This window comes from Chanodichthys erythropterus, chromosome 21, assembly GCF_024489055.1.
Source record: "Chanodichthys erythropterus isolate Z2021 chromosome 21, ASM2448905v1, whole genome shotgun sequence".
NCBI lineage: Eukaryota > Metazoa > Chordata > Actinopteri > Cypriniformes > Xenocyprididae > Chanodichthys > Chanodichthys erythropterus.
Window position 1 is genome coordinate 25428338 of NC_090241.1, and position 232303 is coordinate 25660640.

The 232303-nt window shown below is 36.4% G+C and overlaps 16 protein-coding genes and 1 pseudogene across 27 annotated transcripts; 8 read left to right on the plus strand and 9 right to left on the minus strand.

Moving 5' to 3' along the window:
• Positions 1 to 4743: 4743 nt before the first annotated feature.
• eif4bb (eukaryotic translation initiation factor 4Bb) lies at positions 4744 to 15799 on the minus strand. 3 transcript variants are annotated; one of them, XM_067373576.1, is made up of 15 exons: positions 15697 to 15799; positions 13702 to 13842; positions 10573 to 10778; positions 10310 to 10426; positions 10170 to 10224; positions 9930 to 10082; positions 9231 to 9365; positions 8658 to 8783; positions 8291 to 8546; positions 8036 to 8109; positions 6759 to 7002; positions 6633 to 6661; positions 6395 to 6542; positions 5346 to 5418; positions 4744 to 5143 (listed from the first exon to the last, which is right to left on the minus strand). In XM_067373576.1, the coding sequence occupies exons 1-15, from the start codon at positions 15707 to 15709 to the stop codon at positions 5066 to 5068; spliced, it is 1848 nt and encodes a 615-aa protein (XP_067229677.1). In that variant the 5' UTR covers positions 15710 to 15799; the 3' UTR covers positions 4744 to 5065. The 3 variants fall into 3 exon arrangements, with proteins under 3 accessions (XP_067229677.1, XP_067229679.1, XP_067229678.1); XM_067373578.1 differs by lacking the exon at positions 6395 to 6542; XM_067373577.1 differs by lacking the exon at positions 6395 to 6542 and having other exon boundaries at positions 4747 to 5143; positions 6599 to 6661.
• Positions 15800 to 17047: 1248 nt separating this feature from the next.
• LOC137010548 (tryptase-like) lies at positions 17048 to 20409 on the minus strand (annotated as a pseudogene).
• Positions 20410 to 23275: 2866 nt separating this feature from the next.
• On the plus strand, positions 23276 to 25800 carry LOC137010549 (tryptase-like). The gene is made up of 9 exons (XM_067372618.1): positions 23276 to 23324; positions 23481 to 23501; positions 23604 to 23772; positions 23855 to 24123; positions 24207 to 24352; positions 24446 to 24786; positions 25174 to 25208; positions 25304 to 25414; positions 25796 to 25800. Exons 1-9 carry the CDS (start codon positions 23276 to 23278, stop codon positions 25798 to 25800), a joined length of 1146 nt encoding a protein of 381 aa, XP_067228719.1.
• Positions 25801 to 33946: 8146 nt separating this feature from the next.
• LOC137010647 (chymotrypsin-like protease CTRL-1) lies at positions 33947 to 39696 on the plus strand. The gene is made up of 9 exons (XM_067372811.1): positions 33947 to 34059; positions 36437 to 36457; positions 36544 to 36712; positions 36815 to 37083; positions 37170 to 37315; positions 37582 to 37795; positions 37880 to 37993; positions 38887 to 38910; positions 39042 to 39696. The coding sequence occupies exons 1-8, from the start codon at positions 34011 to 34013 to the stop codon at positions 38889 to 38891; spliced, it is 987 nt and encodes a 328-aa protein (XP_067228912.1). The 5' UTR covers positions 33947 to 34010; the 3' UTR covers positions 38892 to 38910; positions 39042 to 39696.
• Positions 39697 to 44725: 5029 nt separating this feature from the next.
• gpr84 (G protein-coupled receptor 84) lies at positions 44726 to 50568 on the plus strand. Its single transcript, XM_067374295.1, has 2 exons — positions 44726 to 44858; positions 47286 to 50568. The coding sequence occupies exons 1-2, from the start codon at positions 44836 to 44838 to the stop codon at positions 48508 to 48510; spliced, it is 1248 nt and encodes a 415-aa protein (XP_067230396.1). The 5' UTR covers positions 44726 to 44835; the 3' UTR covers positions 48511 to 50568.
• A 1999-nt stretch (positions 50569 to 52567) lies between these two features.
• stat2 (signal transducer and activator of transcription 2) lies at positions 52568 to 70944 on the minus strand. Its single transcript, XM_067374798.1, has 24 exons — positions 70790 to 70944; positions 69749 to 69880; positions 69427 to 69574; positions 67464 to 67559; positions 67267 to 67359; positions 67118 to 67196; positions 66950 to 67026; positions 65174 to 65325; positions 64932 to 65090; positions 64761 to 64850; positions 62845 to 62904; positions 62647 to 62667; positions 62467 to 62560; positions 61681 to 61728; positions 60924 to 61007; positions 60730 to 60828; positions 60484 to 60619; positions 60303 to 60355; positions 60114 to 60208; positions 59754 to 59893; positions 59454 to 59642; positions 58379 to 58433; positions 55946 to 56004; positions 52568 to 54742 (listed from the first exon to the last, which is right to left on the minus strand). Exons 2-24 carry the CDS (start codon positions 69877 to 69879, stop codon positions 54369 to 54371), a joined length of 2532 nt encoding a protein of 843 aa, XP_067230899.1. The 5' UTR covers position 69880; positions 70790 to 70944; the 3' UTR covers positions 52568 to 54368.
• A 355-nt stretch (positions 70945 to 71299) lies between these two features.
• apof (apolipoprotein F) lies at positions 71300 to 77246 on the minus strand. 2 transcript variants are annotated; one of them, XM_067374131.1, is made up of 2 exons: positions 77184 to 77246; positions 71300 to 73701 (listed from the first exon to the last, which is right to left on the minus strand). In XM_067374131.1, exon 2 carries the CDS (start codon positions 73675 to 73677, stop codon positions 72430 to 72432), a length of 1248 nt encoding a protein of 415 aa, XP_067230232.1. In that variant the 5' UTR covers positions 73678 to 73701; positions 77184 to 77246; the 3' UTR covers positions 71300 to 72429. The 2 variants fall into 2 exon arrangements, with proteins under 2 accessions (XP_067230232.1, XP_067230231.1); XM_067374130.1 differs by lacking the exon at positions 77184 to 77246 and adding an exon at positions 76109 to 76425.
• Positions 77247 to 86758: 9512 nt separating this feature from the next.
• On the plus strand, positions 86759 to 90615 carry tac3b (tachykinin precursor 3b). 2 transcript variants are annotated; one of them, XM_067372925.1, is made up of 7 exons: positions 86759 to 86871; positions 86960 to 87084; positions 89357 to 89450; positions 89627 to 89659; positions 89766 to 89819; positions 90079 to 90139; positions 90275 to 90615. In XM_067372925.1, exons 2-7 carry the CDS (start codon positions 86986 to 86988, stop codon positions 90291 to 90293), a joined length of 360 nt encoding a protein of 119 aa, XP_067229026.1. In that variant the 5' UTR covers positions 86759 to 86871; positions 86960 to 86985; the 3' UTR covers positions 90294 to 90615. The 2 variants fall into 2 exon arrangements, with proteins under 2 accessions (XP_067229026.1, XP_067229027.1); XM_067372926.1 differs by having other exon boundaries at positions 86789 to 86871; positions 86950 to 87084.
• Positions 90616 to 90817: 202 nt separating this feature from the next.
• c1galt1lb (core 1 synthase, glycoprotein-N-acetylgalactosamine 3-beta-galactosyltransferase 1, like b) lies at positions 90818 to 100251 on the minus strand. 2 transcript variants are annotated; one of them, XM_067372923.1, is made up of 4 exons: positions 99758 to 100251; positions 98806 to 99063; positions 95420 to 96084; positions 90822 to 93612 (listed from the first exon to the last, which is right to left on the minus strand). In XM_067372923.1, exons 2-4 carry the CDS (start codon positions 99023 to 99025, stop codon positions 93355 to 93357), a joined length of 1143 nt encoding a protein of 380 aa, XP_067229024.1. In that variant the 5' UTR covers positions 99026 to 99063; positions 99758 to 100251; the 3' UTR covers positions 90822 to 93354. The 2 variants fall into 2 exon arrangements, with proteins under 2 accessions (XP_067229025.1, XP_067229024.1); XM_067372924.1 differs by lacking the exons at positions 98806 to 99063; positions 99758 to 100251 and adding an exon at positions 96643 to 98791 and having other exon boundaries at positions 90818 to 93612.
• On the plus strand, positions 93623 to 149964 carry b4galnt1b (beta-1,4-N-acetyl-galactosaminyl transferase 1b). Of its 3 annotated transcripts, none has more exons than XM_067372921.1 (12): positions 93623 to 94808; positions 131006 to 131134; positions 131370 to 131592; positions 131871 to 132047; positions 133051 to 133157; positions 134282 to 134319; positions 134409 to 134589; positions 134707 to 134805; positions 140928 to 141115; positions 142822 to 142962; positions 144432 to 144699; positions 146696 to 149964. In XM_067372921.1, the coding sequence occupies exons 3-12, from the start codon at positions 131378 to 131380 to the stop codon at positions 146908 to 146910; spliced, it is 1629 nt and encodes a 542-aa protein (XP_067229022.1). In that variant the 5' UTR covers positions 93623 to 94808; positions 131006 to 131134; positions 131370 to 131377; the 3' UTR covers positions 146911 to 149964. The 3 variants fall into 3 exon arrangements, with proteins under 3 accessions (XP_067229022.1, XP_067229021.1, XP_067229023.1); XM_067372920.1 differs by having other exon boundaries at positions 131009 to 131134; XM_067372922.1 differs by having other exon boundaries at positions 131009 to 131134; positions 144432 to 144669.
• Positions 101809 to 121108, minus strand: os9 (OS9 endoplasmic reticulum lectin). Its single transcript, XM_067373195.1, has 15 exons — positions 120926 to 121108; positions 120030 to 120206; positions 119743 to 119806; positions 119188 to 119264; positions 118779 to 118877; positions 118007 to 118208; positions 116848 to 117009; positions 108676 to 108785; positions 108493 to 108535; positions 108280 to 108371; positions 107823 to 108080; positions 107497 to 107731; positions 106261 to 106476; positions 105338 to 105447; positions 101809 to 103202 (listed from the first exon to the last, which is right to left on the minus strand). The coding sequence occupies exons 1-15, from the start codon at positions 121073 to 121075 to the stop codon at positions 103065 to 103067; spliced, it is 2133 nt and encodes a 710-aa protein (XP_067229296.1). The 5' UTR covers positions 121076 to 121108; the 3' UTR covers positions 101809 to 103064.
• A 129-nt stretch (positions 149965 to 150093) lies between the features above and the next one.
• On the minus strand, positions 150094 to 171127 carry arhgef25b (Rho guanine nucleotide exchange factor (GEF) 25b). 3 transcript variants are annotated; one of them, XM_067373543.1, is made up of 17 exons: positions 170988 to 171127; positions 164655 to 164914; positions 162885 to 163011; positions 155673 to 156016; positions 155388 to 155462; positions 155170 to 155300; positions 155001 to 155067; positions 154819 to 154922; positions 154659 to 154728; positions 154448 to 154537; positions 154238 to 154330; positions 151903 to 151953; positions 151723 to 151800; positions 151352 to 151543; positions 151091 to 151271; positions 150802 to 150986; positions 150094 to 150630 (listed from the first exon to the last, which is right to left on the minus strand). In XM_067373543.1, exons 2-16 carry the CDS (start codon positions 164823 to 164825, stop codon positions 150805 to 150807), a joined length of 1956 nt encoding a protein of 651 aa, XP_067229644.1. In that variant the 5' UTR covers positions 164826 to 164914; positions 170988 to 171127; the 3' UTR covers positions 150094 to 150630; positions 150802 to 150804. The 3 variants fall into 3 exon arrangements, with proteins under 3 accessions (XP_067229644.1, XP_067229643.1, XP_067229645.1); XM_067373542.1 differs by having other exon boundaries at positions 150094 to 150986; XM_067373544.1 differs by lacking the exons at positions 162885 to 163011; positions 164655 to 164914; positions 170988 to 171127 and adding an exon at positions 157671 to 157797 and having other exon boundaries at positions 150094 to 150986.
• On the plus strand, positions 167672 to 172564 carry ankrd33ab (ankyrin repeat domain 33Ab). Its single transcript, XM_067373545.1, has 5 exons — positions 167672 to 167941; positions 168914 to 169043; positions 169650 to 169790; positions 170959 to 171798; positions 172555 to 172564. The coding sequence occupies exons 1-4, from the start codon at positions 167672 to 167674 to the stop codon at positions 171795 to 171797; spliced, it is 1380 nt and encodes a 459-aa protein (XP_067229646.1). The 3' UTR covers position 171798; positions 172555 to 172564.
• A 656-nt stretch (positions 172565 to 173220) lies between these two features.
• Positions 173221 to 181222, plus strand: si:dkey-195m11.11 (uncharacterized). 2 transcript variants are annotated; one of them, XM_067374878.1, is made up of 8 exons: positions 173221 to 173318; positions 173973 to 174023; positions 178070 to 178402; positions 178507 to 178818; positions 179236 to 179565; positions 179977 to 180110; positions 180240 to 180417; positions 180837 to 181222. In XM_067374878.1, exons 1-8 carry the CDS (start codon positions 173297 to 173299, stop codon positions 181034 to 181036), a joined length of 1560 nt encoding a protein of 519 aa, XP_067230979.1. In that variant the 5' UTR covers positions 173221 to 173296; the 3' UTR covers positions 181037 to 181222. The 2 variants fall into 2 exon arrangements, with proteins under 2 accessions (XP_067230979.1, XP_067230980.1); XM_067374879.1 differs by having other exon boundaries at positions 173288 to 173318; positions 173973 to 174081.
• A 149-nt stretch (positions 181223 to 181371) lies between these two features.
• Positions 181372 to 188693, minus strand: krt4 (keratin 4). The gene is made up of 9 exons (XM_067374880.1): positions 188158 to 188693; positions 186307 to 186515; positions 186154 to 186214; positions 185933 to 186028; positions 185664 to 185828; positions 185451 to 185576; positions 185143 to 185363; positions 184964 to 185031; positions 181372 to 184861 (listed from the first exon to the last, which is right to left on the minus strand). Exons 1-9 carry the CDS (start codon positions 188569 to 188571, stop codon positions 184704 to 184706), a joined length of 1518 nt encoding a protein of 505 aa, XP_067230981.1. The 5' UTR covers positions 188572 to 188693; the 3' UTR covers positions 181372 to 184703.
• Positions 188694 to 202615: 13922 nt separating this feature from the next.
• Positions 202616 to 209170, minus strand: zgc:158846 (uncharacterized protein LOC100009654 homolog). Its single transcript, XM_067374927.1, has 9 exons — positions 208792 to 209170; positions 207826 to 208034; positions 207687 to 207747; positions 207492 to 207587; positions 207129 to 207293; positions 205111 to 205236; positions 204665 to 204885; positions 204521 to 204564; positions 202616 to 204396 (listed from the first exon to the last, which is right to left on the minus strand). The coding sequence occupies exons 1-9, from the start codon at positions 209068 to 209070 to the stop codon at positions 204140 to 204142; spliced, it is 1458 nt and encodes a 485-aa protein (XP_067231028.1). The 5' UTR covers positions 209071 to 209170; the 3' UTR covers positions 202616 to 204139.
• A 10678-nt stretch (positions 209171 to 219848) lies between these two features.
• On the plus strand, positions 219849 to 225506 carry krt18b (keratin 18b). 2 transcript variants are annotated; one of them, XM_067374929.1, is made up of 7 exons: positions 219849 to 220371; positions 221713 to 221795; positions 222021 to 222177; positions 223641 to 223805; positions 223889 to 224014; positions 224145 to 224378; positions 224457 to 225506. In XM_067374929.1, exons 1-6 carry the CDS (start codon positions 219931 to 219933, stop codon positions 224367 to 224369), a joined length of 1197 nt encoding a protein of 398 aa, XP_067231030.1. In that variant the 5' UTR covers positions 219849 to 219930; the 3' UTR covers positions 224370 to 224378; positions 224457 to 225506. The 2 variants fall into 2 exon arrangements, with proteins under 2 accessions (XP_067231030.1, XP_067231029.1); XM_067374928.1 differs by having other exon boundaries at positions 224145 to 224365; positions 224457 to 225504.
• Positions 225507 to 232303: the final 6797 nt, after the last annotated feature.

A 232303-nucleotide genomic window follows, 5' to 3' on the forward strand; every position in this document is an offset into this window, starting at 1 on the left:
TCTGCATGTGTGGGTGTAATACAGAATAAGTTACTGTGGAGCATATGAAACCACAAAATTGTTCCATGAATAAAATCCCATTCATAATAATGTTTCTGTAAAACAGGGTGAGTTATAACTCCAATTGAATAAATATCAGGGACCACCTGAGGTGAAGTTTGAAAGAAAGTCAAAGTACAAAAGTTGTAAGACTCTGAGTACAAATAGATTTGTGGGACAGATTTTTATTTATTTATTTATTTTTTTTTTGAGTGGAATAATCAGCATTCAAATTTTTGGTTATGGTTTTTAATAGTGAATGAAGATTACATGATAGATCTGGCATCTTCTGAATCAGCATAATGTAACAATGTATCAAAAATATCATGGCTGACTTTTCAGTGTACATTCACACAATTGACCATTGATAAGCTACTTTTACTTTTCTCAAAATATAGAAAGACATTGAATATCGACGTTTGTGTGTCAAAAACAAAGTATAAATTATTACAATTTTAAATAATTTACATGAATTTTTATGTTGAGGGGCCAGTTGTTCAAAAAGTTTAATCTGGATCAGAATGATCTGGATTTGGAAATCCCATGTTTTGCTATCCAGGATCAGGTAATCCATCTTACTTTTGTGCTGGTTTTTCAAAGAAAAATTGGATACACACTTTTCCAGATTACCAAATCTGGATTACCGGTGCTCTACGGAGCCCCTAAAGGGACATGATGATAGAAAGAATATGGGTTTTGAATTAAATATAATATTTTTGTTGGATATTTACAGCTGTTTGGGGATTGTTTTATGGCACCAAAATCTTTTTTACTTTACAGTAGGTTACAGAAAGGCTAAATATGTAGGTTAATGTCTAATTCTAATTTATTTAACAGTTAAACTAATCAAGAGCAAAATAAAAAAACAAATGTGTATGTATATTACATGATATAAATGTTGTATTTTTTGACCAGTTTTAAAGTTTTACTACATTTTCCTCCTGGAATACACCTTGAAATCCTACCCCCTGTTGGGATCAGGATAATCCTGTTTTTTTTTTGGATCAAAGTTATCCAAATCCTACTGACAAGTTTTGAACAACACAAACTGAAGGTTTGATCCAGATTAAAACTAGGATTGGATTTTGGGATCTAATCTGATTTCAGAATCCCTTTTTCCTTTTGAACAACCCATTTTCAAGATTTGATCCAATCCGAAAGCCGGAATCCGATCAGATTACTTTTGAACAACTGGCCCAAGAGTATTCATGTTGTCATTACAGTACAGTATGTGGCTAGACATGTGTCCTGCAGTGTTAAATTTTGTCCTAATTTTGTTTAAATTAATTGTGTAAAATAAAATCAATCAATTCCTGATGAACTCAATTGTTTAAATTATCACTTAAGTCATTTAGCCATGGATTGTTGTCTTTAAAATGCTTTTTTCTTTCAAACACATTTTTATTAGAATTTTTATTATTTTAAATATTTTAATTCAATTGTAGATTATGATTAATAAGCTTTTCTTTAAAGGTGCAATGTGTAAATTGCAATGAGGTTTTTTCTTACTTCTAACAAAGAACGGTCTCTGCTTCTAATAAACCAGGCGATGACTAGGCTACTTCTACTACGTGTGTATTCAACATGAGGATGCAAGCTGCATCTAAAAACACGAACGATTTAGAACAACAAAAACATAGTGAATAAACGCACTCTGTAGCGCATTATGGCGACTTGACATGGAGGGGGGACCCCTTACACATTGCACTTTTAAACTCACAAACCCCCTGCAGTTCCTTCACAAACCCCCGTTTGGAAAACCCTGACATAATGTAATGTTTAATGCACTTTATGTTGTTGATAAAGAATGAAATATGTTTCTCTTTGTATTTTTATATCAATATGGTACAATATTATCCTGTTCAATTCAATGTGAAATGAGTTTAAAAGTAATCAGAAAGTAGTCTGATTATTTTACCTTAAATGTGTAATGTAATGGATTACGTTACACGTGACATTACTATCATTTTTGTCATGTAATTTGGAAAAAGTAACAGACTACAATTTGTAAGTAATCTACCCAGCACTGCACATACACAGGTGCATCTCAAATTAGAATGTTATGTAAAAGTTCATTTCAGTAATTCAACTCAAATTGTGGAACTTGTGTATTAAATAAATTCAGGGCACACGGACTGAAGTACTTTAAGTCTTTGGTTCTTTTAATTGTGATGATTTTGTCTCACATTTAACAAAAACAGAAGACATCTGTGTGTGGTGGCTCTTGATGCACTGACTCCAGCTTCAGTCCACTCCTTTTGAAGCTCTCCTAAGATCTTAAATCTGCTTCATCTGACAATCTTCAAGCCTGCGGTCATTCCTTTCACTTGTACACCTTTTCCTACCACATTTATTCCTTCCAGTGAACTTTCCATGAATATGCTTTGGCGCAGCACTCTGCGAACAGCCAGCTCTTTCAGCAATGACCCTCTGTGGCTTACCCTCATTGTAGAGGGTTTTGATGATCGTCTTCTGGACAACTGTCAAGTCAGCAGACTTCCCCATGACTGCTGTTGGGATTACTGACCTAAACCCAGTATTTATACCCTGAGAATGGTAATTTAATAGAACTTGAAATTAAATATTCTAATAAATTGAAATACTGATTTTTTGATTTTGATGAACAGCAAGCTATAATCAAAATGAAAACAAAAAAGTATGGAAATATTTTACCTTGTCTAATAATTCTAGAATATATTTAAGTTCTACTTTTTGAATTAAATTACAGAAAAAAAACTTTCATGATATTCTAATTTATTGAGATGCACCTGTATTATATAATTAAAAACATCACAATATGAAGTCATAGTTTTTTTCAACAAAAAAAGTTCAACAAAAAAAAAAAAAAAAACAACCACCTTGACCATTTACCAAAAACTTATTTGTGAACTACCAATACAAAGGTCGCTTCAGTAGGTTCTGTGTCCAGAGACCACCAGTTAGCACCATCTGCCATTTGACAGACAACAGAAACAACACATACATGCACCTGACACAGCAGAAAACAACACTAAACACACAAAGTGCAGCACCTGTCACTAAAGGCTGAAAACACACATATTGCAGTCTCCTATACCTTGATTCTGCTTTTTGTCTTGTACAGCCAAGTTTTTCTTGAAGCAATCGCTTGGAAATTGTATCCAAATATAAAATTACCAATCAACATCACAGAGGATTATTTGTTTTAAAAGATTTTGAATTATTAAAACATTGACAGCCAATCAGAATCCACTTGAGTTTAAAGAGCGCGCTCATTTAAAGCGGCAGTTATCGTACATCGGTGTGGGCACTGAAATAGCAATCAATTTTTGGTGTGAATGAGTCCTAATAAATTATTAGCTGAATAATTAGCATAACTGCATGGTTTATATCACTAAAAACAGTAAATTAAGGCCCGTTCACACCAAAAACTATAGCTGTAACCGTACAGTTTTAATAATCGCTCGAAATCTATAAAAATAGGTGGGTCCACATCACAACTATAGGATAATGAAAAAGAAGATGTCGTTGGAATGCAAATATAGTTATAGTTGTGAATGAGTTATAATTAATCTTTATCTGATAATTTCCATAAATGTACTGGAAACAGTAGGATAAATTATATTTCATTAAAAAAAAAAAAACAGAAAAAAAAGCTTGAAACTAAGTGAATATTATGTTCAACTCTAAAAAACAAAAACAAAAAACAATGGCAGAAAACATCACAATGACAAACACATTGCACTTATTAACTAATTTATAACAGGACCAGAGAGTTGAGCTATTTCCATGTGTGGACACATTGACAACGCACTCATAGAAGAGATTGCAACAGAGTCCATCTGAAGGATATTATGAAAAAAATGCCAGACCAGACAACTCTTTTTCTCTGCCAATAAAAAGAAAATCGCAGTAGCTGCGTGAAGCTAAAACAGCCCTTAAATCAGGTTACAGGCAAGAGAGGTTCAGTTAGGGCAGCTGGGAAAACATGGACAACAGCACAATATGACCACACAAAGAATGCAACAAGCATTGCAACAAAGACCCCACCCTAGAATGGGCCATAAAACCCATCCAATAAAGCAGGTGAAAGACACCTTGAGAAACACTCATAGCTAAAAATCTTTTGAATCTTAAGAGTAAGTGGCTCAAAAACGTAACCAAACTAGTTTTCTTATGCCACACATGCAAGCACTGCAGTCCAACTGTGGATTTTCATGCAGTCAGACCTTTATGATCAGTTAAAAAATAATATAGTGGCTCAGGAAGGAAAAGCATTAAGTCTTGGACAGCTTATTTCAATACTCAATCACCAAGAGACTGGGAGGATCTGCACAGCCTCATTACATTGGTTTGAGAGCACTTTGAGAGAGTTCATTAACCTTGCCTTTTGAGAAAATAATGCTATGCAGGTTTGAGATGAACTAATGAACAAAAGATAGCAGAAACCTTGAGTTTCAGTCTGAGGCATTAAAAGGATTTGAGTGGAAAGCCTATCCTGCTGCCTACGCCTCAGTTCTGAGGGTGTTTTTGCTAACCATGAACTCTTCAGTGGAAGATTAGATGCATATGTCCTTTTCAAAAACAAAAAACAAAAAAAACAATTGTTTATGGCATTACAACACAAATACAGAACAATGTGTGAACAATTAAATCAGATTTATGAAAAATATGCAAATGCTGACTGAATTAAATCAAAGAAAGTATTCAGAGGCAATTTATAGTATTTTACATACTTTTTTTTTATTTATAACAATGACTTTCAAGTTAACAATGATTTTTAAATGTCTACATGAATGCATTTATCTACTTACTGCACTGATTTGTTTTATTTTATTTTTTAATTAAAATGGACCAGTTTTGGGAATACTTGTATACATTTCCATAAACGTGACACAGAACAGCATTGTGGGTACCTTAGCCATCATCCCCTTAAGCTACGCCACTCCCTCATCATGAAGGAATTCTAATTCATCCCTTATTTGATCATTCCGTTGCTCTTTCTTCCATTCTGTGTTTCTGTAGTTAGTCGATCCTTCCTAACTGTTCATTCCTCTCCACCTTCATCTTCTCCCTGGTCTCCATCCATTAGTAGGGCAGCATACTTACTCGCTGAGCTAAATTGCTGTAGGGACAAAAAGAAATTTTATATGTGATAAACAAGTTATTCCCAAAGCTCTACACGAGATTGGACTGAACACCACCACTGATTTGTAGTTTCTATAATCATATATCTTTGGGGTCTAATTGTTCTTGCAATGTAGCCTACATTGATAATGCTTCAAGAAAAAACTCATTGAGGGGTCAGGACCAGGTGAGGTACTCACAGGAGGTGCACTCTCTTCATATTTCTTTGGTTCTGAGGCTATTCTGGGGTCTTTGTCCCGTCTGACCTCCTTCCTGTCAATTAAAATACATGAAAGAGTTTAAGAATAGTTCACTCAAAAGCTAAAATTTAGTCATCTTAAACTTGTTACAAATCCATTTTTTCCTTCATGCAACACACACAAAAAGACACTAAGCTGCTCTTTACTATACAAAGAATGAATAAGGACTGGGGCTGTTGACCTCAAAAAAAATTTTTCAAAAGGCATGATTAATCTATTAATTATTATTATATTTCCCCCTAACAGAAAGCCTAAATAAAATCTGTTCATTATAAAATGGGATGACATCTCCTAACAATGAAAATTAAAATTAAAAAAATTACATTAATATAGATTTGTTGCTGTTTGTGATGAACAAATAGAAAGATGCATCAACACACACCAGTTTTTCAGCAAATAACCTTTTTTCTTACAGTCTCAAATCGAATACTCGTCAAGCCCAGCATTTTGACATTTTTGCATGTATCTGACCATTTAAGTGTGCAGACGAAGCTCAAAGATCACTTTGCTTGTCCATGTTCCGCTCTGCCTTGGAGTTCGTGCACAGAAAGCTGCTTGAGGAACAGGGCCGAATTCTCTTTTGCACTTTTAATAACTCATTTTAATATCAAGCACATCCCATTTTGCGAAACTCACGTGATTTTACTGATTTACACATTACGTTTTGGGCTTTTAAGGAGCGAAAGAGCATCGCTGATTCATTAGAAGCCAATATTTGAAACTCAATTTCGATTAATCGTAGAGCCCTTCTATGCAGTCATTTGAATTTATACAGTGCGTGACAAACTCACATTAAAGGAATAGTTACCCCAAAAATGAAAATTATCCCATGATTTACTCACCCATAAGCCATCCTAGGTGTATATGACTTTCTTCTTTTAGCTGAATAAAATCAGAGTTATTTTAAATAATATCCTGGCTCTTCCCAGGAGATAATGGGATAATTTTCATTTTTGGGTGAACTATTCCTTTAATGAAGACTGCCTCACCTGTCTGCAGGTTCTCTCCGTTTGTCTTTGTTTGGGCAGTCAACCCCTCGTCCCCGCCCCCCTCCTCCTCTCCCAATTCCTCCTCCTCCTCCTCCTCTTCCCTGAGGCATAACTTTATCCCTTCGAACCCCATCAACCCGGTTTTCATCTAGCAAACAGAACAACAGACAAGTGAGAAAACTGTATATATTCAAAGGTTCTTGCCCATCTGCTGAAATGTTATCGTGGAGACTTTTACCCTTGTCCAACACAGTCTCCTCTGGTGACCTAGAGAAACAATGACATAGAGAGAGACAAAAAGCACATGACTGTTACTTGATCTTCATCATTATGCATTTTATATTTCCATAACTATAAATCACACCTGTTAGGCTTGGGAGCACTTCTGATGCTAGGAGCAGCTGAGGGTGGTCCTTCCTTCTCGCTGGCACTTCCCCCTGTGCTGCGTTTGGCCCAGGCATTTTCTTTAGGGGGAGGGGCTGGCATTACTTTCAGTGGGAGCCCTCCCTGATTGGAAGAGGGTGATTGACATGCAGGAGAGATCGGCTCATCCTCCTGGCCACTGAAGACTTCATTCTCTGAATGTTCACCATCTTGAGACCTAGATCCTGAACATCACAGATACAGAAATCTCTTAACTACTGGATTTTTCCTGAAATTTCCTGTTATTATTGACATCTTCAAACCAGTGTTATTTTAGTATTACTTGAGTTTTGGGATGCCTGCCTTTACGTGCACATGAACTTTAATGACATCCCATTCTTAATCTGTAGGGTTTAATATTGAGTTGGCCCACCCTTTGCAACTATTATAGCTTCAACTTTTCTGGGAAGGCTTTCCACAAGGTTTAGGAGTGTGTTTAGGGGAATTTTTGACCATTCTTCTAGAAGCGCACCACCAAACCCAGACTCGTCCATCGGATTGCCAGACAGAGAAGTGTGATTCTTCACTCCAGAGAACATGTCTCCACTGCTCTAGAGTCCAGTGCCGGCATGCTCTACACCACTGCATCCGACGCTTTGCATTGCACTTGGTGATGTAAGGCTTGGATGCAGCTGCTCGGCCATGGAAACCCATTCCATGAAGCTCTCTATGCACTGTTCTTGAGCTAATCTGAAGGCCACACGAAGTTTGGAGGTCTGTAGCTATTGACTCTGCAGAAAGTTGGCGACTTCTGCGCACTGTGTGCCTCAGCATGCGCTGACCCTGCTCTGTGATTTTACGTGGCCTACCACTTCATGGCAAAGTTGCTGTTGTTCCCAATTGCTTCAACTTTGTTATGATACCACAAACAGTTGACCGTGGAATATTTAGTAGTGAGGAAATTTCACAAATGGACTTATTGCACAGATGGCAACCTATCACGGTACCATGCTTGAATTCACTGGGCTCCTGAGAGTGACCCATTCTTTCACAAATGTTTGCAGAACCAGTCTGCATGCCTAGGTGCTTGATTTTATACACCTGTGGCCATGGAAGTGAGTCGAAAACCTGAATTCAATGATTTGGAAGGGTGTCCCAATACTTCTGGCTATATTATAATATATATATATATTAGCAGTTTTAGCAATTATAGTACTTCAAGAAAAAATTTCCAATTATGCTTTGATAAGGTCTCTGCTAAGAACACAAATGTATTACCTTTAGGTTGTGAGGATCCACTTCCTGTGCGTTGCCTCTCTTTGTATGGTTCTTCACTTCTCCAACTTGGGTCTCTGAAGAAAAAGAGAAATTCAACATCTAAAATTTTCTAATAACTCATTCATCACTATTTAAATGTTACTTTTTTAGAGACTTCAGATGTATTCCATTTCATCCCCTCAAGATTTGCACACCACTAACCACCTTTCCAAGTAGACAAGAGTGTGGTTTTTCCCCCTATTTCCCCCTTCTCACCGGTCTCGTGGCCGTCTCTCAGAGGCCCTGTTCTTGTCCTCCTCCATCTGTTTCTGGAGTCGTTCTTGTTCTTTCTTCAGCCTCTCCTCCACCTCTCTTTCCTTGGCAGCCGTGTCCACAGGTTTGGCTGCCCCAAATATAGAGGAAGTCCTGCTGGAATTTGTCGTGCTGCTCTGGGGGGACAAGCTTCCACTCTGTTCCTCCTCTTTTGGGATGCTCCGTGGCTTCAGGTTTAACTTGGGCCTCTGTGGAGGGGCTAGAATGGAAAATCTCATACGATTAGAATAGGACAATGTTTCTGATATAAAATTTGTATCTTTAAAGCCGACATGTGTAATTTCTCCATTAGCATGGTCTCATTATGTACCCCTCTCTTCTCTTCCATCATCCCTCCTGTCTGAACGCTCTTCTCGATCTCCGTAGCGATCTCCTTCATAGTCTCGTCTGAAGCCACTGCTGAATCCTCGTCGACCTCCACCACGCGAGTCATAACCTAAGACAATCATATGACCATATCATTACTTACAAAGAAACTGCAATAAATGTACACACCAAACATTCAAGAACTCAAAGAGAAATTAAAGGGATAGTTCACTCAAAAATTTAAATTCTATCATCATTTACTCACTATTAAATTGTTCCAAACCTGTATGAACTTATTTCTTCTGCGGAACACAAAAGAATATATTTTGATGAATATAGGTAACCAAACAGTTGATGGACCCCATTGACTTCCATAATAGGGGCCAATGGGACCCCATCAACTGTTTGGTTACTGACATTCTTCAAAATATCTTCTTTTGTGTTCAGCAGAAGAAAGAAATTCATACAGGTTTGGAACTACTTGAAGGTGAGTAAATTTTCATTTTTTACCATTCCTTTAACTTGCACTACCATTTTTGAGTATCATATAAGAAAGTCCACTGAAAGAAACTCCAACCTCCACGATCGTAGTCTCTGCTACCTCGGTCATCGTAGCGATCTCTACCACTAAAGCGATCTCGACCGCTGTCAAAACGATCATCACGCCTGGGAGCATCTCTGAAACGGTCCGACTCATAGCGATCACGTGACCCTGCAAAAAGAAAACAAGGCATTACAAAAAGTAGTACAAACAACTGTATGTTAACAGTCAAACCTGGTTTAAACTGATCTATATTTAACCTTGAATATACCAAAAATTAACAAAATAAGAAATATTACTATTGTAATATTTCCCTGTAAAAAATATTTAAGAAAAATAAATAAATAAAATATTTTTTACAGTACAAATAGAATACCAATATTTATGTTGTCTTAATTTCTTTATTTTCTAAATTTAAACCATTGAGCTTTTATTTTGGTAGAAACCACAGGGAGCCTTCAAAGCTTCATTTTTGTAGACAATAGACTTTTTTTTTTAAATTACATACACATTACATATTTGACATGTTTTTACATACATGTACATAATTAAATATCTGTGATTTGATAGTCGCATTAAGCTATATCCAAAAGCATTTTATTTTGAGTAATCATGCAGCTCTACTTTTAATGTTATAAATACTTTAATTTCAGTTAATAGTAGACATTCTGAAATATAATATATGCAAAGTATTCTGTTTAAGCACGATATACAATTAGCATTTGTTTAACTGACTGTCTCCATATCCGTCGTCTTTGCGTGGTCCATCATCTTGCTCTCCACTTGGCCGTGCCCTCCAATCAGAATCAGTCTTATCAGGGCCACCATCCATCCCACGACCACGATCTCTATCCCGGTCTCGCCCTGACATGGATCCACCATCCCTCTCTGGAGGAAATATGTTACATTTAATCAAGAAAAACACTTTCACAGAGATAAAGATAATGTGAAGGAGTTTGTAAATCATCAGTTCACCTTTGTCATTGGACTGATCTGCAATATCCACACGGATCCTCCTGTTTCCAAGATTCTACACAGATTTAATGCAACATTAATTCAAAACAGTACTAAGGTCTAAGTACTGCACTAAGGTCAGTATCTTATTGTTGACCTACCTCCTCATTTAGACTGAGAGCACGCAAGATTGATTCAACATCATCAAATTCAGCATAACCAAAACCTTTCAGTCTTTCTGGGTTATTAGGCTCCCGTGGCAAACGCACCGCACTGATCTGAAAATATACACAAAAGATACAGTTACACACAACCTGCACTTGTCAAGCAGCTGAGAGTGATATTTCCTGCAAGCAAGACTCAAAATATAAGCGTTTTATCTAGACATCCCATTTTTAAACATGCATGCAATGTTCCCACTGACCGCAAGTCCCCTGAAGAATTCTTTGATGGATTCCTCACTGACATCGTAGGGAAGGTTACCGAGGAAGGCAGTGTAGGGCGGGCCGCGTGGCAGCCGAGAGCGGTCAATGTTTGGCTCCCGTGCTGCACGAGGCGCAGTAGGCAGGATGGAGCGATCAATTGGAGGAGCTCGATATGAATCCTCCACAGTATGCCAGGAAGTTGAGACTAAAGAGAAGGAGAATGGGATTTGATCCCACAGAAAGATTTTAATTGAGTTCCCAAAAGGCTTTGGTGATTTGCTGAGATTTGATTATATATATATATATATATATATATATATGCTGCGTGTTTGCAGCGTCTCAGAGTGGCTTGGTTCACAGTAAATGCTCCTTCACACAAATTTCCCTCCGATTCCTCAGCTCAAGACAATTCAATTGAACCCTATGACGTCATTTCCATCATGGAAATTATTCCGCCATTTTGAATTTTTCAAAAAAACCTACTTTCAAACTCTGTTGCTCCAATTTTCACAATCTTACATAACAAGCGAACAAATTCAATGAAGAGCATGGCAAAAATGGACATGAGGCTATATCTCCGCAATGCTTTAGCGTATTCAGACCAAACTTGGTGTGTGTTAGGACACCAAACATGCACAGTTTTGGCGCAGTGTCACCTAGTGGTCAGGAGGTATGAAAAATTTACATTTTTGATTATAACTTCTAAACGGTTCAAGGCCCCAATATACTTTAAATGTAATCAAAGAATGAACTGATGTGATGTCATTTAGAACAAAATCAGGCAGAAACGAGATACGTTTGGAGTTCGTTTTGGAAGTTTGAAACCGCTTGCCAAAGCGAACTTTCCAGAAAAGATTCAAGGCGGCGCCACCTTGTGGTCAAGAATTATAATGAAATGTCAAAAAGTGCTAATAGCTAATGATTAATTTTGCCTATTCTAATGAAACTGGTCTTCTTAAATTTCTTTGGGAAATGGCCACCATTTGGACTTTCTTAAAAAAAAAACAAAAAAAAACAAAGTTTGTAGTTCAAGTAGTTTAATTCAAGGGCCAGATTATGAAATCAAAAAGTTGAGGAGGGCCGGAAGTGGGGGAGTCTCAGGTGGGAGGTAAAAATTATTTTAATTATTAGGCTTAAATGAAAATATCATCAGAGTGAGACTTGGTAACCACAGGTAAAACCATACATGGCTACTCACTACCACTGTCAAATGATATAATATAATATAATATAATATAATATATAGGCTAGGTCTATAAAAAAAAACAAAAAAAACACATGTATAAACTATACACACCTTCACAAAGAAATGAATTATACATTCCCCTACCCACCTAATAAATATATTGCAATATAAATGGCTATAACAGTTTTCAAAATAAATATTCCACATTTCCACAAACCATGGTAATTTACTACAGCTTATTCATGGTAAAAGTTTGTGTTAGTGTGGTGATTTTGGGATTTAAAAGTCTTATCTCCATTCATGGCACATTTCTCCCATTTTCCTCAGTCTTGTTGGGAATGTTGAGGCTGTTTCATCCAATTTAAAACTAGTCTAATCATCGAGTGATTTGTAGTTTGTAAGCGAGAAGTGTGTATCGAATGGAAACACTTCTCACTAGATGTCGCAACGCTGTTTGATAATAGTGACCGGGAATAAACGTAGCTCCTTTAAGCTTTCGTTCAGTTATCCACTGGGCCATGCTGCAAAGTTCAAAGTAAACTAGTGAAAAGCCTGAAAACAGAGCTATTTGTTCTGTATTTGTCGTTACTGACCGAGAAATCAGCTCAGATGATTCAGTGACAGAGCGGTCCGAATGAATCCAAATCTTTTCAGATCGTTATGCAAGCGTGCTTGGCCAATTAACAGAAAAGAATTGAGACAAAAGAATGATTAATTCACGAATGACTGATATCGCTGGTCCAGTCGACAGAAATACGGGACACACGTGAAAACGTTTCTCAGGCCAGTCGGAGGAGCGTGCATGGTACAAACAGTGTGTATATAGCTGTACAGCTGCATGCACCACTGCGGACACAATATCCAACCAAATGTAGCCACACCGCCAAGAAAAGAGGAGGGGGGAGATTGGGGTGCCGCAGGCCAGATTAATATGATTGACGAGCCGGATTTGGCCCGCGGGCCACCAGTTGATGAGCCCTATCCTTGACCTTTGCTCAGATTTTCACCAAAATCGAATTGTATCATTTTCAGACCATGCCGGCAAAAAGTTATGGATTTCGTGTTAATAGACGAAGCAAAGTTAATGGCATGATACCAAAATGACTGTGAGGCTCTATCTCTGCAATACTTTGGCATTTTGACACCAAACTTTGCATGTGTCATTGTCATCTTACTCTGGCCACAGCACCAACTATTGGCCGAAAGAGATAAACTATTAAATCAATCAGTCATTTTGCCAAAAATCATCTTAACGGTAGGGACACACCAAGCCGACGGTCGGCTGTCGGGCAGTTTTTGTTCATCGGCCGACTAAGTTTTCTCAGCGTGTTCCGCACCGTCGGCTGAAGTTGGTCCTCTTCGGCTTTTTTTCGGCCAATTCGACATGTTGAATCGGCGTCAGAGCTCGTCGGTCCGTTGGGCCATCTGATCATTCTGATTGGCTGTTCAGCTACTGCCACCTGCTGGTACGGAAAGGACGTGCTACTTGGCCGTCGAGCGTTGGTTTGGCGTGTCAGGGCAACTTTGGACCCAGACGCTGCCAACTTGAGCCAACTCCCACAGTCCGCCACTAGTTTGTTGGCGTCGACTTGGTGTATTCCTGCCTTAATATGTCTTTAATTGCTCATTGTTGCACTTGGTCTGATGCTCCCAGCCATGCTGGCATGACTTCTTTGTACTTGGCCCCTTAATTGTTGCTTGCAGCTATATTTGAAATTATTTTTATTATCATATAATTATATTGATAATCAATTTTGGCCAAATTGTGCAGCCCTACAAACAAGTACAGCAAACCTGGAATGTTTTCTCAGTCTGAGGATATCAAACATGTTTGATATTTTGAGCCAATTTTAAACACATTGTTTTCATTTGTCATGCGTCTCCTAGCAATGAGTCAGTTCAGATTTTAAAAGTCCTGTAATGCATTCCAGGCTTTACTCACCATCTCCATCCAAGTCATCAGTCTCATCTGCCCAGCTGGTGGTCTTTGTGCTGGGGTAACTGGGGGGTGCACTGCCACTGCTATCATTCGCAAGGAAATCAGTCAGGGTCAGGGTCTTCCCCTTCTTCTTATTCTTCTTAGCTAAAGAAAGAATAACAGATGCAAAGAGAATGCCAAACTGAGCCATTTCATTATTTGACACATTTATGCATGTTAAAGTCACAATGAAATTAAAGTAGCGACAGATCTTTTCTTCCAAATTATGCCGTTCATCTGAGGGAAAGATTATTGAAAAGGGGGAAAAAAGCAGGGCATGGACTTGGTTCAATTCAACGACGGCTGATTGGATGAAGGCTTAGATGAAGCTTGACGTCGATTGTAAGAAAGGGGCAGTGATTAAGCAGACTAAATAATTGGAGAAGTATGGCATATGTCACCAGAGAGAAATCTGTCATTCTTTTCAGAAAATTAATCAAATTTTCATAATTTTGATCTAAGAATTACAAGGTCAAAAAAGGAGACATGCATGGATGAACTGTTCACAATAAGGCCAATAACATGCATTTAGAAAACACAAGAAGTCACAAAAATATTTTGATGTTCCCATCATAGCTTGGCCACATGGTGACAGAGATAACAGACAAAGTATGATTATGCAAAAAATGGATAGGCTTACTGAAAAGACATTTTGTTTTTTCACTTTCTCTGCTTGCCTTAAAAGTGAAATGTTACCACACTGGCAGGGCAGTTCCTCTACAACACCCTTCATTAAACTGCATTAAACCTAGAACAGATGCTAATAGGCTTCACTCCACTCGTTGGGCAATATCACACTTGTGCAAAAGACACGTTGACTATGCAACGTACAACTGAAAAGGTGAGATAAGACACACTCAGTGAGCCTCACTAGGGATGTTGTATGAGAGGTGATGGTTCATTCATATTAAAATGAATGGTAATGTCAAACATGCTGCAATATGATAGCTCTAGTCCCGCCTTACAGTTAAAAGAGCCAATGATCTTGTTCACATAAGCATCATCTGTTTATTTCTCTATGAAGTGCGTGTGTTAACTGAACCAGCCAGGAAAAAACAGCACAATTTATGATACCATTGGTTTCAGATGCTACTACTGATTTGAAATATGTCGTTCATTCAGATGCAACATAACAAGACTTGGAAATAGCATTCAAGAATCATATTTTGTGAACAAATTCACGTTCCAAGCATGTTTTGTTAACTTACAGTCTAAAATGGCTTAGACAAAATCTTGACATCAATTAATATAAGGTAAGAAGAGATGTTTTGGTCGTGAATTCTTCGATGATTTTAATTTATTTAAAGAATTAGCAAATTATTAAATGACTCGACAGAAATAAGACACTCGCCAACTACAAGAGAAACGATGTAACTGCACTGAATGAATCCGTGACAGTGAACACAAAAAACGAATCGCTGAGATGAAATCCCCACCACTAACGTTACAATGGTTCTTCTAATAAAAAGTGCGGAGAACGTCCACGGCTCCGTGCACGTGGTGACCCCTCAGGTCCCTCCTCTGGAACATACTGCGCATGCGCAGCAAACACGGGTTATTAGCACCATCCAGAACTTTATGCACTATCATTTACCATAATATTTTCACTTTCCACGCACTAACCTTATAAACTACCACGTACATTAAATTACCCGAACATCCGTTTGCGAAATTTTGTCCCGTCCTAAAACTCATAACGACAACGACACAGACGAGGCACATGATTTGGCCGCTAGCACACTGGCTAATTCATTTGAGCATAAGGCTTTCCCAATACAACTAATCCATGTTTTCAGTGTATTTTACCAACAGATTTAGCTGAGCCGGGTTTGAAAATCACACACAGTGAATGGCATAACCATTACGCTTGAACCCAAGAGTATCATTTAAACTTGTTTACAGCTGTTTCGTAAAGAAGCCTACAAATGTAGGCAGAGCACGAGTGCGCATTATTCTTACCTGACGCCGCCATGTTGGAGAGTGTTCTGGTGAAAGAGCCCCGGATGAAGGCGTCAGGGATTTGTCACGGGGGCAGGCAGGCAGGCATCACCATAGACATTATAATAAACACGTCTATGGGCATCACACCCTCACTCACAACCACACGAGAACATGTTTTAGAAGTTGCACTTTATGAGGATGTGAAAGCTGGTAATAATCATATCTGGACAGCATAATTAAACTGAACAGAAATCCTAGAGATATAAAATGGCATAAATATATAAAATTTGATATAGGCTTATTTAACTTATTTAATTCATTATGTTTTTTTTTTTTTTTTTTTTTAAAAGCATTTTACTTTAAAGTTTATGTGCTTGTTCTGTAATATGAACTATATAAGAGAAGGGGAGTAGGTAGGCCATTTACACACCCTGATATTCAGTGGTCACGAGATTTTCTGGGCCCCTTGTATTGTTTGTTGGAAATGGGCTTTTGTTGGCTCCTCTGAGGTTGCTACTAGAAGGCTGTTCTACTGAAAAGTATACCATTCATGCATTCCCTCAGAATCAAACCTATGACTTTGGCATTGCTAGCACAGTTCTCTGCTGTTGGAGTTAGAGGAACAGGACTGTTCTGCTAAGAATCTATTTGCATGCCTCTGCATCTCTACCCCAGATCTTTTACAGTGTAAAGTGGATTTATCTTTGAGAGGCCTGGATGACTCCTTAACATTTGTGGAGAGAAAATATGGGTTAGCATTTCTCTGTGTGGGAACTCAATGTGGCTCTCTCAGATGGTACTGTAACTTGCAACTTTGAACAAAATTAATAGAAATATAACAGTCTGATTATATTATTTTTAATGTTTTATCACCTTTTTAGATGAGTATTGAGCAATGATTTTATCACTTTATTACTGCACTTCCTTGTTCTAGCGATACACAAGCATGTGGTTTGTACCATGATATATAAACACCTTTCTTTCACCTCCTGTTGGTGTGATATATAACAGCAAAAGTCATTACAAAAGCCAGATGATGCAAAGCATTTATTTAGTCATTTATATAATACAGATTCCAAGCTAGGCTGTAATTAGAATATGAAGTTATGCTGATATTATATAATCCGTTTATAAATTATTAATTTGTATACTTTGTATGTTCCATAAAATGAATTATGAAACTTGTAAATGAACTATTTAGGTATGTTTCTGACACACACACACACACACAATTTTTGAAGAAATGAATTTAAATCTGATTTATTATGTTCTGGTTTAAAGGAAAATTTTTGAGTATTATTTACTTGATGCATGAAATATATAGTGAAGGTGAACCGTTTAGAAGATTGTGCCAACCAAGAGTTATCCACTATTCCCCTGCAGAGACACAAAACAAAAAGACTTTTAAGAATTTGAATCATGTTTGAATTGTGTTCCAGAACTATTGTTTATGTATTTGTCTGTGCATTTGTACTTACTGCATCGCTTTCTATAATCCCAGCAGCAGTTTCTGCTACAGAGATGATTGCAGTTGCAGCGGTTTCGGATGTCAAATCTCTCACCACATCTCCCTTGACAAGAGTTTGAGACTTACACCAAAAAGACATTTAAACAAACATTATGCTGGGAAGTGGTGTTAAAGTGGTCATGACATGAGAAATCATTGTACCATTAAAACATCCTGCTTTCATAGCTTAAAACGTATTCTTCATTATAAACAAAACATTTCATCAAGCTCCAAAAATGTCTTGTTTAGATATTGCAGGATCTGTGATGTAACAAGGGTATTTGCATATGACATCAATAAATAGTTATACATCATCTCAACATAGGCCCCACCCACTGGCATTCACTCGCTTAATGGCAGACACATACACTGGAAGAGAGCGTCACATCAAATGCAAATACAGTAGAACCCATTATAATTACCAACACTGTCTATACTGGATACAGTATAAATATGTGTCTTTCTGACATACTCCATGCTCTGTCGACAACAGGACAAATGGAAGAGAGAAAGAACGTCCAGTGTAAACAGCTTGTTTGCATCTCTGTACAGACTTTAGAAGGATCCCAGCGTTAGAACCAACTGGATGGTTTATTTTAATACTGTTCCGGATCGTGTCAGAGGATTATATGTTTATTTGGAGAATTTTGTTTAGTAAATGAGGCACAGTGTACTGGAGAGTTTGCAAATAAACTTTTGTTTAAAAGATACAGCAGCCAGCTGTATTGGATCTGACAGAAGCTGCATCACAAATCAAAAGTAAATTATTTCATAATGCTTTGTCTGGAAATTACGGTTTTATATGGGTAATGTTTTAAAAACACTTACTCACGTGCAATAGCGAGTGGGCGTTGACTGTTCCTTATGCAATGATGATGTTAAACAGTCATAACAGTGGCTGTTTACTGACAAGCCTTAAGGGGCCACACCTTAAAAACTAATCATTTCAGACAGAGAATGAAGGTTGGTAAACAACTTTCAAAAACTTTTTTAATATTATAAACGAACCTAAATGAACATATTAAAATAGAAAAAAATCCATGTCATGACCTCTTTAAAAGTGTAGTCCACCCAAAAATGAAAATTCATGAAAATCATTTACTCACATTTATCTTCATAAAAGAAGATATTTTGAAGAATGTTGGTAACCAAACAATTTTAAGTTGTCACTGACGTCCATTGTATCAGGAAAAAAAATACAGCGGAAGTCACTGTGAACTGGAACTGGTTGGTTACTAATGTTCTTCAAAATATCCTCTCTTTCAGAATAAATAAATGCATTCAGGTTTGGAGTGACATGAAGGTTAGTAAATGCTGACAGAATTTTCATTTGTGGGTGGACTAACCCTTATATAGGTGTGTAGAGTGTGTGTGAGAAAGTTACACTGATTGGGTGGTCGGGTAGTAGTGGTTGTTTAGGTTGAAGTAGTTGGTGATGTAGTTGAAGTAGTAGAAGCAGTTGAGGTAGTAGATGCAGGCAAGGTCATAGAAACTGGTTGGCATGTGCTTGTAGGGTTGAAGATGACGAATCCTGGGAGATTCTGGACAATAACAGTGGTGATCCAACTCTGATACTGTGAAACTCGCGTGTAAACACCAGGTGCGTTGGGATCGGCACAGCCATAACCCCAGCTGGTGATGCCAGACTGAACCCACACTAAACATTGCTTGCTGACCATCGGACCTCCAGAGTCACCCTAGGAAGACAGAGAGCTTTTGTTTATGGGACAAACTTCTCATCCAACATGGCCTGAAAGTAAAAGAGGAATCATATGCATATATAAAAATAAAGCACAGATAGACATGTACCTCCCTCCAATAAACCAGCACAGATCATGTTGTTAGTAACAGATCCAGAACCCAGCAGAGTATCACACTGAGTATTACCCACCACTGGAACCATAGTCTCCTGCAGAGTCCCAGGAGCAGCTAGGTTCACTGAACATACACAAACATATGTAATTAATTATTAATTAGTGGTGTTAGAAGTAGATGCATATGTGAATTGACGAGTTTGTATGTGTTTGTACCTCCAGACTGAACATCTCCCCAGCCTGTGATCCAGCTGCTAGTGCCAGAAGGGAAGCTACTGTTCAGGGCTGCCAGACACACGGGTCTAATATAGTCATTAAAGTAAATGCAGAGGATAGACGCAGCAGAGCGATGTCATTGTCATGTGTGTTGCTGTGTAGGAGGGGTGAACAGTAATTTTGATGACATTTCATTGGCATTGACTCCTTGTTGTGTCCTCCTTCCCAAGTACACACGGAGGCTGGATGCACGGACACTGAATACAATCAGAGAATACAGTGAGAAAAGAAAATATATTCTACAAATCAAAACAAGTGCATGTGTGTTTAGGTGAATCTTACCCAGGTAAACAGTGAGCTGCCGTCAGCACCCATTCCCTGTTGATGAGGGAGCCTCCGCAAAAATGACCTCCATAGTATAGAGCTGTGCAGACTGACCTGCCACGGCCATGACCCATTAGGGGCATCCACGCCACCCACAATACGGGTGTTTAGAGGGGCTTGTCCACAAACTATGAGAGTAAAATAGAGATTGTTCACATGTATATGTCTGTGATTAATATTATCTGAAGAATGGATGAGCTCTTACCATTCAACTGAGAAAGTGAACCTGCGGTGGAAGAGACAGTAGTACACATTAATGAGAAATTATTTTATGGACATCCAGCTGCATGTGAGATACTCCAACTAAATAATTTTTTCCCACAAGAAACCGGACTATGGCAGAAATGTTTAGTGCTGATACATTTTCTACCTTAAAGGTGCTCTAAGTGATGTCACGCGCCAAAACATTTTTTGTCACATACAGCAAACATCTCCTCACTATCCGCTAGCTGCCTGTCCCCTGAACACACTGTAAAAAAACGCGGTCTCTGTAGTCGCCACAAGCTCCGGAAACGGCAATAAAAACAAACTGGTCCAGCCTGGACCACAAAACATAATAAACATGCTCCAGCCAATAACCGACAAGAATGATTTTAAATGTGCGTTCATGACTGTTTCAGGAAGCACGGAGGGGAGGAGGAGGAGGAGGAGGGAGGGTCTAGCTAGCCTCTGTTTTGTTTGACAACATTTCAAATGTCAACAGGAAGTTACTCCACCCAGGATCACTTAGAGCACCTTTAAAAATCAAGTGTAAGTGTTACCTTGAACAGATAAGAGCAGGGCCAAACTGATACACATTAACCTCCACATCTTCACAAACTGTCTCTTCTCTTGAAGAATGGATGGAGATAGTGGATTTGGTTCTTTTTGCCCCTCACAAACCTTTTTTTTATACCCATTTTTTCAGTATCTGTTTGTCACTTGTTTAATCACTCTAATGTCACACTAATCCATTTTTATTATTATTTTCTGCTCCCCGCCCTGTTTTCACAATGCAGACCTGTTAAACATGTACTGAACTAAACACTAAACATTTTAAATTCACTAAACATCTTAAATGGTAAATACATTTTATTTAAGAGATTAAGAGTTTTGTTAATCTCTGTCTTATTGGGCAGGGTGTCCATGTTATATAATCATTTATTGCCATTTGATCCAACTGAGAATAATTAGTCATCCTAATATATTTAGACAATTATAATAATGTTAAAGAATATATCAATATATAAAGCTAAATTATAATATATAATATTAAAAGGCCTCTGAAATGATCAGGCTTTAATTTTAAGCTTTCGTTTAGTGATGAGGGATTTTTTTGCTACACAAAGAGCAGGAGAAATACCAAGCGAGTGTCTCAGAGCCAGCAAAAGCTATGAAAAGAGTGACTGTTTATCTCACAGAGTAAGATGCAGCCTGCAGAAATGACATGCGTGGTTGTTGTTCTCACTGGAACTACCTACTGTAGCCAAAGCACAATAAAGTCAGTTAGCCATTTCCAGAGCCCATATTCACAAAATATAGATTCTGAGAATCAATACTCTGGTCTCATGACACCAAATCAATCATTTTGGATCTAACAGCATCCAAAACGTTATGGTGTTGCTAGAGGAGGAGTACAGTGAGAAGTGCCTGGTTCCCACAGTAAAATTCAGTGGAAGTAAAGCTCTTATATAGGAATGTATGAGTGCTGAAGGTGTGAAGGAGTTGTGCTTTATCAATGCTATCATGAGTTCACACACACAAACTTGAAACAAAAGATGTTACCCTTTCCTCATTCCCTGCATTGTTGGGCATTTTTTCAACATGACGATGAGGATATGCATTCTCCCAAGGTGACAAACCTTCTGGACATGTATTTCACCAAGTCTTAACACTCTTGAGCGCCTGTGGGGGATTCTGTAGAGACGAGTTGAGCAACACTCCCCATTAATGATCAGGGCATTTAAGGAGCTCATCATCCAGGAGTTAAACAGGACAGATGTGACAATTTGTCATGAACTTGTACACTCCGTGCCAAGAAGGATCAGAGCAGTATATTCAAAATTATGGAGGGCATACTAGAGTACTAGAATATTATACATTTGTTGAATTAAATAGGGTGTACTCATTTCTGCAATCCTTAATTTACTTATTTTATGGCTATAATTGACATATATTTCTCAGTTTTTATTATGTATATGTTTAATATATTTTAGTTTTGCCATATTTCCACAAATTGTATTAGTGATCATAAAGAAAAAATCTTTTGTATTTGTTCAGAGGGGGTGTACTCATTTATGATATGCACTGTATATCCAGACAATTATAATAATGTTAAAGAATATATCAATATATAAAGCTATATATATATTTTTCCAATATATATTAGTAAGTCCTTAGCAACACATATTACTTACAAAAATATATTTTTTATATATTTACGGTAAGAAATTTACAAAATATCTTGGAACATGATCTTTACTTAATATCCTAATGATTTTTGGCATAAAAGAAAAATTGATAATTTTGACCCATATATGATTGTTGGCTATTGCTACAAATATACCCGTGCGACTTATGAGTTTTTTTGGTCCAGGGTCACATTTAATGAAATTCATATGTTGTCATGGTGTTGGTCATCTTGTTTTTCTTGCTTCCTTTCTGAGATTATCACCCAAAAAAAATTTTGTCATTGATCATTGATTTTAAAAAATTAAATCATTATGAATATTGTTCACGTTATTTATGGGTTTCTGTATGAAGATGAAACTTTCTAAAATGGATTGCTTGAATTGCTAAAGCGCTAGTTGCAGTACTCAATGAGTCACCTGCCCTCTGATACACTTTTACAATGACTTTGTAAAATTTACAACCGCCACATGCTGTTATTTATAGGTCATAATTCGTATCTTAGACTCTAACAAATACTGTAATTTTTGTACTTGCGTGTTTCACCAACACCTTTCTTTTGTAAACTGAGCTTAGCTTAATTGCTGTGTGATGATAGATGTCTTATCTAAAAAATCAACTCACATTCTCTCCCATGTTCCTCTGTAATTTATTATCTGAAAATGAATCAAAATGCTTATGTAAATGTATATTTTGGATCATTTTATTATGCAAGCATTACATAAAATCAAGAGAAACTAAATATTTGATCACTTACTCTAACATTTAAAAACCATGCATGTGAATTTCTATGTAGTTTCTATTACTTTTGTAGATCTGAGGACTATCGTGATGAATCTTTAAATAAAAATCATATTATTGTGTCTTTTTTCCATGCAGTGAATGGTGAAATATACAGAATGGTTACTGAGATTAACTGTTGAAATTCAAACCGGTTTGGGGAAAAAATTAGGATGGGCAATTTTTTGGGTGAACTATCCCTGTAAGATTTAACATGAACACCCTAGACAGAGATGAGCAAAACTCTTAATCTCTGAAAACAAAACTTGCATTTAATATATATTTGTATAGCGAATTTAGTTCTAGAAAACGTTTAACAGGTCTTCATTGTGAAAACAGGGCAAGGAGCAAATAATAATAATAGTAATGGATTAGTGTGACATAAGCGTGATTAGAAGAGTGACGAGCAGAGACTGAAGAAGTGGATATAAAAAGGATTTGTGAGAGGCAAAGAGAACCAAATCCACCATCTCTATCCATTCTGCAAGAGAAGAGACGGTTTGTGAAGATGTGGAGGTTAACGTGTGTCATTTTGGTCCTCCTCATATCTGTTCAAGGTAAGGACTTCTTCATCAGCACTAAACATTTCTGAATGGTCCTCTTTCTTGTGAGGTAATTTCATTCAATTAATTTAGTTGGAGGATGTTACATGCAGCTAAAATAACAATTTTTTTCTCTCTATCTCTATTATGACTCTATTCCTTCCATTACAGGTTCACTTTCTCAACTGAATGGTAAGAGCTTGTCTCATTGTTCATATGTTATATATAGACACAGTCAAATAGCACAGAAATGTGCATGTGAATAATGAATCTCTCTCACTTTCTCTCTCAAAGTTTGTGGACAAGCCCCTTTAAACAACCGTATTGTGGGTGGTGTGGATGCCTTTGAGGGGTCATGGCCGTGGCAGGTCAGTCTGCACAGCTCTACCTATGGTGGTCATTTTTGTGGAGGCTCCCTCATCAACAGTGAATGGGTGCTGACGGCAGCTCACTGTTTACCTGGGTAAGATTCACCTAAACACACAACTATTCATCCAAACAGGCTCTGAGTGATCGTTTTTACACTATTGATTCATTATTTTCAGTGTCAGTGCATCCAGCCTGCTTGTGTTCTTGGGAAAGAGAACACAGCAGGGAGTCAATACCTATGAAATCAGTAGAAAGGTCGCCACGATCATCGTTCACCCCTCCTACGACAGTCAAACTAGTGACAATGACATTGCTCTGCTGCGCCTGTCCTCCGCAGTTACCTTTAATGACTATATTAGACCCGTGTGTCTGGCAGCCCAGAAAAGTGTCTTCCCTTCTGGCACCAGCAGCTGGATCACAGGCTGGGGAGATATTCAGTCTGGAGGTACAAACGCATACAAACTCATTCATTCACACATACATCTACCCATAACAACATTAACAGATGATTGTGTGTTACCTGTTCAGTGAGCCTACCTGCTCCTGGGACTCTGCAGGAGACTATGGTTCCAGTGGTGGGTAATACTCAGTGTGATACTCTGCTGGGTTCTGGATCTGTTACCAACAACATGATCTGTGCTGGTTTATTGGAGGGAGGCAAAGACACCTGCCAGGTACATGTGCATATGCATATGATTCCTCTTTTACTTTCAGGCCATGTTGGATGAGAAGTTTGTCCCATAAACAAAAGCTCTCTGTCTTCCTAGGGTGACTCTGGAGGTCCGATGGTCAGCAAGCAATGTTTAGTGTGGGTTCAGTCTGGCATCACCAGCTGGGGTTATGGCTGTGCCGATCCCAACGCACCTGGTGTTTACACGCGAGTTTCACAGTATCAGAGTTGGATCACCACTGTTATTGTCCAGAATCTCCCAGGATTCGTCGTCTTCAACCCTACAAGCATATGCCAACCTGTTTCTACGACCTTGCCTGCTCCTACTACATCTCCTGTTCCTACTACATCACCTACTTCTACTACATCACCTGCTCCTACTACATCACCTACTTCTACTACATCACCTGCTCCTACTACATCACCTACTTCTACTACATCACCTGCTCCTACTACATCACCTGCTCCTACTACATCACCTACTTCTACTACATCACCTGCTCCTACTACATCACCTACTTCTACTACATCTCCTGTCCCTACTACATCACCTACTTCTACTACATCTCCTGTCCCTACTACATCACCTGCTCCTACTACATCACCTACTTCTACTACATCTCCTGTCCCTACTACATCACCTACTTCTACTACATCTCCTGTCCCTACTACATCACCTGCTCCTACTACATCACCTACTTCTACTACATCTCCTGCCCCTACTACATCACCTGCTCCTACTACATCACCTACTTCTACTACTTCAACTGTTTCTACTACTTCACCTACTCCAGCTACCTCACAATCTTCTACTACTTCAGCAACAACAACTACTACCCTAAGACCTCCACCCAATCAGAGTAACTCTCTTACACACATTCTACACCCCGTATAAATTTATTCCTCTTTAACATCACTCACTTCTAATGCTTGTTGAAATGTCGTTTTTGTGTAGCCTCAATTTCTTGTCGAAAGAGGTGTGGTGAGAGATTCGACATCCGTAACCGCTGCAACTGCAACTATGGCTGCCGCATAAACTGCTGTAGGGATTATAAAAAGCGATGCTGTAAGTCCATTTACACAAACAAATACACATGCAGCTGTTTATGGTGTTTATAGTTCTGAAATAAAACTGAAATCACTGAACCAGTAAGTAACTCCAGCAATATCACACAATCTGTATGTTTTTGTGTTTCTGCAGAGGATCACAGGGGATAATTCTTGGTTGGAACAAGCTTCTACGTGGCACAACTTCTCTCTCTCTCTCTCTCTCTCTCTCTCTCTCTCTCTCTCTCTCTCTATATATATATATATATATATATATATATATGTTTTCAGTTTCTTCATACATTATAAGGTGTCCAAGTACAGCTTATAGAATAAATATATAAATATTTCTTTAAATCAGAACAAAATGGCTCAGATTTAAATTATTTTCTCTATTCAGACTAAAGATTTATTTTAAATAAAATGTCAAAAAAATAAATTTATAATTTTTGTACCATACAAAGCATACAAAATAATATGATATATTTGTATTATAATTATAATATCAGCATTCGGTGATTATATAATTTGAGTCTGTAATCTGAAATGTATAAATGACCAAATAAATACTTTGCATCACATGGCTTGTAAAGTTTTTTGCTGTAATAAATTTCACCAACAGGGGACGTTGTTTTACAACTGAAAAGTATCACTGGGACAGTCACATAGAAAATAGCAAAGTGTACTAACTCATCAGTTATTGATAACTTTTGGTCAATGGAGGCTGTTTAGATGTTGAGGGACTGCTTTGATGAATCTAATCTGCTATGATGTTCAAACACTTAATGAGTATAGACGTCATCTTACATTAACTTTTGTAAAACTTTGTTTCTAACAAAACAGATTGTCTTAAATTACTGTAGATGTTATTTTTCAAAGTCTGAAAAATTCAGCAAAACCTATAATGAACAGCAATGCAATTGCTAAATACACCCAAAGGTCATTGTGAACTTATGGAACATAGGAACACATGTGAAACACATTCATTTTTTTTTTTTTTTTAGACCTCTCTATTTATCTTAAAATAGATGTAAATATACATCTGTGCTTATTTATTCCATCCTTTGTCAAGTCAAGTTACCTTTATTTATATAGCACTTTTTACAATGAAGATTGTTTCAAAGCAGTGATAACAGTAAAATAATGAAATAAAGTTTGTTTTGGCTGTACAGCAGCTCTAGAAGAAAATAGTGTCATTGTCCAGCTTAAAGGGATAGTTCATACAAAATGAAAAATAATTTACTCACCCTCAAGTTGTTCCAAACCTGTATGAATTTCTTTGTTCTGCTGAACACAATGGAAGATAATTGTAAGAATGTTTATAACCAGGCAGATCTTGCTCCCCATTGACTGCATAGTATTTTTTTTTTTCCTACAATGGTCGTCAATGGGGGGCGAGATCTCCTTTGGTCAACAAATCTAGTTGACAATCTCTGCTAGTGTAGATGCCATTTGTGCTACATTATTTTAAATTAATTGTACAGTCTGGACTCATTCTAAAAAAAAAAAAATCCCATTTTACTAGATCTGTAAGGATATGTAAGTACAAACTATGTAGAGATTTTACACTCAACATCTTATAAAAATGTTCAAAATTAATGCAATAATGATGTTCATAACATTTTGCTGATGATGTTTTGTTGTAGTAAAAATGTCATCAAACATGAGTAAAAGCTTACTCACTCAATAACAAAACCTGTGGCTATCCATTAATAAATACTGCCCTTGTATAAAATTATAAGGAACAAGGATATAATAAATCACCACTAAAATTCATGCACAAAACATCTCACCAACAATAAACCCACAGGCTTGACACAAAGGATTATTGTCACCAGGATTTTTCCACTATACAATAGCTACAATTCAATGAAGTTTAGAAAAAAGGCGAGTTACTGACTTAATTCAGGATGAGGTCATGTTCTATAAGGAAGTAGCAACCAATTTTTTTTTTTTCCAGAAAAATGACGCTGTCAGTCCTACATTCGTTAGAGGAGATTGTCTCACTACCAGGATTTGTATAGTTACTCAACATAAGTTGATACGTTACATAATCCAATCTAACATAAAACCTTAAAGTGCTATTTTTCCACCCTGTGTTTTTTGTGAAGCAAAACAATAGGTGTGTGTGTGTGTGTGTGTGTGTGTGTGTGTGTGTGTGTGTGTGTGTGTGTGTGTGTGTGTGTGTGTGTGTGTGTGTGTGTGTGTGTGTGTGTGTGTGTGTGTGTGTGTGTGTGTGTGTTACCTTACGCAGGTACATTAGTTTAAGACTGGATTTAGGTTTTTAAAAATGTACTGCAAGGGAATACTAATGTTTTTATGTGAGTTTATTATGTAATATATTTCTCATAATGTAAAAATTGTTATTACTAAAGTTTCCTGCCTAAAGAAAGTTCAGTGTCTAACATCAGATAGTGACATTTTCATGGTACAATTAACTCTTTTATCACAAAAGATCAAGATTTTTCATGAAGTCACCCCTAACAGGGTGACATCAATCTTGTGATTTCAATCTTGACCCCAACTCAACATATTATGCCAAAGCACATACACATAAACATTACTCAACAAATCTCTAACACTTGGCTATATTTAGTTCGTATGTGATTACATTGTGTGATGTTACATATGCACAGTCTTAATATATTTGCACTGTCTTATTAGCTTTATCTCTACATCCTTGTACAGCCTATTCTCTTGCTGTTCCTGCTATACTTCTTTCAGCAGCTTTTTCCACACGATGACTTGCAAATTTTGAAATTCCTTTGAAATTTCCCCATCATTATCACTGCTTTTAACTTGCGTCATCTCAAACGTACCACATCGACATGCGTTTGTACAGTACAAGTTAAGAAGAAAAATGTTTCTCAACTGCATTTCAGGTCTTTGTGTAGTTGTCAGCATCTATTAATATTTTGGAGTCACGCTATACTAAAAGACAAACATGGCTTACGTACATAACAAAATTTCTGATTTATTTGTGTAAAGACCTGAAAATAACTAAATGAACAGAATTATAATTACCAATATTTTGTAGGCATTGTTGCTAATACCGTTCTGTTCTTTATATATGGACAAGCCCTACTGTAGTTACTAAATAAGTAGTCATTTTGCAGACGCTTTTATTCAAAGCAAATATAGATAAACCTGGAGGAAGCTGAGCTTACGAGAATTGCTCAAGGCCATGAAGAGTGATTGTCATTCCTGTAGTCTTCTGATTACCAGCTCTGAGCTTTAGCCATTGTCACATCTGCCCTATATTTTGTAAATTAATTTTGATGTCTGTATAACTTGTAAAAACAAAACTTGCTTGGGTAATGGGTGAAAATGTTTGCTATGATGTTAGAATAAGTTTTTGAGATATGTAAAGTTTTGATGGTTTCAACACATTTTAAAGTGAGATGAACTGGTTTGTTGAACTGCATTCTGGGGGAAAAACATTTTAAAATTACAGGTTTAAATGAATACTGTATTACTGGTACTTCAGCATACTATTGTTTCTTTGTGGTTCAAAGACACGATGCTCAATTTTTTTTTTTTTTTTTTTTTTTTTAAATACATAATGCAGTTCACACAATGACTTGAATACATTTCTTATATGATTTAATTTAACTTTTATATTTTCTAGTGGGGCATGAAGTTAAAAATGCCAGTGTAATTCTACTGTCTTGATATCATAACCAGGAAAAAAAAGACTTATTGAAAAAAAAGAAATTCTGGAAACAAAAGAGATTTTGATGTGTATGTGCTTTAGCATAATATGTTGAGTTGGGGTCAAGATTGAAATTGTATATTTCTGGAGCTGGTTTAGTTCACTGTTAGGGTGACATCATGAGAAATCTTGATCTAATATTATTTCTTACAAAATTGTTTTAACAAAATGGCTTCACTGCTTATTAATATTTGAAGAACTTTAGTTTTACAGCTTAACTTTCATATTTGTCTGACTTCAAAATCATACTTTTGAAATTAAATAACTTAATAATTAACAACATTTTTATTTGAATCTTATTTCTTATAAAATGTATAAAGTTTTATATACATAACAGTGAACTAAACCAGTTTCAGGAATATACAATCCTCAAATAAATTTTCGATCTTGACCAAACACCAAACACTGATCAGACTGTGCTTATGGAACATCACACAATATAATCACTTACAAGCTAAATATAGCCAAGTTCAGAATTTTACATACATTATATATCAAAATATTTTACCAACTAACCCTTGTACGGTCTTCGGGGTCTTTTTGACCCACAAATGATGTTTGCTCAAATTAAAAAAAAAATTATCTTTGTCCAAATGGCATGAGACTTTGTACGGTGGTTAACACATTTAAGATCTACAAATAAATGGGCAACAAAATGTAATTTTGTAACAATATAATATATTTTTTAAAAACAAATCTAATTTTACTCTGTTTATTAATGTTTTTTCTCTACATTTGTGCAGTTTTTGGAGGATTCATGATATCTTTTAAATTTATATAAATAAATTAAAAAATATTTTTTGAAATAGGTTTTTAATGCATGAACAGCTTTTAATGTAAAATTCACTTTATAAAAGGCCCAGATTTCTAACTTTCATTCATGTGGATAACATGGATAATTTGACATGGTTTAGTGTAAGATTTTTGCCCATCTTTTGAAAAATGTAGTTTTAAAAGTAAAAAAACTATCACTTTTACCAGTAGATGGCTGCAGAGCTCCACTATTTGCTATGTGCTATTTGAATGACTGAAAGATGTCTTTTCATGTCTTCAGTTTTTTTCAGTTGGATTCATATCTAAATGTTATGAAATCACAATTATAACAATAAAATTACTTTGTCAAAGTCAAATTCAGCCATGAAAGTTAGATTCTGGTAGCCTGACTTCGTCATACTCATATTCTAGGCAGAATGTGAGTCTGATACTGCTCCATTGCGCTTGAATTATGGGGCGTGTCTTAACCGAACCAGCAAAAAAAAAAAAAAACTCTGCACTCAATTGAATAGACCTACAACCAATCAGAGCAACGCAGTAAGTGACGTATGTTGAACTTGTACTTAAACTTTTGCAGAATCCCGTTGGAAGGACGGCAAACACATCTTTCCCATCGACAAATGCCTGGATTGCGGTTCTTTGTTCGTCTTTTAAAATTATTGCGCTGTCGATTTCTTTCGGAATCTAAACATCTTACTTCTCCAGCTGCAGTCATCATTGGTGAAAACCAATTCAACCCAAGCGCTCTTTGATGACGTGGGTGGTTACGTAACCGCAGATAGCCTGTCCATCATCGATTAAAGCCCGCCCTGGCAATTTGATTGGTTCGGCCTTCTGGGAGCCGAGCATAATTACTCCACAATGGATCGAGTCCAGACCGAACTTCCCGTCCAAAAAATGTTGTGGGCGGGGTTCGGGCTGGCACCCAGGCTAAGATTCCGGGCTTTTTATAAAGTGAATTTTACATAAAAATCTGCTTTTGCATAAAAACCTATTTAAAATAATATTTTTAAATTTATTTATATAAATTTAAAAGATATCACAAATCCTCCAAAAACTACACAAATGTTGAGTAAAAACATTAATATACAGAATAAAATTACATTGGTTTTTAAAATATATATTATATTGTTACAAAATTGCATTTTGTTGCCGGGGTCTCCAGAGACCCCGAAGACCAACAGTGTAGTCCCTTAAATGAAGACCGCACACGGGCTAAAGACATACAGCACTTTTAGAGTTTCATCCCTCTGCCTAATGTGAGCATAAGTATTGGGATGGTTTAACTCAAAGTAAATGTAAGCAAATATTTAATTGTAAAGCAAGCAATCACCGGAGCGAGTCTGTCACCCGTAGATGCACCAGACTCTTGGTTTCACACTCTGAAATGCTTTTCCAGGCCTTTCATGCAGCCATTTTTACTGGTTGCTTGTTTTTGGGGAGTTTCTGCCTTTAGTCTCCTCTTCAGCTGGTGAAATGCTTGTTCAATGGGATTTAAATCTGGAAATTGACTTGGAATGTCCAGTTTGGAATGTCCTGAAAAAGATAGATACCACTGGCAGATTCAGCAACCGACAGCGGCCAGGTCAGCTGAGAAAATCAACAGCAGTTGATGATAGACAACTGACAAGGGCTATGAAAAAACTCTAAAATAACTGTCAGTTAAATCACCAGCAACCTCCAGAAAGCTGGGGTGATGGTCTCACTGTTCACAGGAAACTTCACCGACAGAATTACAGAGGCTACACAGTAAGATCAAACATCTGATCAGTGCCAAAAATAGCAAAGCTAATCTGAATTTACAAAAACTCACAGAGATGAGCCAGAAGAGTTTTATGGACAGATGAGACAAAGATGAACCTTTATCAAAGTGGGAAAGCAAAAGTGTGGAGAAAAGAAGAAACTGCAAATGATACAACTTAATCTGGAAAGCATGGTGGAGGTGTTATGTTATGTTATGGGCATGTATGTCTGCCTCTAGAACAGGCTCACTCAACTTTATTGATGACTTTTTCAATGATAGGAGCAGAAGAATGAATTCAGAAGTGTACAAAAAATTATTGCCTACAGATACCAGACTCACTCAGAAGTGCTACATATGGTAACAGGACAATAAACCAAAACACTAGTACTACAAACTTAATCAAGGAGATTATCATGGTAAAGAAATTTTGGGTCTTAGATTGGCCAAATCTACAGATTCAAATCCTATTGAACAAGCTGAAGAGGAGACTAAAGGCAGAAACTCCTCAAAACAAGCAACTGTTGAAAATGGCTGTATTAAAAAAGCATTTCAAAGTTTAAAACCAAGAGTCTGGTGTGTCTACGGGTCACGGATTTAAAATTAAATATTAGCTTACATTTGGTTTAAGTTAAACTGTCTTAATACTTACTCTCACATTAGGCAGAGGGATGAAACTCTAAAAATGCTGTAGCTACTTCTTAGTTAGTAAAACATTTTGTATTGAAACAGTCAATAATAAAATGTGACATTCTGTGCCTCATTTTAATCTTTTAATCATATTTATAGAGGTCTTGACACCACGGCTAACTAACATTAAGCAATTTTGTCTTTACTTTCTAAATACGTATTTAAATTTTTAAAAAATGAAAAAGAAAAAAAAACATTTTGGCAAAATCTATTATTAGATATACATATTCAATATGAATACAAAACAAAGAAACACACCTACCTCCCCCCAAAACAGACGACAATTCATCAAGCTTAAAATCCTATTTTGTCATCCTTGTGCCCTTGAAAAAAGTACTTCAGTAAAGGTTAAACTGATTCATAAATCAAAAAGTAAGTCCATGTTTGACGTATAGTGTTCTACAGCCTTTTGATCTCTGATTAATGAGCAAATTTAAAGACAATTCGAGGTTATGCTGATAGAAGGCTTATTCTAAGGCCAACTTTCAGGATTCTGTATTCTTTATTTTGCCGGATCTTGAGATCTATGATGTTGTGATGTCACAATTATGTTAGAGGTGAGAGAAGTGAAGCGGAACCTGAGAGCCAGACTGATCGCGTCTGCACCACCACTAGACAATCACAAAAACATCAGAGAGATCCTAGACACTGTAAAGCCTAAATATAAATACAATACAATTCTTACACAAATATTCTTAAGCGCATGTGTCTCTAAGCTAAAAGAAACATTTCAAGTTTTACAGCTCAAGTTTCATCTTTGACTGACTTCAAAATCATAGTTTTGAAATTAAATAACTCATTTTAATTTGAATCTTATATATTGTTTAAATGAAATATGCGGTATATTCTATAGAAACCAACTGTTGTTTGACATTTCATTTCCTGTGTTTTCAGGTGAAACTGTTAAAAAATGTAAAATGTAAAAACAACACAACAACAAAGAAAAAACTATTTTTACACAATGACTCACCTTTCCTCTGTATGTCTTTTATGATGAGTAATCCTGGCTGCCATCTGACAATAAGTTGTCCTACATAATCATTCTCAGTACAGCCCATTGTCTGTGTTTTGTGAAAATAAAGGGTATTATTATCACTGTCTTGGCTTTATGTTTTTTCTTTATTCATGTGTTACCAGAAATTAAGCGAGCAGGAAAGAAATAAAGACAGACTAAAAAAAAAAAAAAAAAATTTGCTTAACATGCAAAAAACCTGGAAATGTGAAAACGTTTGGCATTTTTTAATTTATTTTTCTTCTGAAATGTACTTTTTCAGTTTTCAGTTTGAAATTCTTTGGGAAAAAAATTCCAAATTATGTCAAATGAGAAGAAAACTTTCAATTTCCTATACTACAAAAAATGCCTGTGACTGTGAGATGTTTGCCTTTATTATGTCTGCACAAATATACCTTAACAATGTATATAGGGGCCTATAACAACAAGTGCAAATTGTGATAAATGTTCTCAGTGAAGCTGTTGGTTATGTACTTGTCATGCTAAAAAGAATGTTTAGAATGAAAGAGCATGACAAAAAAATGGAGGAGGAGCATTAGAACAAAAGGTGAGGCAGAGGTGGGCAGGTGAGTGACAAGAAGAGCAATTTGTAAAGCACAACTGTATAAAAGGGTTTGTAAGAGTCACTTTGTACCAAATTACCACCGGCATCCATTCTGCTAACAAACAAGAGGGACTGTGTGAAGATGTGGGGATCAACTTGTATTACTTTGACCATGCTATTGTGTGTCAAAGGTAAGGTTTCATGATTTATCCATTACAGTGATAATTGTTAACAAAGGAATGATACAAGATAAAAAAGTGACAGATAAAAAGTGAATATATTTTTGATTTCTTTGTGGCACAGCACATAAGAGCTGTCTAAAGGCTATGAAAATAATGAAGCTTGCAGTTCAGTAAGTGAATCATTGATTCATATGGCTGATTCATTTGACCGGTATCTCATGGACTTTATTAAAAGAGTCGACTCATAAGAACCCTTTGTTCATCAATTGGACTTGACAGAAACACTACAGCACGCTTGTGATGCATCATGTCAGAAATGTGTCAGAGAAATATAAATTATGCACTCCAACAAACTTCTTTTTGTTCATATTTCCGATTTATGACATGAACGCACCACCATTCTCACACTTTGTGTGGTGCAGATTAAAAACCGCTGCTAAAAGGACAAACTGAAAAAAAAATAAAAAAGCACAGTGTACATCCAGGTTCACAGTGACTAATCTTACATAAGATAAGCAAAGTTTGGGATTTCTGAACTGCAGTGATCATGTGAGATAATCCATTTAAATTCTCTTTCTGGTCCACATTCTGTTAATAATCCAAGAACAGAATGTGGCCTATTAATAAATGTTTTACTTTGTAAGCCACACCCACTGTGGAATGGGATGTGAAATGTACATCAAAGTGATATGGCAAAAGTCACTTGTTGAATGGTTGGAGGAAGTAAGGCTGCTAATTGTTCAAAATTAAACCGGTTTGCCCAGAGATGTTTTCCGCATGCAGTGGTGTAATGTAACGAAGTAATAATACTTCGTTACAGTACTTAAGTATTTTTTGGGAGAATCTGTACTTTACTTGAGTTTTTATATTTCTGTCAACTTTTACTTTTACTCCACTACATTTCCTAAATAAATTATATACTTTTAGTCCGATACATTTTCCCAAAGCATTTTCGTTACTTACTACAAAATAAAGTCGGAAGATCACAGACTGCAAGCAAGCATGCGCAAACAAGTGCTCGCACAACCGCGGTTGATTTAATTTTCCGGGTTGCGTCCATTGCTGGAGAGGCTGAGAAGAGTGCGCTGTCATTATGAGACATTACGAGAGCGGCCTCTAGAGGCGAAATAAAAACTATCACTGATGCCTCGTATGGTTTCTTTTGACAACCTGCGCGCTGCACAGAGCGGGTCACTTCAAAACGATTTAAAACGGACAACAAAACGGTATGTTATAGAATGTACACTACAGTACATGTTTTCATATCACTATAAAGTAATTAGTTTGTTGACTAGATGCTGCATTAGTGGAGAACAGTATGTTTGTCGTCGAGGCTGACATTAGTAGTAACCTCAAGAATGTGACAAAAAAAAAAGAATGTGACAAAAAGAATGTGACAAAAGAATGTGACAAAAAAACAACAAAAAAAAAACACCAACTGTTTAATGTCAAGATTGTTACCATTCATTTGCATTAGTTTATAACTATTTGTTCGCTGTTATGCATTCATTATCCGGCGAAGTTGCATATTTAAACTGTATTCTCATACAGCGACAGAAGCTTAACAAATCAGAAATGTAGCCTATTCAATTTCAGTTTTTATCGGCACTGTAACACATATTTTGATTAGATAATCATCAATTTTTCTAAAATAGAGCCAAATAATGTGTGAAAGTACACATATAATAGACCCATGCTATGCCTTTGTGTGTAAAGATGCTAATTTTTAAGCATGACTGTTTGGATTTATATGAAATAGTAACATTTTACAATAAGAGTACATTTTTAACATTAAATAAGGTTAATAAAAGTATTGTTCATTTTTAATTTCATCATTTACATTTTAACATTTTAAAGTTGTCTCTTGCATTAGTTATAATGCACTATAAATTAACATGAACAAATCATCAATGTATAATTAATATATTCGTATTTTTTATGTATAAAAATTACAATAAACCTTTAGCCAATTTAAAGAAAAAAAATGTAAGAGAGTTAAAACTGAACACAATCTTGCTGCTCAAACTGTGTATAGAACAATTTTTAATATTTTTGAGCTCCTTTTGTATTTTACACACTTGTACTTTTACTTTCAATACTTAAGTACATTTAATATAAAAAAAAAAATACGTTTCATACTTAAGTACAAAAAATATCACATACTTTAAAACTTTTACTCAAGTAACATTCTAAACAGCAACTTTAACTTCTACCAAAGTCATTTTCTGGTAAGATATCTATACTTTTACTCAAGTATGGTTTTCGAGTTCTTTATACACCACTGCTGCTAATTGTTCAAAATTAAACCGGTTTGCCCAGAGATGTTTTCCGCATGTTTAGTCACACAAGTTAAATCTCTGAAATTTCTTTTTTTCTGCCCTTGCAGGTTCACTTTCTCAGCTGAATGGTAAGAGCTTTTAAATAAGTTAAATAGTAAGTTAAATAGTTTATGCAGAAAAGCTTATGTATACAATCATTCTCCCTCTCTCATAGTGTGCGGACAAGCCCCTCTAAACACCCGTATTGTGGGTGGTGTGAACGCGCCCGATGGGTCATGGCCGTGGCAGGTCAGTCTGCACAGCTCTACCTATGGAGGTCATTTTTGCGGAGGCTCCCTCATCAACAGGGAATGGGTGCTGACGGCAGCTCACTGTTTACCTGGGTAAGATTCACCTAAACACACATACTTTGTTTTAACTGGTTAAATGAACTCTGTATGTTGTTTTGTTCTTTTCTCGCTTTCACGTTCTCTGACTGTATTCAGTGTCAGCACATCCAGTCTGCGTGTGTACTTGGGAAGGAGGACACAGCAGGGAAGCAATGCCAATGAAGTCATGAGAACTGTGAGAACGAAAATCGTTCACCCCTCCTACAACAGCAACACACATGACAATGACATCGCTCTGCTGCGTCTATCCTCTGCAGTCACCTTCAATAACTACATTAGACCCGTGTGTCTGGCAGCCCAGAACAGCGTCTTCAGTGCTGGCACCAGCAGCTGGATCACAGGCTGGGGAGATGTTCAGGCTGGAGGTACAAACGCATACAAACTCATCAATATGCATCTACTTCTAACACCACTAATTAATAATTAATTACATGTGTTTGTGTATGTTCAGTGAACCTACCTGCTCCTGGGACCCTGCAGGAGACTATGGTTCCAGTGGTGGGTAATACTCAGTGTGATACTCTGCTGGGTTCTGGATCTGTTACCAACAACATGATCTGTGCTGGTTTAACACAGGGAGGCAAAGACACCTGCCAGGTACAACAACTAACCAGATTATTACTACACATCTTAGTGTGCACAGCTACTGTATAGCATAAAATGCACTTTAAGATCTACTATATATTTTTGGAATTCACATTACCCATTTAGTGTAAATGCTTGATGTTGAATAGCTCCAGTAGTGTAAATATACATGAAACATCAGGTTGGAGTACGGACTGAAATGTTCCTGCACGTAACTGTCTCATCTAGATAAAAAGGCCCCCAAATTTAAAAAAAACTTTTTTTGTCCCTCTCTGTAGGGTGACTCTGGTGGTCCAATGGTGAGTCAGCAGTGTACATTGTGGGTTCAGGCTGGGATCACCAGCTGGGGGTATGGCTGTGCCGATCCCAACTCTCCTGGGGTATACACCCGTGTGTCTCGATATCAGACATGGATCACGAGCAACATCGGACAGAACCTGCCGGGATTTGTCACCTTCAACCCCCCAAACTCCTGCTCCTCTGCCAGCCTAAGTAAAACTCTCTCTCAGATACCTACAGACATATACCCTGCATATATGTCATATTTGTTTGATTAACGCTTCTTTATATGCACAGCCTCAACCTCCTGTAGAGGGAGATGCAATGAGAAGTTCAACATTAAAAATCGCTGCAACTGCAATACTAACTGCATGACAAAATGCTGCATTGATTACAAAACCCGTTGTGCCAGTAAGTCCAAACGCATTCATTTCCATAATACAAAAAGACACACAAACATAATTCACTTTTTAAAAAAGGTTGTTGCAATAGAAACAAAATATCAAACCTTGTGGCATCTGCAAACAAATGATGCTAGTTACTTTCCCAGCTTACTTAAAATAAATTAAATTAAATAAATATAAAACCTAACAAAATTTATTTTTGTAAAATGTTTCTTTATTTAAAATAAATGTATATATTAGGGCTGTCAAACGATTAATCGTGATTAATCGCATACAAAATAAAAGTTTGAGTTTGCCTAATGTATGTGGGTGTACTGTGTGTAATTATTATGTATATATAAATACAAACACATTCATGTATATATTTGAGAAATATTTACAAGTATATGTATTTATTTATATTTTTATATAATTTATATTATGTATAAATAAAAATATTTTGTACATAAATAACATATTTGTCTTAAATATATTCATTAATTTGTGTGTATTTATATATACATAATAATTACACACAGTATGCCCACATATATTATGCAAACTCAAACTTTTATTTTGTAGACAATTAATCGCGATTAATCGTTTGACAGCCCTAGTATATATATATCCTGTTGATTAAAATTAATCAACTCTGCTCAGAGAACATATGGTCCCTCTCTACACAGAGTTAGTTCTCTTCAGTGATTCTGCTTGTTAACAGCAGGTGTTCATCACTAATGCTCTATCACTTAACAAAACTTAATTAATCACTTAATTATCTCATTAACTCTGCTTCAGTGTTACTAGAGAGGGACCATATGTAATCTGAGCAGAGTTGATTTAACTCTCAACCATCTCAAACCAGCGGCCATTCTTCAAAACATACCTAACCAGCATATACTGTTTTTTTTTTTTCAACAGAGTAATGCAGATATACAGATCCAAGTATGTTTTATTACTATACATCCACTGCACACTATAACATACATTAAACATTCACTTTGCATGTCCTAAATGTAAACACCAAAAGTAACTCTCTCTTGCTCCATCTCACTTTTGTTTTTGTGTCTCCTTAGTGTGAAGTATGTCTTAACTCCATGGATTATTCAGGCTTATGAGCACCTCACTTGCACACAAGTCAGGTGATAAAAGATCTTTCTCTGCCTGTTCTGCCTGGAGATTTTACTTCATTGCTGCTTTTGGAAACGTTGCACAGTCAGGATGCAATCAGTCTGTCAAAGATCTGCTGCACTGACTTCACTCAGGGGTATAAATGTATATGGTTTATATTCTACAACAGCACTTACCTCACACCATTAGTAGCTTTTCCTCTGTCTCTCTTGTTTTTCTTTCTTTCTAATTCTAGCCTGTAACCAGCAAGATTAATTATAGGCACTTCTTCATTTAGCATATGCACATTTCTTATATAAAAATGTGTAATAACAATGACTTGAAATTTAAAATGGATGTCTTTTTAATCACTACATTTCTGCTGTTAAATAAGTGGGCATTTCTTTGTGTTTAAATTCATATTTATGTTGAATATGTAGTTTATTAAGCAATGTAAGTATAATGATATATCAGGGGTTTCATCAAAATCATTAAATATTTCAAAACACTGTATCCAATGCCTTTTGCAGTAATAAATCTCTCCAACAGGGAGCAATGTGGAGCACAGAATGAATCCCATCTGCTTACAAAGCACAAACCACACACTTTGGTGACACTAATACTTTAGTATTATGCAGCAGTACTTTTGACTATGAGCATAAAGTCTGAATCATCAACTTAGACAGGAAGGGTTCTTGATTCAATTTAAAAGAACCTTTATGCCAGAAAGGTTCTATGTAATGACGAATGTCTTCAGTGACACAGTACTTTCATGTTTAATGTTCATTTTAAATTTTCTACTGATAATGTATGTTTAAAAGCTGTTTGATGAATTAAATGAATTAAAACAAAATAAATTAATTAAAACTAAATCCATAAAATGGGACATGGGACCCTAAGAAGTTTGAAGCACCAACCCTTTAATGTTCTATAACTTTTCTTCTAAGAGTGTAGTACATCCAAATAGTGGTGTTGCAGTCTCCATGAATGACGTTCATAAAAAAATAGCTTAAAATATTGCAGATTTAAATCTCTGTCCAACATGCACTAAATATAGTAGTTGGTCCTTGTAAAACATCACTTTGTTTCCCTGTGAATTTCTAAAACTGGCAATGTCAGTCTTTTCAAACATAAAAAATATCCCATTTTTTAGCTGTTGTTGTTGCACAACTGCTTCTGGCACAACTCAAAAAACATCACTCACAAATGTGTCCATGTCATGCCAGAATTACCGTAATTACAAGCTGGAACAATTTCTAGCTGTACAATATCCTTGATCCTTGATTTCTTGACTTGGTTGTGTCCCAAATTACACTATACATTTTGCACAACATTGTATTCTCCTGTCCAAGTTTATCTTTTCATCCAGCATCAGTGTCTGAGCTCTTCTTCTTCTGCTATAACTAAAGATGTGACCAGTGTCCAACATTTTTTGTTAAATAAGTTATTTAAAGTGCACTTTTTCTTGTTGGAATTTTAGTGTGAATGCTCTAATAACAATATTTATACAACAAAATGTGCATAGAATTGTGCTCAAGTATGCAAACTTGACTACACTTTTTAATTACATTTTTTTTTACTACAATGGGAATCACTGACTTTGCAAAGTATTTTTACATGCAAAGTAATCAAGATTAGATACACCACCATTCTTAAAGGTGCCCTAGAACCAGTTTTTACAAGATGTAATATAAGTCTAAGGTGTCCCCTGAATGTGTCTGTGAAGTTTCAGCTCAAAATACCCCATAGATTTTTTTAATTCATTTTATTAACTGCCTATTTTGGGGCATCATTAAATATGCGCCGATTCAGGCTGCGGCACCTTTAAACAGTCGGTGTTATGTTGAGATTCACCTGTTTTTCAGAGGTCTTTTAAACAAATGAGATTTACATAAGGAGGAGGAAGCAATGGAGTTTGAAACTCAATGTATGTCTTTTCCATGTACTGAACACTTGTTATTCAACTATGCTGAGGTAAATTCAATTTTTGATTCTAGGGCACCTTTAAATATGTGCACATGCCGGCTGTGAGGTCAGGAATCAGAGGTCAAATATCAGCGGATGAAACTACTGTGTAAATACCTATAATCATGTCTGTCTGTTTTGTCCGAGTGGAAAGATGGATGAAGATAGTGTAGTTTTAAACTACTAGATTAAATGAATTTCTATAACTTAAATCATTACAGTTTAAAATAGCATATTATTTCTAGTAACTTATTCAGATTGAGTTCTGCTTAATATAATTTGTTTTTGAGTTCACATAACAAATATTTTTATAAGGTCCACCCACTGGTCCAAGGACAGTAGCCAATGGCACGGTAGAAGGGTTCCTGCAGGTCACTGTCTTTCTTTATGCATTGCAACACAATTAAATACATTTCTTTATATGTATTACCTCTGTATTTTCATCTGACTCCAATTATGAAAAAATATTTGATTATTTATAAATTTGAATAAGTGTTTAATCATTCTATTTAACCCTTAGTTTGAATTATACCCGTTCATTCGGATTCCTATAACCTTTTGAGTCTCGCACCAATCAGGAATACGATCTCTTAATCACAAACTTGTCAGTCTTGGTCATTAGACAGAGGCAATTGACGTAATTAGATGCTGCACCATGCTTGCTTATTTCTAAAAGTATGCTATTCAGTACCCATAGATCTGTACACACTTAATTAAAGTAAGACTATATCTATCCACAGGTCATGAGCAATATGATAGAAGCAAGCTGATAAATTAACTTCCTCTAATGGTACAATCATGTCGTGGTTTCCCACATACACTTAGTATATTATTACAATAATCAGAGGTTGAGGCTCACCCTATTCAGATTGATCTAACAACACCTTTTTTGTTGTTGTTCTGTTCAGCCTCTACAGTCTAAGCACATGACTAATGCCAATGTGTTAGTCGGAGCTCTAAAATTTCAGTCGACATGCCCCGAAGCTACACAAACAAAAAAAAAGTTTTAGTCCGTTACTAACCTGAGTAGATTTGTGGTGTTATGGACTTAACGCAGTCTAATAGAGTTAATCATTTCAGAGTCAATCAGAATAAATTCAAACATAACAATTTATTGACCAGGCAATAGAACAATAATTCAAATCCAATTCAAAGAATAAAACATATATCCATCATATACAGCAATTCAGAAATTAAAGAAGCATTTACCTGGCAATGAAAAAGACTAGACAAAGCAATCATGTGGGAGATCTTCCTTGAACTCTTTGCCATCTTTCCTTAAATACCCAGATAATTCAATGGGCTTACCAAATGGTGATGTCTGCAATTATAATTAGGTTTTGGGCAATCAATAAATGGGCAATCAGAATTTGTGATTGAATGGGTTATTGATACCTGTAGAAGAGGGCACTTATTTACAGGAGGTAGTTTGCATGAAGGACCTGGGGGAGGGCACACCTTAAGTGGCACACAATATATCTTGTTCTAGAACTTCTTGGAAGTTTGTACTATGTCTGGGAGAATGAGACCATTTTACCAGGCACACTGAGACATTTCAAATGATACCAAACATATATATTCACTTGTTGTACACACTTAACATTGTATAGATTTAGAGTGAGTTTTAGGTGAGGGAGAAAGGATGGGGAACAGAGTGTGAGGGGAGGGTGTGACGGTGAGGTGTGAACTGCTCGGCATTGTGCATCTCGGATGGTGCTGTTACTTATGCAGGAGGGTGTTCAAGAGAGTATTCAAATGTTATGTTATCAGGAAAGTCCTTTGTTCTCCTTGGGGAAAGTTGTCCCTCAGTCCAGATGGTCCAACTCCAGCCTTACATTTTTTTAAAGGTGCCCTCGAATGAAAAATTTAATTTAACTTGGCATAGTTAAATAACAAGAGTTCAGTACATGGAAATGACATACAGTGAGTCTCAAACTCCATTGTTTCTTCCTTATATAAATCTCATTTGTTTAAAAGACCTCCGAAGAACAGGCAAATCTCAACATAACACCGAGTATTACGTATCAGTCGGGGTGTACGCCCCCAGTATTTGCATATGCCAGCCCATGTTCCTAACATTATGAAAGGCATTACACAAGGGCAGCCAGTATTAACGTCTGGAGCAGCACAGCCGAATCATCAGACTAGGTAAGCAAGCAAGGACAATAGCGAAAAATGGCATATGGAGCATAATAACTGTCATGATCCATGATATTATGATATTTTTAGTGACATTTGTAAACTGTCTTTCTAAATGTTTCATTAGCATGTTGCTAATGTACTGTTAAATGTGGTTAAAGTTACTATCATTTCTTACTGTATTCACAGAGACAAGAGCCGTCGCTATTTTCATTTTTAAACACTTGCAGTCTGTATAATTCATAAACACAACTTCATTCATTATAAATCTCTCCAACAGTGTAGCATTAGCCTTTAGCCACGGAACACAGCCTCAAATTCATTCAGAATCAAATGTAAACAATATAACAGTTTACAATACTCACATAAGCCGACGCATGCATGCTGTATGCATGACGAACACTTTGTAAAGATCCATTTGAGGGTTATTTTAGCTGTGTAAACTTTGTTTATGCACTGTTAAAGGCAAGCGCGAGCTCAGTGGGCGGGGAGTCAGCATTTAAAGGGGCCGCACAGCATAAATCGGCTCATATTTAATGATGCCCCAAAATAGGCAGTTAAAAAAATTAATTGAAAAAAATCTATGGGGTTTTTTGAGCTGAAACTTCACAGACACATTCAGGGGACACCTTAGACTTATATTACATCTTGTAAAAAAAATGGCACCTTTAAGTTGAATTAACTTTTTTAAAATTTTAAGTAAAATGAACTTAGGTTTTACAATGTGTCTGTCTGTCTTATATTCTAACCTTCTGAACCTGGCCTTACATATTACAAATATTGTTGGCTCTATGACAAATTGCTTTTGTTTCTCTGTTTTAAGACACTTTGGATAATAGCATCTGCTAAATGCATAAATGTAAATGTGTATCTATTTATTTTAGATCAGTTAGGGAGGTTTAGTAGTAAAGCATGCTTATCTTGAGCAAATACAGATGTGCCATCATGATTTGGAGAATTAATTTCTGCAAAGCTGAAATTGAAATTTATTTTAAGTCCAGTATAGTCTCTCCTGCCGCTGTTCTGCTTCATTTATGGACATATAAGAAACTTTACAAGCAAATAAACTGGCAGTATTGCTGCAATTCAGTATGCACAAATTATCAGCCAAACTGCTTGTATAAGTATATTTTGGTGTGTATTGTGTAAACACTTTCTGCCTCATATTGTGCTGGTATCATAAACCTTCATTTAAAAACCAAACTGACAATTATGTTTCAGCGAAGTTGGTTGTTAGAATTGTTTGAACAGTTTCAACCTTTATGACTTATTACGTAAAAGATGAACATATAGAACAAACTGAATTTGATTAGCCAAGCTGTGGGTGAGTGGTATCAAGAATCATCATAGCAGAAAAAACAGCAAGGCTAAACTTTCCTTTTCATGTTGCTTCATATCTATTGGCAAAATACCAGTACTGTGTAAATTTCTTCCAGGATTGTGAAACAGAGTTAGCTTACAGTGACCTCACATCTGAATGTGTTAAAACATCAGTACCAGTTATGTTGCGATGGAGGCGTGGCTGGAGGGTCTTTTTGATAAAACATAGAAAAGAGACACGCAGAGACGAACTGTGCTAAATGAAAAAGGGAACAAAGTAGGGATAGTTATAAAATCAGGAAGGAGGTAAAAAGAACCAGACAATATAGTAGTAGGATGGACGCCACAGCTGTTGCAAGGTAAGCCAGTGACAGACAAAAATATCCTCTTTTTTTGCCGTTTTTTTAAACAAATTGATGTCTGACAAACTTTCTACATTTAATTTATATATGCTTAACTTATATGCTTTACTTTATATAAAGTAAACAAGCTTAAAAGTTAAGCATATATAAATTAAATGTAGAAAGTTTGTGTGTGTATATATATATATATATATATATATATATATATATATGTATATATGTATATATGTATGTATGTTTATCTACATTACCATTTCAGTCGTATCCAACGCTTGCCGATTCTATGGACATCTCTTCTATGTCCATGAGTTTTCTTGGTAAAAGACAAAGATAATTCACCTTTAAAAGCAAAACCTGTCATTTACTCCTTCAAGTTGTTCTTAACCTCTGGAACATAAAAGAACATAGCTGTAGAAAATGTGTAGGTGTTCTGTTTGGTTCATCAAAATATCTTAATTTTAATTTTTTAGTGAACTATAATTTCTTATGAATTAAGCACGCTAAAATAATTTACACACTTTACTCTGATCTAATAATGTAGCACCCTTTATCAATTTACCGCTTGACCCAGGGTAAAACATGGATGAGCCTGAGTTTGTAATACTAATGGGTCCTTTTCTCCTGACTAACTTGTACTACTAACAAAATGATAATGGGATTATTATTCACACCAATTATACCTATACAAATTAGTCTCGCACTGTAAAAAAAATGAATGTGATTTTAACGGTAAAATATTGTAAAAACGCTATTGTAAATAGGTTAACAGTAAGTTCCCGTACTATATATAGGGAAAAACTGTAAAAGCTTTTACCAGACATTTTATGTAATTTTCACAGTAAAATGGTGTAAATTTTACAATTTTTAGAAGTAAAAACGAACAAATCAATGTATAATTGTATAAATGTAAACTGATATTCCCAAAATTCCTTGTGTGACACTCCACATTTGAAAGTATTTCATTTAAATGATCATGTTTCTTAATAGTTTTTTTTTTTTTTTTTGTATTTAGTAATTATTGCATTTAAATTTTGTGGGATACCATGATGGTGTTTTGCATTTGTGTGAATGACTCTGTGCACCTTCTTTATATTAATATGTACTTCAGCTCATGGAAAAGCTATTTGTGCTGAACTCTGATTCTTCATGTGGCTTTCTCTTTTACCACCTGCATTATTATGGTGGTTTTCAGTATATGTTAAAGGTACAAAACAGATTTTAGTAGTAGTGTGCATTGTTCAATTTACTGGTTTACATTCAAATTTTCTTGCTTGTAAATTACAGTTTTATACTGTAAAATTTACAGTTCGTTCTGTAAATGTGTTTACAGTTTTTCTGTATTTTTACGAAATTATTCTGGCAACCACAGCTGCCAAAATTATTTTGTAAAAACTATGTTTGTTTGTTTTTTTACAGTGCAATAGTAGTGCACACAATATACTACACTCTTCCAGAAATATGTTGAATTGATTTAAAGTATGCAAAAATAAAATAATATGAACACTCTTAAATGTGGGATTTAACAATAAACAGAGATAGCAAAAGGGAAAAATATGTACAACAAAATAAGCAATAAATCTAGCACCATCTACAAACCTTTCACCTCTCTTCATAATCTTCTTTCCTCGTTACACTCAAAGTTACAAAATTATCTCGCAAGGCAGGATAATATTAATAGCAATCTCAAACAAAAAACACACACTTGCATATTCAAATTTATTACATGCAAACTGCGCAGTGGTGGGGCTCCAGTCTTGACTCATAAAGATTTGTCACTTGTGGTCACCTACTGGTGTATGGATCTAACTGACAGAAAGACTATTTAATTTTTTTTTTTTTAAATGTTTAATTCCCACCAGTAATGCAAGGCTTGACAGTCAATTAAATTTGACGACTGTAACTAACGTTTTATTATTATTATTATTATTAATCTTACAAAATGTATTATTAATTAAAATAAAAAAAGAATTATTTCATCAATTATCCTATAAATACTAATTGTAGTAGGCTGTTTATTCAATTTTAAACTTTTTTTTTTTAATAATGTGAAGAACAAAAGGCATTCTTTTAAAATCTACACATTTGCTGTCCATATTAGGCTAACTAAATGAAATCAATTAAAATGTTGAATTGTGGCAGTTTTGAAGTGAGCAGTAAAGATTTCAGATTTCAGAGGTGCTTTAGGCAACAGGATGTGGTATATAGTGACCTTAAATTGCGGAATCCAGTCACATGGTTCACAAAGAATAATGAAACCTGATGGTATCAACCCTGAAAGTGAAAAGTAGTCAATAAAACACAGGATAAACAATAAAACAGGATGTTTGTGCCTAAAAGGGTGCTAAAGAAATGCATCACCTATTTGTTTAGACCACAAGGATGTTATATTGATTTTTGATGAGCTTCAATTTTTTCTCATTTTAGGATGTGGAACGAGACGGATCCTCTGAGAAATGATTCCTTTTCTTGTGCGTCCCCTTCTGTGGAGGGCTACCGTTATTTTGGCGTCCTCTTGGGATCGGCTGTGACCATAGTAGGAACCATAGGGAATATTCTGACGGTGCTCGCCTTTGCAACTGATGTCAACCTGAGGACGCGTTTCAACGTTCTGATAGTAAATCTTGCCTTCGCTGACCTCCTATACTGCACCATTCTCCAACCTGTCAGTGTTGACTCGTATCTGCACCTGCACTGGAGAGGCGGAGCCACATGGTGCCGGATGTTTGGATTCCTACTGTTCCTGTCCAACAGCGTGTCCATTATAACATTATGCCTCATCGCTATGAGCCGTTACCTGGTTGTTGCGCATCGCACTTCTCGCTGTGCCCGTCTTCTCCTATCCCACCGTGGAGTGGCGATGCTCCTCATCTCCTCCTGGGTACTAGGTGTGGCCAGTTTCAGCCCACTTTGGCCTGTCTACGTGTTCGCCCCGCAAGTGTGCACCTGCAGTTTTCACCGCACTAAGGGCCGGCCTTACACCACCGTGCTTCTTTTCATGTACTTCTTCCTGGGCCTGGGTTGCGTGGGTCTTTTTTACTTTCTGATCTACCGTAAGGTGAGCGTAGCCGCCAAGGCTTTCCTGAAGTACAGGCCCAGTCGTCGCTCATCAAAACGCAAGCAGGCTGAAGCCGAAGGGACGACGAATGACAGCGGGATCAGTGCCACAGCCTCAACAACTCAAAGCTGTGAGATCAGCAGTGATGGGGCGGGAGCAGAGCAGCATAAGAACAGAGCGCAAGAAGCCCACACCACCACACAAGAGCCAAAGAACTCCATTCAAAGTGCCTCCAATGAGGTAAAAACATCTTCTAAACCAGCTCCGGCAGTAATCCAGACCACTCCAGCTGCCAACTCAGTAGAGGACAATGAATTTAAACGCGTGACTCGGATGTGTTTCACAGTCTTTTTGTGTTTTGTTGGCTGCTTTGCACCATTTCTGCTGCTGAATGTTGCCGATAAGGCAAATCGCGCACCACAGGTCGTTCATATGATTTGTGCAAACCTCACTTGGTTAAATAGTTGTATTAACCCTTTGTTGTATGCCGCCATGAACCGGCAGTTTAACCAGGCCTACAAAGACCTACTAAGCAAAGCTGTACATCCACTAACCTGGATATGGAGAACCCACCGGTTCACAATAAAGCGATAATGAAGAACTTATTTTAATCTGAATATGACCTAAAGCTACTGCTTTTTAAAGGGTTAGTTCATCCAAAAATAAAAGTTATGTCATTAATTACTCACCCTCATGTCGTTCCACACCCGTAAGACCTTCGTTCATCTTCAGAACATAAATTATTTTTGATGAAATTCAAGTTGTTTTTTTTATCCCCCATAGAAAGCAATGTAATTCCGTCATTCAAGCTCCAGAAAAGACATTGTTAAAATAGTCAACGTGACAACAGTGGTTTCAACCTTAATAGTATGAAGCGACGAGAATACTTTTTGTGTGCAAAAACAAAACAAAAATAACAACTCACATGGACAGCCTCGGCCAATACCGAGCTGGCGTTTGGACGTAAATATGGAAGTGCTGAACTGCGTTCACTGCGTACGAGTCTGAAGAAATTAAATGAATAAAGTCGTTATTTTTGTTTTGTTTTTGTGCACAAATAGTATTCTCGTCACTTCATAACATTGAGGTTGAACCACTGCAGTCATGTTGACTATTTATCAATGTCTTTACTACTTCTCTGGACCTTGAATGTGGTAATTTCGTTGCTTTCAATGGGAGATAATTGATTTCATCAAAAAAATGTATTCCGAAGACAAATGAAGGCCTTACGGGTGTGGGACGACATAAGGGTGAGTACTTAAAGCTGCTGTCCATGATTTTTGGCCCTCTAGCGGTTAATAAACAGAACTGCACGCGTCTTGCGGAGGAACATTCTAGCCGGAGCTACTTTTCTCCATGTATGTCTATGGCGAGTCACGCAGTTACTGTGATACTCTGCGGCGAGTCCTACCAGTCCAGTCTGAAATAGTCCGAATATAAACACTTATTATAAGTGTACAATAATGATTCAGGATAAGACAAAAACACGGTTTGGAAAATGGATTCATGTTGCATATTCTCATTATATTATTTTTTGTAAATTTTTAACACAAAAAAAGTTGCGGACTGCAGCTTTAATGACAGAAATTTCATTTTTGGGTGAACTAGCCCTTTAGGTGATTTTACTCTGTTCATGTTCAGTGACTTTACATGTTATGTATAATGAAATATGGCACTCATTGCACATTTATTATGTGGAGAACATCACAGTTCTCAGGTTTATCTTTGTTCAATTTCAACAGCTGTGATTTTCATGTATTTTTATATTCCATTTTTTGTTTTTCCCATTCACTTTATACATTGTCAGTTAGATTGTACATTTAAATATACCTAGTTTTTGACTATAGGTCATGGTCTGTAAGCATTTCTTTTTTAAGCAGTGGGATTTTCCAGCTCTATCAAAGTTCGGAAAGAAAATGTGTTATGTGGCTTTTCACTGCAAGCGCACAACATTTCTGTTTCATTTCCCCATTTTTTTCTGATTGCACATAGGCAGAGTAACTATGTGTACCACCACAGGAATGATTCATAATCATATAAAAAACATTTGTAACCACACACAAATGAATACTGAAATTTAAAGCGGGGTGACGGAGAAAACAAGAATAGACAGGCCTCACTGCTTCATATATTACCTCATACATGAAACCACAAGAGTTTCTTAAGTCCTGTTTTGTTTCCTGTGGTATTTCCATTTTGATATATACTGTTTAAGCTGGACCTGTAGCACATGAAATAAGAAGTTGAATTTATGAATTTATTATTTTAAAGGATTATTTGTGCAGTTCCACAAAATGCTGGTGGATCTGTAATGTGTGTTGCACATCATATCAGTTTTCTACAATTAAAACAAAAAAGATAACTCATGTATTTTGATTTTTCTGAATTGCTTCTTTTGAGTAACATTTCTTTTCTCCTCACTTTCCTGTGTGGTACTGTGAGACTAAAAAGACCAAAAGTAAAGCAAGTAATGCTTTTCTTCTGGTTTTACATAGATTATTTTATTTTTAGTATGTGTTTTATATTATCTCATTTCATCTTCTTTTTTTTTAGAGATGAACTTACACACATATACAAAACCATCAATTTCACAAGTCCAGACAAGTGTTCCTGACTGCCTAATCTGTAAAAATTCCTAACATTGCAATAAATGAACAGCCATAACGTCAAAGCTGAGGTCAAACTGAATTTTGAAATTTGAGGTCAAAATACTGGGTATCATGCTCATGAATCATCTCAAAATGGCCCACAAGAGTTGGTTATTATATTATTTGTTATATTATTATCAGTGTTATCACTGTTTAAAAAAAGTCATAATACACCAATTCCAAATATAGTTTGTAAGTCAATGAAATGTACGTGACAGATCTAATTTTGGCCCTGTGTAAGAAAACACATACTATCTGGTTCACCAACTTGTTAACACAATACCTCACCACTCTGTTATGGGACTGTAAACAGTCTGCCTGATCAGATACAGCTGGTCAGAATTATTGGCACTCTTGGTAAATATGATCAAAGAGGACTGTGAAAATAAATCTGCATTGTTTATCCTTTTAATCTTTAATTCATAAAATTAGCAAAATTCTAATCTTTCATTGAAGGAAAAGAATTGAAAGTGTCCAGCCATTCCTGTTCCACAGGAGTATAAACATGTGGAAACACAAAGGCCAAATTCATCACAATGAGTAAAACCAAAGAATATAGTTCTGATGTGCAGCAAGAGATTGTTGAGCTTCACAAAATAGAAAGTGGCTGTAAGAAAATAGCTAAAGCATTGAAAATCCCCATTTCCACCATCAGGGTAATAATTAAGAAGTTCCAATCAACTAAAGATGTTACATACTATCTGAAGAGGACGTGTGTCTAAATCGTCCTAAAGGCAGGAACACCGGCCGTCGGGCAGTTTTTCTTCGTCGGCCGACTAAGTTTTCTCAGTGTGTTCCGCACCGTCGGCTGAAGTTGGTCCTCGTCTGCTTTTTTCCGGCCGATTCGAAATGTTGAATCGGCGTTGGAGCTCGTCGGTCAGTCGGGCCATCTGATCATTCTGATTGGCTGTTCAGCTACTGCCGTCTGCTGGTTCGGAAAGGCATTTCATCTCACGCAGGCGCAGAACTTACGTGCTACTTGGCCGTCGGCTGTTTAGCGTCGGTTTGGTGTGTCAGGGCAACTTTGGACACAGACGCTGCCGACGTGAGCCAACCCCACAGTCTGCTTTCGTCGCCACTTGTTCGTCGGCGTCGGCTTGGTGTGTCCTGGCCTTAATGCATGGTGAGGAGGAAAGTTTGAGTGGCCAAAGACTCTCCAAGGATCACAGCTGGATAATTGCAGAGATTAGTTGAGTCTTGAGTTTCAGAAAGCCTAAAAAAATATATCAAACAACACCTACATCCCCACAAGTTGTTCGGGAGGGTTGTTCGAGAGGAAAAATTCTCATCGCTCATCCAGAAATAACCTCCAGCATATTCAGTTGTCAGACAAGACTGGAACTTCAAACGAGATCGGCTTCTATGGTCAGATGAAACTAAAAAAAAGAGCTTTTTGGCAGCAAACCCACCAGATGGGTTTGGTGCACACATGGATAAAAAGTACCCCATGCACACAGTTAAATATACTGCTGGATCTTTTATGTTGTGGGCCTGTTTTTCTGCTGGGGGTCCTGGACATCTTTTTCAGATGTATGGCATCATGGATTCTAGCAAATACCAACAGATAAAAATTAAAAACCTGACTGCTTCTGCTAGAAATCCAATGATGGGCCGTGGTTGGATCTTCCATCAGGACAATGATCCAAAACCAACACAAAAATGTGTGACTGAGCACAAAATGAAGCTTCTGCCATGGCCGTCCCAGTCCTCCGACTTGAAATCTATAGAAAATGAGTGTGGTAAACTGAAGAGAAGCACCACCAACATGGAGCTGGGAATCTGAAGGAGAGTAGAGATTCTGCATGAATCCACACACACACACACACACACACTTTAAATTCTTTTCCTTTAGTGAAAGGTTAGCAACAATCTAATTTTATGAATTAAAGATCAACATTTTAACAGTCATCTTTGATCATATTTACCAAGGGTGCCAATAATTCTGACCACAACTGTAAGTGTCATGGTTTACAAACAAACAAAAATGAATGACAACCCTCTCATTAGATGTTTTATTGAAGAACATTGCACCACTGTTAACATATTTCAATCATAAAAAGTCTTGATACAAAACAAACTACAGTATGGTTTATATTCTGGGACAATGACAGTGGATATACAACACAAAACATTACATGCATTCGAAACAAAGTCTACAAATTCAGAACAGAAGTGCTCATGGGGTAACTAAATGATTCTGCATGATAAAGCGATTTAATTACTATGACTTGGTCATTTTAGTGAAAAAAGAAAGTGAAATATTAATTTGGACCATTTTTCTCCAAAAGAGTTCAACTGTCCAATCTTCTTCGATACCTAACAGATTCAGTTGGAGGAACACATACAGCACCTTCTTATCTGCAAGCGTTGGTACAAAAAAAGAAATCAGAAGCAATCTGTTCCTACAAATTTCCACTCAATTGCATTTTTCTGTCATCAAAAACAAACAAACAAAAAAACAATGCTACTCTCCGTGTAATCATACAATCATTCTGATGAATTTTTTTGTTTTGTTTTTCTCAGCGAGATAAAGGCATCTGAATTCAACTGGGCAAACAGAACATTTTAACTTAATTCAACTTTCAAAGTAATAGAAAATGTAAGTGTCTATATTACTGTTTCCATTTTTTACAGAAGTTAATGGCAGTATCTGACTAATCAAAACTTTGTAATTGAGGACTCTATCCAGTACTGGAAACAAGAAAATTAAGTATTTCAATTGTCTTGAAGTTTGGTAATTTAATAAAAGCTATCAAATCTCTTTTTAAATGATTAGAGCTATAAGAAAAAGACATTCAATTGACTCAAAAGCAAAGAATTAAGGTACTTTTCTAGTCTCAATAGTGGTTATACAAAATGGAAAATTATCATAAAAGACAAAAAAAGTGTCTCAAATCCTAGAGCAATCCTTTTCATCAAAACAATGATTAGACATTCATTATTTTACATGAAATGATCAATTTTAAGGTGGAATTTAGTGCAATGCCAGCTATTCGTTGGCAAATATTCCCTACAGATGCAACAAGAATAACCTCGTTTTACCATTAAAAGACTACAATCATAGTATTGTCGTTGACGCCTTTTAAATGTAATTGATAACATTTAATCCAAGCACTGTATCTCTTTTTAAGGTGCTCTTTTAAAATGCAAAGACATTTTTCATGTGTTTTGCACTTTTTAAATCTTTCACTGTTTACTTGGAGAGTTTATACTAATATACACAGAGAACTCAGACCACAGTTTCTGTTCACGAGATGATTTTCAAAACATTAGCTCAAAGCTACTGCCTGATTCACATTACTAAAGTCATTTGACACATTAATAAAGTTGATCACTTTCACTATCAAGTTACTTCTCTCCAGTAAGTCCCAGTTAATTAAAAGAATACAAACTGTCCTTTCAACCTGCATAAAAGTTTACTTGGATCATAAATCCATTTACTTGGATGATAAAAGCATGATCAATTCAATACTCATATAGTAGAAATATGTATATATCTGAATTATTATCAATAAACAATTTTTAATAAGGGCAAATATTTAGTAGCAGCTTACAAAAGGTAGGGTCAGATCACATGAACTCATTCCAAAAAATTTTTTGGGAGTTGGATGGACATCTAAGCCTAAAGGCTTTACTACAGATTTACACACTAAATGGGTGATGAAGTAAGAAAATGAAGTAATGAGTTGTAATAAGCATTTGGCATCTCTACTTAATACTTACAACATAAATCAGAACTACAGAAAACATTATACGGCTTGACAGACCTACGTTTTAGCTAACCGCAGGGGTCATGGATCAAATTCAGGGGGTCAGCGGCATGTTAGGATAGCCCAAACCATACCCATTGAAGATGTCCTCTGATGTAGAAGAGTCTAAGCTATTTAGGTTTTGAGAGTTTAGAAATTCTTGCAATGTGAATTCAGTCTGCAATGTGTCTGCAGAGTTTTCTTCTTTAAAGATAGCCACATCATTCTCTAGGCATAATGGAGAAATGTGGAGATCAGGTTGAGGAAATGAATCTGGAGCAGTGTTCTCGCCATCATTTTCCAAAACGCTGTTAAGCCAAAATAGATCAATGGTAGGGCAGCTGAGCATTGGAGATGCCTCAGACCTTTGAAGCAAGACGTCATCATCATCATCATCATCATCACCCGCCTCAGAAAAAGAAGGAGGATCTTTCAAAGAAGAGAGGTATGTTATAAACCCAATAATTGCATTACAATTATAACAACTTTTTTAACTTCACTCTTTAAAATAAAGGTTCCAAAAAGAAGAACATTGAAGAACATTTTGGGATCCCCAAAGTACCTTTCAGTGAACAGTTATTAAAAGAGTTGTTTTTTTGTTTGTTTGTTTGTTTTTTTAGTGTGAAGAACATTTTAATAATCTGATTTTAATAATCCTTTTCCACTATAAAGAACCTTTTGTGTAATGGAAAGGTTCCATGGATGTTAAAGGTTCTTTATGGAACTATACATGCTGATTAAAAAACCTTTACTTTTAAGAGTGTTGGGTCCATTTTTTCAACAGCATTAGGGATTCACAATATGTCAGTACCATATCAGTTTCAGATGATATTAGAGATTTGTTAATTCATCAATGGGTGGATATTTTATTGCTCATTTCCCCCATTTGTACATTTAGATAAAAAAATAAAAAATAAACAAATAAAAATAAACTTGGTTCATCCCTACATGTGACATGCAACATGCAAAAAAACCCTTTAAAAATTATAATAATTTAATAACACTGTTAAAATGTAATCATTAGCGAATGTCAAATTGAATATCATTTCTATCTCATACTATTTATTAATATTTAAAAATAACTAAATTTTTTGTGTTTTATTATTTATTTAGACCAGTGGTTCTCAAACTCAAACACTTTGAGAACCACTGATTTAGACAAAAAAGTTAAGAATTTAAATATTGGATATTTATCAGTTATCAGCAATAACATGAAAAAAACATCTTATCGGTATCAGTGCATCCCTACATTTTGCATGGGGCATGCAACCTCAAGCTTCCATTTTTAATCAGTGAATCAGTCAATCAGAAATCATTCATTAGTGTTACTGTAATGGTTAGATTTGTGTTATTGAAACAGAAACACCACAGTCACAGCCCACCACACACACACAGAAGGTCCCTCTGTGCACCGTGAATCAAATGCATTTGGGTAGGGAAGAGTAGGAAAGAAAGAATCTAAACAAGTTTAGATTTGATTAGGCCTCTGAATGAAAGAGAAGCATCTGTAAAGGCTTTTCATTTTCATTCACTATTTTAAGCCTTTTTCCATCAAGACACATCTGATAGTTCAGTGAATGAGAGGCAGGTTGAGCGGATTAGATTCGGAGGGGCCGTGGAGGCAGGACTCACCTCTGTCCTGTGTGCACAGGTCAGACAATGGCCCCTCTTCGACACTTGTACATCCGTTCCTACAGCAACCAAGCACAGAGCACTCCAGTAAACCAGCAGAACAGCCATTTCAGTGTCTACTCATACCTGAGTCTTACAGCATACCCCTTCACTTTGAAACTTCATAACATCAAATGTATGGTAGACTTTTCCCCAAATCACATTGTTGTAACTTTATGAATTCTGTTATTCCACAATGCGAGCCTCACGTCATCACATAATGACATCTAGTGATAACCTTTATTATCTGTACACAGGCAGCAATAAAAAGTATGGCAAAGTACAGTGCTCAGTAAATGAGTACACCCCCTTTGAAAAGTAACATTTTAAATAATATCTCAATGAAAAAACACAAAAACAATTTCCAAAATGTTGACAAGGCTAAGTTTAATATAACATCTATTTAGCTTATAACATGAAAGTAAGGTTAATAATATAACTTAGATTACACATTTTTCAGTTTTACTCAAATTAGGGTGATGCAAAAATAAGTACACCCCACAACAAAAACTACTACATCTAGTACTTTGTATGGCCTCCGAGATTTTTAATGACAACACCAAGTCTTCTAGGCATCGAATGAACAAGTTGGCGACATTTTGTAACATCTATCTTTGTCCGTTCTTCAAGAATGACCTCTTTTAGAGACTGGATGCTGGATGGAGAGTGATGCTCAACTTGTCTCTTCAGAATTCTCCATAGGTGTTCGATTTGGTTCAGATCAGGAGCCACTGGATCACTTTCACCCTGTTCTTCTTCAGAAATCCAGCAGTGGCCTTAGATGTGTGTTTAGGATCATTGTCATGTTGGAAAAGTGCACAACGACCAAGGGCACAGAGTGATGGTAGCATCTTCTCTTTCAGTATAGAGTAGTACATCTGTGAATTCATGATGCCTTCAATGAAATGCAACTCCTCAACACCAGCAGCACTCATGCAGCCCCACATAAGGACACTGACACCACCATGTCTCACTGTAGGCACCATGCATTTTTCTTTATATTCCTCACCTTTATGACCCCATACAGTTTTGAAGCTATCAGTTACAAAACATTTATCTTGGTCTCATCACTCCAGAGTAAAGAGTCCCAGTAGTCTTCATCTTTGTCAGCATGGGCCCTGGCAAACTCTAGGCGTGATTTGTTGTGCCTGGGCTTTAGGAGAGGCTTCTTTCATGGACAGCATCCATGCATGCCATTCCTCTGCAGTGTACGCTGTATTGTGTCACGGAAAATAGTCAGCCCAGTTTGGCTTTCTACTTCTTTAGATAACTGCAGTGAACTTGCATGCCAATTTTCTTCAACCCTTCTCATCAGAAGAGGCTCCTGTTGAGGTGTTAACTTCTGTGGATGACCTGGACATCTCTGTGAGATGGTTGCAGTTCCATCTTTTTAAAATTTTTGTACCACTTTTGCTATAATATTCTGACTTATAAGTAAAGCTTTGCCGATCTTCTTGTAGCCATCACCTTTCTGGTCTTGTGACATTTCTCTTCCATGTGGTGCCATTGCTGACAGCATGAAATGGGAAGGGGTTTTAACACTCTTTAATAGTCAGCTGTCTGCTGGACACCTGTGTAATGAATAATTAGACTCACCTGTGGTTGAATTCTTGTTAAATTACACATTTGTAGTGTAAAAGTTAGCTTTGCTCCAGAGACTTTCAGTGGGGTGTACTCATTTTTGCATCAGCCTAATTTGAGTAAAACTGAAAATTTTGTTCTCCAAGTTATATTATTAACCTTACTTTCATGTTATAAGTTAAACAGATGTTATATTAAACTTAGTCTCATCAACATTTTGGAAATTGTTTTTGTGTTCATTGAGATATTGTTTAAAATGTTACTTTTCAAATGGGGTGTACTCATTTACTGAGCACTGTACATCTTGTTCTTAAGGCCCAGATATACTTCATTTTCCATGTTCCTCTCCTTCTCATGGATGGTGCTGATGACACAAATTATGTTACACACACTGTCTGCAAGCCGGAGTGGAATGCGGGACCAATTCGATTTGGTTGATGTTGTTTTACTGTATTTAACTTGTTTTACACATTGAAATCTACTTAGCTACAATGGCCAATGGTTGAAATGATAATATCTTTTTAGTAATCCTTTCAGTTGAAATGATGAGGGGAAAAAAATGATCAGTACATATTACTACATAAAAAAAAAACTGATTCACCCCCCACATTACATCACCCAACTCACAATATGAACTTACACCTCATCACTACATCATAAAATATGACTAATGCACTAAACACCACCACTACAGACAGCAAATGTACACTGTCACAAATGTTAGCTATAGCACACAACCCCACACACTTTTGAAATAATTTGCATGCACACAACACAAACTTAAACCAGTAAACAAACAGAACACACACTTACTCTTTAGAGACAAACACCAGTTTGGTTTTGATGTACTTCATGTAAGGATTCTCCTCTGAAACAAAACATTACAAGATCAAGAAAATTATTTTGTGTTGAAATACAGCATAAGCAAAAGTTTTAGTACATTCTACATTAGCTCAAGTGTGAATGGGAAAAAGATAATATATATTCCTTTTGGAAAAAGAAATCTAACATCATTTTTTGCATGGTTGTATGGATGTATACAGCTGTTTTTAGCAGTAAAATAATGAGCATAAGCTTTTCCCAGTTCAAATCTACATCAACATGCGTTGCGGTGAGCATTTTTTGTGACCCTTATACTGAAAGTTGTAAATGGACAACTGAAGCATTCATATGTCAACATCTTTAAGGACTGCACACTTAGGCCCAGTTTCCACCTGGTATTAAGCTGCGTTTTCGGGTCGATCGGATCTAAAGCAGATAATATGAAATATAGGTGTAAACAGTGTGTAAGACGTTTTGAGCTTGTCAACTTTCCACCACTTCCAGAGGTAGTCGAAAACGCATTCGACCGGATTGCTTTCATAGTGCAAACTGTCATGTGGTGGAATAGCCACTGAAGACAACCTACTCTCCAACTACTGACTTAACGCGTAAACATTAAGGGAAGCGCGCTAGCAAGACAGGATTTAAACTTTGTTGGCGGAAGACGAAAAATATACCAAGCACAATGTTCTCTCACCATTCCTGATTTCTAACACACACTCACCGCATTCGGCGTGATCTCACGGCTATCAGAGCAGAAACGAAAACTCTCCGTATGTTTTTCTGTCATCTCTGGGTACATTCATATTTAAACTGCACGAGATTATTTTGTCCATACATTTACCCACCCATATACCCTCCCCTCGAAGAAATCAGAACTGAAGTGGTTAAAAGGTGTAAACGGGTATTTGTCTCCCTCATCCACATGTGATCTGATCGACCAAAACGCATCTTAATACCAGGTGTAAACAGGGCCTAAATGCCCATAAAAATACAATGTATGCCTCCCTTAATTAGACTTGGGTAATTACAATAAAATACACCACATTCTCAATAAACAATTCACCTCCAGTCTTTTCACTGTAGTATTTGCCAAAGGCCTGGTCTTTAGGAATGTTTGGGTAAAGATAACACAGTGGGTTAACTGGAACGTTTTCTGCTACCATGATCCGAAAGTTGCAGATGATCTCAGGTAAAGCAATCTGCTTCAGGTCAGTACTGGTAAATGGCTTCACTGTTTGCACACTCGGATTGCCTAACAAAAAAGAAGGTGTATTCAGTCTGATATTCATTGGACTCTGTGTTTTCAGAGATTGAACACAGTCTTAAAGAAGTATATCTTTTTATGACCAGTTTTCAGTTTTACCATCGTTAGAGTACTGCACCCAGCTGAATGTGATTCCACCATCCTTAATACTTTCGCTAAAACGCAGCAGGAAAGTGCCGTTCTGCTTCTTCTTCAATAACAATCTCTCCTTCCCCTTGCTGACAAAACCCATTATAGAGCTAAAAGACAAACATACTTGTGTTAAAAAAAAAACACACTTCAGCTATGCTTTTCTCTATCTATCTATCTATCTATCTATCTATCTATCTATCTATCTATCTATCTATCTATCTATCTATCTATCTATCTATCTATCTATCTATCTATCTATCTATCTATCTATCTATCTATCTATCTATCTATCTATCTATCTATCTATCTATCTATCAGCATTCATACCCATCACTCCACAGGTCTGACAGGTAGCTTTTAACCAGGGTTAGAATTCCATCCAGCCACACCCACAGGGTGAAGTTTGTATCAGGGAGGTTCTCCTAAAGCACACACAGACAATCACAAGTAAACAAAACACTCATACATCAATATCAGGCATTTCACAAAGAGCGATATAACTGTATCTGTTCTTACCTTACTGAACTTGGCCCAGGGTATCTTACACTGGTCATAGCTCTGTTGTTTACCTAATAGGAAATCATTAACACATCATGTCCTAACAGCATCATTACCAAACACCAGATTACTTTATGACCTCTATATTACTTTATTTAATATTATCTATTAATGAACAAAAGATGTAACGTGTGCATACCAAAGAGCTTGATGGCGAGAGTTTCCAACTGGTCACTGTCTAGACCACGTTTCCCAGAGGAGAGAAACTGCCAACTTAGCATTTCCCCAAACTGTGTCCAGGAGGCCGGAAGAGGGCTTTCAAAAAACTTCACATTCTAGATGCACACAAAAAGTGACTTGTAGTGATGCAAAAAAAAAACAAAAAACAGATTCTATTATGATGATTCAGGCTAATTATTAGCTAAGAGTAACTCCTGCTCCCGACCTTGGGATCTGAAGAGAGCATGTTGAACCATAGAACAGACGCCCAGGCACTCTGCTGCTGACTGGAGTTCGAAATCACCACAACAGGAAGGGAAGAGGTCTAAAAGGAAAAAGGAAGTATGGTTATAAAAATTACAATGCCAAATCTCTGGAATGTTCACTGAGAATGCTTTGAATGAGGAAAAAACATCTCACCTCTAAAAAGACAGACAGGCCTTGATATTCAAACTGCGTATGAAAGTTTATTTTGTGTAGTTCTTCAGTAACACTCAGCGAGAGCTGCACGAAACACACAAAAAGATTTATACACATACATATAAACAGAACTTTACTTATTGGTTTGTCTATCAGTTTTAATTGTTTTAATTAACTACTAGTAAATAATAATAAGAAAATCTGGAATTGAAGAGTTCAGATGCAAAAGCAGCTAAACGCCAACTCTGTCAAAAATTAGATAATGAAATTGTGCGAATGCTGCACGAAATACTTTCTCCCTTAGTTCAGTTCATTAGGCATATATGAAAATATTTTGCTTGCCTTGAGAAAATAATCTGACTCAATGGACCAACGAACCGAGCTAGATCAGTTAGAGTGGGAATCAAGGCATACATTGGTTTATTTGTGTTTAATTTAGTGGAAATCCCAGAAAATAAACAGGTGCACTCTGATCAACGACAGAACAGTTTTTTGCATATTTCACATAAACACATTTTGAGTATGCTTTGAAATGCACCTTGTGAAATCAAACCAAACCTAGGAGAAATGCCACATCATAACAATTAAGGTCCCTGTTTTCGAACAAAGCAAAATATTTACTTAATCTATATTGATTCTGTATTGACTCTTGTGTTCTCAAGTCTTGATTCTGTTACTATCTTCTAGTTTTATGCTTGCTATGTGCAGCAATGTAGTTACAAGCAAATATTATTAACGAGATCCTTAGAAAACTCACATCATTGATTCCTTTTCCTCCACCACCAACTTTTTGGTCCTTCAACGTCTGTGAAAAAAATCACATACACAATGATTTAACTTTTTATTACCTTTCCACCATGCCGTCACTTAATATTGACAAAGTATTTTATAGACAACAATTGTAGAATTAGTTTGCTTGCTATAAAAGCTAGAAGTGTTTTCAGGCCTCTTGGCCTACGTGACTGTGATTACAAGGGTCAGATGTATCTGAGAAGTTAGCTTGGCCACTAAGCATATTTTGCGGGTAATTTTCCACCAGACAACAGGAGGATGTGAAATGAATAAGATCATTATTAAGGGTATCACTTCTTGCCTCTGGGGAGTGTTGATTGTTTTTGATACAATGTTTCATTTTGTCTATGAGAAAGGGTTGACCTTCAATTAGCAAAATTCCACCACAAGAGATGTAGACTAGTTGGCAGTTGGCCATTCTTACAAAGAGAATTATCTCTTGCATAAGCAACACCTGCTTTTTAATTGGAGATGTGACTGTAGTGAAAATGTTGGGGAGTACGTGGGAGACTCCAGGAAGAGAAAGGGATAAGAGCACCTGTAAATGAGATCTGTAGGGGTGGATCACTGTTTTAGCAAAAGTGTATAAAAACTTTGCCCTGGCTAGAGAGATTCAGATGTGGAGCTGGCATCTCACTTTGTTGCTTGTCAATAAACTTAAAATCCTGGGACCTGGAACTTTCGTTTTTCTTTGAGACCAGAACTGAAGGGACACAGAGACATTGAATTTGCCACAACATAATCAACTCACCAAATGTCTGAAATCAGCGACCATGCCCCCGTTTGTACTCTCAGCCATGTTAAGGGCTTTACTCGAAGTACCTAGCACATTAAACCTCCGAAACCTATGATAAACACATAGGCATGAGTTAGTGGTGGGTGGGGTGATGAGGGAAGTGTGTGTTCAGAATGTGTGTATTGAAAAACTCACCCTTTCACTTGTGAAGCAGCGCTGAAACAAAAGATGGAGGAAGAGAAGAGAGTAAGAATTCTAGAAGAGTCCTAACCACTAACAGACTAATTTAAAACCATATAAATCCACACAAACCTAACAAGCAAACTCATTCTCATATATGACTCACAAAATCTCACAAATCATACCTAATGAAGAAAGTAAGAGAGATCTTACTTGTCAACAGAAACAGACACCTTCAGAACATGGTTGAGTTCAGGAACTTTATACAGGAACCTGTAGAGAGGAGAGTGATTGTCCTTTCAGGAGGGCAAACATTTTTTCAGCATTTCTAACTCGACAACCTGAACTAAGCATTTTTAATAAAAATATATGATAAATGGGTGAACAGTTTCGAATGGTAATTATTAATTCCCTCAATCGATTAATTTTGTTTTTGCTTTGTTTGTTTTTTCAAAATTAAAATGTATTCAGGGCAAGTTCTGCTTGTGGTTCTGTGTGATAATTTGAAAAATAAAATTCTTAACTGAAAGATTTTCTTTGTGTTTGAGTCATTACATTCACCCCAGGCACATGTACGCAAATGGAACGAATATTTGGTTACATAAAGAGGTCTGTGCATGCATAATAAAGATATAACTATTCAAAAGCAGTACTGACATTTGCATAAAAGTAGGTCAAGTACTTAGTTCCCCACAAAGTACATATTCTCAATTCCATAATGTTTAAAAGGATTTACCCGTGTCACAAGCAATATATGAAAACAAATCATCTATATTGATTATTTCAGTTTTGAATGGATGAGGTCGAGCGATTGTTCAGTTCTGCGATTAATCGGCACCGATACCAGATTTCTGTAATAAAATGCATACCGATAGTTTTTCTGGGTTGGAGTAGCTGAGAAGGGTCCGCTGTCATTATACAGTATATAGACGTGAAATAAAAATGATCACTGATGCCACGTGGAGTTTGTTTTGACACGACTTGAGGCTGCACTTCAGACGCAGATTTAAAAACATAGATAACAAAACGGTATGTATACAGTACACTACACTACATGCTTTCATATCATTATTAAGTAATTCATTTGTTGACTAGATGCTGCATTAGTAGAGAAAGAACAGCAGTATGTTTACTGTCAAGGCTGAGAGAATGCTAACATTAGTAGTACTTACAATGGTTAAAACAGTGTGACAAAAAGTCCAACCCAAATGTTTAATGTCACAATTGTTACCATCTGTTTGCATTATTTTATATCCAGCTGGTCATTTTTATGCATTAGTTTGCAAGAAAAGTTGTATATTTAAAGCTAGCGATGTGAGAAAGCAAATGAATATGTTTCATTCAGCCGAAAGAAATGGAACAGGCCACCCTCACTTTAGATTATGGTCCAATTCCCACTATTAATTATTTACTATGACTTTTGCCTCAATAAACTCTTAATTACTGCTTGTTAATTGTTAGTAAAGGTAGTTGTTAAGTTTAGTTATTGGGTAGGATGTAGAATATGGTCATGCAGAATAAGGCATTAATATGTGCTTTAGTACGAAGTACAAATAAACAGCCAATAATATGCATGCTAATAAGCAACTAGTTAATAGTGAGAAACTAAAGTGTTACCACAAAACAGAAATGCCCCCGATTTCAGTTTAACATTACTGTAATATATATTTTGTTATTTTGATTAGATAATCATCGAGTGTTGGGAGTATACATCCAAAATACATATGTATCTATTTTCAACGCTATGGCCTTTGTGTAGATGTTTTTGGATTTATATGAAATAGTAACATTATTCACAATAAGAGTTAATTTGTAACATTAACTAAGGTTAATAAATACTGTAGAAGTATTGATCATTGTTAGATCATTAATTTCAACATTTACCAATACATTTTTAAATTCTGAAGTTGTATCTGTTAACATTAGTTAATGCACAATGAACTAACATAAATGGTCAAGGTATAATTAATATATTAATATTTTATATTAATATTAATATATTTATTTCATTTAATAAGTTTCAACAATCCAATTTAATAATCCACAATCGGTCAACCTCTAGAAGCTATACTGGCTCTCACTTTTTCATAGGTGGTGTGTAATGTGGCATATAAATGTCAGAGCCTGACCTGACTTTGACTGAGAACTGGACGTTTGTGCGCAGCACCAAGGGACCTCGTCCTTGGGGCATGGATGGCTGAGTCTCTACAACAAATGAGCTAGAAACACACCAACAATTAATGAAGCATAAATGCATGAAGACAAATTAATGAATATGCTGCATATGTGTTTGAGTGTACCTCTTTATCAGGTTGGTCAGCAGAGTGTCCACTCTTTTATTTAAATGGGGCTTTCGTTCTGGGATGGGGTCATTTTCGTAGGACATCTTCCCTACCAGCTCATCAAGCTTCTGTAAGAACTTCTGCAGCTGGAACATGCACTCTATAATCTGAGTGAACCTGTCAAAGGCCACAAACAGCTTAAAAACAGATCCAAATGGTGTTCGTAAAGACCAACGTGCAAGAAATTCTTGTGTGATTACCATTTCTCTAATTGTTCCAGACTTGTATCATCAGGAGCACCAATGCAGGACTTCTGTTGTCTCCGCTTCCAGTCCACCAGTTCCTCATCTATGAGCACTGAGCTCAGACATTCAGTAGCATCTAACATAGCCGAGATATCGGACAGGAAGTCCTGAGACAATGAAAAAAAAAAAGCGGGGTCAAGAAACATAATTTTGTTATTTTTTTAAAAAAATATTACTATTTGGGTCTCATTTTATTTCAGTTTCAGTTTTTATTTGATTCCAATAAGTAATTTTAGTGCTTTAACTTAACCTTATTTCAGTTTGTTTCCATTCATTTTCGCTTAGTTGAAGTTATTCATCTAATATTTACATTTTATTTTAGATTTAATTCAATTATGATTTAATATGGCTGCCGTCGCATCATCCAGGTGGATGCTGCACATTGGTGGTGGTTGAGGAGATTCCCCCCTTCAATATGTAAAGCGCTTTGAGTGCCCAGAAAAGCGCTATATAAAAGTAAGGATTATTATTATTATTATTAATTAAAGGGGACCTATTATGCAAAGTTCATTTTTGCATGCTGTTAGGACATAAATGTGTGTTGTCAGTGTGTGTACACAACCACCCTATAATAATAAAAATCCAACCACTCCTTTTTTTTTATCCCCATAAATCATAAGCAGTGTCTCAGAACAAGCCGTTTCCAGATCCCTGGCAGTTTGACGTCACATAAGCCACACGCCCTGCCCACGAGTGTTGACAGACACTGCCGTTTTAACATAGAATCGCCCTAAGCGAGTTCACAGCGAGCTGTACAGTCCGCCATTGCTGCCGCCATTAAGGTGGATTAATTTTGTTTTCCAAGAAAATGCTCCCTCAATTCTACCGAAATTTGTTTATGTCTGGCAGATCATTTCACAACGGACTGCTTTGTGAACGAATGTCAATACAAAGGGACAATGCAAAACAGAGGTTGTGCTAAAAATGTGCTACTCAAGGATACATAAGTACAAACTGTTTGTGATCCAGCTTAAACTCTAATTATAGTCTCCAGAGTGATACTGGATACAGCAGTAATGAAGGTGAGAGTATTTTATTACAGTTCATTGGAGTTGATTTACGGAAATAAAGTGTACCAGTTTATTAAGCAACACCCAAAAAGGCATAAGGTCTTTCTATATCTGTTTACTGTTAGTTGTAACGAGTGTTTCTGTGTACTTCACTGTGTATGCTGATGATAATGCAAGGGAAAGACAGAGTTTATAGATACTATTTTAATGCACACTTGCACTGTGTTTTATTAAGCTCTTACAGAGATTTTCTAGAGTGAAAACGGACGCTTCATCTTTTGCATGATGTACAATCATAAAATTATACATCATAAAAATCATCTGTAAAGTTTTGGTCATCATTTGGACGGTACAACAGGCTTGTACTAATATAGTGGATAAAAACATGCAGCATATATTCGCAGTTTCTGACATTATTGTGCGTCCTGACCATAGACGGTCCTGATTGAATCCTGAGTGCAGCAGCTCATTTGCATTTAAAGGGCCCACACTGAAAAGGCGTGTTTTTGGTCAACCACAAATTAGCATGCTATAAGAAAATTTCTGTTGGGTATTTTGAGCTAAAACTTCACATACACACTCTGGGGACAACAGGGACTTATTTTACATCTTGTAAAATGGGGCATAATAGGTCCCCTTTAAGTTTTAGTTAGTTTTAAGTTTAGTTAACAATAATAACAAAGAACAGAATAGAACAGTTGTGCACAGAACAATTGCCTACCTTTCTGCACTTATCGAGTGCATTGAGCATTTTCTGAAGCCCTTGTCTTTGCTTGTTCTTTTCTTCTTCTGTGCAAGCTAAACACACATTTACGTATACAAACACACATTAACCACCACAAATAATGAAATCAAGGACAATATGTTTAAATAAGATGTGGAGACTCACAGTCCATTTTGTGTGTCTGAAATTTAAAATCAAACTCATCCTGCTGCTCCTCCAAACATCTTATTTTGTGCTCCATCACCTGCCAAAAGAAAAAATGAATCATGCTCTTGAACAAACACACACATACAAGTGAATACACAAACACACACCTCTACTTTTATCTTGAGATCTTTTAATCTCTTTTCCATTTGTCTCTGGCTCTCCAACTCCACTGCAGCCGACTGAACCTGCAACGTCTGCACCTGAAACGATGAGAGAGAGAGAGAGAGAGAGAGAATATTAGAATATGCTGATGGTGATGTTGAAAATAAGAGTGATGATGATGATAACACATTAAGGTACTGACTTGCTGTGCAAGCTCTGCATCATTCAATATCTCTTTCTCCTTCACCAGGAACCAGTTGATAATAGCAGCAAGAGTATAGGGTTCCTCCTGGTACTTCTGCAAACAAGAAAATGTGACCAATAATCCCATAGCTGTCACTGATTCACCCAGCAGTTTTCTAAATAAGCTCATAACTACAAAAATAATTATAATAATCATAAAGTTATACAAGTAAAAATTAGCAATTTAATTTTCCAGTTGATGAACAATAAAAACATGTACATTTAAAGGCAAAGTATGTAAATTTTGCCGCTAGAGCTCACTTATTCAAAACAATAACAAAGCAGTAGCTTGATGACACCATGAATCAGCGTGGAATCATGGGAGTTGTCATCTTCCCCTCCTCAGCTGATGGAAAGCAACTCAAGTTTTATTAACGTTACTGTGGTATGGAGCAGTGTGGGGCCGAGAGCCTAGGACAATTTATGTTGCCATTTTTATTATGCTTATATGCACAGTTGGCCACTGGTTTCATTTTGTTGTTTATGTTTATTTTACGATTAAAGTTACCTTTAACGTGTGCCTCCTTCTTCCTTGAACTTTGTTACAGTTACATTTGATCACTTAAATTCACATTATTTTATTTCATTCTAATGAAATAGCCACAAGTGCTGAATAACTACTCATACTCATACTCTATTTGACAAATTAAAATTGTGGGGAAAGGCAGCACTGTTCTACTTGGTCAGTACAATCATACTAAAAATACATTTGAGTGTGTTGAAAGCTATGTTATAACGTTACTCTGTGCATTTGCTCTGTGGCTGATATGAGACACTCATTGCACATTGCAGTAAGCTAGATCAATATTAGAATATCATCTTAATAATAATAAAAGCTGGATGATTTGTGTTGTTAAATAGCATACAATTAATATATACTGAATGGTGAAGAAAAAAAATGCTGTAATACTGTTACTACAAATAAAGATCTTTCGGATTATGCTACCCTAGTGAAGAATAAATATACAAAATGTATTTGAAATACTTTTTTTTCCCATTACATTTACATATTCCCCCGGTTTCAGGGCTTAAGCTAGTACTAGACTAAAATGCATGTTTCAGCTGTTTTAACTGATAGCAACTTATATGGACATATCTTAAAATATGTCAGTGCCATTGTTTTGTCACAAGATGCACACCAGTTATGTTATTTTCTAGTGTATGTTTATAAAAGTTACTTAAATATCCTAATTGAACTAAGGGCTAATCCTGTCTTAGGCTAAGCCCTGTCTGTGAAACCGGGCCCTAATGTACTTAATAAAAATACCTTGTAATTGTACTTTTGATATATTAAACTGGTATACTTAAAGTTTGCTAAATTGGAACAACAAATTCTGTACTTTAATTGTGTGCCCCTTTGTCCGACAAAGCAGTCAGGAGTTGACCACGGTGGACTTGAACTTGAAAAATGGTATGTACTGACATCTTGACGAATTTGAAACAACATTCTTTCTCATGTTCATTCATGTTTATTTGATGCTATAAATTAACTATTAAGAAGAGATGATCGGTTCATCAGCCGCTTAAGCTGAGGCAATACAGCAATCTGTCACGACACATTAAAGAGCTACAAAACAGTTTTTATTGTTCGAATTTCGTAAAAAATACACAGTTTGAAAGCTGGGACTTTGTTTAATATCATAAGTAACCTGCTCTGTCTTGTCTGTCGACGTGTTGACAGTATCCTCTTTGCTCCACAATGTATTTTTCACTCTGTGTGGCGTGACAGCGCCATGACTTGTTGGACAAAGCAACAGTCGGTAACTAAGGGGGGCGGGTCTTTGCAAAGGGTTTTGCGTCATATTATCATCAATTAAACAGGACTTTGTTTTTTTCAGTTTTCGTTTAGTTTGTTTAGCATTTTCAAAGGCCTCAGAGATCCAAGGAGGGAATAATACTGTTGGCAGCAGAAGTACACTTACCTGAAAGTTTTGTTTGTAGCGTCTGAAATTTCGCTGCAGTAGGAAACTATCTTTCTCTTGCGCAAAACGACTGAACTGGTTGTCCAGATTCTCCAAAAGAACCTGGAACAGGAACGCAGCTTGGGAAGAGTCCCGAGAAGCACGCTCCCTGCAACACACACAGACAAACACATTACTTGTAATACCAGGTTGACACTCCTTTGTGCACTTATTTGCATTTCTTCATGATTCATCCATGGTTACTAATACATTCTGGAATGGAGAGCTATAAAAAAAACAATCTGCAGATTTTACTTGTTGCTCACACAGGTACAGCACTCACCAGTCCTGGCCCTCAATCCAGTGCGCCAAGTAATGTCTGACTTCCATTGGGAATTCATCTCCATTGTACAGATCAGAAGCCCTCTGTGAATACACAGTATCCAGCTGCTGCAATCGCTCCCACTGGGTCATTCTACAAAATAAAACACATTTCATGTCTGCAAGTCAGATGCTTGAGCTTAAGCACCATTACAGTGGTTATTTATTTTCAAACATAGGAAAGGTGAGAAAATTCCAAATTCCGGGTTTGGAAGTTGGAACACAGAATAATAGTGTATGGTATCAATGTAAAATATTGTACAACTTATCAAAATGCATTTTTTCAAATGTTTTTTTCTGATTTGCTGTGATTTTTTTTTTTTCTTTTTTTTTTCATAAGCACTTCAGGTCCACTGTAATACTAACCATTTTTATGGTGTTTTTTTTTTTTTGGCCAGAATTGTTCAGGTATGAAAAACTGTATAGTTTTTTGTTTTGATGGAAATATAACATAAGTTTAAGTAAACAATTAGCCTAATAATTACAGAACTTTTTCAACATTGATAATAATAAGAAATGTCTCTTGGGCACAGAATCACCATGTTAAAATGATTTCTGAAGCATTATGTGGCACTCGAAGACTGAAATAATGATGCTAAAAATTTAGCTTTGCCATCACAAGAATACATTTGGGCTATTTAACATTAAACTAACTAGTGAGAATGTAAAAAGTGTTTAAATATCGTTTTAATTTTCACAGGGCCAAAAGTGGCCAAAACTAACAAACATCCTTACATGCACTCTGCACTGATAAAGTTTTCCACACCCGCACACCCCTTCTCAATGAACAGCGGAAAATTTGAGTCAAGACTGCGTTTCTAATCATGTGAGGACAAAACGTGACACCTCGATCATAATAACGATAATGACTACTATATAATACAGTAATAGTAAACTAGGCCTAGACATTTGACAGCATAACGATATTCATGTTGCGAAGTAATTAGCAGCACACGGTAAATAACAATCATGTTAGCATGTAAGTGAATTATCAATAACTTACCTGAAGCAATCGTCTACACTTTAATTATCCTCAAATATTAGGAATATTAGCGCCTTTTGCAGGCATACAGTAAAGACAAGAACACAGCACTAAACTGCACATCAGCTGGCGAGTAAATAAACACACTTCTCAGGAAACAGACGGCTCTTCCATAAACCTCCCTCTGCTCGCTCTATTTCTGCTTCCAACGCGATACACTTTTGCCCACTCACTGAATAATAAAGTCCCACCCATTTAGTTGCGTAGGGAAACCCTCATTGGCGCTGACAGGCACATTGACCGCTACCATTGGTTGAAGCACCTGTCAATCAACTTCTTCACAGCGGAGGGGTGTTGATAGAACAGCAGTAGAAACGAAACTCACGAACTCTCTTCTCTCATTCCAAGAAATGACGAAATGAAAGTTATGTTTTGGACGACGTACCTACTACCGCGGAAATTTAAAAAGCCATACACTCTCTTTACGAAAGCATTTTGAGATTAACATGGGAGAGAGATGTAATACGTTTATTCTATATTTATTCATTTTACACTATGCATAGCCTATATAAAACACGATTATACATTTATATAAAAAACAAGGAATTTATCAACTGAAATAGGCTACAGGTAGACACATTTCTAACTGATTATACTTGTAACTGCTGACCTATACATCAATTAGGCAACATGACAGTTACAAATTACTATGACTTCATGCTATTCTTATCTTGTATTCTATTGCCTATAGTGTTCTGCTCTTCCCACTGAGGTTATTGATTTAAATAACTGGCTTATAATAGCAGTTAAATATTACCCATGCTGTTTTCTCAGCTGACGCTGGAGAAATGATATAGGCTAAATGTAGTCTCAACATTTCTGTTATGCAGAACCTTTTGAGGCTTAACTAAATTTAAAAGTCTCAGCTGACGCTGGAGAAATTATATAAATGTAGTCTCAACATTTCTGTTATGCAGAACCTTTTGAAGCCTAACTAAATTAAATAAGTATTTTTATGAATAGGCATACCGGACTTCAAGAAATATGCTCTGGTCAAGCTCAGGCACTATTGACAAGAAAATGAACATGATGCATCAAAGGGATGTCTTTTTAAAAAAAATTAATAATATCCCTTTCAGAAAAAGCACATAAATTTCACATGTGCAAAAATACATGTGGTGAACATCATATCATATTATAAATTATATAAAATATTGAAATATCATACAGATTTCAACTTTGTCTAACAGAATGGAATCTTTTAAATTGAGAAAAATCAAAGTTCATTTAAGTCCTATTGTTTTTTTTTGTTTTTTTTTGTTTGTTTTTGTTTTTTATCCACCAAAAATGATGTTACTTCCATGCTGATATCATTACATACCTTTTGATTATTAATAATATTACAATCAAAATGGGAATGACATTTAGGACATATGAAAACCCAATTAAAATGTCTACCAATTAAACCAGCATTTAAATACTGTTTCAGTAGAAATTAAGAGAATTAACTTTTAATATTATCTGTTTATGGGACTGATATTGTGAACTGTAACAAATTATATGACTGAACACATAGCTTCTTAAACATCATTTACTGCTGGTGGAAAAATCCTTGAGTCCACAGAGCAATGCTTTCTGTTCTTGATTCTCCTCATTGGTTTTTATTGGAAAGTGATAATTCCATCCTCCAAGCTGTTCTGGTTCATTAGCAGGTCGGAATCCTCTTTCATGTTGTTCAGCAGATATTTGATCCCTGCCTTTACGCCCGTTTTTAAACCAGCCCCCAATGCATAACCAGCTACCCCTGCGGTTCCACCCGTTACAGCCATGAGGGCATCTGTGCCCAGATCCACAGTGCTGAAGATGGCTCTCTCTTTTGCAGTATCATAGCAGTTAAGCGAAGCATAGTAAACGGCTGTTCCCAGATTATACAGTGTGGAAACTGCAGGAATCCACTCCACAACCGTATACACTTGCTCCTCTTTTTCATTGACACAGTGAAGCTGAGGGTCCCCATTTCTGCGCCAACGTACAGACCCCACCTTGCAATTCTGAATCCAGCTCTCAGATTTAGATGAAGGCACTACTCTGCTTCCACGCCTCAAGATAACACAATAATATCCAGAATCGCCATCTTGGGTCACACCTGCACATTGGATTCCCAAGCTTTGACAAGCCTGCTGTGCTTCCCCAATACGCAATGGCCTGCTCTGTTCTTTGGCCTGTCCCAGTAACCGAGTGCCTTTCACCCTCACCCATCCTTTGCATTGCCCCTTAGGTCCAACTTTACCCTTATAACCATCAGCACTCTCACCCACCTCAGCTAGCTGATGAATGTTAAATATAAGAGCCTGCAGGTGGCGCTGTGACTCAGAGTTGAGCAAAAGAGGAGATGAAGGGGATTGGAAACCACCGGTAAAGGTGTGATGATTAAAGTGTGCTGATTCCCTCTCTTTGCCTCTTTTTATCAGCACTAGTATGTCCTGCAAAAATTCACATGTATCATTTTGGCCCAACACTGCGTAGAGTTGCATTACCAAAGCCTGGGCTTCAGACAAACATCCTGCTGACACCAACACAGGCACCATTGCCAACCCCAATAGCTCCTGAGAGAAATCATTTCCTCTCCAGCCTCCATTAGCGAGCTCTACACAGCTTGCATTGCTTTGGAGATCCAGCTGACCTTGTAATGAGGCTGAGAGGTTTAAGACCAACTGATGGGCGGCAGGAAGACCATCTTCAACCACTTGTGATTCTACTTGCTCTGTTTGAGACTTTTTTGAAGTGACTGAGGGCCTCAGGTTGTTTTGAGGGAGTGGAGCTCTGCCAAATACTACTTCAGACAGTAAGAGGTGAATGAGAAGTAACAGTTTGAATTTTGAACTAGCCATGTTGAACTGTGGAGTCATGCAACAGCAAGCAAATCGCGGGTTCTGGGGGAAAAAGAAGAAGAAGAAAAAAGAGAAGCTGAACTGTGTGTACAGTGTACAGAACAGTGTACGCATTAAGTTATGTATGTGTAATAAAGTGCATGTCCTAACATTTGCTGAGTTAGATGCGTTCCTGGGTCAACATACATTCTAGTCTGAAAATTTAGTCTTAACATTATTCCTACCCCTAAACCAAACCCTACCCATAAGTTATCCCAAAATTCAGAAGTAAATGATAGATGAATAAGACTGATGTAGAAGCACCAGTTCATGATTTTAAGCCTAAACTTGACATAATCTGTAAACTTGTCCCTCAAATCTGATCTTGATTTGAATGTTGTTCCAGGAACATGTTGAACTCAGGAATATCAGGTTATGCGCAATGCAGTATAATATAAAAGTGTGGAATAATTAAGATTTTTAATGTTTTTGAAAGGAGTGTTTTATAATCTTATCATCACCAAGTCAGCATTTATTTGTTCAACAGTAAAAACTGTAGTATTGTGAAATATTATTACAATTTTTAATATCTGTTTTCTATTTTAAAGGTGCCCTAGAACCAGTTTTTACAAGATGTAATATAAGTCTAAGGTGTCCCCTGAATGTGTCTGTGAAGTTTCAGCTCAAAATAACCCATAGATTTTTTTAATTAATTTTTTTAACTGCCTATTTTGGGGCATCATTAACTATGCACCGTTTCAGCGCGTGGCCCCTTTAAATCGCGTGCTCCCTGCCCCCTGAGCTCTCGACTATAATACAGTGCATTTACAAAGTTCACACAGCTAATATAACCCTCAAATGGATCTTTCAAGATGCTGCATGCATGCGTCGGATCATGTGAGTATAGTATTTATTTGGATGTTTATATTTGATTCTGAATGAGTTTGATAGTGCTCTGTGGCTAAAGCTAAAATTACACACTGTTGGAGAGATTTATAAAGAATGAAGTTGTGTTTATGCATTATACAGACTGCAAGTGCTTAAAAATGAAAATAGCGACGGCTCTCTTGTCTCTGTGAATACAGTAAGAAACGATGGTAACTTTAACCACATTTAACAGTACATTAGCAACATGCTAACAACACATTTATAAAGACAATTTACAAATATCACTAAAAATATCATGATATCATGGATCATGTCAGTTATTATTGCTCCATCTGACATTTTTCGCTATTGTCCTTGCTTGCTTACCTAGTCTGATGATGCAGCTGTGCTGCTCCAGACGTTACTGCCTGCCCTTGTCTAATGCCTTGAACATGGGCTGGCATATCAGGGGCGTGCATATTAATGATCCCGACTGTTACGTAATAGTCTGTGTTATGTTGAGATTCGCCTGTTTTTCAGAGGTTTTTTAAACAAATGAGATTTATATAAGAAGGAGGAAACAATGATGTTTGAGACTCACTGTATGTCATTTCCATGTACTGAACTCTTGTCATATAACTATGGCAAGGTAAATTAAATTTTTGATTCTAGGGCATCTTTAAAGGTGCAATGTGTACATATTTTAGCGGCATCTAGTGGTGAGTTTGCGAACTGCAGCTAACGGCGCACACCCAACCCTTTCGGAGAAGCTATGGTGGTCGTCTTCTTGTTACTTCTAACAAAGAATTGTCTCTGCTTCTAATAAATCAGACCAGGGGCGTAGCACCAAATTTTGGGCCCTGGGTACAAACCATCTTGCTGGGCCCCTGTACCAAATACCATAGTGATACCAATGGGTGGGGTATTGCATTTTTATCATAAAAACACTTAAAATGTAAACAAAGTAAGCCACACTCTGATTAATATATTTTTGTTTCATTGTCAAAAGTACTACTAACTTGCTAAAATATCCTTTATTGTCACAATACCCTTTTTAAAGTGTAGGCTAAGTACAAGTTAATTGCTGATTATTTGTCTGTTTAAAATAAATGCAGACTATAGAATCACAGGGTACACTAACCGCCAAACTAGACATTCAGTCTTTGAATAACGTTTTAAAATAAGTCATTTTCAATCATTAAGATGTGCATTAAACTGAGAACAATCCTGTACTTAATGTAAGAGCGTGCGCGAGCTAATTTGCATAAAAATGCGGTAAAATAGGCGCTAACGATCTGTGTTTTTGCGGGTGTTAGATTTTGATAATGGAGGGAAATATACAGTGTTTTCATGTAACTAAAGTTCTGACTCTGGGGAGAACTGCAGCACAAGAGGAGACAAGCTGCGCAGGCTCCGCCTCCGTCTGCTTCTCACTCCGTTATTGTTACCCAGAAATATTGTTTGCTCGCTATGTAGGGTGTGATACTATAAAGTATTGGTATATTATTCAAATAGAGTACGAACATAAATGTATGCTATTCTACCTGGAGTAGATATTTATGTTAAAACAATGTCAATGCTCGATGATGCATTTGTAGCTCACCTTTCTTTTCAAAAACCTGAGTGAGCAACTGCTTGCCCTCATTTGCCTTTCTCTCTTTAATCTTCTTTTCTTTTCGTTTTTGAGCCCCTGATTTTCCTTTCTTAAGGAAAGACATGACTCTTCCCCTGTCTTCCTAGTTCATATCACGGCTAACTCCAGCTCCTGTCTCATTAACTGATTCACGAATCACCGCAGGTCCGCAGAAGCACCTGACCTGCGGGTCGTACCATTTACATTGATTCGAGAGGGGTGGTGGGGCCCTGCACAGCATGAAAATGACTTTTTTTTATACCAAACCAGTGCCTAACTACAAGTTTAGTTTTGCACAGCAACTTTTTTATTTGTAAATAAATGCTATACAAATGTTAGTGCATGTATATGTATGTATAGAAAACTGACTTCTAAGGCCCCCCCCCTGCCTCGGGCCCTGGGTACTCGGTACCCTTTACCCCCCCAGTCCGACGCCCCTGACCACAAACATAGTTGTGTATATTATATTGCATTTCTGTCAATAGATCCTCCCAAATTTTACACATTGCACCTTTAATATAATTTAAAATGTAATGCTGCAATGGCAAAGCTGAAGTTTTAGCAACCATTTTTAAGATTTCAAAATCTTTATTATTCCAAACTTTGACCTGTGTATGTACACAAATATCTGCAGCTGTAACTACATCATGGGGTGAGAACATGAGATATGTGTGTATTTGTGTTTTTGTCTTTTTCATAGTGCAGCTGGGGGAAAAAAAGGAAAGAATGAAAGGGATGACCACATTGTTTTTTGTAAGACTCCTCCCACCATGCTGTTTTTACATTTCTTCTATACATCTTATATATTTAAAATACATTCAAATTATTTAAATACAAATTTTTAATGTATTTGCAATTCCAATTTACTGTGTGAATGTTATTGCATATTTTAAAATTGAATATTAATTAAATATAAATTGTTCCATCATAAACTTTCATCATATAATTTTAAATACACATCTCAAACATACAGTCTGTCAGAAGATCATTAGAATGTTTGAAATTATTTATCTTCATATTAATATGAGATTAATAAGACTCTTACCTTCTAACAATCCCGACCTCTGTGATAGAATCCAGCCTTCACAAAAAAACATATACATGTCCCTCTCTCTCGTTTTACCCACTCTCTCTCTCACTGGCCCCATTATTCATGAATGTGACATCACGTGGAGAGGATCAATGTGCTCTGTGGACATTTTGTTTATTTACCCTCATGTCCCCTCTCATTCTCGCTCCGCTTTTTCTCCAAAGACCATGTGGGGGTGCGGGGGCTTTGTGTTTGACCCAGATAAATTGCACCACACTTGTTTCATGCCTGTGTGGGAGAGCAGGATTGTGCACCCATGTGTAAATTTTTAGCAAAGTGATTATAAAAAAAATGCATATTTTGCTTTCAGGCCATTACCCAAATTTCCACTTGGTTCAGTCATTTTAAACATTATTCTACTGCTCAGGCCATATATTTGAATCATCATGATACAACATCTTTTCACAGCTAATTTAATATTTCTAAAAAAATAAATTAGGCTATATATATATATATATATATATATATATATATATATATATATATATATATATATATCTATATATATAATGATTTTACTACTCTTTCACAAGTGGGGCCCAGAAGAGTGAAATTCATTTATTTATGTATGTATTTACTGTATAATTTTGTGTTTATTTCCAGTTTTAATTGGTAAAAAACGAAAAAGATATATGCAGTTGGACATTTGGACTCTGCATATTGTGTTCAGTGTGCAAAACTTGCCATGAGGGGGCGTTGCAACATTTCACACAAACATTTCTCCATCATTTCATTTCAGGTTCAGGACTAGCATAGAAATAAAAGTAAAACGTAAAAGAAATTTTAAAAATTAAACATGAAGAAAATATTTTACATTTGATGACCCCAGTGTTGGGGGTAACCTACATTACATAATGAGATTGCTTTTTCAGGTAATTACTCAAGTAATGCATTACTTTTAAATTTACAACAAAATATCTGTTACTTTTTCAAAAAAGTAACGCAAGTTACTTTGTTTTCCCATGTAGGCTACTGACTGACAGCTCTCCTGTCGCCATGTTGAGAGAAATCGTGAGTTTAGTCATGAGGCGTTTTGTGCGCTGTGTAAACATGACGGTTATTGTAGTCTAGACAAAATGTGAGCAGGCATTTACAAAAACAGTAGTTTTTGAGAAGTCATTCCTCAACGTGAATAAAAACAGCAAAATGCAATCTCAGAATACTGCACAAACCTGCAATAATTAAACATATTAAATTAAACACATTTTTTGTATTTAATCTTACTTTATTAACCGATATCTTTGCTCCTGACCTGCTTCGATGACCAACTCAAGCAAAAATGACTTTAGATAAACATTACATTTGCGCCCTCTAATGTACAGACGTGAATTTGCATTTCCTTCAGCCTGAGGCATATTCATTTCACTTTTGGTGTGAAAGGGCCTTTACATTTGCCAAAAATAGAACTTTTTCGTTAAATTAAAACAAAACAAGCAAACCTAGCCCAGGTGACAGAAAGTAATGCAAAAGTAATGAAACGCATTACTTTCCATAAAAAAAGTAACTAAGTAATGCAATTAATTACTTTTTTAGGGAGTAAGGCAATATTGCAATGCATTACTTTTAAAAGTAACTTTCTCCAACACTGGATGACTTATTGTTTACATTTTTTTGTTTTTTAAAGTCTGACTCAATAATCAATAATCACAATAATCAGACTCACCACGAGTAACCAGAATTAAAATCTGATTTAGATTATGCAAATGTCTCAGCATGTGTAGCAAAAGGCTTAGCCAGATACACATTTTCTCTAAATGACGTTGGCGTACTGATGTCAACATGAAAACAACAAATCATTTGGGTGGAGAGCACAGTTTATGGTGGAGAGTTAGGAATGAGCCACCAAGTATCTAACTCACTGGACTTTTATTGTTGTTGCATCCAAACAATTATTTATAACAATTGCTAACCAGTTGTAATTGTACATACAAATACATGTTAAAGTGTTCCTTTAAGACAATATTTAACTCCTATGTAAGTCGGAGCATTTTTACTGCAACCGCATAGACTAACTAACACATTATGCAGAGTTGTCTGGTTACGTAGGGCTTATTAAAATTCGCTAATGGATCCAGCGTCAATGCCATCATTTCTCATGAAGTGAGAAACACAGAAACGGGTGGGAGGAGTGAGGTACAAGAAGAAATATGTAGAAGTGTGATTCTCATTTTCACATGCCAACTTATTGGCCCAAAACACAAAGGAAGTCACATGTGACACACAATGCCATGATCACACACACATGTGCCATATCAAGTGTTAATAAATCCTTAGGGGGAACTGAACAAATTAATGGGTGATTTTGTGTGTGTCCATGTGTGAGAAAATATGTCAGATATGTCCCTGATATATTTGTCATTATGGACCCCAGAGAGTAAAATGTGTTAGATAAGACTGAAGGCAATCTTGTTTAGTTATAATTGAATATAATTGGATAGTTATAATTGGATTGCACAAAATTACCTGGAGTAGCATCAGGATGGGGGATCAACAGGGCAATGTATTATTACTGAATCAACCAAATGATGAGCAACACTCCCTCCTTTACACTCTTGTGAAGTAAATCTTGTGTAAATTTCATCTTGAAGAGTCCCCTTAATCACATCAACCTTCTAGGATAAAGTATCCAGCAGCAATCCGGCCATGGTAAATTCCTTGGACTTAATGAAATTAATTTATGCTGAAAGCGCTGAAATTCAGGTTTTCTCTCACTGCTGCTTATTGTTATGCCATCTATGTGTGTGATTCAGGGAAAGTGATGCATCATCTTTGCAAAGTTTTCAGAAAACAAGGTCACCTTGGGTTAAATTTTCTGTGAGGACATATAAAGTCTGATGAATGCTCTTTCAATGACCGCTGACCATGAGACAGGCAATCGAAGTTTCTTTTCAAAATAAGGGTTGTTTGAATGGACAGATGAAGCATTCAAACACTATTTTCTCCTTGATCTAAAGACTCAAAGATGTGTTTGTGTAGGTGGACGAGGGTTGGACGCAAGCTGTTAACATAGCTGAATGACATTGAAACAGAGTGCAAACAAATAAAATATATCAAAAATAAGTGTACCATTAAATGCCACATTTGGTTATAGTAAATAATGTAAGAAAAATATGATCAGGATGATGATAATGAAGGTTATTTTCAGCTGGCAGAACAAAATGTGCACGTGAACTGATGTTCTTTACATTTAATCTTTCATTCAGATAACGTTATTCATGTAAAAATAAGTTATGTGAATCAATGTTTAGTGACTGAATGAGACTTAAAAATACAATTAAAAACTCAAGGGAATTAAGCTAAGAAAGGAAATGAGAGAGAGGCTCTGTGTGTGTGTTTGTGAGAGTTTATTTGCGTAAGCGAAAGATGGTAGGTGTCATTCACCATTGAGAAGCACTGACTGGACTGTAGTGAGTGTGGGTGTACTTCCGAACTGTTCTAATGCTTCACGTCCGCTTCAGCAAACACATGCACACTTTCTCACAAATGCAGGAACAAATCAGTCTTAGTAGAACAAATGATTCTTACTTCCACTGACAAGTCTATCGGAAAGTATAATCACTTGTTTTGATGGTAATAGAAATGTTCAGAACTGAGGGAATCATTTGTTCTCATTGCAAACAACCAGACTTAAGCACTTCAAAGTCCTGTTTTCCACCTCCATGTCCCTTGTATACAGTAAATCCGTGCTTTCCTGCTTGCTGTGGAATCAAAAGAGAGAAATAAGAATAATTTGAAAAATTAATTAAGCTATAAAATGTCTAGGGCTTTGTTCGTTATGTAAATGAATTTAGTTGAATTTCATACTCTAAAAAACGTATGTGAGTGAGTAAAGAGATAGGGACAGGTTGTGAGAATAAGAAAGAAAGAAAGTGTGTAAAAAATGTATATATCTTCCTCAATATGTGACAAATTGGGTAAACTATAAACTGATAAACTGGGCTAGTTGTCTCATTTTTTTCTGCAGGAAGAATAGATGTCATGGTGCCACTGTTGTCATGGTGACTAAATTAATTTTCTCTCATTTATTTAATTTAGTTTTCCTCCTTTTTTCATTAACACAACACCTAGTTCACTACATGCACAAGCACAAAATTTGGTTCTGTAGCGGTTCTTTGGGGTGGTTGAGGTGCTATAGCACCACTGCCATACAAAGAACCCGTTAAGCACCTGTATAGTTCTTTATAGGTTCTCTAAGGGTGCGTTCACACATGTAGTTCGGTTCGTTTGGTTCATTTGGTCCAGACCAAAGAAGAAAAAAAAACATTTAGTTCTGGTCCGATTAGCGTTCAGATCACCGAACCAAAAGATACCGAACCTTAAGGCATAGGGATACATTCACAACGTGATTGGTCGGATTTTATGACGTATTGCCAATTTTGAGACGGAACTTACCGAACATCCAAAACAATGCTGTTTACTGAAGTAAATGTGCTTGTTGTGTGTGCGTAGCCTGCATGTGATGGTATTTTGGCCTGCTGGGAACTCGCGAAGATACGGTGGCCGAGAGAGCTCAACGCGCTGCAAATGAGAAAACATCTTCATCAGTTTGACAACACATGCGCTGCAAACTCCACAACACTTACAAATAGTGAAACGCGCTGCAAATAAAGAAAACATCTTCATCAGTTTGACAACACATATGCGCTGCAAACTCCACAACACTTACAAATGGTGAAACGCGCTGCAAATAAAGAAAACATCTTCATCAGTTTGACAACACACGCGCTGCAAACTCCACATGTTTTCTTTATTTGCAGCGCGTTTCACTATTTGTAAGTGTTGTGGAGTTTGCAGCGCATGTGTTGTCAAACTGATGAAGATGTTTTCTTTATTTGCAGCGCGTTTTTCTTTTTGTAAGTGTTGTGGAGTTTGCAGCGCGTGTGTTGTCAAACTGATGAAGATGTTTTCTTTATTTGCAGCGCGTTTCACTATTTGTAAGTGTTGTGGAGTTTGCAGCGCGTGTGTTGTCAAACTGATGAAGATGTTTTCTTTATTTGCAGCGCGTTTCACTATTTGTAAGTGTTGTGGAGTTTGCAGCGCATGTGTTGTCAAACTGATGAAGATGTTTTCTTTATTTGCAGCGCGTTTTTCTTTTTGTAAGTGTTGTGGAGTTTGCAGCGCGTGTGTTGTCAAACTGATGAAGATGTTTTCTTTATTTGCAGCGCGTTTCACTATTTGTAAGTGTTGTGGAGTTTGCAGCGCGTGTGTTGTCAAACTGATGAAGATGTTTTCTTTATTTGCAGCGCGTTGAGCTCTCTCGGCCACCGTACGAAGAGCTTATAAAATGTGTAAAGTAGTCAAAACTGCGCCGGGAATCCCTCCGTCACACACACACTGCGTGGAGATGCGTCTGATGTCTGAGATGGGCAAACTCGCGACTATGACAAGAAAAACCGACATGCGTGAGGATTCTGTCCTTTTTAGGGTCTCTACTTCCTGTCTTTGGTCCGTGTTGCGTTCATATATCATACGAACCGCACCAGAGTTCGTTTGGAAGCGTTCACACATGTTCAAATGAACCGCACTAAGGGTGCTTTCACATTAGCACTTTTTTGTGCGCACCCGGGTTCGATTGACGTCAGAGTTCGGTACGTTTGGATGATGTGAACACGGTCTTCTGAACTCGGGTGCGCACCCGCGAACCGTACCCGAGTCCGCTTAAAAAGGGTGGTCTGGGGTGCGGTTCAAGTGAACTCCGGTAAGGTTCGCTTCTGATATGAATGCAAACGTACCAAATTGAGGAAGTGAACCGCTAGTAATGCCGTATTATTTGATAAAAATGTGTATTTGTGTGTGTGTTTCACTCACTTTCCCAACGAGCGTGACTGACGTGCTGCAAGCAGAGAGCTGTAGTGTAGCCTTTCTTATTTCTGCTCACCTTCCGTACTACGGAACAAAACCAACGGTTCAAAAACAAAAATATGAAAGTGAGGAGAGCAACGTTATGCATTTTGCCGCCTTCTCCTGCGCCGTCGTTACTAAGCAACGGAGTAAACAGCTGCTGGTTTGATGAAGCAAACGAACCGCGGGTCGGACCCAAATAATATAATGTGAACACAGTCCAGTGGGGGCAGGGGGAGGGGGGAGCAATCGAACTCGGGTTCGGTCCAGGCAATCGAACCAAGTGTGAATGCACCCTAACAGAGCAATCGCACTAGGGTTCGTTTTATTCGAACCAAACATGACAAGTGTGAACGCACCCTAATTCTCTCTCAGTCCCTTAGTTTAGTTAAGGAAACGATTAAAAAAAACAACAACAACATTAAAATACAGTGTATTTCCTGAAGATGACGTGGTTCTCAAACACAAGGCCCCTCTAGCCTATATTCCAGGAATGCAGGGTTGACCTCACAGAAAAGCATAAAAGTCATTCAAAACAGCTTTTGCCATTGTAGTTCATTTCCATTCATAACAAACATATGAGAGTGGAATAACATATCTAAAATCTAAGGAGGAGAATGGGGCGGATACTGAGAGCTGTCAGTTTCAGTTTAAATTATGTGGCAGGAGGAATGCAACTGAGGATGAGAGAAAGCTAAGGCATAGTGTTTGGCCGTAGTCTTTTAATGAATGTAAACGGATAGGAAGCTTGACAGGAGGTGTTTGTGAAGTCAGTTATACACTGAAATTATGTCACAAACGTCAATAAAAAGGCTTTATTAATTTATTAGGCTATATCTTGATGTTTTGTGATTGAAGCATTCTATAAGTAAAGTTTTCAATCAACTCTTATGGTTCTGCATATTTGAAAAAGGTGCTGTATATATAGCATCTTTAAAGAGGCACTTAAAGTAGTTCCACTATGATTACAAGCCAATGAATCACTTTTAGTGCAATTTAGCACTATAGGGTGGCAAAGGGCCAGAAAGTTTCCGGAAACTTTCCACAGGAACTTAACCTTGGAATTTTGGAAATATTCCAATTTGGAAACTTAACAGGAATTTATGGGAATTAATTGGAAATTTGGGGAAATTTATATAAATGTATAATATTTACATAAAAAGTATCATATAAAAACAAATATAAACATTTTGTTTGGTCATACCATAAAATAACAGTTATTTATTTTTCGCATTCAATTAAATCTAATTTAGTAAATATGTAAAATAAATATATTTTTATTGCAACAATTGTTATGTTATTTATTTCAGTGTCACATGATCCTTCAGAAATCATTCTAATATGCTGATTTGATACTCAGTTATTATCATTGTTGGAAACAGTTGTGCTGCTGAATATTTTTTGGAACTTGTAATACTATTTTCAGGATTCATTTATTAATAAAAAGTTAAAAAGAATAGAATTTATTCAAAATAGAAATCTTTTCTAACAATATCACTTTAATATCACTTTTATTTAACAATTTCACACATCTTAAAAGTAAAAAAAAATAAAATAAAAATTACCGACCTCAAATTGTGAACGGTAGTCTATATTATTACAAAAGATTCCTATTTTAAATAAATGCTTTTCTTTAAATTTTTATGCACAACTGTTTCCAACATGGATAACAGAATATCAAATTAGCATATTAGAATGATTTCTGAAGGATCATGTGACACTGAAGACTGGAGAAATGATGCTGAAAATTCAGCCTTGCATAACAGAAATAAATTATATTTGTATGTATATCAAAATAGAAAGCCATTATTTTAAAAATTGTAGTCATGTCAATATTACTGCTTTTTTCTGTATTTTTGATCAAATGTGCATGTTATGCACTGTAAAAAAAAATCAGAGTAAAATTTACAGTAAAAAAACGGCAGCTGTGGTTTCCAGAACTTTACCGTAAAAAATACAGTAGCAAAGTAAAAAAAAATCTGTTAAATTTACGGTAAAATAACGTATTTCATTAACTGATACAATGTTAATTTACCAACCTAATGAAGTACTAATATCTGTTTTGTACCTTTATAATACACTGACAGTCACCAAACACAGTGGTGATAAAAGTCACATGATGAATCAAAGTTCATCACAAGCAGCTTTTCCACAAGCTGAGAAGGACAACACTTACATATAGAAGGTGCACACAGTGTCATTCACACACTAAACACCATCATGGTAACATGCATGAAATTTTAAAAATGCAATAAACATCAATTTAACAACATTAGATGTAACATAAAACCCTAATGTATATAACTGATTACAAAAAAATGAGAAAAACTAAAAGGAAACAGAGTTATTTAAACGAAAATATATCAAATGTGAAGTGTCACGCAGGGAATTGTGGAAATGTCAATTTACATTTTTTCACTGTAAATTTTACAATGAATTGTTATTTTTCACTTCCAAAAACTGTGAATTTAACGTTATTTTACTGTAAAATTACATTAAATGTACCGTTAGATCTATTACAGTTATTCACCGTATATAGTACGGAAACTTTCTGTAAATCAATTGACAGTTTTTCACCGCAGCATTTTTACAGTCTTTTACTGTTAAAATCACGGTCATTTTTTACAGTGTGGACTGGGAGAATGCACAGTGCATGCAGGGGGTGTGGCCTCAATAGCCCTGCAGTAAGTAGTGTGCTGTGTGAATGTCAGGGTAAAAATTCAACTAAAATTGCATTAAATATGGTTGTTTTAACCAAAATTATGCTGCAAGATGTTCTTTTCAACTACATTTAAGTAAGCTAACCTGTTATTTTGCAAATTCCCTGTTTATTCAAATTCGCATATATTCCCGTTAATTCCCACATATTCCCGTTAATTCCCATGGAAAGTTTACAGCTTTGAAAATTCCCGGAATTTTGCAACCCTATTTAGCACCAATTTTGTTTAGAGTGTACTGAGCTGTTTGGAATGGAGGCATGATTGCAAATGTCAATCATGATTTCATCTCAATCTTGCATATGCAACAGAAAAATTAAATATAAATCACAAACAGACAGATCAGATCTCTCAGGTCAAATCACTGCAAATCATTTTTTGATATGTATACATTTTTTTTTAAAGAAAATTTCACCCATTTTCAGAGAAATGTTAATTAATCTAAACCTTGCTTTAAAGCCATCTGCATTCATCAATCAGGCTCCTACAGATCTTAATCAAGACATCACCTTTTCTATAGCTTACCGACAGCTTTGTCCAGATGAAGGACATATCTGAGATGGATTAAATGGAATGACCAGTATAGGTGACTCATAATCCCACTGGATAATAAGCACTGAACCCCCAATCACACACATGTCCTTCTGAGTCAAAAACATGCTAAACCTTCTTTAAATGAGTTACCAGAATACAAAGCAAAAAAACCTTGTCCATTTGCCATCGTGTGATTCTAATATTGGACTGTACAGCCTACTCTTCATATAAACAAGTCAATTCGCACAGGTTTAGATTTAGACTGAATATTGATGTGAAGCTCGAGATACTAAAATGAGGTGTGAGTTTAGTTGTAATGTAATTGACCGCACAAATACGTCAAGGCTCTGGTGTTAATGACTTTGCGTCACTAGGATATGTTAGCATCATTATTTGGTTCGTATTGGAGAACCAGCTTGCCCAAGCTTGTGTGAGCGGAGCGCGCCAACACTACAAATAAAGGAAAGCGCGCACCTGCGATCCTTTACAGCTCTGAGAAGAACCTGAACATCATCCTCCTGAATACCAGCTCGTCTCCGTGTATTTTAAAGGTATTTTTACTTCTTATTTCATACAGTTTTTTTTTAGATTTATAACAAAGTTACTGGTTTGGATTTTTATAAATAAAGTTTGATGCAGGTGAGTGGAGAGCAGTGGATCTGAGGATGTCCTGCAGTTGGTTGCTCGTGCTGTTCTCTCATGTGGTGCTGTTGCTCGCGTGTCCTGGACTCTCGCGCTGTGCGCTCGACTATCCATCATTCACAGTAAGTACCATGCTTAGTCAGCGACTCTTTTCAAAGGATATCCTTCGTTTATTAGACGGACTGAGATGAAAAAGTGAGTTTAGTAAAAAAAATTTTTTCAGGATTCTTTGATGAATATAAAGTTCAAACGAACAGCATTTATCTGAAATAGAAATCTTTTGTAACATTATAAATTTCTTCATGTCACTTTTGATCAATTTAATGCATCCTTGCTGAATTAGTCTTACTGAGCCCAAACTTTTGAATGTTAGTGTATAATGTTACAAAAGATTGACAATTATCTATTTCAGATAAATGCTGTTCTTTTGAACTTTCTATATATCAAAAAATCCTGAAAAAATTGGATTTATGAGGATCTAAGTTAGTTATTGTTTTCTTAAAACAAAATAAATAAAAAAAATATATATACATATATACTAATATATACAATTATTGTTTTCTTATTAAAAAAAAAAATATATATATATATATATATATATATATACACATATATACAATATTATACATATATACTAATATATACAATTATATATTTATTATTATAATATTTATTTGTATTATTGTTAATAAAAATACAAAATGTATAAATAAATAAAAATAATAAAAGTTTATAAATAAAAGTTGAAATAGTCATTTGAATATATATACACTATTATATATATTATAAATATTGTAATATTTTTTATTATTAATAAAAATACAAAATTTGTATAAAATAAAAAATAAATATAATGATAACGCCTTTAAAAATATTAAATGTATAAAATATTATTTAGAATAAATATTTTATACTATTATAAAAATATGATTTTTATAAAATGCTTAACAGCATAGTTATTATAATTTACTAAAACTAAAAAAACATTTTCTTTACTTGAAAGAAATGTTAACTGAAATAAAAATATAAAAAAATCTTTTTATTCAGTTGCCAACATTCCAAACTAATGTCCTAAAATTGAAATGTAAGCTACACACAATATATACCTCCATACATTCTCTATATATATATATATATATATATATATATATATATATATATATATATATATATATAAACAATTAATAAAAATGGCAAAAAACAAACAAAAATAAATTACTAAAGCTTTAACTACAATTAAAATGAAAACAGAAAATATAAAAATAAAAAAATTCAATTTATATATATGAAAATATATATAAGTGTAGTCATTACATATAACAATAATTTATCATTTTCGCAACTATTTTCAACATTGATAATAATAATAAATGTTTCTTGAGCAGCAAGTCAGCATATTAGAATGATTAATGATGCTAAAAAAAAAAATCAGTTTTGTCATCACGGGAATAAATTGGATTTTAAAATATGTTCAAATAGAAAACCACGATTATAAAACTGTAAAAATATTTCACAATATTACTGTTTTTACTGTATTTTGGATCAAATACATGAAAAGGCTTCCTTAATCGTTCCGATATAAAACTTCACATATAATATTTTAAATGATCTGCTTGATTAACTTGTTGGTGTAGGCCTATGTTGTTTCCAATTAACATCCTACCATTTATAGAACTATATACGTATATACCTATGTCAACCAATACAGGGAGAATGTATGGAGGTAGCTAGAATAAATCATGATTCCATTAAAACCTTAATGGTTTCTTTAATATGATATCTAACTGTTAAATATGCGCTCGAACGGAGGTTCAGTCATGTGTACACACTAAAAAACTACACATGCAGGTTCTCTCTCCCTCTCTCACATACACACACATGCTGGGTTTTCATGTTTTATGGGGACTTATGGGGACATAATGATTTTTATACTGTACAAACTGTATATTCTATCCCCTATCCCTAAACTTACCATCACAGAAAACTTTCTGCATTTTTACATTTCACTTATATGAATTATAAGCTGTTTGCGGGCCAAAAAATGTCCCCACAAGGACAAGAATTTTGGATATTGCCATCTCTATGGGGACATTTTGTGCCCATAAAGTCCCCCATTTACTAGGACCACACACACAGAGAGAGAGGCTACGCAACAATGAATTGGATTACATATAGACATTATGGCCTATACCACTCACTGATTTATTTTATTATTTTTAGTGTTTTGTGAGATCAGTTTTCAAAGCAGTACCCTGGTCATTTTCTTTTAGTTGTTTTTATCATTTTAATGATCATCACAGTCTGGAGTCTTTATGTTACTGAGTCATTCACATTAGTGAGTCAGACATTCATTTTCTGAGTTCTTGAACCATCCTGTTTGTGTGTTTTGTACAGGACAACAGCGACCCCCAGTCTGAGCACTATGACAAACGAAACAACGATATCGATTATGACAGTTTCATCGGCCTGATGGGCAGGAGGAGTGCAGGTGAGACACAAAGAGACTAAATGATATGAATTATGAAATTTGCTTTGAATAGTATTAAACATTCACAAGACTGAATAGTTCATGCAATCATTATTTACTGATCTTCATGAAGAACTATTCCATAGAGGTCAAGGGGATTTTAATGTTGGTTTTATTATTCATTTTTATTTATACAGGAACAAATCGTGACATGAGTTCACAATTTAGACGTAAGTTTCCATGTTTATCATTATCTTGCTTCAGTGTTATCCTAATATTAATTAAAGCCACATGTCAGAGACTGATAAGACCTTTGTTTCTTTGGTCCTTTCGTAGCTAACATGAATGACATTTTTGTTGGACTGTTGGGACGGAGAAACATTGTGTCTGGTAAGAGATTAATGAATAGTGGTCAATATGATTAGCTGAAAGAGTGAATGGGGAATAAGGGATTGCATTAATTAATTATTGTCTATATTAATGTCACCATATACAAACGAATCTATATACCATGTGTGTAACAGCTGAAATTTGCACAATGCTGAATAAGTGACTACAGGACAAACAGTGCAGAGAATACACTGACCTCTAGTGGCTACTATGGAGATTTATAGAAAATTATAATTATTATTTATTTATTTTGGATCAGCTATTCCTGCTTGGAGAAGAGAGCGGAGAGGCAGCATTTTCTCAAAAGAAAAAAGGCTAAGGTGAGAATTTGCAAGTTTCGTTACAGAGTAATCATTGGGGTGAGTTGATGAATTGCAGGTCAATCCGCAGTAAAAGTTAATTTTTCAGAGGTTTCTGTGTAATTGTATTGCTTGTTTTTTTTTTTTTTTATGAAGGTTTTGCTGTGGTGTATGAAGCCTGATCTCATCTGTCCAGAACTCACTATGGAATTATACCATTCTGAAGAAAAAAACTTTCTTTGTAAGATAACTGGGCTGTATGCTTTTTTGTTTATTGTCAAAGTGCATTCATTCTAGTATTTATTCTTTTTAAGTAGGATAAGAATTCTTACATCGAACCCCCTTACTGTTTCCGAGTAATCTCAAACCAGAAAAAAAGGATATTTTGTTTCAAGGAATGACAACAATTTTGTGTTGATTGGACAGATACAGGAAGATTGAAGAATATATGAGCCACACACTGTAAATGTTCTTGCTTATACCTTATTCATTTTAACATATGCTTACTTAAAGTGCTGTAAAATATACCCACCCACAAATATTTTATTTCTTTATTTATTCATAGAGAAATCTACACAAAAAACAGTGTAATGCAAAATAAGTCTTTATTTAATATGCTGGTTAATGTTCCTCATTGAATTATTCCTGTCACACATTTGCCTCACACACTCTTTTATAAATAAAAGATTGTTGTGAAAGAACTGTACAGGATTCCCTTTGTACATAAAAGACCCCACTGAAAAGAAAAAAAAAAAAAACCCAGAAGAAAAAACAACAACATACTTTTGGATTAAAGACAAGGGCATGAAACGCATCAATTCAGAAATGCAAATTCGCATTAACAAGATTGGAAAGGCCATTTGCATCTTCCTGCTGGTTTTGATGTTAGCACTATGAAAGGTTCTGATGCATTTGTGACAAGTTGAGTTCCCTCTTCGTTATATAATCCACTACACATATCCCAAATTGCAGAAGCAAATATGGACCTTCTTTGTCAACACACTTTCGCAAAACACTTTGCTCAATGTAATGTCTACAAAGAAAACTCTTCTCCTTTTAAGATTTGCATTTCATTGTTGTGTTGAGGATCTGAAAAAGGAAAATGGAATGTTTACAAAGGATTTTTAGCAAATGAGCTTTTCTGAGGAAGATCATCAACACACTAGGGAAGTAGGAGGAGTACATCCAAACATTTCTTAGCTGACTGCTTGTTAAAATAATGGAAATAAAAAATAAAAAAAACAATTAGATCATACTTGAAGTGAGTGGTGCAAATTCGAGTGCTTTTCCTTTAAATCAACAGAACACCACAGAACATAATTCAAACCATACTGAAGACTCACTAATAAGTAAAGCTTGTTCATGTTTAGTCAAAACCCATAATCATTCCCTTAACAACTTCAAGATGTACCCAGAATTTCATTAAACAGTAAAATAAGGATAATTATACGAAGAATGTATATATGCTCGTTTGATCAATTCACTTAAAAACCATTAAATTCTACAAATGCAAAAGTGATGTTGTGCTGGAAGTGGTCAAAAAGCAACAGTGATTTGTATTAAAATAAAACTCATTTCCACTTCAAATAAGTTTATTCATTCAAATAAACTTTATTTGAAATCCATCATAATTGTGGCAGTTTAAGTTACTAAGCAGTGCACAGTCAAAATGTTTGCCAGTGCAGATTCTTCATTACTTTCTTCTGCAGCCTCTGCTTTAACTCTCAGCTTTATCTCAAATCCTATCATTCTTGAATATAAAGTCAATGTGAATAACATACACTTTTAGTGTGCATTATTTTAAAATGAACATTTACCAACACCAGCACATTTAAAAGGCATAGTTCAAAAAATAATAATAAAAAACTGTCATTTACTCAGCCTGATGTCTTTTCAAACATGTATGACTTGTGGAACAAAAAATAAGATATTTTGAAGAATATTTTTGGACTAAAAAAAAAAAAAAAATTACATTATCTTCTTTTGTTTAACAGAAGAAAGGAAGTCACACAGGTTTGGAGCAACATGAGAGTGAACAAATGACAGAATTTTTCTCTTTAAGTATAGCATACATCACAATAATTTTCACTACTCTGGCTGCATCAGTTGTAAAATCAGCATATTTAATCTCGCACACAGACTGCTGTAGTAGTCACTAGCGGTGTGAAACGACACAAAACCAAACAATCCTAGATAAACAAAAACCTTCACAGTCATACTCCAGTCAATTAAATAAAGCATTATATGGTCTGAAAAATCCAGTAATTCATAACCTGCATGCTTCACAGTGTGTTACAATACGCCATTCATTTATCAAGACCAAAATTCCCACTAGCATGGAGAAAGTGTACTTAAGCAGTCATATCTTCCTTTGTTTCTTCCCTATAGGAACTATTGGGCCAGCCAACAGGATCTTAATGTTGTACTAATCTGTATTCTGAACTTCAAGAGAAGGGTGTCAACTGAAGGAATACAACCTGGTTAATCTTTATACTGATGTAATCTTAGGTGAAGAAGTGTGTACATATTCAAATTTGGCAAGCTATTGTAGGTTGTGTGGAGAAAACAAGGCTGGAGCTTGAATGTTTGCAAGCCATAAAAACTACAATATAACCTGCTCTGTGTTCAAATATCGCCTAAACTCAACACAAACGCAGTCCAGGGACATATGGAAATGCATAATTTCTCTGGATCAGAGCAGAGGCACTAATTCAAGGGAATGAGCAAATGAAAGGAAAATCAAGGCCCCTTTTTTATGGAATTGCTGTTAAATCATACATGGTGGTGTGCTTATGATTGCACAGTGCAGAGCAAACACACAATCCATATTTTTATATACATGTATATAAAAAAAAACCAAATGAATGCTAAATATAAATACAGCCTTTCTTACCTCATGTAATTATACTGTTAAGGCAGGCTCATACACTAAATGAATCACATCCCAAGAACCGTAAACATGTCTTAACCTTAATTTCATACAATTCTGCACCGTCATATATATTTAAACATTCGCATCCAAATGCATTATTAAAAGGAACACCCTTTCAAACTGTACCAGTTCATTAAATCAGACAAACATGTCATGCACACATTTCTGTGGCATAATATAGGATACATTTAAAGACATTATCCAAACAAAAAGGTAAAGCCATCCCAAAACGAGTTTTATTGGAAGAAGATTTTAAATGTTTTGTTGTTGTTGTTTTGTTTTTTAAATCTTATGCAAAAAGCTGCTATGAGTTTTCATTAAGTTCAGGGGATTGTTTTTCTCCTTCATGTGCTTCTACCTCCAGCTTTTGCTCCGAGTCTCCGGTTTCCACTTTGTTTGGGACTGGGGCACTGAAGTCTTGTATGACTTTGGGTTCAGGGGCCTGATAGCGGTATTTGTAGCCAAAGGCACGCAAGTGGTAAGTGTAGTATTCCAGCAGGTACATGTGTGACGCATCCACATAGTGGAAAGAAACAGCCAGGTCTGAGCAACACTGTGGACCCTGAGAGAGACAGAGAGAAAGAATTATGCAAATGAATATATAAATATTCATTTACTTATTTGTTGTGAAACACAAATGATAATGTACTTATCACTCTTTTTCAGAAAATCTAATGAATGGGGGCTGTAGCTTTCAATATGATTGAAACGCACCATAAAAATTATAAAAGAAAATAAATCAGATTGATTCAGTTTTGAAAAAAAAAAAAAAAAAAAAGTTTAAATTTGCAATTATGCAAATCGACTTACAATAGTAGTTGCAGCATTTACCAGCCAACTGCACTGATAGATTTTTAGTGAATAAAGACTTCAGTCGGTTCTCAGAAGACTTGGAATATAGATCACAATTCAAATGGACTACTTTTATGGTGCTTTTGCATCCTTTTTTAAGATAGTGCTTAAAGTAAAATGCTGCCAGCGCAGATGTACTCGATAGACTTTGAACTGTGCCAAAACAAACTCACGCTCACTTAGGCAACTGACACAGGGATTTGAAGAGCACATAGTCAATGTTCTTCTGAGTCATTCATCTGAACAGGATGTATATAAAGGGTCATAATCACACCCTCAGGGTGCGTTAAATGCAAATGTTGACAGACTGAAGACTGATTTTTTTCACCTTTGCTTCCCTGTCTACATAGACAGCATCTTAATGGAAATTTCATAAAAGACTGATCTGAAACACAAAGGTGTTCTTTCGAACACAAAGATCTTTTTTCGTATTGTGCCGTACATCTAAGATAAACAGATTATCGGAGAAAAAAAAAAAAAGTAGTAATCTTGGTTATATCCATCGGTTGTAGACTTGATGGAGGCAGATCTGAATGCAAATTTGCTGTCGATTGTAAAAAAGGGGCAGGGTTTATAAGTGGAATTGGAATGGAATGGAATCAGTAGAATTTCAAAAACACTGTTTGGAAGTTAGTCGGGCTGACACCAACAACAAATGTCTAACCAATCAGCATTAGGGCGTATGACGGTCGAGGGGAAAGAACGAGCAAGAGGAAGATTTGAATATAAGAAAAAAAACTGCAGAACAAGAGAGGATGAGACAATACAAAAGCTCAAAAGAGGATCACTGGAATGAAGGTTTATGACTGGGCAATTTCTTTAGGACCCGTGTTAATAATAGAAAAGCTTTTTTTTTGCTAAGCGGGAAGACCTGAAAACAGATGCTGCTTTGATTCCACTTCTCATGTGAGTAACACTGGGTTTTGATTGTCTGGAGCTGCTGTGCTGTTGGCAACTAACAAACACTTTGTATTTACTCTCGTGTACTGTACGTTCATTTTTTTGTGCTTCCTTGTCGTTCATTCATCAACTGCGCTTTATTTTTTGTGAAACATTTTGTTGCATGTCAGCTGTGATAAACAGACATCCACTTGCATTACATGTGTAACAGAGGCCAAATAGTGAGAGTTTTACAGTTAAAGCACTGCACACTGATGACTGTTAGATAATGCGATGTTTGGCATCGTTAGTCCACTCGCCTCGCCTGTCAGCAGCGGACAGGCTGGGGTTCGAGACCGACTCAGAGTGTAAGTTTTGGAGGCGGAGCAATGAACAGAGGGGTGGGTTTGTTTGGGTTGATTTCAAATATCAACTATGTCCAACAGTCTTCAAAATCTACTGATCCCACCTTTAGGTGGACTAAATGATTTGAGAAGTCTGGCATCACCAGAGAGATGTCTGTCATTTCCATGATACTCCAAGCAAAAAAAAAAAAAGATGATGATGGCACTAATTGGAGCATGTGATGCTGTATAATTAGGCAGTTAGCAAGATTTTGAAGAAGAATTCAGACTCACCTGCACAATGGGGTAATAACAGTAGTTCCAATACCAGAAAGTCTTGGGAAATGTGCCAGTGAGATGGGAGTCGGGTACAAAAGGATGGAATGTCTCTCTTTGTAAGCTGTCTCGGGAGTCTCCTGCCACAACGCCTACCTTCTCTAAACACTGACCCATAGCTAAGTCCTCCACTGAGGTAGTGTGAGTACACACTTTGGTGCGAAAGCCCTCCACAAACCTCTTCAGAGCCTCTTTGCTGAGCACGTAGCCAGCACCGCCACTCATGTAACCCTGTTTTACGTACGGCTTAAACCGCCGGCCAAAATAAATGGGGTCCTCTGGAGAGTAGCTGCCCAGAATCCAGCGCAAGTTATCGACGATCACATAGGTATCATCGTCCGCTTTGAGGAACCAGTCCGCTTCGTCCCCGTGCTTCTCCAAGACATAGTGGAAAGCACGTATCGTTTTCCAGTACAGCTGATCCCGACCTTCCTTGGTGTTTAGGCCAACCGTGGGAAAATCGGGGTCATCCACAGAGCTTACGAAGACCACAATGTTGCAGTGGCGACTCCATGTGGCTTTTACGTGTCGAGCTTTTTTCTCGAGGTTATTAGGGCCAGTCATAACCCAACACAGAATGCGTACACGTTTATAGAGAGCATCTGCCAGTTTGCCATCCTCACCTACAAGAGAGTCAAATATTACTCAGAAAAATACATGTAACTGATGAAAATTAAATGCTATAATGACAAGAATTTTTTGAATGAGCATGTATAGCAAATTAATGACAAATGAATTTGTTAAACTGCAGCTCAACTGTACATGCTGAATAAAATGTGAGTAAAATATTTAGTCTTAAATGTGAATAAATTATATCCGTTCACCATATAAAGTGATTGTGTCTCTTCAGAAGGCTTGGATTAATATGATAAATTCATATGGATTATGTTATTTACACGTTAGTGTCAACATTTTTAATTGAGTTGACCTTCAATGGAGGAACAGAAATCTTGCAGGTTTCATTAAAAATACTAATTGTATTTTTCGAGGATGAACAAAAGTCATCAGCAACAAGGGTGAGGCAATTATAACAAAATGTTTTTTTAAGGTGAACTAACCCTTTTAAAATTAACTAGTCAAAGCAAAAGTTTTTTTTTTTTTTAAATGTTGATAAACATTGAAGAAATTGTTTTGTATAAAGCATAAAATATCATCTTATACTTAGATTGTCAACTACTTACGCATAAAATTCAGCATATGGCCATAAACAGATTATTGGGATAGTTTAGTAATAACCAGCAGGCGATAAGACATTTCTGTAAACTTTAACAAGGACAAAACATTAGATGCAAGCCCAAAATCAGAGCAAAGTCCATCTCTCTAGGGAGAAAACACAGATACGCCAAAAAGACTTTCTCACATAGAGGGCTTGGTATACAAACAACTGACTTAACGCTCAAATGGAACAGCTTAACTGGTTGCTCAATGTCAGGGTGTGAGGTTATATCCACAAATCATATCAATAAAAGGGCCGAATTGCTGCATACATCACCTGGCTCAACCTGTCTAACACACCTCTTCTGGGAATGCTTTCACTGTTATTACAGTGACTGACTAAAATAAAATAAATTCCTAAATTAAAGCCCCCCCTGTGGTGAAAATCAAATTTTTAATGTTGTTTATATGTCTATGTGGTGTTTTTAATATGCTTTAAGACAAAGCATTTGCAAATTCATAAGTCAACACCTTTACTGAGTATTTGATGTTTGAAACTGCATTAAACCAAAAACCTGTGGTTTGAAATCGTGTTTGTGGCATCACAGACTACCTTGTAACTAATCACAACAACGTGCTCGCAGGCTTTGGCATATCATTAACTATGACTGCTCTGAAGCAGTAAAGTCTTGAGAGAACCCAGATTATCCCGGTAAATTTTCTGTTGATATGAAAGATTGTATAGATTTATCAATATAGTGAGTCTATTACGATGTTATGATGAACTATAAGCCTTTTTCCACTGACGTTCTGAGTTGTTCAAAGCGTTTCTAAGGATACTAATTGTTAGAAGGCAGCTGTCTGACTCTGAGATGAAGAACGGGAACGTGTGTGTAACATTAGCAACACATTATAAGCCGTTTGATAACGTAGTCAAGCAAAAGGCTAAACATATTAATTCATATTAATGACAGAACCGTCGCAAGGGCTGTGCCAAGTGTGCGAGCGCATAGGGCCTCGTGCCAAAGTAAAGTGACAGCTGACTTGAAGTAAAGCCAATAAAGTTCTTGTTTTTGTCCTTCGAAATACTTTAATACTATAAAACATAGCTGAAACAATATTGCTCTGAGCGTGTGCGTGTGACCGTGATTCGTGTGCATATTCAGTCAGTGTGTCCACGCACGCAAGTTCTAAGAGAGCTATTCAGTCCATTATAAATTCTGATTTTGGCCACCTCTGGAATGGATCAAACCATAGATATTAGCCTACCTGATAACTTCAAGTAAATACGCTGGGAATCCGTGCTCGTTCAAGGATGTGCATTTATTTCATGTAGCCACCACAACACAAACAACAAATTGCCTTGTCGTCATTGCAGCAACAGTAGAATCTCCGAGCTTGCGCGATTGAGTGGAGGCGGGGCTAATTTGCATATTTATTGATCTGTGTAGGCCCTATATTAAATTAGGCAAGAGTGTAGAGTTACATTCAAGCTATTTTAAGGCATGAAGATTTTTTTTCACTTGAATTATTTTTAAAATGTCATTTTGGTGATCAAAGATGAGTTTTAAGAGATAAAATATTTGACTACAGGGGGACTTTAAATATTTACTAAAACTTTGTGGATAAAATCTGACAACTTTTTTCTTTTCTTCTTTTTTTTTTTTTTTTTTTTTTTAAATTAGAATGACTGTCAGTAACAAGCTGATGATCCATTTCCATATTCTGGTTTGCAATGAAACAATGCAAAACAAGTTAAACCGCTTGTACAGGTGAAATGAGAGGGCACAAGGAACTGAATTCGTTCAGTTCCATTTAAACTATTCCAATCAGATAAACACAATTGCCTTACAATAAATATGCTTAGAGGAGAAAAAAAAAGTGAAGATGTAAATAAGACATTCAAATTCATTTGTGTTATTAACCTTACAGTTTACCTGGAAACTCACTTCAGGATGTTCCAAACCTGTTCTAAATCCGCCTTGACTTGTTCACATTTATTTTTTGCATACAATTTGTAACAAACCATGAGTAAGGCTGATATTCTGCCGGTCATCTTCTTTTAAGTTTCACATACAAAAATCATACATGTCTGGATTGTTTCTGAGCGAATGGTCTATATGATTTGCTCATCATAAGAGCCTTGTTTTTATTTGCAACATCTCCATTAGTTTCTACAGTGTATTTACCTGTATGGTGCGGATGATTGAGGTTGAAGAGAGCAGACCTCTCCTTTTTCCAGTTCTTGTTTTCTTCTTCTATCATCTGCAGTAAGCTTTTCTCGTGGGTCTCGCGCTCATGAGACGCAAAGTTCCGCGTGAACCCCACTTGACTCAGGAGCAGGTACAGGCTGCACGTGCCCACCAGAAAGCCCACGTAGAACGCGGAGCGCGCACCGAGAGCTTTCATGACGAGCTCTATATGTAGAGACTCTCACCTTAGTGTGACTATTGAGAACACAAACAGAGACATAATGAAGACTAACTAGAGAAAGCAGAGGGGCGGCGCATGGTTATTTTTAAAAATCATATTTCATCAAATAAAACGGAAGATAGGCGCGTTAAGTCCGCGTGACAGCAGCTCTCTGACTGATATGACCAACAACGTAGCTTTAGAGCGACATACGTCGTCATACCAGGATACTCATGACAGCTGAGTGATGACCCATTCTACTGAACTCATTTCATTAAGAAAATTACTACAAGTGTAAACTGTCAGGCGTTAAATAATTACTCTCTAGCAAACAATCAATTTGTCTTGTGTACTCCTGGCAAATTGATTTAGTCACTGAAATTAACATAGGGCTTGTTTAGTAGCATAGTAGTCGTCAACAAAGGGCCACAAGACAACACATTAAGTTATATTAAAGTAAACTTAATAGCTGTTAAAAATAAAGTCACAATACAACATGTGAACTGACATACTCAATTGTTGCTTTTGTTATTATTGAAGAACTTACAACTTCTGTATTCATGAAATTAATTCAAGTGTCAATCTATTGACACTTTTTTATTTCTGATCATAAAAAAAGTTTCAAAACATGTAACGTTGGCTTTGTCATGATTACAGCAGGAGTACCACAGGAAATATCTTAGCCTACATGCGGAATAATACGGTTAGGAAACACTGTCACAATCTTACCAGACAGCTGATTTCCTCCACACCAGAAGTAAAAAAAACTGGAAGATTCGGCTCAGAGGCCATTTCGGTCCAAGTCACAGAGCTAGCATGACAGTAAAGCTATGGATTTCAACTTAAATCCAAGAAATCTGACAGCCTAACCAGGTACATCGGATCCAAAATCATATCCTAGCTATTTTCTGACCCATGCAAATGTGGGTTGATAGATAATATTGCGCTTTACTTGAAGCTAACTAGCAACGTGCTTCCTATCTTCCTATGTTAACTGAATGTTCACCAAGTAACGTTAAAGCCGAGAGGTGTGGGGGCGGTTCAATTCCGTATTAGCCAGCCTCTTTAAGAGCGACTCCCTGTCAGTCTTTGTTTTGTGGATAGTGACACACACTTATCCCACTAAATTGTGTTGCTTTTATTTAAAAAAAAAAAAAAAACTAACTCAATATTTTCGACTACACCATTCTGGAAAAGTAAACACTTGATCAACTGCGAACTGTGAACTGTTCTCGTCACAACTAATGCAGGACATACGAAAGCGCATTTGATTGGATGGATCCCCTGTCGATCTTCTGCTAAACGATTATGTCATTTGAACGGAGGGTTATGATTGGGCCACATGTACCCAATTGCGGAACACGTTTCAGCAACGAAAGCACACAGAATAAAAATAGTCACGCCAAAAAGAAAAGTATTAAAAAGATTAATTCTTGTTACCTGCAACTACGCCTAGCATAGCCGGTGTAGTAATCGAGGGAAGGGTCGAAGGGTGTCAAATTACAGAAGTATTTTTTATAACCTAAAACCAATTAAATCAAGAAGTATATAAACAAATTCCAACTTATAATGTGAAAGGTGTCAGTAATGTGGGTCTTTATTTTTAAGTTATTTTAGTTAATTTAATTGCCACTTTATACTTCATTTTATAATATTATAAAACGATTAAGCCTACGTCGTGTTATTTATTTTATATTTATATCCGTATACTATCAGGCATTTTCCTGATAAAACTGACAATAAAATTGTGAACAGAATGAAACAGGCTTTTTGTCTCCATGCACAGAAGACACTGATTTGTTAGATGTGACAAATAAACTAGTAAATTGAGAACTTCAACGCTATTAAACAATTTTAAACATGAATTAATTGAATATATATTTATAGTAGACCACATCATGTTGTACATAGTAATGCAATGAATGTATTTTCAACAGGTTGATGAGATTAAACGTTTCCTCAGTAGTACAAAATGTACAGTTGTGCATTTCATGAAGTTTGAAAACCTAAAGCTGATGTAAGCTATTTTTCTGACCCACTAAAAATGTCTTAAATGGTTAGTTCACCCAAAAATGAAAATTCTGCCATTTATTACTCACCCTCATGTCGTTCATAAGACCTTCGTTCATCTTCGGAACACAAATTAAGATATTTCGATTAAATCCGATGACACAGTGAGGCCTCTATAGACAGCAATGACATTTCCTCTCTCAAGATTCAAGGTAGGCAACTAAAAAGATCTTTAAAACAGTTCATACCTTAATATTATAAAGTGACAAGAATACTTTTTGTGCACCAAAAAAACAAAACGACTTTTCAACAATATAGCGATGGGCTGATTTCAAAACACTGCTTCAGAGCTTTACGAATCAAATCAGTCATTCGGATCTCCTATCAAACGGCTAAACTGCTGAAATCACGTGACTTTGGCGCTCTGAATCACTGATTTGCTTTGATTCGAAGCAGTGTTTTGAAATTGGCCCATCACTAGATATTGTTGAAAAGTCGTTATTTAGTTTTTTTGGTGCACAAAAAGTATTCTGGTCACTTTATAATATTAAGATAGATCCACTGAACTCAAATGAACTGTTTTAAATATCTTTATAGTACCTTTATGGATCTTGAGAGTTTCAATGGCATTGCTCTCAATAGAGGCCTCACTGGGCCATCGGATTTAATCAAAACATCTTAATTTGTGTTCCGAAGATGAATGAAGGTCTTACGGGTGTAGAACGACATGAGGGTGAGTAATAAATGACATTATTTTCATTGTTGGCTGAACCCTTTAAATTTACTTGCAAGGCCCCATTGTTTAAACAAACAAGTAGCCGCGCTGCAAATGTACGCAATGACAGAGATCGGCCACTAAGTTCTCTGATTGTTTAGCACTCGCGAGCCGTGTTTTTTTTTTAATTCATCCAGCTCACTGCCCTCCATTGGGACTACCACAGAGAGACTGTGTGATGTCTCAGGACGTAAATATTTCAGGTACTGGTATCTGTCAGATACTAAAAGAAACGATGAATTTCTTATAGCAGCTTTAACCACTGCCATTCCCTCACAAAAAGTGTGCTTACGTTAGAAATTAGAAACTGTCTTCGTATCAACAAACAAATCAAATGGTGTAGCAACATTATTAACAATCGACCAAACTATGATGATCATTCGAAGCATTTACAACAAAAAGAGCCCTTATCTGCAGGGGACATGGAAGCAGTGGCTAAATGCAGAAGATTCCCAATGTTTGGCAATAGTTTTTGTTCAATTTCCAAACTAAGTCTGGACCTTATAAATGCAAGACTTAAATCTTTTGAAGGCTGGTTGTAGAAAAACAGACTTGTCAAAAACATGAATTAAGACTAAAATGAATCTGTACACTGAATAGTTTGCTTAGTGCATGGCTAGAGTTTGTTAAAGAAACTAGCTGTAGGTGTTTTCCAAAAAGTCAATGGGAAAAAATGGGAAAGGACTTTGAAAATAACCGTTTCAATTTGCATTACAGTGATTCTGCTCGGTGAAGCTCCATATTGCACATATCAATCATCAACAGCATTTCTTGTATCCAGATTTTCTTGACATTCAAAAGCAGCCAAGTCAAACAAAGTCCCTGTTTGACCAGTGATGACAGCATGTTGGTCCAGACTGTCTTTTCAAAATAAACTTTGACATGAACGCTCACTGATGTTTTGTCTGCATGTGTGAGAGGAGCAAGGTCTGTTTTACAGACTGTCACACACAGACATAAAGTGCAACACAACTGAAATGTGAAGTATATTTGTATATTTAAAAAAAAAAAGAAAATCCAAAACTGAAAACAGGCATGATACAGTATAAACAACTTACAGATGCTCATACAGGGTATTTAGAATTCACGGGTGTGGACTGAACCCTTTACAGGGCTCACATGACTTAAACAGTCTGAGAGAACAGTTTGGTTGCCATGCACACTCTAAAGTGACAACCAGGTAGCTTAAAGTTCGGAGTTCAGAGAACGCTCGCTGCCCTTCTTCACGTTAACTGTGCTTAAGGAAATAGCTCAAAAGTCTGTTTCATCAGAATCACTGTTTCCTGTGGACTGGCTCTCATCCTGTTTTTCTCCCCAGACAAATTTGTAGTTATTCTCCAACTCTTGCTGTCTCTTCTGCTCTTTATACACCTCCTCTGTACCTCCCGTCTGCACACAAAGAGAGTGAACATCAATTATTTACCTGTTGAATCAGTGTCAGAAACAAGGGATGAAAAAGGCAAACATGCGCTAAATGTGTAAGGGGAATTTATATTAAAGGGTTCACGTCATCATTTTCTTAATTATTTACACTCATAATGATAATGATTTTTGTATCTAAAAGAGTCATAAATGTACTTGCCACCCTCTGTCTGCACCTTATATTTTTTTGCTGATTTGCCACTAATGGCCTTCCAGTATTTACTGTACTTGTGAACTAAGGGTTTGCTGTTGAGTCCAACATTTTAACTTATTACACTGTTCACAAAACAATCCTTGCTGAAATGTACTAGTCAGACCGAAATGATCAGTTTCTGTATTTTTTAAAGGTGCTAAAGAGGATGTTTTGTTTTATACATTTTTGCAATATTACTTGAAACTGTCTTTACTAACTGATAAAAGACTATTTATTAGGTGCACTGAAAGTAATAATATTAATATACATCATCTGTGCACGAGGTAGGGCCTTAAAAACATCAGCCAATCGTTTACACGTTCATTGCGTAAACGATTGGCCCTCTGGCTTGTCGATCACTGCCGTGACGTTCCTTGTGAGAGACGAGAGCGGCTGCGCGCTCCAGTAACTTTCCACACTCCACAGGCGCCGCATGCGATGTTTTTGTCCGGAGACAGGAGTAACAACTGCAGATTATGAGTTAACTGCGGTGAGTCCGACATAATGAATCCAAAAAACACGATACAGCGAATGCCGGTGGTAAACACTCATGTTCCAATACTCGTGCACGAGTTTTGGGAGGCGTTCCCTCGAAATGAGCTGTGAAGGAGGGGGGCTATTCTTACGCATGCGCTCATTTCAAAAACTCAGTAACAGTCTTTGGATTCTCAGTCGACGAAAAAATCCTCTCTATCACCATTAAAGGGGTCACAAACTGCATTTTTTAAAAAACATTTTATACATTGCCTCAAATGCACTTATAATGTTATAATTTGCACATCAATAATTGTCACAACTTAGAAATAAAAGGCCATTTTCTTACTGATTTTAGCCTTCTGATTTGAACGCTCTGTTGGATGTGGCGTGTCTTCTGTGAGACTTCAGTGTAAATGCCCACTGCTATGAATGGCTAACATCTTTGAATATGAAGTATTACATGTGGAACTCTCTTGAATTTTTTTTACTACTTTTTTAACTAATACAGCTGTCGAGATTAACGAATAGTAAAAATTGTTGATTATAGCATTAAATTTAGATCTACTCCCGTCGCAAGAAGGGTTGCAGCAATGAGCATTGACAGACATGTCTGTTGAGTGCATGAATGCAGTCATCTTGTCATTGCAACTTGATTTCTGCATCCTCATTAATAATTTCATCATAACTAACAGAGCAAACAGGAACTTAGAAGTCCAGAAGTCTGTTACTGATAAACTCATGCTGTGTGATTGACAGCTCTAGCTATTATAAAGGGAGGGTTCTTTGATCGCTTTCTGTATATAATTTAATCACAAATTAAATAACAGATTATTTTCTTACTAAGAGAAACAATGTAAAGTTGACCATTTAGTCACTGGCTTGATTTAGTGACACAAACAGCATTAAACGTTTTTGAGACAAAGAACACCTGACATGAATCATTAAATATCAGAAATCACTGATCACAGATTAGGCATTAGAATTAACAGTTACTTACATGTGGCATTGCTGTCAGCTCTATATCTTACAGTAAAAGTCTTAAGGTGATGAAACAATGGGCAACTTTTTGAGCAATGTTGCCGAACGATGTTGCTTGGGCACTTTCCCATTGAGAATGGGCAACAAATTTCTATCTGGATATTTTAGATTGAAATCTGTTGCCTATTCTTAATGTGAAAGTGCCCAAGCAACATTAAAAAGTTGCCTGCATCTCATCACCTTTACAGAGAGCCTGCGCCGAAATTGCAACTGATTTACCAATAAATCCACAGTGAAATGTACTAAACAAACAAACATGGTTTGAAAGTGACTTCTGTGCGAGCTGTGCTTCATGCACCGCTACACTATTGACCTTATGTCCTCTTTAACTTGTGACTAGATAGAGAACTTGAAGGTGTTGCTTTTTACATGCTTCTTGTGTACAGATTCATACCAGAAGATTGATGAGAAGCTCTCTAAATGATTTTGTATCCTCCTCGGTGAGCCACTGGTCTCCTGCTTCCTCTGCTGTTTTACGGGTTAAAATCTTCACCTCAATCTTTCCTGAAAAACAGGCCCAAAATCCTTAGTCATTATCGACATAGGTTAATCTAAACAATTATACTGTTTTACACAAACAGAAACAAAATTACTATTTTTCATGCGCACACAGTCAATAGAAGAAATAAGTAATGATAGAAATGATGCATGCAGAAATGGTAATGAAGGCTGTGGGATGTGGGAAAGACAAATGAAGTGCTGTCATATTCCTAAATCTACACATTCAGGCTGAACATCTTCTCCAAAACCAGAAAACTGGAGCAATGGCCACCACCCTGTACTGACAAAATTGAGTGCACACTAAACTTATAATGTTGTTTTCTTTCAAAGCCTTTTGTAAGGCAAAAAAAGACCTCCTTGAATTTCTCTACAGCCACGCAAAAGCCAGCATCAAGGGAAAAACAAAATCACTGGCATCTATGAAGATCATGAAGTCTAGAAGTTCCTTAATCTTGAATAGTGAAATGGAATCAAAGAGAAGACAATCAGATAAAAGTTGATTATTTGAGGGAATAAACAAGTTACTGAAAAAAAACTTCTTTCCTGTTCCAGTTTGTACTATTCTTATCAATGTCTGAAACTTTGTATTACTAGCACTCCTCATGTTAATTGCCTCTAAGATGAATTGTTTCTTGTATTCCTCATTTGTAAGTCACTTTGCTAAATGAATAAATGTAAATGTACTCAGAGCAAAGACCAGGCAGAAGAATAGTTCAAGATTTCAGAATGAAAGATAAAGTCTTCGCTCCACTCACACAGACACACACAAGGGAATAAGAATACTTTAGATGTGTGTGTTAGTGTGATCCGGCCTACCTTCGGCCTTGATGCCGGCTCTCTCTAGCTGCTCTTTGACCACTTCCTGAATCTGCTGCCACTGGGGGTCGCCCTCGCCCAGTTCCTTCACCTTCACACCCCCCTCATCATCATCATCATCGTTGCCCCCGGTAACCGCTCCTGCAGCCACACCTCCGCCCACCTTATACTTAGTCACCCTGACTTTTACCTGCTCGCCACTGCTGCCCGCTTGGGCTTGGGTGATGAGAGACAAAGGGAAGGGGAGGTTACCGCGGACACAGCGGAAAATTCCCCCTCCCCACTTAATTTCTTACTATAGTCTCTCTCTAACAACATCAATGGCCAAGTTAGAGTTGCACAACAGTATGACACGGGGTAGTATTAGTGTTAGTGGTGACAATGATTTCATCATGAATATAAAATATACAGTGGCCCCAAAAAATATTTGGACCATGGTTGGTTGAAAATAAGTTAACAGATATATGCTACTGTTCAAAAGTTTGGGTTATTAATATTACAAAAGATTTCTATTTCAAATAAATGCGGTTCTATTGAATTTCTATTAATCAAATAATCCTGAAATTTTTTTTTTTTTTTTTACAAAAATATTATTATATATTATTATTATTATTAATATATGTTTACACACTGATAATAATAAATGTTTCATAAGCACCAAATCAACATATTATAATGATATCTGAAGGATCATGTGACAAGACTGGAGTAATGATGCTGAAAATGTAACTTTGCATCACAGGAATAAATTACATTTTAAAACAGATTAAAACAGAAATTAGTTACTTTAAATTGAAATAATATTTCACGATATTTTTACTGTATTTTAGATCAAATAAATGCAGTCTTGAGAAGATACTTCTTTCAAAAACAAAGAACATCTTACTGAGTCTAAACTTTTGAACAGTGGTGGATCATTAAAAATAAAAATATTTTGCATCTAATAACTTAAGCAGTAAAAAGCAGATAAATTAAAAGTGAAGTGAGAAGATCTAGTGTCATTCATTTGCTGATGACTATTTTTGGAGCCAGTGTATAATGCATATATATGCATCAGGCACACATTTATAGACATTATACTATACATAAATAGTATAATATGCTCATAAGCAGATTATATGAATGCCTGGGATGCAAAGGCGAAAGTTACAAGCAATTTATGAGTTGATGAGCCATCCATTCTACCATCTGTTCATTCATGCACCTGTTCACTCAACATCCATTCCCTATATTTACCTGGTGTTTTGGGAACCGGGTTTGGGCTGTCAGGAGAAGGGCCTCCTTCTGTCTTGTGCGGCGAGTTTGTGCTTTTATGCATATCTGTATTTTTATCTGAGTCTGGTTCACTCTCATGTTCAGTCTTGTCTTCAAGACGGTCCAGAAGTTTCCCCAGTGTGTTCTCTAGAGTTTGCGTAGCCTGAGAGCGATCAAACTCACCCTTAAGACCTTCATTCTCTAACTCCTGCTGGGCCTAGGAGATAAGAAAGATGAAAAAGCGTATTTTCACTGCCAAATCTTTTGGCTGATCTGTACATACAGGCTGTAACAGTAATAACTCTTACTTCCTCTATGATGTTGTCAAACTCCTTCTGCATTTCTTCTTTTATCTCATCTATCTTGGAGGAGGGAACGGACAGATCTGCCATCTCATCCTCAAACTCCTTCAGCAATCTTTCATCCTCATCCCCTTCCTCTACCTCCACCTCCAGCTCCGGTCCTGCTGTCCTCTCCTTTCTTTTCTCTTCATCCTCCTCCTCCTCCTCCTCTTCTCTCTTATGCGATGATTGTTGGCTCTCTTTTTCCAACTCAGCTTTCCTGTTCTGAAAATAGAGCACAGAAGTTAGAGAAGGCTTTTAACTTGACACAGTGACTTAGAAACATTTTATGGCAGAAAATTGAAAAACATTTAATGCCATAGGCAGGATTTTTCACATTACCAAACAAGGAGTTATTGGGCAATACTCTTCAAATTGCTAGATTGTTGGCTGAAAGTCTGTGTCCAGATTCAAAAATATTCACCTTCTGGTTGCTCTCTCTGAGGTGTTGTACAAACTTCATGAGGTCTGCAGGGTCTGTGATGATTTTAAAATTAAACTTTTCCTCCCCAAATACTGAACAGAAAGAGAAAGATGACCACAGAGTAAGTGAGGGAGGTGCATAGATGGTATAACTTTTTTGTTCAACACAAATTACTTTAACAAGGTCCATTTAAACTTTGAATAATTGTCTTACTGTCATTTTCGTGCAATTGGCTGTCCTGAGGCTCCTGATGGGTCTGTAAAACAGTTGTAAAACATGGTAAAGATCAGTACCCCTCAAAAGGTTCATTAAACAGGTGTAAAAGCAACAGAAAGTATATATGGTTCACAACAGGATTGAGAATATAGTAAAGAGGTGCTTTAAATGAGGCTGTACCTCTGAGTCAGGAGTGCTTGACTCTGTGCTTGCTGGTTTGGTCACTCCGTCCCAGAAGTCCTTGTCCTCTGGCTCTTCACTCACCGAGTCCCCTTCAGCTACTTCAGCCTCTGTTAACACACAACATGCACACACAGATATTATACTGTTTGAATGCTGAGCAGAAGCTGCTAATTATGGAAGCCCGTTTCCGCCACTAAAAAAAAAAAAAAACGCCACTTAAAAAAAAAAAAAAAAAGCCACCAAAAAAAAAAAAAAAAAGATTAATTGCGACTTTTTATCTCAGAATTGCGAGTTATAAAGTCAGAATTCTGAGATATAAAGTCGCAATTGCGTGATATAAAGTCAGAATTCTGAGATATAAAGTCGCAATTGCGAGTTATAAAGTCAGAATTCTGAGATATAAAGTCGCAATTGCGAGTTATAAAGTCAGAATTCTGGGATATAAAGTCGCAATTGCGTGATATAAAGTCAGAATTCTGAGATATAAAGTCGCAATTGCGTGTTATAAAGTCAGAATTCTGAGATATAAAGTCGCAATTGCGAGATATAAAGTCAGAATTCTGAGATATAAAGTCGCAATTGCGAGTTATAAAGTCAGAATTCTGGGATATAAAGTCGCAATTGCGTGATATAAAGTCAGAATTCTGAGATATAAAGTCGCAATTGCGTGTTATAAAGTCAGAATTCTGAGATATAAAGTCGCAATTGCGAGATATAAAGTCAGAATTCTGAGATATAAAGTCGCAATTGCGTGATATAAAGTCAGAATTCTGAGATATAAAGTCGCAATTGCGAGTTATAAAGTCAGAATTCTGAGATATAAAGTCGCAATTGCGAGTTATAAAGTCAGAATTCTGGGATATAAAGTCGCAATTGCGTGATATAAAGTCAGAATTCTGAGATATAAAGTCGCAATTGCGAGTTATAAAGTCAGAATTCTGGGATATAAAGTCGCAATTGCGTGATATAAAGTCAGAATTCTGAGATATAAAGTCGCAATTGCGAGTTATAAAGTCAGAATTCTGGGATATAAAGTCGCAATTGCGTGATATAAAGTCAGAATTCTGGGATATAAAGTCGCAATTGCGAGTTATAAAGTCAGAATTCTGGGATATAAAGTCGCAATTGCGAGTTATAAAGTCAGAATTCTGGGATATAAAGTCGCAATTGCGTGATATAAAGTCAGAATTCTGACTTTATTTCTCGCAATTGCGACTTTATATCTCAGAATTCTGACTTTTTCTCACTACTGTGAAACGTTATTTCTCACAGTTCTTACTTTGCTTGCGTTTCCTTTCATTGCGATTGACCATCAGGATTACTATGGAAGCCCGTTTCCGCCACTAAAAAAAATAAAAAAAAAATAATGGAAGCCCGTTTCCGCCACTAAAAAAAAAAAAAAAAAAAACCCCACTTAACAAAAAAAAAAAAAAAACCCACTAAAAAAAAAAAAAAAGATTAATTGCGACTTTTTATCTCAGAATTGCGAGTTATAAAGTCAGAATTCTGAGATATAAAGTCGCAATTGCGTGATATAAAGTCAGAATTCTGAGATATAAAGTCGCAATTGCGAGTTATAAAGTCAGAATTCTGAGATATAAAGTCGCAATTGCGAGTTATAAAGTCAGAATTCTGAGATATAAAGTCGCAATTGCGAGTTATAAAGTCAGAATTCTGAGATATAAAGTCGCAATTGCGAGTTATAAAGTCAGAATTCTGAGATAAAAAGTCGCAATTGCGAGTTATAAAGTCAGAATTCTGAGATATAAAGTCGCAATTGCGTGATATAAAGTCAGAATTCTGACTTTATTTCTCGCAATTGCGACTTTATATCTCAGAATTCTGACTTTTTCTCACTACTGTGAAACGTTATTTCTCACAGTTCTTACTTTGCTTGCTTTTCCTTTCATTGCGACTGACCATCAGGATTACTGCTTTGTTATTATTATACATTAAATAGAGGACATCATAAAGGATTATTTCTAGCGCCGATTTACCAATAAAGAAATATTGAATTTACTGGAGGAGACACATATAGATTAGTCTCCGGACATATGCATTACGCAGGAATATGCATATAGAATGTTTCCACGGTAACCTTGTACACAGCGTTTCAAGGAGTAAAAACAGCTTTTACTGCCATCTAGTGGGCTTAATACTAAAACAACCAATACCTATCATGTTTCATTAACTTTGCAACTCAAGGGTAGAAATAGAATCATGCAATTCTGCAAATTACAGTCGAGGTATTTGGACAATAAAAGTTGCTTTTAACAGAATGGATACACTAATGAATTTTACACGATAATAACAATATCATAATAATCATAAGAAGAAGAAGAATCAGCTGTGGCGGAGGCGCAATAAATCAGACAAAGCTGAAGTGGCACATTTTAATACATCCAACAGCTTCAGACTTCACGGCAGCACGTCTATCGTTGGATGCACTGTTACAGACAGAGATACTGACCATCAGTTAATTGCGAGAAAAAAAGTCAGAATTCTGACTTTTTATCACGCAATTGCGACTTTATATCTCAGAATTCTGACTTTTATCACGCAATTGCGACTTTATATCTCAGAATTCTGACTTTTTATCACGCAATTGCGACTTTATATCTCAGAATTCTGACTTTATAACTCGCAATTGCGACTTTATATCTCAGAATTCTGACTTTATAACTCGCAATTGCGACTTTATATCTCAGAATTCTGACTTTATAACTCGCAATTGCGACTTTATATCTCAGAATTCTGACTTTATAACTCGCAATTGCGACTTTATATCTCAGAATTCTGACTTTATAACTCGCAATTGCGACTTTATATCTCAGAATTCTGACTTTATAACTCGCAATTGCGACTTTATATCTCAGAATTCTGACTTTTTATCACGCAATTGCGACTTTATATCTCAGAATTCTGACTTTTTATCACGCAATTGCGACTTTATATCTCAGAATTCTGACTTTTTATCACGCAATTGCGACTTTATATCTCAGAATTCTGACTTTATAACTCGCAATTGCGACTTTATATCTCAGAATTCTGACTTTTTATCACGCAATTGCGACTTTATATCTCAAAATTCTGACTTTATAACTCGCAATTGCGACTTTATATCTCAGAATTCTGACTTTATAACTCGCAATTGCGACTTTATATCTCAGAATTCTGACTTTATAACTCGCAATTGCGACTTTATATCTCAGAATTCTGACTTTATAACTCGCAATTGCGACTTTATATCTCAGATTTCTGACTTTTTATCACGCAATTGCGACTTTATATCTCAGAATTCTGACTTTATAACTCGCAATTCTGAGATAAAAAGTCGCAATTAATCTTTTTTTTTTTTTTTTAGTTTTTTTTTTTTTTTTTTTTTTTTAAGTGGCGTTTTTTTTTTTTTTTTAGTGGCGGAAACGGGCTTCCATAGGATTACTGCTTTGTTATTATTATACATTAAATAGAGGACATCATAAAGGATTATTTTTAGCGCCGATTTACCAATAAAGAAATATTGAATTTACTGGATGAGACACATATAGATTAGTCTCCGGACATATGCATTACGCAGGAATATGCATATAGAATGTTTCCACGGTAACCTTGTACACAGCGTTTCAAGGAGAAAAAACAGCTTTTACTGCCATCTAGTGGGCTTAATACTAAAACAACCAATACCTATCATGTTTCATTAACTTTGCAACTCAAGGGTAGAATCATGCAATTCTGCAAATTACAGTCGAGGTATTTGGACAATAAAAGTTGTTTTTAACAGAATGGATACACTAATGAATTTTACACGATAATAACAATATCATAATAATCATAAGAAGAAGAAGAATCAGCTGTGGCGGAGGCGCAATAAATCAGACAAAGCTGAAGTGGAACATTTTAATACATCCAACAGCTTCAGACTTCACGGCAGCACGGCTATCGTTGGATGCACTGTTACAGACAGAGATACTGACCATCAGTTAATTGCGAGAAAAAAAAAGTCAGAATTCTGACTTTTTATCACGCAATTGCGACTTTATATCTCAGAATTCTGACTTTTTATCACGCAATTGCGACTTTATATCTCAGAATTCTGACTTTTTATCACGCAATTGCGACTTTATATCTCAGAATTCTGACTTTATAACTCGCAATTGCGACTTTATATCTCAGAATTCTGACTTTATAACTCGCAATTGCGACTTTATATCTCAGAATTCTGACTTTATAACTCGCAATTGCGACTTTATATCTCAGAATTCTGACTTTTTATCACGCAATTGCGACTTTATATCTCAGAATTCTGACTTTTTATCACGCAATTGCGACTTTATATCTCAGAATTCTGACTTTTTATCACGCAATTGCGACTTTATATCTCAGAATTCTGACTTTTTATCAAGCAATTGCGACTTTATATCTCAGAATTCTGACTTTTTATCACGCAATTGCGACTTTATATCTCAGAATTCTGACTTTTTATCACGCAATTGCGACTTTATATCTCAGAATTCTGACTTTTTATCACGCAATTGCGACTTTATATCTCAGAATTCTGACTTTATAACTCGCAATTCTGAGATAAAAAGTCGCAATTCATCTTTTTTTTTTTAGTGGCTTTTTTTTTTTTTTTTTTTTAAGTGGCGTTTTTTTTTTTTTTAGTGGCGGAAACGTATGGAAGCCCGTTTCCGCCACTAAAAAAAAAAAAAAACCCCACTTAAAAAAAAAAAAAAAAAAAGCCACTAAAAAAAAAAAAAAAAAGATTAATTGCGACTTTTTATCTCAGAATTGCGAGTTATAAAGTCAGAATTCTGAGATATAAAGTCGCAATTGCGTGATATAAAGTCAGAATTCTGAGATATAAAGTCGCAATTGCGTGATAAAAAGTCAGAATTCTGAGATATAAAGTCGCAATTGCGAGTTATAAAGTCAGAATTCTGAGATATAAAGTCGCAATTGCGAGTTATAAAGTCAGAATTCTGAGATATAAAGTCGCAATTGCGAGTTATAAAGTCAGAATTCTGAGATATAAAGTCGCAATTGCGAGTTATAAAGTCAGAATTCTGAGATAAAAAGTCGCAATTGCGAGTTATAAAGTCAGAATTCTGAGATATAAAGTCGCAATTGCGTGATATAAAGTCAGAATTCTGACTTTATTTCTCGCAATTGCGACTTTATATCTCAGAATTCTGACTTTTTCTCACTACTGTGAAACGTTATTTCTCACAGTTCTTTCTTTGCTTGCGTTTCCTTTCATTGCGACTGACCATCAGGATTACTGCTTTGTTATTATTATACATTAAATAGAGGACATCATAAAGGATTATTTCTAGCGCCGATTTACCAATAAAGAAATATTGAATTTACTGGAGGAGACACATATAGATTAGTCTCCGGACATATGCATTACGCAGGAATATGCATATAGAATGTTTCCACGGTAACCTTGTACACAGCGTTTCAAGGAGAAAAAACAGCTTTTACTGCCATCTAGTGGGCTTAATACTAAAACAACCAATACCTATCATGTTTCATTAACTTTGCAACTCAAGGGTAGAAATAGAATCATGCAATTCTGCAAATTACAGTCGAGGTATTTGGACAATAAAAGTTGTTTTTAACAGAATGGATACACTAATGAATTTTACACGATAATAACAATATCATAATAATCATAAGAAGAAGAAGAATCAGCTGTGGCGGAGGCGCAATAAATCAGACAAAGCTGAAGTGGCACATTTTAATACATCCAACAGCTTCAGACTTCACTGCAGCTCGTCTATCGTTGGATGCGCTGTTACAGACAGAGATACTGACCATCAGTTAATTGCGAGAAAAAAAGTCAGAATTCTGACTTTTTATCACGCAATTGCGACTTTATATCTCAGAATTCTGACTTTTTATCACGCAATTGCGACTTTATATCTCAGAATTCTGACTTTTTATCACGCAATTGCGACTTTATATCTCAGAATTCTGACTTTTTATCACGCAATTGCGACTTTATATCTCAGAATTCTGACTTTTTATCACGCAATTGCGACTTTATATCTCAGAATTCTGACTTTTTATCACGCAATTGCGACTTTATATCTCAGAATTCTGACTTTATAACTCGCAATTGCGACTTTATATCTCAGAATTCTGACTTTATAACTCGCAATTGCGACTTTATATCTCAGAATTCTGACTTTATAACTCGCAATTGCGACTTTATATCTCAGAATTCTGACTTTATAACTCGCAATTGCGACTTTATATCTCAGAATTCTGACTTTTTATCACGCAATTGCGACTTTATATCTCAGAATTCTGACTTTATAACTCGCAATTCTGAGATAAAAAGTCGCAATTAATCTTTTTTTTTTTTTTTTTAGTGGCTTTTTTTTTTTTTTTTTTTTAAGTGGCGTTTTTTTTTTTTTTTTAGTGGCGGAAACGGGCTTCCATAGAAACGGGCTTCCATAGCTAATGAAGCAAAATGAGAGAGCTAAAAAAAAAAAAAATAATAAAAAAAAGTGAGAATGGAAGCAAAACCAAGACTGAAGAAGACATATCTGGAGGAAAGATACAAACTAAATATACACTAAATGCATAAACAAGCATACATCAGCCGTTTTACTAAAAGATGAGGATTTGAAAATGAACATTATAATATGCCACGTACACTGTAAAGTTTCAGAAGTGACAAACGCATTTAAATGCAGGAGTGAAACCACTAAATTATCGTTCTGTGTGAGTATGGAACATGACTCACTCCCAAAATTGCGATGATTGAAAACAAGGTAGAAGTTCTGGCATCATGTTTGAAATGTGCTATTTTTGACAAAAGTAATATTACAGTGACCAAAGACTTATGTTCTGCAATTTTAACTAAACAAGTTTTAGTTAAAAAAGGAGTTTAACGAGTTTACCGAGGTGTCATGTTTTGTTTGTTTGTAAGGCTGCTTCGCAGAGCATGCTCTTGAAGTGTTGCCATGTCGACTTATTAAGTGTTTTTGAGCTTGTTGTTTGGTTTTGGTTTATAAAGCAATCATGTTTATGGGGATATTAAAGTGGGCAGGTGTGGGTAACAATATTTTGGTCTTATTTGGCATTTAGATTTATCACGGTTTATTATGGGCTTGCTCTTGTTTGCCGTTTTGCTAGCAAGATCTGGCAACACGAATGAGTCAAAGCAAGTTGTAACTCTTTCCCCGTGGTTTTCTTGCACCGCACACAGAAGAGAGTCATGTCTCTGATGCATGTATAATTAAGTCATTAACAACTAGTTGTTCAGTTAGGCTCTGTACACACACTGCACAGAAGTTTTGTAAATGCGGTTGTCAGTCACTACCTGCATTTTAATTCCTGTAAATCACTGAACTGTGCGTGTACAGAACAGGATTAAGCACTAAAAGGTGAACTGAAAACCAAATTTAACTGCAGTGTGTATGTGGCCTATCAGAAGAGATTAGGGATGAGCATTTTGAGTAATTTTGTAGTTAGTATGTCAAATACTATAACATGGTAATTCTTAAATAGTTTTGCTTCAGGAACCCAAAGGGGTCAGACTACAGGGTTGCATCCATGTGTGTTATTATATTTTTATTGTTTCACATGTTCTTATTCTGTAGTGCTATGTTCAGGCTGCCGGCAGATCGGATTTTTCCAGAAAAAAACAGATATTTTAAGGTAGACTGTCCACACTATTAATTGCAAGTGATCAAATAAGATTTGTGTCCATACATAACCACTGTATCTGCATGGGTTGCTTTGGTAATGACGTAGGCATACCCACGTTTTCAAAACGGATGCAGGAAAAATGGAGGTGCATTATATCTCGCTCTCCACGTTAAGAGTGATGCAAAAGACAATTTGAGCAGCCAGAGTGTCCAGACTGAGACACATCTATAAAAATTTAATTTGAATCACATTTCAAAACAACTCCAAATGTGGTTTCATGTGTTTTTTTGCAGTCCAGGCTTTCAAAAACCCATCTGGATAAAATCTGGATATGCAAAAAATCTGATTTTTGCTGGCAGTCTGAACATGGCCTAAGATACTGAAAGCACATGGCATCACGTCTGACTGCCTAAAAGTGCACCGAGTTGCAACTGCATGATTTATGGTTAAAAGGGTGTTGTGGATGATCTAAGTAAAATTAGCCCGAGTCAGTGCCTTGATGCTAACCTTTGGTTTCTGACTCTGAAACTGGATGCTCATCTGAATGGACTGCAGGGTCCTCATCTGTTTTTTCATCCTGCAATCCTTTGTTCTTGTCATCTTTGGACAGAATTTCATCCAGGTTCTTGAGCTCCTCCGAGATCTGCTCCACTTTACGTTTAGTGTCAGCTAAGTACAGACAATGAAGGAGAGAGAATGATACAAAGAGAGATGTCAGTGTGCTAAAAATAATGCATCAGTTAGAGAACCGAGTATTATTAATTCTAGGCTGATTGCATCTCTGTAGATCTCATCTAACAGGACATCACTTGTGCACTAGGGACATCTTCCATGAGTAGTGTAATGAGTGATAAGAAAAATTCAAGTCGTCAAAATCAGACTACTTCTAATGTCTGATTATGCTTCTGAAGAATTCCTTATACCTGACTGCTTTCTTTGTAAGCAAGACAAAGCCACTTGGCACAATGTTCTTCTAGTCTACAGCAATATGAAATGTTGAAACTGGCAACTGTTATAATGAACTGAGTTACAGTAGGCTGGGCTTTACCTGCTCTCATAGCAATCCAAATCCTATTATTGTAATCATGTAGGCCCCCAAATTGTAATTAACAAATGATTATAGGTCATCTCTCTTAGATATAAAACCGCTGTGCTGGATCAAGGGTTGAGGGATATATCTTAAAAAATATCTATCTCAGTATGACTTATACTTCTCCCGATTCACATTTCAAAGTTTATTTTGATATTTAAAAGGTGTTTTTGTTCTAACCATTACTAAACAGTAAAAGAATTCAAATAGATTAAAAATGCACAGTACAGTCAAAATCTTTTCGAAAATAAAACGAATGAATGAATCAATGAATGTTTTTCCTGAAAAAACATATATAAAAATTATATGGAATAATTGATTAATTACATTTTTTTTAAATCATTTTCATTTATATGCAATAATTTAACAATAAACACTCTGATTGTGTTATGAAAACATCTTAATGTCTCATAATCGTGCAGGACAACTAGGAAGGATTGTGAAACCAGCCTAATGACACACTCTTGTCGGCCAAATAAAAAGCAAATCAATATTATTGCAACATTCACATTCACATGTCTATGACTATGACAAGGCCCTGATAGAGGTTAAAAAAACAGAACCTCTCGTACTTACAGACTTGAGCCTTGACATAGTCCATATACTGCTGGGCACTGAGAGCAGGTTGGCACACAATGCCTTGTGGCTTGGCAGTGGAAGGTGGCCGCAGGAGGGGGTGCTGGCAGGTACGAGAGGTGTGTACTGTCAAGACGTAGCGGCAGGACTGAGGTTCATCTACCCGTGCAATATAATCACTAGAGCCCTCCTCACACACAAACTTTAAAAAAATTACAGGAAAAAAAATGAGTTGTGAATTGTGAAATATTGTTATACTTTAAAATAATTCAATTTTAAAACTTTTTAAAATATAACTAAACAAATCAGAATTTTCAGCAGCCATTACTCCAGTCTTCAGTGTCACATGATACAGTACATGATCCTTCAGAAATCATTCTAATATGCTGATTTGGTACTCAAGTGACATTTCTTATTATTGTCAATGTTAAAGAGAGTTGTGCTGTTTAATCTTTTTGTGGAAACCTTGATACATTAAATATAATTTTTTATTAAACAATATAAAAGTCTTTACTGTCTTCTTTGATCAATTTAATGCACCATTTTACAAACAATGTATACTGTAGTATTAAGATTAGTCTTAACTGAATAACAAGACAAAACAGTTCATTATTGTCCACATGTATTGTGTTTTCAGACTGACTACAATAGTGAACTCTTAATACATTTTTCTCTAAGGCCTGGAAATAGAAGGTGGTGTGTGTGTGTGTGTGTGTGTGTGTGTGTGTGTGTGTGTGTGTGTGTGTGTGTGTGTGTGTGTGTGTAGTCTTACTCTGACTTCCGTCTCTCTGGGATTGCCATTCAAGTCACATTTAGAGCCATTGACATATGACTGACTATGATACCTCTTCAGTTTATGCTGCTTAGATGCCTAAAAAGAGAAAACACATCAGCAAATATAAATAAATAAAAAATATATTATTTTTTTTATCCATATATATCTCAATTACAGAAATATATATAGACAATTACTACAACTGCATTTTCAGAGATGTGAGTTAGTTCGTAATATTGCTCCCAGTATTGCTAATATTAATTATCAGCTATAAATAGAAAATAATTACTGGTAGTATCGGAATTCCTAATTCCTCGTTTTCTGACACTTTCAAAAGATTGAGACATGAGACAAGTAAAAAAAAAAAAAAAGTTAACAAATTAAGCACATTAACCTTTGGCCTTACCTTGGCAGTTTCATTGGTCCAGTCGAACTCTGAATCATAATATCCCAAAAAGAGCACATCTCCCTTGATCTCTGAATCTATAATCACAAACATAGTTACGTATATTATATACATCTATTGAAAATGAAGTTTAAATACACAATATAGACTACACATTATCCTGCAAACCTTAAAGGGATAGTTCTGTCATCATTTACTCACCCTAAACAGTTGATGGACCCCACTGACTTCTATAGTTTTTTTTTGTTTTGTTTTTTTGTACATACTGTTTGGTTTCCCATATTCTTTAAAATATCTTTTGTGTTCAGCAGAAGAATTTTATACAGGTTTGGAACAGAGTAAATGATGACAGAATTTATGTTGGGGTGAACTAACCCTTTAAATCCTAAGGGAAAAAAAAAAAAAAAAAAATCACCCAGGCTTTCTTTTTTTCCCCCATTAAAAATAACAAGGTGATATCAGGCAGTACATCCATTTTATTAAAGTCAATTAGACGTTGCAAAACATAATTTAGATATAATTTTTAATAAAGATACCTGACATGACTTAACATACCTTCCAAGTGATATTGCCTGATGTGCTGGCCATAGCAGAACTCATAAGTCCACCAGTCTTTGGTCTATAAACAGAACAAAACAAATAAGTTTCAAGTCATGTATTGTAGTTTTTATCATTTGCTATTTATGTAAAATAGAAAATGGCAGTCATTTATTCATCATTTACAAAAACATGGACACTACAAAGGTGCTTTTTTCTAAATCTCTATTAGTGATAGATCAGTGTCAGTTGGTGCATTTATTCAGTGTGTAAATCACTGTAACAGAATTTGAGGCCTTGTCAACCTTAATCAGGCATGGTGCAGTCTGCATGGGCTTGAGGAGGTCAGGGACTCCTAGGCCACTGTAGCCCTGCATGTCAGGCTCTGATACCGGGTCCTGATGGAATCGCACTGCCTGAGCTGGCAAACGACACTCATACAGCTGCTTGTATTTGTTAGAGACCAACATCACATCTTCCATCTAAAAACAGGAACAGAAAGATGACAGAAACAGAGAAAAGGAATTAGAAAAGAAGAACCAGGGAGAGGTGTGAACACAGTTTACACTACATTTCCACCATATTGATTTCCACCATAGTTATAATTATGCTAATTCTATAGCAGGGGTTTTCAATCTTTTAAATGCCACAGACCCACATATATTATTATCCTCATTCGAAGGATCCCCATCTTAAAGTCTGAAAGGCATCTATATAGTTTACTGCATAAAGACCCAATTTATTTTATTACATAAGTTACATTATTACTTTTTTCTGCTCATAGTACTGTATTGATTACTCATTTAATATTCACTCATTTATTTACTTAGGTATTTGATCTTTTTTTTTTTTTTTTTTTTGATTATGTAATTATTTTCACCTTATTTTTATTACTATTCTGTAAAGATTCACACAGTCCCCCTCTATCACTCCCTTACGGCCACCACGGGGTCCCGGACTATAGTACCTGGAAACCCCTGATCCACATCATACCTGTGGAGGCACAGTCTAACAACCTCCTGTCACACAGCTAATTCCCCACTCGTTACTTAACCAGCTTTTCTGTATTGGACTAGTAGATACTTAGTAGAAACCCCTATTACATATGCTTTAATGTCTTATACGTCAAGCTATGCATAAAAATAACAGCTGTCTGTAGCAAATAAGCTGCTAGCTGCATCCCTGACCAAAACAAGCTTACCTGTCCCATAATAACAGGGTCGGGCAGAATCTGTATTCCATATTTCATTTCATTTAATTCTTCTAAATTCAAAAAAGCAAAAACGGACAGGAGACATGTTAAGAAAAAAAGATATAATCCTCTTAACCACTTAATCAAGGAGGAAGCCATAGTTCTCTCATATCGCAAACTAGCGTTGTCAAACGATTTGTTATTTGGTGCATGTCAATATGCGCCAAGGAACGTGGATTGGACAACGTTGTTGAAAACTGACACATGATTGGTTATTAACAACGTCAGTCATGTTTAGAACGTGTGTTCATTGGATCACGTTCGCTAATAGACACCCACCAGCCACGAAATTGACTTCCATTGGACCCGCCGAGTAAATGCAAATTGATGTAATGTTAAGCTTCGAACTCATGAGGTCGCTGTGGAGCATGTGAGAACAGAACCCACAGTCAGTCGCACAACGTTGTTTTAGTTCTCTCACTCAATCAAAGCATTCTCTGTCATTATCATCAATATATTTTTGATAAATAGTATCTTTTTGCGATAATACAGATCTGTTCAGACAGCTCTGTTTATTTGTTGATAACTACAAGACCATCTAATCTATATTGAGGCTTCTTCATTTCTTCAAAAGAAAACAGTTGCATCCTGTCTTGTTTGCTGGACCACCTGACATACATGAATTCTCTAGTTCTGTTTTACTGGCTTTTTCATTTCTGTTGTTACTGAATATGTTTATTTTAAATGTTGCTACAGTGTTTGAATAAATCACACATTTTAGTGAGATTTATTAGGAATGTCTTGATTATCAAATCTATGCTATCATTTAGAAGATCTCTTGAAATGCATGCGAACAGTTAAAACTGAATGAACAGAGGCACATTCTCCACAGTGTAGGCAGGCAGGCATTATAGTTACAGCATAACAGTAGTGCAAAAATACAAATAAAGTCCACAAATAAAAAAATTTTATTCACCATAATATCAAAAAGCAATCTGTCGGGAATAAGCTATACATGGCTAAAGCCCACATTTGATCCAGAAGTTAGGGCAGTGGGTGTTCTTGTTTGACTGCCTTGGTTTCAAGCCCATTTAAAGTCACTGCTTGAGAACACTTCAAACTGTGAACCTCATCTGAAATAAACAAATATAGCATCAGTTCTGGCACGTCAGTCAAGCTCACATCAGCTGACTCCCTAGTGACTCATGTCTACCTATAGGAATACAACACTATCACAGCATATAAGCTCTTCAGTATTATCAGCATCACATTTCTCAGGAGCTAATTAATTACCCTCCTCCATCCCCAGCTCCTCTCGTCAGTCAGGATTTGGCCTTCTGATTCCCCTTGAATCTGACTAATTTTTAAAATGTGCATGTTAAAATATTGGCATTAATGCACATTTATGTTGGTTCTGGTTCTGCTCTCCCTGCTCTTATCCATGCTAGGCTGCATGGATGTGCAGGGAGTTCTTGTCCAGACAGAACCAATCCAAACCAAACTCTATGCAGTTATCAATCACATTTGACAATAGTGTAATCCTGACAGAAACAGCTTTTCTCATTGAATTTGAAGTTGAAGAGGTGGGAGGAAAAAAAAAAAAGATGGGAAAGGGGACTTTTGTAAGTAGCCCATAGAGAGGAGGTCAAAAGAAAGCATATTTTATTATTTCTGAGATTTATTTAATTGAGCAATATGATTATTTTAAGCTAATTTAGTAAACAGATAATGTGTGAATAATAAGTGAAAGCACAGACTGTCTTGATTTGACGCCAGCATCACTTCAACCCTAAATAGGATAAATGGAAAATGGATTTTTGCAAGTGTCACATGACCAGATTTTTTTTTAATTATTATTATTATTTCCATTTGCCTCTATGAGAGAGATGATGTCTGTCCATTAAGGATGCATTGTCTATTTTTAATGTTCATGATCATATCAATTATGATCATAATCCATGTAAACACGTCAGTGGTCAAATTCATCAGTGCACTCAGAACCCTATTATGCATAAGTAACTGACTGTATCACATTGTAAAAACATTTAAAAGTAGACTTTTATGTTGCTGTTAACGCCTTTTGACTAATGGAGCATTTTTACCGTCAGTGACAACTGACCATGAATAAAACAACTTTTTTCTAATTCCTTTTAGTTTATTTCATTGAGCAGCTATAGAAATGAGTGGATAATGTGCTCATTTACTTGTGAAAATATATTAACCAGTAATCTAGTTATACAGTAACCAATAATTTTTCCCTGCATAATTGATATCCATTCCGATCAATAAGCATTTAGGAGCTAAATCCGCTTCTTGTGGTGAGAGGCAGGCGTGATCGCACGTTGTGCAGCTACATCATCCTCCCCTCCTCATTTGAGCGCATTTCGCCGCGCTGCAGCCCTCCATCGCTTTTAGCAGAGGGGGTAGCCCGACGACTCTCCTCTCTCCTCCATTCTGTCTCAGAGGTGGATGCCATGTCACCGGATTTTCTTCATTTAACAGCTGTTTGCGTTCACATGACAAGCGCGCCGGGGGTATTTTAAGGGTAGGAGATCCCTCTGGTCGCGCGACATTACAGGTAAGATTTATTTGAACGTGTTTGCTCGCTCCTCCGCCCTGATGTGATTAGCACTGATATCATTTTCAGTCTTTTACGACACATTTGTATGTTTCTGCCTCACTATTGAGTTAATACAATTGAATAAGCATCGTTTAATTAATTGTTCGCACTCACTTCCTGGTGTTAGAATGGAAAAAGATTGGATTCGGATTCCATGATACATTTCTAATAGAATTATGGCTCTGCATTGCCTGATGGAATCTTCTGTGGATGCTGTTGTGACATATGGCGACAACAGGCCAAGGGGCTTTCGGTACCTCTGTATTTCTGTAAACACGGCAGAATGGGCAGTGGAAATGATGAGTACGCCAGTTATCATGCCCCTTAATGGCTATTGACTATTTGCCAAGGCTTTGAACTGATCTGAAGCCACTGGTGCACGCTGTCAGCTGTTCGGCCTATGTGAGATGTAGTATACAGTAGGCTGGGAATCACCGCACATTGGCCTGCTGTAAAGACTATACCACATCAATATCATTATGAGGGAAGTCGCATCCATTGGGCTTATAGGCTATACTACGGGGCTGCGCATGCTTTTATCTCCATAGCCGTGGATGGAGTGCTGTTTAGATGCAAGTGAATGGTTATTTACTGCGTTAGTTGCGCAATGCAATGTTTTCTTTCATTTTTCCCCCTCTCTTTTTTTTTGTTTTGAGTTGTCTCCTCAGAATATTTCCAAATTTTTTTTTTTTTTCACTCTTTGCTAAAATATTTCTAAACACACTCAAAACTAGACACTATTATCTCCGAACAAATAATTGTTGACTTAATGTTTATCTTCTTCCCAAGCCTTAGAAGAAATGACATGGGCATTTTATAGAAATAAGGCAATGCTCACCACTGTGACCATTAGGCATTATTCTTCATAATTTTTGTCAGCATTTCAGCTTCATGCAGCAAATGTATCTGCCAAAGCTTGTCATCACTGGCTTAATTTATGCAGTATCATAAGGGTCCTTGATTATGGTCCTTTTTTTAACTTTAGTTAGCATGTAATGTTGCTGTTTGAGCATAAACAGCATCTGCAAAGTTGCAATGCTCAAGTTCAATGCAAAGGGAGATATTTTCTTTGACAGAAATTGCTTTTTAAGGACTATAACAAACTGCTGGTAGGGACTACAATGAGCTTCTTCCCATGTTGGTGACATCACAAACCCCAAAGTTTCCATAAACCCTGCCCCTGAGAACACACAACAAAGGGGGCAAGGTCATGTTGGGCTGCTTTAGAGAAGAGGAAGAGTGGATGTAGTAGAGTGTTGTTGCGCTGGACTGCTTCACAAACAAAGGTCAATTCAGTGCTGGATTTGCACAAAAGATTAACATGACGGCACATGCTAGTCGATGAGTTGAATCAACTCCACAGCAACTACATAAATTTATCCACTAACCATTAACCCTTTCAAGCATGAGTTTAAAATATTCTAACTGACCCCCCAGAGTGAGTTTTTTTAAGGCGACCATTATTTTAGAACTTACTGTTTCCATGGCGATGCATCATGCGTGTCACGTAACACACCTCAGCCACAATAACACTGAATGACAGATGGATCTCTATTATTTTGTATTTCCTTTTTTATTTAAAATAATTACAAACATGCTTACCATATCACCAACTATCTGATATTCCGATTCACAAATATGTGTAAGTGAGTGTGTTTTGTCATATAAAAACCTTTATAAATGATCTTTATCTTGATCTATAATGCGAGATGTTTAGATCTTAGTTTGCCCTGCAGTTCACAGAGTCGGATTTACAGCAGGTGAATTCATCAGTTTCTCCCAAAATATATGCAAGTAAGTGGCTGGTGAACTGGAAAAATAATAGAGTAAACTTTATAGTTACTTAGGCCCATTATGTGTGTTCGATATGAATAAATGTTGGCAAATTATATATATATATATTTTTAGTAATTTTATTTATAACAGTTTTTATATAAACATAAAACAGATGAAATTCTCAATTTATATAAAAATATACTATATATAAAAATAGATGAAAAAATAAACACCTTAAACAAAAACATACATAATCAAGCAAACAAAACATGGAGTGAAGAAATACATCAGTGAAGCTATCCATTTACATGAAAGGGGCCCCAGATTTCATCAAATTTTTTAGAAGCATCGATCCTGGAAAAGCAAATCTTTTCGAGCCTGAGGGCGGCAACCATCTCTGCCAACCATTTATGAAAAGTGGGCGGTAAAGTGGACTTCCACTCCATCAAAATCACCCTTTTAGCTACCACCATACTGAACATAAGAGACAATTGCTGAGAATGTTAATGCTAGTGTAGGGTCAGAACACACAGAAGCAAAGCTACTTCAACGTCTGGACTGATATTTTCTCCAAAAACATTTGAATACCACCAAAAAATATTCTTCCAAAACTCAGAAATCTCAAGGCAAAACCAAAAAGTATGAACATGCGTGCCATCTATCACATAATGGGGAAACTGAAGGGTTTGCCACTTTGGATGTGCATCCGTCAAATTATCAGCAGCTTGATCACTAATCCGCTAGAACATTAGCTCTTGCATTAGCAGCCCAATAATAATGACGGAAAACAGGGAGCGCAAGACCACATAACCCTTTCAGCTTCTGCAAATGGGCCTTAGAAATTCTATGTGCTTTAAAGCCCCAGTTGAATGGCAAAATGACAGAAGTTAACAGAGCTTCTCCCAGTTAACAGAATAAACGGAAAAAGAGCTAAAAACCTCTAGTGATTCCATTAAAAGTGGCAAAGCAGAAGAAGGATCACTCAAACATAAAAGCAGATCATCTGCATATAAGGACAGCTTAACCTCAGTATGACTGTATGATATACACCTGATCTCAGAATGATTATGAAGATGGATGGCCAGGGGTTCTAAAGCTAAATCAAATAACAGTGGGCTTAAACAACAGCCCTGTCGTGTACCACGCTGAAGAGGAAAAAAAGAAGACCTTTCCGAATTAGTAAGTATTGCAGATTTGGGGGAAGAATAAAGCATTTTTATCAATAGTTTAAAATTCTCATCAAAGCCAAACCGAACCAGGACAGAAAACATATAACTACATTCAACAGGGTCGAAGGCCTTTTCAGCGTCTAAAGAAAGAACAGCTGCCTTGGAACTCTTACTCTGATTACTATACAAAATATTTAGCAGGCGACGTGAATTAAAAAAAGAAAATATTCCTGGGACAAAGCCAGTTTGATCTGTGTGAATTAACGAGGCCACATGTTTATTTAAACGCGTGGCCAAAATCTTGGCATTCATTTTTTAATCACAATTGAGACTTATTGGCCTGTAACTAGAGGGCTCTGTAACATCTCTTTTTTTCTTTAAAAGGCATGCGCCTCATAAAAAGAATCTAGAAATATTTTCTTTTCAATTGAATGATTTACCATTCTAAGCAACAAAGGACCAATTGCATTTGCGTTAGCCTTATGGAATTCCACACCAAACCCATCAGGGCCTGAGGCTTTCCCGTTAGAGGAGTTAATTGCCTCCAAAATTTCACAGAAAGTAAACGGTTCCTCTAATTCCTCTTTGGCACATTCATTAAGTTTTGGAAAGTCCACCAACTCAAGAAACTGATGCCCTGTATATTTTCAGCTCAGAGCAGCTGGAAGAATATATTAATATTTCAGCTTAAGAATAGCATTAAGGTCACTCTGAGCTTTAGATGAACGAAAGGTTTGTTCTAAGGATGGAAGTATGGATTCTATCTCAGACAGACGCCTACACTTCTCTCTCCTCAACGAAGATTCATATGCAATAATATGACCTCTTAACACAACTTTACAGGTTTCCCACAAAAAAGAGTCTGAAACATCCCCCTTGTCATTGGTCTCCAAAAATTGGGTTAAACACTCATATAAGACAGAAACTGTTTATTCATTAATAAGTGAGGATTGAAACTCCAACAATACTGTGCTTTTGGTAGCGAAATTTTCAGACCCATAGAAATATGGCTACACTCTAAAAAATGCTGGGTTAAAAACAACCCAAGTTGGGTTGAAAATGGACAAACCCAGCGATTGGGTTGTTTTAACCCAACTGTTGGGTTAAATGTTTGCCCAACCTGCTGGGTAGTTTTATTTAACTCAACTATTGTTTGAAAATGACTATATGTCTGACTTAAAATTAATCTAAAATGAAATTAAAGTATATAATAAAGTACATATTAATAAATGTTAATTTTCAAGATATTTTGGGTTCATTTAGCAAATAAGCAATACTGTAATTTTTAAACAATAGTTGAGTTAAGTAAAACTACCCAGCAGGTTGGGCAAACATTTAACCCAACTGCTGGGTTAAAACAACCCAATCGCTGGGTTTGTCCATTTTCAACCCAACTTGGGTTGTTTTTAACCCAGCATTTTTTAAAGTGTATGATCAGAAATGTAATATTTGGACTGAGTCACCCCTTGAATGAGTTTCGAATCAGTAATAAAGTAATCAATACGTGTATAGGATTTATGAACGCGAGAAAAAAAGTAATCACAAGCAATAGGGTTAAGTAATCTTCATACATCAACAAGATTCATGGATTTTATCAAATTATTTAACCTACAGACTGAATAGAAGGAGGAGCTTGTGAGGAGTGATGATCGAGATGGGGATCCAAATAGCAATTAAAGTCTCCAGCAATTATCAATTTTTTGTTTAACGCCAGCCTGTTCTGACTGCAGGTTGACCAGCATAGCATCCAACGTATCCAAGCGAGCACTTAATGCTGTCATCTTGTCCTCTATCAGCTTTTTTAAATCATCCCCTTGGGCACCGATTGCGGCAAGTATCGCATTCACATTTCCCTGTGAAATAGGATCACCTGGGATTTCTTAGATGCCATTTTTCTGACAGAACGAGTCAGCGAAGTAATGAAAATCGCCCTTAACACACTTAAATTTCACTAAATATTCAAAACAACTTACTAAAGTTGACTCTCAGTAAGTCATTATTGACTGTGAAGTGGATATTCAAAATGTAATGTCAATGGAGAAGAGCTCAGAAAAAGGCGACTACTCCATGATATGCGCACGTGCACCCATCCCCCACAAATGATATTTGAATGGATTGTTATTGCTGCTTCCACTGATGTCTGACATTAGTGTGTATTTTATAAACTCTAAATGTTTTTTTTATACTGGTGCTTATGCGTATTAAAATGTCTAAAACCTTAAAAAAATATTATGTGGCTGAAAATGCTGCATAGTTGTGATATATGACAAGCTGAACACATCCGTCTCACAGCCAAAGCATGAAAGCACAGTTTAAATCTGGCAGTTATGAGACGTCGCTAAATGTTCTGAATCCCATATGTGGGACCATACTCTCAGGGACACAGAAATAAAAATCCCATGTGTGGGACTGTAGCTCTCAAAAGGTTAAAAAAAATATTCAGATGCTTTCTAAAATTTGACTCTGGTTTGAACAATGTAAGGCTAAACACCGTTACTGACAACTGTCATTTTGGCTGCGTGAGATTCTCCAGCTTTGTTGTTGTTGAGCAACTGAAGTGTGAGCTGTTAAAGCACCGCCCTCTTCTGGAAAGGGGACCGGGAGCTGCAGTTCATTTGCATTTAAAGGGACATTGTTTTTGCTCACAGGGGCAAATTTGACAAGCTATCATAAATGATCTGTGCGGTATTTTGAGCTAAAATTCTGGGGACACCAGAGATTTATGTTACATCTTGTAAAAGGGGCATTATAGGTCCCTTTTAAAATACATTATTGAAAAGGCCTTTTCAGTTACAGAAAGATGTCTTTCTTGTAATAATAAAAGAAATTGAAATAATCTTTCATGTTTTGGTAGAATGTTCTTGTTATAAATAAAACATCTAAAACTACACAAATAATCTCATTGAGCTCAGCTCACAGCGTTGCCATTATGTGTTACAGGAACTGGTAGATTAGATTACCACTGTCAATTTTATAATAGGAGATACTGATTAGAATTAAGCTTTAGAAAACAGAAATGAGAACCCCAGAGAGATTTTGTCACATTGTCTTACTAGGCCTGCAAGCTTTGATCCACTATCTACTACTGATTGTGTACCAGTATCATTCAGAGTAACTGTCAAATTAACTAGATAATTGAAAAAGTAAATTAATGTACCTGAATTTTTTGTAATTAGATTATAACACATTTTAAAATGCTCATAACTTTAGATTACATGATTACATATCATTCACACAATGAAGTAAACAATTTATTAGGGATGCTCTGGATTTTTGCAGCCATTACCAGTTACCAATACCAGTTACCGATTTCTTGTCATCATGATTGGCTGATAACGATCTGCTCTGTGTGTGTGTATCAGCCAAATACGCTGTCTGCTCTGTGTGTCTGTGTGTGTGTGTGTGTGTGGAGGACATGCCTGAGCCCCGCCTTAGACAACGACAGCAGATGACATAGGCAGCGAATCAGGTTCCTTGTATTAAATCCTTTAGCCAATGTTCCTCCACATGATATTTCTCTAGAACATGACAGGTGGCTGCGGCACTAAAGTTTGACGTCATCATATGTTTTACATCAACAAATTGAGATCAATTCATGAGATCAGCCAAATTTAGTGATTCTCCCTAATTCTTTTTTTTTCTGTTTTAAATTTTCACAAATCCTTCTGCTTGTATACATTCAGAAAGTCCTTCAGTTCAGTGATGTTGGTAATGACAAGGAGGTAAACAAATAAATATATATATATTTTTATATATATATATATATATATATATATATATATATATATATATATATATATATATATATATTTAGTGTACAAGTGTTTCATTTTTATTTTAAATTTATTTAGTTATTTTAATTTGACATTATGTCAGACATATTTTGAACATTCTTTTTTGTTATTTATATTTTAATGAATTATTAGCTTTTCCCCTGCAGTTCTTTTATGAACCTCAGTTTGGGAAACCCCTGCATAATGTAATGTTTAATGCATTTCATGATATAGATAACAAAAAATGGAATATATATTCTTTCTCTTTGTTTTTTATATCAATATTGTACACAGTAATCAGTTACGTCAAAAAAGTAATCTAAAAGTAATCAAAAAGTAGTCAAAGTACATTACCTAAAATGTGTAATATAATAGATTACATTACTAAAAACAGTTTTCATCATGTAATTTGTAATCAGTAGCAGATTGCAGTTTGTCTTAGCTGTAGCATGGTGACTACAAAGTTCCCCAAAAATATTGCTTCAATGTAAACAAATATTATGTTTATGTTTGTTTTATATTTGCTGAATGTTGTGTAAAATTATCTTTAATAATGTGTACTATTGTGTCTGTTATTTTCCCTGTGGTAAAGCCTGACTTTTGGCTCTGTGCATCATACAAAGTATATTCATTGCCTTTAGAAGACTTTGAATATAGCGAATGAGTAGTTGTAAGTTTTTATGTGCAGTAATAAATACATGTGTAAATGAATGCACTTCAACTGACATGACTAAGGTTTTTTCTACCTCAGCAGATGGAGAGTGCCCTCCATCAGCCTCATCAGCTACTGTCAATCACATCAAAACTGAGCCAATCGGTACTATGGACCTTTAGGAGCAGTAATGGCAACTTGCAGTACCTCTCGTTCTGATTGGATAGAGTGAGTATATTATGAAGTGTTACAAGGAATTACTGAAGTGCTTTCCCCCCATTGTTATTAAGTGAAGGGAAATCAAATGGAAGCTAATTAGAAAATTGAATTGAAGTGAATGCTTCATTATTTGAATAAAGAGAATGCTGAAGTTTCACATAAAGAACCCCTACCATTTCTGTATAATTTAATTTAATGACACTGAATGAAGTTTTAACACTATGTGTTTCTGTTTGTGTTGTAGCTTGTAGCATGCGTTCCCTACGTAAGACTGTGCTGTTAGCTCTGGTAGCATCAGTGGTGCTGGTTTTGGCTGTGCTACATTCCTGGCCCACGCGGGTCTACAGCACTGTGGATGTCCGGTACAGGCTGGGTCCTGGAGCTGAACGGTTACTGGAGGAGAGACTTCCTGAACCGGATCCCAGTGCTAGTACCATCCCTTACCGTGTGAGGGAGAGTGTGGCTAGGTTAGTTCATCTTTACAAACATCAGTTCAAGGAAGGGAGATTAAGAATGGTCAGAAAACCTTTATATATATATAAATATATATAAAGGTTTTCTGACCATTCTTAATCTATATATATATATATATATATATATATATATATATATATATATATATACACATTTGTAGCTAGAGGCCATCATTATCTACCGTCACCTCAAGAGGATGAAAACATCTTTCTTCAGGTTAAAAACTCAGTGACAGAATGATCTTGTGATAAATCTTCTCCTCTTCTGCAAGGCTTTTGGCTCGCAACGGGTGTGTTTGTGAAGGAGAGAGGCGAGGGGTCAGCCTGCCCTTTGCTCAGCTACTGTTCCCTAGAGTGTCTGCCCATCCCCTGCACACTGCCTTCCAGGCCTCCCAGCTCCATGAGATGAAGAAACGGCGAGCCAAAGAGTATCAGAGCTTCCAAATGAGGTACATTTATTCATTTTATGACAGTGCCAATGTTTGGTTTATATATCCATATTTTATCATATAGAATGACAGCATGTCTTGGGACATTTTTAAGACAATAGTTATTAAAGTTTTAATAAATAAAGTTATACTTTTCTGTATACACATATGTATCATTTTAGCATAATTGATATACTGTTATAGTTTTAATATTTTGAATTAGATTTTATTTTTATATTTTTTTTAATTTAGTAATTTTATTGATTTACTAATTTTTAATTGTCATTATTAGTAGTTTTTATTTGACTAAAAAAAAAAAATACTGTTACATGAGGTGCTTCAGAAAAGATGATGAATAGGATCCAAGAGCAATAGAGAACTATATTAACAAAATACCAAAAGTACTGAAAACAACACACACAATACAACCACAATGGACAACACCAGACACTGAACAAAGGAAACACTGGGATAAAAACAAGAGTATCAAGAGGCAAACAAGAAAAAGGTGTGGGTAATCAATCACTATGGCAACAAACAAGGGTAACAACAATCTGTATTGTATAAAGTGCTATAAAAATTAAGGTGACTTGACTTGACTATAGAAACAAAGTAAAACTACACTACACACAGGACGTGAACATTGGGAACAGAATATACACTTCAAAATAAAAGTCCAAATAACAAAAACAAGTAACACAAAACAAGGGAACATGTAATACATACAGCTATGGAAAAAATTAAGAGACCACTCCAAGTTCAGAAATCAATGTTAAGTGGTCTCTTAATTTTTTCCATAGCTGTATGTCTACATAGTATTTATTAAGTATTAGTTTTATTTTAGTACTTTAGCTTAAACTAAATGAAAATGAGAAATGTTGCCTTGGCAACTAGCTGAAATAAAAGTTTTTTGAAAAAGCTTTTTTATATATTATTTAATTTCTGTTAGTGTTTATTTCAAGTAATAAAATGTTTCGTCACTGGTTTTAATTTTAGTTAATTATAATAAATCTGGTGTTTTTAGGTCGCAGACCCCTGCTGATCTGCTGATTGTAGCTGAAGCTAACAACCCCCTGCAGTACCCAACACAGGGTGTGGAAGTTCGGCCACTTAAAACTATCCTTATACCAGGTATTACTCTTTTTGTGTCTAGTTAAATGAATATTGCCACATGACTAAAGAGATGTGATGAGAATATTGCAAAGCATTTTATTAATAAATCTTTAGGGTTGCACGATACTGAAGTAAAAGGCAAAATGCGATATTTGATATGCAATACAATAATGCTTTAAGTGTGTTAAATAAATTTAAATTATATTTAAATATATTTAAAAACGGAAATTGATGTAATCAAAATACATGTTTCACATTCTTTTTGTAAGAGCATCCCTACAACTTCTGAAAGTGAACAGCAGTGTTTTACTGTAGCATTACATAAAAAGTAAGTAAATAAGTGTGTGTATACTTTAGTTTTACTCAACAACAGAAATTGAATAATTAAATGTAAAAATAAAATACTGCTTAGTCTTCACTGTATGAATTAAATATATACTGATTCTCATTAAAGCTACAAAAGTTGTTCATTCAAGAGCAGTGAGTGATTTTCTCTTTGTCTTTTGTTGTTTGATTAACATTAAGCACACAGACAGGTTTATTAGGCTGCTGTCACTTTAAGAGCTGTGCAGATCCAATATACACACACTTTTTTCTGAACTGTTTAGTCCACATAAGACATAACTTACTGTGTTTACATGAATACTCACCATGATGGACATTTTGACATAATTTTGTGTGTATTTGACCATATAAGCTGCGGAAGATAACTGAATTCGGGATCACATGCTGTCCGAGAGGCAGCTCTCTGTGCGTGTGAGTTTTTTCCTTAATGTATTTAATAACATTAAGCATGACACACGTATGTAACAGTCATGTGTCCAGTCTGCGTCAACCTAAAACATGGTCTTTTTGAGTATTCATGTCGTTATCGCAAGCCGCTGTGATATGCATATCGATATTTCGATAATTACGACATATCGTGCAGCCCTAAGTGTAATGACTGTTAACACCAACATTAAAGGGATAATTCACACCAAAATGAATTAGAAAATGTCTTGGTCTTTTCCAGACTGAAGTGAAGTGAAAAGAAAAGAGCACATTACTAGATTACTGAATGCACTGTGTCTGTAATAGAGGGTAGTTTAGTGGATTTTTATAGAGGCTTGACAGTAACAATGCATGGCTGTAATGTGTTTCAGGTTTGTCCTTAAAAGAGGTGCCCAGAGATTTCTATACTGTAAGTGATATGAACAATTTATGTCTGTTCCCTGTGCCCATGTGTTGTGGATGCTCGCTGAACACTCTGTTTTTTGTCCTTCTCTGTAGCTGAACTTTTCAGCATCTCTGGGCACGTTTAATGTGGCAGCAGAAGTGGAGGGGGTAAAGGTCAGGGGTGATGGCGAGATGCACATGACACTGAACAGTGGCCTTTTGTCCAGTCTGAATCGACAGCTCCAGTTTATCACATATACTAACACGTTGTTCCACCCAAGCACAGCTGACACAGGTATGCAGCTTCTGGGTAGTTTCTGTAAAAAAAAAAAAAGCATCCCAAAATGTACATGTAAACTCAGGACTGGATCATATTTATTTCATATGTAGTTTTCCTGTGCTTATGATTCAGTGCAGTTAGACACAGAAGGACATCAGGCTCTTTTCACCATCAAGATTCGTCATGGAGTAACACCCAAACTCTACAACACAGGCTCTGATGCAGATAAAGGTGAATACATCAAACTAAAACTATTTAGTTTTACTATTACTAAAATAGTTTCTGTTTAATTTAAATAAAGCTGAAATACAATAAAATATAAGATGAGAAACTTAAACTCAAAAAACGGAAATTAGAAATGTTGCATTGGCAACTAACTGAAATTAAAGGGATACTCCACCGTTTTTTCATATTAAACTATGTTATTCCCTTAACTAAGACGAGTTGATACATACCTCTCTCGTCTCAGTGCGTGCACTAAATCGCTCTGTCTTGCGGCGAAACTTTGTTAGCACTTAGCTTAGCCCAGTTCATTCAATAGGGGCCAAGCAGAGAAGCTACCAAACACCTCCACGTTTTCCCTATTTAAATACAGTTACTCGAGTAGTGTAACTCGACCTAGGACGGTGACACAAAACAAAACGTTGTGCTTTTCTAAGCGTGTAAAATGGATAACTATATTGTATGGCGGAATACCATAGCAAGTGCTCGGGAGCACTTTGACTTGGCGCAGTAATATCTTCACTCGTGAAAAGTCCTCTCACCTGCCCCCGCTCCCTCTCCTGTAAAAGTCACGTTGGTTCTATTGACGGAAATGAGAGGGAGGAGGAGAGGGAGCGGGGGCTGGTGAGAGGACTTTTCACGCCATACAATATAGTTATCCATTTTACACGCTTAGAAAAGCGCAACGTTTTGTTTTGTGTCACCGTCCTAGGTCGAGTTACACTACTCGAGTAACTGTATTTAAATAGGGAAAACGTGGAGGTGTTTGGTAGCTTCTCTGCTTGGCCCCTATTGAATGAACTGGGCTAAGCTAAGTGCTAACAAAGTTTCGCCGCAAGACAGAGCGATTTAGTGCACGCACTGAGACGAGAGAGGTATGTATCAACTCGTCTTAGTTAAGGGAATAACATAGTTTAATATGAAAAAACGGTGGAGTATCCCTTTAAGTATAAGCTGAAGTACTAAAATAACTAAAACTAAGACTGAAAAATAAATTAAAGCTAAATGGAAATGTTTAAGAAACTACAACTGATAAAAATGAACATACATCCACGTAACAAATATAAAAATATAAGCTAAAATAAATACAATAGTATGTAAATGTAAGAAATACTGAAATAACTTGATGATGACTTATATCATGAATATTAAAGGATTAGTTCACTTTTAAATAAACTTTTCCTGATAATTTACTCACCCCCATGTCATCCAAGATGTCCATGTCTTTCTTTCTTCAGTCGAAAAGAAATTAAAGTTTTTGATGCAAACATTCCAGGATTTTTCTCCTTATAGTAGACTTTAATGGGCACCAAACAGTTGAAGGTCAAAATTAGTTTCACTGCAGCTTCAAATTGTTCAACACGATCCCAGGTTAGAAATAAGGGTCTTATCTAGTGAAACCATCGCTCATTTTCTGAAAAAAAAAATTGAAAATTATATAAGTTTTAACCTTAAATGCTCATCTTGAACTAGCTCTCTTCTTCTTCTTCTCTATTAGAATTCCAGCAGTGTAGACACTGCTAAGTCAAGTCAAAGTCAAAGTTTATTTATAAAGCACTTTTTTAAAACAACAGGTGTTTATCAAAGTGCTGTACATACAAAAAGAAAACATATTCAATAATACAAACAGTCAGCACCATAAAGAAAAAACACTTAAGACACAATAAAACAGTAAAGAAAGCAGCTCTCACATGGCATTGAAAGCCAGACTATAAAAATAAGTTTTAAGGCCAGATTTGAAGACCTCAAGTGTTTGAGCCTGTCTGATATAGAGAGGCAAGCTGTTCCAGAGCTTCGGGGCCGCCCCTGCAAAGGCCCTGTCCCCCCTGCTCTTCAGTTTTGCCCTAGGAACAGCTAAAAGCAAATGGTCAGCAGACCTTAGTGCTCGTGACGGAGAATACAGATTAATCAAATCTGATAAATAACTTGGCACCGAACCATTAAGAGATTTAAAAACAAGCACCAAAATTTTAAAATTAATCCTATAATGGACAGGTAGCCAGTGAAGAGACGCAAGAACGGGAGTGATATGTTCCCGCTTTCGTGTGCCCGTCAATAGGCGAGCTGCCGCATTCTGGACCACTTGCAGTCTGGAGAGAGAGGCCTGACTAATGCCTAAATAAAGGCTGTTACAATAATCAAGGCGGCTTGAAATGAAAATATGCACAACTCTTTGAAAGTCTTTAGATGACAAGAAAGGTTTCACCTTGGTGAGTTGTCTCAATTGGAAAAAACATGATTTAACTACTAAATTAATCTGTTTATCCAATTTAAAATCACAATCCATAACAACACCTAAATTTTTTACATGGGGCTTCACATATGGATTCAGCTCTCCGAGGTTTAGGTCTACTGTCTCACAGGTTCCCCCTGGCGTAAACAACACCACTTCGGTTTTCTTTTCATTAAAATTAAGGAAATTTAGTGCCATCCAGGTCTTAATTTCTTCAAAACACTGCAAAAGAGGTGCTAAAGAACAGGTATCTTTACGTTTCAAGGGCAGATAAATTTGCAGATCATCTGCATAGCAATGAAAAGAAATACCAAATTTCCTAAAAATATGACCCAATGGGAGTATGTACAGGGAGAACAGAATAGGCCCCAAAATGGAGCCCTGGGGGACCCCACATGTGAGTGCAGCAGTTGAGGAGGTATAGTCTCCAAGATGAACCGAAAAAGATCTTTCAGCCAAATAGGATTTAAACCATTCCAATGCAGTACCCTTAATACCAACACATTGTTCTAGCCTCGAAATCAGGATATTATGGTCAACTGTATCAAATGCAGCTGAAAGGTCCATTAAAATTAAGATAGCGCAGTCACCAGTGTCAGTGATAAGTAGTAAGTCATTAAAAACCTTCAACAGTGCAGTTTCCGTGCTGTGTAGTGCTTTAAAACCAGACTGAAACACTTCATGAATACCATGTAGATCTAAAAATGAATTCATTTGTCCAAATACAACCTTCTCCAATAGTTTGGATAGAAATGGGAGTTTTGAGATAGGTCTATAATGAGTAAAAACTGATGGATCCAAAGTAGATTTCTTGATTACTGGTTCCACAGCTGCATGTTTAAAAGACTTAGGTACAACTCCCGAAGCTAGGCTGCTATTGATAATTGCAAGAATTTTAGGACCAATGATTTCAAATGAATCTTTAAGAAGACGGAGAGGAACAACATCCATACCACATGAGGAAGGTTTCATTTTATAAAAGGTCTCTTTCAGCGAGTCAAGAGACACCAACTCAAACTGATTGAAAACAGAAGAGCACTCAGTGGAAAAGGATGAAAAAGTTGAAGGGAGCAAAATATTTGCTCTAACAGCCTCAATCTTGTCAATGAAAAAGTCTAAAAATTTCTCACACATATCGGCTGAAGGCTCTAGACAGGTTGCTTGGGGAGTGTTTAAAACCGAGTTAATAGTACTAAATAGCACCGCTGGCTTGTGGGAGTTATTACAGATGACACTAGAAAGATATTTTGATTTCTCAGATTTAACAGTTTTTTGATATTTAAGCAGATTCTCCTTCAAAATATCAAAAGAAATCTGCAATTTATCCTTCTTCCAGCGGCGTTCCGCTCTTCTACACTCAAGTCTTACAGTTCGAGTAGTAGCGTTCAGCCAAGGTTGAGTTCTTGGTTTTACCCGAACCATCTTAAAAGGAGCCACAGTATCCAAGATATTAAGACAAGTTGAAGAAAACAATGAAGCCAGATCATCAGTGTTAAGGCCGTATGAAGACCTTGAATAGTCATCGTCAATAGCATTAAAAGCCTCAGAGAATGACTGAACGGTTGAAGAATTAATTGTTCTACGGCGACGGGTTGAAGCAGTCACTTTAGGATCACAGGTAATACATATCTCAAAGAAAACAGGTAAATGATCAGAGAAAATAGCATCACTGACTTCAATATTACCAATTGGCAAGCCATATGATAAAACCAGGTCCAAGATATGACCACAAACATGTGTGGGACTAGCCACAAGCTGGGTTAAGTTAAAAGACTCCACCAGATTAAGAAAGGCCTTAGCCAAGGGTTTGACAGGACAACATACATGGATGTTAAAATCCCCAACAATTAAGACCTGATCATATTTTGGCATAATTTCAGCCAAGAAAACTGAAAACTCCTCAATAAAGTCTTTGTTATATTTGGGTGGGCGGTAGACAACAGCGCACAGCACCGGATTACTCAAGTTTAGTTCAAAAATACTGAGTTCGAAGCTGGAATAGGAGTAAGCTGACAGACGACGACAGTTTAAGTGTTCTTTAAAGATAGCTGCTACTCCACCTCCTCGACCCGTAAGCCGTGGAGAATTAAAATAAGTACAGTTCAGAGGTACGACTTCTGAAAACACGCTTGACTCACCAACACCGATCCACGTCTCCGTCACACACAACATGTCCAGGTCTTTGGATGTGAAAAAGTCATTCAAAATAAAAGACTTGTTGGCTAGAGATCTAGCATTCACCAAGGAAAACCTCACTGGGGTTGAGTCTTTCAGCAACGGAGGTGCGCGATCAAAGGATCGGAGGAGAGAGACGTCCACACCACCTCTTCTAAAACGCGGCGGCCGATAAATGTTGGTCGACGGCTTCCCATCCATGCCAGCAACTGTTACCGGCACCAGCCACCCATACGCGGGATCCCAGGAGCGTCGGAGCACATACCGGCAACAATCCAAGCCAAGCTCGGACAAAATCCAGCGGGGATCAGCCCCTGGAAACAAGGCCATCAAGGTCCTAGCTCTCACCAGTAGACCCCCGCGTTTACCGCGGCGTCTAAAACGCTTCTTCCTCCCGGGAGAGCATAGGGTCCGACAAAGATAGTCAGGTAATCCACACAAGAGCGGAGGAGGGGGTGAGTTGTTTTTTCCACCCTGATGAACATTATAGATCGCTGTATTTTCAACAGCCGATCTAATGTTAAGTAGTGTTTGGCGATCATACACCAATAGAGAGTCTGCAGTATTTAAAACAGTCAATAAAAACACGATAAACATCCATACAACCAGGAGCAGTAGACGGCCGGCCACGTACACTGGCGCCATCTTGAGTGACCTCATTGGTTATTCAGCGTATTAAAGTGTATTACTGCCCTCCACAGGTCAAAGTTTGAACTAATTGTTTTATACTATTGAATTAGCATATTGCATATAAAAATTAGTTCAAACTTTGACCTGTGGAGGGCAGTAATACACTTAGCAGTGTCTACACTGCTGGAATTCTAATAGAGAAGAAGAAGAAGAGAGCTAGTTCAAGATGAGCATTTAAGGTTAAAAATTATATAATTTTAAATTTTTTTTCAGAAAATGAGCGATGGTTTCACTAGATAAGACCCTTATTTCTCATCTGGGATCGTGTTGAACAATTTGAAGCTGCAGTGAAACTAATTTTGACCTTCAACTGTTTGGTGCCCATTGAAGTCTACTATAAGGAGAAAAATCCTGGAATGTTTTCATCAAAAACTTTAATTTCTTTTCGACTGAAGAAAGAAAGACATGGACATCTTGGATGACATGGGGGTGAGTAAATTATCAGGAAAAGTTTATTTAAAAGTGAACTAATCCTTTAATTAGGTCATCCTGATGTTGCTAGGTAATCTTCCTGAATTTCCCAAACAAAGAAAATGCATTACTGTAATATTCATGAGCAAAATCAAGCCATAGTCAAGCTGGTAACTCACAGCCTGTGCAGATATGCTTTGAGATGCAAAATATTATATTATATTTTACATGACCATTTACAGTTTGTATGTTAGTTACACATCCCCAAGATGTATTAATCTGAAGATTCATTCTATAATGGAGTATTTGTCAGAGACATTTGTTAGAGACATTAAAACTGACTATAAATGACATTAAATTAAACTTCAAATTATTAGTCATAAAAAGTTCAAACTTGGTTTATTACACTACCATACAAAACAGTCAGTAAATTAATTATACAGCAAGGATGCATTAAATTAATCAAAAGTGAAAGTAAAGTCTTTTACATTGTTACAAAAAAAAAAATCTATTTTAAATTAAATGTTGGTCTTCTTTACTTTCTATTCAACAAAGATAGAAAAATTCACTTGTTTCATTCTGTGATTTTAGTGTACTCACATTTACCTTTCTCTGTTCAAAGAGTACAACATCAGCGCTCTTGTGACCATAGCAACCAAAACCTTTCTGCGCTATGACAAGCTCCAGGATTTAATTGACAGCATACGACAGTACTATCCAACTGTTACAATAGTGATAGCAGACGACAGCGAACACCCGAAAACTGTGTCAGGCCCATATATTGAACATTACATCATGCCCTTTGGAAAGGTAGGTAACTTCCTTGAGTTTATACAGGGTATCCGCGGGGTCTTGAAAAGTATTAAAAGGTGATAAATCAATTTTGGGAAAATTAAGACCCTTAAAAAGTATTAAAAAGTCTTATCACGGCTTTATAAAGTCTTAATTTTTTTAATTTAGTCATTTTTATTAAAAAAAACGAACAGGTACATAAACTAGGCTATTGTGGGTGCGTTCGTAAAATGACTGCGAAAATGTTTTATGTATGTTTTATGTTTTCTAATACGTCACCGACGGAATGGTCCAGCGCTGCGCGGCGCCATCTGTAGGACAAAGCTCAGCAAAGATGTAGGAATATCTGATCAGAGTTGTACACGGATACACATTTTTAAATAAATCTGCCGTGGCAAAGCTACTGAAAGTGATTTTCGGTGCTGGTAATCCATATATCATTTGCTGAAACAAACTCGTCATGGAGAGCGCGTCTCATGGTTGCGTAGTAACGACAGACGCCACCGCAGCGCCCGAGCGCTTTGGAAAGAAGAAAGCGGCGCCGACGCGTTTTCCATGCGTTTTTAGACGCGACATATGAACGGTCCCTAAAAGAGTTCAAATGGCTCAACGCACCAAATGCGAGTAGAATCAGCGCTGAAACGTGTTCGGTAACTTTTTTTTTTTTTTATGAATGTGTTGGGAATTAAATATATAATTTGCAACGGCTGTGATTTAATTATATAGCATGCTTGCTGTAGCAGGTGTGTGTTTTCATTTTCGATTAATTGTAAATGCTACTTTGCTTGTGATGTTTAAATGTGCATTTAGAATGATTTTTAATTCTGTTGTTTACAAAGAGAAGTTTCAGTGTCACATGATTCTTCAGAAAGGCTGATTTGCTGCTCAAGAAACATTCATTATTTATATTATTAAGGTTAAAATGCAGTTTTTGCTGCTTAAAATTGTGGAAATCCAATTTAAACATTTCTGGTAAGATTTAAAAAATACAAAAATTAATACTTTAATCTGTCATACTTTAAAGTGATAAAGTGAGTGAAGAGTGAAGACATTTAAAATGTTACAGAATATATTTTAATAAATAATATATTTGATAAATACATGTAATATAATTTCAAATAAATGCTGTTATTGAACTTCCTGTTTTTCAAAGAAAACGAACAAATATCACCGTTTCCACAAAAATATGAAGCAGCACAACTGTTTTCAGCATTGATAATAATCATAAATGTTTCTTGAGTATCAAATCAAATTGTAATTGTTCTGAAGGATCATGTGACACTGCAGACTGGAGTAATGATGCTGAAAATGATCACAGGAATAAATGACATTTTACAGTACATTTCGCAGGTACTTTAATAATAACAATTATATACACACACATATAAAATAATGTGTGTGTTTCCATCGTAGGTTAGGTCTTAAATTTCATGTAAGGTGGTATTAAAAAGGTCTTAAAAAGTCTTAAATTTAACTTGTTCATATCTGCAGATACCCTGTTATATATTGCTTGAAAAAAATGCTGGGTTATTTTTTAAACCCAAACACTGGGTTGAAACTGTTGTGTGAGAAAGATGGGTTGATTTGATCCAATTTGGGTTTGTTCCTTTTTGACCCAGGGCTGGGGTTGCTAAAATGACCCAAACTGGCTTGTTTTTAACAATTTTAAAAAAGAGTGTTTACATGCAGTATGATCGGATCTGATATGTATGTCTATGTCTCAGGGCTGGTTTGCTGGTCGTAATCTGGCCGTGTCACAGGTCACAACCAAGTATGTGCTGTGGGTGGATGATGACTTTATCTTCACTGCCAACACAAAGCTAGAGAAGCTGGTGGATGTGCTGGAGAAAACCACACTTGACCTGGTGAGAAAACATTCAAATATATACTGTGTTGCATATATATATATATGAAGAGTTTCGTTGCAAAACGAGATAACTCCGTTTTTAACATTTTTGTCAAAACATGTTTATTATTATGTTATCATGTTATTATTTTGTTTTATGGTGCTACTTAGCTGTATTTTTTAAGTTATGAAGGTTTAAATCAAAACAAACCAACTGCAGTTGAATTGATATGAATTGGAATGCACAACCAAAAAACAAGATTTTTGAAAAATTAAAAAAACGGAGTTCTCTCGTTTTGCAACGAAACTCTTCATATATATATATATATATATATATATATATATATATATATATATATAGAGAGAGAGAGAGAGAGAGAGAGAGAGAGAGAGAGAAGAAGAAGAGAGCTAGTTCAAGACGAGCGTCTATGGTTAAAACGTTTATAATCTTTAATTTTTTTTAGAAAATGACCGATCGTTTCGCTAGATAAAACCCTTATTCCTCGTCTGGTATCGTTTAAAGCCCTTTTTAAGCTGCACTGAAACTGTAATTTTGACCTGGGCCAATTGAAGTCCTATAAGGAGAATAATCCTGGAATGTTTTCATCAAAAACCTTAATTTCTTTTCGACTGAAGAAAGAAGGACATGAACATCTTGGATGACATAGGGATTAGTAAATTATCAGGAAATTTTTACTTTAAAGTGGACTAATCCTTTAAATGTTATTTGTCAAATAAAGAAAAACACTAAATAAATATACTTACAATCCCGTTTTATCTAGTGAAGAGCCATTGCAGAGACATTGTATGTGTTTGGTGCCTCAGGTGCACATCAATGGCTTAAAAACCCCTTGAGGACTTTTTCCATTGCACAGGGAGCAAAGTATTCCTTCTTCTGCTCCCTCTTGTGGTGAGGAACTTACACCTTTGGAACTGGCAGAGTCCCCAGTTAAACCTTTAATCAAGATGGTACCATCCCACTTCACAATATCCACAGCAACAGCCTCAGTCTCTGCTAATTGAAAATCTCAAGTGGTCTAGGAGTAGACACACTTCTCATAACCTCACTATTGTTTTTTCATCTCACAGAGTTGTTAGGTGCAAATGTTTTGCTTACTGGAATTTCCCTCTGAGAATGGATTTTTGAAAAAAAAAAAAAAAAAATGTGTTCTTCCCATTTTTTATACAGTTCATTCAACTGAGTATGTCATCTGACATAAATACAGTTTGCATTATGCTTTAGGCAGGAGCAGATCTAGGGCGGATTATTGCTCTGGAATGGGTCATCTATGTGACCTTTCCATTGAATGAGTCTTCTGTGTGCACAACCACCCAGATGGAGACATGCCCTGGAGAAGCAGAGAAGCTCATCCACTTTTATAAAGAGAAGAGATACTCGGAAAGAGATACTCTGTACTAAAGAGTGTCCTCCACTTCGATTTATCATCCCTGCATTGTTTTTAGTGTTTGGTTGCTGTGTGTGTTTAGGTTGGAGGCGCAGTTCGTGAAGCTACAGGCTACACTGCCACCTACAGGCAGACCATCTCAATTGAGGCTGGAGAGGAAGACGGGGACTGTCTGCACATGCGGAGAGGCTTCCATCATATCATCCAGGGGTTTCCTCATTGCGTGGTCACTGATGGAGTCATCAATTTCTTTCTTGCCAGGACAGATAAAGTGCAGCAGGTTGGCTTTGACCCCCGGCTAGCCCGTGTTGCTCATCTGGGTGAGTTTTCAATGGAGTGCAAACACACAAGTAGGTGGTTCTAGGATTGTGGTGTATATTTTACAGCAAAATGTATAAATATAAATTAGGGATGAACTGATATTAAGTTCTGGCAGATACCGACGAGCTAATAATTGTTTTCATGTTATGAAAACATACAGTATGAAAATGTAATTCATTTTGAGATCCACAGAAGATTACTTTTTACATTATCAAATTATTAGTGCATTTATTTATATTACTTTTATTTTATTTGAAAGAAATTAATACTTTTATTCAAGAATGCATTAAATTGATCAAAAGTGACAGTAATGACACTTATAATGTTACAACAGATAAATACTGTTGAACTTTCTATTCATCAGAGAATCCTGAAAAAATGCATGATGGTTTCTACAAAAATATTATGTATTAGCACAATTGTTTTCAACATTTATAATGATAAGAAATGTTTCTTTAGCATCAAATCAGCATATAAGAATGATTTCTGAAGGATCATGTGACACTGAACTGTACCGAATGACCTGATGCTTCGGGACATGTGTATGAGGAAGTAAAAAAATGTGAATTTTTCAAATAGTTAAAAGAGGGAGTTAGTAACTTAATTTGCTTCATGACCATGTGGTCCTTGGCAGTTGACTGAATGATGTCACATCCTGTCACATGATATTGACTGCATGGCTTGATCCAAAATGGTCCCTTTGTATTGGTTACTCTGAATTACATCAATTAAATTAATTTCATTCCCATCATGCCAGAATAAAAAATATAAACATTTATTACATTTTAAGATATTTTAATCACAAATGAAATGGCTGTATTTGGCCTTTGGACGGTTAAACTGAATGAACTTTTGACATGTTCCAAAAAATATATGTAGCAAAATATAATTAAAACCTTTCGGATTCATTAAAAGAGGTTTAGTTGTAGTACCTTACATACTTTAAGGCCTTTGGACAAAAAAATGACAAGTCACGTGATTGCCCCTTAGATATATATATATATATATATATATATATATATATATATATATATATATATATATATAATGCATTATATTCAGGTGTGCAGAATTATTAGGCAGGTTTGCTTTTACAGGCAAAATGAGCCAAAAAAGAGATTTAACTTAGACTGAAAAGTCAAAATTTATTAAATACTCATGAGAAGGACGCAATACTAATGCAATACTTGAAATTGCAAAGTTAAAGCATGACCAATGGACAGCAAAATGCTCATTGGGTCAGCGGGGTCATACAAAAACAGGTGGAAAAGAAATGACACATGCTAACTGCAAAATAATTAAGAATTAAGGTGAAGAATTAAGTGTGAAACCATCAGGAACCCTTTACTCTCCAGCGCCACCATTTTCCAGAACTGCAACCTACCTGGAGTCTCCAGAAGTGCAAGGTGTCAGGATCTCAGAGACTAGGTTAGCTAAAGAATCCTAAAAAATGACCCGCTCTTAATAAGAATCACAAGCTGAAGTGTTATAAAATACACGAAGACTGGGTTTTTATAGGCCTTATAGATAGACAGCTTGAGAGTGACTCCTGAAGGACCAGCACCACATCCTCTTGTACCACTGTTTGAAGAATTTATCTTCCAGAATCTGGCAGTAAGTTTTGGAAGATAATTTTTAGTCTCTGCAAGACAGACATTTCAGGATAAAAGATGGACTAAAGGTGAACTCCCACACTATAATCAGAAAATCAACTTGCCTAATAATTCTGCACACAGTGTTTATTATATATATATATATATATATATATATATATATATAGTACAATATAACTGTTTTTACTGTATTTTTTGGTCAGCAGAAGAGACAAAAAATCTTACTGGCCCCAAACTTTTGAATGGTAGTAAATTTACTATAAATCCTGCATGTTTCAAACATTAAACAGCAATTTAAACAGCAATTTTCAACATAATTGTAGACTAAAGAAATCAGTCACACAGACACAAAAGAACACCATGGTTCACAGAGACAAAATTAATTTTCTCTTTTCCATAATTTGTTTTGCAGAGTTTTTTATTGATGGGCTCGGCTCCCTGCACGTTGGGTCGTGTGATGATGTCATCGTGAACCACGCCACTAAGATCAAGCTCCCGTGGGGCCAGTCGGAAAGCGACAAAACGTACGCGAAGTTCCGTTACCCTCCCGCTTCATCTGATGCGACACACACCAAAAATGGCCTCTTGTACTTCAAAAACCGCTTCCAGTGTCTAACACACAACTGAACCCACTCTGACAATGCCTCCTTCCCTTTCTCTCATCCTCCCTCAAACGAACACTCTCTCCCTGAGTAGCTAAAGGGGCCCGTGAAGACACTAGAGGTGTGCTGTGTATACTGTATACGGTCCCATGTGAGTAAAAGGGAGTTGTTTTGGAAAAGGTCCTAATGTGATCAAACATGACTGACGGATGAGACGTGCAGTGATGGCTGATTTACATTTTTTTGATACCTGAAGATGTCGTATTTTTGTGTCTCTTTTCTTTAGCTTTATTTTTGTTCAGAAGAATTCTTTAGATACAGATCAAACTATTCCGTAAATTATGCACAGCCGTCTTTTTTTCTCCTCAGCCAATCATGTTTCATTATCACATTTAAAGTTATAGTTAGCCCAAAAATGAAAATTCTGTCATAGTTTACTGACGCGGATGTTGGTTCAAACCATAAAAGAGACTTCCAAGCCCCAAAATGACACGGAGTAAGTAAATTATGACAGAATATTTTAGTTTTGAACTAGTCCTTTAACCGACGAGAGTACAGAAAATTTCTTTTGAAACTGAAGAACGAAGAGAAAACTGTGGCGGTAAACATTTGAACTGTGACTTTTAGAATTTTTAAATCCAGTTCAAGGGAGACACTTTCTTTGGGACATTCGCAGGGAATGTCACATCAGCTCCCTTTCTGGCATTAATCGTGTGTGTACCTGTGTGTGTCTGTTTTATTGAGGGTCGTCTCTCTGTACGTTTGCACTAAAACAAATGGACTTCAATTGGAGAGACCAGACCCTCAGCATCATGGAAAGAAGGAACAGACTGAACATCATTAGCAAGCTAAAACCACAGACAATCCAACATATCACTCTCATTATCTCTTTCCCTCTCCCATACACACTCTGTCAGATTTCTCAGCGAGAGATGGAGGAGTGATTCATTGTGTATCAGTAAAACCTTCTGAATTTGATATTTTTCTGTTCTAAAGAGTGACTGTGCCAAAGGCTGAATCACTGTCCCGGTATGGTTTATTTATTTTTTGTACGTTTTTATTTCCTTGATTCTGGGGTCTTTTTTAGATTTTGTCCCATTGTACTGAAGCATGCAGCCTGGTTTAAATATCAGCCAGATGTGAAGCAGTAATGTGAAGTCCAATGCCACCTTTTATAAATTTAGTTATCAATCACCCATCATGAGCATATAGTCCAAAGGCACTTACTATGATTGCATTTTTATTGTGTTTGAGCTGGATTTCAACCAAAGCCAGTTTTGGGTGGGGGGAAAGGTCCAGTCGGTTGCTTTTGCTATGCAGAATGGCTGAGACAACTAAACTTAATAAAACCAAAAAAAGCAATATTAATAGAGTAAATAGCACAGATGTACAAATAATAAAGTAGTTACTATAAAATAAAATGGTTATTCAATTTTAACTACAGTAGCAGTCAAAAATTTGGATAAAACTCATTCTTTATTAGTATTATTTTCTACATTTTGTTATAATTTTTGTGATAAAAAAATTGAGCCCCAAAAAAATGTATAATTTTTTTTACATTTTAGCCTCAAGTATCAAAAAATCTGCCCAATAATTTAAGTAAAAAATTACATTAGGCTTTGTATATATTTCTCATCCAAAATAAAGCTTTGAGGTCACAAGAAACAGTTTGTCCAAACCTTTGACTAGTACTGTATATTTGATAAGGAAATTAAAAACATAATAATTTACCTTGACCGTATGCAGCCACATTCTGTAGAGTAAAAGCATGTGAGAATCTGGTGTAATTGATGTCTAATCCAATGTATAGCATAATTGAAGTTGTTTATTTGTATATTGTTTGTTTTTCTGCGTGTGTGAGAGAGAGATAAGCGTTTCGAGTGGGATTTACATTGTTGCTCATGAACAGCATGAGGCCCTAATGACTGTTTGCCACATTATCCACCGAACCACAAATTCTTCAAATAACATTTAACATTATGATTATACGTTTCTGTGCGAGTGTGTGTGATAGTTCCTTTTCTGTTACATCCTGTCTAAAAATGGTGCCATACAGGAGTAAATACGTGCATGGCAGTCCAAAAAGCCTTAAAAGAGGTGAAGAAAATGATAGCGCTCAGAGGTTAAATACGTAATGGAGTTTAATAAATACATAGGTTGAATACAACATGCAATGGTGTAAAATGAAATTGAAAACTCTTGTGCACTTGTTTTATATCTTGAATGCCATGTGACACCCCCTCAAAACAGAGAAAAATGTCTAAAGTTCGGTAACACTTTATTTTAGTGTCCTTGTTACACATTACGTGTAGTTACTATAGTTGTAACTATAATGCATAATTACATGCAGTTAACCTTAAACCCAATCCTAATCTTAACCCTAACCCTATAGTAAGTACATGTAGTTAATTAATGCTACTCTACTTAAATGTATAATTACACTGTAACAAGGACACCTAAAAATAAAGTGACCTAAAATGGTTTTAAATTGTACTTTATCACTCTCTACCAGTCATTGAGCTTAGTTCAGTCCTAAAAAAGGCAAGTGGAGGATGCAGTCCTGCAATACTAAGTATAGAGCTGCTATGATGCCGTGTGGAGAATGCTTCCATTAATATGCCCTGCATATCCAGGTGTAAGCATGAGCGTAAGGTCAAAAATGGAGCATGCAGAAGCATTGATTTAAGGCTACTTGATTCTTACGGTTAGTTTCTGATAAGCTTAAGGGGATGGGAGCAGAACAGAAGTAAGAATATCTGATACTCTGGCTGTGTATGAAATGATGAGATTGACGTTTTGATTACTATTTTTAATTCCCTGCTTCCTTCTCACATCACTGCAATGATTTTCTCACTGTGTCTGCATGACTCCTAATTTCTGTTGGTGTTTTGTATCTCTAATACAAATCTAATTCTCTGTCCCCCCAAAAAGTGTTGCTGCCTATTGATCATTTTTTTAAAAGAACAATGTAGTATGCAAAAGTCCCTGAAATATAAAAAAGGGGTTAAGAACAATGTTTTTTCTTTTATTTTTTTTTTTGTAAATGTCAGAAAACGCATTTGTTGTTGAATGGAATGAGATAAAGGCTTTGGTGATAACATTTGTCATGTCTTCTGTCTTCCTGAAGAACTGTGTAAACCTTGTATGGTGAGTAAAGTTAGAATATACTGTAGTAGACATACAGAAGTCTGGGATAACTTGAGAATCTTTTAATTGACAGCTTTCAAAACGAAAATCTAGAGTAATATACAATGCTTATGAAACAGCTATGAATTCAATATGAAAAAGTAATACATTGGATAGCTTGATATTCTCTGTCTTTTTACAAGAGAATCAAGTATACATTACAGAACCGGACATGTTGAATGCCTAAAATCTTCTTCTGGGTCACATTATATACCATTAGGAACAAGGAATAAGTTAACTTTCCCATGCACAATTTTAGCAATACAGAATTATCAGTTTGATATAATATCACTAATGCAAAGTTTAGCACATACTTTTTGTTATGGTAACAGAAAAAGTAGTCTTGTAGGTTCAAAATACTTGGCCCTGAAGGTTGTGTTGGATTTATGGTTTGTGTGAATTATCATATTGAAATGGCAGGCGGAAGAATAATTCAATTACAATGAATAATTAAATAAATTCAGTCTTTGTTTATTGGACATAACTAACTCGGAAAGGGACCAAGTCTTTATCTCCTTATAATGTTCTCCTGAGGGTAACAGATGATCCATTGCTTGGGCTGGGGGCAGAAGAAGATGAGAAAGTGCCTTTGCAGGACTATCAGAAGGCTGAAAATCAGAAATCCAATACACTACAAAATATAATGCTATGAGACCAGATGGATCTATAGACATTTTTGGGGCGTTTAATGAAAACATTATGATAACTTCACAATCCAGCAAGCGCTGACCTTTCACTGAGGCATGGAAGGTTGTGAAGAATTCCAGGAGCGCAGGCAGGGCAGACCCTGGCGGTCTATTGAGGCAGAGCTATAGGGTCGCAGGTCAGAGTTCAGCGAGGGTGATGTTGTCATGTTCCTTCCCAGGCTGAGGGATTTAATTTCTTTTCTCTGGAATTCAATAGGAGACTGCAGAGCTATGATGGGTTTGATGGAGGAGACAAAAGAGAACAGTGTCCATTAGGAATTCTGATCTATGGCGAGGTCACAGAACGGTCGATGAAAAGTATGATTATGTTACCGTTTAAGAAGTTGCGCTGTGTCTCCAGCATCTGTATGATGTCATTTGCCCAGGATATTCTGATTTCTGGAGTTGATGCACGAAGAATGAATCGGTGCATGCTTCCATCTACATTACGAGACGTCAACACCAACCGACATGGGTCATCTGGGCAATGATCCTCAATGCCCAAACAACTAATCTATGAAAGATACAAATAAACATTTACCCTCATATTTATTTTACCTACAATCTCACACTTTTTTCTCCTCTGCTTCTCACCTTGATGCTGTTTTTATAGATGTATCCTGGCAGGGAAAAGCCTTTCTTGCGGTCAATTGGCTCGCTGAGGATGACAAGCTGCTCAAAGAGGAACACCCGTCTCTCCTTGGGACGGGAGAGGATGCTGTTCTCATTTTCAATGAACGTGAAGGTGTCCTGTTGCAAGAGTTTCCCTTGTGCTCTCAGCTGACCCTATGAACCCATATAGCTTCACATAAGAGGTAAGAGAGCTAATACAAATATAAAAGAACTATAAATGGCATAAATAGATAATTATTGTATAAATAATGGCCTCATGCTTTGCTCATTTTGGATACTGAAGGTTACCAAGGTGAAGTAAACCATTTCTCTAGTATATTTGTGCATTTTACCTCAAAACCCTGTAGTCTTCCAACATTCATCATGTCGTTACATCGCTTTGGAACGAAACACATCACCTGCACTGCCCTCTGTGATAAGGACACAAAAAGAAGACAGAATAATAATTCAATATGTCCAAAGAGTTTATTCTCTTTTCCTTTCTTTTATAAGCCAGTACAGACTGAACCTACCTCAAGATCTTCTGTTTGTCTGCCTGCTTTAGTGTAGTACTTCAAGAAATCCTGTAAATAAATAGCATATAAGTAGAATACTAACATATGGTAGAGGATTAGGGCCAAGCAATAATAAAAAAATAAAACCATCTCGAGATTAAAGTAGTTAAATTTCAAGAAAAAAGTCGTTAAATTACGAGAACAAATTAGTTAAATTATGAGAAAAATGTCGTTAAATTTCGAGAAAAAAGTTTAGATAAAATGTTGAGAATAAACTCATTAAATTACAAGAAAAAAGTCGTTAAATTACGAGAACAAATTAGTTAAATTATGAGAAAAATGTCGTTAAATTTCGAGAAAAAAGTTTAGATAAAATGTTGAGAATAAACTCATTAAATTACAAGAAAAAAGTCGTTAAATTACAAGAACAAATTTGTTAAATTATGAGAAAAATGTCGTTAAATTTTGAGAAAAAAGTTGAGATAAAATGTTGAGAAAAAACTCATTAAATTATGAGAATAAAGTCATTAAATTAGGAGAAAAAAGTCTTTAAATTATGAGAACAAATTCGTAATTTAACGAATTTGTTCTTGTAATTTAACAACTTTTTTCTCATAATTTAATTACTTTATTCTCAACATTTTATCTCAACTTTTTTCTTGAAATTTAACGGCATTTATCTCATAATTTTACGAATTTGTTCTCGTAATTTAACGACTTTTTTCTCGTAGTTAAATGACTTTATTCTCAACATTTTATATAGACTTTTTTCTCGAAATTTAACGACGTTTTTCTCGAAATTTAACAACTTTAATCTCGAGATGGTTTTATTTTTTTATTATTGCTTGGCCCTAATCCTCTTCCGTACTAACAGGCATACTCAGCTCCTTAATTTGTAAAGAAGGACAAGAGTAAATATGCAAAATGATGTGATTAACATTTTTATCTATATATCAGGGTTAAACAAGGCATGTTTGATTTTATTTTCTTACAAATAACGTTAATAAGTAGCAATAAGTAGCAACAAAAGCTATCATAATACTTTTCTAAATACCATGAACTTCATGTCAGCCCATACATTGACAAGATTTATAATTATATATATTGGCTATACAGTACGAATTTGAAGTAATTCTATCTTTAATGGGAATCCCTGAATAATTTACTACCATTCAAATGTTTGAGGTCAGTATGATTTTTTTTTTTTTAAATTAAAGGCACAATATGTCAGTTTTCACCACTAGAGGTTGCTTATTCAAAACAAAGGCATAGCTTAATGACACCTTGATTTCATGCAATCATGGGAGGTGTTGTCTTCATGTCTATAGCCGGAGGAAAAGAATCGGGATAGGACTCGGGCAGAAATTATGTTCGTTACTGCAGTATGAAGCAGAGCTGGAGCGATAGCTAATGAGAGACGAGCGTGACACATTCGTGAGCAGTGGAACATTTATTATGCTGCAGTTGCCGCTTCTGCTTCTTCTGCTCAGTGGCTACTGAGACACTTAATGCACATTGCAGTAAACTAGATCGATATTAGGCAGGGTAAAACATGGTACTCACTATAAATCTAGAAAACGGGATTTAAACAGTAAGACTTACTGTGTTGAGCTATATAACATGATTAGTTTTCTTTCGATTAATGTATCCATCCAAACAGTTGCTCACCTGTCTAATAAAACACATAATATATTAAAGCGTCTTTGGTGTTTCCATGGAAATCGAGGGTAACGGGGGTATGATGTCATTGATGCACGTACACGGTCTGTTTCCTGGTTAAAATTGCTTATTTCTATGAATTTAAACATTCTTGGAAACATTTGGGATAATGTAAGCACACAAGTCAACAAAAAAACTGTATATAACTTTGTTCTAGTGGTTTTTGGATACTTTAATCCAAATCCAATCTTACATATCTTACATATTGTGCCTTTAATACTTTAATATATGCTGTTAAGAATCCTAAGAAAAAGTATCATGGTTTCCACAAAAATATTAAGCAGCACAACCGTTTTCAGCATTGATGATGATGATAATAATAAGAAATGTTACTTGAGCACCAAATCAACATATTAGAATGATTTCTGTCACATCTGATCATGTGACACAGAAGACTAAAGTAATGGCTGCTGAAAATTCAGCTTTGCCATCACAGGAATAGATTACATTTTAAAATATATTATAATAGAAAACAATTATTTAAAATTATAATAATATTCGAGCAATGGCCATAAACCATGTTTGGTGTACAGAGGAAAACAGAGAAAGACTGAAAGTACAGGTGAAAAAAAAAAAAAGGTCCACCATTAGTAGCAGCTATTTTGAGCTTTTGTACAAGCTCACAATAACACACCTTAAGCAGCAGCTGATATTTCATGATTCTCTGAACAGGTTTGATGAGCAGGTCATTTAACTGCAGTCTGTGACCCAGCTGTTGTCTCAGTTCCTACAAAATAAAAAAATAAGAGTACAGGACAGTGAAAGACCTTGTCCCTCATACACCAAATTGTAAACATCAGCACATAACTACACTCAGATTTTACCTAATTTCAGCATAAATTACCTCAAAATAGGTTTCAATGTACTCGGAGACAATATGCTCTGACTTTGGCTTGTTCTGACAATAGACCACATACATGTTGAGCCGTCTCTCCTGGGAAATACACACAGAGACAAATGTTTTCCTCAGCAAATTTATGTAATACAAATGCATTATATACTGACAATATCATCAGCAGTTTAACTCACAAGAAGGAAATAAAACAAAGACTTACATGTTTAATAAAAAGTTGTGCCAGCAGGTCAGGTTCAGACACACATTTCTCCAACTCTCCAAGAAAATAGCTGTTCAAATCAAAAAAAAAAAAAGATAAATAAAGGTAGGAGCTGTAAGAAGGTCTCAACTGGCACAGATCATATCAATAGGTGACTTACTCTTTGTGCCAGTCATAGATCTGATGAATGTTCCCAAACACTATTTTATCCTTTCCTGCCAAATACTCAGGCACCCCAACACTTTTCATTGTAGCCATATAACCCTGGAGAAGGGAGAAAATGAGAGTTAAAAAGAGAGCATGACTAAGCTCTTCTATGCATATTGAATGTATTTATGTTACCTCCACTACAAGCCCCAGATCTTCCACATACAGCTTCTCTGTCTCTACCAGCTCTGCCAGCACATATCTATGAGTAAAATATGAGGTTTGTCAGATTTGGAGCAGGATTATTAACAACATTTTATTCCAGAAACCACGGGTTTGAGGTCACCATCAATCAAACGCCTACATGCTTTTCTCTAAGGCAGTTCTTCTCTCCTGCTCTTCATCCTCTAGGCTCAGCGACTGTACAAGTGTCTCATCAGTCAAGGAGGCATCTCCCTCCCATCTCCCAGAATGCACATCGCAAGACTGATGCCTCTGAAATTGGACTCATTAGCCATCACAAGCACAAATCAGTTAAGTAAAATTATTCAGTACTGTCCAGTAATCAGTGTTGTGTAGTACCTGCAAGAGATCATTTAGGTATCTTGGGTAATAGGGACTGTCAGGAGATGTTGGCCCTGAAAGTTCACCACAGTTCTGCATGCCACAGGACAAGAGTGTGTGTACGGTTTTAGTAGTATATATACAGTATAAAAAAATACACTTATTCCCTCTCTCTCTGTGATATACACTACCATTCAAACGTTTTTATGTTAACTAATGTTAACTAATGAAACCTTACTAAGTGTTATCAAAAAACCTTACTGCCCCCACACTTTTAAACAGTAGTGTAAATTATGTGCATACCAGAGATCTGTAGGAGTGAGGCAGTTTTTTGGACTTCTCTGTTGGGCTCAATGGGCTTTGAGCAGGTGAGTGAGGTAGAAACATATAGCCTGACCCATCTGGGCTCTGAATGACCTTTGAGCTCTGACCCTTGCCACCTCCTCCCAGACTCAGCCTTCGAACTGGGCTGCTCAACCATCTCTTGAGGGCCTTGAGAGAGCGGGTAGATGTGGTAGATGGCCGTCTAGAGGAAGGAGGCTGATTATTGCTGGGTGAGATTGGAGAGAGGTCATCAATGGAAGCAGAGGGCGAAGGTGTATCAGTAGGCAAGGAGACATCACCCAGCTCTGTCAACGTGTAAGACTCTACAGAGGCCAGGACAGAGGGAGAGAGAGAGAAAGAAAGAGAGAGATAATAGAAGATCTTTAAAGCGACGCTTCCGAAAAACAGGAGCTGAAACAGGAGGAAAAAATTGTGCTAAAGCAAAAATGGAGGCTGTGCTCTGAACATTTGACAAATTAGTGGATGGCATTTTTAGATCTATAAACAAATATAACAGATTATAACTAAATGCATGATTAAATGATTTTAACTTGATTGTATTGACAACCACCATGATAAAACGGGTAGTAGACTTACCTCATTTCATTAGAAGTGACCTTTATTTCCCATTACTTTATATATGGCCATTCTTTTGCCATAAATAAAGTGCTTTTTCTGTTTTTATTTAATTATTTATTATCATTTTACTTATTTATTATTATAGATTTTTATAATAAATTATAAATTAAAAACATATATTGAAGTACTTAACAGTAAAATTAAACATATTGACATTTTTTCCAATTAACAGGTTTTTACTGTTGCATTTATTGTTGCTAAATTCACAAACATTCAAAAAGAAAATTTGGGGTCTCTAAGATTTTTTAATAATAAAAAAGCCTCTTATGCTCACCAAGGCAATGAATTTATTTAATTACAAATACAGTAAAAACAAAAATATTATGAAATATTATTACAATTTAAAACAACTATTCATATATTCTTTAAAATGAATAATTACTCCAGTTTTCAGTTTCACATAATCATTCAGAAATCATTATAATATGCTGATTTGGTGCTATTTGCTGTCACTTTTGATCAATTTAATGCGTAATAAAAGTATTCAATTACTTCAAAAAAATAAATAATTAAATAAATAAACAAATCTTACTGACCCTAGACATTTGAATAGTAGTGTATATTGTGCAATAAGGAGAGAATTGGAGAGACAGAGAGTAAAACGATTATATCACAAGGGAATTTCCAGTTTCACCACTAATATTCATCTTGCAGTTATTTTTGCTGAATTTTCCACATAGTCATGAAAGGTGGAATATAAATATAGCTGGCAGCTCATGGAAGAGATTCTGCCTTATAAGCAGATGATACAGCTTAAAATGGTTTGGCTTTTTCCCCGATTTAAAAGCTTTACAGCACAAAATGGGAGAAATATGCCCTATCTGAAGGGCAAAAGAAAAGGAAAAACTTTGAGAGAGAGAATAAGGGACAGAACAGAATGGACTCTACTTTTTCTCTGTGCATGGATTAGCTGTTTCTAAAAGGTCACAATAATCCTGCAATAACCTATAAAACAACCATTCACACACACACATAAAATGCACCAGAAATAAAACATTTCAATAGATAATCTGTGTAAAATGATACTGACAAAATAACAATGCTAAGAAATCATTTTAACATAATTTTTACAAACTGCAGGTCTGAAGAAGCAGCAGAACAATGCAATTAATACACTCAGTTTCCAAGCAACGAATCCTTTTCAAGCTCCATAATATGTAAAATATCAAGTAATGTTTTTTTTGGTCTAATCAAGTATGTTAGGCACATATTCGGAATATTCATCCCTTAAAAATATCAAAGCCTAACACAATGCAAATACAAATAATATTCAAAGAGATCTGACAAGTTGACTATCGTGAAAAGTGACAGAGCAACATAGATTAATGGATCTCTTACCTTGCTGTCTGAAGCAGCAATCACACCTGGCCAAAACTTTCTGACAAAAGCGTACACAGCCACACAGCCGTGGAGCACGATGCCCCTTCATACCAGCAGAGTAAACACTGCCGTATAATATAACCCTACTGCATGGATGTTTACAGGGAGACACACTCCTATTCCCAGTTCAGAAGTAATCCCTGAGCTCTGAATTCACACGCAACATCTGTATAATCCCTGCTTTTATCCACATAGATCCACTGTCACATCATGCCTCTTCACCTTCCAGGAGGCAATGAGAAGGGTCAGAGTGAAAGAATAGGGATGTGGAGGGGGATGTGGTTAATTTCTTTGGCTCCTCATTTTCCTCCACTGCCAGTGTACAGTTCACTTGCCCATTAATAATATCTGTCTCTCAAATAGAGAGACAACAGGAGACTTTATTGCTGATAAAGTCACCATGAAATCAGTGGACAAATGATTGGAGAAGTCTGTCATGTTATGACATTTTGATAAAAAATTTCACTGTCAGTTTTTTTTCAATTAAACATTTACATTAATCATTTTAGATTTTATAAAATGTTATATATATTTTTTATTTTTTTAGAAAATAGAGGGTGATTTTTTTATTATTATTATTTTGGGAACATCTTTTCTTCCCTATAGAGTGCCCCAGGGATGACGTGTTTTTGTAGGCCAACCCGGAAGTTAGCGGCGCACGGGTTCCCTCGACTGAAAGCCTATTCATTTTTCCCATAGACTTTTGGAAAATCGCAGAAAATAAGCTGTGTTTAACAAAGGGTTATGACACTTACACGTTTTGTCTATCAAGATAATCTTTACAAGTGAACACAACATTTATAGATTTTGAAGCCTAAATAAAGTCGTCAGATATAAAAGGCTAACAGTAGGCTATAAACGGACTACAGCACACCATGGTCGCGGATCAACGTCGTCACCGCCAAGCGTCCTCAAACTTTATTTAGAAAACAACTCTATTTAAAAACATGCTCACTGATTATGATCTACGCTGTGTATGAATACTTATCCACTTTTTCATGAGAAATGCTGTCCAAATGTCCTGTTTGTCATGATGACGTCTAAAGTCCCCACCAAAGGAAGTAGTCCCTTTTAGCAAATTGTTAGCAACCGCCGTTTTTAAGACACAGTAAAAGTAAAAAAAAAAAAAAAATCACAAGTGGGTTATAACTGGTGTGTTTTATGTCATAGATCAAAACGTGAAAGTATTTAGAGGCTTTGTTAACCACAGACCTTATTTCAGGCGATTTAGCAAAAACCCATTCAAAAAACCCATAGACTTTACGGCGTTGGAACCGGAAGTCCTAAAATGCTAACTCGCTTCCGGGTTTTGCCTACAAAAACGCGTCATCCCTGGGGCACTCTATCGTGACATTAGGCTTGTTTGAGATGCGCCTAGCCTCGCCTGAAGTTCAGCCGAGAGTAGGCGGCTGCAGTTAGGGGAGGAGTGAAAAAAGTGCAGGCAAGACGAACAGTTCTCTGTTCTCGCAGTGGATCAGAACCTACGAGATCAAAGGCGGATATCGCGGGATTCACACTCGTGCGCTGTGTTGCTGATAAACTGGATGTAATTTAAGCTCTGTTGCTTTTATATGAAAATAAACATAATGAATACACCCAAAGTACTTGTCATTTATTTCCATTCGAAAGATGTGTGTATCAATCATTTTTACTTTAATTATAGACATGTTTTTATATATTTTTTTTATAAATGACGTTCGCATAACCCATAGAGAGATCACTGTGTCAGAGAGTTTGGGAATATTCACACATTATTTTTACACATAAAAACATGATATTAGAGTTTTAAAATCAAACATTTTAAATCAGATCAATACACCACGGTTGTTTAAACCAATAAGCTTTAAGCTGTGTCGTCAGCAAGTCGTTTCCCATCGTGCTTTTGGTCAGCGCAGTCGGTGGAGAGCAACTGCGCTCGACTGCAGAATCCGACATGTCCGCCTCGCACTCGCGAGAGGTTTTTGACACACGTCGGCATGACATCAGAGCAAGGCGGCCCACCCACGGACACATTTCTAACCGGCATGCATCTCGCGGTGATCACCGGTGATCGGTTCTGCGCAGAATTTGCTCATCTCAAACAAGCCTATTTATGTGAGTAAAATGGCTTCTCAAAAGACAAAATGTAGGACTTGATTTTGTCCATTGTTGTCTTTTCTTTTGCTAATTGATTTAATCTTATTTTAGCGACAATGGGGGAGGAACAGTTAAAGGCGGCATTAAATGGAAGTTTCAACAGTCTTTTCTTGCTTATTGTGACGCACATATAGCTATAGAAGCTTGTTTCCACCACTAAATTTTAAAAATTTGTCAGAATTTTCATCTTTTTTTATCACAATTGTGAGTTTGCATGTCATAATTCTGACTTTTTTCTCAGAACAGCAAGATTTAAACTCACAATTTCAAGTTATAAAGTCTTTTTCTCCCTTTAAGACAAGTCATTTCACTCGGCGGCTATCTTTGAAACGCCTCTCGGGCATCCTGGGCATCATGCCCTATCTCTTTGAATGGGGAAACATCAAATTCTCCAAAACTGTTCGCCAACCTTACGATTACATTTCATATTTGAAATCTGACAACAAACGCTCGAATCCTGCCATGTTTCAGAGGCGCGCGTCTGACTGTTTCTATAGAAACCGGTGTTTCTAACGGCTGCTGCAGTGACGCGATGACTTTACCAGTCGGCGATTTGCTCTTATTTGAAAGGCAGGACTTATTCCGCCATATTGCGCGTTACACTTTCTCCCGTTCAAAACAATACGAGTGACACGTCTTGTGTTATTCTATAGTCTTTGTATAAACTCAAAAGCTGTGTCTGAAACCGCTCCCTATCCACTATATAGTCCACTATATCGGGTGTCGTGGTGTCCGAATTCTGAGTGAACGACTTCATTCCCTACATTCGTTCACTACTTTATACCCACAATTCTCTCTGATTTCGAGTGTACATTCCATGTACACTGAAGCACTATGTATTCACTATAATTCACTATTTTAAACCTTTTTTTTTTAATCACTACTTGAATAAAACCTACTAAAATGTAGGGTGACATTATTATATAGATGAATTTAAAAAATGAAATTATATTAATAAAAATATTATTTTTTTTATTAAAATATTATGTAGGCATTAAATCAATTTAATGTGTTTTACTAACAGCAATGTGTTTTAATAATTTGTGGCACTGTTAACTCATTAAACTTTAAAAGGTGATAATTTAGTGGATGATTTAAAAAAATTCGTTAATCATGTAGCGTATTCAAATCATAACGGTCGCCTGAGGGCGCTCAAAGAACACTTAATCTGTGAGCGTGAGAGTTTCTAACAACTTTATTAAAAAGGCTAAAAACATGAAATGATGTACACTTGTTAATGTGTTTATTTTTGTTTGCAGTATTTCATAGTATTAAATGATTATGAACACATTAAGCATGACAAAAAAATTATACAATCGATTAAACTACAAAGCTGCCACAGAGGCATGTATGATTACAAAATGAAGTCATTATGATTGTTATCGTTATTAACATTGTTTTATAATGTAAATAACATGTAGGATAAAATTATCGCGTGTCGAGCCGTTTCTGAGATCTCCGACGCACAGTGTATACTTCAGCGTCCGAATTAACTTACTTCATTTCGCTCACTCCATACAGATATAGTGCACTCAAATGCCATACACTAGTGAGCGGTTTCGGACACAGCTAAAGTTATAGTCAGAATCGAGTGATATAAACTCGCAACTGCATGTTATAGAGTCAGAATTGCGGGTTTATAACTCATAATTCTTAATTTTTTTTCTCAGAATTGTTTATCTCACAATTCTGACTTTATAACATTGCAATTGCAAATTCTAAAGTCAAAACCGAGAAATCTCGCAATTCAGAGAAAAAAACATGTCTTTTTCACCTCACAACTTGACATTATAACAATTCTGTCTTTATATCATGCAATTCTGACTTTATAACTTGCAATTAGTATATATCTTGCAATTTTGAGGAAAAAAAAAAGATTAAAAAGTCACAATTACCTTTTTTATTTCATGGCGGAAACAAGCTTCCATATTTATCCAATCTGAGTGAAATGGCTTCGTAAGTGACAGTGCCGCTTTAAGTCGAACACACCTTTTACTTTTTATTTAGAAGGCGGGACTTATTGCAATTTCTACCATTCAAGAGTAATCAGTGTTGCCAATTTAGCGATTTTAGCACGCTTTAGTGACTTCTCAGCGCCTTTTGAGACTTTTGTCAAAAGTTTAGAGACAAATGGCAACTTCTTGGACAAACCTTATATAGATTGTTATTTTGCCCACTGATCTATATTCATATTTAAAAAGATGAATTTGCCATTATGATGTCATCTAGTGACATTTAGCTAACAGTTTTAGCTACTTTCAATTGAAAGCAGTTGGCAACACTTAAAGTAATATGAGTGCGTTTTTGGAACTAATTGAAGAAGACCATGAAAAACGCCAATAAAAACAGCAGAAAACGAAGATGTAAGCAACAAAGCGGACATGTGAGGAGGTCTGAAGCCAAGGTACCCGCGTTTGTGTGTTCAACTCTAGTTTAAAAGATAACGCGACCTGGAGTGCAGTGCTGTCCTGTGCAGGTCAGATGGATTAACACAAAGCAGTTCTCGGGTGCGTGCGTCGAATGGTTGAATGTTGGAGGTCAGAAAAGCTAGAACTCTTCACCGCGTGCAACACGACAGACGTCAAAAAGTCTACTACAAATCTCTCTAGTTAAAAAAAAGTACCCAATATTGCCATCTTGTGGAGAAACATCAGGGAAAACTTTTAATGAAGAGTCTCTCTTTTCTCATTCAGTTAGCCTAATTATTTTAGCATCTTAGACTTACATTTGTAGTGAAATATTCGCCGGAAGATAAACCATGTTTTCCCAGATAAGGTTATCTCATGGTCATCTCCATTAAATTTACATTTGGAGTTGGTTTAACTGAAAATGTGTGGGATTTTGGGCTTTAAAACTGTTGGTTTTGCTCTTTAAACCATACTTTAACAGATACAAACTGACAGAGTTTATATTCATTCATTTGTTTATTTATTTATTTTTCTTGCACTAGGTGAGGAGTCAGTTAAAGACTGTTTTCATGTGTGACAAAGAATTCATGTTCAGTAAAAAAAAAAGAAGGTATGTTTGACTCCTCACCTTTGCCCTCAGGTATGCGTTTGGGTCTTGAGTTCCAGCTTTGTTCTGCAGTTTCCAATTCTGCGCCTTTCTTTGAACAACTCCGGCTGTCTTCCAGTAAAGTACACCCTTCATTGCTTTCTTGGATCTGGACGGGTCATAAAAGTTAGTGTTATCCGTCAGCTCTGAAGGGGCAGAGCTGTAACTAGCGTTACTATCACAGCAGCAGTGAATGCATGTCCATACCTGAGCAATTCAAGACCACATACCTCCTCAAATTAGACTGACAAGACAAGTCTTGAGAAAGAATTTCACCCCAAAATCAAAAGAAAAAATATGTATTTTGTATGAACAAAATTAAGTCTATTGTTAGGACCATTTCCCCCTAAATACACAGTACCTTATTTGAGTTCTCAATGGTAATTCTCTTCAATTTCTGATTACTGATTTAAATATTTATATAAATCAGTGTTACTTAAAGATAATACTACAAGTGGTACCATGACATTTTCATAAAAAACAAACAAAAAAACACCTTTCTATTAAGATCTATATGAATTCATTGACAATCTAAATAAATGACTAATTTGTGCCACTGTTTAGGCTTTACTTTCTTTGGTATATATCTACATGTATTACCATATACAAACATTCCAGACAACAAAATGTTTTTTTCTATCTACTTTAGGAATACATCCAAAGTACATTGTACTGGAGGAAGTCTTATCTTTTTTGCTTGCTTCCTTTATTTGCAGTAAACATTTGGCAGGTTGGCCTAGTTGTATGTCAGTATTGAGCTGATGACTTGTTGTGACAAGTTTGGCAGATTTCTATTGAGGGCTTTAGTCTTAACCATGAAGTAATCAATTTCTGTTTAAGGAAGTACGAAGAACGCCAAAAAAGCCTTTCAAAGATAAGTAAAAATAAGAAACATCCCTTAGGCATAAAACAAGAGACAGGTCTGCTTTCAATCACTCTGGTTTTGAGACTGGTATTCTGTGTGTGTGGGTCTGAGTTAACAAAGTTGACATGATTGTAAGTTATTACAATATTGCTAAAGCATTCACACAAACAGAGAAATAAAAAATTGTGTAAGTGTAGTGCACTGATTAAAATAGTCAAGATAAGGGTATTTGACATGTCCTGACACTACATTTTGCTAATGCATATTATGTATTAGTGTATTAGCTACAATGCAGTTCTTTTGGTCTCATATTAATTGAGAGACTGCATGGAATATTTATTCATTTTTACACTACAGGACAATCACAAGACACTTAAAAGGTGATTAAAATGATTTAGTTGATGTAAATACATGTATGGACATCAACTACCCATATACTTATCATTTAGTAGGGCAGTGTTAGGGAATTGTAATATATAGTCCTTTCCATGTAAATCGTTCATAAGCCATTGATTTGAAAGTGACATAAAATTCATGTAGAAAGCGCTTGCTTACTTTGAACGCACTGTCAAAATCTGGTTATCTCTGTCCTGTCAGACGTCTGGAATGTGTTTGGAATATACCAAAAGACACAATGCAATACACAATAACAGCCACACTAAATAAGGCCTCAAAACAATTGAATATTTTTCAGTTTTTTGATGTGTTTGTATTTAATAGTAGTCAATATTATGTGTGTGTATACTTTACACTACACTATAGTTCGAGAGGGAAAAAAAGTGACCTTAAAATTGATCATTTAAAAAAAAAAATGTACTAAAAAACAATGTTTATGTTAAATATGTTCCCATTTAAAAGTAAACGTGTGTGAGTGTGTGTTTGCTCACCCAGCGCTGGTTACTCAGGGCCAAGGATGGGATAGTGTTTGATAAAGATATCAGCAGTTGCTCTGGGTTTCCCTGAAGCTTGGCCAAACTCTTCATCTTGCTCTTTCTTGGTCTCCAAATGGATGAAGGAAAATGTTTGACTGTGTGTTGTGTTGTGTCTTCCTGACTCATTGACACGCATTCTTATCTTCTCTCCTTCTTCTGTTCACCACCCATTCCCTCCCGTTTCTCCAACACCCTCTTGCTCCATCTTAACCTCCCTGGGCCAGAGAGAGAGAGAGCAATGTGTGGAAACAAGAGAAAGGGCTCAACATGTTGTCCTACAAACCTCCAATCTCAAACCTCCAAAAATAAAGGAATTAAATAAAGTTTATTTAACATGTACAAGTCCCAAAGGTTAGGATTAGGGTTCTTCCCTAGGGTAACTTAAATTTAGAACAAGTAGTCAGTGGGAGGTCCCCAACATGACATGAAAACAATGTACATGTGTTTGTATGGGTTTTTGGAAGTGAAAGGCTTGTTGTGGGCAGAGGGTACTTGTTCAAGGAAGGATACTTAGATCTAGATCTATTATCCTTAGTTGTCCCCATAAGGAAAACAATTTAATAAACATAGTAAATAGTGTGTTAAATATAGAAATGCAGTAAAAAATAAAAAAAGTCCTATGAGGGTTAAGTTTAAGGATAAGAGATTATGCTTAAAAACATTAATAATACATTCAGTTAGTTCAGTTATATGAAAATAGTATTAAAAATGTTGCTTTCTCCATTCTCTTTCATGCAGTTCTGTACAGCTGCAAATTCTATTCTAATTGTATTCTATTACTTTGTATTTTGTGTTGCTTTAGTTTTTATTCGTTAGGATACTATGTCTGATTATGTGCTTGTATATCTATAATTTTGGTAGCCTACTTAGGATGTTTTGTTAATAAAAGAGTTATTTAAGATTTTATCAGTCCCTTCAGAATCACAAGAATTTAATCAAATCAGCTTGCAGTTTTGTTTGAAGTAAATTTCTGCATAAAGTGCTATCTTTTTTTGAGCCTGTTCATTTGCATTCAGCACAAAATATTTATAGGTTGTTGTACTACTGACATTGGTGTTAATTACGTAATGATGATTGATATTTAATTGTGCCACATTAATCAGAGACATTGTTGTGAGACTGCTTTATAGAGATGGATTGTCTTATTTTGACATCTAGAGAGGCAAGTGTTAATTACCAGATAAACATTTAACCTGGTCATGTAAGGACATTTTTGTCAACAAAGTACGTCCCTCTGTCTTGAAATCTGATCAATGAAACCTTCACATTCCATATAACTGAATTCAGGGTCTCTGTGACATAAAACAAGCAATATATAAGACAAAAACACAGTCCTGAAACACATATGTGTAACTTCATCAGCATAAGTGTGTTATATAAAAACTTATAAAAAGTAAAAATGCAGAAAGTTTTCACTTAGGGTGTGGGTTAGGGTTAGGTTTTAGTATTTATAACTAGCTGCATAGAAATCTATGGAATGTCCCCTTTTAGATTGTGCTAAGTAAATGTCAAAATGTCCTTTTTTGGTCCCCATGAGGAAAACTGCTTATAATTCATGCTAAATTATGTTTTTTGAAAATGTAAAAATCCAGAAAGTTTTCTATAAGGGCTGTGTTTAGGGGTAGTGTTAAGGGACATAATATCTACAGTTTGTATAAAAATCATCATGTCTATGGAAAGTCCCCATAAAACATGGAAACCCAATGTATGTGTGCGCGTGTGTGTGTGTGTGAGTTTGTTTATATTACATTGTGGGGACCCCACGATGTAATATAAACCTGAGTTCACCTACATCGTGGGGACCAGCCACCGGTCCCCACAATGTAAATTAATTAATAAAAATACTAAATGATGTTTTTGTGAGAAAATAAAAGTGTGCACAGTTTCCTGTGATGGTTAGGTTTAGGGTTAGGGGTAGGGTAGGGGGAAAGAAAGTACAGTTTGTACAGTATAAAATGCATTGCGGCCTATGGAAAGTCCCCACAATTCACAAAAACAAACGTGTGTGTGTGTGTGTGTGTGTGTGTGTGTTTGTGCACGTGTGTGAAAGGTGATTACGCTCTGAGTGCCTATGTTGAGTCCTTTCTGATCCTGAAAGGCATTAGTCAGTCTACGGAGCATGTATACACCCCTCTATGATCTTATACTACACACACACACACATGGATATAAGTGTAGGCTTTAAGTGTAGTTTTAGTATTTAGTATTTTCTGGGAGCTGAGGTTTCTGATAATAAGGATGTGAGAGTTGATTAAAGGTATAGCAGCTCTCACCGAAGACTCATCTTTTCTTCTGAAAGGTGGACACAGGTGAGTTATACTCCATATTTGATCAATCTCTATGTTAAATAAGAAAAAAAAAACATCTGATTGTCTTCATATTGGTTCACTGGAGCTCTAAAGAGAATGTTTTTTGCTTTATTGTTGTAATCTTTGGATTGTATTTTTCTATGTGATGTGCACAACTGGAGAAATGTTTAATTTATTGTTGTTTTGAGAAATTGAAATACCAGTTTTGTAAAACTAAATATGTTTTACAATTTAAATTAGCTGTTTAGATATATTTATGCTACAGTTCACTGAGGTAACATGCTTTTAAAGTGTACGTAAGCCTGTTTACGGGTATCTGTGTATTTTAAGCCTGAGCAGGCCAAATTTAGCACTGACAATTAAAGCACAGTTCTCCCAGGCTAAATCCAGAGCTATTAAAACTCCCAATTTTCTTGCATTGAAAGCTTTTGAGTCAATTAAATGGCAATAGTTGCAATTGCTACAAATGCATTATTTTTATGATGGTACTTTTGCTTGGTTAGAGAGCCTTGTGGTTTATCTCTGTTGGTCTGTTTACCTCAGGGGCCATAAACACTTGGAGTGCATTCCTTCACCTCAAGTTGCAGACCTACTACAACTGTGTTGGAACACTTTCCTCAAATGCCAGCAATGATGGTGTAGGCGAGATTGAACTCTTGAAACATGGCAGCAGTTCATAGCTCTGCCTTGGTGGACCCAAACCTGGGGTCCGGCCCCAATGACGATGAAATCTCATTGTTGGACGAGTCTGACTCTGGAAGTTTGCTCTCTGATGACTCTGTTTTCCCTGATTATGAACGAGAGGATGGGAAAAAGGAAACTGCCAACACACTATATGAGGCTTGTGTCCAAAATGATGCAGAAGCATTGAAGAGAGTGTTGGAACGTGGTGTGACCCGAGATGAGGTCATGGAAGTTGACATTAATGGCTGGGTAAGACTGTGCAGATTAGTATTAAAGAGCATGAGACTGACTGTCTAATCACAGAGCAGACAAGTCAGTTACTCTGGCAATAGTGTTTTTAGGAGTCAGCTATAAAAGATTTAGGTAGTCCATTAAAAATAGATAAGTTTTGTCAACATGGCATTCAAAATATAACATCATTGTCAACCAATTATGCTTTGGTCAACCTTTGGCCTTAACTATGTACTAAATACCTACAAGACTATGGATTTACTATGTAACTATATATTGTTCTGGAAAATTCACATTTACTGCTTAGTTTGAGGTTAGGAGTAAGGGGGGTTCTGGGGTAAGGGTTTGGGTTACAGTTAGAAGAGGAGTAAACAATGCAACAACAAATTTTAAGTACTTTAAATGAAATTACTATGCATCCATATGTGTGTGTGTGTATATATATATATATATATATATAAGTATTGTAAGTATAAGTATATTGTATCAAACGGTTAAGGACATAGTATTTTAAGGCCACCTAATATAAAGTAGGGGCGATGTTTAAGTAAATTTGTAGGTCACCCATAAAGGCTATTTCAACATGGTTTCCTTTGGGAGTTTCAAATGTTTATGAGTAAAATGGGGTCTGAGGTTAACATTTCTTGAAGAGACTTTTATGTTTAGTATTTTAACAGTGAACTACCAACTTGGACAACCATTGCAGTCCTTATCTAGCAACTTGTTAACAACAGTTTTCACAATTCATATTTGAGGTATTACTGCATTTACTTTGAAATTTAACAGCTTGTGAAAGTCAATTTAAGTAATGTTAACAGACCTTATTGTAAAAACACTTGATCATGGAAACTCCTGAGATACCCATGCCTCAGTGATATTATGGTTTGGTTGATTATGAAAGTGTTGTCTGTTGGTGTGGAGTGTCTGTGGTCTCTAAACTTTTTAACTGTAGACTGATAGAGGTCCTTATAACATGATTCTCTCTTCTAGAATGGACTGATGGTGGCTGCATATAAAGGCTTTCTTCCAATTGTTTATGAGCTGCACGGCTGTCCATATCTGGACATCAACCACCAAGATAATGATGGCAACACTGCTCTAATGATCGCTGCTCAAGCTGGTCAGTTATAACATGTGATGTCAATGCACATTTTTTGATGATAGTTAGAGGATCTCCTGCCTTATCCTGTAATAGCGTTACACTACAGCCTAATATTGTTGAGTTTTGTGAATATGGTGCAATAAGTATAATTTAGCATAGCCTGATATTGCTGAGTTCAACATGTTCCTGGGTCAACATTTTTGTTGATCCTGGAACAACATTCAAATCAACCAATCAGATTTGAGGGACAAGTTTACAGATTATGTATGATAAAATCATGAACTGGTCCTTCTACATGAGTGTTATTCATCTATCATTTCCCTCTGATTTTTAGTATAACTTATGGTTAGGTTTAGGGGTAGGAATAGGGTTAAGACTAAATTTTCAGACTAGAATGTTGTTCCAGGATCAACAAAATATGTTGACCCAGGAACGCATCTAACTCAGCAATATCAGGACGTGCTATAATTTACATAAAATAGAGATTGATTTGTATCAAAAAGAATGTCAATGACTTCATATTAAATGAGCCAGTAATTACTGTTTAGGGAATTGACCCTATTTCTTTATTTTGTATATCTTCAGAAATACAAAGTAAAAAGTTCTAAATCTTTCTGTACACAGGTCATGTCTCCATATGTAACTACATCATGAATTACTTCCCTGGAGCAGAGACAGAGATCAGAGACAACAGAGGATTCACTGCCCTCATTAAAGCTGCCATACAGGGCAGGACTGATGTGGTGGCAGCTCTTATAATGCACGGTTAGAAACTGAATTATCTTTGAGATATGAGCATTCCATATATTGATTTATCACATCACTAGGAAGAGCTAAGAAGTCACCAAATGACCAACATAGCCAATCAAGAATGGCATAATTTGACCCAGTTCACCTCAGTAGCACCTATTAGATTAATTAAGCAGCCAAGCGTAAGATCTGTGGAAGGTGCAGAATAACAGGCCAGATTTGGAACAAGTGACTTCTGAAACAGCATTTTAGACAAACTCTGTTTGTTTACCTAAAATAAATGTACGTCTTAACTAATCCCTCACTTTGAATGGGATGACTCTTTTGCTCTTTCCACATTCTTTTTTAAATTACTCAGGCTTCTGTCAGTGTGCACATTTTGATCTAGCCTTTAAAATCGGCATGAAATCAAAATTGCCAACAATTTTTTTTTTTTTTTTTATGGAATATTGTAGTATTTATCATCAATGATTTATTCGTGCACTTCATTATTTTTTTAAAAATGTATGCGACTAGAGCATTTTTAGATTAATTCCTATGGAAGTTGAGCGCCATGCTTAATATACGCATGGGCGTGAGGCTCAACTTCCATAGGAATGAACTGAAAATGCTCGCTCCACGCCAACAGACACACACCTTCAGTCAGTCAGTCTCTCTCGTGCGCTCTCTCGCTGTTTCGTGTCATTGACCGCCCTCGTCATCCTCAATAAATAAAGTTCTTACAGTAACATGTAACAAGGGTCCTGAAGGTCGAAATCAAGTCCCGCCCTCTCATTTCAGATGCTGTTTCACTCAAATAGACATCACAGTAGAGAAGAAAAAAGAATCGCAACTTCCGCTTCATGCGGACTTTAAATTTGTTAAGTGATATGTGAAAGCTAAGTATAATAACCCATACTTGGAATTTCTCCTCTTAACCCATCCAGTTGCACACACATTAGGAGTAGTGAGTAGTGAGCAGCTATTTTTGCTGTGGCACCCAGGGAGTGATTGGGGGTTAGGACTTGCTCAAGGGTTCCTGCCGGTATTGAGACTCAAACCTGCAACCATCAGGTTACCAGTCTGACTCTAACCATTAGACCACAACTACTCCAGCATAATCCTCCAGCAACTCTCTAATACACAATATATCTGCTAAGGATTTTGGCAATATATTTTAATTCTCTGTATTGTTCTGTCATAGGTGCTGATGTAAATGCTGTAGACACCAACCGTGGTAAATGTGCACGTGACTGGGCGCTGAAAACAGGTCGCTTTGAAACACTGACACGTCTGCGCCACCTTGTACTCCATCCCACAGCCGAACAGTTCTGTGACACCTACGTCCCAGAGTGGCCCAGCCTTAAGTTGCTGGTCAGCAAAGCAACAGCCCAAAAGAGTGCAGGCCAGAAGTTGACTCATCATCTCAAGAGTACGTTCAGTTTCAGTTTCCCACGTGACCCACAGGAAAATGGTGTCATGGATCACATGGTACGAATGACCACCAGCCTACGCAGCCCACTCATAGCCACGGCCACACGACCGCTTTGCCCAAGCAGCCCTCCACAGGTAGGTAAACGTCGGCTGGCTGTGGCTGAGCTGATGCAGAAGCACTCAGAGAAAGAGCTGGAGGAGAGTTCGTTATGCCATCGAAATAATTCCGTCTCCTCCACTTCTCCATCTATGCACTCTGTCGAGTCCGTCTCTGTGTCCTGCTGTGCCGATACAGAGAGGCGTGGAAGTGTGCTGTCCGGTATGCGCTCCTTCATTCCTCGTAGCGTAGCGTCAAGGCGCAACAGTGTTTTCCCCTCAGGCTGTGTCCCACAGATCAAAGTCACAAAATCCTCTGAGCCCACCCCAAAGAAACAGAAGAAGAAGAAAACTCAAAAAGGTTACCTGGAGCCTCCAAAGTGGAAGTATAAGGAGGCCAAGGATGAGAAGAAGAAAGAGAAGAAAGCACTGAAAGAAAAGGAAGAGAAAGAAAAGGAGAAGAAAAGCAAAGAGAAGGATAAAAGAAAAAAGAAAAAGACTGATGATGACTAAGGTGGGATTTCTGAACTCTTTTAAACTCTTTTAAAGCTCTAAGTCTCAGTGAGGATGTAGATGCCCTCATTGTAATGGCGTGTGGAGCAATGCTTGATGGCGGAATCAGTGAAGCAATGCAGTGAAGAACGCAAAAGAGCAAGTGCATTTTGAAACCTCAGTGGTGCAGTCCTGTCTCACGAAATCACTTCCTATTGTTTTTGCCAGTTTAAAGGGGAAATGTATCTGTGATCATTTCAGTCAGTCTCATAGGCTAAAGCAATGAGTTAAAGATATCTGATTGGATGACCTATACAGTATGAGGATAATTCATAAATGAATTTAAACAAACACCAACATAATCAGAACTGAATATCTAAGTTCATATATTGAGCAATTTGATTATTCATACAAATACATTTAAAAAACAACAAATTTACCATAACTTCTCCATAAATATATATTCAAATGCTATATTCCATATTTGCAAAACTATTGTATCCCACAGCAGACATGCAGCCACAATTCAGCTGCTGAGAAAATGAACATTTAGAGTTTTTTTACAGCAACTTCTGAATTGTTTTTGGCAGAGTAAATTCTTAACAAAATGCTATCATGACTGACTTGATCATGTATTATGTTTGTAAATATGTATGATCCGTTGTAAGATGCTGTAAATATGATTGAATAAACTATGTATCCTGTAGTACACACACAAAAAAATGTCTTATTAGGCTTTTTCTCACACTCTCTTCCACCTGTGTATCATCTCTGACAGAATGCCGGGGACTAACGTGAGGCTGAACAGTCAGTAATCTGCTCTCTCACAGTTACGCAACAGCCATCCTGAGAGCAGCAGTAAAGCCATGCAGGATTAGAGATCTAGCCGGGTCACTCAGGTCAAGCAGAGGCCTCTGGCTAAGTTTGGGATCATGAGCCATGGCTTCTTAAGGACATACTTTGGAATCACTTTTGTAGTGATAAGATCTCTTTATCAACAATGGGAAGAGAAATACTGTGCACAAAAGGACTAGATTTGAAGTAAGATATGAGCAGAATGTGGGTATGTGCAGAGGTATACAACTTAAAAGAAATAATATTTATATAAATATTAATTTATGTTTTTATTGTATGGACAGAGGTATTGACATAAATTATGGTTAATGTGGAAATATGTGTGAATTGTACAAGATTTTCTTTTTTAAATATCTCACTTTTTGTTGATTTATTTAAGCCTTTATCATCCAAATATAAAACTACAATAAATAAATAGATTTAATTTTAATACAAAAATACTCAAGATTGATTTTTTTTTTTGTAAATAATTTTTTGAAATAGAATTATTTAAATACATTACACACTGTATATGTGGAGGGGGGGGGGGGGGGTGTCAATGAACTTCCTTTTAGTTACTTAATACAAGAGTTTCACCAGTTGGGTATTTCAGATCTGCTTTGTTGTGGATTTAAGCAGTTTTCATTCGTAGTGTGTCACAGTTTCATCTACTTTTTCCAGTCAGAATGTTTCTCCCCAACATAAGTGGTAAGTGTTTATTTCTTTTTCCCTAATGTTTTAGAAATAAATCTTGCTCATCTAATTGGACTACTTTGTCCATCAGAGGAACATTTAATTAAATTCATCTAATTGCAAAAAACGTGTAGCTGATTTCCATTTCAGTTATTTAAATTTGCAATAAATTGCTACTAATGGTTTAAATTAGATCATATGAATCAGGGCTAGCCAAAGAACTTGCTTTTTTTTCTCCCTCAATTCTTTCTAGTGCAATAAAATATAGAACATAATTGCAGTTACTAGAAGAGAACTAGCTTGATAGATAGAGCTGTCACTATTATTATAAACATATCACCATAAAGTGTTCTAATAACATTTACATTTCAGTGAGCAGGACTGTTTAGATGCAGACCGGTCGGTTTGGCCAATTAAGCAATAAAGTTCAAAAACAGTACTCTTCTGAATCTTGAGTTTGTTTGACTCACAATAATATACTTTTGTAACATACAAATATATTTTAAACCAGTAGTCTAAAAATATAAATAACTATATTAAGGATTTATTTGGGTGTAAATAATGTCTTGTTTGCTCCTCAAGTATAAAATGTTGAAACTTTCACATTTCATGTACTTTAATTTGGGAAGTCCTGTTTTTCACAGTATTGCAATCTTTCTTTCTTCATAGCGCTAACTGTGGTGTGCTGGATAATGTGTGTGAGAATCACTGTGTCCCAGGGTAAGAATCAGTTCACCTGAATAATCTACTCCTGTACAGATGCAGAAGCACACATATGGTCAGTACAATGAAAGAAGGCAAATTTTTCAGTTAGGTGACAGGTCATATAATCTTATACACAATGTTCCCTCTAAGCTGCGCGCGTGCGCGGCCGCGCAGAAGAAATAATTGCCGCGCAGAGAACAGACATGAAAATGATTGTAGTAGTTTTAAATGAGAAATAATTGCAGTGCTCTGGACAACCGCTATAGAGTTATTGTCGCTATAGAGTTAGAACCGGTGAATGCGGTTTACAGGTTTCATAGAAAAAGAACGATTGAGCGCGTGTGAGCTGGCTGGCCCTGAGCCAAATCAGTCACGGTAAGAATACTGTCATGTTTGCGGACTAAATACATCAATACGAGAGGCAACGCGAAACGAAATGTAAAATAAAACGTCACGTTTTAATGAAAAGTGGCGGAAATAACGGATGATGGGCACAGAATGCTAACAAATTTACAATCACACACCCACCACAGGTGTAGCTTGCAAACTCAAAATACATCAGTGATTTACCTCAGTTTAAATAGATTATTGTGTGTGAGGTGTGGGTTTCAGGGATGTTTAGATAACTATAAAAGAGTTAACGTTCACTTTTCTTAAAAATATTTATCTATCAGTTTAAATGCTTCAGTTTGTTTTCACTATATAATATATTAAAACAAATGGAAGCATTTAAATTGATATAATACTGTATATCAGTTTAAATACTTAAATACTATATTTATTATATTATAATGTAAGCCTATAAAAATTGATCTCACAAGGGGATTGTTTAGGGCTCCTTGCCACAAAAAATCTTAACCTCCTGGTTTATAAAATCTGGGAAATTCATAAGCAATAAACATGTAATTTTGATGGTTTAACACTGTCTGTTGCTAATAATTGACTGTACAAAAACACATTATAGTTATCCCAAACCATCATTGTAACTGCTCATATTATATTATTGTAAAGAATTGAACTGTCCTGCAGGAGGACAGAAATTAATTTAATAGAATTTCTTGGTAAAGTTAATACAGCAATGTGAAAAAATCTCAAGTAACCTAAAATGTGCATAATTTAGTGACTGAACTGCTTGTTTTCAAACATATTATTTAATAAATCACTTAGTTACATCAAGGGTCAAATAAAATAGAAACAGCACATTAAAGTTAAATGTTACAGTTGCATGATAAATGTGTGTGTGTGTTTACGTTCATTGTACAGGTCTGATATAAAGTATGTTTTTGCTCGGGTGGCCAAAATATGCGCTCAACAGAGAAAAGTTTTGCTCTGCGAGAAAAAAAATTAGAGGGAACATTGCCTGCATATCAACATGTTAGTGCAGGCATGGAGAACTTAACATTATATTATTATGTATCAGATTTTATGATCATTTAACTTTGGCATCGGCTACTTGCACTAAGTGTAAATAGCAATGGATGCTATTTACACTAAGTGACAATAGCAGCATTTTCTTAGTGATATGCTATTTACTCTAGGTGAAAATAGTGATAGATTCTATTTACACAATGTAAAAGCATCAGTTCTTTTCAATAAGAGTAAATAGTAATTATATGCTATCTACTTTATATTGGCGGATACTATTTGCACCTCAGTATTTTTGTACATTAACAGGATACAATAATATCACAGAGTGTAAATTATTATATTTATTAAAATTATTAAATGGATGCTGCCTTATTGGGAAAATAAAAACCCTCCCTACACCTTCCCCTAACCCTACCCAATAAGCACTTTTAATATTATTAAACCGTTTATTTCCACTTTTGGAACATTATTTTCATCTTTATTGAAAATAAACGCGAGCTTGGCAAAAGACTGATTCAAACCCGCGTTGATCGCGTTAAAAGCCAAGTCTGCAAACCTTACTTTCTACTGCTGTGCCACTGAATATGTTTTATTCCTTCTGTCTTTTGTAAAACTGTAGTGGCCCAACCAGATATTGGTGGGCGGAGTTAGTGTAAAAACTGTTTGCCAACAAATTTGCACTTAGTGTAAATAGACACTCCGTTTATCTTTTTACAGACAACTTATGTACTTTAAAAGAACCCTGACAACCTAAAAGTCTTTAATTAATGCATTTTTTAAAAATAAACAGGACAGGTTGATAAGAACAATTAGATATATGTAACCCACAAAGATGAAGGGACCAATAAAAAGTCTTTAATATAATAACTCACATATAAACATAAAACATCTTAACATTAATGCAGACACACAAGGAGTATAAATACTAAACCAAACGAGGAGCTAATGAGTTAATTAATAGACAACAGGTGAAGTGAATACAACAAATCAAACACGCTGGGAAACTGGGTCACAATGAAACACAAAACAGAACATAACCCTGACTTAAACAGCATGGCAGATATATGTATAAGCAATGTTCCCTCTAATTTTTTTTCTCGCAGAGCAAAACTTTTCTCTGTTGAGCGCATATTTTGGCCACCCGAGCAAAAACATACTTTATATCAGACCTGTACAATGAGCGTAAACACACACACACATTTATCATGCAACTGTAACATTTAACTTTAATGTGCCGTTTCTATTTTATTTGACCCTTGATGTAACTTAGTGATTTATTAAATAATATGTTTGAAAACAAGCAGTTCAGTCACTAAATTATGCACATTTTAGGTTACTTGAGATGATTCTATTAAAAATTAATTTCTGTTCTCCTGCAGGACAGTTCAATTCTTTACAATAATATAATATGAGCAGTTACAATGATGGTTTGGGATAACTATAATGTGTTTTTGTACAGTCAATTATTAGCAACAGACAGTGTTAAACCATCAAAATTACATGTTTATTGCTTATGAATTTCCCAGATTTTATATACCAGGAGGTTAAGATTTTTCGTGGCAAGGAGCCCTAAACAATCCCCTTGTGAGATCAATTTTTATAGGCTTACATTATAATATAATAAAATATAACATAATATTTAAGTATTTAAACTGATATACAGTATTGTATCAGTTTAAATGCTTCCATTTGTTTTAATATATTATATAGTGAAAACAAACTGAAGCATTTACACTGATAGCTAAATATTTTTAAGAAAAGTGAACGTTAACTCTTTTATAGTTATCTAAACATCCCTGAAACCCACACCTCACACACAATAATCTATTTAAACTGAGGTAAATCACTGATGTATTTCGAGTTTGCAAGCTACACCTGTGGTGGGTGTGTGATTGTAAATTTGTTAGCATTCTGTGCCCATCATCCGTTATTTCCGCCACTTTTCATTAAAACGTGACGTTTTATTTTACATTTCGTTTCGCGTTGCCTCTCGTATTGAGGTATTTAGTCCGCAAACATGACAGTATTCTTACCGTGACTGATTTGGCTCAGGGCCAGCCAGCTCACACGCGCTCAATCGTTCTTTTTCTATGAAACCTGTAAACCGCATTCACCGGTTCCAACTCTATAGCGACAATAACTCTATAGCGGTTGTCCAGAGCACATTTAAAACTACTACAATCATTTTCATGTCTGTTCTCTGCGCGGCAATTATTTCTTCTGCGCGGCCGCGCACGCGCGCAGCTTAGAGGGAACATTGTATGCAGGTGTTCTTCTTATTGTGCATTACAGTTTAAACGTTTTGGTCCATAGATATTTTTTATTTTTCATTTATGTCTCTATTATTACAATTTTTCAGGATTCTTTGATGAATCAAAAGTTCAAAGAAACCGCATTTATTTAAAATAGAAATATTTTGCAACTTAATTGATCAATTTACTGTGTCCTTGACTAATGAAATCTTTTCCACAATACACAAACTTTTGAACAGTAGCGTATGACTGCTAAGGTCAGTGCAACATAAAATTCCATGATTTGTTTTATTTAGTGTTGCTTATATGGTTTGTTGAATATAATAACTGATTTGAAATGAACAAGCACAGAGGGACTAAATGATAAACTATAAATGCTGATCCAATTTTGCATTAATAAGTCTTTTTCTGTTCCTTTCTCATTCTGTCTCTCATCTCCAGCATCTCTTCCAGCCCCTACATTCACGTTTGGATCCGGGGTGAATGCAATGAATATTGAACTAAACACTTTAGTCGGGGTTTCCTGTTACATTCCTAGAGGTGCTTCGTATCCTGTAACTGTGTCTGTGGGCAGACTGGAAAGCCCCTCACAGACCCCAGAGACCACAGAAGCCTGGGTGACCACTGAGGTCATCCATTATTCGAAAACAATGGATTTCACAATCCCTGCAGTAGCCAAGTTTGAAGGGAAAATAGTGTGCTGGTACCAATCCACTCGGACTGAACTGAAAAATCCTTATTCTGAATTCAGTAGTCCTGTTACCTTAGTTGTATGTAAGTTTAATTGTGCATAGATGAGTGTATTTTAGCATTTTAGATTAGAAATGTTTTACTGAAATGTCACTCTGTTTCTTCCTTTCTTTCTTTCCCTTTACCAGCTGCCCTCCGTGCTCCCAAAGTGTCTTTGCACCCCAATCTCTTTCGTGTGGGTGGGAATTACACTGTGTACTGTAATTCAATCTCTGGCCCAGTCACAAACTTCACATTAAGTCTGTATTACCGCAGCCTCCCTGTCACACCTGGAACCAACTGGACCTTCGCTGGTTCATTGTTTCTCACAGATGGCGATAATATTTTCATAAGCAACACAAATGCAGTCGTCCCAATAGAGTTTACCTGCGATATGGAGATGTTGTACAATGGAAAAGTCTTGAGTTCACCTAAGTCTAATATTGAGAAAGCCATCCCAGGTACAGAGAATCTTTTTTTTTTTTTTTTTTTGTATGTATGAGAGTTTATGTGTACTTATACAGACTCAAAAGACTTAATGGAGCTCAAGATGTTTATTTTAAACCTGTTTAGGAGAAATATAAAAATGGAATAAAAGAGTATTAAACTGTAAAATGAATGTGGATAAATAGGTGAGAAATTAAGTCTAATTTGCGATTGTTCAGATCTTTTCTAAAAGAAGGAGACTTGGTTGAGACTAATTGCGTTGAGATCTGAGATACTAAATTTGAGACCAAATTATTTAACTGATGTCTAGAAAAAAGAACAAAACAATTGAGATCTTGTTTGTGATTTTTCTTTCCCACGTGTTTATATTCATTTCAAGTCTATACGTTTTCTAAAGCCATGGTGCGTTGTCTTCACTTGTGCTCCATTAGAAGAGCTTCCGGTTCGCCTCTGGGAGCAAACTTCAGGAGAAAGCTGTCTAGGGTACCTGGATGTCAAGTTCAGAGGCATGTGGCAACCTGTTTGTCAGAAGGAAGTTACCGAAGCTGATGCATCTGCTGCTATTGCAACGGCTAAAGTGGTGTGCAAGGAACTGGGATGTGGGCGTGTGCTGGAGTGGAAGAGGGTTGTGGACTACCAGCGAGATTCACTCACACTTGGGGGTATCAGATGCAGTGGGAAAGAAGAAAAGATCAGAGATTGCCCAATGGGTGAAATTGAATCTTGCAATAAGAGAGGCTTTCTCTACATAGTTTGTTCAGGTGAGACAGATTGAGATTATTGTACAAAATTATTGCAATGTCACCTTATCCAAAAATATTTGTAAGACCCATGAAATTACCTAACAAGCACAGTTTTCATGAACCATAATGTGCTATTTGCTAGTTGGCTGCAGGTATTAGAGGGGTAAAACTGGACAAAAATCTGTGTAGTGCCAGACGAATCTTCAACATTTTGTCCCATTTTGCCAGAAGAGGATTTTTAATGTAAATTTTAATGTATGTGTGCTGTATATCAGCAAAAGACATTTAGGAGTACATAAGCTTATGTACGACTTCAAAAAAAAAAATGGTCCAAAAGCCACAAAACACCAATTCATGGGTTCTGACTAAATTTCTGCATTCTTTGTACCTTTCTAATAAATGTCTTCATTTTACTCTCCCTTTTTCCAGATGCACTGCCCCTTCCTAAACTGTCTGTGATGAATTATGGCTCCAAAGAGACAGGCTCCAAAGTATATGTCAAGGAAAAACAAAATGTGCAAATCTCCTGCTCCGTTGACTCAACTTATTTAAAAGGCCACTATGTAACTCGCCCTATTCACACTTGTACTCTTAATACTGTTACACTGAATTGTTTCGTAATTACATTGCAAATATTGTTTCTGGTACATATACAGCAGTTGTCTTTCTAAAGTCTTTTCTGTCCTGTTTAGGGGGACTTCATTTTTAAAAAGGATGGTGCTGTTTTGAGAAGAATGTACATGAGTCCAATCTCATCTGTGTCTATCACAGAGTCTGGCAAAGTGGATGGAGAATATGAATGTGTATACCAACTTGATTCTTCAAAAATTAAACCGGTGTCTCAGCCCAGCAATTCAGTCTTCATTTACAGTGAGTTCTTATAAACAACCAACTTTTTAATCCAAGATACCTAACATAAATTATTTTTTAGGATTTTTCTTTCTTTCTCTTTTTGCAATCATGCTCTTGGTTTGTTATTTATGTTTAATGTAGAATTTTAAATAACAAACACCAGGGGGCAGTGCTGAGCTACTAATTTGTAATTTTTATATCATTAAAAATTACCCCTAAAGAATGAATAGTTCTTTTTGTCAAGACCCCTGTCATTATCATATATTTTATTTTAGTAGAGTAGGTCACTTCTTAAGGACTGATATACTGAGCAACGTTTAAACAATGTTTTCTCTTTGCCACAATATTCATTTCCGCCACATTTGCAAGGTTTTTTGATTTAAAATGGAAATGTTTTCCTGACTTTGCTGATGTTCACTTCTGTTTGTCTTTTGCAGTATACATCCCTCCGGATCCGGTACCAATTGTTGCAGGTGTTCTCACAACTGTTATTGGAATAGCTATTATGACGTATATTTGTGTGTATAGAAGAGCAAAAGAAGAGGTACAGAGCAATGAATTTCCAGCACATTCCCAGGACCCAGCAACAAATACTGAAAACCCAGATCACAATGTCTACATAGCACAGCAAATGTAGGAGATATTATAATCATTAATGCCTTAAAATTGGTTTAACTTCACTATGGAAATGGACATTTTACATGAAATATGAAGTTTGATGAATGTTGAAAATGAATGTAATTTTGCAAAACATTTGTACAAAGGGCTCCTGAAAAGGTTAGTTAAGCCTTTCATGCATGAATTATAAAAATCTCAGTCAGGATTTTTTGTTATTGTTGTTTTTATTGCTCTTAGGGCATGAAAAACAAGTTTTTTTCAAAGAGATTTTCAGATGTCCACAGTATGCGTTTTTGTTTTTATCTGAAGAGATAGTGTATTAAACATAATACAGTAATAACACAGTAATACTGTGTATTTAACAAGCCAATAAAATTATATAAAATCATGTAAAAAAAAAAAATATATATATATATATCTATATATACATATATATCTATATATGTTCCCATTCGACCAGCAAATGAAGAATTCATACAAGTTGAACTTTGCGTGTGTTTGATATCAGAACATAAGGATGTGATTCCTTTAAAGATCTCTAAAACCGGTGAAGGTACAACTGTGGAAACCCAAATCAGGCTATGTAGAAAATGCTCAAGCTCCCTCCAATCTATCAGAGTACTACATCGATTTACCCTTATTAGCTGATCATTCTAATTACGTTTTAAGATCGACAAATTTCTACTAGCTCTGCTCTCTGAGAAAACCTGAGACTAAGGCCCCGTCCACACGGAGACACGTTTCTGTGTATAGGCCTACGCACAAATTTTGAATCGGATAGGCGTTTCGTCCACACGGATCCGGCGTTATGTATGACTTAAAAAAAATGGCCACAAAACACCAGTGCATGGTGAAAACCGCTATTTTTTTTAAACTGGGTCCCGGAGTGGATAAATTTGAAAACGCCGCCTTTGCGTTTTTGTGTGGACAGCCAATCCGTATATTTTGTGAAACGATGAAGTCATCACCCCACATGTCGACCCTAGTCAGTCACCACTAACAGCACAAAACAGCTACAACAACAACAATAGAGTACTACATGCTTGTGTTTGTGCTGCAGAAGCTACCGTGCCTAAAGCTTCATTAAAATAAAGCTTTATTTCTAAGCTTTTCTAAGTTTGTATACAGCGCGCAAGGTTTATGCGCATGCTCCAAGTCTTATTCTCTGTTTTAAATGTATCTCTGTGGCAGAATTACAGCGCCACATACTGATCTGGCATGTATGCTACATCGTTTTGAGTCATTTCAGTGGTTTTGTGTGTACGCAGATATTTCTTGAGGAAAAAAAAAAATCGGATAGGGTAAGCTCTGGCTTCGTGTGGACGTAGCCTAAAATCTACACTAGCAATCAGGTGTTTTCAGTCTCATCTGAAATGTGCAATGTTGAGGGTAATGCATTACAAGTAACATGCATTATGCAATCAGATTACTTTTCTGATCAACGAGCAAAGTAACGCATTACAAGTAAGGTGCATTACATAATCAGAATACTGTTTTTCATGTAATTGCAAATTACATTCTAATAACACAAATACATTTATTTACAGCCAAATTTCGAAACAATTCTGACGTAACAAAGCCTTGTTTACTGAAATCATTTGACTTTGGCAGTTTGATACATGCTCCGAACCACTGATTCGAAACAAAAGATTCGTAAAGCTTCATGAAGTAGAAATCGCCCATTACTAGATATTGTTGAATAAAGTCGTTTGAACCACTGTAGTCACATGAACTGTACTAAATATGTCTTTAGTAGCTTTCTGGACTAATTATCTTGCTGGCAAATGCAGGCTTCACTGAGCCATTGGATTTTATGAAAAATATCTTAATTTGTTTTCCGAAGATGAATGAAGGTCTTATGGGTGTGGAATGACATGAGGGTGAGTAATTAATGACAGAATTTTCATTTCTGGGTGAACTAACCCTTTAAGTATTTTCAAGAACAACAGTAACAAGCATGAATGAAATATAGCTAGATGTCCAATTTAGTATGATGATAGATGATTAATCAGAATTTCCTACCAATCTAAAATAATACTTGGAAAATGTAGCAATGATATGATTCCTTAAATGTTATTTGATGTTACAACTTTTTTTTACCTGCAAGAGTCTCCTAGGATAGAAGGAATGGATGGATATTCCAGAGCAACTTGGCATTTCTGACTGGCTGTCGACCATCTTGGTTTAAAGAAAAAAAAAAGAAAAAAAAAACGTCCACTGTTGTGGTTGATGTACAATTATGCCATCAAAACCTATGCATATGCAAGAAAGTTGCTTTTTGAATAGCTGTCCTCTGTAGTGTCCTCTCTGCATGAAAGGGTTAAAAGAGAATATTTAAACATCAAAATCTGGCTTCATAAAGGACAGTGGGACAAGTTAATGTAGCTAAAATTACATCTTGAAAAATTAACTAACCTATAGAGTTTTAGGATAATTATGAATAAGAGAGGCTGTAATGTTTGCAAAAAGTAAGTTCTTTGCAAGATTTGAATGCATACTAATTGGGCAAGATGATAAAGTTGTGTCATCATCACAGTTTAAGGCCAACATAAGTGGATATATATCCGTTGAAATATCTTTTTCTATTTATAGTTTCTTAGTGGTTCCATTGTCTAATTTTAAGCCATAGCTATTTGATGTTGAAACTGTCCATAATTGAAAACATTTCAAGGGACCCAAACAACAGAGGCAATGAAAGACAAAGCAAGGCAAAACTTGTGGTCTCAGATTTATTGTATTCAGATTTTAAGTTGGTGTCAAGTCAATCAATACAAAATAAATCTGGTTGAACATGATTTCAGTTTTGTTGCATTTTTCCATTTATAACAGGGATTGTAAAATATGCTCTGGAAGCAGTTGAATACTGGGGAAAGTGTAAGGTAGTACAGTAACCACAGAGTAACAACTGAAGTATTTAGCTTCCAACTTGGCAAGTACTCAAAGTTAAGGAGGGATGGTCCACAGAAATGTCATTGTGCCTATTTTTTGCTGTAACAGATCTCCCTTGAATGTGAGGTAACTGGACATTGGCAGCCCAAAAGTCATTGTCATCAGTTACAGGCTGTAGGTCATGTTTTATAGCAAATAGGTAAACTGACACTGACAGCCACTGCATGATGATAAAAGACATATAAGTCAACTAAAGTACAGCAGGGAGTTGTAAAACAGCACAAAATACTCAACCAGGACTTTCAGGAACTGTATAACACATCCCTGATCCAGTGAAACCATGGTACTGCTTGTGGTCATGCTAATGAGACTTGAAATCCTATTGATGGGAAAGGCCTAATTGGCTTCAGTGGTTTCTATGTGTATACATTTCTTTTCAAGTCTCTCTTTCCCCAATACATACCAGTGCAGAAATAAAAATTCAGTGGCTGGGAGTACATATTCTTCATTAAATTCTTCCAGATGTCATTTTAGTGTAGTTGGGTTGATGATTTAAATTGGCAGTGACACCACCAGACAAAAGATGTGTGTTATGCGTCACTACCATCAACGCACAGAAAAACCTAAAACTTATTTTGTTTAAGAAAACATTGTCCTCATCTCCTCATTAACAGGGGATAGCTGTCTGGCTAGAATATAGCACCATAGATGGTTTGAATTGTAAAAAGGTTTGAAGTGATCTGGATGCAGGTAAGGAAGGTGGGAAGCTAGGTTGGGTTGGCTTGGAAGGCTTCTCCTTAATAGCGTCTTTGGTTGCTGACGGAGGTGACGCTGGTTTTGCTGATGGAGCTGCCACCGTATCCTGAACCTCCACTGAATCCTGAGCCACCGAATCCTGAGCCACCGAATCCTGAGCTACTGCCATAGCCAAATCCAGCGCCGCTACCAGAGAAACCTGCAAGAGAAAGATGGTTCAGACACATATCCAACATGACCTGGAAAATAAGATTATAGGAATTGTGGATTGATTTAGAGAGAGTGCACAAGATTTAATTACCAGATGACAGAGTTCCTCCAGTGGACTGCTGCACATGAATGGTGGCTGAAGCTCCACCGCTGGACAGTCTGAGTAAAGATGACAGATTTGCTTAATTATGTTTTTCAACACCTAGAGGTTTGTCAAAAAGTTTTTTGAGATTGTAAATATCAAAGAAACACTCTTTTAGCACTTCCTACCTGCTCTCCTCTCCCTCCAACAGCTTCCTGTAGGTGGCGATTTCAATGTCCAGGGCCAGTTTGACGTTCATGAGCTCCTGGTACTCGCGCACCTGGCGGGCCATGTCTTGCTTGGCCCTCTGGAGGGCTTCCTCAAGCTCCTTGATGCGGAGCTTGGCGTCCTTCACTGCCAGCTCTCCGCGCTCCTCAGCCTCAGCGATCTGAGCCTCCAAGTTGGCACGCTAAAATGACAACAACATAGATAAAGTCAGCTTTTTCACATAAACAGGGTGTTAAATATTTTTGTATCAATCCTTGCTCATCATTACCTGTCCCTTGACGGCATCAATCTCATTCTGCAGGCGGGCGATCATGCGGTTGAGTTCAGCAATCTCAGCCTTGGTTGAGCGGAGGTCCTCACCATACTGACCAGCAGAGGACTGCATCTCCTCAAACTGTAACACAAATTGAGACAAATGAGCACTTGCGTAGCCACAGATGAGGTGGGCTTCAAGAGTTGAGCCTGTAAGAGCTTGACCAACCTTCTGTTTGTACCAGCTCTCTGCCTCGGCACGGCTGCGGTTTGCGATGTCCTCATACTGAGCACGAACTTCAGCAACAATGGAGTCCATATCCAGGTTTCTGCTGTTGTCCATCTCCACAATAACTGATGTGTCCTTGATCTGAGACTGGAGCTCACGCAGTTCCTGCAAACACAGACCAAACAATATGTAAATTGCCTGCCATGACAGAGCAACAGTACTATATGCTAAGAAGTTTTGGTTGGCCAAAAATAAAGAATTGAACTTACAGCCTCGTAGACTGCCCTGAGGAAGTTGATCTCATCTTGAAGAGCATCAACCTTGGCTTCAAGCTCAACCTTGTTCATGTAGGCTGCATCAACATCCTGAAAAAAATAAGAGGACATTCATTAACCTATTGCTATCACAAAAAAAAAAAAGAGAGAAAAGATTAATGCAGTGAAAAAGGGAGGCAAGAAAACAAAACAGAAAAAACATAAATAGTCCTTACCTTCTTGAGCAGGACAAACTCATTCTCTACGGAAGCACGCTTGTTGATCTCATCTTCATACCTGTTAAGAGATGGGAAAATGTGAGTAAATCAATCCTGTTCTCAGTGTTTATCTGTTAAATTATTCACCTTCAAAATGACAACTTTACTCACTTGTTCTTGAAGTCCTCAACCAGGCCCTGCATGTTCTTCAGCTCTCCTTCCAGCTTCATCTTCTCATTTCCCAGGCCATCGAGCTGTCTGCGCAGGTTAGAAATGTAGGCCTCAAACATGGCGTCGATGTTAGAGCGGGTGGTGGTCTGTTCTTGGAGGAGACTCCATTTTGTCTCCAGCATCTTGTTCTGCTGTTCCAAGAAACGCACCTGAGGGAAAAGAGAGAGAGAAATTAGTATTTTGTCTGTTTGTTTTAAATGATTTTCACTGTCAAGCTCCTTAATTTGGGGTTAAACATGCAGTTGAGGAAGATTGCATTCTGAAAATGAATGAATGAATGAATGAAGTAGATTGGTGGTTTTGTCTGGCTTGTATGACTCCTTTGTAGTGCTGTCTCTTTAAGTCTCTTTGTGTATGCTTTCTGGAAGCATTGTTTAAGGGAATACAAATGGTCATGAGTCATTTTAGCAGGCATTTTCTTTCTGCAGGGTGGAGTGAAAGAAGGGGGAGGGGAAGGTGAAAGTGGACTGACTGGGTGTGGCAGTGCTGCACACCAGCTACATAGGCTGGAAAAAAAAAACTTTCAGTAATGACCTCGCCCCAAACCTGCATTGCTTCACAGGGAAAACAGCAACATCAGAGAAACACGACATACCTGACACACCCTAAGGCAGGTTTTGTCTCTGGCCTTTGGAGATCAGCCAAACCTGACAACACCTGTCTAGCTATTAATCTACTAAATTTGATGTCTTTATAAATTTTTTCTACAGTATGAGTGTACCCTAGAAATATTGATTTAATTAACTTAAATGAACAAAAACTTACATTTCACTGTTATCTTAAACCTTAAAAGGTTCAAAGGCATTTATAGGCATAATCTTTGACCTGTAACCTGCTAGCAAGTTATAAAGCAGAGTAAACGTTTGGAGCATCTAGTGTCTATGGCCCAGATGACTCATCCAGGTCACACACTTCTTACTGCAAATTCTCCCACAGGCACTAAAAAATAAAGGTGTGTGTGTGCAGACTGCATGCCCTTGGGTGTGTCTTCTGTCCACATTTGCTCAGAAAGTTATGAAGTGTTTGTTTGCAGCCAAATATGGGCGTAACATACAGCTGACTAAAGCTTTTTTTTTTTTTTTAAATAAGAGAGGCTGAAATAAAAATACACAGCACAAATGGATCAAAATGACTATCAATTTCACAAGCTGTGTGATTTTTTTGTGGTGTAATATGGTCTAGACTTTGGACTATACACAGACTGGTTACTTGTAGCACTCTCTACGTAGTGTGTATCTACTGTATGACTCACATGGTTGCTAGGTTATTACCTAAACTCCACCCATATTTGGATAGCCTCAGTCCTGGGTTTTTTTTGAGGACTTTTTTCCAAGGATAAAGCCATACTAAGAGAGATCTAGTACAAATGGTTTAACATTTGTAGAATTTACATTAGCTTATTAGCTGAACGTTACTACTGCCCAATTAGTAAAGATAGCACCACACAGGCCTGTGGTGTAAGCAGATGGAATTATCTCAAACTCATTTTTTACAACTAAGAAAAAAGTCTAACTTGCAGATATGCTTAAAGAATGCTGTTGTGCAAGGGAAAACATATTCACTTTTTTTTTTTTTTTTTTTTTTTACAGCTGCAAGCTATTATGGTGTGTAGTAATACTTAAGGCATCCAGTGTTAAGAGCCACTGGTTCAAAGGTCATACTTAGTAATAAAATGAAAATGCTGCATTTGAATGCACTACATGCACCGTGCAGAGCTATATCATTTTATATATTTGCATAAAATGTAAAAGACATTGTCAATATAAGAGAAAACAAATGCATAATACTCACTTTGTCAATGAATGAGGCGAAGCGGTTGTTGAGGGTCTTGATCTGCTCTTTCTCCTGAGTGCGGACAGCCTGAATCGTGGGGTCAATTTCCAGGTTGAGGGGGGCCAACAGGCTCTGGTTGACTGTTACAGCAGTGATGGGAGCTGCAACGAAGCCCATGCCTCCACCGAGACCTCCACCGTAGCCTCCACCATAGCCTCCACCCATGCTGCTGCTGCTGAAGCTGTAGCTGCTGCCTCCAGCACCGAACCCTGCACCGAAGCCTGAGGCGGCACCCACGCCAGATCTCCTGACAGAGCTAACCCTGGTAGAACCAACGGGAACTGCATAGGCTGACTGGCTGGAGTAGCTCTTCCTGATGGAGCCGCCGCTGCCGCTGCCACTAATGTAGCTGACAGTCTTGATGCTTGTCATGGTGCCTGTGTCTTTCAGTTGCTGAGAAGGAGGTACGAGAGTGCTCTCTGAAAGAGGAGTGGAGTGGAGGAGGTTGCTCACAAAGGAGAGTCAAAGTCCCTCTGCATGTCTCTCTGCAGCTGGCTGACCAATTTTATACACACACTGAAGGGGGGGGGGGGGGGGGGTTTGGGGGCGGAGCCACTTCTTCACACAACTACACCCACTCACAGATTCACTCTCACACACACACACCCTACCTGTTAGACAGGTACAGAGAGAAAGTGGCAAGATAAATGCTGTCACACCCAGCCCCAGGCTTTGCCCCTCGTGGACAGAGAAAATGAGGGGAGAGGCAGAGACTTGAGGACAGACATTCCAGAAGAAACTCTGAAAAAATTCAGAGAAGACAGTGCAGCTCTCACAGTCTGCCAGCGGGTGTGTGTCTGCCTCAGTATCTGGTTGGCTGGGCAGCCGTAGAGAGAGAGTTAACCTCTGCTCTTTTCAGCAGGGTGGGGCACGTAGCAACTCTCACATTTATGAATGGCGTTTTTCCATCTACTTTTGCCAGTGTTTGGAACTGGCAGGGCTTTTTCTCCCCAAGAGATGAAGAGGTACATTGTTGAGATTTACAAGGGAAAAAGAACAGTGAGCAGGGTTTCCGTCAGTATTGGTATTGGAAAATGTGCACACATGCTTCTGCACAGTAGCGCTAGCGGCTAATGCAGCTAATGTATTTTATGGCTCTAAACTCCACCATATGTGTGTACATATGAGTGTGTGTGTTTGAGGTGGAGTGAACTGGTGTGATAAGGCTGGGGAAAAACAACAGTGAGAAAATTTGCCACAAAAGTACAGTACACTTCATTCTAGCTTTAAACGCATAATACGCCCTGCATTGCCAAACCATTTCTCATTTCCAGTTCAAGTCAAGATGATAAGCCAACCTTTATTACACAATTGTCTACAACTTTCATGACACTTTGATAGTATAAACCAGGTGTAAAAGGTGTGAGATCATGGTACAGCAATCTTCACTTTGTATGAGTGTTTGTGATGAGTAATAAGCTCTAGTTGTGTCTTTGGCTATGGTGTGCACAAGCTTCTTTAAAGACGTCAGACGGGAAGGAAAGGCAAGAATATGCATGTCCGGGCTGGATCTCCGGTACATTGTGGAGAAAGTTTACTGTAGCAAACCATTACAGTAATCAGACGAGGGTTTGGCCAGGGGTTTGGCTGGAGACTGTAGGATATCTGCAGGATTGTGTGCAGGCTCGTCCATGACTTTATGGAAATTATTCATGTGCACGTATTAGTGTGCAAGCATGTTTGCAAGTTTAGCAGATCTTAAGTTAAGGTGTATAATGCATATTTTCCGATTCGCTTCGGTAAAATAACAGGGCTTGGCACCTTGGAATTATTGCAATGCAGTATGCACCCACATTTGCATTGCTAGTATTGTGAAAAAAATATATGCAAATATTTCTGTAGCATGGCTGATGACTAAATAATATGCACATAAACACACACACAGGGGAATATATAGAACACAAGTTAGCATTTATCTCTGTATTAAAGTGGCATGTTCGATGAACACAGATAAGGATCTGAAGCATCTGGCACATTCCTAGTTGAAGAACTAGTGACAAGTATGGACACACCCTTCATTCGAATCATCGGCTGACTTATTACACTAAAATAAAGCTTTAAAATAGTAAAAAAATATGAATTAACATATGCATATGCATAGATTGGACCCATACTTAAACTTTTTTGATTTCAAAAAGAGCAGTTCAGATGTGTTCATCACATATTCATCATGAAAAGACTGTAAACTATTCAGCAAGGCCAGCTGTCAGTCACAAAGGTGGAATCATTTTCAAATGAGCACCATATTTGCAGATCAAACATTGGCAGTACATAAAAGAATATCTTCTGATATGTATTTTAATGGCACCCAATAGTCTAGATCTGATAAAATGAACCTGACATCTTGTTTTTAGTAGTATCTCTGAAGGGGATTAACAAGAGAAACATACAAAACACCTGCCTGCATTTTAAAAGCGTGCGAAACAAAAGTCAATAGAACACAACTGAACAGCACATTCAATAATCTGAATTTTTAATAATGCATGTGGGGATGGGGTGCTATTATCTTTTCGTTGTCCTATTCATAGATGATACATTCAGTACTTTGAATATCCATTTCAAACCACTTTGAAAAAGTTATTTGAAGTTTTTTTTTTTTTTACGTTATGCATTTCTATATATCAAGGACAGAAAATTGAGACTGTCTCATGTTAAATGTTGCACACCAGGATTTATGGGACTTTTAGAAACATGTTCACTTGCCTAGTTTGCTGTGGTATGTGTAATTTGCATATAAGTCTGCCTTGTAGCTACAGGGCCTCAATCAGCAGCTGTTTTCCTTCTTTTCATTTTGTCATCCATGTTCCATTTAGTTAATGGAAAATGTCAAACCTGGGCAAGAGGAGCGTCACTCAACACTAGTTTACACATTGTTTTCTAAGTAAAAGGTGTCTATTCTGAGGTATGCTGAAATAAAGTTCATCATGCCAAAACAGCGTTTTTTGAAACTTCAAAAGAAACATCATCCAATTCAAATTTACTGTCTAAAGTGAATCCGCCCAGCTTTGTACCCAATGCAAAACTACATAAATTTAGATCTCAGGGTTTCTATTCTAAAAGTTCAGATAATGAAACCAGTTGGGTCTGTATTTCCAGATTATGGAAGATAGACTGAAACCCACTCCCACGGTTTGCTACTACACCCGTACCAGTATGATTGACCTTCTTAGGAAGCGCTGAATAAAAATGTTTCATTAATCACACACATTCCATCCACCCAAAGCTGCTATTGTCAAACCTATTCTTTTAAAGGTCATCATGATGAGTACCAGATATTTCGTGCACATGTGATAATGTTAAAAAAAAAGGTAGACCTAACAATTTAAAGAGCAACACCTACACAAAAGTGCACAGGAAAGCCTTTTCTTGCAACACTCATCATGACTATCAATGTGTTTGCAATCTATCCAGAAAAAAACCTTAAAACATATTTATTTATTATAACACACACACACACACACACAAACACAAAAAAAATTAGATGTAGATGTAAATTTTAGTTTGTGGTTGTCATTTAAGTTGGTGGGCCTATATTAGTTTTTTCTTTCTTTCCCAGATATCATGAAGAATTTCATTTATCGTGACTATGTGTGCAGCACTGAGCCGGAATACTTTTGTATCTACTCAATGTTTATTTTATTTTATTCCCTATTTGATTTGTTTTTGTTTCAAAGGCCAAGGAGTGGAAAAAGGGTATAAACATCTCTGTCTCTACATGCCTTTTTTCTCCCCCCTCTCCCGTATGCCTTCTTATAGTGAATGGGTGTTGGTTTAGAGAACTTAGAGAAACTCATTCTGGAGGATCTCATTACTCACAGTCAGCGAGTTGCCGACTTCTGAAAATGCTGTGAACCAACCTACCTTGAAACAATGAGGGTGATCATATAAACAGCCACAATCATATTATTCTGCCAGTTCACAGAGCCGCTTTTTATGGGATTCAGGCACACCCATAATCTCAACAGATTTACTACTGAACTCAATAAAGATTAGAAAAAAAATATTGCACACACATACAGAAGTTGGGGAGGCCAGGTTCAGATACATTTTGAAGGTGGATTTTAACAAAAACTCACACATATTTATGTTAATGAAAACCATGGTTTTACATTTAGTTTTTTTTTTGTTTTTTGTATGTTTTATGCTTAAATGATCATATTTGTGGACTTTTTTATATTAAAAAAGTATAAAACAGAATCTTGGAAAAAGTGGAAATGTTTTTTAGACTTTAGATTTTAAGATATAGCCTAAATCTACCCTTAGAAATGTAAGAGTTTTTTGATTTAAGAGCTTTTCTGACATTTATACACCATTTCAAAAGACCACTGAATTAAAAACAGCTGGAATGGTTAGGCAATGAAATTTGTCCAAAAGACATTACATGACAAGGTTCACTTTTTTCACAATATGTGATTCATTCTATAAAAAATGCAAAAGACAGACACAGGGAAGAACCGAAATATTGAGTGGGATTGAGATTTATAAGTGTTTGAATATTATCGCAGCTCCAGGCAGAGCATTAAGACTTTATGAATGAATGGATTTGCTTTAATACAGATACATCAGTTCGTTGCCAGTAGCTCATGGCCATTTACTATACTCACTTGGATATCGTTACTACAGACAGCAATTACCTACTTGTCAAATGTTATGTTGAGCAATTACTCATTCATAAAATCAGTTCTGTTTTCAAATAAAACAGGTTCTGATCTGCCCATATAAGACACGGTAGACAAGACAAATTTAAGCCTAAAAAGGTGCAGTTAAAAAATAAGTAATATAATATAATAATACCTTTGACTTGACATCAAGTGTGGTCAGCTGATGCGAAGCAGAGATAAACAGAACACATACAGTAGCTCAAAACAGATGAGATGACCAAAGTTGATTTATATTTTCTCTATCATTTTAATTTGAACCCCCCTGATATTTTAAATAACTTTTCAAGAAACATAATGAATTTCACTATTTTTGGCAATAAATACTTTTCCCACACTTTTGTTTTTTGTTTTTGTTTTTTGTGACCACTGTAGAATTATAATAAAATATTTTTGCCCCAATTCGTCATGTGCAGATCCCTTTTTTTTTTTTACTTGGTTTTAATTTATACCTTTTTTTTAAATAAAAAAAATCATAAATGTTTCAAAAACCTAATTTTTTATTTAATTTCATTCAGCATTAGCATTTCTATAACAATCTGATTGCAACATTGGGATAAGCTCCAACAGTGAACAAGCAGTTTGCTAAATGGATGGATGGATGCATGTTGCTTGCAAAATAAATAAATAAACAAATAAATTAAAAAAAATTGACTTTTCAAAGGCTGTCAATGGAGAAAGAAGCTTTCGGGCCCAGGTGGTGTAGATATGGCATACCAGCAGGAGCTACAGGCTCCCACATGCTACAGGATAATTGGGCCACTTTTAGGCCCAATTCTCCCCTGTCCCTCTGGCAATCCTAGGTATAAGATCCAGGCCTTGTGTAATATTCAATTCCTGTGAAAAACTGTTCCAGTGGGTGGAGAATACGTGAATATTCATGATAGTTCCTCTGTGGTGGGCGTGGTCTTGAGACAATGCACAAATGAATGGAACTGATTAATGCACACTCTCCAATCGCAGCTTGTTTAATGGATTATTTCAAAAGGTAATGAAGTATCAGTGTTAAGCATTAACTGCAACAGTTCACATTTTCAAACCATTTTAAAAACTATTAAAAAACTAAATTTTTCTGTGAAAAGCAGTCCAAACACGCCATCTCCATTTCTTCTTGCTCATCGTCCGCCATGTTTGTTTACTCTAAAGTCATGTTTGATTGTGAGAGATTTTATGGCTGAATGTTTGTAAATGGAATTTATTAGTGTGTGTGAGTGCATCCTCACACTATAGAAACAAAACTGTTAAAAATATGATGTTTTTTATCATCATGTTTATGGTCTCTCACTTTGAAAATCTGATAAGATTTAAAAAAACCAGTCTTAACTGGATCATGCTCACCAAATGAACACCGACCTTCTTGGTCTTGGTCGGAGACTCGCTAAACTACATTGTCTAGTCTTGACAGTCTTTTATGTATCATTAACGGATACAGTCATATTTTCCCATCATATGGTAATGCTGCTATAATCCAGCAGTTAACACTGACATGACCACAGAATGTTTTTCCCATGGAAGTGCTTCTCTATTCTAAAATTAGTTTTTGATTCCTATTTTGAAGTGTTAACATAAAGCAGTCAGATCACATTTGTTTACAAAGGATAAAATATCTTAGACTTGACTTGAATTAACAGTCAGAAGAGGGTATTCCTTTAGCATTTACTACCTTTTGCATTTACTACTGTTTTTGTTTTCCGCTGCCTAGCAACCATGGAGTTTATGACGAAGACTTCCCGTCCACAGTAACACAGTGAGCTTTGATTCAGTCTTACTCCCCATTTGGTTCATATCATATGCTCCATTCATAGTATACACACAATAATTGTACTGCTGTAGCTTCATTTTACTTTATCAATACGTTTGACTCTCTTTTGCAATATAGAGTCATATTTTTCAAGTGAGTCATTGTTTTCCTAAGTAATATACACACGGAGATAATTACCACAGCAGTCTTCTTATGTAACCCCAGCTTGTGAGTTTTTCTAGCTCCACCTTTTTCTCTTAAAGGAAGAAAAAAAATCACAGTTTAGCTCACTTGCAGTTTTTTTCTGTTAAATATGCATTAATGTATGGGGGAAATTATGTGGATTTCTGGATCTAAAATCATTGTTACCACTTGTCTATTCCAAAGACAATTTCCATGGCAACATACATCCATAATCCACACACTTCCCTGGTAACACATGCCAACCTTAGCCAAGCACTTTCACCATAGAAACCTCACAGTAGATCATATAAACTCTAGCTTTTCTTTCCCAATGCCACTGAACCATCTGCTGCGTGTTATCTGTTCTACTCCGTCTGATCTGTGGCACTCATATTTGTGCATACACATTGTTCTTATTACTTTTTTGACATTCTTTAGTCTTTAGTTACCCATTTATTCATAACCCGGCTGAAATCTGATAAGTTGCACAATGGATCTGTCAATCAAAACTAACACAAGAATCCTAAATATGAACTTTTGTCCTTTCATTTTTGTTCATTACTTTGGACTAATAAAGACTGGTGCAATGACTATATATTAGAATAATGTCATACTAAGATGGATAATTGGGAGCACAAAAATTATTATTTTTTTTTTACAATAAAGTTATCGTTATGAAAAAAGAACAATTGTACAGCATTAAAGCTAATTTCTACCTATACTAATACATTATTAACAGTCCAAATTATATGAACTAGCTAATATGAAGGAACATGAAGGAATGAACAATATTTTTTTTAAATCACTGTAATGTTTTATTCTGAGAACACTGTAGTAACCTTGTAGTAACCTCAATTAGCAACCCACACATGCAATTCTTTAAAACTGATTGTTTGTAAATGTTTATGTAAAAGTGACACACATTTTTTTCAAACTTTTTTATCCTGATTGACAGAGTTTTTACAAAAAGTTAGTGAATGTTCAATCCACAGGGCCTTGAGGGTGTGGATCATACCATGCCGAGGCGTTCCTCAAGCTTATCTCTTTGTGAGTGCATGAACACATAAATGTGGGTGGGGTCGAGGGGGTTACTAGTTTCCCTGTTGTAGTTTGTGGTATTAGAATTTTATGAATCTTTTCGATTAATCACTTTCTCTTATTTGTATTTCTTCAGATATTGTATATCAAAACAAAAATAATACTATTTATCAAACTCATATGTGCCAATACAATAATCAAAGATTTAACCCCCCCATGACCCCTATGATGAGGGCATGTGTTTGGACAAGTGCGCTCTCCCTCCACACACATCTACGCCCATACAGGTTACACTTGCCTTTATGGGACGCTGGAAGTTTGATTAGCTGACAGGCCTTGAACAAAGCCGTCACAGTCTCAAAGAGAGACAAGTGAGGATTTACCGCTTCTGACACAGGGAAATGTCACTAAATAAGCTTCTTCGGGTTTCAGTATTGACAACTAAGAAAACTAAGTGAACTTAAGTACACAAGTACATACATGCATCAGTGCAAATGCTGCATGAAGAAGCCTAGCTGTGACAAGTTGGCATGTGTATCTTAAAGTGTGACTGCTTAAAAGACAAGGTTGATATGAGTTATACAAGTCGCAGATTAAAGTATTAATTATTTTCTGGGAAACAAAACAAAACAAACAACACATAACGTTACATTCCAAAACTTTATTCTTCCACCCATGCACAAAAAAACAAAAACAAAAAAAAAAAGTATAAGGTCATATGACAGTAATATTGAATAGGCGGGGAGTGTTTAAATTCTCTGTGTTGTGCACCTTGATCTATACTGATCTGTCAAACTGCACAAGTGCCCACACTATACAATTTAGTATGATTTGTAAAGTTTTCCTCACAGGGACTGCAATTTTCAGCTCACAAGGTAAAAAAAAAATCAGGTTTTACTATTCTTGTGGGGACATTTGTTACCTGGACCACACACACATACGTGCTTAAAAAGCTCTGGCAGGCTTGCAGCAGCAGTCTTGTGTTGAAAACATACTGGCCTCATATACATATGTATGTTCAAAGGAGTGTTCCATTTACCTTACTATATAGAGTAAACACACACCACTAGCCATAATCATGTTTAATAAACATGATGTTATCCAGAAGTGTTTAAAAAAGTGACCTTTTGCGCAAAGGAGTTCATATGGCCAATGTCACAAATTTGAACACATTTGATTAATAACCAAAATTAGCACAGAATTGAATCTTCATTGCTTTTTTAACCCTATATTTTTTATATGCTTAATTTGAATGTTTAATTTTTTTTTTTTTATTATTATTATTAAAAAAGGATCACATTCAGCTCTGGTTTATTTCAAGGTTTATATGTGATCTGAAACTTTTAGACCCCACTCCATGCATTATCTGTGCCTAAAACCTACATTATTCTTAATCACTGCAGTGATTTGCCGTACACCCTTGCAGATTTGTAAATAAATGGGCAGAAGCATCAAATAACATAAATCTAATACAACTGAAACAGTCTTATAACCTAGAAAACTTTGAACCAGTCATTTCAGCTTTTTGGTTTGTTGGTTTCTCAAGTTTCTTTCCAGTATCAAGTGGCTCTTAACACCTATAAGGAGCAATTGATTGTGAGAATAGTTGAAATAGCTACTTTCAGTGTTTAGCACAGCTTAAGAATGAGACACACCTGTCAGAAATATCCATCAGCGTATGCAGAGTATGAGAGTGAGAAAGAAAAAGGGGGTGTGTTTGATGTGCCCCTGCAACCAAAGTAAAAGGAATGCAAGCACAGCAAACCTGTTACTCAAGGCCCTAAAGCAAAACAAGAATCCATAAATTAAACTTCTCTGCTGGGAGAAGCAGAACATTGACAACAGAAGTTTCAAATGTTTTTGTCTCTGCGTGAGCTTGCAAGCTACCTGTTTTTCATGAATACTTCCAAAAGTTTTAAGAATTATGCATTTCCCTTATTAAATGTAGACAGAATAGGACAGTAAAGAGCAGACCAGAAAGTGTCAAGACATCTGGCTGAATTCACACCTGCATCAATACAAATATGGCTCTAAACAATTGCACTGAAAACACTTTCGCTTAAAAAATAGACCCCCTATAATTGCATTCATAATTTGTTATTTAAATATGTACTGTTAAAAGAATGAAGATGATATCTGTACATGTTTGGCCAAAGCAGTTATCAGCATGCCCTAAACATTATGCAAATCTTTCAAGAATGTTTCTTGGGGTGAGGGGAAGGTACAATATGTACATTTAACAACAGGTTCTGTCAAAACTTTGATGACGGCCCTTCATGCTAATGAAAACTCCTTGTTCTCTCTCTCTCTCAAACACACACACACACACACACACACACACAATACATACTATAGAGAGTTTTGGGACCGCAGAGTTCACACAAACTACAAATTTTTACCCTGTCAAGCACTTACTGGTCGCACACAATTATGTAACAGATTATGCGACAAAAGATATATAAACAGTCAAAAAGCAGGCTATTATGTGGCCTTTCCTCAGTTTGACCTCCTGCGCTATCAAATATGTTGTAGCCTGTGTATTGCAGGTTCACATTTGGTAAACACGTTTGGATTGCTGTCTGCAATGGAAAGGCAAATTCCCACCCGGACTTCTAGAGAAGTTGCAAGTTACAATTGCCAAGTATGTTTACATGCACTTTAAAAGGTAGATTTTAGTTTGACTAAGGCAGTAATTCACCTTTATAAAATGCCATATAAACACTTTTATCCAACAAAATTTGTACCCATGCATTTTTATTTTTTTTTGTGTGTGTGTGTGTATTAGGACTAACAGGACAGACATAAAAACTCAGCTTTGTCCAGAAAACACGTTAATCAGAATAGTTGGTCTGAATAATAATTTCTTGTGCATGCTCCAAAAGGCACATTAAGATTATATTTATTATATCATATTTATAAGATTATAAAATTAAGATTATATAAATAGATAAAAGATTAAAACAACTGCGAGTTTACATCTCACACTTCTTACCTTTTTTTCTCAGAATTATATGAAATAATCTCACAATTGCAATGTATAAAGTCAGAATTACGTGATATATAAAGTAGCAGTTGGGTGTTATAAAGTCAGAATTGTGAGATGTAAACTTGCAATTCTGACTTTTTTCGCTGTGTTCTGACTTTTTCGCAGAATTCCCAGCAAACATTGGTTCGACGGGCGACGTTGTGTCCCTGGCCAAAAATAGTCATGGTAGGATGACATAAATCGGTAAAAATATGTAACACAGTACATTTCCTAAAAATGCATTCAGATATATTTATTAATGTCTACAATTCTCTGGGGTTGCATCTACAGTTGTTACTTTGACTTTTAGCTGTGTAGTTCAATATATAATGATTGATTGATTGATTGATTGATTGATTGATTGATTGATTGATTGATTGATTGATTGATTGATTGATTGATTGATTGATTGATTGATTGATTGATTGATTGATTGATTGATTGATTGATTGATTGATTGATTGCATCAAAAGCGGAACTATTGACGGTACCTCAACCATGACGGTACGTGTCAGAGGGACGTCTTTTCAACGGTCATTAAATGTCCAAATGTTTGCTGTGTTGTGAGTTTGTATCTTTCAATTCTGACTTTATAACACGCAGTTGTGAGTTATAAAGTCAAAATTGTGAGATATAAACTCATAATAAAAAGTATTTTTTTCCCCTCAGAATTGGACTTTTATTACTTGCAATTGCAAGTTTATATCTCACAATTAAGAGAAAAGAAGTCAGAATTGTGATATATAGACTTGCAATTGAGAGAAAAAAAAAGTAATTAATGAGTCAATTATGAGTTTATATCTCACAGTTCTGACTTCATAACTTAATTGCAAGTTAATATTTGAACTTGCAATTTGACAATTGTGAGAAAAAAAGTCAGAATTGTGAGATATAAAGTTGCAGTTATCCTTTTTTATTTCTATTCTGTGGCGAAAACAAGCTTCCATATTGAGGGGCACTTTAACCACATTCAGTAATATGAACAGTAATGGCAACAGTTTATTATGTCAGTTGTTTTATTATGGCACATTGGAAATGAATGTCTGGTGAGTGTCGCTAAAGGTTAAATGGTTAATGTTCTGCATTTGCAAACAACTTATCACTTACCCTCCCCTAAACCTAAGTGCTACTTTTAACAAAAGCAAACATTAAATAATAAAAATGCCACCATGCTATTTTAGCTTGTTTCTACAAGTCTTTTATCTTGACTCATTTTTCAAAGGAAACACAAATTAAGTGCTGTACCATATGAATTACTGATACTATGTCAGAAAAGCCTTAGGCTATAGGCTAAATGGAGCTGGTATTGTGGTGCAAATATTGGAAACTGCAGTAAATTGTATGTAGATTTTTTTTCTTTTTTCAAAACTGTAGGTAGGAGCATATTTTACCAATGGCCACTAATGATATGTTGCAGCTATTCCAAGTAAACAACCTAGGCCTACTCTGCATGTGTATACTTTGTAAAAAAAAAAAGAATTGTTTGTTTAACTTAAAAAAGTAAGTTACCTGGTTGCCTCAAAATTTTGAGATCATTGAAATTAAAATTTGAGTTAATACAATGAAGGCAATTGGGTCAACAGAAATTTTAAATATTATGTTATCTGAACCACATAAATTATTTGGTAAGTTGATTTGACAAAAGAAAAAATTCTGATAACAAATCATGAACATATTTTCTTTACAGTGTGCACACATCTTTTGTAAAACGTGCTTACTTACTCAACAGACTGTTGCATAATGTAACTAGAGACCTTGATAACCCAAAAAATTGTAATTAAATTCTTATCCATAAATGGGAAATAAAATTCAGGAGCAATATGTGACGATATGTGCTGAGGCTTATGGAGAGGCTTGACCGGAGCACCAGTCCTGTAATCCCTTGAGTTTCTGTTGGTATCTGCAAAAAAAGTATCAGCCTGTTGAGGCCTGCACAGAAAGAAAGAGAATGTCATAGAGAGAGTGAAAGAAAGATAGGTTTTTTAACTCCTTGACAGGAGATTATAAAAAAATACTATGATAAATCAATAAAAGGGAGGAGTGAAAGGTCAAACAAGGAGAAACTTGAACAGATTGCAGTCGTTGATCGCAGAAAGTCCGAGCGAATAAAGGTGTTGCAAGAGGGGGTGGGGGAGGGAAGATTTGAATCTCAAGGGACTGGTTTGTTGGGTGTGTTTTAGGTGTGGAATAAGATTAAACACTTGGGGCCAACATGTGTCAACATTTGTCACCAAAATCACGCATCCACTGAGCTGTTGTTATGTGTGGTATTTTCTACAAAGGTTAAATACATTTTTCTTACCTCACCTTGCAGAAAAAAATACCTGCCATATCTGCTTTTAACTCACCGTAATAACTTCTAAATAGCTGCACAGCTGGAGTCAATGGGTGCACATAAAACTGAACATAATAGCTCTGTGCATGTTGTGGCAAGACTTGAGAAATTCCATTGTATTTACCTATTGTGACTTGTCCACTCCACAAGGACCGTTTATCACCACAAGGACAGTTTCTATCAATGTCAGTATCTTTAGCTAAATACATGGGTGCATACATAAATATATAATTACTTAATAGATTTGTGGAAGTAATTGGTTATTTGTAAAATAATTACATAGTGCTGAAATGATTGGGAAGGGTTAGGTTAGTCCAGTCTGAGCAGTTTAAGTTTTACACCAGTTCATAGGTGTGGAGCCTAAATTCCCTTACGACTGCAGCACTTACAGGGCAGTGTTAGCTAAAAAGGAGGAGACGCTGTCATAAATGCAGTTATGACTACTCACAGAGTTGCAGACATCACAAAAAAAGTCAGAATTGTGAGATTTTTTTAAATTATTATTATTATTCTGTGGCGAAAACAAGCTTCCATAGTGAGTGGCACTCAAACTGAGTTCAGTAATATGAACGATAATCTGGCAACAATTTATTACGTCAGTTGTTTTATCATGACAGATCGGAAATGAATGTCTGGTGAGTGTCGCTAAATGGTTAATGCTCTGCATTTGCAAATAACTTATCACTTAGATATTAAAGCCTGCCCTAAACCTAACCAAGTTTTAACAAAAGCAAACATGAAATAATCATTTTTCACGGGAATCATAAATTAAGTGCTGTACTTATTACTGCTTACAGAGTTGCAGATATCACACTCGATTTAAAATCATCACCAACATTAATCTGTGCGAGAGCATTTTTTATTAAAGTTTGGGTTAAAAGAGCATTTTTAATAATAATCTAAGCATTTCCTCAATCTCTCTCTCTCTCTCTTAAAGGTTCTTGTCATTTGAATTTGGGTCTTTTCATATTTTTTCCCCCTACTCATTTTTTTGTAGCATTATTATTAGTTGCTGCATCATCCAGGACTCTCGAGTACAAAAATAAAGTTTCTAAATTTACTAAATTTAACACAATTTAAAAGTTAAAAACTCTTGGTTACTTTTTTCTATGAACAACCCCTCCTGTTGGTTTAGAATAGAAGTGCCATCAAGGTTCACCTTCAAACAGGCAAATTCAAAGTAAAATGCTGAATGGCAGAGATGTGAAAGCTCAAAGAAAGTAGTGGATGGATACAATCTTGACCACTTAATTTCTACTATCAATCAGTGTCACCATAATTATGCAGAGTAAGACATGTTCCTGGATCAACATATTTTGTTTTTCCTGGAGCAACATTACTTTCTGAAAATGTAGTCCTAAACCAATAGAGTGGTGCACGTATATATATGACGTCAATGTTTAGGCCAATCGGCAGTTAGCATCACACTGGTTCCCTCAATAAAAACCCAATAGGTATTTTTTTTATTTTATTTTTTACTTAATCACAAGCACTGTGATTAACAAGAGTTTATGATCCGTACATATTTTGCCCATCAGCATAATTTTCACAGATGTACTCAACTTTAATAAATTTTGAAGCCTAAATACAGTCGCTAGAAGGATATAAATGAACTACACCATGGTTGCTCGACTTCAACGTCACTGTAACTAAGCTTCCGCAAACTTATTCAGTTTTTATTTAAAAACATTTTCACAGAAAGTTTCAGTCAGAATAGTTTATAAGAGTACAATTATAAGCACAACGAGGCTATAAACGCAAACTGAGTTTACTTGTTCGCCGTGATGATGTTTAATCTCCCAGCAACACAGACCTTATTTCAGCCATTTAACTAAACTGAAATTGCAATCCCACTGAAATGCTAAAATGCTAACTCGTTTCCATGTTTTGGCCTACAAATTGATGTCATACCGGCACCACTCTATTCCTACCCTTAAACATAACTCTACCCATAACTTAAATCAGAGGGAAATGATAGGTGAATAACACTGATGTAGAAACACCTAACCCTGGTTGTAAGCCTAAACATGACTAAACTGTAAACTTGTCCCACAAATCTGATTGGTTGTTGTCTGATTGAATGTTGTTCCAGGATCCAGGTATAGATATATAAACACAGATTCCTCAATAGTGTCTGTTCCTGTGGGCCGACATACGTAAGCCTACGTCAGCTAACACGACATTAAAAAGTTACCATAGTATAAAAACCTGTAATATTGAGTTAATACATATAAAAACACAAACCAACACATTCTCACCTGTGAAATGTTATCCCATTTCTTCGGAAATGTATATCTCGGCAGTTTCACAACCAGAAGCTATGCAATGTTGTCATCATTGATTCTTACTGTGAATAAGATGGCGGGCGCGCTAACGCGCCTGGAGCGGTCAAATGTGGCATCTACATATACATATCTATGGATCTAGGAACATGTTTTGCTTGGTAAAATCACGATCACCGTCAAGCAGACCCTATAAAGTCACATATTGCTGATAAATTTTCTTCATATTTGGAACAAAAAGTCTATTTCTGCTGCATCGGTGTTAGGCTTTCTAGAGCACATAAAATACATAAAAGACTCAAGGTCGAAAATGTATTCATTGATTTTTTGATGCATTCACTTTATTTGAATATAGGCCTTAATAGTAATCAGAAACGTACACAAAGGATGTTTCTCCTACTTTTTGATTGTGCTCACAGTGACAGACATTAAGTCATTTTTAGTTATAGGGAACAAAATAGAAATAAGAGAATATATGAGTTTGTTGTAGAGCCATAAAAATATATTACATATTGAATATGATATATTTTATAACTGTAATTCATTTTGATCTGCCACACCTTAGCAACAGATACTAAACTCAACATGCTAATGGAGTTCAGGGAAGGTGGTGGAGGCCAACCTATAAAAGCCTGATCCTGGACCCTGCACAAGACAATCCTTTCATCTGTTCATTCGTCATTCAAAAACATCCTCCTCTAGTTTGCCTGCAGATTTATCCATCACTTGCACACTTCCCTCTATATCTGCAATTTTGTTCCCTGTCTCACTGGTGATGATGGTGGTCTTTGTGCTTTTGGTAATGGTAGCAGTGCTGCTGGTGATGCTGCTAGCACTATCACCCTTAGCAATCATGACTTCCTTCTTAACCAGACCTGTGTTATGAACATCTTTCCCAGCACTTTGGGAGGACAGATGGCTGTCGTAGTTCAACGCTAAGAAAAAAATGACATAAAACTGTCACAAAAGCTGTTCAAATGCAGCATCTAACAAATGTAGTGTAGCTGATGTGATGTTTAAAAGTATATATGTATATCAAAATTGTCTAAAGAAACTCACAGGTTGGTTTAGAGATGGAGAAAGTCTGGAATGAACTATATAGTCTGTGAAGGAACACACAAAAAGTACATGACGATTCCATTGTGATTCACGTAAGTTTCATAATATTAATAAACAAGCACTGATGTCTCAAGCTGCACCCACCTGCTCTCTTCTCCTTCCAGGAGTTTCCGATAGGTGGCGATCTCAATGTCCAGAGCCAGCTTGATGTTCATCAATGATTGGTATTCGCGCACTTGTCGAGCCATATCTTGTTTAGCTCTCAGAAGAGCTGCTTCCAGCTCCTGCAGACGGAGTTTTGCATCTTTCACAGCTAGTTCACCACGTTCTTCTGCCTCTTTGATCTGCATTTCATGGTTTGAATGCTAAAATAAGTGGAGACAAAAGATTACATCCTTCCCACAGCCTAGCATATAAAACTTGAGATCAACTGGGATTAATTGAGATCATATAGAATCTAGATTTACTAAAAGAATGCTTGCTTTATTCTTGTCAAATGTCACCAAAAAAAGCATGCTGTGAGTTGTTTACTGACATTTTGAAGTATTATACTTTTTTTTTTGACAGTTGACCCTGAATAGAGTTCTTACCTGTCCCTTAATAAGTTCCATGTCAGAGTGTATACGTGCAATTCTTCGATTGTACTCTGCGATTTCAGCCTTTGTGCTTTTCAGGTTATCCCCATGTTTGGTTGCTGTCAGCTGCATTTCTTCATACTAACATTTTACACACACGAACATTCATGTACAGACAAAAACAGAAAAGAAAAAAAAAAAAAAAAATTAGGACATATTTAGGAAAGCTCCTATTTTACAATGCAATAAAATAAGCATGTTTAAAAGTGTGTGATTTGTGACATGCATAAACATCATGCAAGAAAGTTAAAGGGGACCTATAATGCCCCTTTTACAAGATCTAATATAAGTCTCTGGCGTCCCTCAAAATGTGTCTGTGAAGTTTCAGCTCAAAATACCCCACAGATCATTTATTATAGCTTGTCAAATTTGCCCCTATTTGGGGGTGAGGAAATACACAGCGTTTTTGTGTGTGTCCCTTTAAATGCAAATGAGCTGCCTTCCAGAAGAGGGCGGAGCTTTAACAGCTCACGTTTCGGTTGCTCAACAACAAAAAAGCTGGAGAATCTCACGCGGCCAAAATGACAATTGTCAGCAACGGTGTTCAGCCTTACATTGTTCAAGCCGGAGTTGGACACTGATGGAGAGACTCAGGAAGAAGTTACATTTAGAATGCAGCTGGACATTTCTGAATGGTTAGTGGATAAATTTATGTAGTTGTTGTGGAGTTGATTCAGCTCATCTACTAGCATGTGCCGTCATGTTACAGGTGCCCTAGAATCAAAAATTGAATTTATCTTGGCATAGCTAAAAAACAAGAGTTCAGTACATGGAAATGACATACAGTGAATCTCAAACTCCATTGTTTCCTCCTTATATAAATCTCATTTGTTTAAAAGACCTCCGAAGAACAGGCAAATCTCAACATAACACCGACTGTTACGTAACAGTCGGGATCATAAATATGTACGCCCCCCTAATATTTGCATATGCCAGCTCATGTTCAAGGCATTACACAAGGGCAGGCAGTATTAATGTCTGGATCTGTGCACAGCTGAATCATCAGACCAGGTAAGCAAGCAAGAACAATAGCTAAAAATGGCAGATGGAGCAATAATAACTGACATGATCCATGATAACATGATATTTTTAGTGATATTTGTAAATTCTTTCTAAATGTTTCGTTAGCATGTTGCTAATGTACGGTTAAATGTGGTTAACGTTACCATCGTTTCTTACTGTATTCACGAAGACAAGACTGTCGTTATTTTCATTTTTTAAACACTTGCAGTCTGTATAATTCATAAACACAACTTCATTCTTTATAAATCTCTCCAACAGTGTGTAATGTTAGCTTTAGCCACGGAGCACCATCAAACTCATTCATAATCAAATGTAAATATCCAAATAAATACCATACTTACGCGATTAGACATGCTGCATGGCGAACACTTTGTAAAGAACAATTTTGAGGGTTATATTAGCTGTGTGAACTTTGTTTATGCTTTTTAAGACAAGCGCGAGCTCGGGGAGCGGGGAGCAAGAGAATATAAAGGGGCCGCAGCATGAATCGGCGCATATTTACTGATGCCCCAAAATAGGCAGTTAAAAAATGAATAAAAAAAATCTATGGGGTATTTTGAGCTGAAACTTTACAGACACATTCAGGGGACACCTTAGACTTATATTACATCTTTTAAAAAGACGTTCTACGGCACCTTTAATCTTTTGTGCAAATCCAGTGTTAAATTAATCCTCATTTGCGAAGCAGTCCAATGTAAAATTACAACATGGCAATAACACTCTACAACAACTCTTCCTCTTCTTTAAAGCAGCCCAACATGACCTCGCCCCTTTTATTGAATGTTGTCAGGGGCAGGGTTTATGTAAATTTTAGGGTTATTGACATCACAAACTTGGGGTTAGTGACATCACAAACTTGGCAGATGTTATTTATGCTCTAACAGCAACATTACACACTAACTAAAGTTAAAAAAAAAGTGAAATAATAATCAACCACCCCTTTAAGTCACCTTCTGTTGGTACCAGCTCTCTGCTTCAGCACGGGTGCGGTTGGCAATGTCCTCATACTGAGCACGAACTTCAGCCACAATGGCGTCCATGTCCAGATTTCTGCTGTTGTCCATCTCTACAACAACTGATGTGTCTTTGATTTGAGTCTGGAGCTCACGCAATTCCTATAAACATGAAACAAGAATTTCTGAAAACACTCATTCTGAATCCTGTTCATGCCTTCATTTACTTTTGAATGTTTACATAGAGTTATAAGCTGTAATGAGTTATGTTTTATCAGTTAACATAATAAATTCTGTCTGAAAAGTGTATTATGTGACTGTGCAAAGATTTATTAGAAATGTGAAGGAAGTGAATTGTACCGCCTCATAAATCTGCCAAAGGAAGTTGATCTCATCTGTAAGGCCATCTAGTTTACTTTCCAGCTCCACTTTATTCAGGTATGCACCATCGGCGTCCTAACATAAACATGCACAAAATATATTTCTAATAATAGAATTATGATATTTATAATTAATTGTCAAAATTCTGTGTGCACTTTTACATTATGTGCTGACCTTTTTAAGCAGCACAAATTCATTGTCAGAATCATTCCGTTTATTGATTTCATCTTCATACCTGAGGAGAAATGTATAAAGTTTGTGTTTAAACATTTTAACGTACAAAGATTCGTGCAAACATTTCCAATGCTCTCACTTGCTTTTGAAGTCTTCTACCAGGCTGCTCATGTCCTGCAGGCCAGACTCCAGACGTAGCTTCTCGTTCCCTAGACCATCCAGCTGTCTACGTAGATTAGCAATGTAGGTCTGAAACATAATATCAATGCTGGATTGGCGGCTGGTTTGTTCCTGTAAGAGACTCCATTTTGTCTCCAGCATCTTGTTCTGCTGTTCTAGGAAGCGCACCTGGGGAAAGATAAGAAGATAGTGAAAAAAAGAGAGCGATTTTACAGTTTTTTATGATAAAATATGACGCATGTATATGGGTAGTTCACAAATAACATGGGCATGAATAAACCTTAGTCAGGGTATGTTGAATTTAACACAAATAAAAACAAGGCTGTGAGTGATAAACTTAGTCATTATAATGGCATGAACCTAGATTAAAATTAAAATGTTCATATCCCATAACTTTAAAAAACGTTTTATGGAGTTTCTATCTACTATAAGTGGTTTTAGAAAGATGTTTCTTAAGCTGAACAATTATAATGTTAAACAACAGTAACACACTGTACTTCCCTGTAAACTATGGAATGTAATATGTTTTTAAATGCAGCCTAAGTGCAAATATCTCTCTTTCCTTTACTGAACAGATTATGTGAGTTCAAAGATAGTTGTGTGCACAGGTAAGTGTGTCTGTTTTCAATAAAGGCATGCATGTATAAGGGAGTGGCCGCTGATAGTAAACTGATATTGCCCAAAAAACTGACAAAGGTGTGTTTATGGCAGAGAGTGGACATTGCCCCTTCAGGTAAGTCAGTTAAATGGGGGTCCTGATAAAATATGACACTGATATGACTGGACCTATATTGTTACTGATGCATTATCACATTCACATCACTTACTCACAACAAGATACAAACATGCACATGCATTCGGTTAGATAAATATAAAAGGTCCACACAAAGGTTAAAATTAAGACAAGATGAAGAAAGTAACTTACTTTGTCAATGAATGAAGCAAAGCGGTTGTTGAGTGTCTTGATTTGCTCTTTCTCCTGAGTCCTAATGGCCTGGATGTTCGGGTCAATCTCCAGGTTCAGAGGTGCCAGAAGACTTTTATTGACCTTTACAGCTGTAATTGGAGGGGAGATATCTGGACTGGAGCCCCAACCTTCCCTCGAAACCATCCCTGAACGGGTGAGGGGGTTCCTCCTGTTCCTGCTCACACCTGCTGAGGAGTGACTGCTGAATGACCTCACGGTTTTCTTCGTGTTCAGCATCTCTGCGGTCAGAGTTGGAGAGAACAGAATGTTGAGGGGTTGAATGAGTGGTGGGATGACAAACGTGCCCTCAGACTCTTATATGGAAAGCAGGGAGTGGCTCAAGACCAGCTTATTGGTCAAGAAACAATTTTCAAGATATGTTTGGAAAGTTATGGGGTTGAACGTCAAGAGCACAATCACACTGTTATACATTAACTGCTTCACTTCGATCCCTGAGCAAAGGGGAAATGCTTGGAATACTCCAAAACATAATTACTTTTATGTTGAAATCTGAACATGCTAAGACACCATGAAGCAAATCTACTTTTATTTTGCATCCTTAATTGGCATGAGAGCACAGAAACAGAAGATGCAGAATCAGAGAAAATGAATCAAAGACCAGCCAAAAATATTATGTCAATAATTAAGAATCAAAAAACATATAATTGCACAAAATAAAGGGTATAATATTTCATGAGTGTGCATAACCACTATATGAGTGTTCATGTATGATATTTGACAACTTTAGTTTTATTAGGATGAATAATTAATTGCTTACTTGAGCTTGTTCCCACTATCTGCAAAAACAATTACCCTTTAAACTCATTACAAGGCCCCTCATAGCCACCTCCACACAAACACTCCTTTGGTTGGTCGTATGTTGTACTTTTCCGGAGACAAAAGGCATCGTGGGCTGATCCATCCAACTTGTTGTAAAGATAACAGTCCAAGACTTGGAATGTGACCTCCATGCCATAGTATACTACGAAATAAAACACACTTTCTCAATATAGGCTACAAATATACTACATTAGTTTAAAATATTTGAATTACTAACATAACACAATTTAAAGATTTGTTTGTGTTTGTTCCATAAAGATTTGTCATAGAGTTTATTTTAAATTGAGTACCTTTATTTAAGAATGTATTATGTGAAAAATCATTCAGATTTTATTTTATTTTTTTCTAGATGTGTGATCTATAAACTATGAATCAGCAGGAAAGACATGATTAGTCCCTGGATAATAGCACCTATTAAAGGACGAGTCCACCCAAAAATGAAAAGACTGTCATCATTTACTCATCCTCATGTCATTCTGAATCTTTATGACTATTTTTCTTCTGCTGAACACAAAAGTAGATATTTTGATGAATGTTGGTAACCAAGGAGTTTTGGTTCCTATTGACTTCCATCATATATAAACAATATGTAATGTAAGTTAACGGAGACCAAAACAGTTTGGCTACCAACACTCTTTAAAATATCTTCAGCAAATGAAATGAAAGAAATGTATAAACATTTGCAACGACATGAGGAATGGATGGACTCTCCCATTAAATACTCTATAGCTTGCCCAAAAGGTGCAATAGTGCAAGAAACACAAGTCTAAATAAAGGTAGCCTAACACTTTATTTTCATGGTCCCCCAACAGACATTCTAATAACTATATGTAACTTTACAAGTAAATGTCAAATTTTTACAAACCCTAACCCCTTATACTACTAACCCTAAAGTAGTCTTGTGTAGCCAGGCCTTATGTCTGACATGTAACACAACCAATCACAGTTTTTTTTGTTCTACGTCATGTGAAAATGTAAAGTCAATGTCCGTACAATAACAGACCGGCGTGCATCTAAAAAAAAATTATTTAAGGATGTTGTGCAAGTTTACTGCAACAAGGGAGCTGCAAACTTCACATACTTTGAAAATCCAGCATTTAGTTGATCCTGATACATGGTCATTGTCAAAGTTGTAAACATGACGGCGTTCTTTTTCCATGAGGGGGTTTGGCATCACGGCATTTGTTTCCAGGCGGACCGTTAAAGAACACGACACACATGTCTCCCGGACATCCTGTAGAATTCAACCAACTAGATGACGACTTCGAAAATCCTGAAATGTTTCCAGTTAAGTGTGCCATATTATGCATTAGACGTTCAGCCAACGGTCTGTGGGCGTAACGTCTGAGGCTGAGACTAACCCTAACCCTACCCTAACAGTTTACTAATACTCAAATAATAGTAATCAGAGAAAGTTGACATAGGTGAACGTTACTTACAGTCAACAGAATGTCTAAAGGGGATCATTAAAATAAAGGGTAATATAAAGGTGTATCATGTTAATGTTGTTACCGAGTGAGATTTATAGAGGAGAGATCTATGTACTATTGTCATAAAAATGTTGTGGCATCTTTTGTTCCCATTTTTCATGAAGGTCATGTGCCACTAAAAACGAATTCCAGTTCTCCTCTACTAATGCAGTTTAATACAGACTAAAGGCAGTTGATTTCTTTTACTTCTTGTTATTTTCTCTATAGATGAGAGAAATATGACAACGCTGGTACAGTGATTGTGAGTGGTTTGTCATGACATTAGAAAACTATTAAAATCATGCACTTGCGGTGTAGACAGACATTAGTAGACGTGGCGCTCGTTTGTAAGATTAGGTATAAAAAGTGAAATGACTGTTGCTTCAGTTATTTTGCTAGATAGAATCTGTAGAGGAACTCAAGCTGAACTCAACAAACAACTTGTATGCATACTGTATGCGATAAGATGTGACAGTCTAGACATATGATGCACAAAATGAGAAATTATTTTTTAAAAGTTGCATTTTACAGGAATATTGCAAGTTATTGGCATCATTATAATTACTTTGCAACACTATGCATACCAGCAGGGACTAACTGGCAGTTAAACAGACAAATTCTGGCCTCTTTTCTTAGACTACCAAAACCTTCAAATCATCATTAGTACCCGACCTAACATGGGATGAAGAATTTAAAACTGATCTAAGGAGGTGTGCATTGTGACCACATAAATAAATAAATTGCAAGCAACATTGTAGGGCCACAACAGTCAACAAAGAAACCTGAAGGGATCAAATGGAGATAAATCATGCTATACGGTTGACTATACATATATAGCTAGCAATATATACATTAATGAACAAAAGTGATGTAAGTAAGATCTTTTTTAATGTTTTTGAAGAAAAAAAAGTCTCTTATGCTTACCAAGGCTGCATTCATTTGATCAAAAATGCAATAAAACAGTAATGTTGTGTAATATTTTTACAGTTTCAAATAAGTTTTCTTTTTGGATATATTTTCAAAATGTAATTCATTCCTGTGATGACAAAGCTGAATATATATGCACAATAAAATTTAAAAAAAGAAGAAATAAATCGAAACTAAAATTAATGGAATTATGATTAAACATGATTACACACACACACGCACACACAAAATATCAATAAACAAAGTACAACATAACTTCATATCTGTTCTCTGGAAGACGCCAGTCTAATGAAGTAAATACTACAGTTCTGACATGTCAGACCCTCAGTCACCTCTCAACAAATACACACAAAGCCTGTAAAACTAATAAATGATTCAAATCATGACATGAATACATGGGTTTAAGTGAGAAGAGTGATGAATTATTTAACAAGAATATATTAATTATTGATGAGTAATATAATTATATTAATAACTGTTAGTAAATTCATTCTACTCCTAATTCTACTCCTAAACCACATACAATTAAGTAAAACTGGGATGGACAAGACATGGTGTGATAATAAACACAATTCTCCTTGAAGACTTTCTACCACTTCATGTTGATTCTGACAACTCCTGGAATGCGTGTCATTCACTTTCATTCGAGTTAGAGTGTAACGACCACAAACAAGCCCAAACCAGCAGCTAACCAATGGTGACCTGTTGTTGCTGGCTTAAGGCATGAATTTTCAGCAGTAAGATTCTGGTAATTCAGTAGTGTACCCTTCATGCACACTGCCTGTATTCCTGTAATATAAAAAAGGGTGTGGTGTCCTGAAGGCAAAAACAGGTGACTGTCGTTAAAACAGATCTTTAAAAAGGAGAATTACACCAGAACTGGTTTTCCCTTTTGTGGCATCAGGGGGTTAATCTATGGCAGCACTAATAAGAAACAATTGGCTCATGAATGACAGCCATGTCATGGCAGGCGCAACATCTGTTTGCTTTTGGATAAATGTTTCACCAAAGGAGAAAGCCTTCTTTGTAATCACAAGGTGCTGAACTGAAGGAGGGAGTTGTTCAGTACTAAGGTAAGAGGGACTGAAAACAGACAATGAGGTGTTGTGCTAATAAGCGTAATGGACAAAGACAAATTATAATACAGCCTAGCCTACTACATCCATGTACCTCTATGCCACAGTGGGAACAGTTGCAAAACAGTAATAAAGAGAAATTGAGAAATTTCAAGCAATGTAATGTTAGATGACTGCAACATGTTGCATTTCAACCAGCCTTAGCAAATGCTGAAGTGGAAAAAAGCTGAGTAAAAACATGTGCTAGCAGTAAACTAATGACATTCTGGCAAGTCTGCTTTGTGTTTCCCCAGTTTGTAGCGGATTTTAGCACTCCCTAGTGGCTGAGTTTGGAATTGCATGTTATCTACAGAACACCAACAGCAGAATGGGTTGAAGAACTTCTGGTTTAGAACAATGGGTTAAGGTTTAGCTGGTTAGCAAGGTCTAAATAACCCTTTTAGGTATATTATGCTATTCTGTGGGAAAAAGCAACTTCCTACATTGGCAGCCATTCAAATGTAATTGTATAAATATTTAGCAAGCAACATAAGAATTCCATGAATTTTAAGAAGCTAGTGAAGATTTTGGTCTGTGCGCACTCTTGTGGTGCCAATCGTTGTCAGGATGTCATTTTCATGTAGCTTCACCCTCTTTTGCCATTTCTCACCAACTGAAGTAGGCCTATTGTGAAAATTATTTCTTAATCTGCTGAAAAGATAAATTTAAATGTCACAGGGCGTGTCTGTTCCACTAATCCGTCATAACATCTTACCTCACCCGTACCAATCACACACTTCCCAGTCTTCTGTCTTTGCTTTAGACACAGGAAACTTGATGACTCATGAACTAAAAATCTCAGTGACATATAATTAACATTGCAATGTCTGTATATCAAATGTTGAAATAAAAGATTTACTTTTAATTGTGTGTGTTTTTGAGTGCACATTTATAAACATCATACTACAGCATCTTTCTTTATGCAAATAGAGATAATGATTAGCCTATAAGTAGCATTACCATTGCTTATCATGCCACACATTCCCTCTACAAAGTGTTGTCATCATATTCGGTCCTATTATCATTAAAGCTGCAGTAGGTAACTTTTGTAAAAATGTATTTTTTACATATTTGTTAAACCTGTCATTATGTCCTGACAGTAGAATATGAGACAGATAATCTGTGAAAAAAATCAAGCTCCTCTGGCTCCTCCCAGTGGTCCTATTGCCATTTGCAGAAATACACCGCTCCCGGTAAGAACCAACCAATCAGAGTCAAGAGGAGTGTCTTAGCAGTGTCAATCAAGCGATGTGGAGGGAGGGCTGTAGCACAGCATAGAGCAAGGGGGAGTGACCTGTGAGTTGTGCTTGTTCAAATTTTTAGGCTAAGTCAACGTTTTCTAAAAACTCCCTACTGCAGCTTTAAGTATCATTAAGGAGGAGTGTCTTAGCAGTGTCAATCAAGCTTGCGTGCGCGCTGATCACACTCCTCTCATGCACAGCGCCAGCGCATACAGGCGTTCAAATTCAAGATTACCGGTGTGCTGCAGCTTTGCTTATGCCGGACAAACAATCCAAACTGCCAGTTTCTCGAGTGGCTCCTGCTCATAAAATAAAGATGGGTAAACGGAAAAAGACAGATGACAATGCTAAAAAAGCCAAAAAGAAAGAATTAGATATAGAGCCCGAAATAAAATAGGGGTAAATATCGGAGCGGCTTTTCCGAGGTGAAGGGAGCTACGTGTCCTGAAAGGATTAAAAACCGATGCAGAGTTAGCCACATTTCTGCTTGACAAGTAAGTATCCCTGCTTGATTTGTTTAATTTTTTAAGAACTACACAACTAAGATAATTTCAAAACAGGCCTGCCCGTCCCCTGCCTGATGCTTCCTCTTCTCCCCGCCCGTTGTCGCTGGGTGTGAATTCCTCGTCGGAGCCCATTTTGACTCGGTGTCAAAACTCTAGCCGCATAACATACAGATAAAATGTCACGCACTGTGCAAAGCAACTATTGAAACCCACTAATTCACTGGCTTGTCATGTTGCTGAAATAATGTACTAGCAAACCTTATTTAGCATTACATATCGATAGAATAATTACTTGCATACTGTAACGTTAGTTACCGTTATATTATCATACTAGCTATTTATTACTTATAGAAATAGTGCAACGTCATATAGTTACATTACATGTATTGCAACATATGTAATGTTTTGAGGACCAAGTTTGTAGTCAAAGTATGGGCAGGCCATAGTCAGTGTAAATCATATTGATGATGTTTCGTCCATACCAGTGAATGTGCCATAATTGTTTATCCGCCGTCATCAGTGGCCCTGCTTGCTTACTAGCCTGCGCGTTCACGGCAGGCTCTGTTGTGATGGGGGAGGAGCTGTGGAGGGAGGGCTGTAGCGCAGCATAGAGCAAGGGGGAGTGACCTGTGAGTTGTGCTTGTTCAAATTTTTAGGCTAAGTCAACGTTTTCTAAAAACTCCCTACTGCAGCTTTAAGTATCATTAAGGTCGCCATTGATGTGTATATTTCTGACAGCTTGTGACATGAGAGAACCTTCGTCTTCACTTTCTCATTGTACTCACTTATAGAAAACTACCGTTAAAAGGTTTGAGGCCGGTGCAATTTTTATTTATTTATTTTTCATTTTTTTTTCTCATGCTCTCCAAGACTGCATTTGTCTGATTAAAACTACAGGGGAAAAAATTATTTCTATTTTAAAGTATTTTTAAAGTGTAATATATTCCTGTGATGGCAGAGCTGAATTTGCAGCAGCCATTTCAGCTTCAATGTCACATGATCCTACAGAAATCATTCTAATATGCTGATTTGCCCAATAAAAAAAAAAAATATTATATATATGTATATATATATATATATATATGTGTGTATATATGTGTATATTATATATATATATATATATATATATATATATATATATATATATATATATATATATATATATATATATATATATATATATATATATATATAAATATATACACACATATTTATATAATTTTGTAACTTTACTGTCACATTTGATCAATTTAATGCATCCTTGGTGAATAAAAGTATCAATTTAAACAATTTTATTGATTTCAGACCTTTGAACAGTTGGTGTATGTACAGCTAACACACATTCGACAAACAATGCTGGTTTGGGAGTGAATAAGAAAAGAAAGAAAAAAAATCTGATTCCAGTTTCCCCTTGCTGAAGGATTCAGCTTTTCCTTTCCTTGTTCTTTCCATTATTCTTTTTTTTATTTTCATTTTCCTGAGTACGTCTGAGTTGCAGATAATGAATGGGTAAGCAGAGGGTGACTGCATGGAAACATGAAAAAAAAAAAAAAAAAAAACACAAAAGAGTAATAAAAAGTTGAGCTGAATGTGATTGCCAAGGACATTTATTTCATTCCTGCTACATACCGCAGAGCCAATGCAAATGCAGTTTCATCTGGAAATGGGTGCAACTAAAAATGTGCTTCCACCCTTTTTGAGTCAGATGAGTTAAAAACGAGACTTTTCGAGTTTAAAAAAATTCTGCAGATTTTCATAAATATAATGAATGTAAATCCAAGCCTATTAAGTAATAAGCCTAAACACTGCATTCATGTAACTGAAAAAAAAAAACATGCATGTTTGTGCGTGAGAGAGAAAGAAATAAAGGAAAAGAGTTTAGGAGTGGGGGTGGTCACATGTTGTAAAAGGGGGCAGGGTGGTGAAAATTCCTTCACTTGGGAGTGTGACTCACTGTCCCTCTATTTTCCTGCTTTTTGGTGAGTCTTTTCCTCTATGACCCTGTCTGCTCACTCTCTGCCAGCTGTGGCTGCCAACTTTTCATTAGACTTTTCATTTGTTAACTATGATGGCTTGTCTGTGCTCTGCAGACGTTATCAACACACGGCAGATCTTTATTCAGACATGTGACATCCACTAAGCTACTGACCGGAAATTATTCAATAATGAAGTGAGGAAAGGCTTTAAACAGAATTTCTTATGATCAGCTTTCTATCCTCCTGATTTAAGTGATGCATCTCAGTATGACTATTGTTGATGTGTACATCGAGTTTTTGACGAAGCCACAAAAAGGAACTGAAACTGTTGCTAGGAAACAGATTGGTACAACAAAACACACACATTAGGTTGCCATGTTTATGATTGAAACAAACACTCCTTCAAGCTTTTGAATATGACCATGTACTTCTGTGCATATAGAGAAAAACTCTAGCTAGAGAGCATGCAGGGAACTTAAAGCATAAAGAAGAGAGAAGAAAGAAGAGGGTTGAACAAACCATGCACTTTTCCCCTGCAGGGTAGTTTGTGATTTGTGTTCAGAGCTCTCGGAAATCATGGGATTGATGACTCATCTGGTAACCAAATCTCTCTGGAATCTATGGACATCCCATCCAAACAAAGACACTGCAGATTACACTTTTGACACAGAGAAAGTACTTTAGCCACAGAAAAATTCCCGTTAGCATAGATTCTGATAGTCAGAGAAACGTTCTATGAGAAATTAATTCAGTCTCATGCTGCCTTTTACATCAGGTATTTTAAACTACATATTTAATTGAAAAAAGTGAGACAGTTTTTTTTTTTTTTTATGCCCGTTGAAAGTTTGCAACAAGTTACAAACATTGTGTGAGTAAAAAAGTTTGGATAAGCATGTTAACTTTGCATAAATGCATAAATGTTTCGCCAATCATTATTACATATTCGGGTCTTTCGTGACCCGGATCTATATCTATATACAAAGATGGATCTCTAACTGCCATAATAGTATAAAACTCTCCTGATACTTAAATATCAATTACAAAAGAATAAAATAAAGCATATTTCATTTCTTTTTGGAAGTAGGAAAGTTTAGATTGGAGCAGATGCTTCTTACCATTATCCCTGTCCTTGGCAGAGCTCATTTCTGCAGTACATTCAAAATCTAGCTCATATTTGCGATCTCAACCATATTCTCAAAACTAGTGTCAACATCTTCAAAATTAATATTTTGATTGCTGACAGCTTCATCTACCAGAATCACCATAAAGTGACCGTGACATTAAATTTGATTGCATACAGTACTTGGCTGTTATGTATTCTTTTGTTTTATGTCTGCAGTAATTATGAGTGAAACATCACATCATCATTGTGTATCAGACATTGCCACCTTGAGAAATAAAGATGAATTGCACTTGAGTCATCAGAGATTCAATTACTGTTGCACAGAAAAAGATACTCACACTATTACAAACCTCGGGTCCCTACTGACCCTATACACATTTCACAAAAAATTTATTAGAAAACAGACATTCTTTTATCATTTTATTTTTTCTTGTTATATTGGGGGGGGGGGGGGGCTCATTTACAATGGTAACTTAATGATAACTTTACAAATAAGAGAGGGGGAGGGTAGAAAGAAAGAAAGAAAGATCAGCTTTCAAAAATGCTTTTGTAAACTCCTCAGGTTTCTTTTACCTCCTAGGTGTGTTAGGCATCTGGGTGTCCTTTTCTTTGGATCACAGACATTTCAAAGCAACTTCTTCATCGCAACAATTAGCTATGTGTTATTGTTTTCTGCCATTCTCAGATTTCAAATCCTGTGACATTACACACTCTAGAGTTTTCATTGTCCTTTATATTATTGTCTCCTGACAGATTGTTCGATATGATCCTAGTGAGATCTTGGGTAAAACCCATGACACACTGCACAGCATCAACAATGTTTTATGTCCACATTGCAACCAAGACTACAGTTTTGCATATTTTCCGAGTTTTGCAGAATTTGGTCTCATATAGCAAAATTGTTACCAAAATAGTAAAGTTTAAACCTGTTAAGTGGAGGTTCACACTGTTTCTCATTAACAGAACTCCAAACATTAAGACATTATCTTGAGCTTTTGCTTTTACCACCATGTTTTTATACAACTCCCAATTTATTTGGAGTGTTTGGACTTTATCAATGTTTTTTTTTTTTTTTTTTTTTTTTTTTTTAACATAGAACATCACATATTTGGACAGTTATGTAATTTTGAACAGGACCTTAAAAGGCCAAAAGCAAGGCAAACTATTCGTAGCACTGCAGTTTGCAGAAACATGAATAAAAATAGTAGTTTTTAGATGTTTTAAAGGGATATTTCAGCCCAAAAAAGTTCAAAACCTGTATGACTTTCTACTGTGAAATATAAAGATGTTTATTAAAATGTGTCAGTGTGTTTTTGTCAATGTCAATGTCAATGTGGGCCAATGTTTTGGGCCCTTTCTTTTTTTCTTTTTTTTTTTTTTTTTTTAATCCAAACCATATGTGGCCATTCTTTTGGGAAAAAACACACATAGGTGTAGCCTGTCCCAAAGGTGCCTGATTAAAATCATAAACAATTGTTTTCTTTCTCAACCCCTGATTTGTTATTTAAGCTTTCACAAAAGCATTGTGGGACTGAAAGCACAAAATGAGCTGTATCTTGTTGCATCTCATATATGTTCTGGGGCCAGATAAGCTCAGGGATTGGGTTCAGATGGAGGGAGGCAGAGGGGTAAGACTGAGGGAGAAAAGGAGGGAGAGAGGATGTGGGAAGGGCGTTAGAGAACACCAAAAAAAAAAGTAAGAGAAAAAAACGGACCATGTGGGCAGGGTCTTAGCTGGACAGTGTGCGTGTGTCTGAGTCAGAGAGAGAAAAGGAGGAACTGAAAGAGTTTAGTGGGGGTATATAAGCCGCACAGTTCTCTTCCTGTGGTTCTCAAGGGTTGACATCCCTCAGCGTACACTCATTTTCTCCTGCAGCCAGTACTTCATTCCTCAACCATCATGAGCTTCTACGTACCTCAGGCCTCTCACATGTCCTTCACCCGCTCTGTGCCCGCACACCGTGCTGCCAGTACGTACGGCGGGGCAGGTGGACAGGGCACCAGGATCTCGTCCGTCTCTTCCATGTCTCTACGTTCGGCCCCTAGAAGTAGTGGCATTTCTTCTTCCACAGCCTACAGGGTGAGCTCTGCCGGTATGGGCGCTGGTGCAGGGGGGTCCCTCAGGGGGAGTGCTAGCTCCACAGGGCCTGTCATGGGCAATGAGAAAGGCCAGATGCAGAATTTAAATGACCGTTTGGCCGCTTACCTGGACACGGTGCGCCGGCTGGAGCAGGAGAACAGCAAACTGGAGATGCAGATCAGAGAGGCCTTGGAGAAAGGTGGACCAGAAGCACGCGATTACAGCAAGTACAACGCCATCCTGGATGACCTGAGGAGGAAGGTGAGAGACATAGTTGGGTTTATATGCTTTCCATGTGTCTGTCTGTGTTTTCCTTTTGGTGGGGGTGTTCAAGCTGCAAAAGGAAGCATTTGGGAGTTTGAGAAAGAGCAGGCAGTTTATGTTAGGAGGAGGAGAAACCAGAGGTTTTGAACTGAAATGAAAAATCAAAACTTAGAAGTGATGTAAAAGTTTTTCACAAGCAGAAAATAGCAATTTTATATATTCATTTCAACAAAACACCAAGAATTCCTATAGTGTAGTGTACTGTAGACATATTGCAATTTATGTAAAATGCATTGTAAAAAAAATATATATCTTGAATAAAATCAACAAAAAAATTTTTTGAGGCAACTTTTTTCTGTTCCGGAAACTCACAAAAACTATGCCTCTTAAATGTCTTAAGGATATATTAACAAAAAAAAAAAAAGTGTTCTTAATTTTTTGTTCATACTGTTCACGAGAACCCTTCAGTGTAAAAAAAAGCATGATCAGATTTCTGTTCATCTCAATGGAGGGTGTGGCACACGCCCTGTTCTCTCACTCTCTTCTTTCTTTTGTGCTTGTTCTGCTTTTCTTTAAATGCATTCTGCTTACTACTGAGGGAATTCCTCAAAACCCTCAAATTTGATTTTAAAATCTGTGCAACCATGACAACGGTCAACACAAATAAAACATTCACAGTTGTATCTAAAGCACTAGAAGATTGTTTGATGAACTACAGCCAGCTGAAACTTCCTACAGAGTCTCTAAGTCATAACGCAAAACAGATGTGGGATAAGCAAACGCACACACACTCATGCATCCACAGTCACAAAAGCACTCTCTCGCACACAACAAGAATGCAATGAAGAACTGCAGCATTTATAGCACATGTGGCTGAGTCATTAGAGCATTTTGAGTTCAGAAATGTATAATCTTTTCCTTAATTGCAGCAATACTGAAAAGCAGAGAACTGAGCTAATACCAAATACCTAAACTAAGAAGAATCATTGCAATATTCTTTATTTAGGAAAATTAATTTTACTAAAAATATTATGACATTTCAGGTCTGATAAGCAGAAGCGCGTGATAACGTGTACCAGCTTCCGCTTTCACCAGTGCAGGATGTGGCACATAGAGTTTGATAAAGAAAGTTAACGTAAAGCATGATCCAATAAAGCAAAATCTGATTCCAGGTAATCACTTGATTAGATAAGAACTCGTTCATCTGAACCTCATTCCAAGAACACTGTAATTAAAACCATCTGACAAATCTCATCTTTCGCTACAGGAAAAAAAAATATGGTTGAATGTCAAAAACAGGTTTTGTTTGGTGAAATATGTGCTTTGTTTTGCATGTAGGTGTTTGATGCCACTGTGGACAATGCTCGTCTTGTTCTGCAGATTGACAATGCTCGTCTGGCCGTGGATGACTTCAGAGTCAAGTCAGTTTCCATTACTACACCACACCACACCACAAGCATCTTAAAAATGCATCTTGTAATTCGGAATCAAAAGAACATGCTTCAGAGAATGTAGTCATTTTTAGAATCACAAAATAGACAAGCCAGAAATCATCAGCTTGACAGATGCGTGATGGAGGACTGTTGACTTGCACGCAGAAACTTTATAGTGCATTACTTGAAAGGCTATATGCTTGTGTGTTATAGGTTTGAGAATGAGATGGCCATCAGGCAGTCCGTGGAAGGAGATATTGCAGGTCTGAAGAAGGTCATTGATGACACCAACATCGGACGCCTGAATGTGGAGGGTGAAATTGAGTCTTTGAAAGAAGAGCTTCTCTTCCTCAAGAAAAACCATGAAAATGTAAACAACCATTGCACAAGAGCCACTTAATACACAAAGAAGGAGATTCTCACATCTCTAATTAAGCTTAAAGACGAGCTCAGTTTTCTTTCCTGTGTTGACGTATTTCCTTTTAAAGAAAATATTTGCGGTCGGACGAATCAAACTAAGCTTTTGCCTATTCGTGAATCATGACTTGCAACTTGCGGGGAGCTAATTCTACACTGTAAAAAAGAATTGTTGGTGTAACTTAAAGAAGTAGGTTACCTGTTTGCCTTAAAAGAGCACTCCACTTTTTTTTTTTTGAAAATTGGCTCATTTTCCAACTCCCAGAGAGTTAAACAGTTGAGTTTTAGCATTTTTTAATACATTCAGCCGATCTACGGGTCTGGTGGTACCACTTTTAGCATAGCTTAGCATAGTTCATTGAATCTGATGACACATTAGCATCTTGCTAAAAAAAAAAAAGACGTTTCGATATTTTTCCTATTTAAAAATTGACTCTTCTGTAGTTACATCGTAAGACCGACGGAAAATTAAAAGTTGCGTTTTTCTAGGCCAGTATACTATATAATAATCAAGGAACTTTGCTGCCGTACCATGGGTGCAGCAGGCGCAATGATATTACGCAGCGCCATGGTACAGCAGCAAAGTTCCTTGATTATTACGCCGGAATGAAAGTAGTTCCTAGCCAAATTGGCCTAGAAAATTGCAACTTTTCATTTTTTGTCGGTCTTAGTACACGATGTAACTACAGAAGAGTCAAGTTTTAAATAGGAAATATATTGAAACTCTTTGGTCATTTTTGAGCAAGATGCTAACGGTTTAATCAGATTCAATGATCTATGCTAAGCTATGCTAAAAGTGGTACTGCCAGACCCGGAGATCGACTGAATGGATTCGAAAACGGTAAAACTCAACTGTTTAACTGTAGGGGAGTTGGAAAATGAGCCTATTTTCCAAAAAAATTGAGTGGTCTTTTAATATTTTGAGTTCATTGAAATTAAAAATTTGAGTTAATAGAAGGAAGGTGATTGGTTTATTCAACAGAAACTCAAAATAGTATGTTATCTGAACCACATTAATTATATAAGTTGATTTGACAAATGAAAAATGTTGTGATAAAGCATGAAAATAATTGTTTACAGTGTAGCAGGCATTTAATTGTAGAAGAATCTGTGTAGTGCAAGATGAGTCAGATGAATTTTCTTTGAAGGGAAATTCGAAAATTGTAAACAAAAATTGTAAACTGTTAAAAGTTCATTTTGTAAGGGATTAAGGGTAAGCCAGCACATAGATAGATTTATGACTAAAAGACACAAAACATCAAAAAATGTTGAGGCTTTTAAATTGATCACAGTGAGTTTTTACTTCAACAACATATTAACATCATCGAAATGCAGGAAAAACCACCACCATAATGCTGAAAGGCAAAATTTCCTGCTCTAAGTGTCTCAGATTTCTTTTCTGTTCAACTTTGACAGGAAGTTGGGGAGATGCGAAACCAGATCGCCCAGTCAGGTGTTCAGGTGGATGTTGATGCACCCAAGGGCCAGGATATGTCTCAAGTGATGGAAGAAATGAGGGCTAACTATGAAAAACAAGCTCTCAAAAATGCAGAAGAACTCAAAATGTGGCATGAATCTCAGGTACAGAACCCTTGTGACAACACTACATGACAACAATTTTGCCATGATCAAACCAATCTAACCATCTAACTCTTTCTTCTTAGTTGTCAGAAGTTCAGGTGCAGGTAGCTCAGAACACAGAGGCATTACAAGGTGCTCAGATGGAGATTAATGACCTTCGGCGGCAGATTCAAACACTAGAAATAGAACTCGCATCCCAACAAAGCCTGGTAACGTGCACATACATGCCACTTTATAAATGTTTTAGATTCTAGATATCATATTTCAGATCTATAAAAGCTGAAGTTTTAATAAAATATGAAGTTCATGTTAAAAAATATATGATGCCAACCTTTCTAGAAAGCGTCACTCGAGGATACCCTCCGGAACACAGAGATGCGTTCAAATGCAGAGATGGAGAAGTACAATAACATCATAATGCAGTTTGAAGCTGAGCTGGGGCAGCTGAGGTCAAATATCACAGAGCAGGGTCATGAATATGAAGCTCTGCTTAATATGAAGATGAAACTGGAAGCGGAGATCAGCACTTACAAGAAACTTCTGGATGGGGGTGACTTCAAGTAATGAGATAAAGTAAATCTTTATTTATTATATTTTACATTTTATCTTGCACACTTACTTACTTACACTCACTTTTTCTTTGTTGTTTAGACTCCAGGATGCACTAGATGGCCAAGAGTGATATTACAAGCTGCAATGAAGAGCAGACAGAATGTGGGCTAAATGACTCTTCAAAACAAACTTTAGATTGCATTCACATTGAAACCTGTGGCAAATCATTATCATTTGAAAGTCCCTTTCCACTATGTCTAGACAATTTATTCAACAGGACACAACAAAGCTCATCAAGTTGGTTTCTCACCATATTTCATTTCTTGAACATGATGTCATTTACAGTGTAATTACTTGCAGTCACCAAAGCCTGTTCCACCCTACAATCTGACTTAACACTGACATGTGAGTTACAGAACAACAGAGGCAGCTTTTTAAACATTAGTTATGTCTTTATAATACACATTCCCAATGTCACTGCACAATTATACAGCACATATAACCATTACAATGAAATGTGAAGAGAAATGTAAACTTCTCCACCAAGTCAATGCAGTAATGAAATAAAAACATGCTTTCTAAGTGAAATTTGGAGTCAAGCAAACATGAACAGACATCTGAATTCTTTTACAATAGTTTCCTATTTGAAGTTTGGACCTTTTGTCCATTTTGGCTCTTAGTGAGCATAAATGGGTGCTATAAGATGGTGTATTTCACACAAAATGTAGCTACTGTTCATTATTCAGTCTCCAGTTGTCAGGTGGGTCAAATAAGACAGGACGTGCACTTTTCTGAACATTACAATTTCTCCGGATTTATACAAGTGATCGGTTTAATGTTTGTGGTCTCTGGATATGTTTTAATGTTTTAAGTAAGCTATTGGAATAACACCAAGACATGATATAAAAAGAAGGCATTTGACAGACAACATTCAAAATCATACAGATGTTTTAGTTGCCAATGCTGTTAACTTCCACTAACAAGATACACAAGCTTGTTATAGCATTTAATGTTAGCCATTTGAAGAGCTGTGAAGGGCCATCTGGTTCCACTCCAAAACCTCATGCTACAATTCTATTTGAATTCTAGTCTATAAAACATTACATTTTATCAATAAAACATTAATCAGTATTAGTACATGTTAGCTAATTTTCCTAAGACAAAGAAGCATTAATCAATCTGGAAAAAGCAACTGATTTGTTTACTTGACTTTTGCACAATGAGCTAATGCCATGGTAGCTAATTAGCTTACTAGAGATCCATTGCTTGGGCACTGTAAGCTTCTAACTAAACAGATTAGCTGAAAAGCTTAGGTGGATTGATTTTGTGTGTTCAAAAAAGATTGAGATACTGTGAATAGCACCAAAAGTGCCATTTCTAATTCTAATCAATAAGAAATATAATGCAGCAGCATATTCGTTTGTTGCATTGCAGCAGTAAAATTATGCGTTGGCTCCACAAAAGAAGTTATTATTGTAATTCTGTTTTAATAGAAAGCAATGTAAAATCAGCTGAAATATACAACTGTACACAAATAAATGAGAGTAATGCTAACAATTACCTGATGCAAGTGCTTATACAGTAAATCATATACTATGTTGATTACAGCAACAACTGAGAGCATATTTAAACTTAAACTAGGCTATATTAATTGATATATTTTGATGGCTAATATGTCATACAGTATTGTATAGAAGTCTACCTGAAGAAAAGTTGTTAGTATTCCCAGGTAGTTCAATGGCAATTGCTTGTACATGTAAGTATACAACCTGGAGGCTGCCATCTTGATACAAGAACATTTGTCATGTGACTGATCACCTGTCAAAGGCAATAGGAAAACATCTTTTAAACTACTTTTGGACAGGAATAATATTGCTGCAAAAACTAATATTGCGATAAATTTAAACAAAAAGCAGCAGTGTTAAAAAACAAAACTATACAGATTTAACAATGAAGTATTTTTTTTTTTTCAAGCTGCCCGGTAAAAGTAACGACATGAACGACATCCTATTTTTCCAAGCAGTGCTCACTGCAGAGCATAATGACCTCCAGCTCCACCTCTCTGGAGCTCAAGGGTGGGGCTCAACCTGTTTAATGGGTGGAGAGACAGAGTTATGGGTGGGGTTAGGGTGGGGTTGGGGATGCAGCTCCACCCATCATGCCCAGAGTAGGTCAAGAGAGGAGGAGCTGGAGGTTATGGTTCTGCAGGGAGTAGCCTCTCTATTTTTCTGCTTTGGGCAATGATAAAACATCCAAAACATCTATAATACAAGTGTTTCTAATAACAAGATTATTTCCATCTTTGATAAATAAAGAGGAATATTCCTTTCATGTTCAGTCTTTCGCCGGAGTCAGAGTGACCGTTGGTTATCAAATCTCCCTTCAGAGACTGACAGCAGCTGTTCAAACATGCACAATGACAAGCACAAGCATATGTTAAGCACACATGTTAAGTTTTTCAGTTTTGTTTCGACCTTTCAATAGTTTAAATAGTTTCTGTGTAATATATTTTCACACGGCAGGGAAACTTTTCCACATAAAATAAATCAATTTTGTAATTAACTATCGCTTTGTGACCAATAATGTCCAATGACTATCGCGTTGGTTATATGGAAGCTTGAGAACACAGCAGAAAGCTTCTCCAGTGCTCATTTATGTGGAAGGATTCCTCTTCGCATTCCAGGGATCTTCAACACCTAAACAGTATTACAGCCAACAGCACCCTCAGCTGTTAACATGATAGAAGTTTTATTTTGATATCCAGATCATTTTTATGCCCCACAAGGGTTGTTTAACAAAGCCCCCATACAGAAACACACACATATATTAGACAAATATAAGTTATTACATTAGACTATAATTATATATGTAAAAAAACAAATGCCATGTGTGCATGATTTATAAGACACTGTCATATGTGTTGATTTTAAATAAACAGTAACAGTTATTTAACAGTAAAATATCCTGTTGAGATTCCCATTCTCTCTTTCTGCTTAAATACTTTCAACAAAAAGGGAGGGCAGGGGGAGGGGAGGATTTGGGTGGGGGAGGGGCTGTGCATGTGGGCTGTTGTCACAGGGACAGAGGGAGGTAGTGCAGAGTTGGATAGAAGAAAAAAGAAGAGGCAAGAGACAAAAAAAGAGTGTGAGAGGCATGGCAGTGTAAAGCTTGGAATTTACTTATAACTGCTACAGTGCAATGGAGATTCACAGAGAGAGACTGGTATGTGAAATACAATGACAGCTTTTATCTGTTTACATTTTTAAAACCTTCATCTCTGCCTCTTATTATCAGCTAATAGTGTTTTGCTTGTAAAGTCAAGGAGAGTGCAAGAGTAAAAAAGTATTTTTGTTGCAAATGCATTCTGTTTATACATTATAAAGTCACATTTTACTATTTGTTCCTATTGGTTTGTATGGTTAGTCTAGGTATGTGAGATTTTAAAATGGTGCAATTTTAATTTTAGGAAAGTGTGACATGCAAAGTAGAGTAATAATATATCTCTCTTACTTTCAGGTATCTGTGTTTATGAGCAATGGTGGACAGATTTGTGCACACCATTAGCATTTACAATCAAAAATAACACGCTGATACTGAATTCTGGTTAAAACAGCATGGTGAGTTTATGCAACAATGCAAAAAATGCATATTTCTTATTTATATGTGTGTATATGTTGGATAGGATTCTGCTGGAAAGTGTGTGTTCAGCAGTAGCCAGAGAGAGTAATGACTTTACCAGCTGTTTCTTTGCTCTCATCTCATTAGTCTTTTCGCTATCATAGAAAGAATGAGAAGTCTTGGATATTATTTGTTTTACTGATGAAAAAAATAATCTCTGTTTAGATTTAGATTTTGAACTACAGGATGGCCAACATCTAATCAAACCTTATTTGCAGTACATTCTGTAATATAATGACTAATACATATAGCATCGCAGATCTTCAGCCATTTAATTAGTTAAAAAAAAAACTCTTATGATGTCCAACTTAGAGCATGTGTGTGTGTGTGTGTGTGTGTGTGTGTGTAGAGGATGTGCTTTGTAAAAAGATCCCAGGCTGAATTCTTGGCATTCCGGGTGCAGCCATATTTATGGACGGGATCCTGTATCTTCAGTGGAAGCTCGAGGAAGTGTGTGAATTGGAGGGAAGCAACATAGAGAAATAAAGAAACAGGCATTTGACTGTTTTCTGTGTTAAATATTTTTAAATGAACACGAGTATTTGTGTTTAGCAAAGATTTGTTGGGATTAGCGAGGAATCTTAACCCTCTAGAACTCTGGATAATGTGTTAATGTTCATGTATATTTGTTTAAAATGCTCTTAAACTCTTAGTGCGCTGTCAGTCTCCTACCCTCTCTAGAACTTCGCTCTAATCTGTCGATTCTAATCTGCTTTCATCTTCCAGAAGGCACACGAAAATAGACACACATGCACACACGCATACAGTATACAAATATAACTGGTTGTAAATCCAGCATTCAATCACTCATTTAATTCGTCTTACCCTCATCAAAATGTGTGAGGATGATGTGTGAAAGGTTACTGAGATTACACTCACACAGATTAAGATGTAAAGAATAGATCTTGTCCAGATTGCTAAGAAGTTCCATATGGTGAATTCTTGTAGTCCAGTTGTGAATTTGAAGTGGTTCTGCAAAACCACTACCACATGATTTTGCTATTAGTTTCTATTTCTGGTGAAGAAACATAACACAAGATAGCTAAAGGAGCTATTTAAAGGGACCGTTTACTCAAAAATGAGTCATCATTTACTCACCCTACAAGTTTGGAATTATGAATTATTTCTCATTGGTAAACTTTACTTTTTCTGTCGTGTGCTTTATTTCTCAGCGATGAATAAAAAAAATTCAGAATTTTTATTTTTGGGTGAAATATCCCTTTAAATGCGTCCTCTAGCTATCTTTTGCAATATTTCTCAACACTGTAAAAAAAAAAATCCCACCTATTTTAACTTAAAAGGTTAGTTCACCCAAAATTGAAAATGATGTAATTTATTACTCAGTGAGGCAAAGCCATTCAAACTCTCAAGGTTCATAAAGGTACGAAAAACATATTTGAAACAGTTAATGTGAGTTCAGTGGTTCTATCTTAATATTATAAAGTGACAATAATACTTTTGTGCACCAAAAAAACAAAATAACGACTTTTCAACAATATCTATATGGGCTGATTTCAAAACACTGCTTTGGAGCTTTATGAATCTTTTGTTTCGAATTAGTGATTCGGATCTCCTATCAAGCGGCTAAACTGCTGAAATCATGTGACTTTGGCGCTCCGATTCACTGATTTGATTTGTAAAGCTCTGAATCAGTGTTTTGAAATTGGCCCATATAAATATTGTTGAAAAGTCGTTATTTTGTTTTTTTTGGTGCACAAAAAGTATACTTGTCGCTTTATAACATTAAGATAGATCCACTGAACTCACATGATGAACCTTTATGGACCTTGAGAGTTTGAATGGCTTTGCTCTCAATGGAGGCCTTCATCAGATTTCATCAAAAATATCTTAATTTGCGTTCCGAAGATGAACAAAGGTTTTACGGCTGTAGAACAACATGAGGGTGAGTAATAAATGACATTATTTTCATTTTTGGGTGAACTAACACTTTAAGTATAATCAAATTGGCTTCGCAACTCATTTCAACTTAAATTATATTAAATTGACTTTAAAAAATAGAGTTGAATCTTGTTCATGTAAAAACATATGCTGCCATGACTTTTTGATCATGTAATTTTTTTTACAGTGAATGATGAATGAAAAATTTAAGTAACATCATGCAGAATTTTCTGAATTTTATTTATTTTTTTGTGAACTATCCATTTAAATACCTATAATCATTTCTTAGCAATGTATAAAAAGTAATACCTCCTTCCTCTATCTTTTTCAGTATCTCTCAATGAGGAATAAAAAGTAGATGGTAATACCATACAGAATTTTCTATACATTTCTAGAATTTTGCATACTATGTAATAGTAACATTGTGTTTTTTCGGTGAACTATCCCTTTAACACAGATGCCATCAAATATTCCTTTAGCATGTACAGTATGCAAAAAAAATATATATATATATATCATTTTTTTTTATATATATATATATATATATATTTTTTTTTTCCATTATATATTTATCACTTTGATTTTCCAGGTGTGGTAATGATGCAGTGGTCATCTGAGTGGGCGGAGCAACACTATGATGTCTCCTCCACCACATCATCTCCAGTTCACCCTAAGCCCCTCCCATTCCCTCAGCCCAGTCGTCCTGCGTTCTCAGGCTACACAGATGACATCAGTGCCCTCAGTGCCTCTAGCTTGTTAAAGCGCTATGCAGAGAGGTATTCCTTCAACTCAGCCTTACCAGAACATGGGAGTTTCCTGAGAAGTGAGCAGCACCAGGAGCCGTGGCCTGGAGGATACAGCACAGACGGGCCTCCCGGTTTAGACCCACTGAAGGGGAGCGGAAGTGATCTTTCAGAGCAGCAGTACAGCAGCGGTCCCACGCCTCAGGATTACCCATCATCCTACAGCAGCCAACATCTGCTACCCAAACCATCCTATCTTCCGTCACCAGCGTTTGCCTTGCCGTCTGCATACCTGCCCCCCGCACCAGGCTATGCTTATCCCCAGCAATGCGGTCTGACGGCTAGTTACCCTCACAGCACCCCTGCTCTGCTGCCCTCGGGCATACACACCCCCACGCCTCTTCACAGCAGCCACGGTGCTGCTGAACTCCCACGCAACAGGAAGTTTGGCTTCGACCAGTCCAAAACTGCCAGAGTGTCACCTTACACAATCAGGGACAAAAGCGAAAGGCAGAACAGTGACAGTGGTGCAAATGTCAATGAAAGCTGTGGGACGGACATCCAGAGCTACAGGCCTGATAGACTTTCCACTCAGTCCGAACTCGAGGCTGAATCTGTGGGCAAGACCAGTCACCTACGACCTCCGGAGACAAGGTCTTATGGAGGTCCTGGACAGTACACATATCCCTGAGTCTGCTTGATGCAGTCAGTCGATACCTTTTTTATACACGATTATAGCAATACTTGAACGTATCAAACATCAGGGCGAATATTATACGGTATGAGACCAGGGGCCAGTTGCATAAACCACTTAGACTAGTGTTAAAAGTTAAGACACTTATGTTTTTCTTGAAGAGTGGTCCTAATTTTGTTACATAAAAAGGTAGATTGGTGTGATTTGCATTGGAAAAATAACATTGATTACCCCTTGGTTAACTGCAAGTTGGTCAAACTAGTTCTTAAGACACAGTCTTAATATAGTGACTAAGTTTATGCAACTGGCCCCTCTCTGAGAAGATAGATGTCTCTCTTATGCACATTATCATTATTCCTGACTGCAGCTTCAATGTGACCTATAGCACAAACACTCTTTTATATCCCTGAAATCACTCCTTCTTTTTTATACTCTTCCTTTCCTCTTTTACTCTCTCTCTCTCTCTCTCTCTCTCTCTCTCTCTCTATAATTATGTTGTGCAGTGAAGCACATTATGGTGGCAAGCACTAATCCACCGCTTCAATCAACGAAATCCAAGCCAAAGAAAGACTGAAAGAGAGGAATGGAAAAGAGAAAGAGAAATATGGTAAATCAAAACACACATTTGATTGTAAATCAAAGCACACACATGAAAGTTTCATATGTCATATGTGTAGTATAAGGTTTTCATACATTTTGTTAGTGAGCATGTGAACAATAATTGTCATGGATGTTCTTCAACACTGAAGTCAGTGGGATAAAACACTCTATTTTAGGAATATTATCCTCTAGAAACTTTGAATGTAAATCTGATTTCCCTCAGGAATTGTGAACGAAGCCATACTTAATGTTTAAATTTTGAGTTTGACAGATGTTTTTGTCTTTTATTGTCTAGTTAGTGTAGTTTCTTTGTCATGTCCATCATTAAAAAA

What these genes read in the sequence shown, in the direction of transcription:
- eif4bb (XM_067373576.1), bottom strand. An exon ending in AGACGACGGATATGGAGACA is followed by an intron (nt 9,366 to 9,929) that starts GTCAGTTAAACA and finishes TTCTTTTTGCAG; the next exon opens with GGTCACGTGATCGCTATGAG. An exon ending in TGATGGAAGAGAAGAGAGGG is followed by an intron (nt 8,547 to 8,657) that starts GTACATAATGAG and finishes TTTCCATTCTAG; the next exon opens with CCCCTCCACAGAGGCCCAAG.
- LOC137010549 (XM_067372618.1), top strand. Translation starts at nt 23,276, where the DNA reads ATGTGGAGGTTAACGTGTGTCATTTTGGTCCTCCTCATATCTGTTCAA. An exon ending in CCTCCTCATATCTGTTCAAG is followed by an intron (nt 23,325 to 23,480) that starts GTAAGGACTTCT and finishes CTTCCATTACAG; the next exon opens with GTTCACTTTCTCAACTGAAT. An exon ending in GAGGCAAAGACACCTGCCAG is followed by an intron (nt 24,353 to 24,445) that starts GTACATGTGCAT and finishes CTGTCTTCCTAG; the next exon opens with GGTGACTCTGGAGGTCCGAT.
- LOC137010647 (XM_067372811.1), top strand. Translation starts at nt 34,011, where the DNA reads ATGTGGGGATCAACTTGTATTACTTTGACCATGCTATTGTGTGTCAAA. An exon ending in CATGCTATTGTGTGTCAAAG is followed by an intron (nt 34,060 to 36,436) that starts GTAAGGTTTCAT and finishes CTGCCCTTGCAG; the next exon opens with GTTCACTTTCTCAGCTGAAT. An exon ending in GAGGCAAAGACACCTGCCAG is followed by an intron (nt 37,316 to 37,581) that starts GTACAACAACTA and finishes CCCTCTCTGTAG; the next exon opens with GGTGACTCTGGTGGTCCAAT.
- gpr84 (XM_067374295.1), top strand. Translation starts at nt 44,836, where the DNA reads ATGGACGCCACAGCTGTTGCAAG. An exon ending in GACGCCACAGCTGTTGCAAG is followed by an intron (nt 44,859 to 47,285) that starts GTAAGCCAGTGA and finishes TTCTCATTTTAG; the next exon opens with GATGTGGAACGAGACGGATC.
- stat2 (XM_067374798.1), bottom strand. Translation starts at nt 69,879, where the DNA reads ATGACCCAGTGGGAGCGATTGCAGCAGCTGGATACTGTGTATTCACAG. An exon ending in CCTGGGCCAAGTTCAGTAAG is followed by an intron (nt 60,209 to 60,302) that starts GTAAGAACAGAT and finishes TGTGTGCTTTAG; the next exon opens with GAGAACCTCCCTGATACAAA. An exon ending in GGTGCAGTACTCTAACGATG is followed by an intron (nt 59,643 to 59,753) that starts GTAAAACTGAAA and finishes CTTTTTTGTTAG; the next exon opens with GCAATCCGAGTGTGCAAACA.
- apof (XM_067374130.1), bottom strand. Translation starts at nt 76,150, where the DNA reads ATGAGGGCAAGCAGTTGCTCACTCAGGTTTTTGAAAAGAAAG. An exon ending in TCAGGTTTTTGAAAAGAAAG is followed by an intron (nt 73,702 to 76,108) that starts GTGAGCTACAAA and finishes TTTTTCCCCCAG; the next exon opens with AACCCGCGATTTGCTTGCTG.
- tac3b (XM_067372925.1), top strand. Translation starts at nt 86,986, where the DNA reads ATGTCCTGCAGTTGGTTGCTCGTGCTGTTCTCTCATGTGGTGCTGTTG. An exon ending in GATGGGCAGGAGGAGTGCAG is followed by an intron (nt 89,451 to 89,626) that starts GTGAGACACAAA and finishes TTATTTATACAG; the next exon opens with GAACAAATCGTGACATGAGT. An exon ending in CATGAGTTCACAATTTAGAC is followed by an intron (nt 89,660 to 89,765) that starts GTAAGTTTCCAT and finishes GTCCTTTCGTAG; the next exon opens with CTAACATGAATGACATTTTT.
- c1galt1lb (XM_067372923.1), bottom strand. Translation starts at nt 99,025, where the DNA reads ATGAAAGCTCTCGGTGCGCGCTCCGCGTTCTACGTGGGCTTTCTGGTG. An exon ending in CAATCATCCGCACCATACAG is followed by an intron (nt 96,085 to 98,805) that starts GTAAATACACTG and finishes ACTCTCTTGTAG; the next exon opens with GTGAGGATGGCAAACTGGCA. An exon ending in GTTATTACCCCATTGTGCAG is followed by an intron (nt 93,613 to 95,419) that starts GTGAGTCTGAAT and finishes TGTCTCTCTCAG; the next exon opens with GGTCCACAGTGTTGCTCAGA.
- os9 (XM_067373195.1), bottom strand. Translation starts at nt 121,075, where the DNA reads ATGGCTTCCTCCTTGATTAAGTGGTTAAGAGGATTATATCTTTTTTTC. An exon ending in CTGCACCATGCCTGATTAAG is followed by an intron (nt 119,807 to 120,029) that starts GTTGACAAGGCC and finishes TTCTGTTTATAG; the next exon opens with ACCAAAGACTGGTGGACTTA. An exon ending in AGCTTCTCATCAATCTTCTG is followed by an intron (nt 103,203 to 105,337) that starts GTATGAATCTGT and finishes CTTTGTGTGCAG; the next exon opens with ACGGGAGGTACAGAGGAGGT.
- b4galnt1b (XM_067372921.1), top strand. Translation starts at nt 131,378, where the DNA reads ATGCGTTCCCTACGTAAGACTGTGCTGTTAGCTCTGGTAGCATCAGTG. An exon ending in TAAAACTATCCTTATACCAG is followed by an intron (nt 133,158 to 134,281) that starts GTATTACTCTTT and finishes AATGTGTTTCAG; the next exon opens with GTTTGTCCTTAAAAGAGGTG. An exon ending in CCCAAGCACAGCTGACACAG is followed by an intron (nt 134,590 to 134,706) that starts GTATGCAGCTTC and finishes CTTATGATTCAG; the next exon opens with TGCAGTTAGACACAGAAGGA.
- arhgef25b (XM_067373543.1), bottom strand. Translation starts at nt 164,825, where the DNA reads ATGAGTCAGGAAGACACAACACAACACACAGTCAAACATTTTCCTTCA. An exon ending in ATCTATGACTGGCACAAAGA is followed by an intron (nt 154,729 to 154,818) that starts GTAAGTCACCTA and finishes TGATTTGAACAG; the next exon opens with CTATTTTCTTGGAGAGTTGG. An exon ending in AATATCAGCTGCTGCTTAAG is followed by an intron (nt 151,954 to 154,237) that starts GTGTGTTATTGT and finishes ATTTATTTACAG; the next exon opens with GATTTCTTGAAGTACTACAC.
- ankrd33ab (XM_067373545.1), top strand. Translation starts at nt 167,672, where the DNA reads ATGGCAGCAGTTCATAGCTCTGCCTTGGTGGACCCAAACCTGGGGTCC. An exon ending in AAGTTGACATTAATGGCTGG is followed by an intron (nt 167,942 to 168,913) that starts GTAAGACTGTGC and finishes TCTCTCTTCTAG; the next exon opens with AATGGACTGATGGTGGCTGC. An exon ending in AATGATCGCTGCTCAAGCTG is followed by an intron (nt 169,044 to 169,649) that starts GTCAGTTATAAC and finishes TTCTGTACACAG; the next exon opens with GTCATGTCTCCATATGTAAC.
- si:dkey-195m11.11 (XM_067374878.1), top strand. Translation starts at nt 173,297, where the DNA reads ATGTTTCTCCCCAACATAAGTG. An exon ending in TCCTGTTACCTTAGTTGTAT is followed by an intron (nt 178,403 to 178,506) that starts GTAAGTTTAATT and finishes TCCCTTTACCAG; the next exon opens with CTGCCCTCCGTGCTCCCAAA. An exon ending in CAATTCAGTCTTCATTTACA is followed by an intron (nt 180,418 to 180,836) that starts GTGAGTTCTTAT and finishes TGTCTTTTGCAG; the next exon opens with TATACATCCCTCCGGATCCG.
- krt4 (XM_067374880.1), bottom strand. Translation starts at nt 188,571, where the DNA reads ATGACAAGCATCAAGACTGTCAGCTACATTAGTGGCAGCGGCAGCGGC. An exon ending in TCAGGGCAGTCTACGAGGCT is followed by an intron (nt 185,829 to 185,932) that starts GTAAGTTCAATT and finishes CTGTGTTTGCAG; the next exon opens with GAACTGCGTGAGCTCCAGTC. An exon ending in TGGAGGAACTCTGTCATCTG is followed by an intron (nt 184,862 to 184,963) that starts GTAATTAAATCT and finishes TTTCTCTTGCAG; the next exon opens with GTTTCTCTGGTAGCGGCGCT.
- zgc:158846 (XM_067374927.1), bottom strand. Translation starts at nt 209,070, where the DNA reads ATGCTGAACACGAAGAAAACCGTGAGGTCATTCAGCAGTCACTCCTCA. An exon ending in AATTTGTGCTGCTTAAAAAG is followed by an intron (nt 207,588 to 207,686) that starts GTCAGCACATAA and finishes TGTTTATGTTAG; the next exon opens with GACGCCGATGGTGCATACCT. An exon ending in CTCCATCTCTAAACCAACCT is followed by an intron (nt 204,397 to 204,520) that starts GTGAGTTTCTTT and finishes TTTTTTTCTTAG; the next exon opens with CGTTGAACTACGACAGCCAT.
- krt18b (XM_067374928.1), top strand. Translation starts at nt 219,931, where the DNA reads ATGAGCTTCTACGTACCTCAGGCCTCTCACATGTCCTTCACCCGCTCT. An exon ending in AAATGTGGCATGAATCTCAG is followed by an intron (nt 223,806 to 223,888) that starts GTACAGAACCCT and finishes CTTTCTTCTTAG; the next exon opens with TTGTCAGAAGTTCAGGTGCA. An exon ending in TCGCATCCCAACAAAGCCTG is followed by an intron (nt 224,015 to 224,144) that starts GTAACGTGCACA and finishes CAACCTTTCTAG; the next exon opens with AAAGCGTCACTCGAGGATAC.